Here is a 288,358-nt window from a genome sequence, read left to right as displayed (position 1 = left end):
CATCTCTTTAGTCCACAGTTCTTCAGATTGAGAAGAATGTACTCAAGTTGATCCTTAAGGACCTCATCAGAGTAGCCTCATTCACATTTGAACCTGATTTAAATGATGAGATCCTGGACTTCAAGCTGATGCTATAATGGGATAAGCCTTGGAAGTCTCAGGGGATGGGGATGAGTGTATTTTGTGTATGAGAGCGATTTGAAATTGTTGTGGCCAGAGGGTAGACTGTGGCAAGTTGTATTTTTCAAAGATAGTCACAACAGTATCTCTCATCCCACATGCTTTTCTTACAATGTTGTCCTGATATTCTTCCCATTGAGTGGTGGTGTCACATACCTTCCCCCTGAACCTAGGTGGACCTTTGTGTCTGCCTCTATCAATACAGTGAGACAGAAGTAACACTGTCATTTTAAAGGTTAAATCATAAAAGGTTCATGCACTTCTGCCTTGCTCTTCAGGGGCACACACTCTAGGAACCCAGCCACCAGGCTATGAGAAAGTCCAAACTATCCCACACGGAAAGGCCATGTGTAGGTTTTCTGTCCAACAGCCCAGTTCAGATCCTAGCCAACAGCCAGCATCAACCACAAACTATGTGACTCCTGACATCTCCAGATAATTCTAGATCCCAGCTGTTGAATCACCCCAATCTTCAAGTCTTTCCAGCTGAGTCCCCAGATGTTGTGGAGGAGAGACAAGCCATTCCTTCTATGACCTATCCAAATTTCTGACCAACAGAAACCATGAAAGATAACAAAATGATTCTCATTGTTTTAAGCCACTAAACAATGATTTGTTTTACAGCAGTATATAACTGGAACTTAAACCTTGACAGTATGGTTTAAAACCCCATGTGTGGACATTTGAGTTATTTCATTTTTTTTTGCAATTGTGAGCATTGCTGCTATGAACATTTTTTGTACATTCCCCCAGCACACATCTAAAAGAGTGTCTTTTGGGTATATACTTAGGAGTAGAATTGCTGTTCGAATTTACAAGATAATGCCAAACGGTTTTTTCAAAGAGGTTGTACTAAGTTACATTCCACTGACAAGGTATAAGAAATCCTGTTATCTCTCACCTCAGGGTTCTTACAATGGTTATCCCCTCTGCCAGAAATGCTCTTCCCCCAGGCACTGCATAATTCACTCCCTCTCGCCCTTCAAATCTTTCTCAAATGTCACTTTCTCAATGAGGTATACCCTGACTTACTCCATTTAAATTGAAATTAACCTCACCAGCCCCACCATCATGCTCAATTATCCTCACCTCTTTCTACATCGCCCTTTCTAGCATACTATATAACTAGCTAATTATTATATTTATTGCTTATTGTCCATCTCCTCCCAGAAGAATGTAAGCCACCACAACAACTGGCATTTTTGTCTTTTTGTTCACTGCTATGTCCTGAGCACCTAAAAGAGTAACTAGTGCAAAGCAGGGTTGGATGAATTTTTATTGAATAAATGAATGAATGTCTACATCTTTTCCAATGCCCTGTATTAACAGACTTTGTAATTTTTGCCAATCAAACAGATAAATATTAACTCACTGTTGTCTTAATTTATTTTTCCTTGATAACTAATGAGACTCAATACCTCTCCACATGTTTCTTAGCCATATAAATTTCCTTTTCTGTAAAACCCGTTCATGTCATTTATCCCTTTCCTATTGAGTTGTTCGTTCTCCTTTTATTGAATTGCAAGAATTCTGCATGTATAATCTTGATACTGATCCTTTGCCAAGTTACATGTATTGCAAATATCTTCTCCCAGTGTACAACTTGTCTTTAAGATGTTTAATAAGCATAAATTCTTTATTTTAATATAATCAACGTTATGGTAAATTCTTTTTATGTCTTGTTTAAGAATAAGCTATTCTCATGCCAGAACATCACTGCTGGGGGGAGGGGGAGAAGTCCTTTCTAAAACTTGCTTTTTAAATAAAAACTTACGTTACTGACCACAGAGAGTCCATGCAGGAAATTTAAGGTATTAAAAAGGACCTCCAGGGACTTCCCTGGTGGCGCAGTGGTTAAGAATCTGCCTGCCAATGCAGGGGACAGAGGTTCGAGCCCTGGTCCGGGAAGAACCCACATGCCGCGGAGCAACTGGGCCCGTGCACCACAACTGTTGAGCCTATGCCACAGTTGCTGAAGCCCGCGTGCCTAGAGCCCATGCTCCACAACAAAATAAGCCACCGCAATGAGAAGCTCACGCACCACAACAAAGAGTGGCCCCCACTCGTCGCAATTAGAGAAAAGCCTGCACGCAGCAACGAAGACCCAACGCAGCCAAAAATTAATTAATTAATTAATTAAATTTAAAAAAAGGACTTCCAGGCCCCTTCAGGGAAAAAAGCCCACCTACCCCCAGACCCAGGCCCCTCTCTTTCACTCAGCCTCTTCACCTTCTCCCCTCTGGCAACATAATGGGAGACAACACCATCAGTCACCCCTAAGAGCTGCCAGGTGGGCAAGAGGTTGTGGGGAAGTGGAAAAGAGCCCAAGGGAAGGGATTGCAGTTTAGAAATACCATCTGGCAGGAGTAGCCTTCTGCCGCCAGAGGACCAGGCAAGTCCCAACAGAGGACTCTAAGGGGCACTTAGAGATGTGAAATGTAGCAAAAGACGATGATAATGATGGGAGGTGGTGGTAATGAACTAAGGAGAGCTCCAGCTAAAGCAGAAACAGCTGCACTTTTTTAAAAAAGAGACAGCCTTTCAGATGGGCCCCACTGAGGCAGGGGACAGTAGGGGTAACTTCTGTGCCTCTAAGAGAACCTACGTTGGTTGATCTGCACATCAGCACAGGTTACTGGAAATGAGTGGACATCAAAGGGCAGACAGGAAGAAGGGAGAAGGCAAGGGGGCTGCTTGAGCCCAAGGCTCTCTGTCACTAGTGTTCACACCTTGACTTTGTCATTCACTGATGATAGGCTTCAAGAGGCCTCCTCAGCTTCACAACACAAAGATAAAACTTATTTTCCCTGAATGGAGGAGAAAAGGGGAAATTTCAAAATATAAACACCAGAAGGTGCCCCTGTCCACCTTCCTAAGATTAGCTGAGCTATCAGTGTATATAACCCTCAGGGATTCTCAGAGTCCCAAGCCCACGACCGAATGGGTCACTAAATCTTATTTCATCAGACTTTGCCTCCAGTGAATATGTGGCTTTGACACTTTCTGTCATCTCTGCTGAGAAGAGAAGCAACAACCAGTCGCCGCTGCCAGAGTTCGGGGCATGGGTAAATCTCCTGCCCCAAGCCATCCTCCTCTGCACCCTCCTTCGCCAACTCCCCAGGGAGACAGCCAGTGCTAAGCACTGGACTGAGAGCCAAAAGAGCCGAATACTGCTCAAATTGTTTCTCCTCATGCACATAACAAAGGAGTTGTTCCCCTTATTCTGAGATAAAGCACAATCTAGGAGATTGAAAGACCATTGGTAGAGGAGGGAGTCCAGGTCTGCCCTTTATCCTAAACCACATACTGCAGAAAAGTATCAAATGAACCTCTGTGTCTTGCAAAATGGCACAAGGCACCCGGAGGAAGCCCACTGGGTGGAAGCTCAGGTCACATCCCCCAGCCCGGCAGACATCACCAGACCTGTGACCGTGGGAATTCCCCCTCCAGGTTTCCCTGCGGCTCACAAGCCACTCTTTCAGGAAATGTAGTCCCCATGCAGGTAGGCAGCACCAGGACACGGGTGGTTTTAGCCCTGACCGGTAACTCTTCAGGAAAGGGAGCCCCTCACCCAAATTGTTCACAACGGGCCCAGCCTTCGGGCCGTAGCTCGAGACCCTGCACGCAAACAGGTTTAACCAGAGCATCTGAAGCGGTAGTGGGAGGAGGAGAACACCAGTCCTGCCTCCAAGGAGCTCTCAGTCTAAGGAAGAAATCATCGTGATGATGCTCCTAATCTGAAGAGTGGTGCAGTCCCTGCTGTCAGGTAAAGAGCCTCCTCCATAAAGTTCCTTAGCGCACGGGAGGTCCCCGACAAGGAAGACCAGAATAGAATTACTGCATTTACTGAATAAAAACATAAGCTATCTAGTGAAACTTCAATTTCAGATAAACAAGTAAACTTTTTTTTTTTTTTTTTGCAGTACACGGGCCTCTCACTGTTGTGGCTTCTCCGCTCCGGACGCGCAGGCTCAACGGCCATGGCTCACAGGCCCAGCTGCTCCGCGGCATGTGGGATCTTCCCGGACCGGGACACGAGCCCGTGTCCCCTGCATCAGCAGGCGGACTCTCAACCACTGCGCCACCAGGGAAGCACACAAGTAAACTTTTTTCAGTGTATTTCCTGTGCAATATGTGGGACATACTTAAACTTTAAAAAAAAGGATTCTTCTCTATCTGAAATTTAAATTTAACTAGGTATCTTGTATCTGGCAACTCTAGAACTGAACAAAATCACAAGGCCCAAACCTAAGTCCATATATGCGGCAATGTGTGAGCAGGTAGAAATTTAAAAGTCATAGCGTCAAAATGCTGAGAAGGCAGAAAATAAAGAGTGGTTCAGAGTCAGCAGGGGGCTGCCCGGCGGTGCCCAGGTTATCTGGAATACCTCAGATTCTGACCGTCCCCGCAGGCTGCTGCTGGCTGCGTCCCTGTCCCTGGGTCGTGGGCCGGGTGAGAGCCAGAAAAAGAAGTGCCGCGACTTCGCAGCCAGCTGCGTCCACTCGTCCGCTCGACCAGAGCTGACGCAAAGCACCCTGGGAGGCGGCGGGTCAGGGGCGGGTCCTCGGGGGAGGTGGTGCCAAGATCTAGGGAACGGAGATGGGTGCCCTAGGGACGGTGGGCGCTTTCAAAATGAAGAGTGATGCGAAGTCTTCTTTGTTGCCAGGAAAGAAACCTCTGTGAGACCCAGGGGTACTGGTACACGGGAACTTGAGAGCTGGAGAAACTGAAAAACAGGAAACGGCGTGAACCAGAGCTGAAGCCACAGACTCTGAAGGCCTGATCTCCCTGCGAAGTCAACTCAGACGTAAGGGAAGTCGGAGGTTTCATCTTCTAAGAGGGGACCAAGATGCAACCTTCAGAAAGGCAGTTTTTCAGAGACAGTTGTAGCAACCTCAGCTCCTACAGGCCTGAGGCTTGAGAATTGCCAAGGCTACCCAGTTAACAGACTGGAGGCTGAAGTCAGGGGAACTGCCTGGCACTCACCTTGCCGCAGCTCAGGCCTTCCTCTTCCTGGTTTTGGGCACCAGCCTCCAGGTCCTTGGTGTCCTACTGCGAGGAGAGCTTAGAACATCTGAACGTCCCAGAACATCCAGAGTCAGCGCAGCTCTCACCACCACTGAGAGTGACAGCTGGGGCTGCCTGCTTTGAGGAGCTTTGAGAAGAACCTAAGGCAGCCTTAGCAAACACCACTGCTATTATTAATGTTTACCAGGCACTGATTGTATACCAGGCAACGTTAAGAACTTTATCCACTGCCTTCCTTAATGCACAACCAACCTGGGAAGTGGTCACCGTTGGCTCTGTTTTACAGACGAGGAAGTGACAGCCACGGGCATCTACCAGTCTAGACAGTCAGCACTCAAGGGAGACCAGTGGGACAAAATCTCAGACTTTGGAAATGATCATCGAGGTTAAACACCTGATTCTTGGGAGAATGTTTATCAGGACAGAAGATGGTAAGGGCAGGCTCCAAGTCCTTGCAGAGCTGCTCTCTGACAGCAGGGGGCGCCAATGTCTCCGAAAAACTACCTGTCGCAGAAAATCTAGACAGGATTGGTACAGAGGAATACAGATGCCAAAGGGAAGAAGTGGAAAGGATCCTTTGGGCCCCATGAGCCCCAGAAAAGAAACTCAAAACAAAACTGGCCTGTGATGCAGGCAAATCAGTCCCAGATTTAGCTCCCGGCTTATTGAGCCCTCTTATCAGCTTCTCCAGAGCTCAGCCAACGTCCCATGGGGAAAACCAGCCTGGCCTTTGTGGTTTCTCGTCTGTCATACCAGCCCCTCGAGACGGCCACAACCTCTGTGGTTTCTCTTTCCCTCTGTGGAGTCGGCTCGCTCAGGTCAAGTCCACACCCATGCTCAGAATAGGCAAATGCCCCCAGGGGAGAAAATGAGTAGGGATCAGCTGGCCTAGGAAAGGCTCCTTCTTCTCTAGTTTAGTTCGCCTCCTGCTCATTGCTTCCACTGGTCTCCATTGTTTCAGTACATGACTCTGACAACTTACCCAGTTTTCTTCTTGTTACTGTGTTATTGCAGTGGTAGTGGTGGTGGCCTGTTGCAACTCTCTCTATCCTACCCAGGAGCGGAAGTCCAGGTTCCCTCTCTAAGCTTCTGCTTCCTCACTTGTGAAATGATGATGATAGTGTAAACATTAAGGGAAAGGAAGGATGTCTATCAGCCAACACAGCGCCCAGAGCATGGGGGTACTTAGCAACGTGGGGCCTGTTTTTGGCCACCTGAGGGATTTTCAGGGGAGGCCCTGTGGGTCCTGGTGAAGAGCACTGGCCTTGGAGTCAGTAGGCTCAGATTTGAACCCCAGTTCCCCAACTTGTAAGTTGTGTGACCTTGAATAAATTGCTTAACCTCTTTCAGCCTGAGTTTTCTCCCCAGTCAAATGATGAAAACTAATATCTGCCTCATAGCCTTGTGAGGATGAAATGAGATCCTATATATGAAGGCTTTTACTCCATGCCTGGCTATTGGTAGGTACTCAGTGGTAACTAGTAGCACATCTTATTTCACTTACTAGATGAAATAAGGGCAGAGAGATTAAGGCATTGTAGTATTTGGAGTGTACCAAATGGAGGTGATAATGTTTCTTACACTTTATATCCATTGAGCAATTTTCCCAAGTGCTTTGACATTCATCATCTCTTCACATCCTCACCACCACCAGGTAGTCAGCCCTTCCTATCTGTGGGTTCAACCAAACACAAATCAGAAACATTCAGGGGAAGAAATTCTAGAAAGTTCCAAAAGGCAAAATTTGAATTTGCCCCATGGGCAACTATTTACATTGTATTAGTATCATAAGTAGAGATGATATAAAATATAAGGGAGGATGTGGGAGGTTATATCCAAATACTATGCCATTTTACATAAGGGACTTGAGCATCTTGTATTCTGGTAGATATGGGAAGTGGGGAGGGGATGGAACCATTCTCCCGTGGACACAAAGAGATGACTGACTGTATGATATAGAAGAACAGGTATTATCCCCATTTTAATGATGAGGAAACTAAGGTTCAGTGTGATTAAATGAATTAGCTAATGTCCACCCAACTACTTGGGCAGAACCAGAAAAAGAATTAGTCTTTACACCCGTAGTTCCTGCCTTCACGGGTATAATAATCCTCCCATGAAATGAGCCTCCAAAGGAGAATACAATCCGGTGGTATAAGGTGGACATTAGTCAGGGGTGTGAGAGAATGTAGGAGAAAGGTGAGCTGTGGGAAATCTTGTTAGCAGAAACTATGTTTATGTGTTTGATTGAACCACTGCATCCACCATTGCCCAGTGCAGATCGGAGCCCTAGAGAGGACAGATGAAACTCAGAAACCCCGATGAGAGGAAGGCTGGAAGCACAGTTCACATCTCAGGTTGTCTGACAAGGTCAGATTCTACGTTTTCTTATGTATTCATTCCACAAAAATGTTTTGGACTCTTACCACATAGCAGGTGCTGTGTTAGACATCAGCATACAGTCAGGGACAAAAACATAGTTCCTATCATCATGGAGCTTGTCACCTGGTGAAAGAGACAAATAATGATCACATAAAACACAAGTAGATATATGTGTATACATGTACAAATTGAGATAAGTGTTATGATGGGGAAGTACCAGGTGTGTTGAGAGAGCACCTAAGCAGTAAACCTGGCCATGAGTTGGGAAGGGCATGGGAAAGCCAACTCCAAGAGCCGGGCAGGCAGAGAATAGCATGTGTGAATTCCCCACATGATAGTGCATGGAACACACAAGATAAGGGAAGACAGTGAACCAGGCGGCAGGGAGAGTGATGGAGAAGGTGGGCGGAGAGGCCATCAAGAGTGGGACAGGCTGGGTCTGTAGGCTGTGGTTGGGATCTGGGTCTTGGTCTAACAAAAGTGTGCAGCCACGACAGCGCTTTAAGCAGAGGGGGAGCTAGAAGAGCACTGAGAAAATGGAGCAGGGAGTGGCCTTTTCAGGGTTCTTTGAGCTTAAACAACAGTTACAGTCTGATTTACTTCAGAAAAAAACTAATTTATTGGAAGCAGATATTGTAACATCAAAGGAAAGGCTGAACAACCGAGCCTTGAAAAGGACAGAAACAAAGGAAGTGCCACAGATGCAGGCAGTGGGGACTAAGGGATGGTCACCACCATCAGAACGCATCTGCCCAACTCTCATGGGCTCAGCTTGGCCACAAGACAATACACCTAGACTGGCAGTCTCTCGAAAAAACAGCTTCCAAGGAGGGACGAGTGTTCCCCAAAGGAAAATCACCAGGAAGTGTGGTGACATACCCAAAGAAGTGGGAAAGGATTCTGGAAAAAAAAAATCAGAGACCTACTACAGATTCTGAAAGAAAGGCAGGAGGATCATTAAGGACAAACTGGATTCCTATGGTTTTGCCCAGGAAACAAACTCAGACAGCATCGTGTCAAGGGTGTGGACCGTATAGGAGGCTTGGGAGATGGGATGTAGAGAAAAGGAGCTACCAGATGGCAACTCATATCAGGTCACACATCACATAGCCCTCCCCCAGGCCTCATTCTCTGAGTTATCTGTAGCATTCAGAGAGATAAGGTAACCACTAAACAAATAAACTACCAAGCATAGTGAGAGGTGGCAGAGGAAACTGAGAAGAAATATATTCATTCTACCAATACTTACGTATAAGCATGTTCCTCTGCCTCTGACAGGCTCCTCTGCTTTGGAGGGTGAAGGAAGAGACAAGCATTACCTACTGATGAGACCCCGGGTGTGCAGGACAAAAGGAAAATATGTCATGGCACCTGCTGACACACCTGCAGGCAGGAAGCACCCAAGATGGGCAGAGCCACTTCCCCTGCTACTAGAGATCTGTCTGTTAGAATAACATTGTGGTTTCCTTCCTGGACAAGCAAGCTTTGCTCAAAATGTGTAAATTCAATGCATAATTTCTCACAGGAAGAACATTTCAAATGTGGGTTGCAGTATCTTAAGAAGACATTGCAAAAGGCCTAAAGATAAAAATCGCACAAGAGTTGGACACTGGAGCGGGACGGGAAGCCTTGGCTTGCTTTCATGCTCTTTTGCTTCGTTGGAATAGAGCTGGAGGTTCTTGTGCAGTTTTGAGGCATCGGCCTGACAGTTTCTGAAAGACTTGTTTTTCCCCTCTTTCACAGACTTCTTCCATTGCATTAGATGAACTTTTTGGTGCAAAAAGAGTGGCAATGATTCCAAGGAAAGGGAGCTCAGAGATGAGACTGTGATGTGTAATCTGTCAAATCTTCAAAACACCACTGCCAAAACCAAGAGATGCCTCTCTTGCAGAAAGGCGGTAGGAGAGACTGTGGCCACTTCCAACACGTGTGGCTTCCATGTGCTGCAAGTTGATGAATTTACAATAAGAACTTGAGCAGCACAGGCTCCTGAAAGAGGACACTTTTATTACTGATGCACTGTGGTCCTTTCCTTACTGATCTCCCTAGCTCAGATCTCTTTTTCCAATTTAATCCACTTCACACCAACTCTCAGATTGATCTTTCTATTGAATCACCACTCTGGTGCACCTACCCTCCTAAATCATTCTAAACTCCTTAGCCCAATTTTCCCAAATCTTTATTTCCTTGATGATTCTGTCATATCAATGTACCATCTATATTATTACTTCCTGAATATTGATTAAATCGCCTCATTTACTTTGCATCACTGTAAGCAATATTATAATTACTGTTTATATATTTTCAATGTACATGAATATAAACACCTAACTTTAAAATGTCCATCATGTACCACCAGAAATCATCTTGTGAACCCCCTGGTGGCACCACACTTTGGGAAACATGATGCAACGCCTGCCCGTGGCTCCCACCAGGCGCCCTTCACGTACCCTGCACTCCGGCTAAAATGGACGATTCACCTTTCCCTGCACACACTGCCCAGGCCCATGTTTGTCCCACCACCCGTCTCTGCCTTTCAAATCACATTAATCACTCAAAGCCCAGCCCTCCGATGCCCCCCACTCCTGAGGTCTTCCCCGACTCTCCCGGCCTGCAGGCATCTCGCCTCTCTGAACCCTCACTGCACTTGGAGCACTGGGTACTTCTCACTTAGGACTCAGTGTTGGTCTTGAAATAGGAGGTTGGGGTAGACGCCTTCTCCTCTTTCAGAACATCTGCAGGCTTTCTGAGGCCGTAGCTGGTCATTTTAAAGAGGGTCTGGCTCAGTTAACACTTATTGAATGAATGTATCCCCCCTCACTATTCAGTCCTCTCTTTGGTAAAACACAAATCTGATGTCATTCGCCTGCTTCTCACAAAATAAAGTTCCAATAACTTAGCAGACATAAATAGAAAATGTCCTTCACAATTTGGCCCCAAATGTCATTTTATCCACTCTGCTATCTCCCCGCTCTCCTCCCAGCCACACAGTCTGTCTCTAGCCACACCCAACTCCTTGCTATCTCTTTGTCTAGTCTCCCTACCAGCAGTGCATGAAACATACTTCCTCTCTACCAAACTCCAACTCAGTCCTCGAGTGTTAGCTAAAATGGCCTCTCTTCCTTGAAGCCTTTCCTAGCTCTACTCTGTGTTCCCAAATCATACTATACATTTTTTTAAACATCTTTATTGGAGTATAACTGCTTTACAATGGTGTGTTAGTTTCTGCTGTATAACAAAGTGAATCAGCTATACATATACATATATCCCCATATCTCCTCCCTCTTGCGTCTCCCTCCCACCCTCCCTATCCCACCCCTCTAGGTGGTCACAAAACACCGAGCTGATCTCCCTGTGCTATGCGGCTGCTTCCCACTAGCTATCTATTTTACATTTGGTAGTGTATATATGTCCATGCCACTCTCTCACTTCGTCCCAGCTTACCCTTCCCCCTCCCCTTTTATTGAAGCACTTGTCAATGATATTAGAATTTCTCCTTTAAAAGACTGTTGCTTCCTTTGGCCCATTAGCTCCCATAAGCAGGTATCTTATTCAATATCCCCAGTGCCTAGCACAGTGCCTGGCACATAGTAAGTACTCAACATTGGTGAATGACCAATGCAAGGGTAAGAATGTAAGCTCTCTAGCCAGACCTCTGGGATTTGAAACCAAACATTGTCACTGTTTATCTTGGGCATGTTACTTAACTCCTCTGTACCTCAGTTTCCTCATTTTTAAAATGGTAATAACTCATACAGTTGTCTTAAGGATTAACTGAGTTAATAACTGTAATGAGCTTAGAATAGAGCTCTGCACATTACATGCTCAATAAAGTCTGTTATTTACATTATTCCCATCAAAAACTCTGCGACTGGATGGGTCTCATGTAATTCTTGCATAGCTAGCTTGAACATGGACTGCCCCATGAATTTTCCATGTTTGTAAATGACAGTCAATTTTTGCTGCTAAATTCCTAAAAAGTCTTTAGAAGTTGGGTGAAGAAGAAGAAACATGGCCAAATGGGATTCATTATGGATAAAGTGATAATGTGAGTGCATGAGGATGGAAGTATTTCAATATACACACCTAAGACAATGGGCATTTATGAGTTGAAAGCACCTTGGTGAGAAATCTGGGCACCTGGGATCTGGCCCTGCCTTAACTACCAACAAACCACATGACCTCCCTGGACCTCAGTTTCCTCAGCTGTACAATGAGGAGATTAGAATGATTGATCTTTAGGGTCCCTTCCAACTCTTATGTTCTCCTTAAAAGGATCTTAAAAGGCTTTCTAGTTAGTTCCCTCATGTCTTCACCACTTAGCATCACTAAACTACCAGATACCATAAGAGTAAACCAAGCGTCATTTGCCTCAAGAGTTTCCCTGTCAACCCTCCTTTAATATTATTTTTAAACTGATTAAGCTTTCATTCCATGTTTAGTGGGAAAACTGTGGTTGCCTATTTATTCAGATATACAGTAAATCCCCTACATACCAACAAGCTCCATTCCGAGAGCACGTTTGTAAGTCCAATTTGTTCATAAGTAAAACAAAGTGAGCCTAGGTACCCAACTAACACAATCGGCTATATGGTACTGTACTGTAATAGGTTTATAATACTTTTCACACAAATAATACATTAAAAAAACACAAAAGATAAATAAAGCATTTTTAATCTTATGGTACAGTACCTTGAAAAGTATAGTAGTACAGTACAACAGCTGGCATACAGGGGCACGTTTGCATCTTTGAAAGTTCGCAACTTGAAGGTTCATATGTAAGGGACTTACTGTACCCACATATTTTCTGTTTTCTTTGCTCTTCATTTCTCCTAGCATCTCTGACTGTCCAGCTGGGACCATTTTCCTTCTGCCTGAAATACATTTTTTTTTTTTTTGGCTGCATTGGGTCTTCATTGCCACGCGACAGCTTTCTCTAGTTGCAGCAAGTGGGGGCTACTCTTCGTTACGGTGCATGGGCTTCTTATTGCAGTGGCTTCTCTTGTTGTGGAGCACAGGCTCTAGGTGCGCAGGCTTCAGTAGTTGTGGCATGTGGGCTCAGTAGTTGTGGCTTGCAGGCTCTAGAGCACAGGCTCAGTAGTTATGGCACATGGGCTTAGTTGCTCCACAGCATGTGGGATCTTCCCGGACCAGGGCTCGAACTCATGTCCCCTGCATTTAGGGCTGGTGGATTCTTCACCACTGTACCATCAGGGACACCCCTGAAATACATTTTGTAGTATTTTCTTTAATGCAGGTCTTTTGGTGGCAAAGACTATTTCTATTGGCCTGAAAATATTTTTGTTTCTTATAGTCTTAAAGGTTATTTTTGCTGGGTACAAATTCCTAGAATGGCAGTTATTTTTTTCAGGACACTGGAGGTATCGTTCCACACTCAGAAGGGTGCAAACAAGCAACTTTTTCCTTTCTCACCACGTACCCAGGAAATCTGCTCTGCAGCACTCACCTTCACCACACCTACATGAAATCTCAGGCAGTTCCCAAAGCTTTCCTGGTCCCTTCCAGTTAATAAGGATCCCAGTCCAGAATAATTCAAATCTCCAGCTCCTCATTCCATCTAAGACTTCCTCCAGCCCTAGCCTGGGCCTATCTGAGACTAAGAAGCCTGAAGGGAAGAGACTGTGGTAACTCCCATTTCTTTACCCCATCCTCCCCCCTCCCCAACTCTCCAGGGTCAAGTACCCAAAGCAAGCAAAAGAAAGAAGGTCTTACTTGACCCCTAGAGGCAGCACATGTCCACATTAGTTGTTTTCTCTCAAGGGCCACTTTGCAAGGTCTCTGAAGCCCCCTCCCCATCTTTAGCTCTCTTGATTTGGGTAAGGCCCCTTCCAGCCATGCAATCATGAATACCCTTAAGCCCCTGGCTTCTAACTGTCCCCACCTCTGCTGGGAACTCCTCTTGCACAAGGTCTCTTTTAGGACATCCCAAGTCCAGATGTCTCCAAAGGACCCATGTCTGGTCCACGGGAAACCCTTGTGTCATTAGGTCCTGTCATTCTCATTGTAGCCCTATCATGAGTCAAGGACCAGTTCTTCTGTTCCCCAAACTCCAGGGGACATACATCAAGCCCTCCAGGGGTTTGCTTGAAACCTCTTACAGCTGACTTGAAGTTGGGGAAGGAAAGCATCCCCTCCCTCACTGCTCTCCTTGGTGGAGTGCAACTGACCCTCTCTTTTCAATCTGTCAATGTACTCTTAGCCTTCTCTTAGCCAAGGTGATAAGGGATGCCCTTGGGTGGCAGAACCAGGTTTCATTCCATCTTTTTGCAAGTCCTACATAGATAGTGTGATGATTATTATTTTGAATGTGTCTGTGAGGCTGTGTCTATATTCAGATTAGCATTTGATTGGTAGACTGAGTAAAGCAGTTTGCCTCCCTAATGTGGGCAGGCCTCATATAATCAGTTGAAGACCCGAATAGAACAAAAAGTTTGAGTAAGAGGGAACTCCTCCTGCCTGACTTCCCTGAGCTGTGTGGTCTTTTCCTGCCTTCAGACGCCAACTAAAACAATCAGATCTTCTTGGATCTTGGGCCTACCAGCTTTTGGACTGGACCTACACCATTGGCCCTCTGGGGTCTCCAGCCTGAGCACTGCAGATCTTGGGACTTCTCAGCCTCCAAATGACATGCGCCAACTCCTTATAATATATATACACATACATCCTGTTGGTTCTCTTTCTCTAGAGAACCCTGCCTATGCAGATAATCTTTCACCTTGCTTTAGAATGTAAGGGTCCTTAAGTACCTATGACTTTGCCCTCAGTATTTTGGGACTTCTGTTGAAACTTAGAAACAAAAAGAAAAGTCACATTAAAATAATACCAGATGATTATTCTGTAAATTTTAATTAATGAATTTCCTAATTCAGATGATTCAAATGAGGATCATCTAGAAGATACAATAAACATTCAGACTTAGATCTTATACCTGAATTGGTTATGTTCCTCTCCTTCCTCCATCCCCCTATAAAAGTGAAAATTAAAATGAGTATGTTATTCCCTACTCCTAAGGTTGTCCTGTGGAAACAATCAATTATCCTTTGAGTTTGCCCCCTTCTCCTATTTCATAGTCCTCTCTTGCTTCATACATGCCTGCACAAGCACATATATACTCCTTCCTCTCACCAGCAAACACCAGAAGCTGAAAAATAATGAGAGGAAGCCATAGCTGCCTGAATGCTGCTGGGAAAACATTGTGAGAGGAGAGCTTAGTAACTCGTGACCATGGAGATAGTTTGTAATTAGCAAACCAAGGCCCTCACCTTCCTTCCTTCTCTAGGTATCCAGACATGTTTGGTTTAGAAACCCTGAGCCCACAGACTGTTTTCCAATAACAACTGCATAGCAACAGGATTAATATGCTGCAAACCCAGCAGTCAAAACACTGCTCATGCCCTGCTTATCAAAACCAAAATCACAACAGTGGGCACATTGGGCTTCTTTTTCCAGCTCTAAGGCAGACTTGATATCCTGAACTACCTTCTCCATTGAAACTAAGCACTGGAGAAAATATTTAAGCATCTTTTTAAAAACACATTGCTTAGCTAGCACAAAAGGAAGGGAAACTACAAAGGCCAAAATGAAGTGAAAGCAAGAACCCGAGGAAGTAAGAAGCTACCAAGACCAGCTTTGGCCCCGAGTTTCTGTTTCAACAGTTGCAAAGGCTTGGGGTTCATGAAGTAAAGCCTGAGATCCCACTAAGGTAAGCAGTCTATTAGGAGACCCCACCCAAACCTCGTGCCCCCTCCCAAGGGCTACACCTTCAAGGTACAAGTAGATAGGAAATAACCCCATCATGCAAAAGGATATGTATTTATTTTGATCATGGTGAGTAGGGGGAAATCTCCCCAGGGAACTTGTAAAGCCAGCCTGTAAATACACTTGTTATCTGAATTAATACTCTGTGGTAGTGCCTTAAGATGATTTGCAGAAGTCAAAGTATACCTTCTCTGGAGGAACAAAACCTCAACTGAGGACTCAAAGAATCTCTACAATTTTCCAAGGAAAATGAGCAGCTTACAGTAAGAAAAGAAAGAAATCACAAAATACACAAGGAGGCGAGACACGAAAATCCAAGCAGCATATTCCACAGCCAGCAAAATCCGATGACAGAGAGTTCAAATATTGGGATTAGGAGATACAGAAAACAAAATCTTGCTACAACTCCACGCTTACCTATTTTCTCCTGTCTCCAGATGTAAATCCCCACCAGCGCTCTGGCTCTCAGCCACTTTCTATTTCTTCCATGACTCTGCCCTTGCTTTACTTCTTGTTCAACCTTTCTTTCTCCATAGACACCTTCCTCAAGGACTAAGAACATGTCCAGATCTTTTCTATTAAAGAAGGAAGGAAAGAAAAAAGGAAAACTTGCTTCCCCTTCATCTTGCTCCATCCCTTTAGCTAAGCTTCCTGAAAAAGCAATCATCGTGAGCCCCCCGCTGTGCTTTCACTCCTAAACTGCAGTCTGGCTCCAGCACAGCCGCCTCCGCTATTCTGAAATAGCTCTTACACCAGTTGTCAAGGCCCTAAATGACCATAATACCAATTCCAGTGAACCATAATCCACCTATTATTGCTGAGGTATTTGTAGGGTGGCCATTCCCTCCTCAGAAGCTCTCTTCTCCCTCGGCCTCTGAGACATCACTTTCTTCTGAGTTTTCTCTTACCTCTCTGGTCATTTCTTCCCAGTCTACTTTGAGTGTTACATCTCTGCCCACTTCCTAAATTGCTGTTGTTCTTAAGTTTCTGTTCTCAACCCTTTTCACATTCTCCCTGGCCATATTATCCATTCTCGTGGCCTGAAACAGCCTTCTATCTCTGGGGCATGCACATAATGGCAATGTAAGAAATCTTTCCAGAGGGTACTCCCACGTGAATAGTTCTAAAAGAATCAATTTTCCAGATCCTCAATTTCCACGTGTATTCCTTCCTAGAATCAATCTTCCTGAGAATATGCCTGTGATCAAGGTGTCTTCCCTCACAAGCTACCTCTCACTCATCTGAAATCCGATTACAGTACATTTCTCCTGAGTTTATATAAAAATATTTTGGCAGCACCTTGAAAAATTCCTTAGGTACTGAGACCACTAACAATGACATTAATATAGTGAATGACTATAACATGGGTAGCAAATGCTCTTGTAAGTTAGAAGGGTTCCAACTATGCTTTAAATAAAATTGAAGAAACACTAAAGTTGTCAGCTGATTGATCATTAGAAATAGTTTTTGATGATAGATCAGTATGTGAATTGGGGCATACAATTCAGAAGGGGTTTAAAGAATTGACTGGCATTGCTGTAACAACTCCTTCCATCCTCATCTACTTATTTGTCTAAACAAAGTTTCTTAGCATTAATATCAAAGCAATAAAAAATATTAAGGGAATCTATGCTGAGCTCTGTGTTGTTCTAGCAATAAGGAATATTCATTCATGGATACATGAACTAGTAGAAAAACATCCCAACCCCACCAGTCTCACTAACAGATGCATTTCCAGTAATATTTTATGTTTAATGATTGCTTATTTATACTGTATTTATTTTAATTAATTGTATACTAAGAATAATTTTAATGATAACTCAGCCTAGAAGAAATTAATTAACACTCAGAGCCTTATGGTCTCAGAAGGAAACATTAATTTCTTTTAATAAACATATAATAATATTTGTTTGAACAAGTATAAAAGAACATTCAAGAAAAATCTTTCACACATAAAAATGCATTGCTTTAGGATTACACTTCATGGAAAAAGTGAAATAAAATACAAGTTTAAGGAGAAAAAAGAAAGACATAAAACTTTCACCATATTAAAGAGGAGCTTTTTCATGTACTTTTTAAAATAGATGATGCATATATACAAATGTTAAATCATTATGTTGTACACCCAAAATTAATATAATGTTGCATGTCAATTATACCTCAATTTAAAAAATTATTTTGAATTAAGTTTCTCATCAATGAGGAATGTTTAAAAATTGAAGATACCATCATCTACAAGTCTTGATCAAAAATTTCATGTTGTCATTTCAAATATCAAATCTGATAAAAGAAAAAAAATGGGGCCTCCCTGGTGGCGCAGTGGTTGAGAGTCCGCCTGCCGATGCAGGGGATACGGGTTCGTGCCCCGGTCTGGGAGGATCCCATATGCCGCGGAGCGGCTGGGCCCGTGAGCCATGGCCGCTGGGCCTGCGCGTCCGGAGCCTGTGCTCCGCAACGGGAGAGGCCACAACAGTGAGAGGCCCACATACCGCAAAAAAAAAAAAAAAAAAAAAAAAGAAAAAAAATGGATGATGGTTGGTAGCCGGTCACACTGGTATTTAGTTTCTATTGAATGCATTAAAATGAGGGATGTGACCATTTTCTTTTAAAATGTCAAAATTTGAAATACATCAGAAATGACATCTTTTGCATATACTCAAACTTATAATAAATAATTTTATATGTCAACAATGTGTGAGAGTAAATACTGTACAATTCCATTTATATAATATTGTGTAACAGGAAAAACTAATCTATATATAGTAAAAAAAAAAAATCAAAACAGTAGTTTTCTCTAGGAGAGGTGGGGTCATGGATTGACTAGGAAAAGGTACAAGGGAACTTTTCAGTGGTGATAGTAATGTCCTATACCTTAATAGGGTTTGGAGTTAGAAAGGCAAAAGTATTTGTCAAAAATCGTCAGAGGGTATGCTTAAAATGTGAACATTTCATTCAGATAAATTTTATCTAAAAAAAGAAACACTATAAGCAAATATTTGACCTCTAGTTACTGTTATTCATTCTGAAGAGTTTAGGGGTAAAATGTATTAATGTCTAAAATTTATCTGGAAATGCATAAAAAATAAGATAGGCTGACAAATGGACAGATGTAGAGGTAAGTAATGTAACTAAAGTAAAAAGTATTTTTTTTAAGTTCAAACGTTTTTATTAATTCAAACTATTTGCTGTAGTTCCAAAAAACTATGATTTTCGCAGTAAGGGCTACTTGAAGAAGGCTTTCTATATTCTTTGATGTAAGCAGACATTTGCTAAACGCAGATGATAGTTGGTGTGAATTTTAAAATTTTAAATGCAGCTTATTTCTTAAAGTAGAATAATATCTGCAATAATACAAACTGAAGATTGAATCTGATAAAGTATAATATTAAATCTGATTTGTTATGAGTAAAAATGCTGGTATATTACATTTTTGGGTGTACTATGCTACTAAAATGCCTTAAGGGTAATTTGAGGAAGCAGATGGAATTATATTGACTTTTAATAAACTGGAAATAAGTTACGCATGGGTGTGCTTGATTGACATATGCCCTACCGACAGTATGTCACAAAAATAGAAATATACAAAAATGTTATATACATCACTAGATATTGATTCTTGTAAATCATGATAAAATTTCTGATTGGAATTTTTTTATAACATCTTTATTGGAGTAAAATTGCTTTACAATGGTGTGTTAGTTTCTGCTTTATAACAAAGTGAATCAGCTATAGTAGAATCTAGGTGGCGAGTATATGGTGTTCACTGCTCAATTCTTTCAACTTTTTTGGATGCCTGAAAATATTCATAATAAATTATTGGGGGAAATGTGCAAGGGAGAAGATATTTTTTCATAATTCTTTTAGGGAACATGTGAGCAAAAGTTTGGAGACCACTGGTTTCTATTATCAACATTTGCTGATGAATCTTTAATTTAAACTTACAGTCCAAACCTCTCTCCAGAATCCCAATCATATTTCCATCTGTCTCTTGGACACATCATCTGGATTTCCCATCACATTTAAAACTCAACAGATCTAAACATGAATTTATTGTCTTCATATGTCAGTTAAAATGTCATCAGCTACAAGTAACAGAATATAAGTGTCAAACAAAATGAGGGTTATTTTTCCTACATAACAAGAAACCTGGAGATAGGTGCCTGCTGGTGTTGGTTCAGCAGTTCAATGATATCCTGGCTGGCAGGTCTGCAATACTCTTGGCCTTTCCTCATAGTCACAAAATGTTCTACAGCTCTAGGCATCATGCCTGAGTTCAAGACAGGAAAAAAGGGAAGGAAGCAATGCCAGTGACAATTGAACCTTTTTTTTTAAATAAATTTATTTATTTGTTTATTTATTTATTTATTATTTTTGGCTGCGTTGGGTCTTCATTGCTGCGCGCGGGCTTTCTCTAGTCGCGGTAAGCAGGGGCCACCCTTCGTTGCAGTGCACGCGCTTCTCATTGCGGTGGCTTCTCTTGTTGTGGAGCACGGGCTCTAGACTCACGGACTTTAGTGGCTGTGGCGCGTGGGCTCAGTAGTTGTAGCTCGCAGGTTCTAGAGCGCAGGCTCAGTAGTTGTGGCGCACAGGCTTAGTTGCTCTGCAGCATGTGGGATCTTCCTGGACCAAGGATCAAACCTGTGTCCCCTGCATTGGCAGGTGGATTCTTAACCACTGCACCACCAGGGAAGTCCCACAACTGAACCATTTACCAAGACAATTTCAGGTTTTCCAGAAACCTCCCAACAGACTTCCACATAAATCCCATTAATCAGAACTGTGTCCTACCACCACCCCTACCTGCAAAGGATACCAGGAAGCAAGTACTTAACCTTCCTATCCTCTAAATTGGACATAGGATTGGGTGACAGGTGAGCCCACCTACAGTATCTGTAACATTCTCCCCAAAACCTGCTCCATCGTCTATAAGCTCTATCTGTGTTAATGGTTCCATGATCTGCCTAGTTACTCACCCAAGTAAGAAACCCAGGAGTCATCCTCTCCTCTCTTTCCCCTCCTATCCCTATATCCAATCTGTCTTGATCTTTCATCAAGCTTTTGAATACCTCTCAAATCTGAGCCTCCTTCCTATACCCATTGCCACAGTCTTGGTTCAGGTTCTCATTTCTTACCTGAACTGCAATAGTAGTCTCTTAATTAGTCTCAAGCCTTAACTTCAAAGCATCCTCCATGCAGCCCCAATTTGACTAAAAATAGAAATCTAACCATCTTACGCCCTGCTTTAGCTCCTGTCTCTGGTTTTGCATAACGTCTACTGTAAAGGCTAACTTCCTTATTTCATTTAATGTAGTCTCCTACTTTCATATAATGATGTATTCTTGAACACGTGTTATCAGTTAGGATGCCCTAGTCCTGTCAAGGGTCAGTTCCCCTAAGACACAGCTTTGTTGGAGGGTGGGTGGCTGGGGAAGTCTACACTCAAAATCTATATCTGTTACATTAGGCAGGCAACCCTCTGTCTCTAAGGCATGTGTGCTAAAACTGTAGTGTGAAAGAATAATAGATTTATAATAGGGGTTCTGTTCCCAGAGGGTCGAGAATATATAGTCTCTAAATGTATTTTGTCTTAGAGACATAAAATTCAACAATATATTTAAAGTATCATATCACTGTTGTTCATTTAGTTCAGAGATTTCCTGAACGCCTACCATGTACTAGACACTATTCTTTAGTTCTTTTCTTTTTTGATAGATCAGAGAGGACAATAAGTGTTTGACTGAAACTAAAGATGTGCCTCTTTCTGCATTCCTAATGACTTCCATCTCTGCCCCTATTTCACTATTTGGGGCTTATGCTTATTACCAGAATCCACACGTTCATTCTTCTGTCTTCTCTTCATTTTCATAAGTTAAAATTCATGAGATAGTCAAACAAATGTCCAAAGACACAGATGGCAAAGACGGCAACATGGTGGAAACTGACTGGTAGAGTACAACACAGTGATGATAGCTAACCCTTATATTGTACTTATTTACTCTGTGCCAGACACCGTTCTAGGTACTTCACAAATATTAACTCATTAACCTGCACAACTCCACGAGGTATGTTCTAGTATCTCCATGTTGCAGATGAGGAAACTGAGGCCCCGGACAGCTTGGCACTTTTGTGAGCTGACTGAAAGCTGTGCCCTAGCACCATCCCCACTCACCTCCCTCTGCTCCACTTGGGCTGCTCCCCTTCTCACAGGCCCCCCAGGAGGCCCTGGCTTCTCCAGCCCTGTGTTTTGGCACGTGCGGCCCCGTCTGCTCTTCCCCTCTGCTCAGACTCATTCAGGACTCGGCTCAGGCCCACTTTCCTCAGCAAAGCCTTCCCTGCCCAGTGCCAAGAGGGCAGGCGGTGCTTCCCAGAACCTTGCCCCACGTCCTCACCTTGCTATAATTTGCTCATAGATCTGTCTCTACCACCAGAGCCAGTTGCAGCAGGCCTGGCTGTCTCCTCGTTGTCGAGTCCCTGGGGCTTGCTACTATTCCTGGCCTATAACGGGCACTTAAAGTTTTACTGAATTAATGCATAGGCTCCCCGGATTTTACACTTTCTTGTCGCCCCCGTACTGCCTGGCACCACATGTTGCAGACACTTAGTCAATCGGAGTGGGTGCCTGGTTTCCCCACCAGTCCCTTAACTTAATAAAACAAAGCGAAACAAAACCTTCCCCCCTTTGCTCCCATTTCCACATCACAATAATCCCCGAGGATTTGGATTCCTTTCCAAGCTCTCCCATCAGTCGAATACAGCAGGACCCGGGGTGTCTGACTTCCCTCCGCTGGCCAGGCCGAGCAGGATGGGTCGCAGCCTTCTGGGCGCAGGGAAGCCGCATCCCACGCCTTCTTCTCCCAGTTCTTGCCTATTAAGGTAAGAGTTGGAGCCGCGCGGAAGGGGCCGAGGGAGGGTCCCCTAGAAGCTGCTTCCGCGGCCTGTGCGCTCGCAAGGCGCTAGGGAATCACATCCTGGGACCGGGTGCCCCGGGCCGGGTGTCCCGCGACGGGTACTGCCAGCTTCTGGGCGGCTTTGGGTCCTACTTATCTCTTCTACCCGAGGCCATCTTCCTAGTTTCCATAGCCACCAGGGCCATGTCCTTATTCTCAACCATCACCGCAGGCCTCAAATGAGTCTCTGCACAGAGCGCTGATTAAATGGGTCTCGGGTCCCCAGTGGACGCTCCTTCCTCGCAGATGCTCCGATAACCACCGCGAGAGGGGTGCCTGTGGGGCGCGTCGCTCGGCCTGGGGAGGGAAGGAGGCGGCCTCTCGTTCCGGAGGTGAGCGGGGTACCTGCTCCTTCTGGCCGCTCGACAACCACCCAGCGGCTCTCCCACTCGTCGCCAGCTTCTTGGCTCGGGGTCCTCCCCGGCCCTCTCTCACCCTGTGCCGGCTCCAGCCCCGCCGCCCCGCCCCCCAGCCCCCCCGCAGGCCCCGCCCAAGGCCCCTCGCGCTCCGCCCCCTCCCCGCCGGCTCCCGGCGCTGCCGGAGCTCCGAGCCCGGGCCTGGGGACTCGGGATCCCGCCGCCGGGGCCGCAGCATGGGGCGCTTCGGCGGGGGCCTGCGGTGCATCAAGTACCTGCTGCTCGGCTTCAACCTGCTCTTCTGGGTGAGACCCGGAGCGGAGAGGGCCGGGCAGGGGAGGGGGCTGGGCGGGGACGCAGGGCAGGGGTCCCCGGGGAGCTGACCGCTGCGGCGTCCGAGCCGGGCTCCTGAAGGCAGGGTGTTCAAAAAGACGGAGGTAAGAAAAAGGCAGACAAAGCGGGCGGGGTGGGGAGGGGGGAGGGAGGGAAAGATGGAGGGGGAGAGAACCGACAGAGAGAGAGATTGAGCAATGAGAAATGGTGAAAAGGGGGGAGACCCCGCGCGGCTCTTCCTTTTGAGGAACCTCTCTGCCTCGGTTTTCATCTGGAGCCTGGTAACACCAGGTGCGGGGCCACCAGCTTCTCTGCGCACACACCCCCTTCTCGCTCTGTCTTTCCGCTGGAGCAGGGGCCCGCCAGGGCGCCGGGACTGCCAGAGGCGGTGCCCCATCCGGAGTGTTCAGAGACATCACCTGGCTGTGGCGGGCTTGTGTAGGAAATTGGGGGTAGCAGTGGAAGTGGTATTGGGTGGGTCAGCCTTTTTCTGGGCATTAGGAGAGAGTACCGCTGGATGGAAGGAGGCGGTGGTGCTCTTCTGTGAGGGAATGGGCGGAAGGGAGGGGCTTCCAAGGGGCAGCAGCACCTCCCCACAACCCCCAGCTCGAAGCCTTTGCTAAATCCTACTGCTCCCAGAAATGATCTCATTCAACTTTGCATTGAATGAACAACATTCCCAGGATTAGTGGTTCACTGGCTGATAGGGCCATGACCCTTGTCTCCTGTATTACTGGGACAAAATTAGGGCTAGACCATCCCTAGGTTCCTGGATATTCTGTCTCAGGCCCTGAAGGACTGGGAGACAAGGTCTGAAAATTGTCTTGTCTGCACATTCCCTCTTGGGCTTCCTCAAGGGAATGTCAGTCACTATAACTGCTCAGACAGACCCTGAAGGAAAATACAGATCTTGCTTTGGGTGAAGAAGTTCTTAGAGCTGGGAGGGAGCAGCAAGGGGGCTGGGTGCTTTAAAATAACTAGGATAGAGGAGGTTGCTGTTTGTCTTAACTGCTCTGGGGAGTTTGTTTTCCTGTGACTCCAACTAATTAATTATTGAAGGATGGTCTCTGCTTGTGTCTGCCAACCCATTAGCCCAGATGCCTGGGTGACTCCAGCAATTACAAGCTCTCAGAGGTCAAGTTGCCATCCTCAGCATCCTGCAGCAGGGGAAGGTGTGAAGGAGGTACCCCATAGACAGCCCTGAATTTTAAAAATACACATGGCTTTTGTACACTTGGGCATTTACATCCAGCATACTATCGGGAAGGGCATTTCTAAAGGCCCTTTCTGTTGTGCTTTTTAATAGTCTGGCTTCATTTCAAAAGCTGTTAATTATAAATGTCATGCTTTAGTGACACTCTTCACTCTCACTGCTTACAAATTCAAAAGAGGTTTTATCTAAGTCTGAGAAGGAATTCTTAGGCTGGGTACAGTGCTTATTTAGTGCCTGATGTTGTGCCAGCCTTTCCAGAGATAATAGGCAACATTTATTGAGCATTTTCAGTGTGTCAGGGACAGTGCTATGTACATGGCATTCATTATTAACTTAATTCTCACAACAATCCTGAGGTGCATACTATTATTATCCCCATTCTTACAAATAGGGAAAAACTGAGGCTCAAATAGGTCCACTTGCCCAAGGTCACACAACTGATGAGTGGCAGAGGTGGGATTCAAACTCAGCCTTCATGCTCCTAAGCACTGTGGTACATGTAGTTAACCAGTGGTTCTCAAAGTGTGAGTCCTGGGCCAGTAGCATCAGCACCTCCTGGGAACTTGTCAGAGATGCACATTCTCAGCCCCATCACAGGCCTGCTGAATCAGAAATTCTGGAAGAGGGACCCAGCAATCTATTTAAACAAGTCCAGGAAATGCTTATGCATGCTCAAGTTTGAGAACCACTCTGTTAAAGAATCAATGTACAAGAATTGTAAAAATAACTTATATATGTAAATATAAATAAATATACATAATTTATATTGACAAAAGTATATATATATATATATATATATATATAATTTATAAATTAAAAATACTGTTCCCTAAGCTGCTAATCTAGTTGAGGAAATGACCAATGAACAACAAACAAAAAACGACAGCATATAATCAAGTGACAAATTTCACACCTCTGACTCTAAACACAGGAAGGAAGGGAAGTAGGAGCAAAGCAACAGTTAGAGTGCCTGTCATGTATTAGCCACTGGGGTTAGGCATGACCTTTTATATATCCGATCTAATTAAGGAGTTCACAGCAAGAGTGAGGAGTTGGGACAGTTGTCCTGAAGAAGGGGACGTTTAAGCTGAAGCTTGAAGGACTGGTAGGATGGAGGTGGACAAGGGTGAGGGGGGTGACACACCACCCACCAGCAGAGGAACAGAGCAAGGGAGAGTGTGACCACCAGCTGACAAAAGGATCAGGCTCGAGTGCAGAGATCGCAAGCAGAGTGTGCTTGAGCGAGTTATCTTTACTTCTAGCCCTGTTTTCTCAGCTGAACAATTGAGGTAAAAGAGTTGTAGAGAGGATTCAAAGGAAATATGTAAAGTATCTGACTTCACCTTCCTGTGAGCCCAGTATGTAGTAAGTGTTCAAATTTTTTTAATTATTATTTTTATTATTAAGTGCCTGGTACATAGAAAGCATTTAATAAAAGTTAACGCTCTTACCCCAGAGTCCCTTAATATCGGGGAATACTGTATATCTTTGCCAAGTAACTTACAGCTTGTCTTTGCTTTAGGATAACTACACACTGGCTTCTCAGTTTGTACTTGTGGATTTTCCCCACTAGGACTTAGAATACTCTGAGAGCAGGAATCTTTTTCTGTCTTGTTCATGGATATATCTCCAGCGCCTAACAGTACCCAGCTTATAGAAGGCATTCCATAAATATCTGTAGAAAGAATTGATGAATCTGCAGGTTAGAGAACTTGATACAAATGGCCTTCCCGATTTGCAACTTTATCTGGAGGACTGAGCCTGTCTCTTCCTGCTCATTCCCTGTCGGTTTGTTCTTTGTACAGATTCGGCCCAGGAGGAGAATATGGGGCCCTCCTCACTCTCAGTTCCACGGGGAATGGGGACCAGGGACCAGCAGCAGTCACAGACAGCTCTCCCATGTCTATAACTGTACAACCAAAGGGAAAGGGCCGACCTGAAACGGGCTCCTAATGATTTAGAGGAAAGCGATTGTTTGGGATAAATTGTCTAGATATGTACCTTCACTGTAACTGAGGGAACCTGATTCCAGAAAATCCCCACCCTAGTTTTTGAAGTTGTTTTTCTCCTGGTTAGAGGGTTTGTGGGAAGTTTGGGGAAGGGGGAGAGGGCAGGGAACAGTTTTCCTGGAAGGACAGGCGTTCGCCATGACTTCAAGCGTTCTATTTACACACTCTTCGATGCTTGCGTGCCTGCCCTTCTGAGGTCTGAGTTCCCCCTGGGTGACAGCACTTCCTTTCCTGTCAGGAACTCACCAGAAGGCAGACGCAGAGGCGGGGTGGGGTATGTTTTGTGATCTGCAAATCGATTTGCAACCTCCTTCTGGCAGCTGGGTGAAGTTTCCCTAGGCTGTGCTCCTGGTTTTATAAACATTCAGCTAGAGCCTGCCAGAGCCAGCAGAGCACTGCCGGGCCCAGGGCTGCTGACTGTGCTCACCATTGAATCTTAACAAAACAAAAGTAAAGCCTGGCCCCAAGCCCCACTCAATTAATTTCTGTTATCATGGCTGATGTCTAACATGAAACCCCTCCCAATATCTGTCATGTCTAAATTCGGACATTGCAGTCAGATAGCATGGCATGGTCCCATGCCTTTCACTGCGATCACCTTTTTTTTTTCCCCTCCGTTGCATAGTAATATAAATAAAACACCACAATCTACCAAGCCACATATGCTGGTTTAAAGAAAAAAGAAAAAAACCTGGGCTCTGTTTATTCCTTGGTTTGTTGTTGTGTACTCAGCGTATTCCTATCATTGTGCTGTGTGAGCTGCTCAGGGTTGCCAACCAACAGGAAGCAGGACCGTTCGTTGTTGAAAGTCAGATGCCATATACGGCTTGTTTGAAGTTGCTCTCCTTTCCTTCTCACTGTATTAATGCAGCTCTGGAGTTTCACTTGGTGATGCCTAACAGGTGCTTTTAGGAAAGACCGTGTCTCGTGGGCTTACGAGATGTCTGACTTTTCTACTCCTCTTTCCCAAATTCATTTCAAACAGTAGCTTCAGAGCTACCACCTGTCAGAAAGACTTGTTTAAAAAAATACCTGGGCTTCCCTGGTGGCGCAGTGGTTGAGAGTCCGCCTGCCAATGCAGGGGACACGGGTTCGTGTCCTGGTCCAGGAAGATCCCAAATGCCGCGGAGCGGCTGGGCCCATGAGACATGGCCGCTGAGCCTGCGCGTCCGGAGCCTGTGCTCCACAACGGGAGAGGCCACAACAGTGAGAGGCCTGTGTACCGCAAAAAAAAAAAAAAAAAAAAAAAAACCTGAAGAAAGTATTCTATGGGGTCCACCCAAAAGCTAGACCACCCCAGAAGGCAGATAGGAATTTCCTTGGCCCTGTCATTGGATAGTCTCCATTTCTGATTTCTGTCAAGGTGGGGAGAGAGTGGCAGCCTCCCCTGTTTTGGACAAGAGGAGCCCATTGATGCTGGGAGGGGCAGGACTCTGTGATAGGAGCCAGCCTGCAGAAGCCGGAGCTATGGTTCCAGGAGTCTGGTAGACCTTGGCCAGGGCTAGGCACCGTGGCAATTCATATCCACGAATTCAAAGCCTGGAAGATGGATACTGGCATCTCACTTCCTGGGTTTATTCCTGGCCATAGTATTTACTAACCAGGGGTGCTTGGTTAGTAAGCTGTTTAACCTCTTTGAGCCTCCATTTTCTCATCTATATAATGGACATAATCAAGTACCAACATCAATATATGACCTTGGTGCAGATAAAAGAGTAAATATATGTAAAATATTAAGTATGGTACATGAGATAGTAAATATTCAGTAACATAGCTATTACTGGTAGTTATATTTAAACACTAGAAAACAAGTGGGAAAGTGGAATCTAGAATCCAAGAGATTCATAAAGGTAAGGAGAAGTAGGAAACAGGTGTCCTAAGTCCAACCAACCAAGCAAAGTGGCAGGAGTCTTGTAGCTTATCAAAGGCTTGAAGTCAAAAGGAGAGGTTCTTTCCTCTGCAATTAGTCGCTCAGCAAGTATGTGCTTACCACCAACTATGTGCCCGGCACCCTACCAAATGCTGGGCATTCAGAAATGGTTAAGACACAGTCCTTGATCTTGAGGCACTCAAAAGACCTTTATTTGGTGCTCCTTTGTGCCTTTGAGTATAGTTTACTGTCTCTTTAATGTCTTCGCTCCTCGGGGCAGGGAGTGTGCTGTGTTGGTATCCTTCTTCTTCCATCTCTCAGCACCTAGAATAGCTTCAGCGGTCACTGGCACAGCTCTGGCTAACAGACCCTAGCGCTGGAGCTGTTTGTTTGTTCCCCGCCCTGCTTCTGTGCTACCAAGGGGAGGCCAGGGGGTAGAAATAGGAAAACCTTTGGTGATCAGTGCCTCTCAAACTTTAACATGAATACAAATCACCTGGGAATCTTGTGCAAATATATATTCTGATTTGGTAGGTCTGCATCTCTAAGAAGCCCCCAGATGATGCTGATGCTGGTCCAGGGAACACACTTTGAGAAGCACTGGTTTAGATGTGGCCTTAAGAGGTCAAAGATCCACTGGTGGCTCTCATTTCTGAATGAGGCAGGGAGTGCCCTTCCTTTAGGCCTGCTCACCTGGCTTTCTTGTGGCAGTTCTCTTAATTCCATTTACCACTTTACCGTTATTCTTCTAAGAATTTTCTTTCACACTGAGACTTGTTGGTTTCTACAATTACCAGGAGGCCACCTGTCCATTTCCCATTATGCTTCACTGTGTTATTCCAGAATATGTAGTATCTTTGGGTCTCCAATCATGTGTGACCAAAGAGAACATAACTTCCATCCCCCACCTTAACACTGACGGTTAATATCACAACAGGGCTGTTCTCCTAAAGCAAGTGACACTATACTAACCATCATGTCATGCTTGCAAAGGAATTAAGGAGAAGGAATTGAGAAAGAAGCCCATAAGATGGGACAACCAGATGGGCTGAGAGCACATGATACAGATGAATAGGGGTTACCTTGGCTTGCTTTTTTCATCCTCTTTGGATTGAATTAGGGACAAAAATAACATTCATATGATGCTTTGGTTTAAAAATGCTCTTACATACATTATCCCATTTGATCATGAATCACAACAATCCCATGAAGTAGTGTAATCCCCATTTTACAGACGTGAAAGCCGAAAGGCAGGCACAGTATGTCTGGGGTCAAAGAGTTAGGGAGGAGCAAAGCCAAGATTCACACCCTGGTCTTCTGATTTTAAACCCTGTGTTCTTTTCACTGTACACATTTATGAGGGCACATGGAATATAAGGTATAATAAATGCTACTGGCTTAGAAAACGTGAAGTTTATGGCCGGGGAGATTATATCCAGTGTTGGATTGTCTTGATGCATTCCAGAAATGCAGGTGCAAAGAGGTGCATAACACTCTGGCATGTGGGAGAAAGAAGAGAAAGGCTGAGAACACCCCTGATCAGTTTAAGGCAGAGGAAAAGCAAGATGGGAACTGAGAAAGGGTATGTATCAAGAGACAGTATTTAAAATTAATTTCAGTAGCAGAAACTTGAAGAAGAATATTAAGCATTATATAAATGGAAGGTACGTGCTGGCTGCTTTCCCATGCACATTTTGTATATTAACTTCCTTAATCTTCACAATGACCTTCTGAAATAGAAGCTATTGTCACCCCTAGTTTATATATAAGGAAACAGAGGTACAGAGAGCTTAAGAGGCCTGTCCGAGGCCTCAGAGCTGGCCAGTGACAGAGCTGGGTTTCTGTGCGTGGCCCCAGAAACTGTCCTCTTAACCTCTCCAAGTCTACAGACTGACAAGAAGAGAAGATTGAAGCTGTGATGAGCATGTGAATTCCAGACCTGCACTCTCCAATATGGTGGCTGTGCTACTAACCACATGTGGCTTTTCACATTTAAATTAATCTATATTAAAAGGAATTTAATATTCAGCTTCTAAGTTGCACTAGCCACATCTCAAGTGCTCAGTGACCGTGGGTGGCTAGTGGCTGCAGTACTGGACAGCACAGACAGAGAACATTTATATTTACGTCACTGGAGAAAGTTCTTTTGGATAGCTCTAGCCTAAATATAGTTATTCTTTCTCTCATAAGTCATCTTTTCCTGTTTTTCTCTTATTGGGTCTTATAAAAACTAAAACTAAAGAGAGAGGGGGAACATAGTTTCTGGAACGTGGAACTGACATACCTAGTATGGAGGTTTAGAAACTCAAGGGAATCCCAGCTGTCATGGAAAGAGTGTAGTGCTAAAATAAAAATTAGTAAGGAAGGCAGCATAGGACTAAGTCGTTAGCATCATGGCCATGGTGCTTCCTATCTTGAGTAGGATTAAGTTTTCAGTTTGAATATAACATTAGTGAGTCTACTACCACCATAATAACAATAAGTGCTGGGCAGTCACACTTCTGAGTGGCTCTAAGTGTGTAAGGTGAACTCATTTAATCTCTTAGAGGGGCACTATTATTACCCCCACGTTGCAGCTGAGGAAGCTGAAGGTTAGTGAGGTTAAGGGATTTGCCCGAGATCACAGGACTAAGTGGCAGAGCCTGATTCAAACCCGGGATGCCTAGAACCCCTGTTTTTATCTGCTACAACTCCTCGACAACACAGCGTATACATGTGGATTGTTTTTGTTACTATCCTGTCCAAGAGCATCATTATTCAGTCTGAATACTCAGAAGAGGTAAAATTTTCTACAAGAGCAGCTGGGGAATGTTCCAAAGTGTGTGCCAAGCCCTGTCCTCCCCATTGTAATGGTGACTGGGAAGGAGTCAGCTTATAAACTAGGGCAAAGGAATTAATTGGGCAGGGACAACAGAGCCCCCCAGTGGGGCAGGGGTGGGGCCTGGAAGCTGCTGCCACTCATCCAGGAAGCCCACGTGGTCTCCCTGTGCTCCCTGTACCTGTCTAGTCCCCTGTAAGTGGCCCAGTGCTGCCTGCCTCCCTGACCCCAAATGATTTCTGGTCAAATTGCTGTTAAGAAAAATTCTCTCTAGAATACAAGACTTTCAGGATTCCATTCAAGCTAACTTTTTAATAAACAAAGTGTTTTGGCTTGTTCCAATCTAACCTGAGTTTTACCTGAAACTTTTTTTTCTCCCATTGTCTGTCTGTAACAACTAAAACTGGGTGAAGATCATTATTATTGATTGATACTCAAAAATCCTGTTTACCTGCTCAAGAGTAGTTCTCTCAAACTACCTTGAAAAATATTAGGCTGTAAAATAAATATTGTTTAATATTCCATCTTGGCTTATGTAAAAGCTCAATATAGCTGAGACGTCATAGAAGTCAGGGTAGCCCTCAAAGTAGTGTTTACTCAGAGGGCAAGCCTGGGATAAAAGCCATCTGGATGCTGCAAGGAGGAAGTTCCGAGATCATAGAAAAGACCATTATTGTCCTCCTGGAGCTCGTCCCGCAGGTCAGGTAAGACAGACACTGGCTTTAAATCACTTTGATAACTTGGTGGATTGGATTTTACTTTAGTTGTGTTTGATCTTCATTTGATAAAGCCATCTGCTCAGTGGAATCATTAGCCAGTAGTCTGTGGCATTTGTTTTACTGTATGAAGAAAACTATATAACCATCATCTTTCTCCTAATGCTTACTGATCTCTCCTCTCCTTTTCCCTGTATTTCTTTAGAAAAATGCATTGTATACAACCACTGAATAAATACATACACTTTCCATATCTATATTTATCTGCTTTATCATTCAGAGCAAGCTTTTCATCCTGGCTCAGTTTCCTTCCCCTGAGCTTAGTATCCCCCCAGCACTTTTGTACTATCCTCCCCCATCCCCCAGCAATGTCAATTGATCCACACAAGTTAACTATAACAACCTAAACAAACAGCAGAAGGTATAATTAGGACAAATATGTAACCCGATTATCTTTCTGGAGATGCATAGAACACTCCTGCTCTATTGTGGTTTGAATTGCAGAACCCATCCATTAGTGCAGAGAATTAAGCATTGATTTTTAAAATATATCCTTACCTGAAGGAAGTCTTTCAGGAATTTCTTAGCATAAGCTTGTTCTTATGAAACTGTTGTGAGGAAAATAATAGGGGAAATCAGAAACACTGGCAACTAACCAGTGCATTTCCAGACTGACAGCCATGCATTTCCAACCTAGCAGCCATCTCATCATATGCTGCCACAGTCCTGCCTCCCAATTCCACCTCACCTGGTCCCGATGTTGAGGCAAGGGCAGCAAGCTTCCTCAGAGGTGGTTTCACCTGGATGTCATATGGCATTTGGCTCTTGCATTTCTTCTGACAAAATCCTTGATTTTGAGAAAGTGCCATCTCAATCCTTGCCTTGTTTTCACTGCATAATTGGATGAAAATCTTGGGAGCTGGCTTACCTCTTTGAGAAAACTAGTATCATCTTCTAGAGCAAATGTGCTTCCGACTTTTGCCTGCTAAAAGGATGAAACTCCCATTACCCTTATGGTATCATAATGTCATTTGCAATCAGATCAAGAATTGTGAGTGTTCATTACATGATTCCATCTGGGATGAGAATTGCCACCAAGAGCAAGTATTAGCTTAAAAGCTTTTAATGAAATTTCTAGGATTGAAGTGTCATTTCCCTCTTTGTGTGACGCCATCCCAAAGAATAGAATTGCAAAAGAGTTGGGTATGTATGTACATGGTATTCACCCTGGAGGAGCAGGAATACAGAATTCATTTTGTTTGTTTTTTCATTCAAGTGCACTGTGTGTGTGTGTGTGTGTGTGTGTGTGTGTGTGTGTGTTGCCGTGACTACATTAAGTATTCATATGTCCTGCCTATAAAAGGCATGTATAGATTTATTCTTTGTGTCCATGCCTGATGCATGGCACACATCCCTGCAGGCTTGGAAAACACAGAACTGATACTACCTGCTCTAGTTTAGTTTTGTTTTTCTGTGGGAAAGTGTTTTGCTGAGTATATTCAATAGTGTATTCACACAGTGCCATCTGAGGTGTCTGCACAGTGTTTCCCAGGTGCAGATGAATTTGAAATCAGTACTTTGGGAAGTATTCCCTTGGAGGGCTGTGAAGGAGTTTGTTCACAATTGCTTCTATCAGCCTGTCTTAGGTCAAGTCGCCATAAAAAAAAAATACTATAGATTGGGTGGCTTAAACAACAGGAATTTATTTCTCACAGTTCTGGAGCCTGGAAAGTCAAGATCAAGGTATCAGCTAATTCAGTTCCTGGTGAAAGCTTCCTTCCTGGCTTGCAGACAGCTGCCTTCTCCCCGTGTCCTACATGGCAGAAGGCACTCTCTGGTGTCTCTTATGAGGGAATCCCATCTTGGGAGCCCCACCCTCATGACCTCATCTAATCCTAATCACCTCCCAAAGGCCCCACCTTGAAATGCCATCACGTTGAGGGTTAGGGCTTCAACACATGAACTGTGGCAGGGAACACAATTCAGTCAACAGCACAGCCTATATTGTACCTTTGTGAAGGCCCTCCATTCATTCATTTAACAGATGTCTGTTGGGAGATGGCTGTGCAAGGCAGAGGGGCAGGTGCTTGGGACACAGCAATATAAACCCTGTCCCTGCCCTCACATAGCTCAGGACTTAATTTTCCTTTTTTAATTACAGAAATATTTAAACAGAAGTGGTTATATGACACATGGAGGAAAACACATACCTAGGCTAGGGTAGGCTTCGCAGAGGAAGTGACATGAGAGCTGACAGCTGTGAGTGGGTGTGAGCCAGGTGGAGGGGAGCAGGGGAGAACTTTGTAAGCTAAGGAAATAGCAAGAGCAGGGTCCCCAGGTGAGAGAAGGAACTGAAACTGTGTGGCTAGAGCTTCTGAGGATAATTAACTGGGTCTCCTATCTAGGGAAAAGCACATGAGCTGCCTGAGAACATCCCTAAGTGATGCTTTTTACCCAGAAAGGGAGCTTTCTGGTGGGTTTAGTCATCAGATAGCAGAGTAGCATGTATTTGCTCTTTGTGATCAGGGTGGGCTACCTTCTGCTGGAGGCAAGGGGTGGAGGTGGGGGCGAGCTGAGAAGAATGAAGGACCCAGGCCTGGGGAGTGATCTTCGCATTTTTGTATCTCAGCACTACCCTCCCTCCAATTTGGTGCCTTCCTAAGAACCACGTTTGTGATTCATGAAAAAAAAATTATTTTAAGTAAAAGAATATGTCCTCAAGATAGAACATTTCATCAGCAATCCCAGGAAAGTGGAAATAAATACAGCACAATAAAATTGAAATCCAAAACAAGCTTGCTTCATGTTAAATGACTTGTTTCTGGCAGATAGGCATTACTTAAAGGAAACTTCTTGTTCATCCACTTTGCTTTAAAAGTTTTCCAGTTGGGTCTGTAGTCCTCTTTTCTGCTGCTTTAGTTTTAGAACACATACAATCTTCTCCATGGACATATGCTTACAATTTGCAACTTTGTCCTGCAGACTCTCTGGAATATGGTTAGCTACTGAAATGACTTGTCCATACAAATGCATAATGTCATTGTACCAGGTAACCCCCGATCTAATGTCATTGTCTATTCCTTTCATTTCTATCTTCTTTCTCTATTTTACTTCTCTCTTCTTCTTAAATAGTGTACACACTTTTGCCCTCAAAATCCTGTTGCATCACATTCTCTGAGTGCTTAATGCACAGTTCGTGCACAGAAGAGAAATGGTGATGCAAAGAATGATGACCTCTGGAGTCTCCTCAGGGGCTGGTTCTCTGACCTGCATTGTTAGAGTCCCTCTTGGGCCACAGAGGCGCGATCAGTTTCTCCACTAGCCCCTGAGATCCTTTGGAGAAGGAACTGGATCTTCCTTATCTACGAATCCTTGCCTCCTGGCTCACGACAGATGCTCAACAAATGTTTATTAAATGATTAGCATCAAAGCCCTACTCATGCTGTTGTATGAAAAAGTCCGTCCCTGGAAAAACAGTATTTCTAACGGTAATTGTTCCAAAGGCATGGGGATTGGTGCTAGTCACGGATGCAGAGTAGCCCTCAGCAAAGTTCTCTGGTTGGTAGAGTGGATGGATCCATCATGGGCCTCGCCGATCACTGTGTCCAGCCCCTAACATCCCCCCTCTGGCCTTCAACCACTCAGGTCGTTACCTTTGGCTTCTCATCGTGTCTGGCACCAGGCAGCACTCGTGTTGCTGGTGGTCCCCATCAGAATGAGGGCTCCCACCTCCCCTCTCCTCAAGGCCCTGCCATGGACTTTCCACAATGGTAGCAAGCTTAGTACAAGCTGTGAGCCACGTGCCCTAACTCCTGTTTCAAGCCCCAGACTCTGACCTTCCCCAGATTCCTCTCTCTCCCCGGCACAGTGTTCCACAAGAGGAAGCACAGCCCTTACCCACACTGTTCCCTCTGCCTGGCATTCACTCCTCCCTCCAGTCCCTCCCTGCTCCGACACTTCTAACTCATTCTTCAAGCTATAGGTCAAAATGGAACACCTTCTGCTGCACACTGGTCATCACGGTTTGCTCTCATCCCTGGGCAGTGAAGCAGATCCATGGAGCACACTTCCTGCGTCCTGTGGCATTTATTAGTTTACGGGATTATCTTTCATGTCAGACTTTTCATGTCTTTTTCATCGTTGCTTCCCTAATGCTTAACACGGTACCCAGTCAGGACCATAGTTACCTCCTCCGTGAAAGACAGGGAGGAAGGAAAGCAGATGAGGACGGGCAGGGGCACGAGAAGGAAAGCAACATGAAGGGGCAGCCTCTCCATCCTTATGTGTTCTCATGTTGGCTGCAGTGTTGAGGTGCAACCAGAGGTACAGTGTTGTATCTGAATGCAAAGGAGGGGCTGAGAATGGGGGCATGGGGTGGGGTTGGGGGGTTGGTCTAGTAGGGTTAAAATTTAGCACTAGAGGCTACTCAGTGAGACTTCTCCTCCCGGGTATGGGACGCACAGAGCAATGGGCCTTACTGACACCAGACTTGCTCACTTTGCCCCTGACTGGACTGGACTTGCTGTGAATTTTTTTCAAGCAATTTCAGGTGTGTGATAAAGCAACCAAAGTCCAGTGAACACAGAGTATTTCAAGAGTCTTGAAAGAACAGTGAGTTACAAAGGACCAAAGGGCTTCATTGTCTCTGTTGATGCCACTTTCCAAATCGGTGATGGCTGTCATGAGGCGCAGCCTCGGGCTTGACCTGGCCCGCGCCCACAGTTTTCCTGATCCGGCGGCGTGCTGGGAGGATTCCCTCCGCAGTGACGACATTCAGCCACACCACAGTTTCCTTGACCCAGGAGGAAAGCCTGGGTTTGGGGTTGGGGGGTGTGGACGAGCAGGCGCAGAGTTTTTCTCATTTTGCCCCTTGGCTTTAAATTGCAGCTTCTCTTTTAATTTTCCATTATGCATCAAACACATCGGTGCCAAAACTGGACAAATGTATTCCGTCTGGGAGGATGATCCCAGACAGCTATAAATTAGAGCTTGTGTACAGAGATGCCAAAAATGTGGCCTCGTGATAGGGTGTCCCTGGGACCAGTCACCTCCTCCACAGTCTGCTCTGTGGTTACAGGCCTTGGCCTGACGCCTCCGTCAACAGATTTTTGGTTTGTACTTGGAAACTCTTTCCACCGAGTTGCTGCAGAGGCAGCGTAGGCAGGGCTGCCTGTGAGGCTTTGCCGGGCACATCTGTCCCAGGCAGCCCCTAGCACTCTGAGGATGGGGCTTTCCCAAGGGCATCAGAAAACAGCAATGACCTCACAATGACCTCTTCCCTGCACCAGAAACAGCAATGACCTCAAAGCCGATTTCCTCCCAAACTAAAGCACAGCCCAAGAAAACTCTCCCCATTTTTTTCTGGACTGATCAGTTAAACTACCATATCACACTTTTAAACTTACAAGAGTAATACATGCTTCACGCACAAAACTTAGAAAGTATAGTGAAAAGAGAAAAGTCACCTGTAATTTTACCTTTCAAAGAAAAGTATTGTTAATGTTTTAACATGACTTCTGTGAATATTTCTGCATGCCTTGCCACCCTTTTAAAAAATGCAAAAACCTTTGAAAGCTAGTTGAACCCAGTTCCTTTAGCTGTTCCTCACATTATCCAATTAATGCTTTCCTCTAAGTACTGGAAACTTTTAGTTGTTCCACATTAGAGAGTCCAGCTGGTAGAACTCTGCCCCTCCAATTCCTCCTGCGGCAGTCATGCTGCTCTTCTGAAGAAGCCGGCCACGGAGGGAATGGGCCTTGGGGAGATGGAGGGTGAAGAAAGATAAAGTCCTCATATATATTCAGACAGCCCCGGCCCTTTACAAATAGCCCACAGACAGAAGGATCTTGTATAAACAGGGCTCTGGTCTGACCCTGACTTTGACATCATTTTTCCTTATTAAACTTCTACTTCTCTGACTTGTGTGCTTGTCTCCCTTTTGCCAGCATCTGTGTCTGCTCTTCCCTACTGGGGCAGGGGCAGCCTCTAAACTGTTGGTCTGGGGATGGGTTAGGGGAGCCCAACACTAACTGGACGGGTTGGCAGAATCAGGGGGCTCTTTCTACATCTCTGCTCACTTGGGGTGCCTTGAGTCCAGAAGGTGCCAGTGACCATCTGTTGATTGACACAATGAAATTTGAGATGGGTGTTTGTGGAGAGAGAGCAGACCCTGGCTGGAGCCTGCTGGCGGGCCTTTGTGACAGTCCTGCGAAGGAAAGGCTTCCAGCTCAGGTGCGGAGCCTCACAAAAGCCCTCAGAGTGGCGGGGAGGAAGCGGGCCATGACTACCAGCCGCCAGCCTGCCCAGCCGCCAGCCTGCCCAGCCGCTGCCTGCGCCGGCCACTCAGCCTCTCCCTGAGCCACACAGCCCAGACTTTTTCAGAAAATTACTTTTTCCTTTCTTTCCATGGAAACCCAAAATAGCAACCAAAAAAAAAAAAAAAGAAACAAAACAACCCCAGCCAGTTTCCCTCACTGCCTCCAAAACCATCCCCAGGCAGTGCGGCACAGTGGCAGTGGCAGCCTGGGGGTTAGGACGGCTTCTAGACGCCTCTAAAACGGCTTTCTAACTGGGCACTGCACACTCAGGAGGTGTGGGCAGGTTATGAGGTTGGCGTGTTTTCTTCCCATTTAAAAAAGTGGGTTTCCCCCAGTCTTGGAGTTCATCTTGCTCTTGGTGACCTCTCACTGTGGTGTTGGTGAGGAAATCCCAAGTGCCCAGCAGGGGACAATAGGGCAGGAACCAAATACCTTCCCGGGGGACTGTTGTGGGAATACCCTTTTTGAGACGCCTCCTGGGCTGTGCTGTGTATGCCCCATAACCGCGGGGCAGCCTGGCAGAATCGGAGAAACTCTGAGCTTGCAATCAGGACACCCCAGTTTTAATATCACATCAGGGACCTGGGGTGGGCTGGGGGCTTTGAGCACATCATTCCACTCCTATTATAAGAAGTGTGAAGAGGAGACGGGCTGGTTTCTTAGGGGCCCCCCTCCAACCCTCAGATTCTGTGGCCTCAGGCCTCCCAGGTCCTGCACACACTTTCCCCTCCCTTGTAAATGCAGGCTGTTTACCTTTCAGCTGGCAGGGTCGGCTGTCATTGCTTTTGGACTGTGGTTTCGGTTTGGAGGCACCATGAAGGATTTCTCATCGGAGGACAGTTCCCCAGAGTACTTCTACATGGGTGAGTGACTTCAGCTCTCCTCCGCCTTAGCTGGGGCTTCCCCGGCTTCGAGTGGACACTGCACCTGGACTTCTGGGACGGGGGATGGAGGGAGAGAAAGAAGGCAAACCTGAGCCCCAGATGCCCACCTGGCCCTGGGGTAGGGATGTGTGGTCCAAGCGGAGAGGAGAGGGCCCTACCACCCCTACCCTGCCCACCCCACACATGGTTCATCCCTCTGCTTCTAAAACCAAGGAAGACCAGGGGGGACTGAACTGTTGTGCTTCTTTCAGCCACTTCAAGAAAAGAAGCCCAACATGTAACCACAATTCATTTCCAAAGAATTGGAAAAGTCCCTTTGCCCCCCTGAGTGAAGTGCATACACCACAAAGTCAGTTATTCACTCATCCATCTGGGGAGACAGGGGACCCCTGCCCAGTCAGGGTCTGGTTTTGTGTATTTGTGATCTTGTATTTTAAATTGTCTAGGAGAGACACATAATTCAAAATGAAGAGAGACATCTCAAGATGTGGAGGGGTCCATCTCAGTCCCTCCATGACTAGGGACTGCAGAGGAGAGAGAGAAGGGGGAGAGGAGGGGGCTGGGGAGAGGAGGGAGGGAGGGGCGGAGGGAGGGCTGCCATGGAGAGAGGCCTCAGTGTGGGAGGGGTAGTAGCCGTCTCCCTCCAACTGTGGGAAAGGGATGAGGAGTGGGAGGCTGACGTAGCCTCCAATTCTGAGACCATGTGATAAGTAGGGGATGAGAAACTAGTGTGTAACCAAGTGCTGACTTAGTGGTATTTGCAGTTGGTGCATCAGGGGTCATTCTAAACTGGTGTGGCAAGAAGGATTTGAGTTAGGTTTGAAAGACCAACCATAATCAATAGAGAAAAGGAAGAATAGGGACTGCAGAGGCTTGGGGCACAAAGTGTGTCTATAGGATAGTGATTAGCAAGCCTAGGCTGGGCAGAGGACTCTTACCAGAACGTAAAGGATATGGGCATGGTAGGAATTAAGATTAGAAAAGTTGGGGAGGGACGGAGGACAAGTATAGAGGGCCTTGGATGCCAGGACTAGTTAATTTAACAATAGAAGGATAATTTAGAGTTTGGGGGAGGGTACGACCTACACTGCATTTTAAAGAGATTATTCTGGAATGAGAGGGGAGGACAGAAAAAGGCCGTGCTAGCTTATTGATGTAGTCAGGCCTGAAGAAATAAGGGCATAACCCATGGTGGCTGCAGTAGGAATTGTGAAGAAAAGGACAGAAAGACAAGAAAGTTTATTAAGCATTATTAAATATTATTATTAAACATCGTTAAACTCAGGGACAGAAGGAATCAAAACAAAAAAGATATCAATGATAGAGTCAAGCCTAGAAGTCACAACTCATGGTTTTCAGATGGAAACCTGAGGTAAGGGACCTGCTCCGTTAGAGAGAGGGGTGAGTATGTGGAAGGAAAGATGGAAGCCAGTCTGGGGGGCAGCCTCTGTCTGTGTTGCTCCAGAAACAAAGCACTGGTAGCAAGTTCACAGGTGTAGATTTGGGTCCAACATAAGAAAAGCTTTCTAATGACTTGATAAATCAAAGAAGCTGAGCAGACTTCTACAGGTGAAAGTGATCCCTCTGATACCTTGGTATTTAACCAAAAATCAGAATGGAGCCTTTATCAATACAGGAGATTCCTGCATTAAATAGGAGAACAAACTAGTTCTATACAGACATTCCTGATCCTATTTCCTAATCTAAACTAAAGCAACATGAACAGCCCAAGATGCAAGAAATGTCATATATTCATGGACATATCGGTCAGGACTCTTTTAATTGCAAATCACAGAAACTTGACTCAAACTGTCTTGAGCAAAACAGAAATTTCTTGACTCACATAACTGAAAAGTCAGGATTAGTTCTCATCTCAGGGACACAAGTGATGTGATTGGAATCCAGTCTGTAGCCACCTCTTAGCTCCTCTTTCCTGTGGCTCCAGTTTGGGGCAGGTTCCCCCTAGACGTGATAAAACGTCCACCCACAGCTCCAGGCACCATCTCCCGGGTAACCTCAGCAACAGTACACTCTTCTTTCATTCCAACTGATCCAACCGAAGTCCTGGGTCTCACTGTCACTGGCAATCTTGGGTCCAGTGCCCGTTCCCACACCAGTCATCATGGCCAGCTGCTTGGGACGGGCTTGTTGGCTGAAGCCTGGGCTTCACACCTGCCTTGGAGCTGAGGCGAGTCAGCCCTCAAAGACCACATGGACTGAGAGTGGAGGAGGTTCTTTGTCTAATAGAAAAGAAAAGGAAGTGAACTCTGGGTGGGCCTGAACTCAGCAGGGCCTGAATCCTTCCCGCTTGTTCTTGGTGGCCTGGGGCGTGGCGTGGGTCTGCCCACCCTTGGCTCTTCTTCCTCCCCTCTCTAAGTCACCCTTGAGTGGCTGGTGGTGAGAATGCTCACGGTCAGTGCTTGAAATCCAGAGAAGTGGATTATCATAGAGTCTTAGCACCAGACAGAATAAGGAAACTGAGGACCAGGGGTTGAAGCAGAGGAGGAGGGGTGCTGACAGTCAGCCGTGGTTTTCCAGCCCTTCAGGGTGGGGTTCAGCCCACACCCCAGGTCTGCCAAAGCCCAGGCCTGTGTTTGTTCTGTTTGTTTCCCTGTGCTGTCTCTGGAGAGTGCCAACAAGAAAAAGTCCTTGTGAAGTCAGGAACCTTTTCTCCACTTTAAATACTTCTTATAATATAAATAGAAAGAGCAATATACATGTTTACAGAAACTGATGTTTCTTTCCTCAATAAATAATTTTCCAAATAGGAAAGACACCAGTTCTCTAGCAATAAAATGAGAAGAAAAGTACACCAGGATACCATTTTATGGACTTGCATAGCAAACAGTGTGAGGTAACAGGACTTTAAAGAAGAAGCAGGCCCAGTTTTTGGAAAATCTCACTTCATGGCACGGGGTACTGTGCACTGCTCTGTGTATTTTCCTTTTCAGAATAGGCTCCAGAGCAATCAGCCCATTAAACTCTTATCACCCCATTGTTAAAGAGCCCTGGAGAGTAGGCTTGGCCCATTGAAGCACTCTTAAAGAAATACCACCTCTCCCTGAGAGGGACCTCAGGAAGGCACGAAGTCTAGCTCCCTGCTTCTGGGCAGATGACTGCCACCCCTAGGGGGATGCTTTCCTCTCTGGGACCCTTGGGTCTTTCTCCTTGGTGATGGAGAGAAGGTCCCTTCTTATAATAAAGATCTGGAGGTGACTTCACAGCCAGGGGCCAGCGTGGAGAGGATCCAGCTGTGAGGGGAGCTGGAAATGAGGCCAGGGAGCCAGGGGTCAGACTGACCGTGCCTGCTGCTTCTTCCCAAGGACCTCTGAGCTCAGGTCGAGACCTGGAGGCTGACCCAGGCTGTCATGTCCACTGGTTGCTATCGTGGAGACAGGAGAGCCTGGCAAGTGTGGAGCTGGCAGCAAGCAAGGCTGGGTGACTTGGTGTTTCCCAGACCCTTTCCACGTTAGTCTCCTTCAGTGAACTCTTGGGAGAAGGCCCCAGCGTCTTCCAAGTTCCACCAATGTGCCCTCTGCTTTCCTGTTACAACTTATCTCTGGGGCTGCCCCTTAGGGGTACTGGCAGCACAGGGGTCTTCTTTCCAGGAGGCAGAGTGAGGAGCGATCCCCTCGGCCCTCAGAAAGCTGGAGCACATGAAGTCATGTCTGTGAGCAGAGGACAGGGGACGTCATCGGGTTTCTCCATGAAAGGGAAGGGGCTGCCCACACAGACTGCAGCCGCTCACTCTCCGGGATCGCAGGCTGTCTGTGGCTGTCGCTCCCTGTGAATCCAGAGCCGCAGAGCCTGGCTTTGATGGTGGCTGGATGTTATGTGTAAGGAACGCATTCCAGTGTTGAGTGCTGAGGGGCTGGCTTGACTTTTTAAAAACTCTGACTCACTCTGGTAATATTTTTTTACTTCTCAATTTTTAGTTGTACCCGAGATTCATAATAGTTGCAGAACAGACACGTGCCATAGCTTACATTGTTGAGACAATTTCTCCAAAGCATTTTTACAAGAACTTAATAGATAATTATTGCCATATTATACATAACAAAACTGAGGAATAAGAGGACTTACCTAAAGGCACAGTTGGCAGGCCTGGATTTCTAGCTCCCGCCAATGTGCTTTGAAGGGAAAACCCAGAAATCATCAATGATAGATCCCTCGGGCACTTTTCTCAAGGAAGAAGGAAAAGAACCTTCCTGCCATTTGTAAATTGCAAAATTCACAGATTTCTAGCTAAGAAACTCACGCTTCTTCTGAGTTCCTTCTGAAAGTGCAGCATAGGAGTGAGGGTGTGCAGTTTGGAATAGAACCCCGGGTTCAGTTCCAGTTTCCCCCCTCACTAGCCATGCAATCTTCCATAAATTACTTCTCTGTGTCTCAGATTCCTAATCTGTGAAATATGAATACCATTTCTACATACCTCATAGGGTTGATGTATGAGATGATTTAACCTATGAACCTGCTAGAGCGCAGTACCTGTTGTGTCATGAGCCCTCAAAAAATGTCAGCTGTTATTACAGCAGTGAGGGCAGGCTGAGGAAGGAGTCAGCCTGCGGGAGGCACAATGATGTGGGAGAGTAAGAGAGGGGAAGATAAAAGAGTGGTTTAGATGCCAGGTAGTCAGGGCGAGACACCAACTGGTAGCACTGAGGCTTCCAGGTGGCAGGTTCCTGAGATAATGCCTGTCTAGGGCAAAGGACAGATGCTGCGTAGAGCAGCTGAGGCACTGGGAATGGTGGTGGTTACTGTGTTGAATGACTCCATGACTAATGTATGTTAAGCTCCTAGAACAGCACTCAATAACTAACAGCTGCTGTTATTTAGCGAGGACCCTAGTCCTTACCTTCCCCATAAACTAAGTGCCATCCAATATTCTAAATACGTATATAATTATGTGTGTCCAGGGCAAGCTGGGAGGGAGGGAAAGTTGCACAGAGGCAGAGAAAAATACTTTCAGATGATAAATGGTCGTTAGGCAGGTATGTAAAATCATCCGCAGCCAAAAAGCCACTGAAATTGATGAGCGTGTCACTATCCAGTCCTTAAAAGGGGAGCCATTTAAAAATGAGTTGATGCAGACAAGGCTTTTAGGATGCCACTGTCTCCTTTCTGTGTTAACTGAAATGACGCTTCTAGCTTCAAAAGAAGGATTGGAAACCAGAGACAAGTGATGGAATTGTCAGGAAATTGGTGGTAGCATGTCACCTGGAGATCACTGGCATTGCAAGGCCCAGCTACTAATGCTAAAAATGCAATATCAAAGTGTTTTCTCTTTTTCACATCAAGGAAAATAGGACTCAGAAAGCATAGGGGATTGGGAAATAGGTCATACACTTGTCACAAAGCTGCCGCGGGAGCGAGAGGGCTCTACAGAAACCGTCTTGGAATTAAAATGTGACTGCCAATTAATGTATTCATTCAACAACTATGTTTTGAGGGCCAGGTCAAAAAAAAACAAAACGATAAGGTATGCTTGGAAGCTACAAGTGGCCTTGTGGTGTGCAGAGTATTACAACCAGATTTGGAACTGAAATCAGCAGGCCCAAGAAATTTGCCACGTGTAGAATTTCTTCTGATTTTCCCATCAGCTCCAACCAGCAGTGTTCATTTGGCATTGAACCGAGTCCTGTGGCCACACATGCACATGAAGGTTTGCTGGGGAGAGGCCTCAGGAATCAGAGCCCCTGGGGCAGTTTCAGGGTGTTTGCTGTGAGCTCTGGAATTCTGATAGCCTAAGAATGGAATATGGTACAAATAAGTGAATTTTCTTCGGGAGCTCTTATTTCAGAAGGGCAAGGGGCTGAGTTAGCTTGTTCACAGTGGGGAGCAGGTCTGTCCTCCTCAGAGCCTGGTGCCTCTGTCCACTGTACCCCAGCCTCCGCAGGAGCACCCCTCTCTCCTAGATTCCACACTCCCAGAAGGCTTTCCCCACGGTGTGCAGCCATACCCTCATCTACCTAACTTGGGAGAGCCCAGCCCTCTGGTGGCTTCTTGGATGCTTGTTGGGATGTATCCCCAGCATGTATCTCTAAGCAGAGATGGGCAACAGTAGACAGCCAGTCCAGAACTTCAGACTTAGTTTGCTCTCTCTTTACCCTCTTATCCAACAAACACTAACCGAGAATTCTGTCTTGTTCCTAGCATATTCTAGGTAGGGTGAATAAGGTTTGTTTAAGGACCTAACATCTATAGAGAGAGACATAGATGAGAACCCACAGAGGTACAAAATGGAAAAGAGTAGGCTGGGTCACATCATAGTGAATTCCTATGCGGCTGGAGTGTAGGATGGATAATGTTCCCAGTGGGTCCAGTCTCTAGTGACTCCAAGCAGAATCTGTAGACTGTATCATGTAGCAGTGAAGAGGCAATGAACATTGTAAGTAGGAAATCAGTACAGTAAGGTGGCCCACCCAGGAGACATTCTGTGAGGGAGCTGCTCCAGTGGGGTGGGAATCGGGGCTCGAGGCTTGCGTGTCCAGCCTGGAGCCCTCTTGCCGCTCTTACCCCCATTAGTAAAATAGAAATGCGTATAATACTTGCCTTACTTAGTGGCACTGTTTTGAGGAGCCAAAGAGATGATGGAAATAAAAGAGCTTTGAAAAATAAAGAAAAGTTTTAAAACAATAAGGTATTTTGGCAGTGGGACCAACAATAGTATTATTTTAATACGGTATCATTTCTCTCATTACCACATCCATTCCCCATGAAATTATTTTTTTTAGAGAAAAGGAAAAGGGAGGAAGTGGCTGAGCCTGCCTATCAGGAAATAAATAAATACCCTTCTCAGGATCTCGGAAGAGCAGGGCTTCCCGGACCCTGAAAAGGGCCCTGAGAACAGCCTGGGTGGTGCAGGGAGCAGGGCAGCCCAGCCTGCCGCCTAGTCTGTCAGGGAACAGAAACGTCTGCCCACAAACCACTGTCAGCACCCAGAGGGGCCCCCGGAGGCACCCTGTAGGCCAACCTCAGGGTTTCCCCACAGAGGTGGGATGCCAGCTCCCCACCCTCTCATGGATGGGAGTGGTTCCCAGCTGACTCATATGAATAAAATGCAGAAAATAAAGTTGAGGTGATTGGCATTCTTCTAAGCAAGTCGAGTGCCAGGCCCCATATTGTGTTCTAACTTATCTCAGGATCAGAAAAGGAAGTAAGAAACTGGCTTGCTTTTATTTCTCTCAGAACAAGACATTTCTGCCCTTCTCTTTCTCTGTGGAACAGCTGTTCCTGTGGCTTGACTTCAGAACTAAGTGAAACGACCACCCGAGTTAAGGCCGCTGTTATTGTTGGAGAGGCAGGATGGGATAATGGTGATGAGCTAGCTTTAGAGGCAGATGGGTGTTTTTATCCCAGCTCTATGATCTGGGGCAAGTCACTTAACCTTTGGGGGCTCAGTTCCTCTGTCTAAAAAAATGGAGATAATAATGGTACCTGCTTCATGAAGATTAAATTAATAAATCTGTGCTAGGTGCTTAGAACAGTGCCTGGAGAAAATAAGCCCTTAAAATAAATGTAGCTAATATTATGTTAATAATAACATTATTTGGTGCATATCACCTTATCACCTCCCCTCACTGGCTATTTTCTTGTAACACTTACCACCTTGCGTGCATCCAGTGTATATGGTACTACCTTCTAGAGTTTATCATTCACACAAAACCATATTGTCTCATTGCTGTGCCCTCCGCCCCTCTCCTTGACTAAGAGCTCCCCTCTTCCATTCCACCCCCTCCCTGCTTCTCCATCTGAGCCTGGGCAGATCAACGGCCCCCCTCCCCTCCCAGACACTTTGTCCTCAGGGCCTCTCATGAGATGGGGATAGCCACTAATTCCAGAGTGCCACGAGGGCCACGGGCTCCTAGGACGGTAGGGGTTCACGTCCCAGCTCTGGCACTGGCTCCTCACCACCCCTGGACCCACTGTTGCCAATCTCTGTGCATGGTATTAATGCCCATTTTACAGGGGTGGCGGAGATCTGGCAGGTGAAGTGCGTGGCACGTAGGAGGCACTTGCAGATGACTAAGCGTAAGCTGTGGGACAAAGGCGATTTCCGATCCTCGCTGGTTGTGTGAGCCTGAGCGGCTTCCTTCACCTCTGTAAGCATGGGCTTTCTTTGTTCCCTGGGGATTACAGCAGCTCCTACCTCTCAGGATCCTTGTGCAGGATATATGAAGTCAGGTGTAAGAAGCTCTCAGCAAGAAGCCTTCCACAAGGGTTACCTTTATCGTATTAACAACTGAAGGCCCTGCCGGGCCGGATGCCTGGGGCAGTGGTGGTAGAGCCTGGGCTGGCAGCATTGGTGCTGGGGAGAGAGCCGATCCTGAGTAGTCAGCATCTTCTCTGGCCTCTTCCCCCCAGGGCTATATGTGCTGGTTGGAGCGGGGGCCCTGATGATGGCCGTGGGCTTCTTCGGGTGCTGTGGAGCCACGCGGGAGTCCCAGTGTGTTCTCGGATCTGTAAGTGGGGCGAGGTGGGGAGGGACTTGGCCTGAAGGGAGCTGGATGTTCTATTTGTCCCTACCTCTGTGGAAAATGTGAAAAAAAAAAAATAGGTCATTAGTGTGAAGATGTTTTGGGAGAAAAAGTGCCTAATAATATTTCACAGTGAGTGAGGCAGCTACAAGATTCCCATAGTCAGGGAAGTACTGTTATCTATAAGAAAAGTACTGCTGTTTGAGATCAGTAATTTAAACAAACATACCTCTTGTGGTTTATTTTAAGGCTATTAGTTTAGCAGCCTCTGGTTTTTAAAAAAAAAAAAAATGAAATAATTTCCGTTAACTGCTATACATCCAGTGCCAGTGTGACCTAAGAAAGAAGAGGAGAAGGAAGAAAGTTTTTGTGTTTCTCCATGAGGAGAAATGGCAGTTTTATTAGGCGGCCTCTACTTACTCATTGCAACCTTTGGTGTTTGAACTGTGGCTGCTTCTCCTGATCTCTCTTTTTTTAAAAAATAAATTTATTTATTGACTGATTGATTTTGGGGTGTGTTGGGTCTTCGTTTCTGTGCGAGGGCTTTCTCTAGTTGCGGCGAGCGGGGGCCACTGTTCATAGCGGTGCACGGACCTCTCACTGTCGTGGCCTCTCTTGTTGCGGAGCACAGGCTCCAGACGCACAGGCTCAGTAGTTGTGGTGCATGGGCCCAGTTGCTCCGCAGCATGTGGGATCTTCCCAGACCAGGGCTCGAACCCGTGTCCCCTGCACTGGCAGGCAGATTCTCAACCACTGCTCCACCAGGGAAGCCCTTCTCCTGACCTCTTGCCATGTAAGATTTCTAACACATTCCCTCAGTTCTCTATTCTTTCTCTTTCCCCTGTTGCTGAGCATCTCAGGTCTTGTTTATCACTGAACTTAGTTTAATCAGAGCAGACCCCAAGATTGGAACAGAAATCTGTCCAGAAGGACACCCTTCACCTCCACTTCCACCTCCTCAGGGAAGCCATCCAGACCACGCAGTCTCAAGTCACCCCCTCCCCAAACCCAGCCCCACCAGCCACTCTCTATCTTCTGGTCTTATTTTATATCTTTATAGAATCTCTTCTGTTCATCAAGTAGTCACTGAACATGGGTGCCGGGCACTGTTCTAGGTTGTGGGATTTCTATATCACTCTCTGAAATTAACTTACTCTTTTATTGCTTACTCATTTATCATATCCTCCTCTCTCTACTATAAGGTCCCTGAGAGCAGAGGCACTGAGATCTTATCTTATTCACCACTGTATACCCAGCATCAAGGACAGTACCTGGCACAGAGCAAATGCTCAATAAACAATTGCTGAATGAATTAATGAGTGAATGAATGTGTGAACAAACTATGAATGAACTAAGGGGCCAAATGCTTCCTGCTAGATCTCTTCAAACTAATAACCTTGCCTAGTGTTTTTAAAAGGAACTAGAGTCAAAGAGGTTAAGTAAACTGAAAAGGTACTGAATTAATGAAGTTAGTATTTTCTCTCCTCTACAGTTTTTTACCTGCCTATTGGTGATATTTGCTGCTGAAATAACCACTGGAGTATTTGCTTTTATAGGCAAGGATGTAGTAAGTAAATATTACTTATAATTGTTTTTTAACGATGGTTAAAGTGCTCTCTTTATGGCAAAGGTCATGAGAATATTGGTACCCACAGTGATATTCCAAAGCCAAATAACCCCCACAATAATCGTTTATGCACAACTTTTTAACCTAGGAGTGTGGTGTGGACTTTAGCATATGTGTGTATGTGTGTGCGTGCATATAGGTGCACACATATTTCTGGGGAGATAGTTCATAGCTTTCATTAGATATATAGAGGGGCCTATGTTTTTCTGTAACAAAAGGATCTCTAATTTAAGATGATCCCGTTTGGAATGTGGGAGGAGTTAGATTGCAGATATGAGAAAGAAGGATGGGGAAGAACACGCATTCTCATCCCTTGTTAGCCTGTCCTTTGTTCTTAGGGTTTGGCCTGGGCAGAGGCCAGGTCATCCTCAAAGACTATAGCCAGCCTCCTGTGTGCCGATAAAGCCAGTTTGTTAAGATTTTTGCTCAAACTGTAGGTGAGCAGAATAGGTTATCAGGAGAATCCACAGAGGAAGGGGCCTTTTTAGGTGTAAATATGCAGTGGGGAAGAGAGGAGTGAAATGGAAAAGGAGGAAGAATGGAATCTTAAGTTTACTGTATTTTACATAAATTCATGTGCCATCAATATTGTGTTTATGAACTTATTTTAGATTTTAAAAACAGTAAACATGTAGAATAAGTAAATGTCACCTCCTCTGGAATTTTTCTAAAGTAGCTGGTTATATTTGTAGGTTAGAGGGATTGGATCTTATGACTTCTTGAGAGCCTATGGATTTGGGGATAACATGCAATTATAGTAGAAAAAGCATCCTCTACATTTTCTATGATATTTGAATGCTGAAACAGTTTTCCTTGGTCGTGAACACCTTTTAAACCATGCCATGAAAAGACTTGAGTACTTGTGAACAATGGAGTCCCAAGAATGCATAGGTTTCTACCCTGGCTGTGCACCAGAATCACCTGGCTGGGGCCCAGGAATCTGGGGTTCAGCTGTTGCTGATGTCCATTCAAGGTTGAGAACCTCCACTCTAAGAAATCTTTCTAGTCTATGAAAATTATTCTTGGTTAATCTATCCTTCCATCTTCAGAAGCATATTAGAAACTCCAGAATCTATAATCTGTTCCATATAGGCAGAATTACCCTTAAATCCAGATAAACATATGGAAACGCCATATTTTTGAAAGGTAAGGAAGAGGGGCTTTTTCTTGATGAAAGGGGAACGTTTGAAACTTCTCACTCACGTCCTCTTGTTTTCCTGGTATTTTTTTCAGGCTATACGACATGTTCAGACCATGTATGAAGAAGCTTATAACGATTACCTTAGAGACAGGGAAAAGGGAAATGGGACTCTCATCACCTTCCACTCAACAGTAAGTGACTTTACTTCTTCCTTAAAATTGAATCTTCTAAAGATTATACATGAGCCAGGTTCTCTCTAATCACCTAGATCAAAAATAAAAATAAATTGAGTGAAGCCAGGCAACAGCACTATATGTCTGCCTTCGTGGGAGCCACGGTTTGCATTATGTGTAGAACCTAGAAGAGAAAGAGGCATAACACAGAGTCGACAGAAGGAAGTCAGGACATGCACCCAAAGAGACAAAAGAGCACACACAAATAAGAACATCGAGAAAGCCGCCCAAGTAAATATCAGGTTCTCTCAAGACTGGCCTTGTGGTGTAACAGAAACAACTGTGACCTTCAAGTCAGAAAAGCTTATCTCTAGCTGCAGCTGTGCCATGGAACAGCTTTGTGACCTGGAGCATGTTCCTTGCCTTCCTGATCCTCACTCAGCGCCCTCAGTTGTAAAATGAAGGGGCACATGAGACAGATGCTTCTTTTCTCCCAGGACATCCTGTGAGAACGTGCTGTCAGTACAGTGTTCTCAGCTACAGGCAGTTAATCAAAGAAGGCTCCCTGGGGGAGATGGGCCAGGCCAGTGTCGTCCTGATTTCTCAACCACTGTCATATGGAGAACTAGCTATGAACTCTATGAACTCCTGGCCAGGTGTTTTTTTTTTTTTTTGCGGTACGCGGGCCTTTCACTGCTGTGGCCTCTCCCGCTGCGGAGCACAGGCTCCAGACACTCAGGCTCAGCGGCCATGGCTCACGGGCCCAGCCGCTCCGCGGCATGTGGGATCCTCCCAGACCGGGGCACGAACCCGCGTCCCCTGCACCGGCAGGCGGACTCCCAACCACTGCACCACCAGGGAAGCCCCTGGCCAGGGGCTTGTCTGTCACAGGTCTGTCCTGGAAGGTGCCAACCATTTATCCTGTTCAGCTTCAGCTGCCCCAGGGACATCAGACAGCACACAGGTTCCTTTGTCTTTGAAGGGCAGCCCTAAGGCAGGACAGCTGTTGGCTGGCCAGTATTCAAGCCCCAGTCTTTTAGCCCCTGGGGTTTACTGTGGCCACTTCTCCTGTCCGTCCCAGGCTCTCCTCAGATAATGAGCCTTTCCTGAAGCTCATAAAACTTTAGCTATTCAGCAAGGCTGAAAGGAAGAATCTAAAGACCCAACTCCTGCCTAAAAATCAGCAATTTACACAGGCACTGTCAACTAGCTTCTTGCCTTGTTTGGATTGCCTTCAGTCACCTCCTGTCATAAAACTTGGACAAATTTGGTGAAGTCGTTTCTTGCTTTGCTAGCATGACTATGTGACTCTTCATACTGTCTCCAGAATGGCCACTAGGTTGTAGTGTCAGGCCTCAGAGCTGTTTTGCGGCCTCAGCACACCCAGTCCTTAGCAGTGATACCTGGACTTGTAGCTTCAGCTTCTCCCTCCTTGTCCTAAAAGCTCTTTTCTGACTCTCTAGTTTCAGTGCTGTGGAAAAGAAAGCTCTGAACAGGTCCAACCGACCTGCCCAAAGGAGCTCCTAGGACACAAGGTAAGCTTCTCTACCAGGTTCCTATCCTGCCTGTGGTGTTAAGATGGTTCTTGCCCTCGGGGTGGAGGGGTGATTCTGGGAGGCCCTCTGCCAGTGGCTTCTAGCCTCAGCTTTATTCTATGCAGAATAAGTGAAGCAATGATGAGTCCCAGTCTCCTGGTACCCTGGGGAATAATGGTGTGCTGACTTGCCAGTAATGATGCAAATGCAGTGGCATTAATTAAGCTCACCAGGACCAGAGGTATGCACCCTAAGGATGTTGCCCTGTACCCTTCCATGGGTGTCATCGCACTGATAAATGCTTCCTTTATTAAGTGCTGCGTGGCAGGCACTATGCCAGGTTCTGGAAACTCTAAGGTGAAAAACACACGGTCCCTGCCTCAGTGGCCTCACAGACTAGTCAAGGGAGCTGATGCTCAGCAGAGCACAGTATCTGTACAGAATACAGTGGAGTCAGGAAAGCTTGCAGAGGATGGATCCTTGAGCCAAGTTTTGACAAAGGAAGGTCATTCCAGGCCCAGAAAGCAGCAAGAACAGAAGCATGAAACTCCAGGACTGAAGGAGAATAGGGAGTCCAGAGGGAATGGTGAGGGACATTTTTGAAAAGGCAGGCAATGGCATGGTTTTATACCTGGAAGTTTGGAGAAGCCGTTGCTTTTAGCAGAGGATTAACATAATCCGTTTTGCATTGTAGAAAGAGCACTCAGGCTGCTGGGTGTGACTGGTAGAACAGAAGGCTGGAGACCAATGGAGGGAGGCTGCTTAGGTGGCACTTATGTTTTTCCTGGTGAGAGAGGATGAAGAGCTAGAGCAAGTCACATACCGTGGGGAGGGAGAGGAAGCGACAGATACAGAGACGTCCAGGGGTAGAATCAACAGGCACAGGTGACTGACTGGGTGTGAGTGGGGAGTGAAAGGGAGGAAGCTAAGACTTCAGATGCCTGCTTGGCTACAGAGAAGGAGAGGCTGAGTGTGTAGGAAGGAAAGGAGGTAAGTGACAGCACAGGCTTCCTGAGGAGATGAGAGAATAATATCCAGAGCCAGTAAAGGTGTTGACTTTCAACAGAGCAGGGCACTTCTTTGGCTTTAATGAGAAGGAAGTAAGAAGCAGTGTGCCTTTCTCATCTGCATGCTCACTGCCTACAGCAGTACCTGCCAACGGATGAATGGAGTGTGTAAGTTTATAGGTGCAGGTGAGGAAGGTTGGAAGAATTTCTATGGCTTGACTCCAATAAGTAAGGGAGCCACTATCTAGAGCAGTGGTTCTCAACTTTTACCAGAATGTATTGTAATTATTTTTGTGAGTCTGTGTCCTTCTCTAAACTATGAGCTCCCTGAGGGCAAAAGTAACCATGTCTTATTTTCTCCATATCCACCATGCCATTCTGGTGACTAAATGCAAGGCAGATGCTCAAGAAATATTTGTTGAATGAATGAATGATGAATGAATGAAGTATGACAGGAGATGTGAGGATAGCAGTAAGAGTTTCATATAGCTTAGGTGGATATCAGAGAGAGATGACCACTGACAAGTAAAAGGACCTGGGCAGCCTAAGGACAAAATTGGGTTGAGAGAATACCTCTGTATTTAAGAGGACCAAGTAGAAGTTGGAGAAACTAATTGCAATTACAAGTGATCTGTTCTGCCCCCTGTCCAATATTCCTCCATCCGTGAAGGTTCTTTGGATCTACACTGCACAAGTCTCTATGGGACACAGATGAAAGAATAGGGCCACCCAGCCCAGCCACCATAGAGGAGAACAGTCCTCCAGCCCCCAATACTTGGCTTTCCTTTGTTAAATTTGAACCTATACAGACTTTATAGCTTCTTACTAGGTGATGCCTATCTTGCATAGTACATTGGACTAAGTATGTAGAAAGTCTTTTAAACTATAAATGACAATCCAAAAGCAAGGGGCTATTATTTTGGGGATATTTTACTTTTTTTTTATTTGCTGAAAGTAAGAAGAGGCCCCAAATTTTTAATGCCTCAGGTCCCAGAATAGCTTCGTCCAGCCAGATTTCAGGGCTTTGAAGCAGCCATTGGCCTAAATAGGAAAATTCCACCAAAAGGAGAGTATTATCATTTTTCCCCCAACAACATTTTTGCTCTAAAGTTATCAGAGTGATATCTGGGAGGAATGGTTTAAATATGAACAGAAGCGGACATGGGTTAACTCTCACAGGATGCTCTGTAGAGAAGGAAAGGATTGGATCAGGGTGATGATTCACACATACCATCAGCTGTTATTCCTGACTTTTTCTTTTCCAAAACAGAATTGCATTGATGAAATTGAGAGCATAATCAGTGTTAAGCTCCAGCTCATCGGAATTGTCGGTATTGGAATCGCAGGTCTCACGGTAAGAAAGTTCCAGAACATACCTCTTTGACCCCTAAGAAGCCTTGAACTTTTGTATGTTATTTCTCTTCAAGTGTGATATGGCAGTATCTTAGGAGAGATTTTTCATAAAAGACAAAGATGTTTTTGACAGAATATCTAAGAACAAAGCTAATTAGATACATCAATACTTAGTTCTCTCAAATATGATACAAATTTCAATTTTAAGCTAATTATGACTTTGAGTTTATCATTGCAATAACTTCCCATTTTAAAGTCACCAAGCTTAAACTAGACGAGTGATTTTTAATTCTGGGTCTCTTCCTTTGTTAGATATTTAAGATAACATAGATTAAACTCTCTCACCTATGATTTGCAGAGGTAGCACAGTGTAGTGATTAACAGTGCAAACTCTGGCATCACACTACCTGGATTCAACTGCTAGCTCCACTACTTACAAACCCTGGGATCACTGGAAAGTTTCTTAATTTCTCTATGTCTCAGTTCCCTCATCTGAAAAATAGGGATTTTAATATACCAACCTCAGAAAATTGTTGTGACAATTAAGTGGGATAATACATATAAAGTATTATTAGGAATTAATTCATATAAAGGGTCTGGAACATAGCACTCAATAAATGCTAGCTCTACATAGAATCTGAGTGTTCCCAAACCCAGAATCCAGGCAAACTATATATGGAAGTGTGAAGCATAGTGCATACTTGCACCTGTAGGTAGCTCAGTACTTCTAAAGTACAAAAGAAGAGTGTGAAAGAGTTCATAGGGGCAGAAGGCTATGGTAAGTGTAGCAAGAGATGACACTGGAGAGGGTTATGAGAGTCCACATAATTGTGTTCTTTGTGTGACTTTTTGATAGGTTGGGCTTTATCCTTAAGGTAGAGGGGAGCCACCCAGGTTTGGAAGGACCTGGAGTGCAGTATGGAGATAAAGTTGGAGGGAAGTAAGATTGGAGTCAGGTAAGCCCATAAAGAGGTGATTCCCATTGTCCGGGGCTGAGTGATAATAGCTAATGCTAAGATAGTACTTACCCTCTAGCCCTCCTATGTAGATTAATTTATGGCCTAAGCTGAGGCAGGGGCAATGGAATTGTGAGGAAATCAATGAATTGGCAGTTCTCAGGGGACACAATCATCTTCCCTCCTTTCTGTATTTAGAGCACAGAGGGCTGGGGCAGTGGGTGAAAATACTATGCTGAGGACTTCCCAATCCAGGGGCTTCTCTCAGGGCCTCCCCACCCGCCCTGGGTCTAGCCTGATGGCCAGTCTGCGGCTTCCCAAGGACAATTCTGAGGCAGAATATTTGAAAATGTTCTGCATTAACAGAGTTATCAAATAGACCCTCACAACAATTCTACAATCTCAAGGAATGAGCATTCCAGAAGTGGTCACCCCTGACTCATGACAGTGGCAGGATGAGTTTCTTTCTGAGGGGATCCCTTTAGGTACAACGAGGTCTAAGCAGGAGTTGCATCCAACCTTACAACCACGGAAAAGGGGAAGGCCCTGTGTTGGCCATCTTGACTCAGAAGAAACGCCCAAAGTTTCTTCTTTAATTCTTTTCTTCATAAGGTAAGAGTTTCACAATATAATCAGTTAACAAAATGTCCATTAGGTGTCTCCCCTGCCACACACTGATACTGAGTTCTGTCAGCCAGAAGCTTGGAGCCCTGATCCCAGCTATACCCTTAAGTCTGCCCCTTCCCTTCCAATAATTGATAACACATGCCTTTTTAAATTCAGCATTTACAGATCCTAGTCTAATGTAGGATGGGATTGAGGAGAGAATCAGAGAGTTATGGTACTGATTTCTTTGAACAAACATTGATAGTAGTCTATAAACAACGCACCTACAGATAACATATCATAGGCTCTGCAAAATTAATAGGAGAAGTGATTGAGGACAAGAAGGATTTTTTGGCAGCCTTCTATTCAAACCATTTAAGTAGCTATTAATTTTGTTAAATATTTGGCTTTTCAAAGAAGCATCCAAGTGGTAGAAGATGTCAGTAATACCATAGTACAAACACCTCAACTTATGCTTTGGTAAAATTATTGAGTTAAATAATAAAGCATCATGTACACTTAAAAATGGACTGGGGGGCTTCCCTGGTGGCACAGTGGTTGAGAGTCCGCCTGCTGATGCAGGGGACACGGGTTCGTGCCCCGGTCCAGGAAGATCCACATGCTGCGGATCGGCTAGGCCCGTGAGCCATGGCTGCTGAGCCTGCGCTTCCGGAGCCTGTGCTCCACAACAGGAGAGGCCACAACAGTGAGAGGCCCGCGTAACACAAAAAATAAAATAAAATAAAATGGACTGGGAATGAAGATATGCTCCACTTTTTAATATGTGGTCGCTGTTGCAAAAATTCAAAGCTTTGCCAGCAATAGAAAACTATTTAGACCACAAGTGTATTTAAACAACAAGTGGTTACAAACACATTTTCCAAAATAAAAATATAAATGAGAGAGATTGGTTCAAGATGGTGGAGTAGAAGGACATGCACTCACCCCCTCTTGCAAGAGCACTGGAATCACAACAAACTGCTGAACAGTCATTGACAGGAGACACTGGAACTCACCAAAAAAGATACCCCACATCCAAAGACAAAGGAGAAGCTACAATGAGATGGTAGTAGGGGCGCAGTCACAGTAAAATCAAATCCCATAACTGCTGGGTGGGTGACTCACAAACTGGAGAACACTTATACCACAGAAGTCCACCCACTGGAGTGAAGGTTCTGAGCCCCACGTCAGGCTTCCCAACCTGGCAGCCCGGCAATGGGAGAAGGAATTCCTAGAGAATCAGACTTTGAAGACTAGCGGGATTTCATTGCAGGACTTCAACAGGACTGGGGTAAACAGAGACTCCACTCTTGGAGGGCACACACAAAGTAGTGTGCACATTGGGACCCAGGGGAAGGAGCAGTGACCCCATAGGAGACTGAACCAGACCTACCTGCTAGTGTTGGAGGGTCTCCTGCAGAGGCAGGGGGTGGCTGTGGCTCACCGTGAGGACAAGGACACTGGCAGCAGAAGTTCTGGGAAGTACTCATTGGCATGAGCCCTCCCAGAGTCCGCCATTAGCCCCACCAAAGAGCTGGGTAGGCTCCAGTATTGGGTCACCTCAGGCCAAACAACCAACAGGGAGGGAACCCAGCCCCACCCATCAGCAGACAAGCAGATTAAAGTTTTACTGAGCTCTGCCCACCAGAGCAATACCAAGCTCTACCTACCACCAGTCCCTCCCATCAGGAGACTTGCACAAGCCTCTTAGATAGCCTCATCCACCAGAGGGCAGACAGCAGAAGCAAGAAGAACTACAATCCTGCAGCCTGTGGAACAAAAACCACATTCACAGAAAGATACAGAAGACGAAAAGGCAGAGGGCTATGTACCAGATAAAGGAACAAGATAAAACCCCAGAAAAACAACTAAATGAAGTGGAGATAGGCAACCTTCCAGAAAAAGAATTCAGAATAATGATAGTGAAGATGATCCAGGACCTCAGAAGAAGAATGGAGGCAAAGACTGAGAAGATGCAAGAAATGTTTAACAAAGACCTAGAAGAATTAAAGAACAAACACCTAGAAGGATTAAAGAACAAGCAAACAGAGATGAACAATACAGTAACTGAAATGAAAACTGCACTTGAAGGAATCAATAGCAGAATAACTGAGGCAGAAGAACAGATAAATGACCTGGAAGACAGAATGGTGGAATTCACTGCTGCAGAACAGAATAAAGAAAAAAGAATGAAAAGAAATGAAGACAGCCTAAGAGACCTCTGGGACAACATTAAACGCAACAACATTCGCATTATAGGGGTCCCAGGAGGAGAAGAAAGAGAGAAAGGACCCGAGAAAATATTTGAAGAGATTATAGTCGAAAAATTCCATGGGAATTGGGAAAGGAAATAGCCACCCAAGTCCAGGAAGTGCAGAGAGTCCCAGGCAGGATAAACCCAAGGAGAAACATGCCGAGACACATAGTAATCAAATTGACAAAAATTAAAGACAAAGAAAAATTATTGAAAGTAACAAGGGAAAAATGACAAATAACATACAAGGGAACTCCCATAAGGTTAACAGCTGATTTCTTAGCAGAAACTCTACAAGCCAGAAGGGAGTGGCATGACATATTTAAAGTAATGAAGAGGAAGAACCTACAACCAAGATTACTCTACCCGGCAAGGATCTCATTCAGATTCGATGGAGAAATCAAAAGTTTTACAGACAAGCAAAAGCTAAGAGAATTCAGCACCACCAAACCAGCTCTACAACAAATGCTAAAGGAACTTCTCTAAGTGGCAAACACAAAAGAAGAAAAGCACCTACAAAAACAAACCCATAACAATTAAGAAAATGGTAATAGGAACATACATATAGATAATTGCCTTAAATGTGAATGGATTAAATGCTCCAATCAAAAGACACAGGCTCACTGAATGGATACAAAAACAAGACCCATATATATGCTGTCTACAAGAGACCCACTTCAGACCTAGGGATACATACAGACTGAAAGTGAGGGGATGGAAAAAGATATTCCATGCAAATGGAAACCAAAAGAACGCTAGAGTAGCAATACTCATATCAGATAAAATAGACTTTAAAATAAAGAATGTTACAAGAGACAAAGAAGGACACTACATAATGATCAAGGGATCAATCTGAGAAGAAGATATAGCAATTATAAATATATATGCACCCAACATAGGAGCACCTCAATACATAAGGCAACTGCTGACAGCTATAAAGGAGGAAATCAACAGTAACATGATAATAGTGGGGGACTTTAACACCTCACTTACACCAATGGACAGATCATCCAGACAGAAAATTAATAAGGAAACAGAAGCTTTAAGTGACACAATAGACCAGATAGATTTAATTGATATTTATAGGACATTCCATCCAAAAACATCAGCACATGTAACATTCTCCAGGATTGATCACATCTTGAGTCACAAATCAAGCCTTGGTAAATTTAAGAAAATTGAAATCATATCAAGCATATTTTCTGACCACAGCACTATGAGATTAGAAATCAATTACAGAGAAAAAAATGTAAAAAACACAAACACATGGAGGCTAAACTTTACATTACTAAATAACCAAGAGATGACTGAAGAAATCAAAGAGGAAATAAAAAAATACCTAGAGACAAATGACAAGGAAAACACGACCATCCAAAACCTATGGGATGCAGCAAAAGCAGTTCTAAGAGGGAAGTTTATAGCAATACAAGCCTACCTCAAGACACAAGAAAAGTCTCAAATAAACAATCTAACCTTACACCTAAAGGAACTAGAGAAAGAAGAACAAACAAAACCCAAAGTTACTAGAAGGAAAGAAATCATAAAGATCAGATCAGAAATAAATGAAAAAGAAATGAAGAAAAAAATAGCAAAGATCAATAAAACTAAAAGCTGGTTCTTTGAGAAGATAAACAAAATTGATAAACCATTAGCCAGACTCATCAAGAAAAAGAGGGAGAGGACTCAAATCAATAAAATTAGAAATGAAAGAGGAGAAGTTACAACAGACACCGCAGAAATACAAAGCATCCAAGAGACTACTACAAGGAATTCTATGCCAATAAAATGGACAACCTGGAAGAAATGGACAAATTCTTAGAAAGGTGTAACCTTCCACGACTGAACCAGGAAGAAATAGAAAATATGAACAGACCAATCACAAGTAATGAAATTGAAACTGTGATTTAAAATCTTCAAACAAACAAAAGTCCAGGACAAGATGGCTTCACAGGTGAATTCTATCAAATATTTTGAGAGGAGCTAATACCCATGCTTCTCAAATTCTTCCAAAAAATTGAAGAGGAAGGAACACTCCCAAACTGATTCTATGAGGCCACCATCACCTTGATACCAAAACCAGACAAAGATACTACAAAAAAAGAAAATTCCAGACCCATATCACTGATGAATATAGATGCAAAACTCCTCAATAAAATACTAGCAAACAGAATCCAACAACACATTAAAAGGATCATACACCATGATCAAGTGGGATTTATCCCAGGGATGCAAGGATTCTTCAATATACGCAAATCAATCAATGTGATACACCATCTATTAACAAATTGAAGAATAAAAACAATATGATCATCTCAATAGATGCAGAAAAAGCTTTTGACAAAATTCAACACCCATTTATGATAAAAACTCTCCAGAAAGTGGGCATAGAGGGAACCTACCTCAATATAATAAAGGCCATATACTACAAACCTATAGCTAACATCATTCTTAATGGTTAAAAACTGAAAGCATTTCCTCTAAGATCAGGAACAAGACAAGGATATCCACTCTGTCCATACTGGACAGCTACATGTAAAAGAATGAAATTAGAACACTCCCTAACACCATACACAAAAATAAACTCAAAATGGATTAGAGACCTAAATGTAAGACCGGATATTATCAAACTCTTAGAGGACAACATAGGAAGAGCACTGACATAAATCACAGCAAGGTCTTTTTTGATCCACCTCCGAGAATAATGGAAATAAAAACAAAAATAAACAAATGGGACCTAATGAAACTTAGAAGCTTTTGCACAGCAAAGGAAACTACAAACAAGATTAAAAGACAACCCTCAGAATGGGAAAAAATATTTGCAAACGAATCAATGGACAAAGGATTAATCTCCAAAATATATAAACAGCTCATGCAGCTCAATATTGAAAAAACAAACAACCCAATCCAAAAATGGGCAGAAGACCTAAATAGACATTTCTCCAAAGAAGACATACAGCTGGCCAAGAAGCACATGAAAAGCTACTCAACATCACTAATTATTAGAGAAATGCAAATCAAAACTACAATGAGGTATCACCTCACACCAGTTAGAATATGTGCATCATCAGAAAATCTACAAACAACAGATGCTGGAGAGGGTGCGGAGAAAAGGGAACCCTCTTGCACTGTTGGTGGGAATGTAAATTGATACAGCCACTATGGAGAACAGTATGGAGTTTCCTTAAAAAACTAAAAATAGAATTAGCATATGACCCAGTGATCCCACTACTGGGCATATACCCAGAGAAAACTTAATTCAAAAAGACACGTGCACCCCAATGTTCATTGCAGCACTATTTACAATAGCCAGAACATGGAAGCAACCTAAATGCCCATCAACAGACGAATGGATAAAGAAGATATGGTACGTATATACAATAGAATATTACTCAGCCATAAAAAGGAATGAAATTGGGTCATTTGTAGAGACATGGATAGATCTAGAGACTGTCATACAGAGTGAAGTAAGTCAGAAAGAGAAAAACAAATACCGTATACTAACGCATATATGTGGAACCTAGAAAAATGGTACAGATGAACCGGTTTGCAGGGCAGAAATTGAGACACAGATGTAGAGAACAAATGTATGCACACCAAGGGGGGAAAGTGGCGGGGTGGGGCAGGGGTGTGATGAATTGGGAGATTGGGTTTGACATGTATACACTGATGTGTATAAAATGGATGACTAATAAGAACCTTCTGTGTAAAAAAAAATAAAATTCAGAATTTCAAAAAAATTATATATATAAATTAGATTTGGGATTAACCTGAAATATAAAATTCTAAAACCAGTAGTGTATCAGTCTTTTATAATTATTAAGAACTGCCCTATAAGCTAGAAATAGAGTCCTTTTCTTAAAGCAGAGTCATGCTATTTTTTAACAATAATAAAATAGGAATGTATTTTAAGCAGCTATCGGAAGTCTTTAACCAGTAGCCATAATTAAGTAGTACATATAAAAGTGCCACTTATATTCAGTAATTATTGGTTATAATTATTTGTTAACTTGAGTTAATCATGCAAGCAGTTTGCTGGCTTTTTTTAAATCAATTTTCATCATTTGAAAGTCATTAATAAATGGTTCCTTCTGTTTCAGATCTTTGGCATGATATTCAGCATGGTCCTTTGCTGTGCGATACGAAATTCACGAGATGTCATATGAAGCTTCTTCTACATGAAAATTGTAATCTAGAGCATACAAATGTCACAGGAGCTGTCTCCTGGCTCATTTTTAATATTCAAAGGACATTCGAAGGATCTAAAATAATTTGCTGTTAATTGTACATTTGCACATGTATGTATGTTTGGCTCATTACTGGTTTACCCCTTGAGTGAATGCCTATGTATGTTGACTGAAGCATATTCATGTGTGATCTGCATGTTTCTGGTATATGCATAATGAAATCTGTTTGCTGGGAATTCCTGATTCTTGTTATGTGAGAGAAACACATATTTAACTCTCAGAAAAAGATCAAAAAGCTTTGATAAACTTTAAAAACTTTGTTATTTAGGAAAAAAATATGATAGTGGGTCAGTTTCTCAGACTCTAGCCATAGGAAGTTAGATACAGAGAATTCAGGGATTTCTAGTTTATGGAAGTAATAAGCTACAGGAATTGAGACATCATGGTGCAGTGTTAAAAGTAACTGTGTTTGGGTTAGGTGTAAGGGTTTCCTGGGATTTTTTTTAATATACATACTCTCCCCAGAATTTAGGGCTAAACACATCTGTAAAACTAAATATAGCTTTTGGAAAATCTAATTTGACTAAGTCAGACTTTCCTAGTATTTAAAAAACAAAACAAAACAAAAAAAATCTTGCTCTGGAAAGAGGTGTCACACAAACAATCACATGCCCTATAAAACTGAGAGTTTTTAGGACTAGAAAGAAAATCTTTTAACAACTTTTTAAGGAAATATTTTTGTTCTTATATAAAGACATTTAAATATTGCTTTATGACTTTCCTTTTCTGACTCTTCTCTGAACTACTGTAACCCCCACATACACAAAAGAGCTTTTATCTCCAACTTTTCTGTGTTTCTTCAGATGTAAGCATAGAAAGACTAAAGCAAGAGATCTGGCAGTTGCAAATTGTGGGAAATAGAATTTTTACTGGCACTGTATCTTTGAAATACCTCATAACTTGAGTTTACATATTTTCCTAATTTTTTGGTATTTTTCTTATTTATTCACCTAGAGAATTCTTCTTTATAGATTAAGAACTACAGTTTTCGGCACTTAAAATATACTATATCATGAGCATCCTTAGCCAAACCAAAATAAAGAAAAACATCCTCTCCTAGTTTTGTGCACACAACAGAGACAAGCTAAGGAAACAAAAATACACACACAACAGAAATATGTTCCTTCTGTGCAGTCTCCTATAAAAATAAAATGTTTGTGTTCCTTATGGTCTTGATGCTTCATTGTAATCCCAAATTTACAATCTAAATTGACATATACGTCCATTTTTAAATAGCAACTTGGTACATTTAGCAAATCATGGATTTTTTAAAATTACATTTTAAAAGGCCACACAAAAATGAAAGTATGGGGGACTTTTGGAAACCCCCAAGTAAGTTTATACTCATGTGAGAACACAAGTCTTTGGGTCTGCACTAAAGGAGAGTGTGCACTCCGAGAAAGTTTTACAAAACATTTTGCTGAGAACACGTAACCATTTGAAGTAATCTCACTCCCATAGGGAACCACATTTCTCCTGCCATACTTGCTACTGCTACTAACTGTGGAGGAAGATTTCTAGAAAAAAAGCCAGACTGGAAGCAAGCCAAAAATTTAATTGTGCATGGCTACTTTGCTGTGTCTGTAGCTAACAGAAAGATTATTTTAAGAAACTCACTTCATGAAATAGATCTTTTTACCCTGGTAGTTGAGAAGTAGAACTTTTTAAGTAAAGAACAAAAAGCCACCATCTCTCTTGGTGGCTTATTTCACCTGTCTGCCTGAAGACAGGAAACAGGCTTAAGGGCATACTTAGGTTTCCTCCAGCTCAGAATCTTCTGGGATTCAACAAAAGTGAGTTTCATTCTATATCTGAATTAACCTTAAAGAAGTCTAGCTAAAAGTGGAAGAGTAGAGATTTGTTCCATATGTAATTAAAGTGTGACTTTTGGGAGTAATTTTTCTAAAATATGTGCCATGAGTAAAATTAGAGAATTTCATCTCTGAGTGAGGGTAGAATTATATACATATATATCTTGAATCTACATATGCATCTTGAATATATATACATATATAACTTGAACATATGTATATGTGTGTGTGTATATATATGTATATACACACACACACATACATATATACATATATGTGTACAAATATATACACACACGTATAAAGTTTTGATTATATCTGTTTACCTGAACTAATTTGAGATCAGGCCCAAAGATTTTCTTAAATGTATGGTGCCAAGGCACAGAATTAAAACTTCTTGATGAAATATTTTAAGTTATTTCAAATTAAATTTTCTATGTACCAGAATTTCTTGTTTGATTTATCTTAAAATCCTGTTATATCTTTATACACACTCATTCAACTTATCTAAATGCCTAACTATCAATCAACCCAAATAATATGGTGAAAAAGGAGAGTAGTAACCTTTCTATAGTGTTACTAATAGGAGCTGGGCTTAAAAACAACACTCTAACAAAGTTATTGCATATAGTTATATTTCAATTAATATTATTTCACCTGAATTACACCTCTTTTCCCCAGAGTAGCTCCTTTGTCATCCATAGTACAACCTGTAAAATTACACACTGATACAGAGGCCAGTGTAACCGCCCTTGCAGTCACCAATGACAGGTGCTCTCCTTTCCCCTGTGAGCAGTGCCAGTAGGTTTGGCGTGGTGAGAATGAGGCTCCTAGAAAGATGGCAGTGAAGGAGATAGCATATTTTCCCTTCTAAAGTAAGTTTATCAGAGATTAAAAAGAAGAGACCCCCACCGTGTCATGGGTAAAATGTGGTTTCCATGGCCCCAAGGGCAACCCCTTGATTTCAGCAGCCCCATTTTCCCCACCCCTAGGAGGGAGCACTAATGAATGCTTGAAGCTAGTCACTTAACTACATCATCTTAGTTTGGCCTCATCAAAATCAAATTTGTGTTAAGGTATATTTTAAGACAGACAAATGGTTTCTATTTTCTTTCAACATGACTTTTTTCTTCTATAAAATGTACTTGTAAGGTACTGTATGTAGGTGTCTTTTGAAAGGTAAAAAGACTACAATGCAAAATGTTATTAATCATTTTGTTGGTTTTCTCATTTTAACAACAACCACTAAATACATTTCAGGAATCCACTATTCAGATGGCTATCTCCTGGGGACATGGAATACATGAAGAATAGAAGTAATATGTCCTGAATGTTGCAAAGCAAAATCTATGCTGATTTCACAAAGTTTTTAGCTAATATGCCAGAAACACTTCCAAAATTTTCATGTTGTTTTTGTTTTTGTCCTGTATAATTTATGATGGTTTTACTTATATTAAATAGAAGAAATTTAAATTAAATTAAAAGAAATAACCAACAAAGTGCCTAGCATGCCTGGCACTAATGAATATTATTACCTATTGTTACAATTATTATGTTTATGAGTTTTTGTTAATTATAAATCAAACGTGTAATTGTGTATAACTAAAGATACTTCTGCATGATACCAAATACCTATTTGAACACCTTCATTTGCTGAATTAATGAATAGTTTTTTATATATTTCCCAATTCTATTTTAATTTAAAGACTACGTATCAAGAGCCATAGCTACAGTTCCTATATTTTTCTCTGGGCCTGCTCTGCCTTGTAAGATGCAACCCATTCTAATATTAGAATTGTTTTCTTACTTTGTTTTGGAACTACTATTTTGTACACTTGAAAAAACTCTTTATAAGAATGCTGATATGCTAAGATGAACAAGACAAGTCTCTGTCCCCAAGGAGGTTAGAGTGGAAAAAAGGCAAGTATAATTACCATGAGGTAAGTGCTATGATAATCATTAACCTGGAGTGGATCCATTCAGCCTTGGGAAGGATGGTCAGAGGAAAGAGGTTTCCTGAATTTTGAAGTCACCAAACTGAGTCCTGAAGAACCCATACAAATGAGTCAAGTAAAAAGAAATAGAGGTAGAAAAGAAAAGGGGATTACTGAGGAACAGTATGAAGAAGGCCCTGAAACAGAGAAAGCATGGAAACATTCAAAGAGGGAAGGTCAAGAACTGAGTTGATAAAGGGCCCTGTTAAACTGTGCTAAGAAGTCTTAGGTTTGTACAGAGGTCCTTGGGAAATTTTTAAACAAAATCAAATTAATTTGATTAATTGACTTAATCAAATTAATTTTTACAAAATCAAATTTCAGCCTTTTAAAGATTACTCAGCTTTAGTATAAACAATGATTGGAGGGCAAAGGCCAGGGTCATGAGGATTTCTAACTAATGAAATGCAAATTCTACCAAGAAGTAGTAGACAGATGCAAGAGAAATTGAGGGAAAGAGGAACCTAGAGTCATGCCTAGGTTTCTTGGCAGCTGGAAGATAGTGGTGTACAGGAGGAAAAGCAGATTGTACTGATGATGCAAGTTGGAGATGACTACAGGACATCCAAGAGGATATATAAACAGGCACTGGATACACGACTCTGAAGCTCAGGAAAGAAGTCTAGACTAGAATTGTAGTTGAGGAATCTGCAACATAAAAGTAGTAATGCCCAGATTTGAACAATATGAGCCACCTCTCATATTTAAGATCTCAGTGATAAAGTTTAAAAATTATAATCTCCTACTCTAGTAAGATAAAAGCCCCAAACAATTCTTTACTCCCCATGCATTTCTTAATCTCAGACTGGAGTGTCTCTTAGCTACCTGCATTCCTTCGATAGCTGCCATCTAAACTGTCTTTTAATGCAATGAGTGTAATTCCTTAGGACAACCAAGGTTGAATGAATACAAATTGAAGTTTCTCATATGCTCTACATTTAACAGTGTCCACAAGGTCAACAGGACACATAAGATTATCACAACACTAGCCCTTCCTTCACAAAGTTTATAACCTTCACCCCTACAGCACCAAGAAAATTACATTCCCAGAAGGAAGTATAGTCCAGAACTATATTACTGTTGCCTGCTAAACACCATAGCATAGATTTTGAGTCATCTTAGAGAAAAGGTGTATGAAGGCATGACAGGAGAAAATGTTGACTTCAGCCTCATTAAGACTGGTTATAAATGCCATGAATGTATTACGTTGAGAGTCCAGATATGTGACCTCCACTGGGCCCTCTAGGGAAGCAGAAAGGTCAGGGAAGATCAGGACTAAAACTTGTCCTGAATATTGGACTATTAGCAAGTCTTTGTTGACCTTACTGAAAACAGTTTCAAGGGGAGATAGGAGTGGAAGTCAAATTGTAATGGGTTAGGAAGAGAATGAGAAGTAAGGAAGTAAATATTTAGTGTAAGGGTCTTGCTCTGGTCTGATTGTTTCTCCCTAAAATTCATATGTTGAAATCCTAATGCCCACTGAGATAGTATTAGGAGGTGCGGCCTTTGGGAAGTGCCTAGGTCATGAGGGTAGAACCCTCATGAATGGGATTAGTGTTCTTATAAAAAGAAACCCTACAGAGACCCCTTGCCCCTTCCACCAAGTGAGGACACAGTAAGAAGGAGCCAGCTATGAAGCGGGAAGAGCTCTCACCAGAACATGACCATTCTGGCACCATGACCTTGAACTTCCCAGCCGGAAGAGCTGTGAGAAATAGATTTTTGTCATTTATAAGCTACCCAATCTGTGGTATTTTGCTATAGCAGCCCAAACAGACTAAGACAGGGCTATTTCACAAAGAACCTGGAATAAGAATTCAAGGAGAGAGGGGTAAATAAATATAAGGTTGCACAGGGTTGAAAGAGAGCTGTTTGCTTTTGCTTTTTTTTTTTTTGGATGAGAAGCCATTCAAGGATGCTTTATACTGAAGCGAAGGAGTCCATAAAGCGGAAGCAAGAGAAGATAGAAGACGAAACAGCAAGGTCCTGGAGGAAACGGAGGGTGGGATGAGGAGCATCTTTTGAAACTAGTGGAAAAGATGCTGAATCAATCAGTAATTTTCAGTTGAAACAGTGTCAGAAACCCAACTCTAGCTTAAGCAGAACAGGAAAGTTATGACTTCTTTAAGGGTTGAAGCTGGCTTCAGATTAGACCTACTGATATCAGAAGGTCTCCCTTTCCTCACTCTCTTGTTCTTCTCTGGGTTGGCTTTATTCTCAGGCTGGCTGTTTCTAGGAGATGCCAAGGATGGCTAGCAGTGGTTCTAGGTTCACATTCTAGCAGCTTAGAAACCCCAACAGGCCAAGCACTCCTCTTTGTCCAACAGTTACAGTTAAAGCCCTGAGACTGACTCCTACTGGAAGAGATTAGGTCATATGTCCAAACCTTAATCCGTCAAGCTTGGTTGAGCTTAAGTAGCAAGCCTACCTCCATCAGCTCCACTCAAACCATTTGACTTGGAAAAGGATGGGGGGAGAGCCCCCAAAGGAAAATCAAGGTGCAGCTACCAAAAGAAGGGACATGGATGTTAGGCAAAAATTGTAGGTGAAAGGAGGGTAATAGAAGTAGAGAAAGTGAGACAGAGTTGTGTTAAAAGATAAGTAAGAATTGGCCAAAAGAAATGAGAGGGTAAGGAAGAACCCAACACTGAACATTAGAACTAGAGTGGAAGATACCATGATATAAGAATTTTTATGGCACTTTTGCTTTTTTTTTCTTTTTTTTGGATGAGAAGCCCTTCAAGGATGCTTTATACTGAAGCGAAGGCGTCCATAAAGCGGAAGCAAGAGAGTTGCTACTTAAACAACTCAGACTTGCTGCTCAATAAAGGGGGGAGAGGTAATTTCTTATATAAAAAAAAAACATTTTAAAAATTGAGGTATAATTGACATACATTATATTACTTTCAGGTGTAGAAAATAATGATTCAATACTTGTAAATATTTCAAAATAATCACCACAATAAGTCCAGGTAACATCTGTCATCACACATAGTTACAGAATTTTTTTCTTCTGATGAGAACTTTTAAGATTTACTCTCTTAGCAACTTTCAACTATGCAACACGATATTATTAACTACAGTCGCCATGTTGTACCTCGCCATGACTTATTTATTTTATAACTGGAAGTATTTTCCTTTTGACTCCCTTCATCCATTTCACCTACCTCCCCACCCTCCACCTCTGGCAAGCACCTACCTGTTATCTTTTTCTATGGGCTTTTTGGGGGTTTTTTTTCCACATATAAGTGAAATCAAATGGCAATGATTGGCAGTCTTTCTCCATCTGACTTTTTCACTTATAATACACTCGGCGTCCATCCATGTTGCCGAAAATGGCAAGATTTCCTTTTTGTCTGCTGAGCAGTAGTCCATTATATATATCTACTACATCATTAACCATTCATCCCATCAATGGACACCTAGGTTGTTTCCAAATCTTGGCTATTGTAAATAGTGCCGCAATGAACGTAGGGGTGCATATATCTTTTCCAGTTAATATTTTCATTTTCTTCAGATAAATATCCAGATGTGGAATTGCTGGATCATATGGTAACTCTATTTTCCTTTTTTTTTAAGGAAACTCCATACAGTTTTCCATAATGGCTCCACCAATTTATAACCCCACCAACAGTGTACAAGGGTTCCTTTTTCTCCTTGTTATTTGTTGTCTTTTTGATAATAGCCATCCTAACAGGTGTGAGATGTTATCTCATTGTGGTTTTTATTTGCATTTCCCTGAAGATTAGTGATATTGTACATCTTTTCATGTACCTGTTGGCTGTCTGCATGTATTCTTTGGAAAAAATGTCTATTCAGGTCCTCTGCCCATTTTTTAAATCAGGCTGTTCATTTTTTTTTTTTTCGATGTCAAGTTACATGAGTCTTTGTATATTTGGGATATTAACCCCTTATGGGATATATTGTTTTCAAATACCTTCTCCCATTTAGTAGGTTGCCTTTTTATTTTGTTGATAGTTTCCTTTGCTGTGCAGAAGCTTTTAAGTTTGACGTTTATTTAGTTTTGCTTTTGTTTCCATTGTCTGAGGAAACAGATTGAAAAAAATTATTCCTAATACCAATGTCAAAGAGCATACTGCCTACATTTTCTTCTAGGAGTCTTATGGTTTCAGGTCTTACGTTTAAGTCTTTAATCCATTTTGAGTTGATTTTTGTATATGGTATGAGAAAGCAGTCCAGTTTCATTCTTTTGCATGTAGACGTCCAGTTTTCTCAACACCATTTATTGAAGAGACTGTCCTTTCCCCATTGTATAGTCTTGGCTCTTTTGTTGTATATTAATGCATATATGCATGGTTTTATTCTGAGCTCTCTATTCTGTTCAGTTGATTTAGTGCCTTTTTTTTAATGCCAATACCACACTGTTTTGATTACTATAGCTTTGTAATATAGTTTGAAATCAGGACTGATGATGCTCCAGCTTTGTTCTTCTTTCTCAGGATTGTTTTGGCTATTTGAGGTCTTTTGTGGTTCTATACAAATTTTAGAATTATTTGTTCTAGTTCTGTAAAAAAAATGGTATTGGAATTTTGATAAAGATTGCATTGAATCTGTAGATCACTTTGGGTAGTATGGACATTTATTTTAACAATATTAATTCTTCCAATCCATGAGCACAGACTGTCTTCCCACTTGTTTGTGTCTTCTTCATGTTCTTTCATTAGTGTCTTATAGTTTTCAGTGTACAGGTCTTTTACCTCCTATTTATTTATTTATTTATTTATTTTTTTTTTTTTTTTTTTTTTTTTTTTTTTTTTTCTGTACGCGGGCCTCTCACTGTTGTGGCCTCTCCGTTGCAGAGCACAGGCTCCGGATGCACAGGCTCAGTGGCCATGGCTCACGGGCCCAGCTGCTCTGCGGGATGTGGGATCTTCCCAGACCGGGGCACGAACCTGTGTCCCCTGCATCAGCAGGCAGACTCTCAACCACTGCGCCACCAGGGAAGCCCTACCTCCTATTTATTTTTGATGTAATTGTAAATAGGATAGTTTTGTTAATGTCTCTGTTAGTTTATTACTAGTATATATAAATGCAACCGATTTCTGTACATGATTTTGTATCCTGCAATTTTACTAAATTCATTTATTAGTTCTCACAGTTTTTTGATGGAGTCTTTAGGGTTTTCTATATATCGTATCATGCAGTAGTGACCATTTTACATTTTCATTTCCAATTTGGATGCCTTTTATCTTTTTCTTGTCTACTTGTTCTGGCTAAGACTTCCAATATATTGGTAAGAGTGGATATTCTTGTCTTGTTCCTCTTCTTAGAGAAAACGTTTTCATCGGTATGATGTTAGCTGTGGGCTTGCATATATGACCATTATTATGTTGAGGTACATTCCCTCTAAAAGAGAAATTTTATTACTTGAAGTTCCTATTATCAGGAAGCATCACACTGTTACCTGCCAATATATCATCTTGGTACATTCACTTACTTCTAAAGAGTTTGGCCATTAGAAAAGCAGAGATTGCTGCTGCACAAATCCCAAATCCATTTAGTTATGAAAGAACTTTTTATATTTCAAAGTCAAATGAGAAACAAGAGGGACTCTTTTTTTTTTTTTTTTTTTTTTTTTTGAGGTACGCAGGCCTCTCACTGCTGTGGCCTCTCCCGTTGCAGAGCACAGGCTCCGGATGCGCAGGCTCAGCGGCCATGGCCCACAGGCCCAGCCGCTCTGCGGCATGCGGGACCCTCCCGGACCGGGGCATGAACCCGTGTCCCCTGCATCGGCAGGCGGACTCTCAACCACTGAGCCACCAGGGAAGCCCAAGAGGGACTCTTTTTAAAGAACTGAATCTCAAACTTCCTCTGCCAAAAACTGACTTATTAAACTTCAGGTTGAATTAAAGACCAGTTCAGAAGATGTTCCAAAATTTCCATCTTTCTCTTCTCACACAAGCAATAATTCTTCACTTCCCCATCACTAAGTTCTCTATTCATTCTCCCACTTCTAAACCCAAAGAATACTAATACATTCCAAAATAGCATTTCCATATACCCAAGTTTCTGGATCTAGCTGAGGTAAATTTTTGATCATGCCAATTCCTAAGCTCTTTTCTAAGGATACTTTGCCTTGGACAACTCCATTTTCAAAAGTAGTTTAATATAATTTATATATGCACTAATCCAAATGGACTGCCTTCACTGGAAGGAAACAAGTTGTCTCTAATTCACCTACTCTAGGGCTCCATGGTGATACAGGCCACCACACCCATGTCCAGGCCTAGTCTCCTCCCTGAATGTTGAGGAAGCCCACTTAATGAATGTCTTCTGAGCTGGACTGTTTATAAGGGGCCTCACTGAACCCCATAGCCTTTCCACAGCTCAAGTACTTGGAAAACATTTTTAAGATTCTGTGAAAGTCATGTGTGATTAGTGCCAGTTAGGTTTGATTAATCAAAAATCTATATTTGATATACAGTTTTCAGAGGGAATGTTTTAATCCTACAGCTTTAAGTGTCCATATTGTCAAGTGATATGAGAACCCCAAACCCCAGATTAATATTTGGAGATCATGATAACATTGACTTCAGATGTTAAGGTAAGAATAATGCGGATTCATGACTTTGCATATAAATGTACAACTATTCTGTCCCCATTGGAAGAGCATGGGTTTGGTACTAACCCATCTACACCACCTTAACTTCCCCCCGTGGACACGGTCAGCCTGCAGGCATTCACAACTTGCCCAGATGAATGCAACCAATGACTAGGATATAACAAAGACAACCAGCTCTGCTGACAATTGATTTTCACCCAATGGCAGCAATTTGCATGGAGAGAAATGGAAAAATATAGGATAAGTCATCTTTTTTGAGGTCAAGTCTGCAGGGCACTAGGTCTGTCTCACTTCACGCAGCTATTGAAACCAAACTCCCATGAAAGAGTACCTAAGGAAGGAAGAGAAAAATAAACCACTCTCTAAGCACATTTACTGGAAAACAGTGTTTAACTATTGAAGGTTTAGGTTAGAATTTAGGATGATTCCTCTCTGTTAGATCCCTTAGCACTCTACCACTATTCCTAAAATCTTTCATAATCATACTAGTTTTACATGACATTGAAAGCCAAAACAGCGTAAGTTGCTGGAAAGTGTCTCAAATTACCTTAAAGACTACAAAGGATTTAGACTTCTACATGTAAAATGATCGTGGCCTCTTTTCTAGGCTTTTGGAGTATAACTTTCATAAGTCAGTAGGCCCACCAGAGTAATTAAATTAAATAGATTAAAATATACTGTTTACTGAGTTTTGGTGAAGTTTTATCTTGTGTATTTGAATGACAGGATAAAGTAGTATATTGTAGATTTCATATATTCCTTACCCTCCCTCTCTACTCCAGCCCCGTTTCAGCCTTTGGAAGTAGGTGTCTCCAGTACGCTGATGCCATATGTTCCTTCAGCCGCTGATCACATTACTCTGTAGCTTTCCCATATTCATTTTCTATGTCAAGACAAACCTCGTGGCCCTCTGTTAAGAGAGCCTGATTAAGGCTATCTTTCATTAGTATTTCATGTTCCTGTTCTCCATTTTACCTGCACTCTGCCCTTTCATGTGGAAACCATCGTTCATATGAGCTGGAAATGCTCTTTCACTCACCTTTTCTTCTAAAGCCCTTAAGCTCGCTAATGCATGAATGGGTATGGGTATGGATGAAATAGTACTCAAATGTACACATGGTGTTGTGAAATATATCGATATTTTATTAGTTTTATTCCAGGTAAACACATTTAACCAAATTGCAAATTACATCGCAATTGAAGTTAGATAGAAAATCCCACCACATAGGACTTCTGAGGTTTGGTACAGTAGTTTGTTTTGATGGCCTCATGTATACAATCATTATAGTCAGTATTACACTTGCCACACTTACAGCTTATAGCTACAGGGTAGGAGAAATAAGGAGTAACATGGCGTGGGCATCCTGGTATTTCTACAGTCTTGTACATGAAGTCTCTATATGTACAAACATCCTGGGACAGAGCATATTTGGGAAGAAACAGCTTGCCATTGAAGTCCTGGGGAAAGAATTAAAAAAGGAGCATACTGTGATAGGACTTTAGAAAATATATAGTTAATGGAAACAGGTAAAAATCAATTCACTTATATTCCTTTGTCACAAACAGGACTGGAGGAGGATACTTTAGTTCCATTCCCCGGTACTAACTCAACATATCCACACTAAATCCCATAGAGACAAAAGTGACACCCCCTCTTTTACCTTATATCATGAGAACAAGATAAGTTTTAAATAAATTTTGGAAGTAAAACTGTTATAAAATTATCTGTATCCACTGTGATGAGTAGATACTGTAACCTGTGTACTCTAACTCTACAGAGCCAATAACCATTAGATTTTGGAAATGAGGTTGTGTTTTATCTTATTTTCTCTCTGGATAGAAATGGACTGAGTCTAGGTTTATCTAATTTTCAGCTAAAAGAAGTGAAATGAACTACATACCCGTGTCATACAATATCCAGCACAGATGGTAGTGTTGATGGTTAAGCAGTAAGCACACTCTTTCCTTTCGACATGCATCATATACTCAGTTGGAATACAAAAAGCCATTGCTTGCCCACATGCAAGGCCAAAAAGCATGGACATCAGGAAGATAGCAGTCATGCTAAATCAAAGATAAAATTAAAGAATCTATTACATGTATCCTTTAGGACATTCAGAAGGGACATTCAGAAAGAGCTATAATGTGTGTGTATGTGTGTGTGTGTGTATAAACATATGTGTTTATTGAATGCCTACTTTGTCCTAGGCCCTATATTAGGTGTTTTTACATAGTTAATACTCTCAGTAACCTTTCTTTATATACTTAGATGTGGCTATGATCCACATACCCCATAGTGACAGAGCTCACATAGTGAAAGTCCTGCTTGCAAGTGCCACTTAGCTCCACTGGGCAGTAAAATGGCAAGTCTGAAACACTATAACAGAAAAGTGGCAGGGACACATGTGTCAACTAAGTACAAAATAATTCATTCAATGGAAACAATAAAAATACCTGCCTTTATCATTATAAGAAGTGAGTTAACAGGCTTCAGTAAGGGCTTTCCCAGAAATGTGCTTTTCTAAAAACTTTCGTTCAATAGTTTAAAAGGCCAACAAATTGGTCATAATAAGAAAAGGCAAAGAAATCAAGGAAGTGCATAATCAAACTTCAGTACCAGCTCAATGCAAACAGTCTTGCATATGATTCTACCCAATGCCTGTCAAGAAAGACAAGGCTAAAGGTCAACTAAAACTACCACTGGTGTTAAGGGGTTAACCCAGAAATCTAAAAACCCCTCTTCTCAACCCTTAGGTATCCTTTAAGTTTGAAAGAATTAGAGTTGGAAAAATAAAATTATTATACTCAGAAGTTGTATGGAATTCATTATCTTAAAAAGATTGTGGAGGCAAAAAATACAGATTGACACAATGGGAATAATACAATCAAGGACGACAGGTCCACTGTAAGTTAGCCAGGAAAGTAGAATAAGTTTTGGGTGCATGGAAGACAGCAGAGGATCCACTGTGCCTCAGGCAGAATATGTACCTTTATAGAGCCTGTCTGATGAAGATTGTGTTCACTAACAACTGGACTTTGTAATGAGTTGGATAATGTTACGACTTATAATTATTTAAGTTTTGCTACTGAGAGAGGGTAATCAAGTTTCAGACTTTTGGATGTAAGTTGATCACTTCAAAGATTGTACAGTTAGCTAGGCATATCTGGATTTTTTTCCTTCTCAAGTATCATTGTCAGAAAAGAAAATACATATATTAATGGAGTAGTTTTACCTTTGAACACAAACTTGTTTTATTATTCTATTAAATAAATTATAATTCATTAAATGTTGTTATTCAATCATGAAAAATGTATCAAGATTTTTCTCAATTTTTTTCTCAAATCTATCAATTATACCCCAAGAGCATCTTTAAGCTACATACACTGAAACTTCCATTAACTGAAATCTCATAGACTCTGCCTCAGTTAACAAGAATTTTTGTCTTTAATCAGCTCGTAAGAAAAAAATGAAGCCACATTCAACAAGCTACCAGGTATTTATTTTAAATGTCAACTTCCAGAGGTTAGTGGCCATTCCAACCAGTCTCCTATTTGGAGAATGAGAATTGCCAATAAATCAGACAAACATATATTGAGCATTTAAAGTAGGCACTGACAGACACACAATGGATAAGCTATGGTCTTTGACCTCAAGGGCTGACAGTCTAGCAAAGGAGACAACTATGAACACTAATAATAAAAATACATATTGTTTAACTGATAACACCAAGTGTTGGTGATGATTTTGAGCAACTAGAACTTTCATATGTTGCCGGTGGGATGGTACATACAAATATTTTGAAACTCAGTTTGATTGTTTCTTATAAAATTAAACATACACTTAACTGATGACCAAGCAATTCTACTCCTAGATAGTCACTCAAGATAAATAAGAACAAATGTTAACAAAAAGTAGGTAGTGTTTTAAGTGCTCTGAATGACTTGAAATTATGACTCTGACACCCACAATAATCAAAGATTTTTTTTTCCTATATAGATAAGGAAGTGAGCTAACCCATTAAGAAGTGTTTTCTGGTGAATACTTTCAAATAAAATTTGCATATTTAAGCATTCCTTGGAGGTTTTTTGGTATTTCAATCACGGAGCAAAGTTATAAGAAGTCCTTGCTCATGGAGTCTGGTTTTCTCAGTGCTTCACAAATGTGAGCTCCCTCTATGGTATAGAGCTGGTTCCATTATTTTAGAGCCACAGGCTTAGAGGATCCTCTGCAGGATCTTAAAAATATCGACTGAGGGACTTCCCTGGTAGACCAGGGGTTAAGACTTCACCTTCCAATGCAGTGGGTGCGGGTTTGATCCCTGGTCGGGGAGCTAAGATCCCACATGCCTTGCGGCCAAAAGACATAAAACAGAAGAAATATTGTAACAAATTCAAAAAAGACTTTAAAAATTGTCCACATCAAAAAAAATAGACTGAGTAAATGATATAAAATATTCACCTGTCATGGTCATATGGTTCTTGCCCATCTAGCCAGCCAGCTACTGAATTTTTGCCATAGGAAATAATTAACTTCACATATTTTAACTTTTAGCTCCATGATCTATATAAAATAGATATGTGCTGACCTAGTGGTGAGAATATTGGTCCTGGAGTAAAGGAACAGAATTCTATTTCAAGATCTCCCATGGATCTATGAGAAATCGACTAAAATATTGAATTTATCTGGGCCTAATTTCCCCATCTGCAAAACAGAAAAAGACAAGTACACCTGATCCTTTTTAAAACTATAGAATAAAAAACAGTTTTGGAAATTTTACCCATTGTTGTCATATTCATTATGGACACTTTACATTGTTCTGAAGTTCCTCTTATAAATGTAAAACTCCAAATTAACAAAAAGAAAAATTAAAAGTGCTGAATCATCAGCAGCAGTAGCTATATAACTTAGTAAAGAAAGTAAGAATTATCCTTTCTCCTTTATTGCAAATCGTAAAACTTCACCCAAAGAATCTTTCTGGGGCTCAATTTCTTCAGCTGTAAAAGAAAAGGCTTAGAACCACAAGATGATCAGGAAGGACTTTTCAGCACAAATAGACTATGATTCTATGTGATAAATTAGTGTCCGGTCCCTGGTCTAAGAGATAGTGACCTAGAATTATGCTTCCAGATTTTATTGCAATTGTGTGTAACTGAGAAATTAAGAAATTTGTACCTTCATTTTTCCATATATTCCTTCCTAAAATCATAATAAGTATAAAACAATACATGTAAAGCACTTGGAATGCTACAGAAGACTATGTAACTATATAATATTGAGTATATAAATCAGTGTTAGTTAATACCTACCTAGATGATCTGCCACAGTTTCTCCTTTATTGTCACCTGGATTCTCATCCTCTGTAACTTAATTGCCTCTTTTAAAATCATTCATAAATGATTTATTGAGCACCTAAACACAGAGGTGTGATCTTAGGCCCTAAATAATGAGAGCTGCCCTTTTCAGTGCCATGACCACTATGTCTACACTTTCAACATTTGTACTTATTCCAAGATATCTTCTTTCCTTTGCCCCTTACCCAGCCTTTTCTCTCATCTTTTTGTTCTCACTACCTTCATTCTTAAGCACATTTCTCTCTACTCTGCTAATTGCCTTCACCAATCTTTTCTCCCCAAATCCCTTACTGTGCTATGAAATGAATCAATTGCCCACCCTGTGAACTCCAGGAAGTTCACTAAAGCAATATATTTTTCTAGAAAGCAAAATGTACTATAAGTCAGGTGTGTGCTTTGGAAACTATCCAAGGGGGGTTAGCTATAACTAAAATAATAAAGAGTAAATTATCTCTGCAGGTACCCAAAACTGAATTTATTCCCAACTTTTCTCAGAAGTACATTATCATCAAAGATAACCATTAGTAATTGACAGGATTTAATACACAGATTATTTAACTGATTAAAACATTTAAATCAAATGTAAATAGTAAGGGAAGGCCATGAATATCAATCAGCCTTCATTAGGGAATTGACCAATTTTTCCTCTTCTTTGAAGCCAGTAGAATATTTTCTTATCCTTACATATGTAGTTCATTCATCTTCACCTACCACTGAACAATTTTGGAGCAATAACTAGAATTTTTAGAGCCTATCAAAGCAAATTGTCACTCAGCATTTGCCATTTTTAAATAAATGCTAAAATGATGAAAATGAAAATAATTCAGAATAACAACATTTCATTTCACAATGCCTTCTCAGTGTAGACACCTACCTTACTTTGCACTGGGGAGCTGATGCTGTAATGACCCAGACTAAAAGTTCTTGGTTCATTTTATACCCTTCAGAATAATTCCTCTCTGATCTTCTTGTTTATATAATCACGTTTGAATTACTGCTTCCTTATCTAAAAACCATCTATTGAAAATTCATACTGAACCACAAATAAAATGTGTTTAGACAAACAATTTCACAACATCTTCCTCTGGAAACTCTGACATTATTGCAGCATGAATTTCCTTTTCTCCTATTTCAAAATAAAATTACCCTTGTAAATATATCCTTTATTAATATTTATTAATAAAGGAGAAAAACAGAGAAGGATAAAAAACAAATTCAAAACAAAAAACCCTTAAACATCATCTAAGTAAGTCTTGGGAATGAAAATTTTGGGGGGGCTTGAGTGTCCCAAATTTTACCTAAATGTTCATTTAGAGATATATATAATTATTGCTCATCTGTAAAGCAAAGGTAACTTCTTTATGGTAATCCAGGACAACTGGCGTACATCTTGCTGATTAAACTCTCCCCAAAATTAGTTCAAAATATCTTATTTGTTTTTTCTTTGGATTTAAAAAATAATAAGTAAAATTTACATGTGGGAAACAATAGTCATTTAAGTAAATGGCCAAATGTTTTGAGATGTCAAAATGATTGAGCGCAAATCCTGACTCTGCCATTTACTAGTTATATGACCTTAGCATGCTTGAGCTCTCTTTACTTCAGTTTCTTTACCTATTTAAAGATAATCAGTTTCTTAAGAACTGCTTTTGCTGCATCCCATAGGGTTTGGGTTGTTGTGGTTTCGTTGTCTTTTGTTTCTCGGTATTTTTTTATTTCTTCTTTGATTTCTTCAATGATCTCTTGGTTATTTAATAGCATATTGTTTAGCCTCCATGTGTTTGTGTTTTTTACGTTTTTTTCCCTGTGACTGATTTCTAATCTCATAGTGTTGTGGTCAGAAAACATGCTTGATACAATTTCAATTTTCTTAAATTTTCCAAGGCTTGATTTGTGACCCAAGATGTGATCTATCCTGGAGAACATTCCATGTGCACTTGAGAAGAAAATGCATTCTGCTGCTTTCAGATGGAATGTCCTATATCAGTTAAGTCTATCTGGTCTAATGTGTCATTTAAGGCTTGTGTTTCCTTATTAATTTTCTGTCTGGATGATCTATCCATTGGTATAAGTAGAGGGTTAAAGTCTCCCACTATTACTGTGTTACTGTCAATTTCCCCTTTTATGGCTGTTAGCATTTGCCTTAGGTATTGAGGTGCTCCTATGTTGGGTGTATAAATATTTACTATTGCCATCATCAAAAGATCTGCAAACAATAAATCCTGGAGAGGGTGTGGAGAAAAGGGAACCCTCTTGCACTGTTGGTGGGAATGTTAATTGATACAACCATTATGGAGAACATTATGAAGGTTCCTTAAAAAACTAAAAATAGAACTACCATATGACCCAGCAATCTCACTACTGGACATATGCCGAGAGAAAACCATAATTCAGAAAGACACATGCACCCCAATGTTCATTGCAGCACTATTTACAATAGCCAGGACATGGAAGCAACCTAAATATCCATCAACAGAGGAATGGATAAAGAAGATGTGGTACACATATACAATGGAATATTACTCAGCAAGAAAAAGGAACAAAATTGGGTCATTTGTAGAGACATGGATGGACCTAGAGAGTGTCATACAGAGTGAAATAAGCCAAAAAGAGAAAAACAAATATCATATATTAATGCATATATGTGGAATGTAAAACAATGGTATTGATGATCTTATTTGCAAAGCAGAAATAGAGACACAGATGTAGAGAACAAATATATGGATACCAAGGGAGAAGGGGGGGTGGGATGAAGTGGGAGATGGGGATTGACATATATACGTTATTGATACCATGTATAAAATAGATAACTAATAAGAACTCACTGTATGGCACAGGGAACTCTACTTGATGCTCTGTGGTGACCTAAATGGGAAGGAAATCCAAAAAAAGTGGAGATATGTATACGTATAGCTGATTTACTTTGCTGTACAGTAGAAACTAACACAACATTGTAAAGCAACTATACTCCAATAAAAAAAAACTAGCTCACAAATTTTTTAAATTAAAAAAATTTTAAAAAGTGATAATATTAGTGTTTATGTAAAGCACTCAACACAGTGTCTGGCATATAATAAGTGCTCAATAAATGGGAGGTAATCTATAATAACTCAACTTTTTTAATTTAAAAAATATTTAGTTACAGAACCTAGTACATAGTAGGCAATTATTACATTTCTTGAATGCATAAATGGCTGAGGGAGTGCATGAATAAACAATTACTGAATTTTTGGTACCAACATACACTTTTCTCCATTCCATAGCTGTAACTCAATTTTACCCCTTTTAACCCAGTTGTGTCACTGTAATAAAGGCAATATGCCAAAAGTTCAATGAGAATATCCCATTGCCCTCAGCAAAAAGTCCAAACTCCTTAGTATTATTTACCATGTCCCTCACAATCTATTTTATCTGTCTAGTTTTATCTTTCACCATCTCCCACCTTCCCCCTATCTTCCCTACCTTTTCTCCACTTCCTATGTTTTTCAGCCACACTGAATGAGTTCCTCAGATTAGTCACATCCTTTCTTGCCTCCAAGTCTTTTCATATGTCATTCCTTCTACCTGGAACATTTGCCTGATCCTTCATTTCATGGCTCATCTTATCCAACTCCTGCTCATTCTTTTTTTTTTTTAATGGGTTGTTCCTTTTTTTTTTTAAGATTTCTTTATTACTTATTTATTTATTTAATTTATTTTTGGCTGCATCGGGTCTTGGTTGCGGCATGCAGAATCTTCGTTGAGGCATGCGGGATTTTTTGCTACAGCGCGTGGGTTCTTTGTTGCAGCGTGCAGGCTTCTCTCTAGTTGTAGTGTGCAGGCTCCAGGGCATATGAGCTCTGTAGTTGTGGCGCGCGGGTTCCAGAAAGCATGGGCTTTGTAGTTTGTGGCACAGCAGGCTCTCTAGTTGAGATGCTCAAGCTCAATAGTTGTGGCGCACGGGCTTAGTTGCCCCGTGGCATGTGGGATCTTAACTCCCTGACCAGGGATCAAAGCCACATCCCCTGCATTGTAAGGCAGATTCTTTACCACTGGACAACCAGGGAAGTCCCTCCTGCTCATTCTTAATGGAGAAAGAACCCCTTTGCAAAACCCCTTTGCAAAGCCTTCTCAAACCCCAAGGTCTTTCTCATGGTTAGTGGTTTTAAGAGAATTAGAGAAAATATATAGAACATCTGGCACATGGTAGATGCTCAATAAATCATAGATATTATAGATTATTGACAATTCCATTAGTCTTCACTTATCCTAGTCTATATTATTAATAAAAGTTATTGAAAAAAAATGAGGCCTGGTATAGCTGAGTCTCCTTGGAGGGGAGATGGGAAGGTCAAGAAAGAATCTAGGATATATACCAGAAAAAGTCATTTTGGAACCCTCAAATCTTGGGAATATGAGCTACTGTGTAGTAAGGGAAGAACTATGAAAACAGGGAAAGGGCCTTCCCTGGTGGTCCAGTGGTTAAAACTCCATGCTCCCAATGCAGGGGGCCCGGGTATGATCCCTGGTCAGGGAACTAGATACTACATGCCACAACTAAAGATCCACATGCCAGAACAAAGATCCCGCATGCAGCAACGAAGATCTTGTGTGCTGCAACTAAGACCTAGCATAGACAAATAAATAAATATTTTTTTTAAAGGAAAGAAAACAGGGAAAGTGGAAATGAGGGTGCCAAACTTAACCTGCTTCATGTGATGCTATGTTAAGACAAGAGTATGGTAACTCTGGGAATGTTAGATGTTTGTTTCTAATGGAAATATTGTCTCTCTTGTATGAAGTAGATTCAGGAATTCAGTTTCTACCAGATTTATACACACGTCTCTGGGAAATATACATACACATAATAGGTAACTGATAAACACTTGGCCTATTACTAGAAGAACTATGATAAATATCATACATTTGGGTAACAGTTTTCTTTTCAAAAAAACTCTCATGTATGTGATCTCATGCTGTTAAAAGAATCCAGGCAGACTGAACTTTCACTTCTGGCCTAGATTTACTCTCCCACCTAAAATAACTATAAATAGGACAAAATATATGAAACAAGGTACTACACACACACATTGAATATTAGACAGCAAAGGAAAGTGACCCCAGAGAAATGGGATGCAAACAAGCAAACTATAGCTTACTTCCTGGAGAAAGTTTCTGGCCTACTGGTGTAGGGAGGGGTACCAAGGAAGAGGCCAGACATGTCCCCAAAATGAGAAGATGGACCTGGGAGTTCTTGGAGCTCAAGGCACCTAGAGTTCACAAAGAAGAGTACTGGAGAGGAGAGAACTGTGCAGAGAGAAAATTCTAGAGATGTGTAGAGGATCTCTTTGAGTATTCAGCTAAAAACTGATAAACTCATGCCTGATGAGGCTGAGAAAATAAATTTCTGAAAGGTTTAAAAGGACAGTCCTGGGACTCACACAGATATAGGAATAGCACATGTTTCAACCAGCAACAGTGAAAACTCTCCTGATTCATGGGAAATTGAGTAATATACTTACAAAGATTTTGCCTCATTTGTGGGGAAAAATTAGCCCCAGACTAAATGCTATTCTGACCCTGCCTAGCAAAACTTAAAAGCAAGATCCCAAAGGATCAACTGTTTACCAATAACAGAACTGAGTCAAATAAGAAAGCTGAATAATATTTATAGAAATACAAAAATATCTGTGGAGAACAAAGTAGTAGTTACCAGTTGGGAGAGGGAAGGGGGGGAGGGGCAAGATAGGAGAAGGAGATTAAGAGGTACAAACTACTACAATAAAATAAATAAGTTACAAGGATATATTGTACAGCACAGGGAATACAGTCAATATTTAAGAACTTTAAATGGAGTATAATCTATTAAAATATTGAATCACTATGTTGTATACCTGAAACTAATGTAATATTGTAAATCAACTATACTTCAATTCAAAAAAAGAATACAACAAAATCTGGTATCCAAAAAGGTATAATCTACAATATGTGGCATTCAATGAACAAATTACTAGACATGCGAAGAAGCAAGACAATAAAACTCATGATGAAGAAAAAATTAATCAATTGAAACTGACCCAGAAATGATATATATAATAGAATTAGTAGACAAAAGAGATCAAAACATGACATCACCAAATGAACACAATAATTTTTCAGTAACTGATGCCAAAGAAATGGAAATTTGTGAGTTACCTGAGAAAGAATTCAAAATGATTATTTTAAAGAAGCTCAGCAAGATTCAAGGGAACATAGACAGACAACTCAATGAACTCAGGAAAACAATATATGAAAAAATGAGAACTTTAACAATGAGATAGAAATCATAAAAAATAAAGAACCAAACGGAAATCCTGGGGTTGAAGACTATGTAATCATATTGAACTCTCGGATATGAGTTAAAAGACAGGCCTGTTGAAAATAACCATAGCTACAATATTTTGTTAATGAATACATGATATAAAAAGATGTAAATTGGGGCACCAACAACATAAAGTTGGGGGGCAAGTAAATGTGTAGAACATTTATGCAAATTAAGTTGTTATCAGCTTAAAAATAGACATAAATATGAGATGTTTATATAAGCCTCACAGTAATCGCAAAGGAAAACCTATAATTGATACACAAATGAGAAATAGAAAAGAATCAAAGCATACAACTACAAAAAGTCAGCAATTCACAAAGATGGCAAGAGAGGAAGAAAGAAAAAAAGAACTACAAAACAGTCAGAAAACAATTAACAAAATGATAATAGTAAATTCTTAAATATCAATAATTACTCTAAATGTAAATGGTTTAAATTCTCCAAAAGACACATAGAGTGGCTGAATGGATTAAAAAAAAGTCTCAATAATATGCCTATAAGAGACTGACTTAAGCTTTAAGGATACTCATAGGCCAAAACTGAAGGATGGAAAAAGATATCCCATGCAAATGGAAACCAAAAGAGAGCAGGGACAGCTATACTTATACCATACAAAATAGACTTTAAATCAAAAGCTGTAACAAGAGGCAAAGAAGGCCATTAAATAATGACAAAGGGGTCAATTCATCAAGAGGCTATAACAATTATAAATATATATGTATTCAATATTGGAGCACTTAAATATATTAAACAATGATTAACAGATGTGAAGGCAGAAAAAAACAGCAATGCAATAACAATAGGGGAATTAAATACCCCACTTTCAATAATGGATAGATCACCCAGACAGAAAATCAACACAAAAATAATAGACTTGAAATATGCTTTAGGCCACACAGACCTAACAGACATATATGCAACATTCTATCCAAAGGCAGCAGAATGTACATTCTTCTTAGGCACACATGGAACATTCTCTAGGATAGATCATATGTTAGGTCACAAAACACGTCTTAACAAATTTAAGAAGACTGAAATTATATCTAGCAACTTTTCTGACAGCAATAGTATGAAACTACAAATCAATAATAGGAAAACTGGAAAATTTACAAATATGTGGAAATTAAAACAATATACTCCTGAACTACCAATGAGTCAAAGAAGAAATGAGAAAACGTCTTGAAAGAAATGAAAATAGAAACACAATCTACTAAAACGTATGGGGTGTAGTAAAAACAGTTCTAAGAGGAAAGTTTAGAGTTACAAATGACTACATTAAGAAAAAAGATAGGTATCATAGACAACCTACAATTATGCCTTAAGGAACTAGAAAAAGAATAAACTAAGTCCAAAGTTAGCAGAAGGAAGAAAATAATAAAGATTAGAGCAGAAATAAATGAAATTGAGACTAGACAGAGTATAGAAACCAATAAACTGGGTTGGGTATTTTTGAAAACATAAACAAAATGACAAATTTTAATTAGACTCACCAAGAAAAAAAGAGAGATGACTCAAATAAAACTATAAAGGAAAAAAGGGACATTACAACTGACAACAGAAATACAAAGTACCATAAGATATTATAAATAATTAATTATATACCAACAAATTAGATAACCTAGACAAAATGGATAAATTCCTAGAAACTTACAAGCTACCGAGATTGAATCATGTAGTAATAGAAAATCTGAACAGATCAATAATGAGTAAGGAGATTGAATCAGTAATCAAAAATCTCCCAAAATTAAAAGCCCAGGACCAGATGGCTTCACTGGTGATTCCATTTTAAAAACAATGAATACCAATCCTTTTCAAACTCTTCTCAAATAATTGAAGAGGAAAGAAAACTTCCAAATTCATTTTATGAGGCCAGCATTACACTGCTATTAAGCCATAAAAGGACACTAAAGACAAGAAAACTAGCTATTGTAAATAATGCTACATGGAAGCAACCTAAATGTCCATCAATGGAGGAATGGATAAGGAAGATGTGGTACATATATACAATGGAATATTAGCCATAAAAAGGAACAAAATTGGGTCAGTTGTAGAGCCATGGATGGACGTAGAGAATGTCATACAGAGTGAAATAAGTCAAAAAGAGAAAAACAAATATCATATATTAATGCATATATGTGGAATCTAGAAAAATGGTATAGATGATCTTATTTGCAAAGCAGAAATAGAGACACAGATGTAGAAAACAAACGTATGGATACCAAGGGGGAAAGGGGGAGATGGGAGGAATTGGGAGATTGGGATTGACACATATACACTATTAATACTATGTATAAAATAGACAACTAATGAGAACATACCGTATAGCATAGGGAACTCTACTTAATGCACTTAATGACCTACTTAATGCACTTAATGACCTAAATGGGAAGGAAATTCAAAAAAGAGGGATTTTTATATATACATATATAAAAGAATATGTATATACATATGTATGTATATACATATACATATATGTATATGTATAGCTGATTCATTTTGCTGTACAGTAGAAACTAACACAACATTGTAAAGCAACTATACTCCAATAAAAATTAATTACAAACAAATAATTTACTCTGTTACAATGCCAAGAAGCAATCAGGAGAATACCACCACCAATAGGATAAAGCTAATCAAAGTTCTAATGGTCTAATATTCCCCATTAGTAGCTAAATAGTGCAACTTATTCTGAAATTCACATGGAGTTAAGATGGACCTATTAATTTGGAGGAATAATTAAATATGAACAGTTAGGAAAATGTAAATACAGTAGTACTATTTCTTCTTTACCCATCTCAAGTCTCTTTTTAATTTAGAAATATTAAAATGCATTATGCATATTGTGGTTTGTTCTCAAATGACCACATTTAGTATGTTAAGTTTTAGAGCATAGTAGTTTATTTAACACTAATTACAAATTCACTTATTGAATTAAATTTAAATGTTATAGCTTTTGTTATAGAGTTCCAAAGCTGAGAAAATATAAACAATTCAACATCTTTGAAAGAAAAAAAAAAGAACGAAATAATGCCATTTGCAGCAACATGGATGGACCTAGAGATTGTCATACTGAGTGAAGTTGTCAGACAGAAAGACAAATATCATATGTTATCGCTTATATGTGGAATCTAAAAAAATGGTACAAATGAACCTATTTACAAAACAGAAATAGAGTCACAGATGTAGAAAACAAACTTATGGTTATCAATGGGGGAAAGGGGGGAGACAGATAAATTGGGAGATTGGGATTGACATGTACACACTACTGTATATAAAATAGATAACTGATAAGAACCTACTGTATAGCACAGGGAACTCTACTCAATACTCTGTAATGACCTATATGGGAATAGAATCTAAAAAAGAATGGATATATGTATATGTACAACTGAATCACTTTGCTGTACAACTGAAACTAACACAACACTGTAAATCAACTATATTTCAATTAAAAATTTAAACAACAAAAACAATGGGATACTACTATGCCTCCATTAGAATGGCTTAATTAAAAAGACTGAACATACCAAGTGCTACTGAAGATGTGGAAAACTAGAACTCTTATACATTGTTGATGGGAATGTAAAATGGTGACCTCTTTTTTTGTGTGTGTGTGTGTGATATGTGGGCCTCTCACTGCTGTGGCCTCTCCCGTTGCGGAGCACAGGCTCCAGACACGCAGGCTCAGCGGCCATGGCTCACAGGCCCAGCCGCTCCACGGCATGTGGGATCCTCCCGGACCAGGGCACGAACCCATGTCCCCTGCATCGGCAGGCAGACTCTCAACCACTGCGCCACCAGGGAAGCCCAGTGACCACTTTTGAAAATATTTTGAAGTCTCTTAAAAAGTTTAATATAAACATACCATGTGACCTACCCATTCCATTGCTAGCTCTTTTCTCAAGCAAAATAAAAGTGCATGTCAACACAAAAACTTGGATACAGATGTTTTAGCAGCTTTACTGGTAGTAGCCAAACCCTGGAAACAACCCAAATGTCCATCAACAAGTGAATGAGTAAACAAACTGTGGTATAACCATATAATAGAATACTACTCAGCAATAACAATGAATGAACTATTGATATTAGACATGGATGAAACTCAAAATAATTATTCTGGGTAAAGAAGCCAAGCAAAAAAGAGTGCATGCTTTATGACTCCATTTGTATAAAATGCTATGAAATTCAAACTAACCTATGGTACATGAAGTACATCAGTGGTTTCCTAGGGACAAGGGGAGAGACAGAGGATGAGGTTATGAAGAGTATGAGCAAAATTTTGGTGGATATGGATATGTTCATTATTTTGATATCATGATGGTTTTAAAACTTATTAAATTGAATACTTTAAATATGTGCCATTAATTGTTAATTATATCTCAATAAAGATTTTTTTTAAAAACTAAAAAAAAGACAAGAAAACTATAGGCCAAACTCTTAAATGAACATAGATGCAAAAATTTTAAACAAATGTTAGCAAACCAAATTCAACAACAGATTAAAAGGATCATGTACCATGATCAAGCACAATTTATCCCTGGGATACAAGGATAGTTCAACATGAGCAAATAAACCAATGCAATACACCACATTAACAAAATGAATAATAAAAAGCATATGATCATCTCAATAGAAAGAGAAAATATATTCAACAAAATTCGATGTCATTTCATGATAAAAAACCTCAACAAGTAAGGTATAGAAGGAAGGTACCTCAACATAATAAAGGCCATATATGATAAGTCCACAGCAAACACCATACTCAGTGGTGAAAAGTTAAAAATCTTCTCCTCCAAGATGAAAACAAGACATGCAGGCTCACTACTGCCACTTCCCTTAATTCAACATAGTAAGGGAAGTCCTACTCACAGCAATTAGGGAAAAAAAGAAATAAAGGCATCCAAATTGCAAAAGAAGAAGTAACGTGATCTCTGCAGATTACATAATCTTACACACAAAACCCTTAAAGACACCACCCCCCCAAAAATTGTTAGACCTAATAAATGAATTCAGTAAAGTTGCAGGATACAACATCAACATGCAAAAGTGAGTCACATTTCTATACATTAACAATGAACTAACAGAAAGAGAAATTAACAGACCAAACCCATTTAAAATAGCATCAAAAACAATAAAATACTTAGGAAAAATTTAACTAATGAGGTGAAAGACCTGTACACTGCAAACTGTAAAAACACTGATGAAATAAATTGAGGAAGTCACAAATAAATGGAAAGACATGCTGTGTTGATGGACTGGAAGAATTAATATTGTTAAAATGTCTGTAATACCCAAAGCAATCTACAGATTCAATGCAAACTCTATCATAATTCCAATGGCATTTTTCACAAAAATAGAAATAATCCTAAAACTGTATGGAACAACAAAGGACCCTGTATAGCTAAAGCAATCTTGAGAAAGAAGAACAAAGCCAAAGGCATCATGTTCCCTGATTTCAAGCTACACTGCAAAGCTGTAGTCATAAAAACAGTATGGTATTGGCACAAAAACAGATACACAGATCAATGGAACAGATCAGAGAACCCCAAAATAAACCCATGCACTTACGGTCAATTAATCTACAAAAAGAGAGGCAAGAATATACAATGGAGAAAAGGCAGTCTCTTCAGTAAATGGTGTTGGGAAAAGTGGACAGTTACATGTGAAGAAATGAAACAGGACCCCTATTTTTTTTTTTTTTTTTTTGCAATATGTGGGTCTCTCACTGTTGTGGCCTCTCCCGTTGCGGAGCACAGGCTCCAGATGCGCAGGCTCAGCGGCCATGGCTCACGGGCCCAGCTGCTCCGCGGCATGTGGTATCTTCCTGGACCAGAGCATGAACCCGTGTCCCCTGCATCGACAGGCGGACTCCCAATCACTGCGCCACCAGGGAAGCCCTGGACCCCTATCTTATACCACTCACAATAATTAACTCAGAATGGATTAAAGCTTAAACATAAGACCTGAAACCATAAAGTTCCTAGAAGAAAACATACGAGAAAATCTCCTTGATTTGTGTCTTGGCAATGGTCTTTTGGATATAACTCCAAAAGCACAGGCGACAGAAGCTAAAAGAAATTAGTGGGACTACATCAAACTAAAAACGCCCCCTGATTTGAAACTATACTGCAAAGCTACAGTCATAAAAAAACAGTATGGTACTGGCACAGAAACAGACATATAGATCAATGGAACAGAATAGAAAGCCCAGAAACAAACCTACACACATGGTCAATTAATCTACAACAAAGGAGACAAGAATATACAATGGAGAAAAGACATTCTCTTCAATAAGTGATGCTGGGACAACTGGAAAGGTACAGGTAGAAGAATGAGATGAAAACATTTCCTCACATCATACAAAAAAAATAAACTCAAAATGGATTAAAGAGCTAAATGTAAGACCTGAAATCATACAACTCCTGGAAGAAAACATAGGTAGAACACTCTTTGACATCATGGCAATATTTGTTTTTGAACCTGCCTCCAAAAGCAAAAGAAATAAAAGCAAAAATAAACAAATGGAACTTAATTAAACTTAAAAGCTTTTGTGCAGCATAGGAAACCATCAGCAAAACAAAAAGACAACTCACTGAATGGGAGAAAATATTTGCAAATGATATGACCAATAAGGGATGATACCCAAAATTTATTTAAAAAGTCATACAACTCAATATCAACCCAATTTAAAAATGGGTAGAATATCTGAATAGATATTTTTCCAAAGAAGACATTCAGATAGCTAACAGGACATGGGAAAATGCTTAACATAATTACTCATCAGAGAAATGCAAATCAAACCCACAATGAGATATCACAATATACCTATCAAAATGGCTATCATCAAAGTCTACAAATAAAAAATGTTGGCAGGGTTGTAGAGAAAAGGGAACCCGTGTAGAGAAAAGGGAACACTGTTGGTGGGGTTGTAAATTGGTACAGCCACTATGGAAAACAGTATGGAGCTTCCTTATAAAACTATCATATGATCCAGCAATTCCACTGATGGGTATATATCCAAAGAAAATGAAAACACTATTTCAAAAAAATACATGCACCTCAATGTTCATAGCAGCATTATTTACAATAGCCAAGATATGGAAACAGCCTAAGTGCCCATCAAGAGATGAATGTCAAAAGATGCAGTATATATACAATGGAATATTACTCAGTCATAAAAAAGAATGAAATTCTGCCATTTGCAACAATGTCGATGAACTTAGAGAGTATTATCCTTAGTGAAATAAGTCAGACAGAGAAAGACAAAAGCTCTGTTAGCATTTATATGTAGAATCTAAAATATAATATAAACAAATGTATACAACAAAAACAGAAGTAAACTCACAGATATAGAGAACAAGCTAGTGGTTACCAGTACAGAGAGGGAAGAGCAGAGGGGTGATATAATGGTATGGGATTAAGAGACACAAACTACTATGTATAAAATAAATAAGAAACAAGGATATGTTGTACAGCACAGGGAAATATAGTCATTATTTTGTAATAACTTTAAATGGAGAATAATCTATAAAAATATTGAATCAACATGTTGTACACCTGAATGTAATACAATATTGTAAATCATGTATACTTCAATTAAAAAATAATAATAATAAATAATAAAATTTAAAAGTCAAACTCATACAAGCAGAGAGTAGAATGGTGGTTTCCAGGGACTAAGAGTTGGGGAAAATTGGGAGATGTTGGTCAAAGAGTACAAGATTTTTGTTATAAGGTGAATAAGTCCTGGGGAATCTAATGTACAGTATAGTTAATAATAATTAATCCAGTTAATTATACTGTATTATAGACTTGAAATTTGCTAAAAGAGTAAATTTTAGTGTTCTTACCACACACACACACACAAATGAGAACTATATAAGGTGGTGGATGTGCTAATTAACTTGATTGTGGTAATCATTTCACAATTTATACATATATTAAATCATTGTACCGCTTCAAAAATCATGTTGTACAGCTTAAATATATATATAACTTTTATCAATTGTACTTCAAGCTGAGGGAAAATAGTAAAAAATAAAATAAAACAACTCTTTTAGCTCAATAGCAAAAAACCAAATAATCCAATTTAAAAATGGACATATGATCTGAATAGACATTTTTCCAAAGATGACTTAGAGATGACCAGTAAGTACACGAAAAGGTGCTAAACATCAGGAATCACTAGGAAAATGCAAATCAAAACCACAATAAGATATCACCACATACTTGTAAGAAAAGTTATTATCCAAAAGTCAAGAGATGAAAAATATTGGCAAGGATGAAGAGAATGGAACCCTTATACACTGTGGTGGGAATGTAAATTGGTACAAGCATTATGGAAAACAGTATGGCAGTTCCTAAGAAAAATAAAATTAGAACTACCATATAAGCCAGTAATACTACTCCTGGTTATGTAGCCAAAGGAAATGAAATCAGAATCTCAAAGAGGCATCTGCACTCCCATGTTCATGGCAGCATTATTCATATAACCAAGATATGGATACAAACTAAGTGCTTATCAACAGATGAATCGATAAAGAAGATGTCTTACATGCACACACACACACACACACACACACTCATACACACACTGGAATATTATTATTCAGGCATAAAATAGAAGAAAATCCTTCCTTCTGCAGCAATATGGATGAACCTAAAGGATATACTAAGTGAAATAAGCCAAAGACAAATACTGTATGGTATCACTTATATATGGAAGCCAAATAGAAAAAAAAAGGCTGATTTCATAGAAACAGAGAATAAAATGTTTATTTCCAGGAGCTGGGGTTAGGGGAAAATAAGGATATGTAGGCCAAAGGATATAAACTTTCAATTACAAGAAGAATAAATTCCAAGGATCTAATGTGTGTCATGGTGACTATAGTTAATAACAGGGTATTGTAAACTTGAAAGTTTCTGTGAGTAGATACTAAGCATTCTCATGACAGACAAAAAATGAGTTAACTGTATTAGATGATGGATATATTAATTATCTTGATCTTGGTAATTATTCCACAATGTATATGTATATCAAATCATCACATTGTATATTTTAACATATACAATTATATTTGTCAATTACTCCTTAATAAATAAAGTTGGAAAAAGGTATTATAACTAAATTTTATATATTCAAGTAGTTAGAGGAAAAACTAAACATGTATATACATGGAGATATAAAATGTCCAAATTGAACTTCTAAAGATAAAAACAACATTGTTTCTGATGAGAATACACTGAAGTAGGTTGACAGCAGATAAAACATTACAGTGAAAAAGATTAGTAAAGTTAAATACATAGGAATACAAATTATTCTAAATAAATTACAGAGGTAAAAGGAACGAAAAAAAATGAACACTAAATGATTGAGTTGTGGAACAACTTTGAGATTCCAAATTTATGTGTAACTGTACCCCTGAAGGCAAGGGTCACAGAAAAAAATACACTATACTAGAAGACTAAACAATAAAAACTATATGATCACCTCAATAAAGGCACATGCACAAAAAAATTTGGCAAAATCCAAAATCTATTCCTGACAAAATTATCAGCAAACTGGGGATAGAAGGAAACTTACTTAACTTAATAAAAGGCATCAACAAAAAAAGTATGACTAACATCATACTTAATATCGAAAGATAGAATGTTTCACACTGAAGGCAGTGAAAAAGGCAAGAATGTCTGTTCTCACATCTTCTATTTAACACTGCACTGGGGTTAAGGTAAGAAACACAAAAAGGCATTGAGACTGGAAAGGAAGGAGTAACATTTTTAGTCACAAAAATCATGATTATTTATTTATAAAACGTTATTGAATCTACAAAAACTAATAAAACTTAATAAACTAATAGAGTTCAGCAAGATTAATATACAAAAATCAGTTGCATTTCTATACATAAACATCAAAATTTTAAAACAATTGTTATCATATTTGCATACTTTAAAAACCGCTGCTTGAGGGTCTGGCTTCCAACTAGCCTGAATCTAGGTGCTGTGTGAGATCTTCCTGTTTGGGACATGACAGGTCTTTGCACCCCCCACCCCCCAACTACTAGGAGCAACTAAGAATAAATTAAGCTGCTTGGACACTCAAAAAGGTTTGAGAGACAACCAAAAGCTAGGGCAGGGTTGAACAATAAGATTCATCTCCTACATGAAGCCACTCATTACAGACTAGGAAAGGTGGCCATTTTATCCAATGCAACCACACATGGAACATTATCCAGGATAAATATGTTAGGTCACAAAACAAGTCTTAATAAATTTAAGAAGACTGAAATCATATAAAGCACCTTTTCCAACCAAAATGGTATGAAGCTAGAAATCAATTACAAGAAGAAAACTGTAAAATTCACAAATATGTGGGGATTAAAAACATGCTACTGAATAACCAATTGGTCAAAGAAGAAATCAAGAGAGAAATAAAAGATTACCTTGAGACAGATGGACCTGGAAATACAACATACCAAATTACATGATGCAGCAAAAGCAGTTCCAAGAGGGAGGTTCATAGCAATAAATGCCTACTTTAAGAAACAAGAAAGATATCAAATAAGCAACATAACTTTATACCGCAAGGAACTAGAAAAAGAAAAACAAACTAACCTCAAAGTTAGTAGAAGGAAGTACATAACAAAAATCAGAGCAGAAATAAAAGAAATAGAGACTAAAAATGCAATAGAAAAGTCTGATGAAAAAAAGAGCTCAATTTTTGAAAAGATAAACAAAATTGTCAAACCCTTAGCTAGACTAACCAAGAAAAAAGAAAACTTAAATAAATAAAATCAGAAAAGAGGAGATACTACAATTGATATCACAGAAATACAAAAGAACATAAGAGATTACCATGAACAATTATAGGCCAAAAAATTAAACATCCTAGAAAAAATGGGAAATTCCCATAGGAACATACAACTAACAACACTGAATTATAAAGAAATAGAAAATCTGAAGAGACCAATCACTAGTAAGGAGATGGAATCAGTAATCAAAAACACCCCAACAAACAAAAGTGCAGGACATACAGTGAAGAAAGGACAGTCTCTTCAATAAACAGTGTTCGGAAAACTAGACAGTCACATGCAAAAGAATGAAACTAGACCATTATCTTACACTGTACACAAAAATTAATTCAAAATGGATTAAAGACTTGGATGTAAGACCTGAAACCATAAAAGTCCTAGAAGAAAACACAGGCAGTATACTCTTTGACATTGGTCTTAGCTATATCTTTCTGGATATGTCTCCTCAGGCAAGAAAAACAAAAGCAAAAATAAACAAACAGGACTACGTCAAACTAAAAACCTTCTTCACAGAAAAGGAAACCATCAACAAAACTAAAAGACAACCTACCAAATGGGAGAAGATATTTGTAAATCATATTTCTGATAAGGGGTTAATATCCAAAAAATATAAAGAACTCATATAACTCAACATCAAAAAAAACACCTCAATTAAAATATAAGCAGAGAACCTGAATAGACATTTTTCCATACAGATGGCCAACAGACACATGAAAAGATGCTCAGCATCGCTAATTAATAGGTAAATGCAAATCAAAACCACTATGAGATATCACCTCACACCCATCAGAATGGTTATTATCAAAAAGAGAAAAAAATAACAAGTGTTGGAGAGTAAGTGGAGAAAAGAGAACTGTCATACACTTGGTAGAAAAGTAAATTGGTGCAGTCACTATGTAAAACAACATGGTGATTCCTCAAAAAATTAAGAATAAAACTATATGATCCATCTATTTTATTTCTAGGTATGTGTCTGAAGAGTATGAAAATACTAATTCAAAAAGATATATGCACCCCTATGTTCATGGCAGCATTATTCACAAAAGGTAGGATATGGAAATAACCTAAGTGCCCATCAATGGATGAATAAATAAAGAAGATGTGGTATATATATACAATGGAATACTACTCAGTCATAAAAAAATGAAATCTTGTCATTTGCAACAACATGGATGTACCTTGAGGGTATTATGCTAAGTGAAATAAGTCAGGTGGAGAAAGACAAATAACATATGATTTCGATCATATGTGGAATACTTTTAAAAATCAAAACAAACAAAACAAAACAAACAAAAACAAACACATAGATTCAGAGCCCAGATTGGTGGCTACCAGAGGAGAAAGAGGATTGGAGGCAGGGCAAAATGGGTAAAGGGGGTCAGCTGAATGGTGATGGATAGAAACTAGAATCTTGGTGGTGAGCACGTTGTTGTGTATTCAGAAGCCGAATTATAATGTTGTACACATGAAACACACAATGTTATAAACCAATGTTACCTCAATAAAAATAATTATTCTATGTGAAAAAGCCAGACCAAAAAAAGTACATGCCATATGATTCTGTTTATATAAAATTCTAGAAAATACAAGTTAATCATTAGAGCAAAAGCCAATTAGTGACTACCTGGGGATGGGGAAATGCAAGGAAGAGCGGGAGAGGAGGATTACAAAGAGGCAGAGGAAATTTTTACGGGTGATGAATATGTTCATTATTTTGATTGTGATGATTTCATAGGATATACATATGTCAAAACCTATCAAATTATACTCTTTAAACATATGCACCGTTATGGTTTGAATTGAGTACCCTCAAAATTCATACGTTGAAGTCCCAACCCCAAGTAACTCAGAATGTAATCTTATTTGGGAGATAGGGCATTGCAGATGAAATTAGTTAAGATGGAGTAGGTTAGGCCCCTAAAACAATATGATTGGTATCCTTATAAAAAGGGGAAATTTGGATACAGACATATGAGCAGGGAGAATGCCATGTGATGATTGGAGTTCCTTGCCACAAGGAACTACCAGAAACTAGGAGACAGGCCTAGAACAGATCTTTTCCCAGCACTCTCAGAGTAGCATGACCCTACCCTACCAATATCTTATCTTGGACTTCTCACCTCTATAACTGTGAGACAATACATTTCTGATGTTTAAGCCATTCAGTGTGGTACTTTTTTACAACAACCCTAGGAAACTAATACATGCAGTTAATTATATGTCAATCATACCCCCAACAAAGCTGTTTTTAAAAATCCAGTAGATAGAAACGATCTGTGCCTTATCTGGATTCAGGTTGTACCACTCTTTCACTCTTCCTTTTACTATGTTCTTTTGAACATTCTAAACTTTTCTTGCAGCAGGGCTTTGCATTTGCTGTTTGTTCATTATAAAGAGCTCTTTCACCCTATCTCCAAATGGCTTCCTCATTATCTCAGCTTAAAAATTATTTCCTCAGAAAAGTCTTCCTTGACAACCAAATATAGTGTCTCACACTGCCCCCATCACTTTTTATCCCACTATCTCGTACATTCTTCATAGCATTTTTAACTTTCTGATATTGTATTATTTGTTTACACACTTTTCTCTGTTTCTCCCTTTCCAAAGAGAATGTAAACACCATAAATGGAGGGGCTCATCTGTCATCACTATATCCTCAGACTTCAAACCAGCCTACTGTATATACTATATGTTCAATAAATATTTATTGAACACATAAATAATTGAACATATAGAGCTAATCTCAGAGTGTATAATTCAATACATGAGAGGTTATTAACTGCTTCAATGTTCTATAGATAGTTACAGTAAAAGCCAGGCTAAAATCCAAGTTTCCTAATATCCTTTTCATCACATTAAAATTTTAACTCACTTTCAAATGTAAAAAAAGCCATCCACAATCTTCAATTAACTAAACAGAGGAATGACATTGGAATATGGATCAGATTTACTAATACTTTCCCCTCCTCAAAGAGCGGGTACTTTTCTAGCTTGCAAGATGCTCTAGTTCCATAAAATTCTAAAATCCTATGCAACAGATATTTTTTTAAACATCAGTTTATTCATCTGAACTCTGAGTTATCTATAAGAATCAAATTGCAATAGTCTACAATTTGAAACAAAATCTATTTGTTTATTAAACTCCTTTTAATCCTCTTTTCTTAAACAATACAGATAACTGAGAGCAAGAAGAGCTGGACCTAATGGGCGTATTGATAATTTTATTATCTTGAAGCTCCAAAGTAAAGAGACAATTTTGATTTAATATGTATAAAAAATATGTCAATTTGCTGCTTTCTTTTGGTAACCAGTTAAAGCCCCTAATATGACAGATTTATGTGAATTTATGCAAGCTTGTCCCATCCATTTCAAAACATTTTTAAAATTAAGGTCATATATAAATGTTAATAGGAATTGCTAACATTTTCTGTAATAAAATTTGTAGTGTTATAAAGTCAGATCAATACCAAGTTTTTTTTCCTATATATCAAAACTTATTTTTCTAACCCTTAGTATAATACCTTTCACTCTATTTTTGTTACTTTATATAACCTCTTGGTAATTAGATATTATTTCTCTGGCTAAATAATATAAGCAGTATTAACTGTACTCACAATAACACATGTAAACACTTCTCAGGAACTAATCAACAATATGTTATTAATGCACCAAAAAGTATTTTAACTTTTCTCATCTTTGTTTAGTACACCTTTTACTTTAAAAGAAGTTCACAGTATTGTTATATGTGAAAATCAATAAAAGATAGTTAGCAAATTAATCTGTGGTAGCTAAGGAATAATAAACTAATAATATAGTTAACTTCCTTCACTACAGATGTGTAAAAAACAATTGAAGTGAAAGAAGCTAGACACAAAAAATCACGTATTGTATGATTCCACTTATTTGAAATACACAGGTGAATTCATAGTGACAGAAAGCAGACTGGTGGTTACCAGGGGCTGGGGGAGTAGAAAATGGGGAATAACAGCTTAGAGGGTAAAGGGTATCCTTTTGGGGTGATGAAATTATTTTGAACTAGATAAAGGTAGTGCTTGCACAACACTGTGAATGTATTAAATGCCACAGAACTGTTCATATTGAAATGCTTATTTTTATTATGTGAATTTCACATAATAACTTTAAAAAAGACAACTGACAGCTTAATGCAAAAATATTAACAATACATTGTGGTGTTTGTAATACATGTAGAAGTATATTGTATGTCAAGAACAGAATAAAGGACAGGAATGGGGAATGGAAATGTATATCTGTAAGGTTTTTATACCATATGTAAAGTGCTATAATATTATTAGAAGGTAAACTATGATAAATTAAAGATGTATATTGAAAATCCTAGAGCAACCACCAAAAAATAAAATATAGCTAAAAAGACAATAGTTCAAAAGAATGAGAAGACACAGACTGGGAGAAAATATTTACAAAAGATATATCAGATAAACCATTGTTATCTGAAATAATCAAACAATATTAAAACTCAATGATAAGAAAACTAACAAACTGATTTAAAAATGGACAAAAGACTTGAGCAGACATCTCACCAGAGAAGACATACAGATGGCAAATCAGCATATGAAAAGATGTTCCACATTATATGTCACCAGGGAATTGCAAATTAAAAAAAAAGATACCACTACACACCTATTAGAATGGCCAAAATCCAGAACACTGACAATACCAAATGCTGGCAAGAATGTGGAGCAACAGGAACTCTCATTAGTTGCTGGTGTGAATACAAAATGATACGGCCACTTTAGAAGATAGATTGGTAGTTTATTACAAAATTACATGACTCTTATCATAAGATCCAGCAATCATGCTCACTGGTATTAACCCAAAGGAGTTAAAAGCTTGTGTCCATACAGAAATTTCCACATGGATGTTTACAGAAGCTTAATCCATGATTGCCAAAACTTGGAAGCAACCAAGATGGCCTTCAAGAGGTGAAAGGATAAACAAATTGTGGTACATTCAGACAATGGAAAATTATTCAGCACTAAAAAGAAATGATCTATCAAGCCATGAAAAGTTATGGAAGAGCCTTAAATGCATATTACTAAGTAAAAGAAGGCAATCTGAAAAGGCTACATACTGTATGATTCCAACTAAATGACATTCTGGAAAAGACAAAACTATGGAGACATTAAAAAGATCAGTGGTTACCAGGGGTCAGGGGAGGGAGGGATGAATGGGCAAAACACAGAGGATTTGTAGGGTAGTGATAATATTCTGTATGATATGATAATGTTGGGTACATGTCATTATACATTTGTCAAAACCCATAAAATGTAGAACGCCAAGAGTAAACCCTAATGTAAACTATGAACTTTGGATGGCAATAATGAATTGATAAAACTTCATCAATTGTAACAAATGTACCACTCTGATACAGGATGTTAACTGAGGGGGAGATTAAGCATGCGTGGGACCACGTGCATTTGGGAAATCTCTGTATTTTCTATTCAGTTTTGCTGTGAACCTAAAACTACTCTAAAAAATAAAGTCTGTTACTTTTTAAAAAGCCAATGATGAAAATAAAATGGAATCATGACAACACTAAAATAATCCAAAAGAAAATACAGGCTTACCTCATTTTACTGTGCTTCACTTAGTTGCACTTCACAGTGTACTTTTTACAAATTGAAGGTTTGTGGTAATCCTGTGTCAAGCAAATCTATCAGTACCATTTTTCCAACAGCATTATTTTTAAATTAAGGTGTATACATTATTTTTTTAGACATAATGCTATTGCAAACTTAATAGGCTATAGCAGAATGTAAACATAACTTTTATATGCATTGGGAAACCAAAAAATTTGTGTGACTCACTTTATTTTGATATCTTTTTTACTGCAGTGCTCTGCAGCTGAACCTTGAATATCTCCAAAGTATGCCTGTAGAAACAGAGAAAACAAGGAACAAAGAACAGATGGAATAGAAAATAAATGGTAAGATGGTAAAATTAAACCCAAGTACATCAATAATTATATTAAACATAAATGGTTTAACTAAATCAAAAGATACATGCACCCCAATGTTCATAGCAGCACTATTTACAAGAGTCAAGACATAGAAGCAATCCAAGTGCCCATCAACAGATGATTGTGTGTGGGGGTATATATATACAATGAATATTATTCAGCTATAATAAAGAAATATTGCCATTTGCAGCAACATGGATGGACCTAGAGAATATTATATTAGTGAAGTCAGAGAAAGACAAAAATGATACCACTTATATGTGGAATCTAAAAAATAATATAAATGAATCTATATACAAAACAGAAACAGTCTCACAGACAAAGAAAACAAACTTATGGTTACCAAAGGGGAGAGGGAAGGGAGGGAGGGACAAATTACGTGTATGGGATTAACAGATACAAACTACTATACGTAAAATAGATAAGCAATAAGGATTTACTGTATAGCACAGGGGATTATATCCAATAGCTTGCAATTACCTATAATGGAATATAACCTACAAAAAAACGGAATCACTATGCTGTACACCTGTAACAGCATATTATTGTAAGTCAATAATATTCAATTAAAATACTGTAAATCGACTATACTTCAATTAAAATATATATGTAAATGGGTTAATCATTCAAATTATAAAGCAAAGATGATCAGATTTGATTAAAAAAATCAAGACTGACTGTATTCTGTCTACATGTAACCCAGTTTACATATAGAAATACAGACAAAGACAAAAGAGTGGAAAAAGATAAAATATGAAAACATTAATTAGAAGAAAGCTGTAGTAGCTATATGAATATCAACGTAAACTTCAGAGCAATGAATATTCTATGAATAAAAAGGAACACTTTACAATGATGAAGGGATGAAGTCGTCAAGAACAAAAAAGCAATCCTAAAAGTGTATGCACATAAAAACAAACTTAAAAGTTTATGAAACACTGACAGACATAAAAGGAGAAATAAATAATCTACAATTATAGTTGAAAATTTCAACACCTTTCTCTCAGTAATTGAAATACTAAATATTTCAAGAAGCTCAAGAAGAAATAGTAACTCTAAATAGCCATATATTTATCAAATAAATTTATTTCATAATTAAATATATTACTTCAAAGAAAACTTCATTCCCAGATTATTTCACTGGTAAATTCTCTCAAACATTTAAGAAAGATATAATGCCAATTTAACACAAAGGCTTTCCAAAAGTTGAGAGAACACTCCTCAGTTAATGTTATAAGGCCAGCATAACCTTGATGGCAAACCAGCCAAAAACATTACAGACTAAGAAAACTAGAGACCAACATCTCTCAAAAAATGTCAAGATGCAAAAATTCTTCACAAGAATTTTAGCAAATCAAGTCCAATAATATATGAAAAGGATAATATGTCATGACCAAATGGTGTTTATCCCAGGAATGCAAAGTGGGTTTAACACTGGAAAATCAATGAATGTAATTCACCATGTCAACAGACTAAAAATGAAATACCATATATTCATCTCAAAATATGCAGAAAAAGCTTCAGAAAAATCAGCATTCATTCATGATAAAAATTTCCAGCAAATTAGTAATAAAATGAACTTCTTCAACCTGTAAAAAGATATCTAACATCATACTTAAGGTGAAATAATTGGGGAAAAGGCAAGGATGTCCACTCTCACTATTTGTATACAATGTTGTATTAGAAATACTAGCCTGTGTAACAAGGCAATAAAAAGAGAAAAAAAACATAGAGATTGAAGAAGTAAAAATGTCTTTATCTACAGATGACATGATCATCTATACAGAAAATTGTAAGGAACCTACAAAAATGTTGCTGGAACTAGTAAATGCTACTGGATCTAGTAGGCAGGTTTATCAAGGTTGCAGGAATCAAGTTCATTAGACAAAAATTTCCACCTCCTTAGGCATCATTATCTTCCTTCTGCCACAAGGTTTCTGGAGGGTCAGACTATGCTACACTCATGCCCTCTTTCTGGGTCCTGGGCACCACAGATGGTTACAGCTAGGTGGCCATCCTTGGGTTCATCTACTTGCTGGTCTGTCAGCTAGCCTGCTTTGACTCCCATGTACCAAATACCATTCCCTGAGTCCTACAAAGAAAATGCAGACCTTAGCGAGGCAGAGAACACTCAATCAGTAGAGCTGGCACCAAAATACCAATGCTCCATGCCATCCTGGTCTTTCATAGACTGTGACCATCAATTACTGACCAGAGTTGCCTTGGGTGGCCCTCACGTGTCCATTTGTAGGAACTGCAGCCTCCAAGTTAACTTCTGTTTTCAAAGGACCTGGGATAAGCAGGTGCGTAATAATAATGGCTATTGCAGGCATCAGCCTGGCAATATGGGTTCTCTTGACATTTCAGCTACTCCCAGAACAGGAAGGAGGCTTCTGAGGATGGAGAGAGTCCATGGGGCCAGTTTAGAGCTAGGGAACATCTAGAGTACAAGTCCTCCTTTTTCCTTGTCCCTGTTGAATTCACCTTCATGTAGTGAGTCAAATTCATTAAAACCCACTGAATGCCCACCTATCATGGGCATTCATAACATTGATTTTATTAATAAAAATGAGAGATAATTATTAGCACTTGCTTTGTGCTAGATACCCTTCAAAATGTCTGTTAACTCATTTTTTTCTATTTATAATTATCACCATTTTACACACCAGAAAGCTGAGCCACAGAGGTTATTCAGAACCTGAATGGCAGAGCAAGGACTCCAAACTTAGTCAGCCAAACAAACGCCATACTTTTAATAAACACGTCATATCACCTGTGGTAGGTAGGCCTGAAGAATTAGTTTTGACTTAATTAAACATGATAATCCAATAAACTATATTTGCGATTTAGCTAATAAACAGAATGTACAAAAATCTCAGATACTATTAAAAGAGCTAGAAAACTTTTATTTTTTCACATAATTATTGGACTGTAATTGCTTTAAAATGTCATGTTAGTTTCTGCTGTACAACAAAGTGAATCAACTATATGTATACATATATTCCCATATCCCCTCCCTCGTGAGCCTTCCTCCCACACTTCCTATCCCACCCCTCTAGGTCACCACAAAGCAACAAGTTGATCTCCCTGTGCTATGCAGCTGCTTCCCACTAGTCATCCACTTTACATTTGGTAGTGTATATATGTCAATGTTACTCTCTCACTTTATCCCAGCTTCCCCTTCCCCCACTGTGTCCCCAAGTCCGTTTTCTACGTCTGCATCTTTATTCCTGCCCTGCCACTAGGTTCATCAGTGCCTTTCTTTAGATTCCATATATATGCGTTAGCATACAGTATTTGTTTTTCTCTTTCTGACTTACTTCACTCTGTATGACAGACTCTAGGTCCATCCACCTCACTAAAAATAACTCAATTTCATTCCTTTTTATGGCTGAGTAATATTCCATTGTATATATGTGCCACATCTTCTTTATCCATTCATCTGTTGATGGACATTTAGGTTGCTTCCATGTCCTGGCTATTGTAAATAGTGCTGCAGTGCACATTGGGATGCATGTATCTTTTGGAATTATGGTTTTCTCCAGGTATATGCCCAGGAGTGGGATTGCTGGGTCATATGGTAGTTCTATTTTTAGTCTTTTAAGGAACCTCCATACTGTTCTCCATAGTGGCTGTATCAATTTACATTCCCACCAGCAGTACAGGAGGGTTCCCCTTTCTCCACACCCTCTCTAGCATTTATTGTTTCTAGATTTTTTGATGATGGCCACTCTGACTGTTGTGAGGTGATACCTCATGGTAGATTTGATTTGCATTTCTCTAGTGATTAGTGATGTTGAGCATCTTTTCATGTGTTTGTTGGCAATCTGTATGTCTTCTTTGGAGAAATGTCTATTTAGGTCTGCCCTTTTTGGGATTGGGTTGTCTTTTTTTTTTTTTTTTTGATATTGAGCTGCAAGAGCTGCTTGTATATTTTGGAGATTAATCCTTTGTCAGTTGCTTCATTTGCAACTATTTTCTCCCATTCTGAGGGTTGTCTTTTTGTTTTGTTTATGGTTTCCTTTGCTGTGCAGACGCTTTTAAGTTTCATTAGGTCCCATTTGTTTATTCTTGTTTTTATTTCCATTACTCTAGGAGGTGAGTAAAAAAGGATCTTACTATGATTTATGTCAAAGTGTGTCCTGCCTATGTTTTCCTCTAAGAGTTTTATAGTGTCTGGCCTTACATTTAGGTCTTTAATCCCTTTTGAGTTTAATTTTGTGTATGATGTTAGGAAGTGTTATAATTTCATTCTTTTACATGTAGCTGTCCAGTTTCCCCAGCACCACTTAATTGAGGAGGCTGTCTTTTCTCCATTGTATATTTTTGCCTCTTTTGTCAAAGATAAGGTGACCATATGTGCATGGGTTTACCTCTGGGCTTTCTATCCTGTTCCATTGATTTATATTTCTGTTTTTGTTCCAGTACCATACTGTCTTGATTACTATATCTTTGTAGTATAGTCTGAAGTCAGGGAGCCTGATTCCTCCAGCTCCATTTCTCTTTCTCAAGATTGCTTTGGCTATTCAAGGTCTTTTGTGTTTCCATACAAATTATAAAATTTCTTGTTCTAGTTCTGTGAAAGATGCCACTGGTAATTTGATAAGGATTGCATTGAATCTATAAATTGCTTTGGGTAATATAGTCATTTTCACAATGTTGATTCTTCCAATCCAAGAACATGGTATATCTCTCCATCTGTTTGTATCATCCTTAATTTCTTTCACCAGTGTCTTATAATTTTCTGCATACAGGTCTTTTGTCTCCTTAGGTAGTTTTATGCCTATGTATTTTATTCTTTTTGTTGCGATGGTAAATGGGAGTGTTTCCTTAATTTCTCTCTCTGATTTTTCATTGTTAGTGTATAGGAATGCAAGAGATTTCTGTGCATTAATTTTGTATCCTGCTGCTTTATCGAATTCATTGCTTTTCTGGTGGCATCTTTAGGATTTTCTATGTATAGTATCATGTCATCTGCCAAACAGTGGCAGTTTTACTTCTTCTTTTCCAATTTGGATTCCTTTTATTTCTTTTTCTTCTCTGACTGCAGTGGCTAAAACTTCCAAAAGTATGTTGAATAATAGTGGTGAGAGTGGGCACCCTTGTCTTGTTCCTGATCTTAGAGGAAATGCTTTCAATTAGTCACCATTGAGAATGATGTTGGCTGCAGGTCTGTCATATATGGCTTTTATTATGTTGAGGTAGGTTCCCTCTATACCCACTTTCTGGAGAGTTTTTATTATAAATGGGTGTTGAAATTTGCCAAAAGCTTTTTCTGCATCTATTGAGATTATCATATGGTTTTTATCCTTCAATTTGTTAATATGTGAGCTAGAAAACTTTTAATGTAATAGCTGTTAACTTAGTGTACGTTGAGAGAGGATTTGGCACTATGAACAATATTGTTGACAAAAAGGAATTTTCTACCTATTGAGACTAGGTCATCCAATGACTATTAATTTACTGGGAAAATCATTTTAAAAAATTGATGCATTTTCCTTTGACAAATCATAGTTCAGACACGGGTTTCTTTTAACTACAGACAACCTCATCAAGCAAATAACACAGCAATTATTTTTAAATTAAAAATAATTTGGAAATTATTAAAATAATTAGAGGATCTGCACTACAGGCTTATCACTTTGGGTTTTTTAAGGTTTTGTTTGTTTGTTTTTTGGCCGCACTGTGCAGCATGTGGGATCTTATTAGTTCCCCGACCATGGATTGAACCTGTGCCCCCTGCAGTGGAAGCATGGAGTCTTAAACCACTGGACCACCAGGGAAGTCTGGCAATGTCTATTAAAATTTTAAATATACATCTCCATAGGCCCATGAATTCCAAGTTAATAATTTATTCTATAGAAATAAAAGCACTAACATTAGCATTGTTCATAGTGCATAAAACTGGAAACAAAGAGAAATCCCATTACATCAGTTAAGATAGAGCAGCTTATGCCAACAATAAGAAACAACCCCAAACTCACAGGGGCTTAACACCACAAAGTCTTATTACTTATTCACACTACATGACTATGATGTGCTTAATCAGAGAACTTTATTCCATGTAATTTTCACTCACAGACCTAGGATGACAGAGGTTTCATCATTTGTAACATCACAAATTGCTGCAGCAGGAGGAAGAGTGTAACAGAGGGTGTCATGTTATTAACCAAATACTCTGGCATGGAAGAAATTAACGTACATCACTTCTACCTAAAATCGATTGGCCAGAACTTATCATATAGCCTTACTGAAGTGAGAGGGGAAGTATAATTTTCTCATGTGCCTGGAAGGAGAGAAGAACTGGATACAGCTGATCATAAAAGTCTCTACCTTACTCTAGTAGATAAATAGCTGAATTATGGTACATTCATAAAATCTTACACAGCAATTTAAAAGAATGAATTGGAAGTATACCATGTTTTAGAGAGATCTCCATGAGATAATGAACGAGTAAAGCAAGAATCCAAAAAGTATATATTATCTAATTTTTGTAAACTAACCATGATCAGAGAACCCTGTATGTATGCACGCATATGTAAAAATATAACTAAATACATTATATCTATATCTATCTGTCATGAAGAAAAATAGGGTTCTTGCCAAGGGTTACTACCTAGGAGTGGGGGATTTGGTGGAGGGGGACCCTGATATACGTAGACAGGGGAAGAGAGAGGGTGAAAAAGAAAGCAAAAGGAAAAAAGCAGGGCACTAAGAATTTGTATCATTATATTTATGCATTGATGTAAGTTATGTATATGAATATAGAAACTAAGTCATTTTTAATCTTTTCCTTATAATTTTGATTGCTTTTATAGGCCTCAAAACACTGATCTGTTGAAATTAAATGAACTTTTCACTTGCCCCCAGCTCTAAACTCTATGATTTCATAACTTAAATAAGTCTTATCTGTCTCTATTTGTCATTTCCTATTTCTAACCCACAGTTGACCTGCTACTGATTAAAGTTCTTGATGTACTACTACAGCCTGTGGACTATTAATTATACTGAGTTATACTGAATTCAGGTTGCCTGAATTATGAATAATTTATTTCTAACCTTTATATCAACCGAAGCAACTTGCTCTTTGACGTCATTAATTTACATTTACATGAAGTAGGAGACATTTTATTACTGCTAAAGTGATAAAGTTATGGATATTTTTCTTAGGACAGGTATTAGGTCTAATCTAAAAGTCTATAACTTAAACTATCAGTCTAAGAAATTTTCCCATCTCTCACCTGGACTATTTTAATATCTTCAATAACCTCACCTGTTCTGATTTACATCTAATGATCTTTCTAAAACAAAAGTCTTTTTCAAGTGAGAGGATGGATGATAAAGTTGGGAAACCATATACTTTATATCCTTTTGTAAAGTTTTAATTTTAAAATACCATATTTTAAGTAATAAAGTCTTATTTTCCTTGCTTAACTCTATTCCATTTTCCATACCAAAAAAGTACAAGCTTTGCAACATAATATACAACATTCTATATGAAGAGACCATGGTCTGGTTCTACTAATTACTCTTCATTTCAACCTTTATTTTGCTATTTCTTCTGCTTTGATTTCCTCTTATCCTTCTTATACACCTGTAGAATTCCTATTTATGTTCAAAATCCATCTTTTCCAGAAGGCCTTCTCTGAAGTCAAGACATGAAATTATCATTTATGTCTCTGTATATTTCATACTTGTATACTGTTGAATTACTTATAAGTGACTCATTTGTTTACACATTTATATTTGCTACTAGACTGCAAGTCACTGAGAGTGTCATTTATCATACTGATACCCCCAAATCCAACTATTTATTCTATACTTTCAGGTATTGCCACTCAGAATGATATGATACAGAATATTCCTTTCTTGAATCACTTTGTTCTCTTGGCTTCCATACTTTACACTTCACTTGTCTCCCTTATGAGTCTTTACAACAACCTCTCTATTGCTTGACAATGTTTCAGTATCCCAAGGCTCAGTACTAGCTCCTTTCCTTTCTGTAACTACACACTCACTACTTGTAAAGAGAGTGCATTCAATCCTGTGCTTTAAATGGCATGTTTATGCCAATGATTAATAAATACTGAGCCTTCTGGAAAACTCCAGATTCATTTGTCCAATGACCTTCTCAACATCTCCACTTAGATATCTAAGCTATCTCAAATATTACATAACCCCAAACAGAACTTGAAAACCCAACCTTACACATTTTCTTTCTTTCACCTCATCCTTACCTCCAGCCAATCTGTCAGTACTGTCAGCACATCTTTTTGGTTCCACTATCAAAGTATATCCAAAATATAACCCCTGAGCCCCACACCTTGCTCAGTCTAGTGTGGCTAACATATGCTCTTTTTACAGCCCAAATTTGGCTGAGGCTTCCTCAGCCCATGCTTCTGCTGAAGCTTATGGCCTGTAGACACACTGAAGTACTCATTTTTGCTTCAGACAAAGCTTACAAATCATTCAGTTAAGATCCAGAACCTGCAACCTATTTCTAAAAAACAGTAATTCATGTAAAAGCAAAGCTACCATAGGCTATAATGACTCACCAAGTGAAAATTCCTATGGGGCTATGGTCCAGAGCAGGACCACCAAAGCCACATCAGAGTTTCAATATTAGTATGTTATTTAGCTCCCCCAAATTCCACTCTATTTTTTTAAAGCTTTTTTTAAAAATTAATTTATTTTATTTATTTTTGGCTTTGTTGGTTCTTTGTTGCTGTGTGCAGGCTTTCTCTATTTGTGGCGAGCGGGGGCTACTCTTTGCGGTGCACAGGCTTCTCGTTGCGGTGTCTTCTCTTGTTGCAGAGCATGGGCTCTAGGTGCGCAGGCTTCAGGAGTTATGGCTCACGGGCTCTAGAGTGCAGGCTCAGGAGTTGTGGCGCATGGGCTTAGTTGCTCCGCGGCATGTGGGATCTTCCTGGACCAGGGCTCGAACCCATGTCCCCTGCATTGGCAGGTGGATTCTTAACCACTGCACCACCAGGGAAGCCCCAAATTCTACTCTATTTTTTTCTCAAAGTATCCAGCCTATTTATCAAATTACTGGGATTTGATAACGCTCTACTGAATTTATCCCCTCATTAGAGGACCTTTCATCTGCAGGGCAAAGCCTGCTCTGTAAAACATACAGCATGGAGCAGATCACATGCCTCCTGAAAGAAGCTTCATGATGAAAAGAGTAGAGGAGGCTGGGTCCCCTATGCCCAATTTTCCTAAACTCATGGATCATACTGTCACTCCTTCAAAGAGTGACTAAAGGGCAGGAAGTATTTCCTAACAACCTAAAAATGGGTTATGACAAAAAGCTTCTTCTTATAATAATATCTAAACTGCACTCAGTTTAAATTAATATGCTTTAAAAAGCTATTAATCATTATGTAATTAGCCTATAAAATTTTCATAATATTAAATTATAAATTTTCCAATTGTTCATTAATGCTAGTTAAAATTATTTTTATGAGATTTTTTGTTTTGTTTTGTTTTGTTTTTTGATGAGGTTACCACAAGTGAGTGCACTGATCCCTAAATTTAGAATGATAAATTATTTTTCTTACTCTGGTGTTTTTCAGGAGTTGCCTAAAAGTGAAAACAATAGCATTAGTCTTAAGTTTTATTCTGGATTTGGTTGTCAAAACTGACTCTCTAAATCTCAAAACAGAAGACACAAATATAGGCTACTATAACAATATGCTTTTAGGAAATTTTATGCTTTTCTAATTTCCAATATTTGATCTTATTTTTATTTTTTTAAATTAATTTTTATTGGAGTATAGTTGCTTTACAATGTATTAGTTTCTGATCTTATTTTTAAATCATGTATTAAACATTTTGATTCTGAAGTTTTACTTACTATAAGAATCATCAGTATGGTATATGTAAGTTTTTCTTAAATATATATTAAATTTTTATTTAATCAATTCAACAAATACTGAGTACCTACAATGGGCCAGGCATTGTTCTAAGTACTCAGGATGCATCAATAAACAAAGCAGACAAAAATCCCTGTCTTTGTGAAGTTTACATTCTAGTGAGTGAAGACAATGAATAATAAACATACTAAGTGAAGTATATAGTGTGTTAAAAGATTATATGTGCCATGGGGAGAAAAAAGAGCAGTGTAAGGGGAATCAGAAGCACTGGAGAAAGGGGGAAGTTTCCAAGAAAGAAGCATGCCCAGCATGCTCAACAACAGCAAGAAGCAATCTTTCAAAACTTAAGAGCCTAACTCATCTTTTTAAATTAAAAGGAAGAACAATATTTGAACATTTAAAGAGTGCAAATTAATTGTGACAGACTGGCTAGTTGTTCACCTGACCCCCTTCCCTGATCTCCTGAGACATAACTAGAAATGGATCACAGTCTGTCTTGAAATTAGGTGTGGCCATATGATTTGGTTCCAGAAAGTAGAATGTGGGTGGAAGTGATGTACATCTATTTCAGACCTGGGTCATTAAAAACTTCCCACATGGATCCTCCATGGTATTTCCCCTTTTGCAACAACCTTGGAAGCAAGTTGTTGAAGATGGCAGAGCTAGAAGTTGGAAGGAGCCAGGGTTCCTAAATCACCACCTGGAGAAATACTGCTTACTAAATAGTAGCATTTAAGTGAGAAGTTGATGATTAGCCAGAGAAGCTAGTGTTAACTAATATACAAGTCTTGTTTTATTTTAAAATGTTGAAAATATATAGTAGTTTCAAATGTGAAATATCATGTCATCAAGACTAATAATCCTCCAAAGAAAATACTTGCTCAGGAGACAAATTATAAAGTTCCAATTAAAGTTTCTAGATCAAAAGCTAGAAATCCTAAGACTATATCCAGTTTTCAGAGTACAGTTATAGGCACACAAATTGAAGGAGGAACATAATTTCCATAATGTTATATAGCATTTCCATTTTTTCTTGGGTAGCCTTTCCTACAAACACATTTCCCCACCATAAGGAAATTAAAATTCTACTATACCAAAATTGTTATAGACAACTCTAAGACTATTTTTATCTATTTGCCAGTTGTTTTTATAAAGTTCATTCACTCTCTTACTTTATTAGATGAGTCTTTCATACCTACTCTTCTATTCACAACTTGCAACACGTTCCCCTCCACCTTCATTCTCAGTGGATGATCTTAACTCTCACTTAAGAAAATTGAAGCTATGAAACCAAAAGTTCTACAAACTCCCATCCACCATCATCTTGTGATATATATGTTTCCTTTCCCTTGTTACTATGGTAGAATTGTCTATTCTCCTAGCTAAGGCCCAGCACTTTAATCTTCCATCAGATTCCATTCCTCTTGCCTATTTATTATAGGACATTCTACTTAAAAAAAAATCTTCTTTCTCTTCGGCATAATCATTTCCCATCATCCTGAATCTTTCCTTAATTATTTAAACTTGCTATTAATTCTTACATCTTTTAAAAAAGAATCTTCTCTTGACCCACTTCCATTTCAAGTAGCTATCTCATTTATCTTCTTCCCTTTTAAGGTATAACTTCTTAGTTTTCTTACTCTTAATGAAGATAGCTGTCTCCACTTTTTTCCTTCCATTCTTTCCTTAACCACCCCCTCCAATCGAACTCCACCTCACTGAAACTGCCATTGTTAAGATCACCAAAGACCTCCCCATTAATAACACATTAATCAATTTTATCTCTGAGCAGTATTTAACACAATTTATCACTCCCTTCTTCTTTGAAATACCTTCTTGCTAGACTTCATTATTACCCTTGCTAAACCTTTTATGGTTCCTTCTCATCTCTGATCTCTTCTCTTTTCTAGCTACAGTCACTCTCATAATTGTACATGTTCTCATCCACTCTGATAGCTTTAAATATGCTGTTGACTCCCAAATTTATATCACTATCCTGGATCTGTCTCTAAGCCTACTTACCATCTCTGTTTGGATGTCTAATATACATTTTAGACCTAATATGTCCAAAATTACATTGCTCAGGCCAAAAATGTTGACATTACCCTTGGCCTTTTCTTTTTTTTTTTTATCACATCCCACATCTAATCTTAAAAACAGATCCAGAAGTTGACCTTTTTACTCCTCTACTGCTTTCAGCTTTGTTCAAGCCACTACCATCTCTCATATGTATTATTAAAATAACCTGTTTTCCTCTGTTTTAACCTTTTGTCCTCTTTTCAAAATCTGTCCTCAATATAGCAGTCAGAAAGATCCTTATTTTAAAACATGAGTCAGATCACAGTTTTCTTTGCTCAGAAATATCTGCTAATTTCACATCTCATTCAGAGTAAAAGCCAAAGTTCTTACAATAGCCTATAAGCATTACATAATCTGCCTACCCAAACTCCCTATCCTGTTAAATACCAGGGCTTTTCTCCTTATACTCTTCTTTTGCTCCTTACCCTCTACCCACACTGGCCTCCTTGCTGTTTCCCAGATACACTAAGCACACCTCCACCTCTGGGCCTTTATACTTTTTGTTCCTTTTATCAGGAATGTTCTCCTCAAGATAGCCATAGGCTTACTAGTTATTCATCAGATCTTCAAATGTCATTGGGCTGAGGGCCACTCTACATAAAATTTCAACCCTCTTCAATACTCCCTAATACTCTTACCTGTTTTATTTCTCCTTAGCAATTATCATTAACTAATATACTATGTGTTTTGCTTATATAGTTTATTTTTTGTCTATTTTCCCCATTAAAATGTAAGCTCTATAAGAAGAGAGGGCTTATTTTTGTTTCATTCATTCTTATATCCCCAGTATCTAGAACTGTGCTTAATTCTTAGCAGATATTCAATAAATATTTGCCAAATGAATGTTGAATAAATGAAGTATTTTAGGTAGTCATACTGGTGGAGCCTTTTTTCCCACAACTTAAAGCCATTTGTCAATTTTATAAATAGATAAATCAAAGCTGCTTCAGAACTGTGAAACTTAGATGCCCTCAAGATTTTAAAAATAAATAATATTAGCAAAATTATAATAATTAGCTGTTCAGATGACCTCACAGAATCAATGAGAAGTATTTGCATCTAAAATATTTTAATAGTAAAGAATAAATAGTAAATCTCAGTAATGTGTTCCTAGTGTTCAACGGACAACTTTACAGGTGTGAAAACTTAGACAAAACAGCTTTCATGAATACAAGAAAAGGTAAAACCAAAATATAATCATCTAATTATCTGAATAGAATTACAAGTTTTTAAGTAACATGTGGTTATCTTCCATTTAGGCCAAAATATTAAAATATAAAGAAACAAATTATTTATGAAAATATCAAAAAAAGTCTCAATTTCAGAAAATGTTTGGCTCTGTAGAAAATAAGAATAAAAAAATTAACTATAAATTTGCTGTTATTTAGGCTCCTTAATCACACTGATTTTCTGAAATTAAACAAATAGCTTTTCTGCTTCCTTTAGTTTTTGTTTCCTATCCATTTTAGCAATTACAGCCCAACGGTCCTCCTGCATTTTCCTCATAGCTCCAAGCTTCCGTGTACATCCAGGGGTTGTTAGAGATGAAGGAGTCTGAATAGAAAATAAATAAAATCATAATATGTTTAATTTAAAAAAAGAAAAAAAAAAGAATTAAATCCAGCTTTTGAAATTTGCTTTCTGAAATAAAATTTTAAAACTACCTTTTTTGGTGTTCTGACACAAAATTGAGAAATTGGTGGATTATTCTTCATGTGTAGTTTTGTCAATGTCTCTTCCTCTGAAATCATGCTCTTAAAGAGAAATATAAAAATATAATTTGGAGGCTGCCACCATTAATATTATATTATTAAATTTTTGTCTACATCCCACATATGAGAAGGAGATGGAGGAGTACAAGGAGGGAGAATAAAAGAGGAGAGAGGAGAAAGGAAAAGAAGAGGAAAAAAATAAAAAAGACTGAAGAAAGAAGAAAATGACAATCTGTCAAACAAGGACCTAGATTTTGATTCTATTAACTATATACCTAAAAGGTTATGTGGAATACAAGATGTGTATGAATAGTGTTTTTCTACTGATTTCTATTTCAGTTTCAGAGTCTTCATACTATCACTTTCCCCACCCCTTCTCCCCAACCTACTTATTTAAATACACTTAGGCCTTATAATAAGCATTCATAATCCTATAAAAATTATAAATGTTGTCAATTATCAATTTATGAATATTTTCCCAAATAATAATAGCTAACATTTATTCAGTATTTTCTTTATGTCAGGCACTACTTTAAGCACTTTGCATATTTTAATTAGTTTTAATCCTCACAATATTTTTATGACACACAAATACTATTATTATCCCCACTTTAAAGGTGAAGAACTGAGACACACAAATATTAAGTAACTTGCCCAAGACTATACAGCTAGTAAGAGGTGGAGCCAGGATTCAAATCCAGGTTGGCTCCAGAATCCATTTCCTTAATGAATATGCTAAATAAATTTAGTCAGGTAAGCAATCAGTTCACATTATCTTTTCCTGCTCATTAAAGTCACACTTGACACAAATTTCAGAAGCTTCATGGATGAAAGTATTCAGCCATTTTCATGAATTCTAAGATTTCAGCAGAATTCACTTAGTCACAAAGAACTGACTTTTCAGATACACTCAAATCAGTATGCACCAACTGACCAACTTAGAAAAGAGAAATTATTTTAAAAATCATATTGTAAACTATCATTAAAATTTTGCTTACTGCATGGTAACTGAATGTTCATTAATGGCTGCCTATATAAAAAGAATAAATTAACCTAATTTAAAACAACAAAAACTTGTCTGTCCTTATAACTCTGTAGCATTCATCTTTTATGTGCTTATTGGGCACTTGTATATCTCCTTTGGAGAAATGTCTGGTCAAGTCCTTTGCCCATTTTTCAACTGGCTTGTTTTGTGTCATTGAGTTACAGGAGTTCCTTATGTATTCTGGATATTAATCTCTTGTCAGATATATGATTTGCAAATATTTTCTCCCAATCTTTAACCTTTTCACTTTCTTAATAGAGTCCTTTGATGCATTTAAGTTCTTAATTTTGATGAGGTCCAATTTACCTATTTTTTTTCTCTTTTGTGCCTGTGCTTTGGTGTCATCATATCCATGAAGTCCTTGCCATTCAATGTCATGAAGATTTTCCCAATGTTCTTCTAAGAGTTTCATAGTTTTATTCCTTACGATTAGGTCTTTGATTCATTCTGAGTCAATTTTTGTATATGATGTAAGGTAAGAGTCCAACTTCATTCTCTTGCATGTGGACACCCAGTTTTCCTAGTACCATTTGCTGAAAAAACCATCCTTTCCCCATTGAATGATCTTGGCACTCTTGTCAAAACTTAATTGATTATATATGTGAAGATTTATTTCTGGGCTCTGTTTTTTATTACATTGGTGTATATATTTGTCTTTATGCTGGTACTATACTATTTCAATTACTAGCTTTGTAATAAGTTTCAAAGTCAGGAACTGTGAGTCCTCCAATGTTGTCTTTCTTTTTCAAGATTGCTTTAGCTATCTGGGGCCCCTTGCAAATCTGTATAAATGTATCGAATTTTCCATTTCTGCCAAAAAAGCTGTTGGAAATTTGATAGGGAACATGTTAAATATGTACACTGCTTTTGGTAGTATTGACATCTTAACAATGTTAAGTCTTTCTATCCATGAACACAGAATTTTTTTTCTTTATTTTTAAGTCTTTCAGCAATGTTTTGTAATTTTCAGTGTATGAGTATTTTACTTTCTTGGCTAGATTTGTTCTTAAGTATTTAATTCTTTTTAATGGTATAGTAAATAAAATTGTTTTCTTAATTTCCTTTTTGGATTATTCATTGTTGGTGTATAGAAACATAACTGCTTTTCATATGTTGATCTTATACCCTTCAACATTGCTGAATTTATCTATTAGGTCCAGAAGATTTCTTGTTTAGGCTTTGTGATTTTCCATGTATAGATATGATCATGTCACCTGCAAATCAGAGGCAGTTTTACCTCTTTTTTCATTTGCATGCCTTTTATTTTTGTTTTTTATATTTGTCTAATAGTTAAAAGCCATGGCTAGAACTTCCAGTACAATGCTGACTAACACTGGTGAAAGTAGGCATCCTTGCCTTATTCTTAATCTTAGGGGGAAAGCTTTCAGTCTTTCACCATTGAGTATGATGTTAGCTTTGGTCTTCATTCATACCCTTTATCATGTTGAGGAATTTTCCCTCTGTCCTAGCTTTATGAGTTTTTATCATGTCAATTGAGACGATCATTTGGAATTTTTTTCCTTTGTTCTATTAATGTGGTGTATTATATTGATTTTCTTATATTGAACTACTCTGGCATTTCTTGGATAAGTCTCTTTGGTCATGGTAAATGATCCTCTTACTATGCTGTTGGATTTGATTTGCTAATATTTTGTTGAGGATTTTTGCATCTACATTCAGAAAGAATAATGGTCTACAATTTTCCTTTCTTGTGATGTCTTCATCTGGCTTTGGTAATGCTGGCCTTATTGAATGAGTTACAAAGTGTTCTCCCTTCAATTTTTTGGAAGACTTTGAGAGGGACTGGTGTTAAGTCTTTAAATATTTGGTAGAATCCATCGATAAAGCTATCTGGTTGAGGACTTTTCTTTGCTGGGAGTTTTGGATTACTAACTCAGCTCTGATGAGGTTTTCTGTTTCTTTTTGAGCAGATTTAGGTAATTTGTGTATTTCAAGTAGTTTTTCTATTTGTATATTTCTTCTAGGTTATCTAATTTGTTGGCATATAATTATTCACAGTATTCTCTACCTCTAAAATGTTGGTAATAACATCTCCAATTATATTTCTGACTTTAGGTATTTGCTTTTCTTTGTCAGTCTAGCTAAAGGTTTGTCAATTTAACTGATCTTTTCAAAGAAACAAATTTTGGATTCATTGATTTCCTGTTGTTTCCTTTTCTCTAATTTATCTATCTCCACTCTAACCTTATTATTTCCTTCCTCTGTCAGCTTTGGGTTTAGTTTGATCTTCTTTTTCTAGTTCCTTAAGGTATAAAGTTAGTTTATTGATTTCTTTCTTTTTCAATGTAGGAATTTACAGCTATTACATTTCCCTTAGAGCACTGTTTTTTCTGTCTTACATAAGTTTTGGTGTATTGTGTTTTTCATTTTCATACATCTCTAAGTCAAATTTCCCTTGTGATTTCTTCTCTGATCCATTGGTTGGTTAGAAGTGTGTTAATTTCCACAAGTTTGTGAATTTTCTAATTTTCCTTCTCTTATTGATTTCTAACTTCATCTCTTTGTATTAGCTTTACTTCATATATTTTAAGGGTTTGTTATTAGATGTGTAAATGATTAAAACTCTCATAACTTCCCACTGAATTGAATCTTTTATTAATATATAATGTCCTTATTTGTTTCTTGTACTTTTTGATTTAAAGTCTATTTTGTCAGATATTAGTATAGCCATCCCACCTCCTTTTTGGTTACTATTTGCACATCTTTTTCCATCCTTTCACATTTAACCAATTTACTTATTTTTATTTATTTTTTTTAAAGCTGACATGAGTCTTTTTTTTTTTGTTTACTGGAGTATGTAATCTGTTTACATTTAAGTAACTACTGATAAGGGGAGACTAACTTTTGCCTTTGATATTCATTTTCTATATGCTTTATAGGTGTTTTGTTTGTTTGTTTTTGGTCACTCATTTCCTCCATTACTCTCTTCTTTTGTGTTTAGGTGACTTTTTTGGTAGTAAAATGCTTTGATTCCCTTCCCATTTCCTTTTGTGTGTATTCTATAGATAATTTTTGTGGTTACCATGGGGATTACATTTAATGACCAAACATTATAGTAACCTAATTTGAATTTATACCAACTTCTCTTCAATAGCCTACACAAACTGCTCTTATACAGCTCCATTCTCCTTCTGTTACTGATGTCAAAAATTACATCTTTATATATTGTGTGCCCAACAACATAAATTAAGCATTTGTCTTTTAAATTATGTAGAGAATAAAAAGTGAAGTTAGAAACCAAAATTACAATCATTTCAGCTTTTATAATTTCCAATGTATTTAACTTTATCAGAGATCTTTTATTTCTTCATCTAGCATACTTTCATTTCGACCTGAACAACTCCGTTCATCATTTCTTGAAGAGAATGTCTAGTGACAACTCCCTCAGCTTTTGTTTATCTGGGAATGTCTTAATTTCACTACATTTCTGAAGGACAGTTTTGCCAGATAGCAAATGCTTAGCTGACAATGTTTGTCTTTCAGCAGTTTGAATATGTAAATCTACTGACTTCTGGTTCCAAGGTTTCCAATGAAAAATCAGCTGATAATCTTATTGAGGGTAACATATATGATGAGTTGATTCTCTCTTGTTGCTTTCAAGATTCTCTCTGTCTTTTGAATGAACTTATGTTTACCAGGTGGGGAAGGATGGAGGGAAGAGATAGTTAGGGAGTCTCCTATTGACATGTACATACTGCTATATTTAAAAAGGATAACAAACAAGGACCTACTGTATAGCACAGGGGAACAAATATATTGTGTATTAAAAAAAAAGATTCTGTCTTTCAACAGTTTGATTATAATGTGTTTTGATGTGAGTCTATTTGAATCTATCCACTTAGAATTCATTGAGCTTGGATTTGTAGATTCATTTACTTCATCAAAATCTGAAAAGTTTTCAGCCATTTCTTCAAACATTCTTTCTTCCCCTTTCTCTCTTCTCTTTCTGGGACTCCCACAATTCATATATTGATTTTTTGACAGTGTCCCATAAGTTTCTGAGGCTCTGTTCACTTTTCTTCATTCCTTTTTTTCTGTGCTTATACTCAATAGTTTATTGTCCTATCTTCAAGTTTACCAATTCTTTCTTCTGCTTACTTATATCTGCTTTTGAATCCCTCTAATACACTTTTCATTTCAATTACTGTACTGTCAATTCCAAGATTTCTTCTTGGTTCCTTTTATAATTTCTATCTCTTTATTGCTATTCTTATTTTATTCATACATTTTTCTGTTTTTGTCTATGTCTTCCTTTAGTTCTTTGAACATCTTTAAGATGGTTGTTTTTAAAGTCTTTGTCTAGTAAGTCCAATAACTGAGCTTCCTCATGGACATTTTCTGCTGATTTGTTTTGTTCCTTTGATAGGCTATACTTTCCTTTTCTTCATATGCCTTGTGATTTTATTGTTATTGCTGTTGAAAACTAGCCACTTTAATCTTATAATTTGATACATCTGCAAATCAGATTCTTCCCCTTCCCCAGGGTTTACTGTTTATTTATTTAGATTTATTTTGCTTTTTGTTTTACTATTAAAAGTGTCTCTGTGCATTGGATAAGCCTGTGGTGAAAACTTGAGATCTTCCTGGTTTTTTTTCTGAGCCTGTGTCTTTCCCTGGGCATGGCTTTCTAAATGCCCTGTAAATGGGATTGATTTTGAATGTTCTAATACTTGAACATCTGGCTCTCCAAAGAGGGAAAAAAAGAGAGAGATAAAAGTGCAGTTTGTTCTTCTGGAAGACAAATCTTCTGGAAGACACTTCAGCCAGTGAGGTTTGAAACAATGGCAGCCAGAATCTGTACCTGTACCTGTGATCAGAATCAGCAGTCAGAACACTGAACCTTGATCTTCGGAGGACAAGGTCTTATTGTTCACCCTGGTTCCAGCAAGACATGAGCATGGCCCTACCACATGGTTATGGGTTGGGTGATAGGTAGCCATTACCACTTTTAAGGCTGAAATTGACCAAAATTAACCACAACTTACTAGCCAAGTTTCCCTCTGAAAGTTACAAGCATTCAAATAGTCTTTAGAGTTCCAAAAAAAATTACTTCAGACAGTTTCTGCCATTACCATTGTTGTCTAGGTGGAGAAATGGGTTCCTGGCACTTCCTACTCCACTATCTTCTCTAAGGTCATTCTAGACAATACATTTTAAAATCTTACTTTTTATAATAATTTGAATGTTCATCAAAATTTAAATGCAACAGCTAAGAAAATTACAAAAATAACTAACTTCAAGTGATAATTATAACAAATAAAGCCCACTATGAAATGTCTTTAGACTAGTTTGAACTGTAATAAATAAAATTAAAATAAATAAAATACTGTAGTATGTTTATTATGTTACAAAGTCGTGATGCTCCTTTTAAAAATGAAATGAAATCATGAGTCATTCCGAATCTCACATAAGCTAAGAAACTAGCCTAAATTCACACTACTAGAAAAACAGTATGAATTCTAGCCCTGGAATATCTAATTCCATAGCTCATGCTCTTTCTAATAATTCTCATTACATTCTTTTAATATCTGGACTTCAGTTTGAACTGGCGGTTATTATGTACAATGACATACATAGGCTATGGAGCTAGACTGTTGGTGTTCAAATTTTGGCTCCATGCCTTACTAGTTATGTGACCTTAGGCAACGTAACAGTGTGACTCAGTTTCCTCATCTGTAAAATGAGAATAACAACCCTGTCTCTACTTCTAAAGCATGAGATTGTTTCAAGAAATAACTGAAGTAATCTGTGTAAAGTCTTTACAATAGTGCCTGGTTCACATTTTAATCATTAAAATGCTAATCATTATCTACAAAACAAAGAGATACTAGAGTAGGGATTTTCTATAAGTTAACTTCAATAATTACAATTTTAAGACTTCAGCTACTCATTATTCCAGAACAAATGAAAGTAGAGGATCCCAAAGCAGTATAAAAGCTTGAAGGATCTCATAGCTATGAGTTGGAATAATGAAACAAATGACTTTAACTGGAATTTTGTAATTAAGAATCTTTGGTAAATTGCTCCATTTCATGTAATAAGGTTTATCTCGTTTTAAATTAAATGAGTATAAGTTTAATTATTCTCAATAAATCATTATTATGCTTTAAGAAAATACTGATATGTGTTAATATACTCATAGTAGGGAGTAATTGGTGATACAAACTGCTAGGGGAACTATACTCCTTAAACATGTCACCTTTAACACATTAACCCATTAAGAATCATAGAAATGTTATAGTTTTCAACCAATATCTTGATACAGATTTCAACCAATAAGTGGTATAAAATAAAAGAACATGTATAAAATGCAAAATCAAGAGGGGTCTTGAATAACAAATTTGGCTGCAGCAAGATTAAAGATATTCACCTAGCCTTTCTTTAAAAAAAAAAAAAGGAAAAGAAATAACACTCTTCTGGAAAACAAGAGGGTTAGTCCTCTCATATGACAACTATGTTATATTAAGTATTTCAAAATGTCATGTTTTCTGAAGTTTAGGGAGATTTTTTTAACCCTAATTTCTTTAAAATGCTGCATAAGTAGAGGGTTCTGTGTTATAGTAGAGTTCTACTTTTTTTCAGTATTGCAATAATAGATACTATGCATATATATTATACATATACATCAAGAAATAATGTAGAAATATAATAATGTAAACAAATAATAAATGCTGATTATTTGTAATAATTTTACCAAAAGATCAGTAGTTTCTGAACTATCCGAATTAATATCAAACTCAAAGACCATTTTTCTCTTTTTACTACTTTCTTCAGTGGGTACATTCTTGTTTTCTCTTTGCTGAATTTTTAGTTTTGTTGGTGTCCTCACAGTATATGCCTATTCAAAAAGAAAAACAATACGTTATCCCATCAAATAAAACATATATTACTAGTAAAGGCAAGTTGAGGTTTTAGCAATCAATAATAACTCTCCGGGCCTCCCTGGTGGCGCAGTGGTTGGGAGTCCGCCTGCCGATGCGGGGGATACGGGTTCGTGCCCCGGTCTGGGAGGATCCCATGTGCCGCGGGGCGGCTGGGCCCGTGAGCCATGGCCGCTGGGCCTGCGCGTCCGGAGCCTGTGCTCCGCGGCGGGGGAGGCCACGGCAGTGAGAGGCCCGCATACCGCAAAAAGAAAAAAAAAAAAAAGAAAAAAAAAATAATAACTCTCCATTATTATTGGCATGTATATGAAGTAGAAATTTTGGATAAGAATTTAATTCAGAAGTTTTTGAAAAAGAGAGGAAGAAAGAGAGGGATGGGCAGAGATACAGAAAGAGAAAGTAAAGAGGCACTCCAGCTTCAGCAGTCAACAATCTTGAGACTTTAATTTTTCTAACAATGATTAAGGCCCAAGGCCTGAAAGCTTTTCTCACTCCATAAAAATACTTACTGATTTATTTGACAAAAAGTTTGCTTATGTTTTGTTGACAAAGTAATTCCATTAGTCAATGTTTAGTATTCCATATTACCCTGTAATATGTAATATGTAAGTTTTATAATTTTTAAAAAGTATCTTTAAAAAGTAAGGGCACTGATATTAGCAAAAATGGCAGAATAAGGAGCTCCAAAAATATGCTCTTCCACAAAGCAACAAAAATGCTGGTAAAGGTGGTCAGAATCAGCTTGTTTAGAACTATGGAAATTAACAAAAAGCTTGCAACAACCTGGAGAGTTTTTTATTATTGTTGTTAATGGCTGAACTTCTGTAAGAAGAGCAAAATTAGCAGTATCTTAACTTTTCTTCATCTCATCCCCTGCTGTCTAGCTCTACGGTACCCTTAAAAAGTAACAGCCAACATTCCTGGTCCAGGCTGGCAGCCACTGGACACATCAAAACAGAACTGGGAGCTCTTTCAAAGTTTTATTCCCGAAGAGTTGTCATTATTTGACCTGCCTAGTGGTTCTCTGGATGATTTCATTTACAGGACTGTCGGTATTGGACCCAACTCAGAGCTCACTCAGTTAGAAAAAAAAAAAAGCTTTCTCCTTGATGTGTGTAGGGTAGGGAATAATATTTGTCAAAAACAATTAAAGACAAGTGTTTTAACTTTGCAGCTCCCTGAGGCAATGATTAACAGTTGGGTGAATGACAGACTAACCAAAAACCTTAAAAGGACAGCTAGGAAATAAGATGTCCATAGGGGCTTTGAAAAACCCTGATATATTCCTGGAAATACAGAAAGCCATGCTCACACAGGGCTGTAAGCACAGGAGAGACATGAGAAGGCCCTAAGCTCTTACCTGTGGCTCATCTTGAGGGTCTGCAAAAGCAGAAACTGAAGGCGAAGGCAGAGCTTTCTACTGCCTGGCTGAGTGTTGAAAGCATGCCTTAACACTAACTTATAGTCCTTTGGCAAAGATTGTGAGATTTATTGATCCGGGTATTTAAGGAAATCACTATTAAAACATTAGCTGAACATTAAGCTAACTAGTAGAGACTTTAGTGGCACTCAAAGAATACAAACTTTACAGAATTAATTTAGAAAAATCACTAAACAAACAATAAAAACTATGACAAGCAGAAACAACAAACCTTGAGGAGAAAGGGAGAATCTGATTTCCAGATTTGTCACTTACATTATTTTTAATGTTCAGATTTCAAGAGAAAATTATAAGCTGTGCAAATAAGAAATAATGGCCCATACATGTGTGAGGAAGCAATCAACAGAAACTATCCCTAAGGAAACCTAGTTATTGGACTTCCTAGACAAAGACTTTAAACCCACTATTTTAAACATGTTCAAAGTGAACATATTATAGTAATCTTATAGTCATATTATAGTCATATTATAGTAAAATAAAAACCATGTCCAAAGAACTAAAGGAAAGTATAAAGACAACGTCAAACCAAATGGAACATCAATAGATGGATAGAAATTATTTTTAAAAGAAGCAAATAGAAATTCTGGAGTTGAAAAGTACAATAACTGAAATGAAAAATCACTAAAGAGGCTCAACCTCAGATTTGAGCAGGTAGAGGAAAGAATCCATGAACCTGAAGATAGTTCAACTGATATTATCCAATCTGAGTAACAGAAAGAAGAAAAAAGAAAAATGAAAAGAGCCTCAGAGACCTGTGGGACACCATCACCCATACCAACATACACATAATGGGAATGAGAGCAGAGGGAATTCCCTGGTGGTCCAATAGTTAGGACTCTGTACTTCCAGTGCAAGTGGGCTGGGTTCAATCCCTGGTTGTGGAACTAAGATCCTGCAAGCCACATGGCACAGCCCCCAAAAAATAAATATAAAAATAAAAAAAGAATGAGAGCAGAGAGAGAAAGGGCAGAAATAATATTTGAAAAAATAATGACTGAAAACCTCCTAAATTTGATGTAACCATTAATCTGTACATCCAAGACGCTCAACAAGCTCCAAGGAAGATAAAATCAAAGAGATCCACACCTAGACACATCATAACCAAAATGTCAAAAAACAAAGAGAAACTTGAAAGTAGCAAGAGACAAGGGACTCACCATATCCAAGGTATCTTCAATAATATTAACAGCTGATTTCTCATCAGAAACAAGGGAGTCCATAAAAGATTGACATATCCAAATGCTAAAAGGAACCATTACCAAATAATTCTATATCCAGCAAAACTGTCCTTCAAAAATGAAGGAGAAATTAAGATATTCCTAGATAAACAAAAATTGAGAGAATTTGTCACAAGCAGACCTTCCCCACAAGAAATACTAAAGGCAGTCCTTCAGGCTGAAATGAAAGAACACAAGACTCAAATTCATATGAAGAAATAAAGAGCACCAGAAAAGGACACTGCATAGGTAATCATAAAAGGTAGTATAAATATATTTTTGTTTATAACTCTGTTTTTCCTATCTGATTTTAGACACAGATATATAAAGCAATAATACTGTATCAATGGGCTTAAAATGCATAAATATGTGACAATGATAGCACAAAAGAGAAAGAGGGAACAGATACATTGGGGCAAAGTTTTTATATACCATTGAAATTACACTGACATTAATTCAAACTAAGTTTAAGTTAAGGTGTTAATTGTACTTTTCCAATCACTAAGAAAATTATTCCAACAGTATAGTAAAAACCAAAAGGATTAAAGTGGTATACTAGGTAATACTTATTTAACACAAAATAAGACAGTAATGGAAAGATACAGGAATAAAAAGACATAAGACATATAGAAAACAAAGAACAAAATGGTGGACCTAAGTTCTACATTATTAGTAATTACATTAAATGTAAGTCGATTAAACATTCCAATCAAAATGCAGAGATTGTCAGAATGAATGATGGAAAAAAGCATGATCCAACTATATTATGTCCACAAAAGACACAATTTAGATTCCATAACATGAATAGGTTGGCAGTAAAAGGGTGATAAAAGATATACCATGCAAATAGTAAACAAAAGAGCTAATATCAGATAAAATATACTTAGGGCTTCCCTGGTGGCGCAGTGGTTGAGAGTCCGCCTGCCGATGCAGGGGACACGGGTTCGTGCCCCGGTCCGGGAGGATCCCACATGCCGCGGAGCGGCTGGGCCCGTGAGCCATGGCCGCTGAGCCTGGGCGTCCGGAGCCTGTGCTCCGCAACGGGAGAGGCCACAACAGTGAGAGGCCCGCATACAGCAAGGAAAACAAAAAAAAAAACAAACAAACAAAAAAATATATATATACTTAAAAAAAAGATTACTAGTGACAAAAAGGAACATTTTATAAAGGTAAAAGAGTCAATCCATCAAGAAAAGATAATTGGTATTAAGTATACATGCAGCTAACAATATAGTCCCCAACACATGAACCAAAAACTGGGAAAATTAGATAATTCAACAGTAATAGTAGGAGACTTCCATACCCCCACTTTCAATAATGAAAAGAACAACCAGACATAAGATCAGTAAGGAAATATAATACTTGAACAACACTATAAACCAGCTAGATGGATACTTAGCAAAATCACAAATTTGGAAATACAATGCATTCCTAAATAACCAATGGGTCAAAAAATAAATCACAAGGGAAATTAGAAAGTACTTTGAGAGAATGAAAAGGAAAATACAACAGACTTATGGGATACAGTGAAATCAGTGCTTAGAGAGAAGTTCATAGCTGTAAATGTCTACATTAAAAATTATAAGGGCTTCCCTGGTGGCACAGTGGTTGAGAGTCCGCCTGCCGATGCAGGGGACACGGGTTCGTGCCCCGGTCCAGGAAGATCCCACATGCCACGGAGCGGCTGGGCCCGTGAGCCATGGCCACTAGGCCTGCGCGTCAGGAGCCTGTGCTCCGCAACGGGAGAGGCCGCAACAGTGAGAGGCCCGCGTACAGCACACACACACAAAAAATTATGATGAAGACATGACAATTAAATACAGTATAGTACCCTGAGTTGGATCCTGGAAGAGAAAGAGGACATTAACGGAAAAACTGTGAAATCCAAATCAAGTCTGAAGTCTAGTTAATAGTAATGTACCAATGAATGATTCTTAGTTTTGACAAATGTACATGGTAATGTAAGATGTTAACAATGGTGAAAACCGGGTGAGGAATATAAAGGGATTCTCTGTATTACCTTTGTAACTTTTCTATAGATCTAAAATTAATTGCAAAATAAAACTTCATTTGAAATAAAAAGTAAGGTCACCACACCACCAGAATAGCTAAAATCAAAAAGATGAAAAATACCATGTGGTGACAAGGATGCGCAGCAATCAGAACTCTCATTCACTGGTAGCCAGAATGTACAATAATTTGGTACAATAAATTGGTAAAATAATTTTTTAAAAATATGATTGGCAGTGTGATACAATAAGATATATATATATATTTGGTCTTTGTCCTTGGTTCCTGACACAACTTCTAAAACCCTTGTAATTTCCTGAGCGACAGGGTTGACGGGAGGCATCTTTTGGTATAATATTTGGTCTTTGTCCCCACTGATGTTGATAGGAGAGTTTTTTGTTATTCATAATGAGCTCCTTTCAACTTACCTGAGTTTATGCTAATGAAATAACTGGTGGTAGGGGGTGCTTCAGGATGATAGCTTCAGGATGGTGGCTGGTTGCCAGGAAGACCAAGGCATGATTAGAAGTTTGGAACCTTTCACCCCACCCCCTGAACTCCTAGGAGGGGAGATGGGTTAAAGACTGAGTTAATCACCAATGGCCAGTGATTTAACAAATCATGCCATGTAATGAAACCTCCATAAAACCCCTAAACAGTGAGGTTCAGAGAGCTTCCAGATTGGTAGACACATGGAGGTGTTGGGAGGGTGGCACTCCCGGAGAGGCATGGAAGCTTCTGTGCCCCTTTCCCCATACCTTGTGCCCTATGCATTTTTTCTATTTGGCTGTTCCCAAATTGTATCCTTTATAAAAACTGGTAATAGCAAGTAAAGTAATTTCCTGAGTTCTGTGAGTCATTCTAGCAAATTATTAAACCTGAGAAGGGGGTTGTGGGAACCCCCATTTTATAGCCAGTTGGTCAGTAGTACAAGTGGCAAACCAGGACGGTGTCTAAAATGGAAGCCTTGTGGGACTGAGCCCTTAACCTGTGGGGTCTACATTAACTACATTAACTACAGTGTCAGAATTGAATCAAATTTCAGGACACCTAGTTGGTGTCTGGAGAACTGGAGAATTGGCTGATGTGGGAAAACACACACACACACACATTTTGTATCAGAGTAAAAACAGCTCAGGCTGTATCTGTTAACATGGAATGTATTATGCATAACCCTGTAACCCAGCGATTTCACTTCTATGGACATACCCAACCAAGATGCGTACATGTCAAGCAATACATTTTTATAGCAATGCTATTCATAAAAGCCCACTCTGGAAGCTAACCAAATGTCCATTAACATTACAAGAGATAAATAAGCTGTGGTACAGTCACACCATGAAATACCAAATAAAAATAAAGCAACTTCAAGCAACAATGTGGATGAATCTCATAAACATAATGTTAAATGGAAAATGTCAAAACAAAAAGAATATGATTCTAATTATAGAAAATGCAAAAACAGGTACATCTAATACTAGAATTTGGGACAGCAGTTGGCCTTGGAGGAAGGGCTAGTGACTGGAAGGGGAAACAATCAACTCTTCTGAAGTGATAGTAATAGTCTCTTTTAATCTGAGTGCTAGTAATAAGGTTAAGTTTGGTGTGTAAAGATTCATCAAGTTGTATAATTATGATCTGTGTATTTTTCTTGCATATATTTCAATAAAAAGTTTTTTTAAGTAAGGTCATTCTTCAACAGAGATCATTTCATATTTTGAATAACAGAATACTAAATAAAACAAAATAATTTTATATAAAAGGCTTGCTAAAAAAAACTATTCTTTTTTAAAAAATACAATAAAAATAAAATAAAAACAACATATCTTTTTTTAAAAGCCTTGCTAAGCTATGTACTTTACTAATTTTCATAAATTTCACGAGGTGCATAATATTGTATATATAACAGGATATGAGTGGAACTCTTTCTTTTGCTCTGGAATTGTCAACTAAAGCACAAAGCTGGGGGAAAGTGCCAGTAACACATATTCTAAAGAAAGCTACCTATAATTAAGGCCAGCTCCTTCTCTAAGCCTTATTAAAAGTTGGTAGAACAGGCCTAACAATCACCAAATACCTCTCTTATTCCAAGTTATTTTAAGGAAACTGGGAGGTTAAAGCACAAAATTTCCACTTAGGGGGTAAAGACAGGTTGAAATACTCTTCCCCGCGACTCCCAAGACAAGTGAGGATATAACTTTAAAAAGCAGCCTTATAAGAAGGGGAGACTGGCATCTCATTCCCTAAGTGGATATAAACCTAGGCAGAAAATTTGTTTATCTGTCTTTGTGTCTGCCTGAGCAAAGGAAAAAGAAATTAGAGAAAGATAGATGGCAGAGAGCGGGAAAGGGGGAGTCAGAAGTAGAGCATTATGCACAACCATTTAGCATTGAAAGGTTGAATGAATTCCCCATGGATTAAATGGACATGTCGAAGCTAGCTAGAAATGAGCCACCTTGTTAGTGGCACCTGCTCCACAGGGCTGACTGCTAAGTAAAAGACTCCAGCAGCAAGATGATGAGGAGTAAACAGCAAAGGGAGGTAACTGAGGTCATACTGGAAAATGCAAGTCAAAACCAGATTTTGTACATCAGGGACCTATGTACTGGTGAATGCCAGAAAGTGATAAAATTTGCCCAAGATGTCATTAAGTTGTGAACATTGATAGATTAAAAAAATGAAACCATTTCGTGCTGGTATAACAAATAATTGAAACTTTAAAGAAAATGGTTTCATGTCTATGTGTGTGATACCAGATATATGGTATGTGATAACAGAGACTTATTTTTTATTAAAAAAAATTACTACTTTCTTAGAAAGTTTAGCAACAAACCTTTGGTAATGGTGTAGATAAAGTATTTTTGGCAGATGTCCACAGACAGTCTCTAATATCTTTTGATTTGCCGTAATCAGCTGATGGGAATTTTCCAGATATATTTTGTGAAGGAGCTGCTTTAGAATCAAGTTTCCAACAGCTAGTTTCAGGTGTGTCCAATAAAGATGTCTGTGTTTTCTATATTGAACAACAGAAGTGAATAAAGTCATCATTAAATGTCATTTTAATTAAAGTACAGCAACTAGAAGAAATATCACTGAAATAAACTAGAATTTACTCCCAAATTTAGTATTGATTAGATAACTTTGAATAAATTTCACTTATCTTCTTTGTCACTTTATTTTCCCATTTAAGATGAAAATGGTATCTGCCCCTCTTTGCCTTCACAGAGCTGCTATGAAAACAAGTAAGACATCTCAACTCCCTATTTGACCAAAAGTTGAGAATTCTCCAGAGAAAAATCTCTATTCCTGGCGGCAAAATAATCTTAATCTGAGGTTCATTCCAATAGCTAACAGCCAAAGGGCATTCTCTTTTATGCTTTCATATTTCCTCTATCATCTATAAAAATATCAGCTTTTCCTATCCACCAGCTTCATTCCCCTCCAAAAAAAAAATAGAGAAGAAAAATTATGAAAGTAAAGAACTAGAGAAATTTTCAGGAAAATTTTCAGGGCAAGGTAAAGGTAGCTGATTAGAAGGCACAAACTACTATGTATAAAATAAATAAGCTACAAGGATATATTGTACAGCACAGAGAATATACCCTATATTTTATAATAACTATAAATGGAGTATAACCTTTAAAAATTGTGAATCTCTATGTTGTATACCTGAAACTTATATAATACTGTAAGGAAACTATACCTCAATTAAAAAATAAAATATAAATTTTTTAAAAGGAGCTAAATAAGGTAATTTGAAGGTTTCTTGCCCAGTTTTAGTGATCTCACTTCATTATCCTTTTTCCAATAGGTATGAATTTTGGCAGCATTTTTTCCACAGAGTTGCATTTCTATATCCTTTTCCATAAATATTTCTATATCATAGCTGATAACACAGTTTTAATGAAAGCAAATTTTCTTCTGCTCTCTGGACTCATCAGGAGTCATCTTCAAAATCTCCAAAATGTAACTGCTTTCATGGACAAATTTTTCTTACCCAAAAGGACGGAGAATAGCAACTACACCACCCTGTGGTCATATCTTGGAATCTAACATTTCCCTGGTAGCCTAAAATAAAATGCACCAGCATTCTAGACTACTGAAATAACCCTCTTTGTAATACATCATGAAAATGTATATACTTTCCTACAAGTTACATTCTTTTCTGAATATTACATTTCCAATGATGCATATATACAGAACACTCATGATTTTCTCTGTTGTTCTTTTTAAACAAACATTTATTCGGCATTTCCTATGTGCCAAGCACTATTTTAAATGCTTCACAAAGCATTAAATGAGATAATATTCTCATTTAATCTTCATAACAACTTTAGGAAAAAGGTACTATTATTATCCCTAGGTGATAAAACTGAAGCATGAAGAAGTAACGTTCCCAACCTCAGAAATGTTTGATAAACCTAATGATTATTATATATAAGGCTTGTGATACTTCAATATTGTTGGAATAAAGCATAGCACACAAAAGCCTATTAAATCTTTTCATTTCTTTTATCATTTTCTCATTATTTGCTATATATATATCTAGACACCGAGACAAAATATAGGGAATTAACTAATCTACTTGATAACATATATAAATAATAGACATATATTACTGGAATTATACATGAATCAAAACAACTCCATAAGAATGTGATATATACTTTCATAATATGAACACATTCTATATTTAGAAATAAATATTGGAGTTTAACCAATTTATTATCTTCATCAGACACTTCGCTTAGACTATATCTAACCCTCCTGGCTAATTTTAATATAACAATAATTTCTCCATATATAATGTTTTCAAATGTCTATCACAGTGTCCGGACATATGAAGCATCTAATATTCACTCACAGGTGCAGTATTTCTTTCTTTCTTCTCTTTGAACCCAAATGTAACAAAATTATAGCACTGTCTATACCAAAAAAACTGAACATTGCTGTTTGGTATAGACAAACAACATACTCTTATGTTAAACAAACATATACAAACAATATACAAACAAACAAGACAAACAATATACTGTTACATTCAGTTTATAGTTAAAGCAACTTCTGTGGGGACTTAGGAGACTACATCACTGTGTATAAGGAATATTTAATCATTTTAACTAAAATTTGCAATAAAACTCTTCTGTAATAATTCTATATTACCAACTGGATTAGAAGCTGAATATAACCTCCTTTTCTCATACCTGATGCTTCCTTCTATGTACAGGGTACATTCTTAACTTCTCTCTGCTTCCTTAGGGAAACAGCAATGACTTAATGGGATTGTTGAATATGGAAGGAGTAACGGGGGACATAGTTCAGCCCCTTCCTTACTCCTCCTCTTGGGTACCAAAAGAAGTACACATTCTACTCTATGCCATACATTTTACAAGAGCAAGCTATTCAAGTAGGTACACTTGTCCCAGTCTAGCTCTACCTGTGATAGAGTAGATAAACTTGTTTAATTTAGGATTTCAGGATTAAGAAATCCTGTTGCCTTCAAATATAAGCCACACTGTCCAATATTATTTGTCAATAATAAAGATATTATGTTGATTTTCACTGCCTTTCTCAGTTGGCTTAGACTTAAGAGAGCAAGATGTCATTTATTTAGCCCTCTCAAACCTCAAAATTAAACACAATCTAAACATGAGCTTTAGAATTTTTAATTGAAATATTTTCCCCCAATGTTGGAAATTTCTCAAGAAACACAGAAGTACCTAATTTAATGCTATAATAAAAACTATAAAATAATAAAATCTCTAAATTTCCAAATGACAAATGCTTTGAAATTTTTTAGCTAATGCTTTTGAATTAATAAATAGAAACAATTTTGAAAATGAAATTGTGTGATATATATATATTTAATTTTTATTGGGGTATAGTTGACTTACAATGTTGTATTAGTTTCAGGGGTACAGCAAAGTGAATCTGTTATACATATACATATATCCAGTCTTTTTTAGATTCTTTTCCCATATAGGCCATTACAGAGTATTGAATAGAGTTCCTTGTGCTATACCATAGGTCCTTATTAGTTATGTATTTTTATATAGTAGTGGGTATACGTCAATCCCAATCTTCCAATTTATCCCTCTCCTATCCTTACCCCCTGGTAACCATAAGTTTATTTTCTACATCTGTAACTCTATTCCTGTTTTTTAGATAAGTTCATTTGTAGATTCCACATATAAGAAATATCATATGATATTTGTCTTTCTCTGTCTGACTTAACTTCACTTAGCATGATAATCTCTAGGTCCATCCAAGTTCCAGCAAATGGCATTATTTTGTTCTCTTTAATGGCTAATATTCCATTGTATATATGTACCACATCTTCTGTGTGATATATTTTTGATGTTATTTTCCCATTTATGAACAAAAAAATTTACTAAGTAGATGTTAGAAAGTGAAATGGTTATAAAGAAATCTATGAGAGTTATATAAAACTCTTACCTTGTCTTTTTTTTCTTTGAGAGTAACTGTGCTTTCTTTTGCCTCTCTTTTGAGGTTTGCCTGTTAAAAATGAATATCAAGTACATACAATGAAGTAATTACTATTATAAAAAATTAATGTTCCTATTATCAAATCTTTCCTAAGAAGTATTAACAAAGAATACTGCCTTCTAAATCTTATAAAATAATGAAAAGAAAAACAAATTAGTTCCTTTCTACAAAGGTATGTTATTTGATTTTGATTATCTTTTTAAAAATTTCTGATCTGTCTCCAGCAGTTATCTGTGGACTCGTAAGTCCTTTAAAACGCTGAATCTCAGCTTTCTCATTTGTAAAATGAAGTGGATGGATCATCTTATAAAGTAAGGGTATATACAAGTAACTAACTGTAAAGAGCTGCAAAGAGATCCAAAATATTGTGAGCCTTTAGAGGCAGAATTCCCTTTTTCTCTGTGTATGGAGAAAAGCAATTCAGTTGGACACTGAATAATCAATTTTCAACTTGAAATAAACAGGTATGAAAGAGAAAAAGAAAGTACAAAAAAAGTACAAAATACTTACAAAATAATACATCATTTCTCTAGTACTCCAGGAAATAATACATTTTGCTGGAGATTAGGGCATGTGTATTCAGTGGGAAAAAAAGAAAAATTAACCCTGGCCTAGAGAAAAGAATATGTGCAATGCCTTTAATATGACAATCATCTGGAAAACAGAATGGTTACAGCTCTAAGGAGCCTTAAAGGCCTCAGAGAAGAAAAAGTTTCAATAAGCACAACTTTAGGCAAACTTGCCTTGCCTGCCCATGATGCCTATGCCAATACCTGCACTCACTGAATGTCTGTGTACACCATGGTATCTCTCCTAAAGTGCTGCTCCTAACCAGAGAACACACTTCACCATGAAAGAAGCTGGCAATAAGCTGATGTAACAGTAGTCACTGCTCTTATTATGCATCCTATCAACTACCAATAGTTGATCTTCAGTTATCACAACTGGGGTCTACTCTATGGGGATGAAATGCTGTCTTCTAGGATAAAGTATACCCTCTATACTAGCTAAATTACACTGATTCTCAGAATATATATCTTGGCTTCTAGAGGATGGAAGGGAGAAAGCACCTCCCAAAACTGCACCTTCTCTACAACTCTGACTTTTGCTTCTCCAGAGACCTTTGTACAGTCTGTTCTAATACAACATGGGTTTCCAAGGTGTGAATTAGCTCATATACAAAGGTGTATCTTTGGTAGTGTCTAATTAATCATGAGTTCCCTAAGACCAAAGTGATAGGCAGTCCACTAAGGTACCTATTTAATCTGAGTAACTAAAAAATGCCTGTAATATGGTCTGGCAAAGAGAGGACTGACTTGAGGCACAGGAGTAAAATATGATAGCCCTGTGCCCAAATTTCAGACCTGAATAAATTTACAAAACTAGAACCCTCTAAATTAAACAAAAGCCTGGTACTATTGTGGAAGGATTTTGCAATAATATCACAAATCCATACTGAATCCTTCCTACTACCATGTGCACTGAGAGAAATACTAAGACTTATGGGTAATTGGACATTATTGACTATTAGCTAACACCAATTCTTGTAACCCATAACGTTATTATTTTTTCACTAGTTTGAACGCAGGTGTACTGGGGTCAAGTGATAAATAGCACTTAATCCAAGTCCACCTCATGGTGAGCCCATGGAACCATAAACCTATCCTGTGGTCACTTCTTTAGATCCTGAGTATACAGCTGAATAGATAAACTCAATAAGTGGCAAAATCCCCATATTCGTTCTGACTACAGAGTGAGAGATTTTTATATTTGGAAGGACCAATTGGAAGACTTTAGAACTCTCCTTCCATATCAAGAATGTAAACAAATATACAAAATACCACATCTCACTAGGCAGAGATTAAGGCACCATCAAGAGATGAAAGATATAGGAAAGGTGATTTAGTACAGTCTCACAAAGCCAACCTATTTTAAGTGGAAGCTAAGACTGTCATTCAGTAACAATTTCTTCATACCAACTGGTATGTAAAATAGGTCAAAATCGGGATTGGCATATTGACTAGGATCAAAATTGGAAACTAAGAAAAAGTTTCATACAAAACATGAGCTCGACTTAAATAATGGAATTGTGATTACAGAACAGAATATGTGTTTTTATTAATCCTGATAATGTAAAATAATAAAACATAAAAATTGTATACACAAAAGAATAGGCAGTAGGAGAAAGTATTAGATATACCGTTTAAAAATATAAAGGTAACGAGTAAAATAATTTAAAAAACTATATACACCTCCCAAATCAACCAAAAATACACACACATAAAATTTAGAGAAAAAGACAATAAAATAAATATTAATATGTAATATAAAATAAAATGACAAAAGCATGATTAAAATATATATCATATTGATAAGGGTTAATATCCAGAATATGTAAGGAACTCACACAACTCAACCAAAAAAAAAACCAAATAATTTTTAAATGGGCAAAGGACATGAATAGACGATTCTCCAAAGAGGATATACAAATGGCCAACAAGCGTATGAAAAGATGCCCAACATCACTAATTATAAGAGAAATGCAAATCAAAACTACAATGAGCTATCACTCACACTCCTTAGGAGGATGACCACTATCAAAATAATAGAAAATAAGTGTTTGTTGGCAAGGATGCAGAGAAATCGGAACCCTTGCACACTATTGGCGGAAATGTAAAATGGTACAGTTGCTACAGAAGACTGTATGGTGGTTCCTCAAAAATTAATAATAGAATTACCATATGAGCCAGGAATCCCACTTTTGGGTATATATCCAAAAGAATTCAGACCAGGATCTCCAAGAGACATTTGCACACCCATGTTCATTAATTACAACATTAATCACAATAGACAAGAGGTGGAAGCAACCCAAATGTCCATCACAGATGAATGGATATTCATCCATGTGGTATATACATGCAATGGAATATTAGACAGCTTTAAAAAAAAGGAAACTTTGCCACATGCTACAAATGGATGAACCTTGAAGACATTATGCTAATTGAAATAATCCAGTTACAGAAAGACAAATACTGAATGGTTCTACTCATATGAAGTATCAAAGGTAGTTAAAATCATAGAAGCAGAAAAAAGATGGTTGGAAGGGGAATTAGTGTTTAATGGATTTAGACTTCCAGTTTTGCAAGATTAAAAAGTTCTAGAGATCTATTGTACGACAATATGTATATGCTTAAAACAGTTAAACTGTATACACTTAAAAAGTGTTAAGACAGATGGTAAATTTAATGATACATATTTTACCATGATTAAAAAAAGTAAAACTACAACCATTCTATCTTATGAACATCAATATGAAGGTACTAAGTAAAAATATTAGCAAACAGAATCCAGCATCACATTAAAAATACTTCATGACCAAATGGAGTTCATTCCAGAAATGCAAGAATAATTTAAAAATACAAATCATACCAATAAATACTATTGGGAAAAATAAGCTACTAAAGAAAAAGAGACACTCAGATTAGAGACACCATCAGGGTTAATAAGAAATGGACAAAAACATATAAGACAAACAAGTCCAAAAAGAAAGTTAGGATCACAACATAAATACCAGGCAAAGCTGGCTTCAAAGCAAAAAGGACAAAGATGAAAGATACAGTTTCCAAGGGGAAATTAATTAGTATAAAATTTTACATAATGAATAGTATTCATCAAAACATATAAAGCAAAATTGGCTGAGAACTCACAAAGAAGAGAAATATAACAGTAATAAACCCTTAACTCCTTCTTTCAGCTCATGATTGATCAAACAGAAAAAATATATAACAAAGTTAAAGTAGATGTCAAAAAAAAACTGATACAGTAGATCAAACTGTTTGGTAAAGGTGGAAGAGTGAAGGCAGATTATAAAATCTTCCTCTCCCTACACTAACAAAAAAGTATAAAGGGAGGGAGGAAAGGTAAGTAGTCAAGAACTGGCAAAAATGAATTCAACAATAAAAACATACCATACCAGGCCATAATCTCTGATTCTAGTGAAGGTTCAGCTTGAAAGATATAGAGTACAGCTGTGCTGATTTGACTCAATGTGTCTCCTAACCTAATCACTACTTACATGGTATTGGTGAAAGTGAACACATATAATAATGAGAAGAACTGTCACTAATATACCTGAATTTGTAAGAAGAAATCTGAGGGGATAAGCAGGCAGTCCAAGGAAAAGAAGCCTAGGAAATGCATGAAAAATGACTAAACCTTATCATTTTGGTCTCTCTAGTCTGGACAAAAAAGCATAACAACCATACCCGTACAGAACTAATTATCCTTGCCAATAAATAGAACATATTAGAAATAAAGTCAAAAGACAAAATGTAAAAAAGAAGAAAAGATTCCCCTGAAGGAGCAGAAAACAGAGAAAATATGAGATTCGTTGAAAAACCATGTGAATATTGTCCTTATCCCTGGGTCCACCTCTCATCACCTTGTAAGTGGGGTATACCAAATCATGATATTCTTATCTTTTCCCTCATAAAATTTGGTGAGTGAGGAAATACAGCTTGGAAGAGAGATTGGAAAAATGGCAAAAATGAATAACCATAGCTTATCCTGTTGGATAGACAATGGGCTCCAGGGCTTCAGCCTGAGTTGGTTAAAAGATGTGAAGCCTGGGCTTCCCTGGTGGCGCAGTGGTTGAGAGTCCACCTGCTGATTCAGGGGACACAGGTTAGTGCCCTGGTACAGGAAGATCCCACATGCCGTGGAGCGGTTGGGCCCGTGAGCCATGGCCGCTGAGCCTGCACATCCAGAGCCTGTGCTCTGCAACGGAAAAGGCCACAACAGTGAGAGGTCCACATACCTCAAAAAAAAAAAAAAAAAAAAGATGTGAAGCCTAAGGAAAAAAATCATCACAAAAAAACTACAGACCAATTTTTGTTATGAATCTAGGTGCAAAAATTCCTCAACAAAATACTAGCAAACCAAATCTAGCAGAATACGAAGAAGATTATATGTCATGACAAAGTAGGATTTCTCCCAAGAATTGAAATTGAATTTCATCAAAATTAAAGACTTTGTGCTACAAATGATACCATCAAGAAACTGAAAAGACAATTCAAAGAATGGGAGAAAATGTTTAAAAATCTTATATCAGATAAGGGACTTGTATCTAGAATATATAAAGAACTCTTAAAACTCAATACTAAAAAAATAACTAACCTAATTTTAAAATAGGCAAAGTATCTGAATAGATATTTCTCCAAAAAAGAAATACAAATGGCCAAGAGCACGTGAAAAGATGATCAACATCATTAGGCATTAAAGAAATACAAATCAGGGGTTTCCCTGGTGGCGCAGTGGTTGGGAGTCTGCCTGCTAATGCAGGGGACACGGGTTTGAGCTCTGGTCTGGGAGGATCCCACATGCCGCGGAGCAACTAGACCCATGAGCCATGACTGCTGAGCCTGCGCGTCTGGAGCCTGTGCTCCGCGACGAGAGGCCGCGATAGTGAGAGGCCCCCGCACCGCGATGAAGAGTGGCCCCCGCTTGCCACAACTAGAGAAAGCCCTCGCACAGAAACGAAGATGCAACACGGCCAAAATAAATAAATAAATAAATAAAAACTCCTACCCCTAACATCTAAAAAAAAGAAAAAAGAAATACAAATCAAAACAAAAATGATTTACCATGCCACACCCACCGGGATGATTATATCAAAAAAAGACAACAACAAGTACTGGTGAGGTTGTGGAAAAATTGAGACCTTCATGCACTGCTAGTGGGAATCCAAAATGGTACAGTTGGTTTAGAGAACAGTTGGGCAGTATCTTAAAATATGAAACATAGAGACACCATATTACCTAGCAATTCTACTCCTACATATATAATCAAGAGAAATGAAAACATATATCCTCACAAAACTTGTACACAAATATTCTTAACAGCATTATTCATAATAGTCAAAATGGAAACAACCTAAATTTCCATCAATTGATAAATGGATAAATAAAACAGTATACCCATATAACAAAATATTATTCAGCAATAAAAAGGAATGAAGTACTGATATATGCTAGGACATGGTTGGACCTTGAAGACATTATGCTCAGTGAAACAAGACCATATATTACATGATTTCATTTAAGTGAAATATCCAGAAGAGGCAAATCTTATAGAAACAGAAAGTAGATCATTGATTGACTAGAGCTAGTGAATTTGTTGATGGGAGCCAAGGGGGAGGTATAATTGCTGCTGGGGGGTTGATACATATATTCTAAAACTATGTAGCAGTGATGGTTGCACAACTGTCAGTAACTGTCAATATATTTAAAAACAACTGAATTGTACACTTTAAATGGATGATTATATAGTACATAAATTATATGTCAGTGAAACTGTTTTAAAAAACTTTCAGAGCTGAGCAGGGAAACAGACAAAGTTGGGGACTTTAACACCCCTCTTTCAGCTACTGATAGAATTACTAAGCAGAAAATCAGCCAAAATATATAAAACCTGAACAACACAACTAACTAATTAGGTTTAATTGACATTTATAGTACACTCCACCAACAATAGCATAACAATAGCTTGAAACATTTGTTTCAAGCACTTATAGATCATTCACCAAGACAGACCATATTCTGGGCCATAAAGTGAACCTCAACAAATTTAAAAGAATAAAACTGCTATGGACTAAATGTTTGTATCCCCCCAAAATTTATATATCAAGGCCTTAACACCCAGTGTGGAATGTGGTTTGAAGGTAGGGCCTTTGAGAAGTAATGGGGTTTGGATGAGGTCAGAGCGGTGAAGCCCTCATGATGGGACTGGTACCCTTATAAAGAGTTGAAGAGACCAGCGTTCTCTTTCAGCCATGTGAGGACATAGCTAGAAAGTAACTGTCTTCAAGCCAGGAAATGGGCCCTGACCAGAACTTTACCACGCTGGCACTCTGATCTCAGACTTACAGCATCCAGAACTGTGAGAAATAATATTTGTTGTTTAAGCCATTCAATCTATGGTATTTTTGTTATAGTATTCCGTAGACAAATACAGAAATCATAAAAATTGTATTCTCTGACCATAATGGAATCAAACTAGAAATCAGTAACAGAGAGACAACAGGAAAATCTTTGAACACATGAAAATTTGAAAACAAACTTTTAATTAATCAATGGGTCAAAGAAGAAGTCTCAAAGAAAAATAAAATTATAAGAACTGAATGGGGAGAGCGGGAAGATGGCGGAAGAGTAAGACGCGGAGATCACCTTCCTCCCCACAGATACATCAGAAATACATCTACACGTGGAACAACTCCTAGAGAACACCTACTGAACGCTGGCAGAACTCCTCAGACCTCCCAAAAGGCAAGAAACTCCCCATGTACCTGGGTAGGGCAAAAGAAAAAAGAATAAACAGAGACAAAAGAATAGGGACGGGACGGGACCTGCACCAGTGGGAGGGAGCTGTGAAGAAGGAAAGGTTTCCACACACTAGGAAGCCCCTTCGTGGGTGGAGACTGCGGGTGGTGGAGGGGGGAAGCTTCGGAGCCATGGAGGAGAGCGGAGCAACAGCGGTGCGGAGGGCAAAGCAGAGAGATTCCCGCACAGAGGATCGGTGCCGACCTGCACTCACCAGCCCAAGAGGCTTGTCTGCTCATCCGCCAGCGGGGCGGAGGCTGGGAGCTGAGGCTCGGGCTTCGGTCGGATCGCAGAGAGAGGACTGGCAGCGTGAACACAGCCTGAAGGGGTTAGTGCACCACGGCTAGCTGGGAGGGAGTCCGGGGAAAACTCTGGACCTGCCGAAGAGGCAAGAGACTTCTTCTTCCCTCTGTTTCCTGGTGCGCGAAGAGAGGGGATTAACAGCGCTGCTTAAAGGAGCTCCAGAGATGGGCGCGAGAGCACGAGACCCCAGAGACAGTCATGAGACACTAAGGCCGCTGCTGCAGCCACCAAGAAGCCTGTGTGCGAGCACAGGTCACTATCCACACCTCCCCTCCTGGGAGCCTGTGCAGCCCACCACTGTCAGGGTCCCGTGATCCAGGGACAACTTCCCCAGGAGAACGCATGGTGCTCCTCAGGCGGCTGAAACGTCCTGCCAGCCTCTGCCGCTGCAGGCTCGCCGCACACTCCGTGCCGCTCCCTTCCCCTGGCCTGAGTGAGCCAAAGCCTCCGAATCAGCTGCTCCTTTAACCACGTCCTGTCTGAGTGAAGATTTATTATTTTTTCCCCTTTTCCTCTTTTTGTGAGTGTGTATGTGTATGCTTCTGTGTGAGATTATGTATAGCTTTGCTTTCACCATTTGTCCTAGACCATCCGTTTTTGTTTTTTTTTTTACTTAAAAAATTTTTTTTCTTAATAATTATTTTTTATTTTAATAACTTTATTTTCTTTTATCTTCTTTCTTTCTCTTTCTTTCTTTCTCTTTCTTTCTCCTTTCCTTCCTTCCTTCCTTCCTTTCTTTCTTTCTTTTTCTTTTTCTTCTTTTTCTCCCTTTTATTCTGAGCCGTGTGGATGAAAGGCTCTTGGTGCTGCAGCCAGGAGTCAGTGCTCTGCCTCTGAGGTGGGAGAGCCAACTTCAGGACACTGGTCCACAAGAGACCTCCCAGCTCCACGTAACATCAAATGGTGAAAATCTCCCAGAGATCTCCATCTCAACACCAACACCCAGCTTCACTCAACGACCACCAAGCTACAGTGCTAGACACCCTATGCCAAACAACTAGCAAGACAGGAACACAACCCCACCCATTAGCAGAGAGGCTGCCTAAAATAATAATAAGGCCACAGACACCCCAAAACACACCACCAGACGTGGACCTGCCCACCAGAAAGACAAGATCCAGCCTCATCCACCAGAACACAGGCACTAGTCCCCTCCACCAGGAAGCCTACACACCCACTGAACCAACTTTAGCCACTGGGGACAGACACCAAAAACAACGGGAACTACGAACCTGCAGGCTGCAAAAAGGAGACCCCAAACACAGTAACATGAGCAAAATGAGAAGACAGAAAAACACACAGCAGGAGAAGGAGCAAGATAAAAACCCACCAGACCTAACAAATGAAGAGGAAATAGGCAGTCTACCTGAAAAAGAATTCAGAAAAATGATACTAAAGACGATCAAAAATCTTGGAAATAGAATAGACAAAATGCAAGAAACAGTTAACAAGGACCTAGAAAAACTAAAGATGAAACAAGCAACAATGAACAACACAACAAATGAACTTAAAAATACCCTAGAAGGGATCAATAGCAGAATAACTGAGGCAGAAGAACGGATAAGTGACCTGGAAGATAAAATAGTGGAAATAACTACTACAGGGCAGAATAAAGAAAAAAGAATGAAAAGAAGAGTCTCGGAGACCTCTGGGACAACATTAAATGCACCAACATTCGAATTATAGGGGTTCCAGAAGAGGAAGAGAAAAAGAAAGGGACTGAGAAAATATTTGAAGAGATTATAGTTGAAAACTTCCCTAATATGGGAAAGGAAATAGTTAATCAAGTCCAGGAAGCACAGAGAGTCCCATACAGGATAAATCCAAGGAGAAACACGCCAAGACACGTATTAATCAAACTATCAAAAATTAAATACAAAGAAAACATATTAAAAGCACCAAGGGAAAAACAACAAATAACACACAAGGGAATCTCCATCAGGTTAACAGCTGATCTCTCAGCAGAAACTCTGCAAGCCAGAAAGGAGTGGCACGAGACATTTAAAGTGATGAAGGAGAAAAACCTACAACCAAGATTACTCTACCTAGCAAGCATCTCATTCAGATTTGATGGAGAAATTAAAACCTTTACAGACAAGCAAAAGCTGAGAGAGTTCAGCACCACCAAACCAGCTCTACAACAAATGCTAAAGGAACTTCTCTAGGCAAGAAACACAAGAGAAGGAAAACACCTACAATAACAAACCCAAAACAATTAAGAAAATGGGAATTGGAAGATACATATCGATAATTACGTTAAATGTAAATGGATTAAATGCTCCCACCAAAAGACACAGACTGGCTGAATGGATACAAAAATAAGACCCATATATATGCTGTCTACAAGACACCCACTTCAGACCTAGGGACACATACAGACTGAAAGTGAGGGGATGGAAAAAGGTATTCAATTCAAATGGAAACCAAAAGAAAGCTGAAGTAGCAATTCTCATATCAGACAAAATAGACTTTAAAATAAAGACTATTACAAGAGACAAAGAAGGACACTAAATAATAATCAAGGGATCGATCCAAGAAGAAGATATAACAACTGTAAATATTTATTCACCCAACATAGGAACACCTCAATACATAAGGCAAATACTAACAGCCATAAAAGGGGAAATCGACAGTAACATTCATAGTAGGGGACTTTAACACCCCACTTTCACCAATGGACAGATCATCCAAAATGAAAATAAATATGGAAACACAAGCTTTAAATGATACATTAAACAAGATGGACTTAATTGATATTTATAGGACATTCCATCCAAAAACAACAGAATACACATTTTTCTCAAGTGCTCACAGAACATTCTCCAGGATAGATCATATCTTGGGTCACAAATCAAGCCTTGGAAAATTCAAGAAAATTAAAATTGTATCAAGTATCTCTTCCGACCACAAAGCTATGAGACTAGATATCAATTACAGGAAAAGATCCATAAAAAATACAAACACATGGAGGCTAAACAACACTACTTAATAACGAAGTGATCACTGAAGAAATCAAAGAGGAAATCAAAAAATACCTAGAAACAAATGACAATGGAGACACGACAACCCAAAAGCTTCGGGATACAGCAAAAGCAGTTCTAAGAGGGAAGTTTATAGCAATACAATCTTACGTTAAGAAACAGGAATCATCTCAAATAAACAACCTAACCTTGCACCTAAAGCAATTAGAGAAAGAAGAACAAGAAAACCTCAAAGTTAGCAGAAGGAAAGAAATCATAAAGATCAGATCAAAAATAAATGAAAAAGAAATGAAGGAAACGATAGCAAAGATCAATAAAACTAAAAGCTGGTTCTTTGAGAAGATAAACAAAATTGATAAACCATTAGGCAGACTCATCAAGAAAAAAGGGAGAAGACTCAAATCAACAGAATTAGAAATGAAAAAGGAGAAGTAACAACTGACACTGCAGAAATACAAAAGACCATGAGAGATTGCTACAAGAAACTCTATGCCAATAAAATGGACAACTAGGAAGAAATGGACAAATTCTTAGAAATGCACAACCTGCCAAGACTGAATCAGGAAGAAATAGAAAATATGAACAGACCAATCACAAGCACTGAAATTGAAACTGTGATTAAAAATCTTCCAACAAACAAAAGCCCAGGACCAGATGGCTTCACAGGCGAATTCTACCAAACATTTAGACAAGAGCTAACACCTATCCTTTTCAAACTCTTCCAAAATATAGCAGAGGGAGGAACACTCCCAAACTCATTCTACGAGGACACCACCACCCTGATGCCAAAACCAGACAAGGAAGTCACAAAGAAAGAAAACTACAGGCCAATATCACTGATGAACATAGATGCAAAAATCCTCAACAAAATACAAGCAAACAGAATCCAACAGCACATTAAAAGGATCATACACCATGATCAAGTGGGGTTTATTCCAGGAATGCAAGGATTCTTCAATATATGCAAATCAATCAACGTGATACACCATATTAACAAACTGAAGGAGAAAAACCATATGATCGACTCAATAGATGCAGAGAAAGCTTTTGACAAAATTCAACACCCATTTATGATAAAAACCCTGGAGAAAGTAGGCATAGAAGGAACTTTCCTCAACACAATAAAGGCCATATATGACAAACCCACAGCCAACATCATCGTCAATGGTGAAAAACTGAAACCATTCCCACTAAGATCAGGAACAAGACAAGGTTGCCCACTCTCACCACTCTTATTCAACATAGTTTTGGAAGTTTTAGCCACAGCAATCAGAGAAGAAAAAGAAATAAAAGGAATGAAAATCGGAAAAGAAGAAGTAAAGCTGTCACTCTTTGCAGATGACATGATACTATACATAGAGAATCCTAAAGATGCTACCAGAAAACTACTAGAGCTAATCAATGAATTTGGTAAAGTAGCAGGATACAAAATTACTGCACAGAAATCTCTGGCATTCCTATACACTAATGATGAAAAATCTGAAAGTGAAATCAAGAAAACACTCCCATTTACCACTGCAACAAAAAGAATAAAATATCTAGGAATAAACCTACCTAAGGAGACAAAAGACCTGTATGCAGAAAATTATAAGACACTGATGAAAGAAATTAAGGGTGATACAAATAGATGGGGAGATATACCATGTTCTTGGATTGGAAGAATCAACATTGTGAAAATGACTCTACTACCCAAAGCAATCTACAGATTCAATGCAATCCCTATCAAACTACCACTGGCATTTTTCACAGAACTAGAACAAAAAAATTCACAATTTGTATGGAAACACAAAAGACCCCGAATAGCCAAAGCAATCTTGAGAATGAGAAACGGAGCTGGAAGAATCAGGCTCCCTGACTTCAGACTATACAAAAAAGCTACAGTAATCAAGACAGTATGGTACTGGCACAAAAACAGAAATATAGATCAATGGAACAGGATAGAAAGCCCAGAGATAAACCCATGCACATATGGTCACCTTATTTTTGATAAAGGAGGCAAGAATATACAATGGAGAAAAGACAGCCTCTTCAATAAGTGGTGCTGGGAAAACTGGACAGCTACACATAAAACAATGAAATTAGAACACTCCCTAACACCATACACAAAAATAACCTCAAAATGGATTGAAGACCTAAATGTAAGGCCAGAAACTATCAAACTCTTAGAGGAAAACATAGGCAGAACACTCTATGACATAAATCACAGCAAGATCCTTTTGACCCACCTCCTAGAGAAATGGAAATAAAAAAAAATAAACAAATGGGACCTGATGAAACTTCAATGCTTTTGCACAGCAAAGGAAACCATAAACAAGACCAAAAGACAACCCTCAGAATGGGAGAAAATATTTTCAAATGAAGCAACTGACAAAGGATTAATCTCCAAAATTTATAGGCAGCTCATGCAGTTCAATAACAAAAAAACAAACAGCCCAATCCAAAAATGGGCAGAAGACCTAAATAGACATTTCTCCAAAGAAGATATACAGATTGCCAACAAACACATGAAAGAATGCTCAACATCATTAATCATTAGAGAAATGCAAATCAAAACTATAATAAGATATCATCTCACACCAGTCAGAATGGCCATCATCAAAAAATCTACAAACAGTAAATGCTGGAGAGGGTGTGGACAAAAGGGAACACTCTTGCACTGCTGGTGGGAATGTGAATTGGTACAGCCACTATGGAGAACAGTATGGAGGTTCCTTAAAAAACTACAAACAGAACTACCATATGACCCAGCAATCCCACTACTGGGCATATACCCTGAGAAAACCATAATTCAAAAAGAGTCATGTACCAAAATGTTCATTGCAGCTCTATTTACAATAGCCAGGAGATGAAAACAACCTAAATGTCCGTTATCAGATGAATGGATAAAGAAGATGTGGCACATATATACAATGGAATATTACTCAGCCATAAAAAGAAATGAAATTGAGTTATTTGTAGTGAGGTGGATGGACCTAGAGTGTGTCATACAGAGTGAAGTAAGTCAGAAAGAGAAAGACAAATACCGTATGCTAACACATATATATGGAATCTAAGAAAAAAAAAAGGTCATGAAGAACCTAGGGGTAAGACGGGAATAAAGACTCAGACCTACTAGAGAAGGGACTTGAGGATATAGGGAGGGGGAAGTGTTAGCTGTGACAAAGTGAGAGAGTGGCATGGACATATATACACTACCAAACGTAAAACAGATAGCTAGTGGGAAGCAGCCGCATAGCACAGGGAGATCAGCTTGGTGCTTTGTGACCACCTAGAGGGGTAGGATAGGGAGGGTGGGAGGGAGGGAGACACAAGAGGGAAGAGATATGGGAACGTATGTATATGTATAAGTGATTCACTTTGTTATAAATCAGAAACTAACACACACTTGTAAAGCAATTATACTCCAATAAAGATGTAAAAAAAAAATAAAAAAAGAACTGAATGAACACAACAACACAACATATCAAGACATACGGGACACAGCCAAAGCAGTACTGAGAGAGAAATTTATAGTACTAGATGCTTACATTAGGAAAAAGGAGAGAGTGATTTCAGCAAAATGGAAGAATAGGCATTTTTACCATCCTCCCCATCAAGAAGACAGATTTTGGCAATCATCCATAGATCAGAATACCTCTGTGGAAGTTCTGGAGTGCAAAAGAGAACTTCCAGCACAGCATTAGAGCAAAAAAAAAAAAAAAAAAAAAATCCCAGATTGAACACACTGAAGAAGATAAGAAGAATGGTTTCATTTTACCCACATCACCCCCTCTCCCAAGACAGTACAGCACAGTTCCCAGAGAGAACCTGTTAAGTCAGCAATTTTTCCCATGGGGAAAAGTGAGACCATGAAAGTAAGCACATAGCTTCCCCAACTATGCAAAACACTGCCAAATATTTGCAAACCATATATGTGATAAATGGTTAATGTCAAAAACATATAAAGGACTCATACAATTCAATAGCAAAAAGCCAAACCAATTTAAAAATTGGCAAAGGATCTGAGTAGACATTTTTCCAAAGAAGATATATAAATGGCCAGCAAGTAAATGAAAAGGTATTCAACATCACTAATCATCAGGGAACTGCAAATCAAAAGTACTATGAGATGGGCTTCCCTGGTGGCACAGTGGTTGAGAGTCCGCCTGTCAGTGCAGGGGACACGGGTTCGTGCCCCGGTCCGGGAGGATCCCACATGCCGTGGAGCAGCTGGGCCCGTGAGCCATGGCCGCTGGGCCTGCGTGTCCGGAGCCTGTGCTCCGCAACGGGAGAGGCCACAACAGTGAGAGGCCCGTGTACCGCAAAAAAAAAAAAGAAAGAAAAAGTACTATGAGATATATTACATCATGTTTGTTGGAATGGCTATTATCAAATAAAACAAGAGATAAATGCTGGCATCGATGCAGAGAAAAAAAGAACCCTTGTGCACTACAGATGGGAATGTAAATTGGTTCAGTCCCTACAGAAAACAGTATAAATATTCTTCAAAAAAATTAAAAATGGAACTATCATACAAGTCAGCAATTCTACTTCTGAGACTACATCCAAAGGAAATGAAATTATTATGTTGAAGAGATATCTGCACTCCCATGTAGCATTATTCACAACATCCAATACATGGAAACAACCTGAGTGTCCATAGACAAAGAATGGATAGAGAAAGTGCAGTATGTATATACAATGGAGTATTATTCAGGCGTAAAAAGAAGGAAATCCTTTCATTTGTAACAACATGGTTAGACCTTGAGAGCATTATGCTAACTGAAATAGAGAAAGACAAATACTATATGATATCACTTATATGTGGAATCTTAACAAACAAACAAAACACAACTAAATTCACAGAGAAGGGGATTAGATTTATGGTTACAAGATGCAGGGTTTGGAGAGATGGGGAACTGGATGAAAGTGGTCAAAAGGCACAAACATCCAGTTATAAGACAAGTACTAGGGATGTAATGTATAACATGATGACTATCATTAACACTACTGTATGGTACATTTGAAAGTTGTTAAGAGAGTAAATCCTAAGAGTTCTCATCACAAAGAAAAAACCTTTTTTTTCTTTGTCTTTCTTTTTCTTAATCTATATGACATGATGGATGTTAACTAAACTTATTGTGGTTATCATTTTACAACGTATGTAAGTCAAATCATGCTGTATACCTTAAACTTATACAGTGCTGTCAATTATATCTCAATAAAATTGGGAAAAGAACCTGGAAGAAAGAACATTAGGAGTGGTTTAATACAAGGAAGTATTATTCCTCTTTTACTAAAACAGTAGGATAAAGGTAAATATGCATGCTACAATTGCAGGTGAAGTGAAAGCCACTTAGTCATTTCTTTGACAAACATTTGTCGAAAACAGAAAAATTTCAAAGCACTATGCTCAAATAAAGGAAAGACAAAGATAAATAGACATAACCCCAGCCCTTGAGGAACTTGAAATATAATGGGGCACAGTGACATAACTATTTTAATATAAGAGCAAAATACTATGAGAATACTTATATACAGTCAGCTCACGTTTGCAAGATAAAAGATATGTGAAGTTTTCCATAGGTGGAGAAAAGAAGAAAGAAATTAAATGCAGGAAACAAAGTGAACAAATGCATAGAGGTTTGAAATTGCATGTTACCTAGGCATGTTGCAGAGTGATTAGGGAGCAGGATTTGGAATCATGCAAAATAAACCTAGATTTGAATTCTAAGCCATTCTATTTTTTTTATTATGTGATCCTGAATAAATAAGCTAACCTCTGTAAAAATGGAGATAATAATAAGTATTGTTTATAGAACTGATAAAGATTAAATTATATATAAGTAGTATACTCAGCACAGTGAGCTGTCATACAGAAAGAAAAAAAAAGTATTTGTCATTTTAAAGTGCGAGTCAATTCACTTTGTCAATTCCAAAACACTATACAAATATAAGGCATTATTTTTTTTCTGAAACATGATCAATAGCTAAAAAACACATCCAAATACATAAGTACTTCATAATATATGAAATAATATTTCTCAAATATTTATACCTGAAAGCTCTCCTACTCTTAAAGTATACTTATATTTATATGTCTTCAATATTTAAACAAGGGAATATGCTAGATGCTTCTGAAAAAAAGCTAATGGGGAAAATTATATTTTTAATTTACTCAAATTTATCCTATTATTTTCTTTTTTTTCTGGTAAATCTTTATTATGAATATACTGAATAATTTTCCATTGGGAGTAGCAAAAATCTTTATTGGCTGCTATAAGTAGTTTTAAAGTACAGGGATACCACGGAGACATTGCGAGTTTGGTTCCAGACCACCATGCTAAAGTGAGTCACATGAATTTTTTTAGTTTCCCAGTACGTACAAAAGTTATATTTATACTATACTATAGTCTATTAAATGTGCAATAGGATTATTAGAGGGAAACTTGTCTTATTTCTCTTTGGATTTTGGGTGACTAATATAAATGTACACGAGTTATGTCGTAAAATTAATCCAGGCTTTGTAACATATCAAAATAGCCCCACTTATGCTATAACTACTTTATAAACTATATCAAAAGAACTTCCCTTGAAACTTCCTAGACAAAAGTGCTACACTAGTCAGTGTTCTTGGTTGCCAATTCTGGTTACCATAAGCATAAAAGGAATGTATTAGAAGGGTACAGGTTGCTCACAAAGCTGATGGGAAAGCCAGAGGTACAGGCTTGGAAAACTGACAGGAATCAACCAATGTAAGACAGAGCACAGCTAAATATTTCACTTGATGGGTCTGGTTATGATGTTGCTTCCTCATTGGCACTGAAAACTGTCATTGATAGCACCACCATCCCCACCCCCAGCTCCAGACCAGCTACCACTGGTCACACCTATTATTTTCTAATATGACATGTTTATAAAAACTTAAGTTACACCTAAAACTTAAAATTATTTACTTTATCTATAATGCCATAAAACCTACTTTTTCTTCTCTTTCTATTTCAAGTTGTTTCTTAGCAGAACAAAGTTCATTCTTGAGATTGGATAGTTCAGTCTCCTAAAGAAAAAGGAACATGAAGCTTATAAGTGCATCCATGTATTTCTTAAGACAATAAAAAAGCAAACTAGTGTTTCAAAAAAAAATTTAGTTTTATAGAGAAATAAATTCACTCATGAAATATATACTGTTTAAAACCCTACTGATATGAAGGTTCCTAGTTGAATATAACTAAAGATTTCATTTAGACAAATTTTGTATAGTTTGCTCTAAAGAAATGTTTAACACTATGTATATCTCTCCTTCTCATTCTCTCCCAATCTATCTCACTCCTCCTTTCCCAACCTCAATCAGAGCTCAAAACTTATTCGTAACTGGAGTTTATAACTTTTCATTTGAAAAACAGAGTTCGTTTTACCATTTCAAAAATAAGATTAGAAAACCACCTACCTATAAGATCTGTAACATCCCTTTCAGATTTATGATTATTGGATTGTATAGTACAAAATTATGGTTTTATTTATTATTCTTTACTACCAGCCATGCTGACATGAAAATTGGCTTCTACTGCTATTTGTTCTCACCAAAGATGCTTTCACTGATGACTGTTCTTGTTCTTTGCTCTTATAAAGTCCTAATTCTGAGTCTCTTTCTTCAACAATTTTATCATATTGGTGCTATATTAAAAAGAGAAACCATTTTAGGTATATTAGAAGCCCAAAAGATTACATTTTAATATGACTGGTATCCTTATGCATTTAATATTTATAAAAAATGATGTTTATGAATTCAGTAATACATATTTGAGCTATTTTTTAATTTTCTCAACTACATTTTTTAATTCTAACAATGAAAACAATGAAACATAGATAACTGTCTTGGAAATAACCCAAGAGCAAGAAATAATTTTTAAAATTAGAGACACTGAATTTCATAATTTATAAAAAGGCTAGAAACACAGGACCTCTTCGAAAAACGGCTGATTCCAGATCTTGTGCAGGGAATACAAAATTAGTCTTGAACATTTTGTTATGACAGAAAGCAAGAAAGCTGTCACAGATTATTAGGGTCAAATCAAAGGGACCTGCCAACCAATTCGAAGAGGCTCCCACTGGCCAAAGTTGGGACAATTTAAGTGTCAAAAAGGATCAAAACTGTACTGGATTAAGACATACCAAATATGCTTAAATCTATGAGTTCGCAATATTACTTAAAAGATTTTTTTAAATCCTCATTGGTTACTTCATAATAATATCCTAGCAACAACTTATAAAGATTAATTGATAGGTATAGCCCACTTCCTCTCCAAATCTTGAAGAGTATAGGGCTTAATTCCCTAAGGGAATGATTACTTTCAAACAACAATAAAAAATAGAGCACACTCACAAACACAACAAACACTGTCTTTCATCTATTTATTATTGGTTAGCCTAGTATGTGTTAGACACAGGTAGAGAATAAAAATATCATATTTATAGTTATATTATATTTATTTAAATACATATCCTGGGTATGTATTTAAATAAATACAAGGTGGAAAAGTCTATAAGAGACTACTATGAAAATTGAGGAAAAGAGTGATTACGTTTATCCATCAAGACAATAAGGAGAGACTTCCTCAAGGAAGTGACACCCAGGCTCAGCTTCATGTGGTTAAGACTTGAACTTAGAGAAATGAGAGATCAAGAGTATTCTAGCTATAATTAGTTATTGTTGCATAGACAATAATTTTCTCTGACAAATCAGAATGCTATATTTTACCATTTTTATGCATAAATATGGCTCCAATTAATAATTTTCATTACACAACAGGAAAAAAATTACCTTATGTTTTTCCATAAGTGCTACCATTTCAGCTATTTTATGTTGACATCGTATATCAATTTCTTTCTGTAATTTTACTGCGTCATCAGCTATTACTTTTGCTTTCTCAACCTATCAAATAATTTAAAGCTTTTTAAAATTAATGCACAAGATACAAATTTAACTTAAATGTTAAATTTAAGTTAAAATGCAGAAATCAAACACCAGGAAATTAGGAAAGCCAAGTAGAAAATACATTATTGTTTTGGTTTATTTTAGTTAGGGTCTTCTACTAAGTGAGATGACAGTATAACACTGTAAAGATCATTTAATCTTTTCAAAATGATTATATACTACCCAATACTCAAATACTTAGAATAACAATGATATTTTTAGCTTCTATTAAAAAAACTAATTAATTATCCCTAGTATAAATTTATTAAATCTTCTAAAGAATCATAATATTAAAAGTAAGAATTATTACTTTTCTCTTAAAATGCAAACATACAAATATAGGGTTTTAGTATAACAACTTCTCAAACATATTTAGTTTTTCCTACCTCTCCCAAAAGATTTTCTTCTAATAGCTTTTTGTCCTCAATTTCTTTCTGATAACTGTCAGTCATTTCTTTAAATTTTTGTTTGGCACCTTCTAGTTCTAACTCTAATTTATTGACCTTTGAATAAAGAAAACAGCATGAACATTAATAAATTCTGTGGATTACTTGAAAATATTCTGTATTCATTTTGTGGTTTTGTGACTCTTAAAAGATGATTTATTCATAGATATTATAGTTGGATCATTTTACTTACAGTTTTCATATGGTGAGATGTGCTTTATTTTTCACAATATCTATCTTTTTCCCTAAAATACATATTTAGTCTTGACAAGTAATATTTTAAAAGTAGCCATATTTTTATTTTTAATGAATTTTTCAACAATATTTATTTAGTCTCAGTTTGCTGTTTTATTACAATAAGTAACTATTCCATTTGGACAGAACACACATGCAATTCAAAGAAAAAGCATTTTAAAAAAAAGCTTTACTGAGGTATAACATATGCAAAAAAACTACACACATTTAATGTATACAGTGTGATGATATTAGACAAATGCATACACCCATGAAATCATCGCCAAAATCAAGGTAACAGACATATCCATCACCTTCAAAAGTTTCCTTCTGTCCCGTTTTTTCTTGTCATAAGAACACTTACATGAGACTACTCTCTTAACAAATATTTTTTTTAATTTTGTGCATATTTATTCCTTCTAATAGATAGTGTTCAGGTTCTTTTTAACTGATGCCTATTTCTTCCTATCCTCCTAACCCTGATACATTTTTTAAATGTTTTTTATTGTGGTAAAAGTCACATGATATAAAACATACTATTTTAACCATATTTAACTGTATGGTTCAATGGCACTAAGTACATTCATATTGTTGTGCAACTCTCACCATCATCCATCTCCCGAATATTTCACCTTCCTACACTGAAACTCTGACCCCTTTAAACATTAACTCCCCATTCTCCCTCCCCACCCCCTCTACCCACCAGCTCCTGGCATCTACCAATGTACTTTCTGACTCTATGAATTTGACTATTCTAGGTACCTCGTATAAGTGGAATCAAACAGTACTTGTCTGCACGTAATGTATACTGGAATGTATTTTTAAGGCCAACTTAATATATGCCCTGCAAACAGATTGTACCTTCTTTTTTCCCCCCGTGCTATACAGTAGGTACTCACCAGCCAACTACTTCATACATAGTAGTGTACATACATCAGTCCCAATCTCCCAATCCATCCCACTCCTCTCTTAGTGTCCATACATTTGTTCTCTACAACTGTGTCTCTATTTCTGGTTTGCAAATAGGTTCATCTGCACCATTTTTCTAAATTCCACATACATGCGTTAATATACAACATTTGTTTTTCTCTTTCTAACTTACTTCACCCTGTATGACAGTTTCTAGGTCCATCCATGTCTCTACGAATGGCACAACTTCATTCCTTTTTATGGCTGAGTAATATTCCATTGTACCACATCTTCTTTATCCATTCCTCTATTGATGGACACTTAGGTTGCTTCCACAACATGGCTATTGTAAATAGTGCTGCAATGTACACTGGGGTGCATGCATCTTTTGGAATTATGGTTTTCTCTGGTATATGCCCAGTACTGGGATTTCTGGGTCATATGGTAGTTGTAATTTTAGTTTTTTAAGGAACCTCCATACTGTTCTCCATAGTGGCTGTATCAATTTACATTCCAACCAACGGTGTAAAAGGGTTCCCTTTTCTCCACACCCTCTTCAGCATCTATTGTTTGTAGATTTTTTGATGATGGACATTCTGACTAGTGTGAGGTGATACCTCATGGTGGTTTTGATTTGCATTTCTCTCTAATAATTAGTGATGTTGAGCAGCTTTTCATGTGCCTCTTGGCCATCTGTATGTTTTTTTTGGAGAAAAGCCTATTTAGGTCTTCTGCCCACTCTTGATTGGGTTGTATGTCTGGATATTGAGCTGCATGAGCTATTTGTATATTTTGGAGATTAATCCCTTGTCAGTTGCTTCATTTGCAAATATTTTCTCCCACTCTGAGGGTTGTCTTTTGGTCTTGTTTATGGTTTCCTTTGCTGTGCAAAAGCTTTTAAGTTTAACTAGGTCCCATTTGTTTATTTTTGTTTTAATTTTCATTATTCTAGAAGGTGCATCCAAAAAGATCTTGCTGTGATTTATGTCAAAGAGTGTTCTGCCTATGTTTTCCTCTAAGAGTTTGATAGTGTCTGGCCTTACATTTAGGTCTTTAATCCCTTTTGAGTTTAATTTTGTGTATGGTGTTAGGGAGTGTTCTAATTTCATTGTTTTACATGTAGCTGTCCAGTTTTCCCAGCACCACTTATTGAAGAGACTGTCTTTTCTCCATTGTATATTCTTGCCTCCTTTTTCATAGATTAGTTGACCACAGGTGTGTGGGTTTATCTCTGGGCTTTCTATCCTGTTCCATTTATCTATATTACTGTGTTTGTGCCAGCACCATACTGTCTTGGTTACTGTAGTTTTGTAGTATAGTCTGAAGTCAGGCAGTCTGATTCCTCCAGCTCCAGTTTTCTTTCTCAAGATTGCTTTGGCTATTCGGGGTCCTTTGTTTCCATACAAATTACAAAAAATTTTGTTCTATTTCTGTGAAAAATGCCATTGGTAATTTGATAGGGATTGCACTGAATCTGTAGACTGCTTTAAGTAAACAATACAGAATTGTTGACTACAGGCACTATGTAGTACAGCAGATCCCTAGAACTACTTTATCTTGCATAACTGAAACCTAAGCAAATTGAAGAACTCCCTATTTCCCCCTCCCACTGAGTCCCTGGTATTTACTTTTCTAATTTCTGCTTTTATGTGTTTGACTATTTTAGGTATCGTGCAGTATTTGTTCTTCAGTGACTGGCTTTTGTTGCTGAATTGTAAGTATTCTTTACATATTCTGGATATTAGATCATTACCAAATAATGATTTGCAAATATTTTTTCCAATTCTTTGGCTTGTCTTTTCACTCCCTTGATAGTGTCCTTTCATCCTTTGATAGTGTCCCCTTGAACATTATTAATAGAGTGAAAAGATTCATTGCAATCTCTACCTAAATTCCAACTGCGTTTTGTCGGAACAAATTGATCCTAAAGTTTACAAGGAATTCCCAGGGACTCTGGATAGCCAAAACAATCTTGAAAAAGAACAATGTTGGAGGACACATAATCCCCAATTTTAAAACTCACTACAAAGATACAATAATCAAAACAGCGTGGTACTGACATAAGGTAAACATATGGATCAATGGAATAGAATAGGAAGTCCAGAAATAAAGCCATACAACTATGGTCAACTTAGAATGACAAGACAATTCAATGGAGAAAGAATAGCATCTAACAATAAGAATGAAAAATAATTCAATGGAGAAAGAACAGTTTCTAACAAATGTTGTTAAGACAAATAATAAGCACATGGAAAAGAATGAAGTTGGACTCTTACCTCATATCACATTACAAAAATAACTCAAAACAGATTAAAGATCTAAATGTAATAGCTAAAACCAAAAACTCTTAGAAGAAAATAGGAGTTAAAATTCATGACAATAGATTTGGCAATGTGTCCTTAGATATGATGCTAAAAACACAAGCAACTAAAGAAAAACAGTTAAAATGGATTCCATTAAAAAGCATACTCAGTATTAGTGACGCCTACCAGTGCAGGGGACGTGGGTTCGATCCCTGGTCAGAGAACTAAGATCTCACATGCCTCAGGGTGACTAAGCCTGTGCACTGCAACTATTGAGCACACAGGCCACAACTGGAGAGCCCACATAGTGCAACTACAGAGCCCACGTGCTCTAGAGCCTGCGCACTTCAACAATAGATCCCGTGTGCTGCAGCTGAGACCTGATACAGCAAAAATAAAATAAATAAATAATAAAATAAATATTAAAAAAAGAGGACCTTTAATTAGCACCCACTCTCCAGAATCACTTATGGCATTAGGACTGAATTAGAATTGAGGAGGGGGTAGAGGACAGTGACAGGAATTGGGGAAGGGAGGCATGAGTAATTTAATAATGAAACAGACTGTATTCTGTACCCATGAAAGAACCACTAACTTTATTTTTCTTAATATTTATTTATTTATTTATTTGGCTGCGCCGGGTCTTAGTTGCAGCATGTGGGATCTTCATTGTTGCATGCGAGATCTTTTAGTTGAGGCGTGAGGAACCTTTAGTTGTGGCACATGGGTCCTTTAGTTGCAGCATGCAGGATCTTTAGTTGTAGCATGCAAACTCTTAGTTGTGGCATGTGGGATCTAGTTTCCTGACTAGGAATCAAACCCGGCCCCCCTACATTGGGAGCACAGAGTTTTAGCCACTGGACCATCAGGGAAGTCCCACAACCACCAACTTTAAAACACTGAATATTATCAATGTTGATAAAGTCTTCTGAATGCCTCTGTTCATTAGTTTCCCCTTCTGCCCCCTCAAGTGTAACAAAGATTCTTAATTTAATATTCATGAGTCCCTTCCCCTTTTTTATAGCTTTACTGCATAATGATATATCAGTATTTCAGAGTTTTTTGTTTCAGACTCTATATAAATGTTTTCTTAGTATGTATATTTTTCTGTCTTACATTTTCACTCAGCAGTAGGTTTTACATATTTATGTGTGTATAGTTCCTTCATTTTCTCTGCAGAGTAATGTTCCATTGTATGAATATACCATGGTTTATTTATGTACTCAACTGTTCACAGACAATGAATTGTATTCAACTTGGAGATAATACGTACGATAATGGTGTGACTGTTCTCAAAAACACTGTCTCCTGGTACAAATGTATAAATTTCTCTATATCCAGACCTGAAATTGCAGGTTGCATGTTCAACTTTACAAGATAACAACACTGTTTTCCAAAGTACATGTACCAATTTAAACTCCCAGCAAGTGTGTGAATGTGTATATCAGTTTGGAGAGAACCAGCATTTTCACATAAATAGTATATTGTTAAAATTACATTTTCTAATAGCTTGTTGCAGATGTTTAAGACTAGTATTTTTTTCTGTGTAATGATTATATAGCTATCAACCTTACTAAATGACTCAATACTTTATTAACTCATCTGGAGATTCTTATAGATTTTCTACAAATGCAACTCCAATCTAAAACCATCTGACTCTGAAGTTTGTTTGTTGAAAGATTTTAAACTGCTGATCCAGTCTCCTTAATCAGACTATTCAGGTTAATTATTTGTTTTGAGATTGTTTTGGTTAATCTACTTCACTTTATATTTTTTATATCTTTCAAATATATTGGCATAATAATGTTCATAATAAAGGTATTAACTTCAGACCTTCATTAAAAAACACGTTATAATTTCTAGATTAATAGAATTGTGGTTAGAGGACATATTCTGTATGATTTCAAGCCTTTGAATTCTGTGGCCCTATACATGATCATTTTTGTTAACTATCTGAATGTTCTTGAAAAATATGTTTCCTTCACTTTTTGATCTAAAAATGTCCTTATTTCTCCAACATAAAAGAGAGATATGTTGTGGATGTAATTCAAGGTTGATCTTTTCTCTGTACTTGAGAATATTGTCTCACTGATTTCTAACTTCCACTGTTGCTTGCTGAGATGTCCACGGTAAATCTCTTGTCATTCTTTCATTGGTGATCTCTCATTTCTCTCTAGCTACTTTTAAGACCTATGTGTGTCTAACATTCTATAGTTTTACTATACTAAGTCTAGTTCTGGATTTATTCTAATTTTTCCTTCTAGGTATCCATCAGTCTTCCTATATCTATGAATTAGTGTATTTCATCAATTCTAAACATTCTTAGTATTTGTTGCCTCTCCCCAATTCACTCTATTCTTTCCTTCCTCCTGGGCAATACAAAACCCTTATAAAAACAAATTCATTAAAATATGTGACAATAATAAGAGTATGATAGCATATAAGTTAGACATGAGAGAGAAAGGAGATTATGTATTCTGAAGCTAAAATGTACCAGTAAAAAGGACAAAAATTATGAACTCCAGCTGTATGTTGTTCATAAGAGACTCATCTAAAACAAAGATATAGAAAGCACAGTAGTAAATATGTTGTTAAAAATACCATGCTTAACACAACATTGTAAATCAACTATACTCCAATAAAAACTTTAAATAAATAAATAACCCCCTGCAAACACTAAACACTAAGAAGAAAACTGGTGTAGTTATAACAATAAAAAAGAAGAATTATTCTCTAAGGCAACAAAATACTATTACATAGATAAAGTGAGTGTCTAAAGTGGAAAAAAGTTCTATTATGTATAGAGTATAAAGAATCTATATAGAATATAGATTAAGTATACATATAAAGTTCCACATTGTATAAAAAATTACATATATTATAGTATGTACCTAATAACATGGTATTAAAAGAAAAATTGACAGAACTGCAAGGAAGAATAGAAATCCACAGTCATCAAGTGAGATTTTTTAACGCATCAATCGCATTCAAGTAATAAAACACAAAGAAAATAGAAGTAAAGATATAGAATCAATAAATATGCAGAAGTTTAAAGAATATGAAATCTTGACCAAATGGAACACTTCACCCAACAACTGTAGAATACACATTATTTTCACGTATATGGGTGTGTTTATAAAAAGTAACCCTATATTGGGCCATCAAGCAAATGTCAATAAATTCCAAAGTACTGAAGTCATACCAGAGTGTGTTCTCTAATGACAATGTGCTTATGATAGAAATCAATTCCAAAAGCATAACATGCCATTAAGCTCAGAAACTGAGAAATATAGGAAGGTATTGAATGAAACAGTACTAATTTAATATATATTTAAACCTATGAGACACAACTACAACAAACTTAGAAGGAAATACATTGCCTTAAAATGTGTTCACTGGAAAGAATGAAAATTAATTATCAAAGAATTAATATCAAATTGGAAAAAGAACATAATGAAAAAACAATAAAAGGAGGAGAAAATAATAAAGAACATAAATTAATGAAACAAAAACAAGCACCCTACAGAGAAGATCAAAAATCCAAAGTTGTGTTTTTTTAAAACTTCCAAAATTGATAAATGCCTGGTAAGACTGATCAAGAATAACAAAAGGCATAAATAACCAACATCAGGATTGAAAAGAGGACAATACTATAGATGCTACAATTTTCAAAATGTAGAAAATGTAGTTTAACAGGGCAAAATCCCCCCAAAATACTATTTACTAAAATTGAAAGAAATAGTAGGATACAAAATGAACATACAGATATCTGTTGCATGTCTAAACACTAACAATGAACAGGCAGAAAGAAAAATTTTTTTAAATCCCATTTAAAATTGCAAAAAAAAGAATAAAATAACTAAGAATAATCTAAATAAAGAGGTAAAGACCTGTGCTCAGAAAACTATAAGACACAGATGAAAGAAACTGAAGGCGCCACAAAAAAATACGGGAAAATATACTAAGCTCAGGGATTGGAAGAATTAATACGGTTAAAATGACCATACTACCCAAGGCAATCTACAGATTCAGTGCAATCCCTATAAAAATACCAATGGCATTTTTCACCAAACTACAACAAATAATTTTAAAATTTGTATGGAAACATGAAAGATCCCAGATAGCTAAAATAATCTTGAGAAAGAACAGCAAAGCAGGAGGTATCACACTCCCTGACTTCAACACCGTACTACAAAGCCGCAGTAATCAAAGGAGCTGGCACAAAAACAGACACATAGATCAATGGAACAGAATAGAGAGTCCAGAAATAAACCTATGCTTATATGGTCAATTAATCTACAACAAAAGAAGAACACACAATGAGGAAAAGACAGCCTCTTCATAAATTGTGTCGAGAAAACTGGACAGCTACATGCAAAAGAATCAAAGTGGACTACTTTCTCACACCATATACAAAAATAAACAAAATAGATTAAAGACTTAAATGCAAGATGAGAAACCATAAACCTCCTAGGAGAAAACATAGGCTGTATGCTCTTTGACATTGATCTTATCAATATTTTTTTTTGGATATGTCTTCTCAGGCAAGGGTAACAAAAGCAAAAATTAAACAAATGGGAATCAAAATAAAAACTTTTGCATAGAGAAGGAAACTATGAACAAAATGAAAAAGCACTCTACTGAATGGGAAAAAATATTTCTAACACTATATCTGATAAGAGATTAACATCCAAAATATATAAAGAACTCATACAACTCAACATCAAAAAAAACAAGCAACTCAATTAAAAAAAGGGCAGAAGACCTGAATAGACATTTTTCCAAAACAGACATGCAGAAGGCCAACAGGCAGATGAAAAGATGCTTAACATTACTAATCATCAGGGAAATGCAAATCAGAACCACAATGAGGTGGGGAGGAGTCGAGATTGCAGAGTAGGAGGACATGGAGTTCACCTCTCCCAACAAATACATCCACAAATGGAACAATTCTCACAGAGCACCTGCTAAACACTAGCAGAGGACCTTGGATACCTAAAAGGACAAGAAAGATTCCTGCATAACTCAGTAGGATGAAAGAAAGAGAAAAAAGAGGAAGTGGGATGGGACCAGTGCCCCTGGTGGGGAGCTGAAGAAGAGGAGAGGTTCCTGCACCCAGGGAAGCCCCCTCAGCAGTGGGGAGATAAGCTGAGACAGAAGGGGAACTTCAGGGGCTCGAAGGAGAGTACAGCAACCAGTCTGTGGCAGGCAGGACAGAGTGAGACATATATAGATGGTCCATGCCACAGCCCTGCACGCCCCAGCCTGAGACATGTGTCTGCCACTGCAGGTGGGGGCTGGGTGCTGGAACATGGGGTTTGGAGAGCAGACCCAGGGAGAGGTCTGCTGTTGGCTGCGAGGAGACAGCCTGAAGGGACGGGAGTGAGGAGCTCCGCAACTGGGAACACTCGTGGAAAAAGCCTGGGGCACCAAAGGAGCAAAGCATCATTGTTGAGTGGCACATGAAGGGCGGGGCTGTCATTGCAGCCTCTTTCCCCACGTGCCGGCCCTTGCCTCAGTGGGCATTAGGAGGAGCTCCCTCCTGAGCAGACTTGCATGCCCTGGTCACCACCTCAGCTCCCCCCAACCTGTCTGGGTGGGCTCACATACCCAAATCGCTGCCCCAGGCCCCTCTCACCAGGGCAGGCTCATGTACTCTGGGGCAACCTCGGGAGCAGACACCGGTGGGTGACCCACATGCAGATGTAGAGCTGAAACCAAAGCTGAGCCCCAGGGGTTGTGTGACTAAGGAAGAAGAGCTGACATCTCTCCTTGAGGCTGTGCAAACCACAGATTTACACCCCTGCTGCCAGCTTTGTAAATTCAGCACCTGTGGAACATTTGAACGGACAATGAGTGCTCCCAAAGATGAGACAGGTCTAGATTTAGCAAGTGGAGGGTTTGTGGGCACATACACTCAGGAGTTAGGCTAGGCCAGAGTCTGAGCAGCCTCCATAGCTCCAACAGTGGGTCCAGGTACATGATTACTGCAGTCCTTGGACCTGACTTCAGTAGGTCTGTGGTGGTGGCCTGGTGAAAACAACGCCTAAGAGACACCAGGGCCAATCAATTGCTGGCATACCCACAGTTAAGGTGGGCCATGAGCACTGCCAACAAAAATGTACTTTGTGAGCCCACACAATGGGTAAAACGTGACACAACAGAGCACACTCATAGGTGAAGAGTTTCAGAGGAGTAATATTTAGTGGCGTCTCTCCCAGTGGGAATGCTCCAATCCTGCCTACCTAGCACTGCAGATCAGAAATACAGCTCCAAAACAGATCTGGGGGCCTCTACTCCAAGAACCGGGGAGCAAACCCTGCCCCTGACAGGGCTGTGACAATCACAGAGCAAAGAGGAGGCCTCACTCAATATCCAGTGCAGGCTCTGGTCACCACAACTTCCTATCAAGGGGATAACGGCCAGCATACACTAGGAAACAGGTGACAGACATCTGTACTAAAAACAGCCCTCAAACCAAAAAATATTAAACACACAGAGACTACAGAAGGACGTTCCCACATAAAAACAGCCCTCCAACACAGTGTGAGGTTCTGGCATCGGGAGAAAGAACCACCAGAGCATTTGGCTTTGAAGGCCAGTGGGGCTTGAGTGCGGGAGCCCAACAGAGTTGAGGGATACAGAGACTCCATTCTTAGAGAACGCACACAGGGTCTCATATGCACGGGGACCCAGCACAAAGCAGTATCTCCAAAGGAACCTGGGCTACACCTACCTAGGGGTCTTGGGAGGTCTCCTAGGGAGGCACGGGTCGGCTGTAGCTCACTGTGGAAGCAAGGACGCTGGTTGCGGAGGCCTTAGGGAATACTGATCCGCATAAGCACTCCTGGAGGTTCCAATTTCAGCACCAAGACCCAGCCCCACAAACGGCATTCAGGCTCCAGCGCTGGAACATCTCAGGCCAAACAACCAGCAGGACAGGAATACAACCCCACCCATCAGTAGACAGGCTGCCTAAAGGAGTACTGAGCTCACAGCCACCTCAAAACATAACTCTTGACACAGTCCTGCCCACCAGACAGACAAGACCCAGCTCCACCCACCAGAAGGCAGGCACCAGTCCCTCCCACCAGGAAGCCTCCACAAGGCCCCAGACCAAACTCTCCCACCAAGGGGCAGACACCAGAAGCAAGAGGAACTATGATCCCGCAGCCTGCGGAAAGGAGACCACAAACACAGAAAGTTAGACAAAATGAGATGACAGAGAAATATGTTTCAGATGAAGGAAAAAGATAAAAACCCACAAGAACAACTAAATGAAGAGGACATAGGCAACCTACCCAAAAAAGAATTCAGAGTAACAATACTAAAGATGATCCAAAATCTCAGAAAAAGAATGGAGGCACAGACCAAGAAGATACAAGAAATGTTTAATGCTTCCCTAGTGGCGCAGTGGTTGAGAGTCTGCCTGCCGATGCAGGGGACACGGATGCATGCCCCGGTCCGGGAAGATCCCACATGCCGCAGAGCGGCTAGGCCCATGAGCCATGGCCGCTGAGCCTGTGCGTCCGGAGCCTGTGCTCTGCAACGGGAGAGGCCACAACAGTGAGAGGCCCGCGTACCGCCAAAAAAAAAAAAAAAAAGAAATGTTTAACAAAGAGCTACAAGATTTAAAGAACAGAGATGAACAATACAACAAATGAAATGAAAAATACACTAGAAGGAATCAATAGCAGAATAACTGAGGCAGAAGAATGAACAAGTGAGCTTGAATACAGAATGGTGGAAATCACTGCCACAGAACAGAATAAAGAAAAAAGAGTTAAAAGAAATGAGGACAGTCTCAGAGACCTCTGGGACAACATTAAATGTACCAAATTTGCATTATACAGGTCCCAGAAGGAGAAGAGAAGAGAAAGGGCCTGAGAAAATATTTGAAGAAATTATAGTCAAAAATTTCCCTAATATGAGAAAGGAAACACTCACTCAAGGCCAGGAAGCACAGAGAGTCCCATATAGGATAAACCCAAGGAGGAACATGCCAAAACACATATTAATCAGACTGAAAAAAATTAAATACCAAGAAAAAATTATTAAAAGCAACAAGGAAAAAGTGACAAATAATATACAAGGGAAAACCCATAAGGCTATCAGTTGATTTTTCAGCAGCAACTCTGTAGGCCAGAAGGGAGTGGCAGAATATATTTAAAGTGATGAAAGGGAAAGACCTACAACCAAGAATACTTTACCCAGCAAGGCTCTCATTCAGATTCCAGAGAGAAATCAAAAGCTTTAAAGATAAGCAAAAGCTAAGAGAATTCAGCACTACCAAACCAGCCTTACAAAAAATGCTAAAAGAACTTCTCTAGGTGGGGGGAAATAAAGAGGCCACAACTAGAAACAAGAAAATCACAAATGGGAAAACTCACTGGTAAAGGCAAACATACAGTAAAAGTAAAAATTCATCTACATACAAATATATCAAAACCAGCAACCATGAGGAGAGTACAAAAGCAGGAAATGGGAAATGCATTTGAAATTAAGATACCAGCAACTTAAACCAACCTTGTACATATAAAGATTGCTATATCAAAACCTCATGGGAACTGCAAACAAAAAACAATAGAATCACACACAAAGAAGAAAAAGCAACCCAAACACAACACTAAAAGATAGTCATCAAATCACAAGAGAAGAGAACAAAAGAGGAAGGGAAGAAAAATCACCTACAAAAACAAATCCAAAACAATTAAGAAAATGGCAATAAGAACATACATACCGACAATTACCTTAACTGTAAATAGATTAAATGCTCCAACCAAAAGAGGCAGACTGGCTGAAAGAATAAAAAAAAAGACCCATATATATGCTAGAAGAGACCCACTTCAGATCTACGGACACATACAGACTGAAAGCAAGGAGATGGAAAAAGGTATTCCATAAAAATGGAAATCAAAAGAAATCTGGAGTAGCAGCACTCATATCAGACAAAATAGACTCTAAAATAATGACTATTACAAGAGAAAAAGAAGGACACTACATAATAACCAAGGGATAAATCCAACAAGATACAACAATTGTAAATATTTATGCACCCAAGATAGGAGCACCTCAATACATAAGGCAAATGCTAACAGCCATTAAAGGGGAAATCGACAGTAACACAATGATAGTAGGGGACTTTAACACCCCACTTTCACCAATGGACAGATCATCCAAAATGAAAATGAATAAGGTAACACAAGCTTTAAATGATACATTAAACAAGATGGATTTAATTGATATTTATACGACATTCCACCTAAAAACAACAGAATACACATTTTTCTCAAGTGCTCATGGAACAATTCTGCAGTATAGATCATATCTTGGGTCACAAATCAAGCCCTGGAAATTTTAAGAAAATTGAAATCATATCAAGTATCTTTTCCAACCACAAGGCTATGAGACTAGATATCAATTACAGGAAAAAAATCTGTAAAAACTACAAACATATGGAGGATAAACAATACAGTACTAAATAACCAAGAGATCACTGAAGAAATCAAAGAGGAAATAAAAAAATACCTAGAAACAAATGACAATGAAAACACTACGACCCAAAACCTATGGGATGCAGCAAAAGCAGTTCTAAGAGGGAAGTTTATAGCAATACAATCCTACCTCAAGAAACAAGAAACATCTCAAATAAAACCTAACCTTACACCTAAAGCAATTAGAGAAAGAAGAAAAAAAACCCCCAAAGTTAGCAGAAGGAAAGAAATCATAAAGATCAGATCAGAAATAAATGAAAAAGAAATGAAGCAAATAGATAAGATCAATAAAACTAAAAGCTGGTTCTTTGAGAAGATAAACAAAATTGAGAAACCATTAGCCAGACTCACCAAGAAAAAAAGGGAGAAGAGTCAAATCAACAGAATTAGAAATGAAAAAGGAGAAGTAACAATTGACACTGAAAAAATACAAAGGATCACGAGAGATTACTACATGCAACTATAGGGCAATAAAATGGACAACCTGTAAGAAACGGACAAATTCTTAGAAAAGCACAACCTTCTGAGACTGAACCAGGAAGAAGTAAAAAATATAAACAGATCAATCACAAGCACTGAAATGGAGATTGTGATTAAAAATCTTCCAAAAAACAGAAGCCCAGGACCAGATGGTTTCACAGGCGAATTCTATCAAACATTTATAGAAGAGCTAAAACCTACCCTTCTCAAACTCTTCCAAAATACAGCAGAGGGAGGAACACTCCCAAACTCATTCTACAAGGCCACCATAACCCTGATACCAAAACCAGACAAAGATGTCACAAAGAAAGAAAACTACAGGCCAAATTCACTGATGAACATAGATGTCAAAATCCTCAACAAAATACTAGTAAACAGAATCCAACAATACTTAAAATGACCATACACCATGATCAACTAGAGTTTATCCCAAGAATGCAAAGATTCCTCAATATATGCAAATCAATGTGATACACATTAACAAACTGAAGGATAAAAACCATATGATAATCTCAATAGATGCAGAAAAAGCTTTTGACAAAATTCAGCACCAATTTATGATAAAAGCTCTCCAGAAAGTAGGCATAGAGGAACCCTACATCAACATAATAAAGGTCATATATGACAAACCCACAGCCAACATGGTCCTCAATGGTGAAAACCTGAAACCGTTTCCTCTAATATCAGGAAGAAGACAAGGTTGCCCACTCTTGCCACTATTATTCAACATAGTTTTGGAAGTTTCAGCCACAGCAATCAGAGAAGAAAAAGAAATAAAAGGAATACAAATTGGAAAAGAAGAAGTGAAACTGTCACTGTTTGCAGATGACATGATACTATACATAGAGAATCCTAAAGATGCTACCTGAATACTACTAGAGGTAATCAATGAATTTGGTAGAGTAGCAGGATACAAAATTACTGCACAGAAATCTCCTGCATTCCTTTACACTAGTGATGAAAAGTCTGAAAGAGAAATCAATGAAACACTGCCATTTACCATTGCAACAAAAAGAATAAAATACCTAGGCATAAACCTACCTAAGGAGGCAAAAGACCTGTATGTAGAAAACTATAAGACACAGATGAAAGAAATTCAAGATGATACCAACAGATGGAGAGATATACTATGTTCCCAGATTGGAAGAATCAACATTGTGAAAATGACTATACTACCCAAAGCAATTTACACATTCAATGCAATCCCTATCAAACTACCAATGGCATTTTTCACAGAACTAGAACAAAAAATTGCACAATTTGTATGGAAACACAAAAGACCCCAAATAGCCAAACAATCTTGAGAAAGAAAAATGGTGCTGGAGGAATTAGGCTCCCGGATTTCAGACTATACTACAAAGCTAAGTAACGAAGACAATACGGTACTGGCACAAAAACAGAAATACAGATCAATGGAACAGGAGAGAAAGCCCAGAGATAAACCCATGTACATATGGTCAACTTATATTTGATAAAGGAGGCAAGAGTATACAATGGAGAAAAGACAGCCTCTTCAATAAGTGGCGCTGGGAAAACTGGACAGCTACATGTAAAAGAATGAAATTAGAACCCTTCCTAACACCATACACAAAATTAAACTCAAAATGGATTGAAGACCTAAATGTAAGGGCAGACAATATAAAACTCTTAGAGGAAAACATAGGCAGAATACTCTATGACATAAATCACAGCAAGATCCATTTTGACCCACCTCCTAGAGAAATGGAAATATGAACAAATGGGACCTAATGAAACTTAAAAGCATTTGCACAGCAAAGGAAACCATAAATATAGACGAAAAGACAACCCTCAGAATGGGAGAAAAGATTTGCAAATGAAGCAACTGACAAAGGATTAATCTCAAAAATATAAAAGCACCTCATGCAGCTCAATATAAAAAAAGCAAACAACCCAATCCAAAAATGGGCAGAAGACCTAAATAGACATTTCACCAAAGGAGATATACAGATGGCCAAAAAACACATGAAAAGATGGTCAACATCACTAATCATTAGAGAAATGTAAATCAAAACTACAATGAGGGGCCTCCCTGGTGGCGCAGTGGTTGAGAGTCCGCCTGCCGATGCAGGGGATACGGGTTCGTGCCCCGGTCTGGGAGGATCCCATATGCCGCAGAGTGGCTGGGCCCGTGAGCCATGGCCGCTGAGCCTGCGCATCCGGAGCCTGTGCTCCTCAACGGGAGAGGCCACAACAGTGAGAGGCCCGCGTACGGAAAAAAAAAAAAAAAAAAAAAAAAAAAACTACAATGAGGTATCACCTCACACCAGTCAGAATGGCCATCTTCAAAAAATCTACAAACAATAAGTGCTGGAGAGGGTGTGAAGAAAAAGGAACCCTCTTGCACTGTTGGTAGGAATGTAAATTGATACAGCCACTATGGAGAACAGTATGGAGGTTCCTTAAAAAACTAAAAATACAACTACCATGTGACCCAGCAATCCCACTGCTGGGCATATACCCTGAGAAAACCATAATTCAAAAAGAGTCATGTACCACAATGTTCACTGCAGCAATATTTACAATAGCCAGGACATGGAAGCAACCGAAGTGTCCATCAACAGATGAATGGATAAAGAAGATGTGGCACATAGATACAGTGGAATATTACTCAGCCATAACAAGAAATGAAATTGAGTTATTTGTAGTGAGGTGGATGGACCCAGAGTCTGTCATACAGAGTGAAGTAAATCAGAAAGAGAAAAACAAATACCGTATGCTAACACATAGATATGGAATCTAAAAAACAAAATGGTTCTGATGAACTAGGGGCAGGACAGGAATAAGGACACAGACGTAGAGAATGGACTTGACAACACGGGGAGGGGAATGGGTAAGCTGGGACAAAGTGAGAGAGTAGCACTGACACATGTACACTACCAAATGTAGAACAGATAGCTAGTGGGAAGCAGCTGCATGGCAGAGGAAGATTAGTTCGGTGCTTTGCAACCACCTAGAGGGGTGGGATAACAGGGAGACACATGAGTGAGAGGTTATGGGGATATACGTATGCATATAGCTGACTCACTTTGTTATACAGCAGAAACTAAGACAACACTGTAAAGCAATTATACTTCAATAAAGATGTTAAAAAATAAAAAAATAAAGACTGTTACAAGGGATAAGGAAGAACACTACATAACGATCAAGGGAAAAATCCCAGAAGATATAACAATTATAAAAATATATGCACCCAACATAGGAGCACCTCAATATATAAGGCAAATGCTAACAACCATAAAAGGGGAAATTGACAGTAACACAATAAAAGTGGGGGACTTTAACACCCCACTTATACCAATGGACAGATCATCCAGACAGAAAATCAATAAGGAACCACAGGCCTTAAATGACACATTAGACCATTCAGACTTAACTGATATTTATAAAACATTCTAGCCAAAAGCATCAGAATACACTTTCTTCTCAAATGCACACAAAATGTTCTCTAGGATAGATCACATCTTGGACCACAAATCAAGCCTTGGTGAATTTAAGACAATGGAAATCATATCAAGCATCTTCTCCAATCACAACGCTCTGAAATCAGAAATAAATTACAGGAGGGGCTTCCCTGGTGGTGCAGTGGTTAAGAATCCACCTGCCAGTGCAGGGGACATGGGTTTGAGCCCTGGTCTGGGAAGATCCCACATGCCGCGGAGCAACTAAGCCCGTGCACCACAACTACTGAAGCCTGCACTCTAGAGCCCACGTACCACAACTACTGAGCCCACACACTTAGAGCCTGTGCTCCACAACAAAGAGAAGCCACCACAATGAGAAGCCCACGCACCGCAACAGAGTAGCCCCCGCTCACCAAACCTAAAAGAAAGCCTGTGAGCAGCAATGAGAAGCCAAAGCAGCCAAAAATAAAATAAGTAAATAAATAAATAAGTAAATTTATTAAATATAAAAATAAAAGAAAGAAATTACAGGAAAAAACTGTAAAAAACACAAACACGAGGAGGCTGAACAATATGTTACTAAACAACCAATGGATCACTGAAGAAATCAAAGAGGAAATCAAAAAATACCTAGAGAAAAATGACAATGAAACATGACAATCTAAAATCTACAGGACACAGGAAAGGCAGTCCTAAGAGGAAAGTTTACAGCAATACAATATTACCTTAGGAAACAAGAAAAATATCAAATAAACAACTTAACCTTACACTTAAAGCAACTAGAGAAAGAAAAACAAACAAAGCCCAAAGTTAGTAGAAGGAAAAAAATCATAAAGATCAGAACAGAAATAAATGAAATAGAGACAAAGAAAACAAGATCAATGAAACTAAAAGCTGGTTCCTTGAAAAGATAAATAAAATTGATAAACCTTTAGCCAGATTCATCAAGAAAAAAAGGGAAAGGGCTCAAATCAATAAAATTAGGACATTACTACAAGCAACTACACACCAATAAGATGGACAACCTAGAAGAAATGGACAAATTCTTAGAAGGTTACAATCTCCCAAGACTGAACCAGGAAGAAATAGAAAACATGAACAGACCAATCACAAGTATTGAAATTGAAACTGTGATTTTAAAATTTCCAACAAACAGAAGTCCAGAACCAGATGGCTTCACAGGCAAATTGTATCAAACATTTAGAGAAGAGTTAATACCTATCCTTCTGAAACTCTTCAAAAAAATTGCAGAGAAAGAAACACTCCTAAGCTCATTTTATGAGGCCGCCATCACCCTGATACGAAAACCAGACAAAGACACCACAAGAAAAGAAAATTACACACGGATGAACAGAGACACAAAAATCCTCAACAAAATACTAGCAAACTGAATCCAACAAACAATACGTTAAAAGTATCATACACCATGATCAAGTGGGATTTATCCCAGGGATGCAGGATTTTTCAATATATGCAAATCAGTGGGACACACCACATTAACAAACAAGAATAAAAACCATATGATCATCTCAGTAGATGCAGGAAAAGCTTTTGACAAAATTCAACACCCATTTATGATAAAAGCTCTCCAGAAAGTTGGCATAGAGGGAACCTACCTCAACATAATAAAGGCCATATATGACAAACCCACAGAAACCCTTATTCTCAATGGTGAAAAACTGAAAGCAGTGTATATATGTCCATGCCACTCTCTCACTTTGTCACAGCTTACCCTTCCCCCTCCCCATATCCTCAAGTCCATTCTCTAGTAGGTCATAGCTGATGGGAAGTAGCCGCATAGCACAGGGAGATCAGCTCGGTGCTTTGTGACCACCTAGAGGGGTGGGATAGGGAGGGTGGGAGGGAGGGAGACACAAGAGGGAAGAGATATGGGAACGTATGTATATGTATAGCTGATTCACTTTGTTATAAAGCAGAAACTAACACACCATTGTAAAGCAATTATAGTCCAATAAAGATGTAAAAAAAAAAAAACTGAAAGCATTTCCTCTAAGATCAGGAACAAGACAAGGATGTCCACTCTTGCCACTTTTATCCAACGTAGTTTTGGAAATCCTAGCCATGGAAAACAGAGAAGAAAAAGAAATAAAGGGAATCCATATTGCAAAGGAAAAAGTAAAACTGTCACTGTTTGCAGATGCCATGATACCATACACAGAAAATCCTAAAGATGCTTCCAGAAAACTACTATAGCTCATCAATGAATTTGGCAAAGTTGCAGGATACTAAATTAATACACAGAAATGTTGCATTCCTATACAAATAAATTAATACACAGAAATGTTGCATTCCTATACACTAACAACAAAAGATCAGAAAAAGAAATTGAGGAAACAATCCCATTTACCATCGCATCAAAAAGAATACAATACCTAGGAATAAACCTACCTAAGGAGGCAAAAGACCTGTACTCTGAAAGCTATAAGATGCTGATGAAAGAAATCAAAGATAACACAAACAGATGGAGAAATATACCACGTGCTTGGATTGGAAGAATCAATGTTGTCAAAATGACTATACTACCCAAGTCAATCTACAGACTCAATGCAACCCCAGCAAATTACCAATGGCCTTTTTTACAGAAATAGAACCAAAAAAAATTTTTTTTGTATGGAAACATAAAAGATCCCAAATAGTCAAAGCAATCTTGAGAAAGAAAAATGGAGCTGAAGGAATCAGACGCCCTGACTTCAGACAATACAAAGCTACAATAATTAAAACAGTATAATAGTGGCACAAAAACAAAAATATAGCTCAATGCAACAGGATAGAAAGTCCAGAGATAAACTCACGCACCTATGGTGAACTGATCTATGACAAAGGAGGCAAGAATATACAATGGAGAAAAGACAGCCTCTTCAATAACCAGTGCTGGGAAAACTGGACAGCTTTATGAGAAAGAATGAAATTAGAACACTCCCTAACACCATACACAAAAATATACTAAAAATGGATTAAAGACCTAAATGTAAGGCCGGATACTATAAAACTCTTAGAGGAAAACATAGGCAGAACACTCTCTGACATAATTGTAGCAATATCTTTTTGGATCCACCTCCTAGAGTAACTAAAATAAAAATAAACAAATGGGACCTAACTAAACTTAAAAGCTTTGCACAGCAAAGGAAGCCATAAACAAAATGGGAAGACAACCCACAGAACAGGAAAAATATTTGCAAGCAAAATGACTGACAAGGGATTAATCTCCAAAATATACAAACAGCTCACACAGCCCAATATTAAAAAAACAAACAATCCAATCAAAAACTGGGCAGAAGATCTAAATAGACATTTCTCCAAAGAAGATATAAAGATGGCCAAAAGCACATGAAAAGATGGTCAACATCACTTATTACTAGAGAAATGCAAATAAAAACTACCATGAGGTATCACCTCACACCTGTCAGAATGGCCATCCTCAAAAAAATCTACAAACAATAAACAGATGCTGAAGAGGTTGTGGAGAAAAGGGAACCCTCCTACACTGTTGGTTGGAATGTAAATTGGTAAAATGTAAATTGGTACAACCATTATATATATATATATATATATATATATATATATATATATATATATATATACACAATACAGTATGCTATATATACATATATTACTGATTCACTTTGCTGTACATGTGAAACTAACACATTGTTAATCAACTATACTCAAATAAAAATTTTTTAAACCACAATGAGATATTACCTCACACCTGTCAGAATGACTATCCTCAAAGACAACAAATAACAAGCATTGATGAGGATGTGGAGAAAAGGGAACCCTCATGCACTGTCAGTAGAAATATAAATTCGTACAGCCACTATGGAAAACAGTATGGAAATTCCTCAGAAAATTAAAAAAGAACACTACCCTATGATGCAGCAATTCCATTTCTGGGTGTTTCTCTGAGGAAAACAAAAACACTAATTCGAAATATATATGTACCCCTATGTTCCTTGTAGCATTATTTACAATAGTCAAGATATAGAAGCAACCTAAGTGTCCATCAACAGATGAATCAATAAAATTTCAACCATTCTTGTAGGTAGGTGTGAGACCTATGTAGTCATACAATGCTCTCTGATTAGTTTCCAGCCTATTTTGAATTTTTTAAGAATACTTGAACTAGGTGCCCCATCTTTTCATTTTGCACTGAGCCCTACATATTATGTGGCTAGTCCTGCTTAGGGGTGTAGTGATATCCCATTGTGATTTTATTTTTATTTCTGTAACTAATAGTGTTAAATATTTCTTCATGAGCTAATCAGTCATTAGTATATTTCCTTTGTGAAGTGTCTATTCAAGTCTTTTGCCCACTTTTTAATTTTTATTATGGTAAAATAGCCATAACATAAAATTTACCATTGTAACCTTTCTAAATCATACAGTTCATTTACATGGTTATGCAACCAATCCCCAGAACTCTTTATCTCATAAAACTGAAACTCTATACTTATTATATAATTCCCCACTACCCCCCTCCCACAGTCCCTGACAACCACCACTCTCTAGCCCATAAATTTGACAACTCTAGATACCTCACATAAGTAGAATAATATTTGTCTTTTTGTGACTGGCTTCTTTCACTTAGCTTATGTCCCCAAGGTTTATTCATGCTGTAGCATATATCAGAATTTCCTTCTTTCTTAAGGCTGGGTAAAATTTCATTGTATGTATATACCACATATTGTTTGTCTACTCATTAGTCAATGAATGTTGAGATGCTTCTACCTTTCAGCTATTGTGAATAATGCTGCTAAAAACACGAGTGTATACATATTTCTTTCAGACCCTACTTTCAATTCTTTAGGTATATACACAGAGTGGAATTACCAGATCATATGTTAATTCAATTTTTAATTTTTGAGTAGCCACCAGACTGCTTTCCATAGCAATGGCACCATTTGACATCCCACCAACAGCGTACAAGGATTCCAATTTCTCTACAATTTCACAAACATTTGTTATGTTCTTTTTTTTCTTTAATAGTACCCATCCTAATGGATGTGAGGTGGCATCTCACTGTGGTTTTGATTTGCATTTTCCTAATGAATAGTGATGTTGAAGATCTTTTCATGTATCTATATACCATTTATACATCTTCTGTGGAGAAATATTTATTCAAGTCCTTTGCCCATTTCCAATCCAGGTTGTTTGTAGTTGTCTTTTGCCAATTTTGAATTGGAATATTTGTCTTTTAGTGTTGAGTTTTAAGAGTTCTTTATATATTCTGGATATATGTTATTTGTCAAACAAATATTTTTGTCAGTATTTTCGCCTTCTTTGTACTTTGCCTATTTTCTTTTTTTTTCTTTTTCTTTTTTTTTTTGCGGTACACAGGCCTATCACTGTTGTAGCCTCTCCCATCGCAGAGCACAGGCTCTGGACGCGCAGGCTCAGAGGCCATGGCTCACGGGCCTAGCCACTCCGCGGCATGTGGGATCTTCCCGGACCGGGGCACGAACCCGTGTTCCCTGCATCGGCAGGCGGACTCTCAACCACCGTGCCACCAGGGAAACCCGACTATTTTCTTAATGATACTTTTTGATATGCAGATCTTTCAGATTTTGATGAAGTCTAATTTATAATATTTTTATGAATATTGCTAGTTCACTTACTAGTAAACTAGTGACTTTGTAGAAACCTTAGAATTTTCAGTGTAGAAACCTTAGAATTTTCAGTGTAGACCATCACATCGCTTAAGAAGAAACAGTTTTACATATTGTTTTACAATCTATATAACTTTATTCCTTTTTCTTGCCTTAATGTACTAGCTAGAACCTCCAGTACAACGTTGAATGGGGTAGTAAGAGCAGACACTGTTCTTGATACTAAAGAGAAAGTATTCAGTCTTTCATCATTAAGTATGATGCTAGCTCTAGGTATTTTATAGGTATTCTGTATTAGACTGATAAAGTCTCCTTTTATACCTAGTTTTGTTGAAAATTTTTTATCAAGAATGAGTGCTGAATTTTGTCAAATGTTTCTCTGCAATCATTGAGCTGATTATATTTTTTTAGTTAGCCACTTGATACAGTAAATTACACTGATAGTTTCAAATTTTAAACCTAACTTAAATTTCAAAAACCCCCACTTATTCAATGTAATATGGTTTTAATATATTGCTAGATTATATTTACTGGTATTTTGTTAAGCGTTTTATGTCTCTATAAAGGATACTGGTCTGTAATTTTTTTTCTTGTAATATCTTTATCACGATTTTGTATCAAACAACTAGTTGGGAATTGTTTCCCCTCTTCTATTTCTTGAAAGAATTTGTAGAACACTGGCATTATTTCTTCCTGAAGTGTGTGTTAGAATTCACCTGAGAACTTCCAGATCAGGATTTTCTCTAGGAGATTTTTTTTTGAATTCTATTTAATTTTTTTATACAGCAGTTTCTTATTAGTTATCTATTTTATACATATTGGTGTATATATGTCAATCCCAATCTCTCAATTCATCCCACCACACCATCACCCCCCACTTCCCCCCTTGGTGTCCATATGTTTGTTCTCTACATCTGTCTCTATTTCTGCCCTGCAAACCGGTTCATCTGTACCATTTTTCTGGATTCCACAAATATGCGTTAATATATGATATTTGTTTTTCTCTTTCTGACTTGTTTCACTCTGTATGACAGTCTTTAGGTGCAACCACATCTCTACGAATGACCCAATTTCGTTCCTTTTTATGGATAAGTAATATTCCATTGCATATATGTACCACATCTTCTTTATCCATTCGTCTGTCAGTGGGCACTTAGGTTGCTTCCATGACCTTGTTATTGTAAATAGTGCTGCAATGAACACTGGGGTGCATGTGTCTTTCTGAATTATAGTTTTCTCTGGGTATATGCCCAGTAGTGGGATTGCTGGGTCACATGGTAGTTCTATTTGTAGTTTTTCTAGGAACTTCCATACTGTTCTCCATAGTGGTTGTATCAATTTACATTCCAACAAACAATGTAAGAGGGTTCCCTTTTCTCCACACCCTCTCCAGCATTTCTTTGTAGATTTTTTTGATGATGGCCATTCTGACCAGTGTGAGGTGATATCTCATGGTAGGTATGATTTGCATTTCTCTAATAATTAGTGATGTTGGGCATCTTTTCATGTGCTTTTAGCCATCTGTATGTCTTCTTTGGAGAAATGTCTATTTAGATCTCCTGCCCATTTTTTGATTGGGCTGTTTGTTTTTTTTTGATATTGAGCTGCATGAACTGTTTATATATTTTGGAGATTAATCCTTTGTCTGTTGATTTGTTTGCAAATATTTTCTCCCATTCTGAGGGCTGTCTTTTTGTCTTGTTTATAGTTTCCTTTGCTGTGCAAAAGCTTTTAAGTTTCATTAGGTCCCATTGATTATTTTTGTTTTTATTTCCATTACTCTAGGAGGTGGGTTAGAAAAGATCTTGCTGTGATATATGTCATAGAGTGTTCTGCCTATGTTTTCCTCTAAGTGTTTTATAGTGTCCAGTCTTACATATAGGTCTTTAATCCATTTTGAGTTTATTTTTGTATATGGTGTTAGGGAGTGTTCTAATTTCATTCTTTTACATGTAGCTGTCCAGTTTTCCCAGCACCACTTATTGAAGAGACTGTCTTTTCCCCATTGTATATCCTTGCCTCCTTTGTCATAGATTAGTTGCCCATAGGTGCGTGGGTTTATCTCTGGGCTTTCTATCCTGTTCCATTGATCTATATTTCTGTTTTTGTTCCAGTGCTACATTGTCTTGATTACTGTAGCTTTGTAGTATAGTCTGAAGTCAGGGCGTCTGATTCCTCCAGCTCCATTTTTCTTTCTCAAGATTGCTTTGGTTATTCACGGTCTTTTGTGTCTTTATACAAATTTTAAGATTTTTTTCTTCTAGTTCTGTGAAAAATGCCATTGGTAGTTTGATAGGGATTGCACTGAATCTGTAGATTGCTTTGGGTAGCATAGTCATTTTCACAATATTGATCCTTCCAATCCAAGAACATGGTATATCTCTTCTCTAGGAGATTTTTGATGACAAATTCAATTTCCCTGATATATGCCTCTTCAGATGTACTGTTTCATCTTGTGTCAGTTTTTAGGAAGTTAGGTTTTCCAAGAAATTTGCCCATATATACAATGGAATATTACTCAGCCATAAAAAGGAACAAAATTGGGTCATTTGCAAAGACATGGATGGACCTAAAGACTGTCATACAGAGTGAAGTAAGTCAGAAAGAGAAAAACAAATATCGTATATTAACGCATATATGTGGAATCTAGAAAAAATGGTACAGATGAGCTGGTTTGCAAAGCTGAAACAGAGACACAGATGTAGAGAACAAACGTATGGACAGCAAGGGGGAAAAGCGGGGGTGGGGGTGGGGGTGGCGGTGGGAAGAATTGGGAGATACATATGTATGCTAATATGTATAAAATCGATAACTAGTAAGAATCTGCTGTATAAAAAAAGTTAAATTTAATTAAATTTAAAAAAAAAAGAAATTTGCCCATTTCATCTAAGTTTCAAATTTATTGATATAATGTTGTCCATGACATTCCTTTGTTATCCTTTTAATATTTACAGTATCTATATGGTAATGTCCTATTTTATTCCTGCCTTCAGTGAATTTTACTTTCTCTCCTTTTGTAATCAACCCTGCTAGGGGCTTATCAATTTTATTAATATTTTCAAAGAATCAACTTTTGATTTCATTAATTTTTGTCTTTGTCTCTCTTATTTCTTTGATCTCTCTTTTTATTTTTATTATTTCCTTTGGTCTACTTTCTACGGGTTTCATTTGCTCACCTCTTTTCAGTATCTGGATGAAAACCTAGGTCATTTCTCCTTTTCTAAAATAAACATTATTTATAAATTTCCCTACAAGAACTGCTTCAGTTGCATCCCACAAATTTTGGCATATTGTATTTCTATGATCATTCCATTTAAAATAATTTCTAAATTTCCTTGTGATTTCTTCTTTGGTCCATGAGTTATTTACTAGTATAATGCTTAATTTCCAAATATTTAGGCTTTTCCAGATATCCTATGGTTACTTATTTGTAATTTAATTCTGTTGTAGTGAAAGAATATACTCTATAAGACTTTAATATTTTTAAATGTATGGCCCAGCATATGGTCTATCTTGGTAAACAACCTATGTGCACTTCAAAAGAATTTACAGTTGTAGCTATAATGTTCTACAAATGTCAAGTAAGTCAAGGTAGTTAATAGTGTTGTTCAAATTTTGTATATTCTTACCAATTTTCTTCTAGTTGCATCAATTGCTGAAAGAGGGCTATTACAACCCCCAAATATAATAATGAAATTATCTATTTCTCATTTTAGTTTTTTAAGTTTTTACTTCACATATATTGAAGCTCTGCTATTAAGAACAAATACTTTCATGACTGTTATATCTTCCTGATGAACTGATACCTTTATCATTATCAAATGCCCCTTAGGATCTCTGATAATACTCCTTGTATTTCAATCTATTTTATGTGTTATAAAAATTGTCATTCCAGCTTTTCTATGCTTACTGTTTGTATAGTATATGACATATCTTTTTCCATATTTTTACTTCAACTTCCTTTTATCTTTATATTTAATAAAGTGTGTCTCTTGCAGGGAGCATATAGTGTGGCCTTGACTTTTTTATCCAGACTAACAAGTCCAAGGCTCCACCCCAAACCTACTCAAGCTCAATTTTCAATGTATGGGTAAGGAATATGGAGACATATATATACACACATGTACATATATTCTAAGATGCTTAGATGATTTTAACATAGATAAACCAAAGATGTGCACTCTACTACAACTAAAAGGATTGATCCCCACAATCTCAAAAGATAATGATTGAAAATAATTGCTACAAATAAAGGGCTTAAAATTCCTAAATTCTCATCTATGTGTTAGTATTTTTAAAACAAAAATAAGGATTCCAAATACCTTTATCTCATAAACATTCAGTTGCTTGCTTTCTGCCATACTCTTTTTTTTTAAGGCCTTATTCTGTTAAAAGTTAAAAATAAAGAATTATGTTTAATATCAAAGTGATTCAAACTTGCACTGTTACTGACTTAGACTAAAATTACTAACGTAAAGGAAAGCATTATTCTCTAAAACTGTAGTGAAAACATAGATTTTTTTTAATAGTTTTATTTTGAGAATCAGTACATACCTCCTGCTGGAGTTCTTCAATAATCTTGCTTTTATTTTCAACTTGTTTCCTTAAATTGTTACACTAAAAAATCAAGAGAAATTTAAAATATTTTGTTCAATATTCCAGTCAAAATAAATAATTTCAAACTAACCAAAATATTAGCATAGAGATCACTTCAAAAATCACGTCATTAAATAATTCCATTAATGTCAAAAATTATGTGAAGAAATACAAATTTTAATAGATTATCTCAGTACAAATTTGAAAATCTTAAAATGTCTTAATCTACTTAAAGAACACATGAATTCAATTACTTTAAGGGAAAAGTACCTTTTACTCAATCCCATACAGAGGGCTGAATTATATAATTAATTGGATTTTGGAAAGCCAGCCAGAGGATTAACTATAATTTGTCTTCTTTCTTATTCATTATTCCCCATTTATCATTTATGAGATCTCTTTTACTTATTATATTTGGGGAAGGGGAATAATATAATACTCTATCTCCTCTATAATACTCTATCTCCTCCTAAATACATTCTAATTCCTCTTACAGAAATACCATCTAAATCATTTTTTTAATATCTCACTTTGAGGGACTATTTCACCTGGCTACACGTGTAGAAGTGGATGAAGAGGTACTAGCCCAAGAAATATATGGAGTGCCATAAAAGCAGCACAGATTTCTAAAGGGTCCTAAAACATCACAGATATATAAGCTGTTCTAATTTCCATCAAAGTAGAAAGAAAATCCAACGGGAAAAAATTTTAATATCCACGATTAGCACAAAATGCTGTGTTAAATATTTTTCTTGAAACACTCATATGTAGTCATAGTCAGCAACTATTCTGAAACAGAATAAGGTATGATACTTAGGTTTACAAGTGATTTATTTTATCTAAATTTTAACGTGCACCATCCACCTCAACGGTCTATTTCAGAAAACTCAAAAGAAAACTAAAGAAGAAAAGCCATAGAAAAGTGAGAAACATTTTACTCATTATCATGCCAATTGGCAGGTATAAACATATTAGGTGAAACTATTTGTGTATACAATTTTTATTTATTAAAAAAATCAAAGACTTCCATTTTTGACAGAAAAATCACCTAGATACTCTGAACAAATTTCCTGATAAAAATAATTTCAAAGTAAATGTCTAAAAAATAAGGAATCTGCATACTTGAAATTACAACTTTAAAGTGTAGTAATAGTAGGTTTGGGGCTAGCATGAAAGGCAGCATTTGGCCTACGGGTATCTGCTGAACCTACCTAGAGTAAAAGAGATAGGAGATAAAACTCAGAGCTCACTAAAGGTAGAGAATCCAATAAGAGAACCCTGCATAGAGTCACAAACTCAAAGGACTACCTAGTCAGTGAAAGTGTAAACAAAAATAAATCTGCCACACTGAAGGGTACAGTAAGGAAACTTGTCTGTCTTGACCCTGGCACTAAGTAAATGGTATGGAAACTGTCCTGAAAATTTGTAGCCACGAAGTGGCCTTATACTGGGGAGGAGAGCGGGGCGGTCATTTAGAGCTGGATTCATGCTATCTCTATAATCTCAAAAAACTTCAAATGGAGAATTTACTTTAAAATGGGCTCCTCATTAGTAGTGTCCCCAAGAAAATCTTTCTGGGAGGATACCAATTTCAACACAAGCCTCAAAGAATTACCACAGGTGAAAAACCAAGGAATCAAAAAACATAAATAAGGCTCAAAGAATAAAAAGTCAGCAGAAAGAACAAAGAGCAAAATCAGACCTGAAAAAGATTCAGATATTGATATTATCAGACAAAGAATATCATATTAAAATATATTAAATATTTTTTAAAATTAAAGACTTGAAACTATGAAAAAGAAATGAGAGACCATAAAAGACAATTGAGCAGATTTTTTAAAGAACTAATTAAAACTTCAGTAATAAAAAATGTAATTAAAATTTAAAACTCAATAGACAGGAAAATAGTTTACTTCTTGGCCTTACCACATGAATGCTGAACAAATTTTTAAAATATCAGTTTGAAGTATCACCAGATTATTAACTTTGACCCAAAAAGCACATGTTTTATGTATTTCTCCATTCTTTAGACCATCAAAACTTATTCCCTTGACCCTGAGAAAACCATAATTCAAAAAGAGTCATGTACCAAAATGCTCATTGCAGCTCTATTTACAATAGCCAGGAGATGGAAACAACCTAAGTGTCCATCATCGGATGAATGGATAAAGAAGATGTGGCACATATATACAATGGAATATTACTCAGCCATAAAAAGAAACAAAATTGAGCTATTTGTAATGAGGTGGATGGACCTAGAGTCTGTCATACAGAGTGAAGTAAGTCAGAAAGAGAAAGACAAATACCATATGCTAACACATATATATGGAATTTAAGGGAAAAAAATGTCATGAAGAACCTAGGGGTAAGACAGGAATAAAGACACAGACCTACTAGAGAATGAACTTGAGGATATGGGGAGGGGGAAGGGTAAGCTGTGACAAAGCGAGAGTGGCATGGACATTAAATAAATAAATAAATAAATAAATAAATAAATAAATAAACTTATTCCCTTGAGAGTTAATATTGATGATCATATTTTTCTGCTACTCAGTTTTTCCTAAAAAAACTATCTTTATAACTGACATTACTACATATCATAAAAACCATCTTTATAACTGTAATTATGACAGTTCAAAAAATATGTATATTTTACTAAAAGGATAATGACATCAGATCTATCAACTCTGTCATTTTGACTGGCCCATCTCACTGTCCCTTATTTCTGAATAAACTAATGAAAATTAAAGTAACTTAAGTTTTCAATCCTTTTAAATTTAAATAATATCCAAATTTAGGACTAATTAATATATTTGGTGGAATACCCAGAAATTCTTGAGAAGATTTTAAACTATTACAGTTATTTTTAAGTCAAATAATTCATGTACAAAAAATCAAAGAATTTTATTCACCAAAATTCTAGGTAGAAGAAAATAGTGTAATTATTAGAGGTCGGAGCTTCAGAAAGTGAACTATGCTTTCCAAAGGACTACTCACTGACTCACTATACAGAAAGTCAAGTTTAAGACAAGTGTGTGGTGAAGGGCAGAGAAGGGAAAAGTGAATTGGTATTACCAGCCAGGCAGTAAAAACATTTCACATAAAGAAAGCAGAAATTTTTCTGCAGCTCCCTTGATTATAAGAATTGGAGAGATATCTAAGAGTGATTTTTAAAAGCATCTTGCCACTCTAAAGATATCCACAACAAATGCAGCTGCTAAGAGGATGAAATTTGGGGAAAGGGAAGAGATAGCTAAAGAGCAGTTTAATGAAGCTTTGCTCTTTGAAGCATTATGCAAAAACTCCTAATCCCAGAGCCTCTTCAAAGAAACCTGTAGTAAAAATCCTATACTACTCCTCGGGGAGGGGGAAGGGTAAGCTGGGACAAAGTGAGAGAGTGGCATGGACTTATATATACTACCAAATGTAAAATAGATAGCTAGTAGGAAGCGGCCACATAGCACAGGGCAATCAGCTCGGTGCTTTGTGACCACCTACAGGGGTGGGATAGGGAGGGTGGGAGGGAGACACAAGAGGGAGGAGATATGGGGATATATGTATATGTATAGCTGATTCACTTTGTTATAAAGCAGAAACTAACACACCATTGTAAAGCAATTATACTCCAATAAAGATGTTAAAAAAAAAAATCCTATACTATTCCTGAAAGCCTTCAAAGTGGAATTGAGATTTCTTTGTACAGGACAATGTAAAGGTTGGCCCTAAAGAATCTAGCCATACATATTTTGTTACAAAGTCTCTATTCCTAAATATTTTTCACATTTGATAATACCTTGTTTTCTAATATCTTCATTTGTTTATCTTTTTTTACAACTTCACATCCAATGCTTCGAGCCTAAAAAACATTATTTGACATCAGATTTTTAAAAAATGTTAACAGAATTTCTATTTTCTGAGTATCTTTTAGATATGGAATTATAAAGCTTAGTCTTATATTTCTACAAAAACATTTATCAGCTCTCCCAGTTTAGTTCAGTAACCTTTTTTTAAAAAGAAATTCTTTTTGTGTCTATATGTCAATGTTCATTATTCTTAGCGTAGTAGTGCTTTACAATATTTTATTAGCTTTCCCAGTTTATACTGAGTTTTTTTAAACTATATATAAATGTTTATAATCTGTTAAATATGTCTTTCACAAACATTTGTTAAACTGAACTTTGTAACAATCCAATGATATAGAAAAGTAGGTATCATTATCCCCACTTTAGATATGAGAAAACAAAGGCTCAGATAAACTACGTATGAAATAATAAATGTCTGAACTAACGTAGTGGATTGGAATAAAAGAAGAGTGTAATGAATTTCAATGTCAGGCAAAATATCCAAGAAATATTTGCAATTTGAATTCATCTCTCCACTCTCATCTCCTCACCTCTCATCTTTCCCTCCTCTCTCCACTCTCACCACTATCTTAAACTCCACCTTTCAGCCCAAAGAAACTTTGTCTAGTTGCTTAAATATGATGGACTCTCTCATACTTCATATACAATGTGTGTATGTGTATGTGTGTATGTGTGTGTGTGTGTGTTTGTAACTTGGAATACTCTTCTCCCTGATATACTTGTGCCCACACCTCTGCCTTCCACTAATTCCTATTAATCAGAGGTTTCAAAATGAATGTTGCTTCTTCCAGGAAGCTTGTCCTGACTCAAGTTTAGATAGATGCCCTTTCCATGGGCTCCAACAGCAATTACGTAGAAGACCTATGTTTTGATCTGGCCAGCATCCTTTCTTGGAAAGACTCTTTCAGTGTAAATTTCACAGTAATCCTGTTTAGTTCATAAAGCTTGATGGGGACTGATATGTCTCCAAGGATGGCAATGCAGCTCAGGCTTAGACAGATTACCCTAATTGCAATGAATGGCTCAGGTATAAGTGAGCTAAACTAGGCCAGAGTCTTCTCTAAGATTTTTTTCAGAGCTTTCAAGACTATTTTTTATAGCCTTCCAACTTATTCCAGTGCCTTTCACTGCTCCCTATTCCATTCTTAAAAATTAAAAATGTTACTTGTCTAGTGAAAAAACTTAATTGGATCACTATTGTCCACCAAAACAAATTAAAACCAAACTTAGCACCCAGAACAGTGCCTGGCACATCGTAGGTAGTCAATAATATTTGTGGAATGAATGAAAAAACACAGTCAAGGCTTTCACAATCTAGGTTGATCAACACAATCTATTTTGGCACCCTTTTCTCCCTCTATGTATGTTATATACTATAATCACGTCACATACTTTATACTACTCCACTTCCGTGAATAATCTTTCCTAAAAGCCTTATTCCTATCTCAACTCTTTGAAATCATTTCCACCAATCCACAACACAAATTTATTAATCAATTTATCAGTATACTTCATATTACTAAAGCATGAGCCTTTTATTTAGCCTAAAATATAAATCAACATTTATAAATGCTCACTATTTAAAGAAATTTAGAATCATGCCACAATTTCCTCTAGATATAAACCACATAAGCAAAATAACCCAACGTGGCCCCTATTTTTTTTTTTTTTTTTTTTTTTTTTTTTTTGCTGTACGCGGGCCTCTCACTGCTGTGGCCTCTCCCGTTGCGGAGCACAGGCTCCGGACACACAGGCTCCGCGGCCATGGCTCGCGGGCCCAGCCGCTCCGCGGCATGTGGGATCTTCCGGGATCGGGGCACGAACCCGTGTCCCCTGCATCGGCAGGCGGACTCTCAACCACTGCGCCACCAGGGAAGCCCGTGGCCCCTATTTTTAAGGTCAATAGCCTACAACAGCCCTTGGCCCACTCATTATTTATACAATAGTATACATTTTTTGACACGTGGTATTGCTTTTATGATTTAAAATTTGTGATAGAACCTTTTATTAAATACAACATACCTTTTCTTCACTCTTGTCCAATTTACATTTAACTTCATCTCCTTTCTGTTTTAGTTCTTCTTTCACAGATTCCAGTTTATTCCTTAAAGAAATGGAAGAGTGACATTGTAATAAAATCTATATTTTCATTTTACTCCCTTTCTGGAATTCCTAAAATGGTCGACTATTTAATTTTTTGTTGGTTTATATTTCCATTTTGTTTGATAATTTTTCATGCATTAACGTCAATAAGCACAATTCTACTCCTACATTTAAATTAATTTATACATTTATTTTGAAATTACTTAGATCTTTATAGCCATTTTTCCATAAAAAAAGAAACTCCTAGATAGGAAAACTTATTTCTTATTTAAGTCAAGAGTTCACTTTACTGTTTTCTTAGTCATAAATTAGTCATCATTCTAAGACATAGTCATAATGTTGTACAGATAAATTAGGGACATACATACCAGTGATTTTAAAGAAGAACTACATGACTGAGATATTTGCATATACCTGTATCCTTATATACGTACAGAGTATCTCTGGAAACTTACACAAGAAACCATGGTAACTCTGGGGAGGGAAACTGGATATCAGGAAGACAAAAGGCAAGCAAAACAGTTTTCTTTCCCCATGTCCCTTTGTCCTTTTGATTTTTACACCACATGCATGTATTATCCTTTCAAACTTTTTTCAATTTAAAATCTGTCTGTTGCATATGAAAACAATGGTGTTTTGTCTCAGAAGGATATTTAAAGCTATTAATAATTGTAGACTCTCTTGTTACTACAACTGATATGTTACTGGGTCTAATATAAATGCATGGAATAGTATTCAATCACGTGGAATAACTTGGCCTTGTAAGAACTGAATCTAGGATGTTTACTCTTCAACTGAGTTTAAAATTTTTAATTGGCATATTCTTACTTTTCCTAAATATATTTTTATTTACAGTTCTATAAGTCCATAGAGTAGACAGATGTACAAAAAGATATTATCCAAACAACTTGAATTCTCTTAAATTAAAAGCAGCTTTTCCCTAAAAAATATCTTCACTTTTTTATCCCCAAAATGTACAGCGGCTTAATCACAGATTTAATCTATAGATAACAGTTACTTCTGAAGAAGAAAAGTAAGCATAAAGGACAAAAGTAATCTTTAGAAGCATAGTAAAAGATGACTTTCCAAATATGGAAAACGGTTAAGTGCCAGGCACTGTGCTCAGCACTTTATTCACATTTCCTCATGTAATGCCCAGACAGTCCTATGAGGGAGATATATTAGGTCTAAGGAAATATCAAATAATTTACAATAGCTAAGTTTTAATGACCACATTCTTTAATCAAACAAATCAAAACTTAATACATCAGAATGTGAGTACAAACAAGAGCCCCCAAATATTTGGAAATCGTCTAAATTACTAATGGATTAAAAGGAAACTTAAAATACAAAAACAGATTATTTAGAAAATAATAAACATGAAAACACAGCATATCAAAAACCAGGTCACAGATCTACAGTAGTGTTAGAAAGTAAATTGATACCTTGAAACGTTTTTCATTATTTGAAAAAGAAAAAGATAAACCAAATATCAATATATTGATTTTTAAATATATCAGTTTTTAAAGTAACTAAAGAAAATATTAATATTTGACTGCAGGCAGGAAAAAGATTTGTAAGTATAAAAGCAATGGGAAAAAGGAAAGAGATTTAATACAAAATTTTTTTAAAAAAACTTCTGTATAACAAAATAATTACCCAAAGTGAAAGGAAAACAACAGGTTAGGGGAAATATGTGCTTTAAATAAAATAAGATAAAGGATTAATATGTTTTTTAAAGCTTAAATAAATGAGTAAGAAAATAATCGAGATATCAAAATATTAGTGGGCAAGAGGTATAAGCAATTTACAAAGAAGAAACTCTAGCAAACACACATGAAAAATTCCAAAGCTTACCCCAAACATGAAAATTATAAATCATAAGAACTATGAGTTGTTTCTACCTGTTATATTATCAAATAAATTAATGATAATATCCAAAAGTAATTAAAACATTTGGAACCAGCGTTTTCATAAAATATTGGTTGTATTTCATGGCTTACAACTGATAAAACCTATTAGAAACCATTGGTCTATAAAAAGTAATTGAAATAATTATTCCTATGACTCAATAAATTCACACTGGAAATTTATCCTATAACAAAAAAATCTCTATGTCCCAAAATGTTTACTACAGTATTCTTTATGATAGTGAAAAACTGGAAAATGTAAATATCCAAATTAAAATATTGTTATATCCACTTGACTGACTGGCATACAAGCATTAAAATAGATGATTGTGAAAACAACTAGAAACATAGATAATGCTTAAAGTAATATTAAATTTTTTAAATATCTCTTCTAAATTTTTTGGCATATGACTAGTATACTTTCTTAAATAAATATTAAATATTAGAAAGTTTATGATACTTTAAAATTAATTTCTACATCTAATATCACTATTTCAAACTAAGTATAAAATAGACATTATTATAATTTTATTTTTAAGCAGGATTCCAAAGCAATGATTTAAGTCTAATTTTTTATTTTATACTATATTCAACATAAGATTAATCTAAATTAACTACAACAAGTTAATAGAAAAGAAATACTATTTTGGGCCAGTCAAAAAAGGCCAATGCATTAGTCTTGCCTCAGTTGTATTTCTGTCTCTTCCAGATTTTCTATTTGTTTCAACATCCTTTCTTCTTGCTTTTTGCTGTTCTAAAGAAATAATCAGTGTGGTTTGTATTAATTATTTTGTTTCAACAAAAATAAAATTGAAATTAATATTCAAGACCTTTATCTGTCTTAAAATTCATTTAGTTATATATAAAGCAAGAGAATGGGTTATTTAACTTATACAGTTCCACACTAGTTTTCCAGCCTTACTCTATTCCCCTAATAATCTCTATATAGTAGCTAAAAAAACAAGTCTTACTTGCTGTTTCCTAGTGATACTTTGATACTTGTGTCCTTTGTTCATATTGTTATGGCTTCAAGGAATGCTTTTCCACTCATTGCTACTGACTGAACTGATAATTATTCATTTTTTAAGGCAAAAATCAATGCTGTATTCTCTCTGAAGCCTTCTCTTTCTCTTTCCCCAAGGCAGAAGTGATCCTGTGAACTGTGATAACACTTTGTCCCCCAAACAATACATATGATATACTATTTTAAGCTATTTGAGCATTTATTTTTTTATTCAGTCATAAACTAAAGAGGAATGATATTTTATTCATCATTGTATGCATATTATTACTAACCTCAATATGCATATTTTTCTTCTAAAACAAAGTATTTAGAAGAAAAAGAGAATCAGATAATCTAAAATAATCAGACTTTTAAAGCTGGAAGAAACTTTAGAGGTAATCTATTCTAACCCCTTAACTTTACAGTAAGAAAACTAAGTTACTGGGACTTTCTTTTCAACTCACATTAATATCTTCTTGCTGTTTCTTGAGTTCTAGGGCCATATCCCTTGTTTCTTGTGCTAGTTCTTTGTTTTCCAGTGAAAGCCTTTTGCAGCTTGCAGTTAGTTCAGTATTCTTAAGCCTGTTTTTTAAAAAGCATGTCATACCAAAATATTTACATATAAAATTATATGATGTGGAATTTTATCCAAAATAATCTTAGGGGAAAGAAAGGAAGTGCTGGGGCTACAAATGAAATAAGATTGGCCATTAGTTAAAAATTTTTGAAGCTGGGTGATAGGTATATGCTGGTTCATTACAATATTCCCCCTTAACGTTGTATATATTTGAAAATTTTCTATAGTAAGTTTTTCAAGATGTTACATATTTCCTTGCATATTCTCCATACTGTTTATCTTTCCACAAATTTTGAAAAGTATTTATTTTTTTCATATAATATTTTCTTTCTAGTAGACTGTCTCTTAGAAACTGTTTCAAATTTCTGATGATTTAATAGTACATGAGACATTAACTATTTTTAATTAAAATATTTTCATTAAAATAAATAAAACTTTGTGCACATGCACAACACTTAAACTGCTCTTACAAGGTCTCAAATATTCTACATTGGAAGAGAGATTACTGCTGTTACTGGTTGCAGCCAGGATCAATTTTAAATGAGGGAAGGGGAGTGTGTGGCTGGCTCTATGGAATGATTTCAGAAGCACCTATTATCTCCTACTTACTGATACTGGAAACTCATCAAAGAGTTTTAATTAAAAAATGAAAAGTTGAAAAAGCAAATATACCAAGGATAACACAAATTTATATTAATCAGTTCATTCATTAAAAGGAATTTTGGTTAATAGATGAATTTTACCCAGAGCCACTACAAAAGTACTGTTGAAAATGTACCAGAAAGCTGAGAATGGGAGTTGAAAGAGAAGTGACAAGATGCTGAGTAAATTACTTATTTCTCATTTTTATCTAGAGCTGAGAAGCAACAAGAAAGCAAAAATCATGCTCACCACTAGATTGCCTACTTCAGTTTAGTTCTCCCTGAGTAACAACACAACAATCATTTCCTCCCACTTTCTCTAGAAATTAAATTTACTAAGTAGGTGAAACAACTAAATATTATGTTTGGACAATGTGAGAAATGAATTTATATTTTGTCATTTCATCAATACAAACCTATGTAGTAATTTAGTAAAACAATCAAAATAACTAGTTACAACTACAAATGATTATTTTTATGAGGAACTAAATAATCTCCAAGAAAAGAACATATCGCTCTTCTAATGCAGTTCTCAAGTTTGTGATATATACTCTTCTTAGGTCAATAATACGTACCTCCTTTAACAATGAAATTGACACATTATTTTGATCTTTAATCAGAAATAAAACACAACTTTAAGCCTATTCAAAAAAGTATTACACATAATTTACTAATTTAGTATTACCTACTTCGGAAAGTAGTTAATACTTTACAGTATTACAGAAAGCTTAGGAATTGAATACATAAGCTACTTTATAGATAGAAAACATACTTCTCATTTTCAAGCTCAGTTTTCAGCTCTTTAACCTGTTTTGAATAATGCTGTTCACTTGTTGCAATGGCAGTTAACTGTATTTCCAAATCATGTACATTTTCCTGGAAAATAAACATGTATTATCAGAGCAAATGTTTTTACCATTTTCTCACTTAAAAAGTAGGTCACTCTATGTAAGCAAGTTATATCTTTGGCAAAAATATGTCAAATTTTAAAAATTTAAATTGATTTAATTCCATAGTCATTATAATTTTAAAACAATGAGCAATGACAAATGCAATACTATAAGTAAATTCCATCTTGATATTCTGAAGCTCAACCAGTAAAATTATATTTGCATATTATAAAATACTATTTTCAATTTTATACTACCAAGTAATTAATTTCAATTAAAATGTCACATTTTTAAGAAGAAATGCATTAGTTAATGAAATCAGGCAGTACTTGAAAAACTAAGCTGTTCTTACTATATTAGAAAGACAATTACAATGTAATACTGTAATAGACTGAAAACATACTTTTTAAAAATAAAAGACATTCTAAAATTATAACATGAGCACTATAAAAATTACTGTAAGCTAAGAACTTAATAAAGGCTAAAATTTAAATGTATCAATTAAGAAATACTCAAGACATCAAGAAATGTAATTGTATAAGCCATGGCATTATGTATACTATTGGTATCTAAAATGTTGACCTTTCTCTTCCTCATTATAATAGGCAGGTTCTCTAAATGTGCTTTAAATCAATTGTTAGCATACTAAATATAGCAGGAACACATCTTCCAGTGGAATTTTGTGAAGCAATCTTGTACAAATCTAACAGCCACACCATAATCTACAATGTAAATCTGTATCCTACTAACAAAACACTTGAAAGAAAAAAATGTATCCTTTTTAAACAAACCTCTCTGGTTTTGAGAAGTCCAGTTAGTTCTCGTTTTGCTCCTTTTAATTCTTCAGCAATCTTCTCAAATTGTTTCTTCTCATCTAAAAGCTTTTGGTTTTCTGCCTATTTAAGGACATTTACAAATCGTGACAATCAAAGCACACACACATTCAAAATAATCAAGCTGCTCAAATAGAGTTGTGAAGAGAATTATGAATTTCTCTTTGGTTAAGATTTTTTTAAAAGAGAAGACAAGTCACTAGGTAAATTCCCAAACTATGATAACAGAGGATTTAATGGGCAGAACCCTGGAATTTTTTATTTAAAAAAAAAAGTCATACAGGTCACTGAATTCAAACCTCACCTTATGCACAAATCACTTTAATTTATTAGCACTTATTACTTAACTCACTATTACTTAACTATTAACTATTACTTAACTATTACTTAACTCACTATTCTATCAACCCAGTTTGTACTTACATTTTACTAAAATGCTCTTCCTGTAACTTTCATGCAATGGTCATTGTTCTGTTCTGTGTTCCTTAAGCACAAAGAAGTCTAATTCCTCTTTTCACATGATAGCTGAGAAATATTTGAAGAGCTATCATCACTCCTGAACTTTTCTCTTAGCTATTCTAAAATTTCTAATTATTTTTATTATATTTCCTATGGAATGGTTTTATATTGCCTCATTCCTTCAGGATGGGCTCACTTTGTCAACATACCATTCTAAATGAGGTGTCAAGAATTTAATTCAATGTTCTAGATAACCATGGGTCAGCAAACTACAGCTCACAGATCAAACCCAGCCACTGACAAAGAAAACAAGACCAAAAGACAATATTATATATTATCTATGCCTGTCTTGCCCTGTAACAGCAAAGTTGAATAGCTGCATCAGAGACCATATGGCCCACAAAGCCTAAAAACTTACTGTTGGCCTTTCACATAAAAATTTTGTCAACCTCTGCTCTAGACAAGTCCTATACAACAAAAACTTTCTGCAACAATAGGAACATTTTCCATCCTGTCCAATATGGTAGCTATTAGTCCTTCAAATGTGGGCTACTGGAGCTGAGAAACTGACTTTTTAATTTGATTTATTTTAATTAATTTAAATATAACACATTTGGCCAGTGGCTACCATAATGGTTAGCATAGCTCTAGCTACTGAGCAAAACAAACTATAATCTAACCATTAACTCTTTAGTTATGAGTGCTTAATTTCTATTATTTCCTCCTGTTATCCAACAGAGCATAAGTTTATGAATTCAATTTTTATTTTGTTTACTCAAGCATGAGATTATAATAATTTTATTAAAGCCTTGCCAATAAGAGGTCCAAGATTAAAAACTATAAAATCCACTAACTGCAGTTATAGAGTTTGAATTTTATCTATAAGCAGTGTAGAGCTATTGAAAGTTTTGATACAGCAATATAACATGATCATATTTGTGATTTAAAAAAGATAACTATAGAAATAGTACATAGGAAGACCCAATTATAATCAGGATACCTATATAGATATGTAGAAATATCTACAAATATAAAGACTCAAAGATATGCCACGTAAACAATAAACATAAGAAAACTAATGGCTATAATAATATCAGTTAAGACAGACTTCAAAATGAGAGAGTATTATCAGAGATAAAGACAGGCATTCAATCATGAGCAAAGAGTCAATTCAGCTGGAAGATATAATAGTTATATATAAATGTAAAACCTTTAACCGTAATTCTAAATACACAAGGCAAACATTGACAGAATTAGAGACAAACAGACAATTACAAAATCAAAGTAAGAGATTTTAATACCCATCTTTCAGTAAACAATAGAACTGGACAAAAATCAATCAAAACCAAAAGATTTTTCACAATACCATCGACCAACTGTACCTAATTGACATTTATAGAACGTTCCACCTAACAATAGCAGAGAAAATATTCTTTTCAAGTGCACATGGAGCATTCACTCAGATATACCATACCATGATTTCTAAAACAAACCATAACAAATTTAAGTAATAAAGTATATTCTTTGACCATAATGGAATTAAGCTAGAAATGAATAACAGAAATATAACAGTAAAATCTCCAAATACACAGAAATTAAATAACAGACTTATAAATAACCCCAGGGTCAAAGAATAAATCTCAAGAGCATTAGAAAATAAATGAAAATGAAAATAAAACATATCAAAATTTGTGGGCTACAGCTAAAGAAGTGATTAGAGGAAATTTATAACATTAAATGTTTACATTAGAAAAGTCTCAAAACAGCAATCTAAATTTCCACCTTAAAAACATAGAAAAAGAGCAAATACACACAAAGCAAACCGAAGGAAGGAAATAAAGAGAAGAAATCACTGAGACTGAAAATCAAAAACCAACAGAGAAAATCAATGAAATAGAAAGCTGGTTATTTGAAAAGATTGATAAAGTAATAAAACTCTATCAGGACTGACAAAGAAAACAAGACGAAAAGACAACCCTCACAATGGGAGAAAATATTTGCAAATGAAGCAACTGACAAAGGATTAATCTCCAAAATTTACAAGCAGCTCATGCAGCTAAATAACAAAAAAACAATAAACCCAATCCAAAAATGGGCAGAAGACCTAAATAGACATTTCTCCAAAGAAGATATACAGATTGCCAACAAACACATGAAAGAATGCTCAACATCATTAATCATTAGAGAAAAGCAAATCAAAACTACAATGAGATATCATCTCACATCAGTCAGAATGGCCATCATCAAAAAATCTAGAAACAATAAATGCTGGAGAGGGTGTGGACAAAAGGGAACACTCTTGCACTGTTGGTGGGAATGCAAGTTGATACAGCCACTATGGAGAACAGTATGGAGGTTCCTTAAAAAACTAAAAATAGAATTACCATACGACTCAGCAATCCCACTACTGGGCATATACCCTGAGAAAACCATAATTCAAAAAGAGTCATGTACCAAAATGTTCATTGAAGCTCTATTTACAATAGCCAGGACATGGAAGCAACCAAAGTGTCCATCAACAGATGAATGGATAAAGAAGATGTGGCACATATATACAATGGAATATTACTCAGCCATAAAAAGAAATGAAATTGAGTTATTTGTAGTGAGGTGGATGGACCTAGAGTCTGTCATAGAGTGAAGTAAGTCAGAAAGAGGAAGACAAATACCGTATGCTAACACATATATATGGAATCTAAGGAAAAAAATAGGTCATGAAGAACCTGGGGTAAGATGGGAATAACGACACAGACCTACTAAAGAATGGAAATGAGGATATGGGGAGGGGGAAGGGTAAGCTGTGACAAAGTGAGAGAGTGGCATGGACATATATACACTACCAAACGTAAAATAGATAGCTAGTGGGAAGCAGCTGCATAGCACAGGGAGATCAGCTCGGTGCTTTGTGACCACCTAGAGGGGTAGGATAGGGAGGGTGGGAGGGAGGGAGATGCAAGAGGGAAGAGATATGGGAACATATGTATATGTATAACTGATTCACTTTGTTATAAAGCATAAACTAACATACCATTGTAAAGCAATCATACTCCAATAAAGATGTTAAAAAAATTTTAAAAGACTGACAAAGAAAAAAGAGAAAAGACATAAATCACCAATATCAGCAATGAAAATAAGGGTAACACTACAGACTCCAAAGACATTAAAAAGATAATTGCAGGGAGTGCTACAAACAACTCTATGCACAGACAGTCAACAAAGTTAATGAAATAGGTTAATTCCTTAAAAACCACAAACTACCAAAATCACCCAAGATAAAGCAAGTAACTTGAATAATTCTATAGCAAAAATAAATAAAATTCATAGTCAAAAATCTTGCCAAAAAGCAATCTCTAGGTCCACATGACGTCTCTGGAGAATTGTACCAAACATTTAAAAAAGAAATAATACTAATTCTATATAATCTCTTCCAGAAAATGGAAATGAAAGAAATGATTCCCAACTCATTTTATAAGGCCAGCATTAGCCTGGCTCCAAAACCAATGAAAGACAATCCAAGAAAACTATAGGCCAATAACTCTCATGAAAACGAAAACAAAAATCCTCAACAAAATATTAACAAAACAAATACAACAATACAGAAAAAGAATAATACAAGCATATCTCAGAGATATTGCGGGTTCATTCCAGAATACTGCAATAAAGCAAATAACATAATAAAGCAAAGCACAGGAACTTTGTGTGCACATAAAAGTTATGTTTACACTATTCTTAGTTTATTAAGTGTTCAACAGCATTATGTCTAAAAACAACAATGTACATACTTTAATTTAAAAATACTTCAGAACTTCCCTGGTGGAGCAGTGGTTAAGAATCCACCTGCCAAAGCAGGCGACACGGGTTCAAGCCCTGGTCCAGGAAGATCCCACATGCCATGGAGCAAATAAGCCCATATGCCAAAACTACTGAGCCTGTGCTCTAGAGCTCACGAGCCCCAACTACTGAGCCCACGTGCCACAACTACAGAAACCCACACACCTAGAGCCCATGCTCTGCAACAAGAGAAGTCACCTCAATGAGAAGCCCATACACCACAACAAAGAGTAGCCCCCACTTGCTGCAACTAGAGAAAGCCCGTGCACAGCAATGAAGACACAATGCAGCCAAAAATAAATAAATAAATAAAGATTTTAAAAAATACTTCATTGCTAAATAAACCCACACACCTACGGTCAATTAACCTTCAACTAAGGAGGCAAGAATATACAATGGGAAAAGTCTCTTCGGCAAGTGGTATTGGGAAAGTTGGACAGCTGCATGTAAATCAGTGAAGTTAGTATGCTAACATATATATATGGAATTTAAGGGAAAAAAAGGTCATGAAGAACCTAGGGGTAAGACAGGAATAAAGACACAGACCTACTAGAGAATGGACTTGAGGATATGAGGAGGGGGAAGGGTAAGCTGTGACAAAGTGAGAGAGTGGCATGGACACACATACACTACCAAACGCAAAATAGATAGCTAGTGGGAAGCAGCTGCATAGCACAGGGAGATAGCTTGGTGCTTTGTGACCACCTAGAGGGGTGGGATAGGGAGGGTGGGAGGGAGGGAGATGCAAGAGGGAAGAGATATGGGAACATAGGTATATGTATAACTGATTCACTTTGTTATAAAGCAGAAACTAACACACCATTGTAAAGCAATTATACTCCAATAAAGATGTAAAAAAAAAACAGAAAAACGAATACACCCTCTCACCATACTCAAAAATAAACTCAAAATGGCTTAAAGACTTAAACATAAGACATGACACCACAAAACTCCTATAAGAGATCATAGGCAAAACATTCTCTGACAAAAATCATACCAATTTTTTCTTAGGTCAGTCTCCCAAGGCAATAGAAATGAAAACAAAAATAAATAAGTGGGACCTAATCAAACTTACAAGCTTTTTCACAGCAAAGGAAACCATAAACAAAACAAAAAGACAACGTACAGAATTGGAAAAAAATTGCCAACAATGTGACCAACAAGGGCTTAATTTCCAAAATATACAAACAGCTCATACAACAACAATAAAGAAGCAAATAACCCAATCGAAAAATGGGCAGAAGACCTAAAGAGACATTTCTCCAAAGAAGATATACAGATAGCCAATAGACACATGAAAAGATGCTCAACATCGCTAATTATTAGAGAAATGTAAATCAAAGCTATAATGAGGTACCACTTCACGCCAGTCAGAATGGCATCATTAAAAAGTCTACAAGGGCTTCCCTGGTGGCGCAGTGGTTGAGAATCTGCCTGCTAATGCAAGGGACACGGGTTCGCGCCCTGGTCTGGGAGGATCCCACATGCCGTGGAGCAACTGGGCCCGTGAGCCACAGCTGCTGAGCCTGCGCATATGGAGCCTGTGCTCCGCAACGGGAGAGGCAGCGATGGTGAGAGGCCCGTGCACCGTGATGAAGAGTGGCCCCCGCTTGCCACAACTAGAGAAAGCCCTTGCACAGAAACGAAGACCCAACACAGCAAGAATAAATAAATTAATTAATAAAACTCCTACCCCCAACATAAAAAAAGAGGATATATGAGAAAAAAAAGATGATATGGTTTCATTCCTTTAAAAAAAAAAGTCTACAGATAACAAATGCTGGAGAGAGTGTGGAGAAAAGGGAACCCTCCTACACTGTTGGTGGGAATGTAAGTTGGTGCAGCCACTGTGGAAAACAGTATGGAGGTTTTCTCAGAAAACTAAAAATAGAATTACCATAGGATCCAGCAATCCCACTCCTGGGTATATACCCAGACAAAATTATAATTCAAAAAGATATATGTACCTCTATGTTCATAGCGGCACTATTCACAATAGCCAAGACATGGAAACAACCTAAATGTCCATCGATAGATAGATGGATAAAGAAGATGTGGTACATATATACAATGGAATAGTACTCAGGCATAAAACAGAACAAAATAATGCCATTTGAAGCAACATGGATGAACCTAGAGATTACCATATGAAGTGAAGTAAGTCGGAAAGAGAAAGACAAATACCATATGATATCACTTATATGTGGAATCTAAAGTATGACACCAATGAACCTACCTAAGAAACAAAAACAGAGTCATGGATATAGAGAATAGACTGTTGGTTGCCAGGGGTAGGTGGGTGGGAGATGGAAAAAAAAATACTTCATTGTTAAAAAAATGTTAACCATCATTACATTATTTGTAATCTTTTTGCACTAGTAACAAAGATCACTGATCACAGATCACTGTAACAAATATAATAATAATGAAAAAGTTTGAAATACCATGAGAATTACCAAAAAGTGACACCAAGACACAGAGTGAGCAAATGCTGTTGGAAAAATAGCGCCAATATACTTGTTTGAGGCAGCATTGCCACAAATATTCAATTTACAGAAAATGCAATTATCTGCGGTGAAGTGCAATAAAACAACGTATGCCTATACACCACACCAAGTGAGGTTTTTCCCAGGAATACAAGGCTGGTTCAATGTTTGGAAATTAATCAATGTAAAACACCATATTAATAGTCTAAAGAAGAAAAACCACATGATCATATCAAATGACACATAAAAATAATTTGACAAAATTCAACACAGATTCATAGTAAAAATTCTCAACAAACTAGGAATACATGGGAAAGTCTACAAAAAACCTATAATTAACATCATAGTTAATAGTTAAACACTAAATGTTTTTCCCTTAAGATCAGGACACCAAAGATGTACACAATCATCACTCTTATTCAATATCACACTGGAAGTATGGAAGAATTAAAAAATACACAAAATAATTCATCTTTAATAAATAAATAAATATTTTGTGGAAAAGGTTGGGGATGTGGCCAAGATGGCACAGTAGGAAGACCCTGTACTCACCTCCCCCTATCAGCATACCAAAATTAAACTATTTACACAGAAACTGTTGATGAGAAAGACCAGAAGGCTAGAGAAAAGACCTTCTACAACTAAAGAAATAAAAAAGGAACCACAATGATATGGGTAGGAGGGGCAGATATGTGGTATAGTCAAGACCCATACCCCCAGGGTGGGCAACCCACAAACAGGAGAATAATTGAAATTGCAGAGATTCTTCCCAAAGAGCACGGGGTCCAAGCCCCACACTGGGCTCCCAGGCTAGGGGCCCTGCACCAGAAGATGAGTCCCCAAAACATTTGCCTTTGAAGGCCTGTGGGATTTACTTTCAGGAGAGCCAAAGGGCTATGGGAAATACAGATTCCACTCTTAAAGAGTGCACACAAACTCTCACATGCTCTGGGACCCAGGGAAAGAAACAGTAATTTGAAAGGAGCCTGCGTCAGACCCACCTGCTGACACCAGGGAGCCTCCTAGAGAGGCATGAGGCAAGTGGAGCCCACCCTGGGAACACAGACGCTGGCAGCAGCCAATTTTGGGAGCTCGTTCTACTACAAGGACACTTGTGCTGGCAAGCAACATTCTGGAATCCTCCCCCTCTAGCTTATTAGTGCCAGGATCCAGTCCACCTCAACAGCCTGAAGACTCTAATACTGGGAACCTCAAGCCAAGCAACTAGCCAGATACAGCCCCACCAACCAACAGGCCAACTTCTTTAAGAGCCCCAAAGCCCACAGCCACCCCAAGACATGGCCCTATCCACGAGAAGGCAGAGGACTCGGCCCCACACATCAGTGCACCAGCACCAGCCCCGGAACCACCAGGGCCCTGCAATCAGAGATCTCAGGAACCAGCTCTACCCACCAGTGAGCCAGCACAAACACAAGGACCCAGCCTCACCCACCAGTTGGTGAGCACAAACCCCAGGATCCCTTGGGCTCCCACTCTGCCCACCAGTGGGCGAACAACAGGCACAGGACCACTGCAGCCACACAGCCTGCCTTGTCAAAAACCAGCCCATGTACCAGCAGGCTGGCACCAACCCCAGGACCCCCTGGGCCCTGAACCTGCCCATCTGCAGGTCAATACCAGTTCTGAGATGCCTTGGAGGCCCTCAGCCAGCCATCCAAGAATCCAGCCCCACCAACCTTCAGGCTGACACCAGCTCTGGGATACCCCGGACCCCAGAGCCAGTAGTGTCAGGAACCAGCCATGCCCACCAGCAGGCCGATACTAGATGCAAGACCCCAGCAATACAACTACTCATCCCAGAACCCAGCTCTGCCCACCAGTAGGTCACCCCAACCCTAGGATCTCCTGAGGCTCCACAGCCAGCCACCTTGTGACCCAGCCCCACCCATCAGTGGGCAGCAGCCTCCACACAAGGCAGCGCCTGGCAACCAACTGCACCGGGGCCACCCACACCTGTAAGACCACCCAAAGTAGGCAGCCCACCACAACACAAGGAAAAACATGGCCCACATAGGGGGCACCCCTAAAGCATATAGTTCTGATAACCAGAGGAGAATATGTGGCTGGGACACATAGGATGTCTCCTATAAAAGGCCACATCTCAAAGGTCAGGAAATATAACCAACCTTCTAAATACATAGAAATAAAAGCAGCAAATTAGGCAAAATGAGGCAACAGAGGAATATGTTCTAAATGTAGGAGCAACAAAGTGAAGTGGAGATAAGAATCTACCCAAAAGAGTTCAGGGTAATGATTGAAAACTGCTCGAAGAATGTGAGAGAAAATTGGATGAACAGGGGGAGAAGTTAGAAGTTTTTAACAAAAAGTTAGAAATTATAAAGAAGACCCAAACAGAGATGAAGAATACAATTACTGAAATTTTAAAAATACACTACAAGAAATCAACAGTAGATTAGACAATACAGAGGAATGGATCAGTGAGCTGGAAGACAGAGTAGTGGAAATTACTGAAGATGAACAGAAAAAAGAATAAGAAGAAATGAGGACAGTTTAAGAGACTTCCATGACAACATCAAGAGTATTAACATCTGCATTATAGAGGTCCCAGAAGGAGAACAGAGAGAGAAAAGGCCAGAGGACATATTTGAAGACATAATAGCAGAAAACTTCCCTAACCTGGGAAAGTAAACAGACATCAAGGTTCAGAAAGAACAGAGTCCCAAACAGGGCCACACCAAGACACACTGTAACTTAAATAGCAAAAATTAAAGATAAAGAGATAATATTAAAAGCAGCAATGGAAAAGAAGTTATGCATATGAGAACTCCCAAAAGGCTATCAGCTGACTTTTCTGCAGAAACTCCACAGCCCAGAAGGGAGTGGCATGATATATTTAAACTGGTGAAAGGGAAAAACTTAACAACCAAGAATACTCTACCTGGCAAGTCTTTCACTCAGATTTGATAAAGAGATCAAAAGTTTTACAGAAAAGAAAAGCTAAAAGAGTTCAGCACCACCAAACCAGCCCATGTACAAAGCTAGAAGAAAGGTTAAAAGACAAAAGTAATAAACTCAACTTTATCTGCCATAAGTAGTTAAGGGATACACAAAACAAAAAGATGAAAAGTATGATGTCAAAAACAGTAATCATAGGGAGAGGGGAGAGAAAATGTAGGGTTGTTAAAATGCATTTGAACTTAAGACTTTAAAAACTTAATCAGATAGATAGATAGATAGATAGACTGCTATATATAAACCTCATAGTAACCACAAGCCAAAATTCTATTATAGATACATATACACAAAATAGAAAAGACCCCAAACATAACACTAAAGATAGCCATCAAATCATAAGGGAAGAGAGCAAAAAAGAACTACAAAAACAACTCAAGGAGGGGACCAAGATGGTGGAGTAGGAGGATATGGAACTTACCTCTCCTCACAAATACATTAAAAGTACATCTACACATGGAATAATTCTCATGGAAAACTGGAAACTGACAGAGGAACTCCTATACAACCAAGGATGCAAGAAAGATTCCCATGTAATCAGGTAGGACAGGAAGAAAAGCATCAAGTTGGGACCTGTGCCCCTGGGAGGGGACTAAGAAGAAAAGGAAAATTGCATGGGGGGACACTCGCTGTGGGGAGTAAGTGGGTTGAGCCACAGACTGGGCATCCCAGTCTTGAGGTATTACATAGAGGAGACAAGTCCCTTTGGCTATTTGGAGAACTGCTGGGACAGAAAGAAAGGCTGGAGGTGTCTAGACTCTACTTGTGAGGAGTGAGTGGGTGCTGGCTTGCCACCAGGCAGGGCAGGGAGAGGTCTTCCCTAGAGGCTAGCACCTTGAACACTCCCCAGTCCAAGCTGAATGAACACCTTGGCCCCACTCACTCCATGCAACATCTTGGCACTGGATCTAGGAAAGCCAGGTCCTGGGGAAAGACTCAACCTAGGAATGCAGAGGCGGCCCAGAAGCCTGGGGTGTGGTCCGGGTAGGGTGGCGGCAGCCATTGTTGGTGCTTACTCATACAGCGCCACAGAAGTAGCCCAGGCTTCTGATAGCAGCACAGCCACTTCAATTCCTGCAACCATAATGTCACGATCTCCAGTGTCAATCAAGTTAATGCTCCGGCCCTGCCCACTCCATGCCATAACCTTGCACTAGATCTGGGACAAGGACAACAGGGGAAAAGACGTGACCTTGGGCTGAGTGAGTGGAGCCACAGACACATATGCAGGTAGCGGAATGGACCTCTGTTAGCTCACGAGCCCCACTTTCTATACAGCATTCCCCTCCTTTGGGGCAAAGGCTCCAGCACGAGAAGGAAAAAATACACACTTAAGGGAACATAGCCAGCTCTATCCCAAACCTCAGGGCATCCACTCCTGCAACTTAGGAACTGAAAGGGTGGGGATTGCCACTGAGCAGAGAAGAAGTCACACCTCACACCCTGTGCAGGCTTTAGCTCCTCTAACACCAGTCACATCCCCTATCAAGGTGATAGTGGCCGGCACACCCAGGGGAAAGATGTGATTGGTCTCCACACCAAATCCAGCCCTCACACTAAAAACACTGGGCACATGCAGTCTACACAGGGATGCTCCCACATAAAAACACCCCTTCAAGACCACAATAGATAACTGTTTCACCTAAATTCATAGAGACAGAAAAAGTTAAGTAAAATGAAAAGGCAGAGGAACAACCCGTAATTGAAAGAGCAAGAGAAATTGCCTGAAAAATAATGAAACAGGGATAATCAGTACAACACACAAGTTCAAAACGTTGGTAATGAAAACACTAAATTAAGAAAGAGAATAGATCTAAACATTTTAACAAGGAACTAGAAATTATACAGAAGATCTAATCAAAAATAGACAATTCAATTTCTGATAAAAAGCACTCTAGAGGTAATGACTCACAGACTAAATGACACAAAAGAATTCATAAGTGATATGGAAGATAGAAAAATGTAAATCACCCAATCAGAATGGCAGACAAAGACAAATGAAAATTAATGGTGAAAGCAACATACAAGGTCTATGGGATAATATAAAACATGTCAACTTCCACATTATAGGGGTCCTAGAAGGGAGAAGAGAGAGAGAAAAAGGTCGAAAATGTACTTGATGAAATTACAGCTGAAAACTTCCATAACCTAAAGAAGGAAACAGATATTCAGGTACAGGAAGCACAGACAGTCCCAAACAAGATAAACCCAAACAGACACACACAAAGATATATCATAATTAAAACAGCAAAAGGTAAAGAGAGAATTCTAAAGGCAGCAAGAGAAAAAGAGAGTCACGTATAAAGGAACCCACATAAGGCTATCAGCTGATTTTTCTACACTAACATTGCAGACCAAAAGGGACTGGCATGATATATTCAAAGTCATGAAAAGGAAAAACCTGCAAACTAGGATACTCTACCCAGCAAGACTATCATTTACAATAGAAGAGATAAAGGATTTCACAGACAAGCAAAACTAGAAGAATTCAGCAATACTAAACCTATCCTAAAAGAAATGTTGAAGGGACTTCTCTAAATGAAAAGGAGTAAGAAGCTACAGGAAAGAGAAAATCCCAACAGGAAAGGCAGATAAATAACAAGGATTAAAGATCACTTAAATGAGCTAGTACACATATTAAAAAACAAACAAAAATTGTAAAAGCAACTATAACTACAATAAACAATAAAGGGATAAGCATGAAAATGTAAAATAGGACATCAAAATCACAAAATTTGGGGGAGGGGAGTAAAAAATGTAGATCTTTTAGAATGTGCTTGAACTTAAATAACTATCAGTTTAAAGCAAGTAGATATGATTACGGTCAACATAGATGAACCCCATGGTAACCACAAATCGAAAATCTACAATAGATATACAAAAACCAAAAAAAAAAAAAAGAGAGAAACTTAAGAATATTACAAAAGAAAATCATCAAACCACAGTGGGAAAAACAAAAAGAAGAAATAAAAAAGAAGAACTACAAAAACAACTGGAAAACAAGGAAAAAAATAACAATAAGTACATGCATATAAATAATTATACTCAATTTTAATAGACTAAATGCTCCCATCAAAATATATGGTGGGTGATTGGACTAAAAAAAACAAGAGCCTTAAATATTCTAACTACAAGAGATTCACTTCAGAGTGAAATACATAGACTGAAAGTAAGCAGATGGAAAAAGATTTCATGCAAACAGAAACAAGAAAGTGGGGGTAGCAATACTCATATCAGACCAAATATGTTTTAAAACAAAGGCTATAACAAAAGATAAAGAAGAGCATCATACAATGATAAAGGTATCAATACAAGAAGAGGATTTTACACTCATTAACATATACGCACCCAATACAGGAGCACTAAACATTTAAATACTAACATACATAAAGGGAGTAACTGAAAATAGTGCAATGATAATAGACTTTAACACTCGACTGACATCAATGGACAGATCATCCAGACAGAAAATCAATAAGGCAACAGAGGTCCTATATGACACAATAGACCAGTTGGACTTAATTGCTATGTACAGGATGCTACACCCCCAAAAAAGCAGAATACACATTCTTTTCAAGTTGACATAGAACATTCTCCAGGATAGATCACATACTACATCACAAAACAAGCCTCAACAAATTTAGGAGGACAGAAATGTTATCAAGCATCTTTTCCAACAATTGTATGAAACTAGAAATCAACTACAGAAAGAAAAATAGGAAAAGAACAACCACGTGGCAACTAAACAACATGCTACTAAAAAAATATATGGGTCACCAATGAAATCAAAGGGGAAATCAAAATACCTTAAGGAAAATGAAAACACAACTTTCCAAAATCTATAGGATGCAGCAAAAGCAGTTCTAAGAGAGAGGTTTATAGTGATACAGGCCTTCCTCAAGAAACAAAGAAAATCACAAACAACCTAGCCTATCACCTAAAAGAATTAGAAAAAGAAAAACAAAGACAAAAGTCAGAAGAAGGAAGGAAACAATAAAGATCAGAGAGAAAATAAATAAGAGACCAAAAAAAAAGAAAATATCAATAGAAACAAGAGCTGATTTTTTGATAAAATTGATAAACCTTCAGCCAGACTCACCAAGAAGAAGAAAAAAAGGTCTCAAAGAAACAAAATAAGAAATGAAAGAGGAAAAATAACAGCCAATACCACAGAGATACAAAAAGTCATGAGAATATTATCAGCAATTATATGCCAATAAACTGAAGAACCTGGAAGAAATGGACACATTCCTAGAAACATACAGCCTGCCAGGACTGAGTCAAGAAGAAACAGACAGTTGAAACAGACTGCTCACTACAAGCGAAACTGAATCTGTAATAAAACTCCCAGCAAACAAAAGTCCAGGACAGGATAAATTCACAGGATAATTCAACTAAACATATAGAGAAGAGCTAAGACCTATCCTTCTCAAACTATTCTCCCAAATTGAAGAGGAAACACTCCCAAATTCGTTCCACAAGGCCACCATTACCCTGATACCAAAAGACACTACAAAAAAAGAAAATATATTTTATGAATATATATGTAAAAATCCTCAACAAAATATTAGCAAACCAAATTCAACAATACATAAAAAGATCATGCACCATGATCAAGTTGGATTTATTCCAGAGCCACAAGGCTGGTTCAACATATGAAAGTCAATCAATGTGATACACCACGTTAACAGAAGGAAAGACAAAAAACCCCATGATCATTCCAACAGATGCAGAAAAAAATGTTTGACAAAACTCAACATCCATTCGCAATAAAAGCTCTCATCAAAGTTGGTATAGAGTAAACATATCTCAACATAATAAAGGTCATTTATGAAAAACCCACAGCCAAAGTAATATTCAACAGTGAAAAGCTGAAAGACTTCCCACCAAATTCAGGAACTAGACAAGAATGCTCACTCTCACCACATCTATTTAACATAGTATTGAAAGTCCTACTCACAGCAATCAGACAAGAGGAAAAACAAGTATCAGAATTGGAAGGCAAGGGGTAAAACTGTTACTGTTTGCAGATTACATGATACTCTATACAAAGTACCCTAAAGTCTCTACCCAAAAACTATTAGAACTAAGAGATGAATTCAACAAGATTGTAGAATACAAGATTAAGATGTACTAAAGATGCTACCAAAAAACTACTTGAGCTCATCAATGAATTTGGTGAAGCTGCAGGACACAAAATTAATACACAGAAATCTGTTGCATTTCTATACACTAATAATGAAATATCAAAAAGAGAAAGTAAAAAAAACCCCATTTAAAATTTCATCAGTAAAATAAAATACCTAGGAATAACCTTAAACAAGGAGGTGAAAACTCTGCAAACTATAAAACACTGATGAAGGAAATAGGAGATGATTCAAAGAAATGGAAAGATACCCTGTGCTCTTGGATTGGAAGAATTAATATTATTAATATGGCCATATCACCCAAAGCAATCTACAAATTTAATGCAATCCCTATCAAAATACCCATGACATTTTTCACAGAACTAGGACAAATAATCCTAAAATGCATATAGAACCACAAAAGACCATGAGTTGCCAAAGCAATCCTGAAAAATAAAACAACAAAGCTGGAGGTATAATCCTCAGAGACTTCAGACTATACTACAAAGCTACAGTAATCAAGACAGTATGGTACTGGTACAAAACCAGACACAAAGATGAATGGAACAAAATAGAACCCAGAAATAAATCCGCACACCTACTGTCAATTAATCTAGGACAAAAGAGGCAAGAATGTACAATGGAGAAAAGACAGTCTCTTTGGTGCTGGGAAAATTGGACAGCTACATGTAAAAGAATGAAATCAGAACATTCTCTAACACCATATATAAAAATAAAACAAAATGGATTAAAAACCTAAATGTAAGACTGGAGACCATAAAACTCCTAGAAAAAAACATAGGCAGAACACTCTTTAACATAAATCATAGCAATATTTTCTTGGATCAGTCTCCTAAGGCAAAAGAAATAAAAGCAAAAATAAATAAATGGGACCCTATTAAACTTAAAAGCTTTTGCACAGTAAAGGAAACCATCGACAAAACAAAAAGACAACCTACAAAATAGGAGAAAATATTTGCAAATGATATGACTGACAAGGAGTTTTAATATTCAAAATATACAAACAGCTCCTATAACTCAATATCAAAAACAACTAATCCAATCAGAAAATGGACAGAAGACTTGTATAGACATTTTCCCAAAGATACACAAATGGCTAACAGGCACATGAAAAGATGCTCAACATCACTAATTATTAGAGAAATACAAATCAAAATCACAATTAAATATCACCTCACACCTCTGAGAATGGCTATCATCAAAAGTCTACATATAACAAACACTGGAGAGGATGTGGAGAAAAGGGAACCCTGGTACACTGTTGGTGGGAATGTAAACTGGTGCAGCCACTATGGAAAACAGTATAGAGATTCCTTTAAAAAACTAAAAACAGAATTACCATATGATGAAGCAATTCCACTCCTGGGCACATATCCAAAAACCCTAAAACATGAATTCAAAAAGATATATGCACCCCACTGTTCACAGGAGCACTATTTACAACAGCCAAAATACAGAAACAAAGAAGCTACCCAAGTACCCATCAACAGATGACTGGATTAAGATGTACACACACACACACGCACACACACGCACACACACACACACACACAAAATGGAATATTACTCAGCCATAAAAAAGAATGAAATACTGCCATTTGCAGCAACATGGACAGACCTAGAGAATATTATGCTTAGTAAAATAAGTCAGAGAGAGAAATACAAATACTATATTGTATCACATGTGGAATCTAAAAAATAATACAAATGAATGCATATGCAAAACAGAAACAGAATCACAGATGTAGAAAACAAACTTGTAGTTACCAAAGGGGAGAGGGAAGTGGGGAGGGGCAAATTAGGGGTATGCAGTTAACAAATACAAACTACTATAAATAAAATAGATATGCAACAAGAATATACTGTATAGCACACAGAATTACACCCAATATCTTTTGATAACCTATAATGGAATATAATCTGCAAAAAACCAAATCACTATGCTATACATCTTAAAATAACACAATATTGTAAATCAACTATAGTTCAAGAAAAAAAGAGGAAGAAAGAAAGCTCTGACAGGTCTTACAAAAAAATAAACTGTCTAACTTTGAAAAATACAACAAAACCAATTTTAAAACGGCAATAAGAACATACCTATCAATAATTACTTTAAAAGAAATGGACTGAGGCTTCCCTGGTGGTGCAGTGGTTGAGAGTCCGCCTGCTGATGCAGGGGACATGGGTTCGTGCCCCGGTCCAGGAGGATCCCGCGTGCTGCAGAGCGGCTGGGCCCGTGAGCCGTGGCTGCTGAGCGTGCATGTCCGGAGCCTGTGCTCCACAACAGGAGAGGCCACAACAGTGAGAGGCCCACGTACCGCAAAAAAAAAAAAAAAAGAAAAAGAAATGGACTAATGGACCAAATTCTCCCAACGAAAGACACAGAGTGCCTGAATGGACAAAAAAACAAGATCCATATATATGCTGCTTACAAGAGACTCACTTCAGATCTAAAGACACAGACTAAAAGTGAGGGCACAGAAAAAGGTATTCCATGCAAATGTAAATCAAAAGAAAGCCAGGGTAACAATACTTATATCAGACAAAGTAAAACAAAGACTGTTACAAGAGACAAAGAAGTACATTACAGAATGATTAAGGGATTAATCAAAAGGATGATATAATAATTATAATTATATATGCACCCAACATATAAAAGTACCTAAATACATAGTGCAAGCATTAGAAGACATAAAAGGAGTAATAATTGACAGTAACACAATAATAGCAGGGAACTTTAACATCCCACTTACACCAATAGACAGATTATCCAGACAGAAAATCAATAAAACACTGGCCTTAAACGACACATTAGGCCAAAAGGACTCAATACATCTATACAGAATATTCCATCCAAAAGCAGCAGAATAGACATTCTTTTCAAGTATACATGGAACCTTTTCCAGGATAGACCACATGCTAGGCCACAAAAAAAAAATCAGTAAATTTAAGAAAATTCAATTCATATCAAGCATCTTTTCTGACCACAACACTATGAGACTAGAAATCAACACAAAGAAAAAAACTACAAGGGAAAAAAACTCCCAAACATGCGAAGGCTAAACAATATGCTACTAAACAACAAATGGATCACTGAAGAAATCAAAGAATAAATCAGAAAATATGTGGTAACAAATGAAAATGAAAACACAACAATCCAAAATCTAAGCAATGCAGCAAAAGCAGTTCTAAGAGGGAGGTTTATAGTGATACAAGTCTACCTCTCAGGAAACAAGAAAAATTTCAAATAAATAGCTTAAACTTACACCCAAAGGAAGTAGAAAAACAACACACAAAACCCAAAGTTAGTAGAAGGAAGAAAATCATAAAAATCAGAACTAAATTTTTAAAAAGAGAGACTAGGAAAACAATAGGAAAGATCAAAAAAGCTAAGAGCTGGTTATTTGAAAAAATAGACAAAATTGATAAACTTTAATGAGACTAATCAAGAGAAAAACAGGGCCCAAATCAATAAAATCAGAAATAAAAAAGGATAAATAGAACCAATACCACAGAAATACAAAGGATCATGAGAGATTACTATGAACAATTTTACACCAATAAAATGGACAGCCTAGAAGAAAAGGACAAATTCCTAGAATTGCACAATTTTCCAAGACTGAACCAGGAAGACATAGAAAGAATAAACAGACCAATTACCACTAATGTAATTGAATCAGTAATTTTAAAAATTTCCAACAAACAAAAGTCCAGGACCAGATAGCTTCATAGGTGAATTCTACCAAACATTTAAAGGGGAATTAACACCTATCCTTCTCAAACTATTCCAAAAAACTGCAGAGGTAGGAACTCTTCCAAACTAATCCTGCCAGGCCAGTATTATCCTATTAGCAAAACCAGTCAAAGATATCACAAAAACAAAAGATTACAGGCCAATATCATTGATGAACATAGATACAAAAATCCTCAACAAAATATTAGAAAACCAAATTTAACAATACATTAGAAAGATCATACACTATGATCAAGTGGGGTTTATCCCAGGGATGCAAGGATGGTTCAATATCTGCAAATTAATGTGATACACCACATTAATCAGTTGAAGAATAAAAATTATATGATCATCTCAATAGACGTGGAAAAAGTTTTTGACAAAATTCAATACCCATTTATGTTAAAAACTCTCCAGAAAGTGAGTATAGAGGGAGCATACCTCAACATAATAAAGGTCATAAATGACAAGCCCACAGCTAACATCATACTCAACAGTCAAAAGTACTTCCTTTAAAATCCGGAACAAGGATGCCCACACTTGCCACTTCTACCTAACAAAGAACTGGAAATCCTAGCCACATCTATCATACAAGAAAAATAAATAAAAGGAATCCAAATCGGAAAGGAAGAAGTAAAACTGTCACTGTTTGCATATGACATGATACTGTAAACAGAAAATCCTAAAGACGCCACCAAAAAACTACTAGAACTCATCCATGAATTCGGTAAAGTTACAGGATACAAAATTAATACACAGAAATCTTCTGCAGTTCTATATACTAACAACAAACTATCAGAATGAGAAATTAAGAAAGCAATCCCATTTACAATCACATCAAGGAGAATAAAATACCTATGAATAACTCTAAGTAAGGAAGTAAAAATCTCTACCTGGAAAACTATAAGACACTGATGAAAGAAATTGAAAACAAACCAAAAAAAGATGAAAAGATATACCATATTCATGGACTCAAAGAATTAATGTCATTAAAACAACCACACTACCCAAGGCAATCTACAAATTCAATGCATTCCCTATCAAAATAACAATGGCATTTTTCACCATACTACAATAATTCTAAAATTTGTATGGAAACACAAAAGACCTCAGATTGCCAAAACGATCTTGAGAAAGAACAAAGCAGGAGGTATCATGCTCCCTGATTTCAAACTCTACCACAAAGCTACAGTCATCAAAACAGTATGGTACTGGCACCAAAACAGACACATAGATCAATGGAACAGAACAGAGAGCGCAGAACTAAGCCCATGCTTATATAATCAATTAACCTACAAAAAAAGAGCAAGAAATACAATGGAGAAAAGATAGCCTCTTTAATAAATGGTATTGGAAACACTGGACAGCTACATGCAAAAGAATCAAACTGGACTACTCTCTCACACCATGCACAAAAATAAATTCAAAATGGATTGAAGACTTAAATGCAAGACCTGAAACCATAAAATTCCTAGGAGAAAACATAGGCGGTACACTATTTGACATCAGTGTTAGCAATATCTTTTTTGGATATGTTTCCTAAGGCAAGGGAAACAAAAGCAAAACAAACAAATTGGACTATATCAAACTAAAAAACTTTTGCATAGAAAAGGAAACTATCAAAAAAATGGAAAGGCCACCTACTGAATGGGAGAAAATATTTGCAAATGATACATCCAAAAGGGGTTAATATCCACAATATACAAAGAAACAAAGAACTCATACAACTCAATATCAAAAAAAATAAATAAACAACCTCATTATAAAATAGGACAGGGAAAAGGATCTGAAGAGAGATTTTTCCAAAGACATAAAGATGTCCAACCGGCACATGAAAAGATACTCATCACCACTAATCAGAGAAAGGCAAATCAAAACCACAATGAGATACCACCTCCCATCTGTCAGAATGGCTATTATCAAAAGATAAGAGATAACAAGTGTTGGTGAGGATGTGGAACAAAGGGAACCCTCATGCATTGTTGGTGGGATTAGCATTATTTACAATAGCTAAGATATGGAAGCAACGTAAATGCCCATCAATCGATGAACAGATAAAGAATATGTGAGAAAGATAGATAGATAACAGCCATAAAAAAATGAAATCTTGTCATCTGCAACAACATAGGTGGACCCAGAGGGTATTATGTTGAAATAAGTCATACAGAGAAAGGCAAATACTGTATGATTTCACTTATATGTGAAATCTAAAAAACAAAACAAATGAACAGACACAACAAAACAGAAACAGAGTTATAGATACAGTGAAAAAACAGGTGGTTGCCAGAGGGGAGAGAGGTGAGGGTAGGAAAGAAATAGGCAAAGGAGACTAAGAGGTACAAACTTCCAGTTGCAAAATAAATGAGTCACAGATATGAAATGTACAATGTGGGGAATATAGTCAATACCTATGTAATATCTTTGTATGGTGACATACTGTAACTAGACTTATCACAGTGAACATTTAGAAATGCACACACACACTGGTGTGCAACAGGAACTAACATACTGTTTTAGGTCAATTATACTTCAAAACAAACAAACAAAGTCATAAAACAGAGATGAGATTTATGGTTATGGGGGTGGAGGAGATAAGGGAGGACGAGGAGTTGGATGAAGGCTGCCAAAAGCACAAACTTCCAGTTATAAGATAAACAGTACTAGGGAGGTAACATACAATGTGATATAATTCACACTGCTGTATGTTATTTATGAAAGTTGTTAAGACAGTAAATCTTAAGAGTTCTCATCACAAGGAAAAATTTTTTTCTATTTCTTTAATTTTGTATCTATATGAGATGATGGATATAGACTTATTGTAATGTATGTAAGCCAAATCATTATGCTGTAGACCTTAAACTTATACAGTGCTGTATGACAATTATATCTCAAGAAAACTGGAAGAAAAAATAAAATACAATTAGATTCAAAAAATAAATACATTTTAAAAATTACACGCAAAAGAATAATAAAGCTGGAGGAATCACACTACCCAAACCTAAGACTCACTATATAAAGCTACAGTAAGCAAAACACTGGTGAATGGATAGACCACAAAAATCAATGAAACAGAAATAGTCCAGAAGTAGACCCACACAAATATGGTCAATTGATTTTTTTTATAAATGTGCAAAAGTAACTCAATAGAAAAAGGAGAGTCTTGGGAATTCCCTGGTGGTCCAGTGGTTAGGACTCCGCACTTTCACTGCCAAGAGCTCAGGTTCAATCCCTGGTCGAGGAACTTAGATCCCGCAAGCCGCTTTGTGCAGCCAAAAAAATAAATACATACATACACACATACATACATAAAGAAAAAGAGAGTCTTTTCAACAAATGGTATTACCAATACCCTACATCAATCCAAAGAATTTAAATCTTAAATACCTCTCAAAGTAGTATCTCACTACTACCATCATCTCCCAGCCAAAGTTCTCTTCTCTGGCTCCTGTGATTGTCTGTCTATTCTGAACTGTTCTATCTTAATATATTGTGTTCTCCGTACTGAAAACCAAATGAGCTCTTCAAATTGCAAATCTGACCAAGTCACTCCTGCTGAAATTCTTTAGAGCTTCTCATTCCTCTTAGGATAAGCATAAAATTCTGTTGATATGATTTTAAAGGGCCATGAATTAACAGGCTCCTACTACCTCTCTAGCCTCATTTTGCACCACACTCTTTCTTTCATTCCAGGTTGTATTCACCATATTCCTTCCTATCAAATGACCTTTGCACATATTTTCTCTACCTGATAAGCACTTCCTTTTCTTCTCTGGATTTCAGTTCAATCTTTATTTTTTCAAAAAACGTCTCCTAAACTCTCTAAATAGTTCAAATCCCTTTATTACACTGTAAACTAATCCTTTATTGCCCTTGACACCATTGTATTATTACCTTTGAATGATTGCTTGTATTTAAGTGTGATTATTTCATGACTAGCTCCACGAAAACAGGATATGCATCCATTTGCTCCCCAGTGCATCCCCAGAGTATACCATAAAAGGAACTCAATAAATGTTTGTTAAATGAATAAATGTATCTTATTCACCCCTCAAAACCACCCTATGAGATATGTACAATTATTTCCCCCATTTCATAAATGGAAAAACCAAGGCATCAAGAATTTAGGTAGGGCCTCCCTGGTGGCGCAATGGTTGAGAGTCCGCCTGCCGATGCAGGGGATACGGGTTCGTGCCCCGGTCCAGGAGGATCCCACATGCCACGGAGCAGCTGGGCCCGTGAGCCATGGCCGCTGAGCCTGCGCATCCGGAGCCTGTGCTCCGCAACGGGAGAGGCCACAGCAGTGAGAGGCCCGCGTACCGCAAAAAAAAAAAAAAAGAATTTAGGTAAATTGCTCTAGGTCATACAGCTAAAAAGTAAAAAGCTGGATACCATCAAAGCATTATGATTCTAAGGATCAAGATATTAATTATGCTCTACCAGCTATTCAAATAAAACAAAACCTAAACCAATCCTTGTCCATGTAGGAGTGTAAAAATAATACTTTAGTATTAATTCATTCAACAAATATTTATAAAGTGCTTACAAAAGTGTCAGTTACTGTGCTAAGTACTGAGGTTACAGGGCAAACAGGACAAAGGTTCTTAGCCCTTATTGGAGCATTCCACTATTTATTTATTGACCACCTACTATGTGCCATCTACTGTGCTAAGTAAAGGAGACACTAAAGGGAGAATAAAGCCTTAAATAATTATACCAAAAATAAATTAAATTTCATTTGTGATAAGTGCCATAAAGGAAAAATTCAGGGTGCTATAGGAACAAGCTATACAGAGACCTAAACTAGCTAGGAATGTCAAGAGAGATTTCTAAAGAATTGATATTTAAGCTGAGACCTGAAGTATAAGTTTACATTATCAAATTTGAAAGAAATGTAAATATTATTATTTGCAAGAATTTGTGCAAAAGCAATTCACTGAAGAAAGGATAAGCATTTGGAAATAGTGCTTCCCAAGAGATGGAAGAATTAGGAGTTGCAAAATCAGGTAGAGATGTGATTGGTTAAACCCAAAATCAAAGATCTGTAATCATAAACACTATTGTCTTCTATAAGCAAAGGTTGGCAAACTACAGCCTCTGAGACAAAATCAGCCCACAACCTTCTTTTGTAGGCCCTTGAACTAAGAACGGTTCTTACATTTTTATAAGACAGTTAAAAATAAAAGAAAAAAAAAATGGAAGGGGAGGAGAAAATTAACATTCTGTATATAGCCACAAAGCTTAAAATATTTACTATCTAGTCCTTTACAAAAGAAGTTTATCAACCCATGCTCTACACACTATAATCAAGTAAAACATAATGAAGCCTTATCCTAACAAATTCATTAAATATGATTCTATTTGAATACCAAACGTAGGTACTGAATAGATATCATACATATCTTTCTCAAAATTGCAGCTTTGTGGCTCAAAGTTATCAAACGCACACCAAATTTACAATCAGCTACAGAATAGGCATATTTGATCTCACTTAAATGTACTGTCAACACATGTTTAAGTAATATAAACACCTACACCGACAGTTATCAAAATATACTACAAAAATTGATAGAGATAAGAAATGTGGGTTCACTAAAACCAAATGTAGTTTTTTTATATTTTAGTTGAAAAACTACCATAAGACATCTATAGGATGAGAGTCTAAGTCACTGGATTTAATACTATTTTGAAAAATAATTGCTACATATTAATAAGAGAAACCATACACTTACCAAGATTTTTTTCAATTCTTCAAGTTCTACTTCTTTGTTATTTTTAAGCTTAGTCACCTCTTCTAAAAAAATCAAAAGAATATAAATGCGTTAAAAGCTGGATTTAAAAAAATGGGAGAGACAAGAAATAAGAATTCCATTTGAAAGGGAAAAACCAAAAGAGATGGGTTAATGCAACTAGAGTGCTGTAAAGCATAGAGGAAGTCCAAATGGAACTATGCTAAATAATAATGGATAAATATTAATAGTACTGTTTCTATAAAATTAATTCCACAACCAAATGAGCCCAAAGTTCATTAAACAAAATAAGCAATGGATCTATATAAAATGAAGTCACACAGCTTAGGTAAAAATAGTTAATTTTTTAAAACTCAAGGATTGGTTAAAGCTAGTGGACTGATTGGGACTTCCCTGGTAGTCCAGTGGGTAAGACTCCATGCTTCCAATGCAGGGGGCCGGGGTTCGATCCCCGGTCAAGGAACTAGAACCCACATGCATGCCGCAACTAATAAGTCCACACGCCGCAACTAAAAGTTCCCACGTGCCACAACCAAGACCCGCACAACCAAAATAAATAAGTAAATTTTTTTAAATAAAAAAAATAAAGACAGTAGACTGAGCATGTGTCCACTCTCTCTCACCCCCAATCCCATAAATTAAAAAAAAATTATATATATATACACACCCTTAACTAAATCTCACTTATTTAGGTCTCAGTTTAAAGCCATCCTTGATCACCAAATCTAGATTAGGTCCTATCATTTTCTTATATTTTGTCATTTTCATTCATTTCATTCCTTCATAGCACTTATCCCAATTTGTAATTAAATATTTATTTGTAATTATTCATTTTATGTGTCTCCAAGTAGAATGCAAAATCTCATGAGAACAAAGACCATGTCTGTTATGTTCCTAATTAATATCCAAAGCTAAATGAGAAACATCTAAGTCTAATTTCTATAGTTATTTTGTATCTAATAACCAAAGAAGAAGCAATAGAAAAAACTAGAGGGAGAATCTATTATACAACCAGAGTGAAAATAAATGTGGGCACAGAGATTGAAAACTGACCACAGGAGTAAAACCTGTTTAGAGCTATATTAGACTGAACTGAAGATGGGAGACACACGAAGAAGCAAAGAAAACTGTACCAAGTACAGAAACACAAAAAATTAGTTGACAAAGATTCTGAATTTACAGTTGTCTTTAACTTACTTGGTATGCACTACCTCATTCTTTAAATGAACAATGAAGAGACACAGAGTTTGAACTTAGGCAATTAGATGGCTCTTAAATCTGCAACACAGAATAGTCAGATTTGTATTTTTAAAGGAACACTATAGCATAAATGCAGAGAATGAACAAAAGGTAGACAAGAGTGGAAACAAAAAAGATTGATTCTAAAGATACTGCAATTAGTTCTGGTCAGAGATGTCTGGTTCCAAGCTAATGTCAAGATATAAGGGGTAGAGCAGGCTGTATCTGAGGAGTGCACAGAATAACAGTGGTCTTAGGATAGGTCAATGATTGTAACTCCTGAGGGGACAATGGAGGCATACACTAACCAAGAGGTAATCCTACGAAAATATCATTAAGGAAGAATGCAAAGTGTAGCCAGGAAACAATGCAGTAAGAATGAGGGCTATTGCAGTAAGAAAGAAGGTTATGAAAAAAGGCCAAAGCAAATAGAAGCCTAGTAAACACAAAAAGAGATGAACAGAGATGAGGACAAACGAGGGTAATATGAAGCATGGTTTGATGATAATGTCCCAGATACAATTTGTGTTCCATTATGTTACTCACATGCATCCCTCTCCTAGGCTAAGATAATGTGCTTGAAACTCTAAAAACCAGGAAAGAGGAAATGAGGACTTGAACTGTTCAGGTCTGTGGAGATGAAGAAAAGGGAGAAGATTCAGAAGATATTTAAGAGTTAAAAACTCTTAAATTAGTTAGATTTTAAGAGCTAGATATTAAGAGTTAGAAACAACAGCATTAGATAACCAATTAGAAGTGAAAGGTAAGGGAGAAAGAAGATGCTTTGGTTTTGAGAACTATACTATCAACCAAAGAAGGAAATAAACTAATATTGAGTACTTACATCACTGTTAATGATACTCTCTTAAACATAATACTTTGCACACTCCATCATTCTCTACAACTATCCAAATCCTCTCTATACCTTAAACTCTACTTTGTTTTTTAAATCTACCTCTTCTATAAAGCCTTTTCCAACTCTGCAGTCCACATTGATACCTTTGGCTTTCTCTTGTTAACAGCATTAACACATTTCCATCAATAAGAAATCTGTGAGCATTCACTCCAAATATATAAATATTTATACAATACAAATACTTTTTATAAATTTATATAAAATACATATATTATTCATTATAAAACATATATAAAGCATTAAAAATAAATAGAAATAAAAGTTCTAATACTTCCTTCCCTAATCCTAAACAGAAGTCTCTCTCACTCCTTTAATTTTTGAAACATGGTTCCAATGATTTTATGAATTCAAACTTTCTCCTACAATAATTAGAGATTTCTCAAAAACATGGTATTTCACTTCTTGTATATGTTTCCACCTAAGATAGTGCTAAGAAACACACATAGAACTATTTCACAGTTCTGGAATTCCTTATCCAAACTTCTCATAATATATTGCTCTACTAAGAGAAAAATGACATTATGCATTCGATCTTTCAATATGACAATAACAGCCACTTATATTCAGTATCAGATTTAATTATTCCTTAGTCTACAACATTCAATTGACCAATTCTAAAGAACATAGGTATATGCAGTGATTAAAGACAGTATGTTATGTTCTAAAGGAAGATTTTTAAAATGGGTGAATTATGCATTCACAATCATTCTAATGTAAAATAATACTAAAAATATTATTTACCATTGGATAGTACAATTTTGGATGTTCAAAACTGTTAGTCTAGTCTGTAGTGGAAAAGTAAGCATTGCAAAAGGAAAAGCATAAATCGGGTTTCAAAGTTCAACCAAACATCCTAACAGGCACTAGTGCTTACAATTATTTTAATTATATAAGTATTCAAAGATAATAATAAAGATTATAGAACATTATAGAGATTTCCAGAAAATGCCTGCCAATCCATGAATTATCTTAATTTATAAAATAATTCTTTTCACCAAAATTGGAAAAAAATGTTTATATATGTTTATAATTCTCCACAATTATAAATAAGAAGGTTTATAAATATGAAGCATAGACTTATTAAAATTAGCTAACTAAATGGTAATAAATTCACAAAATAACTACAAACTTTTCTCTCTTTTAGCCATGAAAGTTGAGTATTAACAACACCACATGATAAAATAAGGTCACATTTTCCTGTAAATAGTTCATAATCCAACATGGCTAATGAATGAAATTTCAAAATTCAATCAAAATATAAGACATTTCCCACTAAGAATTATTATTAAGGCCACTGAATCCTAAATTAAGAAAAAAAAGACTACAGGAGGAAGACATTCCACCCGTGGGCAGCAGCTTCAGGCCATGCTCCAGAGTTCCAGCCTACCCTACACATTTCAGACTTGCCTAGCCAGCCACTACAACCTTGAGAATGCATCAAGCACACATTTATAACGCTCTATGGAAGGAATCTTCTCTTCCCATATGCAGAGCCTAAAAACCCATGGCAACTGGCTAGAAGGAGAGCAAGGGGTAAAAGGCAGTTTCAGGCACAAGCCTCTTAGATATCCTCATCCACCAGTGGGCAGAGAGCAGAAGCAAGAAGAACTACAATCCTGCAGTCTGTGGAATGAAAACCACACTCACAGAAAGATAGGCAAAATGAAAAGGCAGAGGGCTATGTACCAGATAAAGGAACGAGATAAAACCCCAGAAAAAAAACTAAATGAAGTGGAGATAGGCAACCTTTCAGAAAAAGAATTCAGAATAATGATAGTGAAGATGATCCAGGACCTCAGAAAAAGAATGAAGGCAAAGATCGAGAAGATGCAAGAAATGTTTAACAAAGACCTAGAAGAATTAAAGAACAAACAGAGATGAACAGTACACTAACTGAAATGAAAACTACACTAGAAGGAATCAATAGAAGAATAACTGAGGCAGAAAAACAGATAAGTGACCTGGAAGACAGAATGGTGGAATTCACTGCTGCATAACAGAATAAAGAAAAAAGAATGAAAAGAAATGAAGACAGCCTAAGAGACCTCTGGGACAACATTAAATGCAACAACATTCACATTATAGGGGTGCCAGAAAGAGAAGAGAGAGAGAAAGGACCAAAGAAAATATTTAAAGAGATTATAGTCGAAAACTTCCCTAACATGGGAAAGGAAATAGCCACACAAGTCCAGGAAGCGCAGAGTCCCATACAGGATAAACCCATGGGGAAACACGCTGAGACACACAGTAATCAAACTGGCAAAAATTAAAGACAAAGAAAAATGATTGAAAGCAGCAAGGGAAAAATGACAAATAACATACAAGGGAACTCCCATAAGGTTAACAGCTGATTTCTCAGCAGAAACTCTATAAGCCACAAGGGAGTGGCATGATATACTTAAAGAGATGAAAGGGAAGAACCTACAAGCAAGATCACTCTACCTGGCAAGGATCTCATTCAGATTCAATGGAGAAATCAAAAGCTTTACAGACAAGCAAAAGCTAAGGGAATTCAGCACTACCAAACCAGCTCTACAACAAATGCTAAAGGAACTTCGCTAAGAGGGAAACACAAGAGAAGAAAAGGCCCTACAAAAAAACCCCAAAACAATTAAGAAAATGGTCATAGGAACATACATATTGATAATTACCTTAAACGTGAATGGATTAAATGCTCCAACCAAAAGACACAGGCTCGCTGAATGGACACAAAAACAAGACCCATATATATGCTGTCTACAAGAGACCCACTTTAGGCCTAGGGACACATACAGACTGAAAGTGAGGGGATGGAAAAAGATATTCCATGCAAATGGAAATCAGAAGAAAGCTGGCGTAGCAATACTCATATCAGATAAAATAGACTTTAAAATAAAGAATGTTACAAGAGACAAGGAAGGACACTACATAATGATCAAGGGATCAATCCAAGAAGAAGATATAACAATTATAAATATATATGCACCCAACATAGGAGCACCTCAATACAAAAGGCAACTGCTAACAACTATAAAAGAGGAAATTGACAGCAACACAATAATAGTGGGGGGCTTTAACACCTCACTTACACCAATGGACAGATCATCCAAACAGATAATTAATAAGGAAACACTAGCTTTAAATGACACAATAGACCAGATATATTTAATTGATATTTATAGGACATTCCATCCAAAAACAGCAGATTACACTTTCTTCTCAAGTGCACATGGAATATTCTCCAGGACAGATCACATCTTGGGTCACAAATCAAGCCACAGTAAATTTAAGAAAATTGAAATCATATCAAGCTTCTTTTCTGCCCACAACTCTATGAGATTAGAAATGAATTACAAGGAAAAAAATGTAAAAAACACAAATGCATAGAGGCTAAACAATACATTACTAAATAGCCAAGAGATGACTGAAGAAATCAAAGAGGAAATAAAAAAAATACCTACAGACAAATGACAATGAAAACACGATGATCCAAAACCTATGGAATGCAGCAAAAGCAGTTCTAAGAGGGAAGTTTATAGCTATACAAGCCTACCTAAAGAAACAAGAAAAATCTCAAATACACAATCTAACCTTACACCTAAAGGAACTAAAGAAAGAAGAACAAACAAAACCCAAAGTTAGTAGAAGGAAAGAAATCATAAAGATCACAGCAGAAATAAATGAAATAGAAACAAAGAAAACAATAGCAAAGATCAATAAAACTAAAAGCTGGTTCTTTCAGGAGATAAACAAAAGAGATAAACCATTAGCCAGACTCATCAAGAAAAAGAGGGAGAGGACTCAAATCAATAAAATTAGAAATGAAAAAGGAGAAGTAACAACAGACACCGCAGAAATACAAAGCATCCTAAGAGACTATTACAAGTTACTCTAGCCACTAAATGGACAACCTGGAAGAAATGGACAAATTCTTAGAAAGGTGTAACCTTCCAAGACTGAACCAGGAAGAAATAGAAAATAATATGAACAGACCAATCACAAGTAATGAAAATGAAACTGTGATTAAACATCTTCCAACAAACAAAAGTCCAGGACCAGATAGCTTCACAGCTGAATTCTATAAAACATTTAGAGAAGAGCTAACACCCATCCTTCTCAAACTTTTCCAAGAAATTGCAGAGGAAGGAACACTCTGAAACTCATTCTATGAGGCCACCATCACCCTGATACCAAAACCAGACAAAGATACTACAGAAAAATAAATTACAGACCAATATCATTGATGAACATAGATGTAAAAATCCTCAACAAAATACTAGCAATCAGAATCCAACAACACATTAAAAGGATCATACACCATGATCAAGTGGGATTTATCCCAGGGATGCAAGGATTCTTCAATATATGCAAATCAATCAATGTGATACACCATATTAACAAATTGAAGAAGAAAAACCATATGATCATCTCAATAGACGCTCAAAAAGCTTTTGACAAAATTCAACACCCATTTATGATAAAAACTCTCCAAAAAGTGGGCATAGAGGGAAACTACCTCAACATAATAAAGGTCATATATGACAAACCCACAGCAAACATCATTCTCAATGGTGAAAAACTGAAAGCATTTCCTCTAAGATCAGGAACAAGACAAGGATGTCCACTCTCAACACTATTATTCAACATAGTTTTGGAAGTCCTAGCCATGGCAATCAGAAAAGAAAAAGAAATAAAAGGAATATGAATTGGAAATGAAGAAGTGAAACTGTCACTGTTTGCAGATCACATGATACTATACATAGAGAATCCTGAAGATGCCACCAGAAAACTACTAGAGCTAATCAATGAATTTGGGAAAGCTGCAGGATATAAAATTAATGCACAGAAATCTCTTGCATTCCTATATACTAATGATGAAAAATCTGAAAGAGAAATTAAGGAAACACTGCCATTTACCATTGCAACAAAAAGAAAATACCTAGGAATAAACCTACCTAGGGAGACAAAAGACCTGTATGCAGAAAACTATAAGACATTGATTAAAGAAATTAAAGATGATACCAACAGATGGAGAGATATGCCATGTTCTTGGATTGGAAGAATCAGTATTGTGAAAATGACTATACTACCCAAAGCAATCTACAGATTCAATGCAATCCCTATCAAATTACCAATGGCAGTTTTTACAGAATTAGAACAAAAAATCTTAAAATTTGTATGGAGACACAAAAGACTCCGAATAGCCAAAGCAGTCTTGAGGGAGAAATACAGAGCTGGAGGAATCAGCCTCCCTGACTTCAAAGCTACAGTAATCAAGACAATATTCTACTGGCACAAAAACAGAAATACAGATCAATGGAACAAGATAGAAAGCCCAGAGATAAACCTATGCAGCTATGGTCAACTAATCTATGACAAAGGAGGCAAGGATATACAATAGAGAAAAAACAGTTTCTTCAATAAGTGGTGCTGGGAAAACTAGACAGCTACATGTAAAAGAATGAAATTAGAACACTCCATAACACCATACACAAAAATAAACTCAAAATGGATTAGAGACCTAAATGTAAGACCAGACACTATAAAACTCTTAGAGGAAAACATAGGAAGAACACTCGTTGACATAAATCACAGCAAGATCTTTTTTGATCCACCTCCTAGAGTAATGGAAATAAAAACAAAAATAAACAAATGGGACCTAATGAAACTTAAAAGCTTTTGCACAGCAAAGGAAACCATGAACAAGATGAAAAGACAACCCTCAGAGTGGGAGAAAATATTTGCAAACAAATCAGCAAAGGATTAATCTCCAAAATATATAAACAGCTCATGCAGCTCAATATTAAAGAAAACAAACAACCCAATCCAAAAATAGGAAGAAGACCTAAATAGACATTTCTCCAAAGAAGACATACAGATGGCCAAGAAGCACATGAAAAGCTGCTCAACATCACTAATTATTAGAGAAATGCAAATCAAAACTACAGTGAGGTATCATCTGACACCAATTAGAATGGGCATCATCAAAAAACCTACAAACAGCAAATGCTAGAGAGGGTGTGGAGAAAAGGGAACCCTCTTGCACTGTTGGTGGGAATGTAAATTGATGCAGCCACTATGGGAAACAGTATGGAGGTTCCTTAAAAAACTAAAAATAGAATTACCATCTGACCCAGCAATCCCACTACTGGGCATATATATACCCAGAGAAAACCATAATTCAAAAAGACACATGCACCCCAATGTTCACTGCAGCACTATTTACAATAGCCAGGTCATGGAAGCAACCTAAATGCCCATCGACAGATGAATGGATAAAGAAGATGTGGTACATATATACAATGGAATATTACTCAGCCATAAAAAGGAACGAAGTTGGGTCATTTGTTGAGGTGTGGATGGATCTAGAGACTGTCATACAGAGTGAAGTCAGAAAGAGAAAAAGAAATATCGTATATTAACGCATATATGTGGAACCTAGAAAAATGGTACAGATGAACCGGTTTGCAGGGCAGAAATTGAGACACAGATGTGGAGAACAAATGTATGCACACCAAGGGGGGAAAGCAGCAGGGGGTGGGGGTGGGATGAACTGGCCGATTGGGATTGACATGAATACACTGATGTGGATAAAATTGATGACTAATAAGAACCTGCTGTATAAAAAAAATTATATATATATATAATTTTTTCTTACTATATATATATATATATATATATAGTAAGAAAAAAAAGACTACAAAAACATCTCTTAGGCTCCTTACACTTTTAGGTATCTATGAGCTGCATAATGAAACTGAAAAGTCTTTCTTAAGATTTAAATTTTCTATCTTTGAAAAATCAAATTAATAGTTATCAAATAATCACTATTGGTAAATGATGGAGGAGAAACTATATTTTATTCTGAAATAACGTTGATGGTTTTATAATTGGCTAATATTATCATGTACATATGTTATTCTCTAAAACTTACCCAGATCACTTGATTTCTTCTGAAGCTCCATGGTAAGTACTTTCAATTGATCTTCACTTCTTTCCAATCTTGTAAAATATATTAGTTCATAATGTAAAATATTCTTTTAGTCAGAATTCATCTAGTAACTAAAACTGGTGCAATTTAGCAACAGTATATCTTATCATAGATTCACTCATTCAATTATTACACATTTCTTGACAACCTACTTTGTGTCAGATAGTGTAACATTTCAAAACAAGATATTACTATTATACATACATAGTTGTATATTAATTACATCTACATAAAACCTCAAACTTATTGTCATGATTTATCTCTTAGCTATTGATGATAATCAAATTAATGCATCCTAGAACTCTGAAAGAGATTGAGTACATAACTACTATTATACTGAATTCTGCCTTAGGAACAATATAAATATGAGAATTACCCAATTCACTTAACTCCACTGACTTTCCATTTCCTCATCTATAAAACTGAGGTAATTGGAACAGATGACATCCAAAGTCACTTAAAATTTGAAAATCACCTGGATAGGTCAATCAAGAATATACAAGGTTAGCTGAGCTACAATATCTAGTTTTCCTTCCTTCACTATACACAAGCAGTAGAGAAGAAACTCTACTAGGCCCAGGTCATGACTTCAGAGAGAAGCTTATTCCTCTCTTTCATCTTCCAGACTTAATTAACCCTTATACTAACGAGACAAAAATAATTACCTAGGCCTCATAACACAACTTCATATAAACATTTCCTTCATACAAAGTAGTGGAAAACAGAGGAAGATTTTAACTCAAGTTTTAGAAAAACTATTTAGATGAAATGCAGATGAATATTTTATATATACCTAACCATATTCATTAATGCATTGATTTATTAAAAATGTTTGAGTACCTACTCTGTACCAGGCTAGTTGCTAAATTTATAAAGCACAAAGAAGGTTACAGACCCCAGTAAAACAAACCAACAACCTAGGAAGTTATTTCTATATAATAACCCACAGTTTAATTAAATATGTGATATCACTGCATCAGCCCTTATGAGCTTGTCTATATTGCTTAACTCTATGAAAAGCATGCATGGGAACTGTCCTAGAGAACACCTGCTATCTTTTCCTGGGATACCTGCCTACCCAATACAAACTCTTAAAATGTGTTCCCACTTTATATATAAAAAAGAGACTTGGTTATAGTTTTTATAGGAATTATAAGTCAGTTGTCAATGAATAGAAAATGGCACTGAATATTAGAAGTAAACTGCTTTTATTCAGCTAAATAAGAAGTATTTTTACCTTTGCTGTTCTGTTGTCAATAATTCTTTCAAGTTGCAGGTAGTAGTTTTAAGTTCAGTAACCACAAATGAATGGGCAGCTTTAGCTTCATTAAATTCTTCCATTTGCGCTTCTTTTTCTCCAGTGAGCTGATATATTTTTTTTGTTGCTATTTGTAAATCTTCCTCTAAAGCCTTTTGAGTACTCTAAATGAAATAAAGTACAAAAAAAAAAAACCCCTATGAACCAGGGGCCTTAAGAAAAAAGGCTGAATTCATCTGCTTTCTGTAATTCACTGCCTCTCCCTCCCTCTCTCCTTATCCTTTCACCCCTCCTCTACTCCACCCTGGCCAATCTGGAGTGCCGCACCCACTACTCTTATTTCAGTTCATCATTCCTCCAAAGCCCACCTATACTCCCAACCTCTCCATGGAGTCTTCCTAACCAATCCAGCCCATAATGTTCTTTCAATTCTTAGAAATATTGTAGAATTTTTGCCTGAATCATGTTGGTACCTAGCATAGTCTTGTATTTGTTATACTTTTGATGTGTTTTTATCAAATGTCTCTAAACTATAAGCATTTGTAGACAGAGATTGTATCTTCTCTGTTTGAAGCTTCACCTCTTTGTACACAGTATTAGCATTCAATAAATATTTGTTGACTGACTGAGGGTGTGAGAATTATCACACACTAATCAGTTTTTAAACCATACCACACTTCTTTGCAAAGACATTTTAATATCTTCTAGTTCTGATGTCAAATGATCCTGCTTCTCATTTGATTCTTTTAAGTTTTCATTCTGTAATTCTAAAAGAGAAAGTTGTAGATAGGTAATAATAAAAAAAATACATACCAAGAAAACAAATTATTTGCAACAATTACTTTTTCCTCTATTACATACTCCAAAATGAGAGAGAATTATGCATATACAGATGCACTGATATCATCACCTTTTACCGACCTTTCAAGATTGTTATTGTCCAAGGACTCAAAGGTGAATATATAGGGACATTTTGTGCTACATTTTTTAGTAGTAGCTAAGCATTGGAAACAACTTAAATATCCAAAAGGAGACAGATTAAATTATGGTGATACAATGGTATATCATGTAGCCAGCCACTGTAAATGATGACATAGGTGTTTATTTATTACTAATTTGGATATTCATAAAAATCATAGAATAAAAAGGGCAAGTTAAAAACACTATTTATATAAATAGCACATGTGAAAGGAAAGAATACACATAAAAATCTCAAAAGTAATTTGTCTCCTGATGGTGAAATTATTCATGATTTTCATTATTCCCTATCTTGATTTTTATATTTTTCTAAATAATTGCATTTACTTATTTAAATATTATAAAAAAAAGCTACTGACTCCACTTGATAGCTAAATATTTACTAAATCCTAAGTGCCAGGTGTTAGTTTATATGCTTTATACATATGCATTCACTTTTCAACCTCATAAAAAACACTAAGGGAAAAAAGTTCATGCCCTTCTCTGGGTTCAAATTATTCTATTTCCTTTTACTAGCTACCTACACTTGGGCATGATACTTAACCAATCTCTCTCTACTTTTCCCACATGTAAAATGATAGTTATTCATATCTTGAAGAGTTCCTGTTAGGATTACACACGATAATGCAACTTAAAACATTTAACCCCAGTGTTTTCTAGCATATAGTCAACAAATGTTAAATACTATTATGATGATGGTAATGATGGTATAGTGTATACAGAAACTGGACCTTAAAATTCAAGGTATTTACAGTACAACTGGGCAGGCAGACAAATAATCAAAGATAAGCGCTGATGGGTAGTCACTAGAAATTCTGGGAATATATCAATACATAGAGGGGACACCAAAGCTTAATAGGACCAGTAATGGTTAGAGGTAAGGGGAGACAGACATAGAGAGGGAAAGTTCCAGAAAATGACAGCTGAGTTGAAACGTTTGAAAGCCAGTAACAATTAACAAGAGTAATGGGAGTTGGGGGAAAATCACAAGAGATGTGAAAGAGCATACACAAAGGCAAAAATGGAAGAGACAGTATGACACATTCTGAAGTCTAAAGGAAATATATTTCAATAGCATGAAATTTAAGTACGAGTGAGAAACCATAGCAGATATGATTGGAAAAAATAATAAGCACAAAATCATAACAGGATTCATATAACTTGCTCAGAGGTGTATGCTTCCTAAGTCATGAAAAACAATGAAGGATGTTAAACAACAGAATAATGTTCCAGGTTTATATTTTTCTTAAATTCCAATCTCAAAATCTGTGTAGAAATGAAAGAGCTAGTGCTCCAACTCTCAGAAAAAAAATAGGAAAAGTAGATCTGGAGAGAGGGCAATGATAACTAAAGACTGTCTATTATAATACTATTTATAATGGTCTGTCAATAAGTGTCTCCTCTGAGAAATCATAATCACAAACTAGTACTTAGGCATGTGTGGGAACAGAATATATGCTGCTTGAATATCCTAAAAAGCTCCAAGCCAAAACTTAATTTGAAGTCCCCCTAAGCTTCCCCCAGGATTCCAGAAGCTGCAAATGTAAATTTCCTCTATAAAAATATACTTCCAGTTCAGGCCTTCAAGAATTTCCACAGCCGAAATTACATGACCTCACAATCAAAAATCACAAGAGTAAACAAAGCACTACGAGCAAAGTCAGCAGAATGAACAAAAGACAGACTTTGACCTGACTGCAAGATTTCAGATGTTAGAATTACTGACTGAAGAATTTAAAAAATAAGTATTATATCATTTTTCAAAACTAAAAGAAGGAATTTCCCTATCAGTCCAGTGGTTAAGACTCCATGCTTCCAATGCAGGGGGCACAGGTTTGATCCCTGGTCAGGGAACTAAGATCCCACATGCCGTGCGGTGCAGACAAAAAAATAAAATAAAATACTAAAAGAAATAAGGAAGATGTCCATAAACTAAAACTATCTAGAAATGACATATAAAATTGAAACTGAAAATTTCATTGGGGTAATAGTGAGGTATGTCATTCAAACAAACATTCCTCTAAAAAGGAATAAAAATTCAAGATCAAATATTAAGAACATTAAAATCATTAAACTCCCAACAAAATAATAAGAAATTACCAGGCACAAAGTGAAGGGAAAATAGAAACTTAGAGAAGATAAGCACAAAACCTGCTTTTGCCCCAGGGAAATTTGCAGGTCCTGGCAAAGCTGGACTTTTGATTTGAAATTATGATGAAATGAGAAAAAGAAATATGAAAATCCAAAGACTATATAAGGTAAGAAGCCCAAGGATTAAACCTTTGTACAATAAGCTAGAACAATCATTATATGTGGAGGGAGCAAAAGTAAACAAACCCTCAAGGAAATCTGCAGCACAGGTTCACATCACCTGAGTGGTCCAGTTAATCCCAAGCCATGAAACGGACTTAAGGTGTGTAGAGCCACCATTCACATGGTAAAAGTAAATAGGAATCCTCCAAAGAGGAAGTTAAATTACTTACATATTAGGCAGGCCTTACAATACTTATAAATTTTTTCAAGAAAAATAATAAACATGTAGTCAAAGACAACAAGGCACCCAATAAAACAAGGCTAAATAAATAAAACAAAATCTGGACTAAAATATATCAGAAAAAAAGACAGTATGAGGCCCACAAACATTTAAGATAAAGAATTATCAGAAAGAAACTATAAAATAGCTATTCTTAGTATACTGAAAGAATAAAAACCTTGAAAATAATAAGAAACAAAATTACATAAAGTAGAATAGCAGATTTGAAAAATAAGTAAGAATAACATCTTAAACATCTTAATAACTGAAAATAAAATTGGAAGAGTTCATAGTGGGTGAGAAACAAATGAAGAGAGAATTAGTGAATGACGAGATAGGTGAAAAGTGATCGTCCAGAATAAGGCACAGAAAGGCAAAACTGTGAAAAGATGGAAAAGAAATTAAGAGTCACAGAAGATAGAGAAAATTAACATGATTTTTATTCAAAGTTCCAGAATGAGAGGAAACAGAGAATAGAGCAAATATAATGTTTGAAGGAAAGCAATAATAAAGGACATTAATTTACACATTCAAGAAGCTGTAAAATAAGATTAAGCATATATCTTAACATACCATACTGAAAATGCTAAAATATCAAAGGCAAAGAAAATCTAAAAAGCCACAACAGTGGGAGAAGATAACTTATCTTCAAAGGTTCAACAGTTAGGTTGAAAAATGACACAAAGGAAGCCAAAAGAAAGCAAGATGCTACCTTCAGTGTTCTAAAATATATAGTTTTAACATATAGTGTGCCAACTAGAAATACATATCAAACAAAAAAATCCTTTCCAGATGAGAATGGATAAACAAACGTTCAGACAAAATCATCACAAGAATATTCTCACTAAAGCATATTCTAAGTATTACTCTTTAAGGTAGAAAGAATATGATCCAAACAAAAGATCTGAGAATTAAGAGGAGGGATCAAAATCAAGATGGCAAGGTAGGAGGACACGAAACTCACCTCCCCACCAGGAACATATCAAAAATACATTTATACGTGGAACAATTCTCACTGAAAACTAACTGAAGAATGTCAGAAAAACTCTTGTACATCCAAGGCTGTAAGAAAGATCCACGTGGAATCCAGTAGAAAGGAAAGAGAAGCAATCAGATCAGGACCTGTGCCCCTGTGAAGGAACACAGAAGAGGAGGGGAACCCTCCTTGGGGAGTGAGCAGTTCAAACCACGTATTGGGCACCTCAGCTCTCAGGTCCAAAAGCAGCAAGACAAGTCCCCTAAGCTGGTTAGAAAACCAGTGAGACTAACAAGGGGGCTGTAAGAAACCTAAACTCAACTTGTGAAGAAGTGCAACACTTGCTTACTCCTGAAACAAGGCAGAGAAAGCAAACTGAAACTGCACTGTACTCTGTCCCATTTCCCACAACTTCCATGGTGTGCTACCCAGCCTGAGCCAAGTGCCTGCTCAGGCCTTGCTTGCTTTGCAGCACAACTCCACACTAGGGAAAGGGCTGCTGTGGCTGACGGGAGTGCTCAATTGTGAGGGACTATGCCAGCCCAAACACAAAACAGCATCTGAATAGGGACAGTCATCCATTATCAGCGCTTAAAGCAGCAGTACATCAGAAGTGGTCCCAGGCTCTGACTACAGCTGACACCACCACAGCCTGCACCCAGACCCACACAGAACACCCACACCAGCCCTGCCTACTCTGCAGTCCAACTCCAAACTAGGGTGAGGGTTGCAAAGGCATTTTAGACCCATCTGAATGGGGCAGGGACAGCTATTAATGGTGCTTACAGATGCAGCACATCATAAGCAGTCCAGACTCTGACTGTGACCAGGGATGCCACAGACCATACCCAGACCCACGCTGAGCACCTGCACTGGCCCCTCTTGCTCCAGCACTGCTCTGCATGGGGTAAGGGTGCCAGTGCTGGGAGGGAAGAGCACACACTTAGAAGGAACAAAGACAGATCAGACCGAACCCTTAGGCTTTCTGCTTGAACAACTTGAGACCTGACCCTGCCCCCAATAGGGTGGTGTTGGCCACTGAGAAAAGAAACCCCAGCTCACACCTGGCTCTGGCTCTAGTCCCTCCATCTCCAGCCCAACCTCTTACCAAGGTGATAGCTGCCAGCACATGCTGGGAAAAAACATGACTCATGCTCACATCAGATCCCACTCTCCCACCACAGCCAATGGGCACACTCAGACTCTCCCATACAAGAATACCCCTTCAGGACTTCAGTGGGTAACTTTTTCACCTAATTTCCTCAAAACAGAGAAACTTAAGCAAAATGAGAAGACAGATGAATTTGTTTCAATCAACAGAACAAGAGAAAGACCCTAAAAACAACTGATGAAACTAATAAATAATTTACCAAATAAAGAGTTTAAAGCATTAGTAATAAGAATGCTAACTGAATCAGGGAAAAGAACAGATGAACACAGTGAGAATTTTAACAAGAAACAAGAAAATATAAAAAAGAAACAGTAAGAACTGAATAATACAATAATTAAATGAAAAACACACTACAGGGAATTAACAAGTGACTAAGTGATATAGAAGAATGCATAAATGATCTGAAAGACAGAAAAATGTAAATCACCCAATCAGCAAAAAGACAACAAATTTTTTAAATGAGAACAGTTTAAGGGACCTCTGAGACAACATCAAGTGAACCAACATTCACATATAGGGGTCCAGGAAGGAGAAGAGAGACAAAAGAGTCAAAAATGTATTTGATGAAATTATAGCTAAAAACTTCCCAAACCTAAAGAAGGAAATACAGAGGGTCCCAAATAAGATGAACCTAAATAGACACACAGCAAGACATATCATAATTAAAATGGCAAAATTTAAAAATAAAGAGAGAATTCTAGAGGCAGCAAGAGAAAAACAAAGAGTCACATACAAGGGAACCCCCATAAGGCTACCAACTAATTTTTCTGCAGAAATTTGCAGGCCAGAAGAAAGTGGCATGATATATTTAAAGTGCTAAAAGGGATAAGTCTATAACCTAAGATACTCTACCCAGCAAGATTATCACTTAGAATTAAAGGAGAGATAAAGAACTTCTAAGACAAGCAAAAACTAAAATAATTAATCAATACTAAACTTACCCTAAAAGAAATGTTAAAGGGTCTTCATCAAGTAGAAGAGAAAAGGCTACAACAAGAAGTACTGACAGGAAGGGAAAAAAATCCCAAGAGTAAAGGCAAATATACAGTAAAGGCTAAGATTCAACCACTCAAATATGCTAGTATGATGATTAAAAAACAAAAAATTGTAAAATCAACTATAACTACAATAAACAGTATAGGGATAAATATGAAGATGTAAAATAAGATATCAAAAATAAAATATGGGTGAGGGGAGTAATAAAAAGTAGACATTTTAGAATATGTTTGGACTTAAATGACTACCAGTTTAAAAGAATTAGCTATAGTTATAGGTCAACACATATGAACCCCATAGTAACAACAAATCAAAAACCTACAATAGGTGAGGGGAAGAAATTGGGAGATTGGGATTGACATATTCACACTACTACATATAAAAGATAACTAATAAGGGCTTCCCTGGTGGCACAGTGGTTGAGAGTCCGCCTGCTGATGCAGGGGACACGGGTTCATGCCCCGGTCCAGGAAGATCCCACATGCCGCGGAGTGGCTAGGCCCGTGAGCCATGGCCGCTGAGCCTGCACGTCCGGAGCCTGTGCTCTGCAACAGGAGAGGCCACAACAGTGAGAGGCCCGCATACCGTAAAAAAAAAAAAAAAAAAACCAAAGGGTCAATGAAGAAATCAAAGAGGAAATCAGAAAATACCTCAAGACAAATGAAAATGGAAACAAAACTTTCCAAAATCTATAGGATATGGCAAAAGAAGTTCTAAGAGAGAAGTTTACAGTGACATAGGTCTACCTCAAGAAATAAGAAAAATCTCAAATAAACAACCTAACCTACCATTTAAAGGAATTAGAAGAAAAAAAAAAAAGAACTCACAAAGCCCAATTAAGCAGAAGGAAGGAAATAATAAAGATCAGAGAGGAAATAAATAAATCAAAAAAACAATGAGGGCTTCCCTGGTGGCGCAGTGGTTGAGAGTCCGCCTGCCGATGCAGGGGACATGGGTTCGTGCCCCGGTCTGGGAGGATCCCACATGCCGCGGAGCGGCTGGGCCCGTGAGCCATGGCCGCTGAGCCTGTGTGTCTGGAACCTGTGCGTCCAGAGCCTGTGCTCCGCAACGGGAGAGGCCACAGCAGTGAGAGGCCCGCAAAAAAAAAAAAAAAAAAAAACAATGAAAAAGATCAATTAAACCAAAGGCTGAATTTTTTTTTAAGATTTTTAAAAAATCAAAGTTGTAAAGGGAAAAAATTAGAAATAACAAAAAGTAATGAAACTAACAGTTCCTCTTCCAGGAAGATAAAGGAGATATTCTTTTCCCTATTCCTCCCAAGTACAACCAAAAACCCTCAAAGTTACATATAAAACAAATACAGGCCTCTCACCTGAGATGGCCCACATTCTGTCTGTGGAGTGTGTCTCTCCCTTTGTAGCTCTTACTTTCTGAGATGACCCCATGTCCTGGGGTCACTCTTGCCTTTGAAACAGACAGCATTCTGTCTATGGAATGTGTATCTCTCTAAATAAATCAACTTCTTACCTGTCAAACACTTTGTCTCTCACTGAATTCCTTCTGTAGCAAGACATCAAGAACCTGAGCTTCATTAAGTCCTGAGACCAGCTAGACGAACTCCTGCTCATCGTCAACACCTATGGGGACACCTTCTCTACCATTCACTTGCATCAACTTTGGGGGCACTATCACGTGGTTGGGAGACTACCTTGGAAGGGATAACATCTAAAATCAAGGCAAGAAGCACAATTAAAAGCAAGGCACCCTCAAGTTAGAGTTATTTCCTTGGATGGTTGCATTTAAAGACTTGGTTCTCAGGACCTGGAGGATACAGCTCTTGCTGGCAGAAGGGCCTAAGGAAGGATATGGGATCCTGGATGCAGGTGGTTGGTCCATGTGAATCCCACATGAGAGAACCCTGAGGTCTCCCCTGTCATCAGCTAGAGACCCTGCAGCCACTTTCCCAGCTGCACAGCATTCATTCATATATGTGGAACAGAACTGATGGATCCCATCCCTTCTCCATGAACATTAGTGATGTTTCCAATCTCCTTCTATTTCAGCCAGTGCTGTTGTGAATACCCTTGAAAAGATACCTTTGAAAAACTGTGCAGGAATTTTACTGGGATCAACTCTAAGGATCAGCACTGCTAGGAAAGGGATGCATCTGTGCAACTTTGATGGGTCCTGCACACTGTTATCCAAGAGAGGAGAGTCCATCCACTCTTCCTTCTAGGGAATCTGCTGGGACCTCTGCTTGCTCACGTTGTCACCTGGGCTGCTGGTCACCAGACTAGAAATCTGCCAGTGTGATGGTGACCAATGCTGTCTCCACAATGTTTACATTTGCTTGTTTCCTCACTTGAGAGGTCAAGCATCTCTGATATAGACTGGCCATAGGCATGGCCTCTTGTTGGAATTGCATGTGTTTGCTCTGTTTCTTGTTAGAACCCTGATTTTCAAGAGGTTTTTGGACCACAGGAATGTTAAATCTTTCTCTGGCCTTGGATTATGAGGAATGCTTTTCCAGTTTGTGGTTTATCTTTCCAGCTGTCTTTCTTGGTTTGTTTGTTTGTTTGTTTTTGCCACAGGAAGAGCTAGGCATTTCCCTTCTGTCTTCTGGCTCTGGTGTCACACTTAGAACAGCAGTGTGTACCCTGAAATTATGCACATATTTACTAAAAGGGCCTCATTTTGTACATTTAATTTTTAATCCATCTGAATTTTTCTTTCAAAGAACAAAAATGATATTTCAAATAAAAACAAAAATACAAATTCATCAGTCCTGTCTTAAAAACAAAAAAAAGCAAATATAGGAAGGCTTTGAAAGATGGAGATAAGAAGCCAGACCAACTAGAGACCTTTGGATCTGAGAAACAACATAGTGGGTAAGACCTGGGAGTAGGGAGTTGTTTGGATTTGGTAGGGGGGTGGGGGTGGGGATGGAGTTTTGTTTTGTCTTGTGATTGTCTGTTTGCCTCACATATCCCAGTACTCAGAGCTGACAAAGCCAGAAACTGGAAACACCAATGGGCACAGACAAAAAAAGCTCCCCAAAACATCTGCTCCCTCCAGCCAAAGGAAAAGGAAAGGGACAGCCTAACAAGACTCTACCCCAGCCAAACACCACAGAAAAGCCTGTGTCCTCCACCCTAACCATGCCAACAAAGGCCAAGTGGTGATCCTAGGTTTCCAATCTAATGAGGCCGTGATGAGGCACTTTAACACCCCCATTAAAGTGGTGTCAGAGAAGGTCAAATAGGGAGCCATGTCTTCCATTCCCCACCAACCAGTAGTGATCCCACCAACTCCAGCAGTGGCAGCAGAGATGACATAGGGAGCCTGGATATCCACCTCCATGCCAGTAATAATAAGGCACTCATCCCACTCCACACTGGGGTAGTGTCACAGGAGGCCTAATAAAGAGCAACAACTTTCACTAAACCCACAGTAATAAGGCCATCCATGCATGATATCACTGAAGGCTACATAGGTAGTCAGAACTCCCAACTCAACAAGCACTAATGAGGACTGCCCCCCCAACCCAGTGCATTCAGGCGTCAACCAAGGTCAAGTGGGAAACCTGAACTTCAACCTCTACCAAGCAGTAACAAGATAACATCCCCCTCTTCCCTGCCAGATGAATGTAAAAGGAAGCCAGCTAAAATAGAAAAAGTAACACAATGATCCAAAACCTATGTGGTGCAGCAAAAGCAGTTCTAAGAGGGAAGTTTATAGAAATACAACCTTACCTCAGGAAACAAGAAAAATCTCAAACAACCTAAACTTACACCTAAAGCAACTAGAGAAAGAAGAATAAACAAAACCCAAAATTAGTACAAGGAAAGAAATCATAAAGATCAGAGCAAAAATAAATGAAATAGAGACAAAAGAAACAATAGAGAAGATCATTGAAACTAAAATCTGGTTCTTTGAAAAGATAAACAACATTGATAAACCTTTAGCCAGACTAATCAAGAAAAAAAGGGAAAGGGCTCAAATCAATAAAATTAGAAATGAAAAAGAAGTTATAACTGACACAACAGAAATACAAAGGATCATAAGACACTACAACAAGCAACTATACACCAATAAAATGGACAACCTAGAAGGAATGGACAAATTCTTAGAAAGTACAATTTCCCAAAACTGAACCAGGAAAAAACAGAAACTGTGAACAGACCAATGACAAGTACTGAAATTAAAACTGTGATTTAAAAACTCCCAACAAAAAAAAAATCCAGGACCAGACGGCCTCACAGGCAAATTCTACCAAACATTTAGAGAAGAGTTAACGCTTATTCTTCTGAAACTCTTCCAAAAAATCGCAGAGGAAGGAACACTCCCAAACTCATCCTGTGAGGCCACCATCACCCTGATACCAAAACCAGGCAAAGATACCACACAAAAAAGAAAATTACAGGTCAATATTACTGATGAACATAGATGCAAAAATCCTCAACAAAATACTAGCAAACTGAATCCAACATTAAAAGGATCACAAACTATGATCAAGTGGGACTTATCCCAGGGATGCTAGGATTCTTCAATATACACAAATCAATCAACGTGATACACCATATTAAAAAATTGAAGAAGAAGAAACACATGACCATCTCAATAGATGCAGAAAAAGCTTTTGACAAAATTCAGCACCCATTTATGATAAAAACTCTCCAGGAAGTGGGCACAGAGAAAACATACATCAACATAATAAAGACCATATATGACAAACCTAGAGCAAACATTATTCTCAATGGTGAAAAACTGAAAGCATTTCCTCCAAGATTAGGAACAAGAGAAGGATGTCCACTCTTGCCACTTTTATTCAACATAGTTTTGGAATTCCTAGCCATAGCAATCAGAGAAGAAAAAGAAAAAAGAGGAATCCAAACTGGAAAAGAAGAAGTAAAGCTGTCACTGTTTGCAGATGACATGATACTATACATGGAAAATCCTAAAGATGCTACTAGAAAACGACTAGAGCTCATCAATGAATTTGGTAAAGTTGCAGGATACAAAATTAATATGCAGAAATCTGTTGCATTCCTATACATTAACAACGAAAAATCAGAAAGAGAAATTAAGGAAACAATCCCATTTACCATCACATCAAAAAGAATAAAATATCTAGGAATAAACCTACCTAAGGAGGCAAAAGACCTGTACAGTAAGTCCCCTACATATGAACCTTCAAGTTGTGAACTTTCAAAGATGTGAATGTGCATTCCAACAACTTCAGGCGTGAGTAAACTTGCAGCTTTCCCTCCATCTCCTATTGCTGACGATCCTTCAGCTCTACCATCTCCCACCTCCTCTTCCTCCACCAGTCAGTGGAGGAGGCTCATCTTGCCTGTTCACTCAATGCCAGCCCCTGTATGCCCGCTGTTCTACAGTACTACTGTACTTTTCAAGGTACTGTACTGTAAGATTAAAAATATTTTGTTTTCGGTGTTTGTTTTTTATGTATTATTTGTGTGAAAAGTATTGTAAACCTATTACAGTACAGCACAATATTATTGTGCTAGTTGGGTACCGAGGCTAACTTTGTTGGACTTATGAATAAGTCGGACTTATGAATACGCTCTTGGAAAGGAACTCAGTCATATGTAGGGGACTTACTATACTCTGAAAACTATAAGACGCTGATGAAAGAAATCAAAGATGACACAAACAGATGGAGAGATGTACCATGTTCTTGGATTGGAAGAATCAATATTGTCAAAAGGACTATACTACCCAAGGCAATCTACAGATTCAATGTAATCCTTATCAAATTACCAATGGCATTTTTCACAGAACTAGAACAAAAAAATCTTAAAATTTGTTTGAGAACACAAAAGACCCCTAGTAGTCAGAGCAATCTTGAGAAAGAAAAATGGAGCTGGAGGAATCTGGCTACCTGACTTCAGACTATACTACAAAGCTATAATAATCAAAATAGTATAATACTGGCACAAAAACAGAAACATAGATCAATGGAACAGGATAGAAAGCCCAGAAAAGCCCAGAAATAAACACACGCACCTATGATCAATTAATCTATGATAAAGTAGGCAAGACTCTACAATGGAGAAAAAACATTCTCTTCACTAAATGGTGCTGAGAAAACTGAATAGCAACATGTAAAAAATGAAATTACAACATTCTTTAACACCATACACAAAAATAAACTCAAAATGGAATAAAGACCTAAATGTAAGGCCGCATACTACAAAACTCTTAGAGGAAAATATAGGTAGAACACTCTCTGACATAAATCGCAGCAATACCTTTTTAGATCCACCTCCTAAAGAAATGAAAATAAAAACAAAATTAAACAAGTGGGACCTAAATAAACTTAAAAGCTTTTGCACAGCAAAGGAAACCATAAGCAAAACAAAAAGACAATGCACAGATTGGGAGAAAATATTTGCAAATGAAGCAACTGACAAGGGATTAATCTCCAAAAATATACAAACAGCTCATGCAGCTCAATAACAAAAAAACAAACAACCCAATCAAAATATGGGTGGAAGGTCTAAATAGACATTTCTCCAAAGAAGACATAAAGATAGCCAAAAAGCACATGAAAAGATGCTCAACATTGCTAATTATTACAGAAATGCAAATTAAAACTTTAATGAGGTATCACCTCACACTGGTCAGAATGGCCATCATCAAAAAATCTACAAACAATAAATGCTGGGGAGGGTGTGAAGAAAAGGGAACCCTCCTACACTGTTGGTGGGAGTGTAAATTGGTACAAGCCACTGTGGAGAACAGTATAGAGGTTCCTTACTAAACTAAAAATAGAGCTACCATATGACCTAGCGATCCCACTCCTGGGCATATATCCAGAGAAAACTATAATTCAAAAAGATACATGCACCCCGGTGTTCACTGCACGCTATGTACAATAGCCAGGACATGGAAACAACCTAAGTGTCCATTGACAGAGGAATGGATAAAGAAGATCTGGTACATATATACAACAGAATATTACTCAGCCAGAAAAAAGAACAAATAATGCCATTTGCAGCAACATGGATGGACCTACAGATTGTTATACTGAGTGAAGTAAGTCAGACAGAGAAGGACAAATATCGTATGATATCACTTATATGTGGAATCTAAAAAACGGGTACAAATAAACTTATTTACAAAACAGAAATAGAATCACAGATGTAGAAAACAATCTTATAGTTACCAGGGAGCGGGGGGGAAGGAGGCGACGGTAAAATTAGGAAAGTGGGACTGACATATACACACTACTATATATAAAATAGACAACTAATAAGGGTCTACTGTATAGCACAAGGAACTCTACTCAATATTCTGTAATGGCCTATATGGGAAAAGAATCTAAAAAAGAGTGGAGATATATATATATATTTATAACTGGTTCACTTTGCTGTACATCAGAATGTAACACAAAATTGTAAATCAACTATACTCCAATAAAATTTTTTTTAAAAATCAAGGTAAAAAAAGACATTAATGAAAGAAATTGAAGAAGACACAAATAGCTCAGGGAGCTCTACTCAATACTCTGTAATAACCTAAATGGAAAAAGAATTTGAAAGGGTATACATACATGTATATGTATAACTAAATCACTTTGCTATACACATGAAACTAACACAACATTGTTAATCAACTAGACTCCAATATAAAATAAAAAATTGTTTTTAATTTAAAAAAAATTTTTTTAAAGAAATGAAGAATGCCTTTGATGGATTTATTAGTAGACTGGACATGGCTGAAGAAAGAATCTCTGAGCTTGAGGATATATCAGTAGAAACCTGCAAAACTAAAAAGCCAAGAGAAACAGGATTAAAAAAAAAAACAGAATAGACTATCAAAGAACTGTAGACAACTACAAAAGGTGTAACATACACATAACGGAAATACCAGAAAGAGAAGAAAGGATCAAAAGAAATATCTGAAACAATAATTTCCCCCAAATCAATGTCATACAACAACCACAGATCCAGGAAACTCAGAGAACAGCAAGCAGGATAAATGTAAAAAACAACTATACCTAGGCAATCATACTCAAGCTACAGAAAATCAAAGATTAAGAAAAAATCCTGAAGGAAGCTAGAGTAAAAAAGTTTCCCTATGGAGAAACAAAGATAAGAACTACATCTAACTTTTCCACAGCAACCACATGAGCAAGAAAAGAGTGGAGTGAAATATTTAAAGTGTTGAGAGAAAAAAGCCACAACCTAGAATTCTGTACCTGCAAAATTATCCTTCAAAAGTGAAGGCGAGGGAGCTTCCCTGATGGCGCAGTGGTTGAGAGTCCGCCTGCAGATGCAAGGGACATGGGTTCGTGCCCCAGTCCGGGAAGATCCTACATGCTGTGGAGCAGCTAGGCCCGTGAGCCACGGCTGCTGAGCCTGTGCCTCCGGAGCCTGTACTCCGCAACGGGAGAGGCCACAACAATGAGAGGCCTGCGTACCACAAAAAAAAAGAAAAAAGAAAAAAAAAGTGAAGGCAAAATAAAGCCTTTCTCAAATAAACAATAATTGAGGGAATTTATTGCCACAGATCTCTCTTTCAAGAAGTTTTAAAGGAAGTTCTTATACAGAAGGAAAATAATATAGGTTGGAAAATCGGTTCTACATTAAAAAAGGAAGAGCATAGAAAAAGGAATAGTGGGGGCCTCCCTGGTGGCGCAGTGGTTGAGAGTCCGCCTGCCGATGCAGGGGATACGGGTTCGTGCCCCGGTCTGGGAGGATCCCATATGCCGCGGAGCGGCTGGGCCCGTGAGCCACGGCTGCTGGGCCTGCGCATCCGGAGCCTGTGCTCCGCAACGGGAGAGGCCACAACAGTGAGAGGCCCACATACCGCAAAAAGAAAAGAAAAAAAAAAAAAAAAAAGAAAAAGGAATAGTGAAGGCAAAATAAAACTTTTATTTTTCTCAATTGATTCAACAGATAGTTTTGTTTAAAATAAGAAGAGCAACAATGTATTCAGTTATATATATGTCGTTGTGTGTATGCTTACATATAAGAAAAACGAATGACAGAAATGATACAAGGTACAGGAGGAGAAATTAGGATCATTTTGGTACAGTGATAACTGAAAGTGGACTTAGATTGGCTGCAAATGTATATCACAAAATCTAGAGCAAGCACTAAAAAAAGGTGAAAAAAAAAAGCAGTGTAACTGATAGGCTAAGTAAGGAGAAAAACAGAATTGCATAAAATGCTCAATTAAAACTACAAAAGGCAGGGTGTTTCCCTGGTGGCGCAGTGGTTGAGAGTCCGCCTGCCGATGCAGGGGACATGGGTTCGTGCCTCGGTCCAGGAAGATCCCACATGCTGCGGAGCGGCTGGGCCCGTGAGCCATGGCTGCTGGGCCTGCGCATCTGGAGCCTGTGCTCCGCAACGGGAGAGGCCACAACAGTGAGAGGCCTGCGTACCGCAAAAAAAAAAAAAAAAAAAGAAAAAAGTAGCAAATTTAATCCAATAATGTATAAAAAGAATTATACACAACCAATAGGTATTTATCCCAAGTATGTAAGGATAGTTCAACACTTGTAAATCAATTAATGTAATCTATCACATCAACAGATAAAGAAGAAAAATCACATGGTCATATTAATAGATGCATAAAAAACATTTGACAAAATTTTAATGCCCATTCATGTTAAAAACTCTCAGTAAACTAGGAATAGAGGGGATCTTCCTAAACTTGACAAAGAATATCTACCAAAAAATTACAGCTAATAGGGAGAAACCAGAAGCTTTCCCACTAAGATCAGGAACAAGGTAAGGAAGCCCTTCTCACCATTTCTTTTCAACCCTGTACTAAATGTCCTAGGTAATGCAATAAGATAAGAAAAAGAAATAAAAGGTATACAGATTGCGAAAGAAGAAATAAAGCTACCTTTGTTCACAGATGACATAACTGTCCATGTAGAAATTCCAAAAGAATCAACCCAAAAAACTGGAACTAATAAGAAATTACAGCAAGGTTGCAGGATACAAGGTCAATATACAAAAGTCAACTGCTTTCTTATATACCAGCAATGAACAAGTGGAAATTTAAAATACAGTATCATTCATATCAGCACCTAAAAACTGAAATACTTAGGTATAAATCTAACAAAATATGTACAATATCTATATGAGGAAAACTACAAAACTCTGATTAAAGAAATCAAACAACTAAATAAATGAAGAGTTATTCCACGTTAATGAATAGGAAGACTCAATATTGTCAAGATGTCAGTTCTTCCCAACTTGATCTACAAATTCAATACAATCCCAATCAAAATCCCAGCAATTTATTTTGTGAATATTAAAAAACTGATTTTAGGGGGGGCAAGAGAAATTAGGAATTTGGGATTAACATATACACACTACTATATATAAAATAGGTAAACAAAAGGACCTACTGTATAGTACAGGGAACTATATGCAATATCTTGTAATAACCTATGATAGAAAAGAATCTGGAAAAGAATATATATATATGTATGTATAACTGAATCACTTTGCTGTACAGTTGAAACTAACACAGCATTGTAAATTAACTATACTTCAATTAAAAAGAACTGATTTTAAAGTTTATATGGAGAGGCAAAAAAATAACTGAATAGCCAATGCAATATTGAAGGAGAAGAACAAAACTGGAAGATTGACACTACCTGACCTCAAGACTTATTATAAAGCTACAGTAATCAAGACTATGTGGTATTGGAAAAAGAACAAACAGATCAATAGAACAGAATAGAGAACCCAGAAATGGACCCACATAAATATAGTCAAGTGATCTCTGACAAAGGAGCAAAGGCAATCAACAGAAAAAATAATAGCCTTTTCAACAAATGGTGCTGGAACAATATACACATACAAAAAAATTAATCTAGACACAGATCTTACATTCATCACAAAAAATTACCTCAAAATGGATCACAGATGTAAATGTAAAATGTAAAACTATAAAACTCCTAGAAAATAGCACAGCAGCAAATCTAGACGACCTTAGGTTTGGCTATGACCTTTTAGATACCACTCCGAAGCCACAATCCATGAGAGAAAGAACTGTAACCCAGACTTTATTAAAATTAAAAATCTCTGCCCTGTAAAAGATGCTGTCAAGAGAATGAAAATAAAATTCACAGAATGGGAGAAAATATTTGCAAAGACATATCTGATAAAGGACTATTATTAAAAATATACAAAGACCTTTTAAAACTCACAGTAAGCAAAGAACAACGCAATATAAAAATGGGACAAAGACCTTAAGGGACATCTCACCAAAAAAGACACAGATGGCAAGTAAGCATATGAAATGATGCTCCACATCATATGCCATCAGGGAATATAAATTAAGACAACAATAGATACCATTATACACCTCTTAGAATGGCCAAAATTCAGAACACTGACAAAATCAAATGCTGGTGAAGAGGTGGAGCACAGGAGCTCTCATTCATTGCTGGTGGGAATGGAAAATGACACAGCCACTTTGGAAGACAGTTTGGCAGTTTCTTACAAAATTAAACATATTCTTACCATACAATCCAGAAAATGTGTTCATTGGTATTTACCCAAAGGAGTTCACAACTATGTCCACACAAAAACCTACCCACAGATGTTTATAGCAGCTTTATTCATAGTTGCCAAAACTTGGAAGTAACCAAGATGTCTTTCAGTAGGTAAAAGGAGAAATAAACTATGGTATACATTGAGGTAATGGTATATTAACCAGTGCTAAAAGGAAATGAGCTAGTAAGGTGTGAAAAGACATGGAGGAAAGTTAAATACATATTACTAAGTGAAAGAAGCCAATATAAAAAAGGCTACATATTGTACAATTCCAACTATATGACATTACAAAAAGGACAAAACTACGAAGACAATAAGATCAGTGCTTGCCAGGGGTTAGCAGGGAGGGAGGGATGAACAGGCCAAACACAGAGGACTTTTAGGGCAGTGAAAATAGTCTGTATTATACTGTAATGGTGGATATATGTCATTATACATTTAACCAAACCTATAAAATGTACAATGCCAGTAGTGAACCCTAATGTAAACTGTGGACTTTGGGTGCTAATGACATCTCAATGTATCAATAGATTCTTCAGTTACAACAAATGTACCATTCTGGTGGGGGATGTTGATAATGGGGGAGATTATGCATATGTTGGAACAGGGGGATATATGGGAATTCTCTGTACCCTCCTCTCAATTTTGTTGTGAGCCTAAAAATGCTCTTTTAAAAGTTTTCAAAAAATTAACAGAGCCTCAGGGACCTGTGTGAGTATAACAAAAGATCTAAGATTCATGTAATCAAAGTACCTGAAGAAGAGAAAAAGGATGAGGCTGAAAAAGTACTCAAAGAAATAATGGCTAAAATTTTCCCAGTTTGGCAAAACACATAAACCTACAGTTGCAAGAAGCTCAGCAAACCTCAAAAAGAATAAACCAAAAGAATGCATTCCAAGACATTATATTTACACTTCTAAAAACTAAAGACAAAGAAAAAATCTTGAAAGAAGCCAGAGAAAAAAGATATCTTAAAGGTATCTTACATACAGGGTAAAACAATCAGAATAACAATGGAATTCTTATCAGAAATCATGGAAGCCAGAGGGATGTGGCACAATATTTTTCAAGTTATAAAAGAAAAGAACTGTCAACCAGAATTCTAACCAGCAAAAATATCTTTCAGAAAAAAAGACATTCAGGAAATCAAGACATTCTCAGATGAAGGAAAACTAAGAGAGTTCGCTGCAAGCCAACTCACCGTAAAAGAATGTCTAAAGAAGTCCTCTAAACAGAAAGGAAACAATGAAAAGAGGAGACTTGGAACATCAAGAAGGAAGGAAGAACATGGTAAAAAAAAATATGGGTAAATACAATGAGCTTTCCTTCTCTTGAGTTTTCTAAATTGCATTTGATGGTTGAAGCAAAATATTATATCAACATCATTAATCATTAGAGAAATGCAAATCAAAACTATAATGAGATATCATCTCACACCGGTCAGAATGGCCATCATAAAAAGTCTACAAACAATAAATGCTGGAGAGGGTGTGGAGAAAAGGGAACCCTCCTGCATTGTTGGTGGGAAGGTAAATTGATACAGCTACTATGGAGAACAGTATGGACGTTCCTTAAAATACTAAAAATAGAACCACCATACGACCCAGCAATCCCAGTACTCGGCATATACCCTGAGAAAACCATAATTCAAAAAGAGTCATGTACCAAAATGTTCATTGCAGCTCTATTTACAATAGCCAGGACATGGAAGCAACCGAGGTGTCCATCAACAGATGAATGGATAAAGAAGATGTGGCACATATATACAATGGAATATTACTCAGCCATAAAAAGGAATGAAACTGAGTTATTTGTAGTGAGGTGGATGGACCTAGAGATTGTGATACAGAGTGAAGTAAGTCAGAAAAAAAAAACAAATACCGTATGCTAACACATATATATGGAATCTAAAAAAAAAAAAATGGTCATGAAGAACCTAGGGGCAGGATGGGAATAAAGATGCAGGCCTACCACAGAATGGACTTGAGGATACGGGGAGGGGGAAGGGTAAGCTGGGACAAAGTGAGAGAGTGACATGGACATAGATACACTACCAAACGTAAAATAGATAGCTAGTGGGAAGCAGCTGCATAGCACAGGGAGATCAGCTCCGTGCTTTGTGACCACCTAGAGGGGTGGGATAAGGAGGATGGGAGGGAGGGAGATGCAAGAGGGAAGAGATATGGGGACATATGTATATGTATAACTGATTTACTTTGTTATAAAGCAGAAACTAACACACCATTGTAAAGCAATTATACTCCAATAAAGATTTAAAATATATATATAACACTGCCTCATGTGGTTCTATATGTATGTAAAGGAAATATTTAAGGCAATTATATCATAAATAGGGAGAGTAAAAGCATAAAAGGGAGGAAAGCTCCCTACTTCACTGGAACTGGTAAAATGACAACACCAGTAGACTGCATTAATATATAGGTATATAAAATACGTAAGATACCTAGAGCAGTCATTAAAAAAATCTATAGAGAAATACACATAAAAACATATACATAAGTCAAAATGGGATTCTAAAAAATTTTCAAGTAACACACAAGAAGGCAGAAAATAGAAAACAGAAACAAAAATCAAAGAAAAGAAAAAGGCAGACTTAAGCCTTAACATATCAATAATTACATTAAATTTAATTTCTTTTTTAATTTTTTTAATACCTTTATTGGAGTATAACTGCTTTACAATGTTATGTTAGTTTCTGCTGTACAACAAAGTGAATCAGCTATATGTATACATATATCCCCATATTACAATAAGTTTAAATGGTTTAAATACATCAATTAAAAGAGATTGACAGAATTTTTTCTCTAACTACAAGCTGGCTATAAGAAACTCACTTCACATTTAATAATATAGGCAGTTTGAAAGTTAACAATAAAGGCAGTTAAAAAATGAAAAGATTAATACCATACATATATAGAAAGCCTCTACAACTCAGTAAAAAGACAATTTATTATAAATAGCAGGAGAAATATAATTCCCAAAAAAGAAATGAAATATCTGTAATAACAGGTAAGGATGCACAATTTCATTACAAATCATATATTTGCAAATTAAAACCTACTATAATATATATTTCACCCATCACATTTGTACAAACTAATTACTACATTCAGTTTTAGCAAGTGTGCAGTAAAACAGGCACTTTAATGTATAATTTGTTTGAAAACACTGGAATTGATTATTTATTAAAAGTACATGTGTAGGGACTTCTCTGGTGGCGCAGTGGTTAAGAATCCGCCTGCCAATGCAGGGGACACGGGTTCGAGCCTGCTCTGGGAAGATCCCACATGCCGCAGAGCAACTAAGCCCATGCGCCACAACTACTGAGCCTGCACTCTAGAGCCCGCGAGCCACAACTGCTGAGTCCATGTGGCACAACTACTGAAGCCCGTGTGCCTAGAGGCCATGCTCCACAACAAGAGAAGCCACTGCAATGAGAAGCCCGCGCACCACAATGAAGAGTAGCCCCCACTCGCTGCAACTAGAGAAAAGCCCGCACGCATCAGCGAAGACCCAATGCAGACATAAATAAATAAATAAATAAATAAATAGTACATGTATAAGCCAATTAGGAAATTATAGCATAAGATGTAACATTTACCAAATGATATAGACCTTGATTTTATACTGGAAAGATATTAAAAATATGCATAGTTTTAAAAGAGGATGAAAAGAAAACCTACAGACTGGGAGACAATATTTGCAAACCACAGTTCTAACAAAGGACTATTATCTAGAATATATAAAGAAAACTCAACAATAAAAAAGCAAATAATCCAATTAGAATATGGGTAAAAGACACATAGAGAGATTTTACTGAAGATATTAACTGGCAAATAAGCACCTAAGAGATGTTCAAGATCATCAGCCATCAGGGTAATGTAAATTAAAGCCACATGATATCTCTACACAGTTATTAGAATAGTTAAAATAAAATTGACAATACCAGATTCCCACAGGATGGCACACACATAGCTGGTAAAACTATAAAATGTTATAACCACTCTGGAAAAGTTTGTCAGTATCTTTTGAAACTAAATACACAATTACCATACAATTGAGCAGTTGCACTCCTGGGTATTCATCCCAGAGCTATGAAGTCAGAAATAAAACATGTTGAGCTATTTTAATATAAGGAAAAAAATTTTACGACAAATAGCATTACCAAGATAAATAGATTCACTTCATAATGATAAAAAAAATACAATTCACCAAGGACATATAACATTTTTAAATCTGTATGCACCTAAAACATAGTATCTAAATAGAGAAAACACTAACCAACTGAAATAAAAGAATAAATTTAAAAATCAGCAAATAAAAGATTTTTTTTTTTTTTTTTTTTTTGCTGTACACGGGCCTCTCACTGCTGTGGCCTCTCCCGTTGCGGAGCACAGGCTCCGGACACACAGGCTCCGCGGCCATGGCTCGCGGGCCCAGCCGCTCCGCGGCATGTGGGATCCTCCGGGATCGGGGCACGAACCCGTGTCCCCTGCATCGGCAGGCGGACTCCCAACCACTGCGCCACCAGGGAAGCCCAAATAAAAGATTTTAACATGTTACTTTTAATAATTCATAGAGAATCAGACAAAAAAATCAACAAAAATTCAAAGTATTTGAACAAGTGATTAACCAACTTGATCTAGTACACATTTTTGGATATTCCAGCCAATAACTATAGAAAATGCAATGCAATTAGGCTATAAATCTATTTTTTATAACAATTAGAAAATCACCATCTGGTTGAAAAATAAGCACATTTCCAAATAACCTAATGATCAAAGAAGAAATCCCAAAGGAAATAATAAAATACTTTTAACACAACAATAATTAAAAGAACATATATTAAAAGTGTGAGATACAGCTAATGCAGTATTTAGAGAAAATATTGCAGACTTAAATGCATATATTAAAATAAGCATAAATAAGCTAAAAATTTATCTGAAGAAGTTAGAAAAATAAACACAAAGTAGGTAGAAGGAAGGAAATAATGATGATAAGATTACAAATATAATGAAATAGAAATCAAACATACACTAGAGAAGATTACAAAGCCAAAATATTAAAAAGACTAAAGGGAAACTAAAAACAAATTTATGCAAAAAAATTTAGAAAATTTATAAAAAAAGCAAAAACCCCTAGGAAAAAACTAATGGAACAAAACTGATTCCAGAAGATATAGAAAATCTGTATATTTCCAAACCATTAGAGGAATGAAACCAGAAATTTAAAAATCACTCCCCCTAAAATTAATAAATCTAGGACAGATTACTCGACCAGTGAATTCTACCAAACATTCAGGGAAGAAATAACCCAAACCATACTTAACCTCTTTCAGAATATACAAAATAAGCAAACACTTCTATACTCATTTTTAGGCTAGGATATACTCAATATTAACATCTGGTAAAGAAAGTATGAGAAAAAAAATTACAAACCAATCTAATTTACGAATGTGGATGCCAAAAAAGTCCTAAAAATAACCTTAATCAAACAATATGTAAAATTGAATAAAATAACATAAAAATAATAATAAAAGTAGATTCATAACCAGGGATAAAAAGTTAATATTAGAAAATTAGGTTTAACATTAGAAAATAATCACTAATAAATTAAAGAAAAAAACATATGACAATATCAATATATGCCAAAAAAAAGCACATTTGCTAAGTCAATATCCATTATAAAACTCTTTGACAGTAATTCTCTTCCAGAAAGCAGGGATGCAATAATAAATAATTGCATTCCCCATAATTAGCTTTGTGCCTGACACAGGATAGAAAGGAGGTTAATAAAAGTTGAACAGATGAAAGAATGAGTAATGGTTTGAAAGTGGTAATATACATCCAAAAGAAAGTTTCCAACTGCCTTCCAACTGCATTATACATGGAATGTAGGACAATGTGCAGCTTCCATTCAAAAGGATAGCAGAGGAAGCAGAGACCTCAAATTTGTTAAAGCCAGAAGGTAAAGAAAACTTTCATTAATAGGTTTTGAGGGAAAAAAATTTTTATATGCTACGTAAGAAGAGCAAGGGTTTCAAAGACAAAGTTTGGAAAGTAGAAGAACAATAGGAGGTTAAGACAGGGAGAAAAGCCAACGTTGATAAGAGAATGAAAAAAAGTAATGGGTTTTAATCAAGGATGAATGATATGTGGCCTCATGAAAAAACCCAAACCCCCTCCAAACAGAACCCTATTTAAAAGTATAGTACTCTTAATACACAGAAAGAAAATAATCAAAATTTTCTCCCCTTAAATTTATTTCTTAAATCTCTGATCACTGACACTCTTTAGCAGGCAACAAGTATTGGCAAGCGACAAAAATTAGGTAATAGCAAGAAAATATTAAAAATAAAAATTAGCTGATCATAATTCATTTAAATGGATAGTTCCAGGCAGAGTGAAGTTGTCTGTAACAGAACAACTCTCATGCTGAAAATAACTAGAAAACACGAAACAAACCGAAACAGAAAGGACAAAAGAGGCTAAGATTCCTAAGAAAGAACTCCTGATAACTGAACTGACAAAGTGCAGTTGACATCTGTTGATTCTGGGTATGAGCAAGAGGTCTAAATGCTGGCTTGGTCCCAGCAGAGGGCCACTGCCAGGGGATAAAAAAAAGAGCATAGTTTTATTGGGTCTCAAAGAGCTGAAGAAACAAAACTGAACACTCAAAAAACCTCATAAACTTGACTATTTCCCTTCATTCAGCTCAGCCTCTAATTGCATTATAGTAATCAGCCCACCACACTCCCAATTTCTCCCTAGCAAACAGAAGACAATATCATCCGGAGCCTCTAACTTTTCTTATAACAATGTATGGAATTCAATCAAAAAATTACTGGGCACACCAAAAGATAAGGACAAATCACTAAAAAGTAAGACTGTAAAGGAATAGAAAGTAGAATGGGCTGAGGGGAGGAGGGAAGGGGAGTTACTGGTTAATGGGTACAGAGTTTCAGTTTTGCAACATGAAAAGAGTTGCAAGGGTTCTGGAGATAAATACTAGTGATGACTGCATAACAATGTGAATGTATCTACACCACCGAGCTGTACACTTAAAAATGATTAAGATGGTAAGTTTTATGTTATATGTATTTTATCACATTTTTAAAAAAGAAACAGACCAACAGGTGAGCCAGATATTGAAATAAAAAGAGAATAGCTATAAAATATCAATGATTAATATATTCAAAAAGGATGAAATGTCATTTTTAAAAGAGGAGAATTAACCAGAGAATTGGAATCTTAAGAAAAATAACTGAATGGAAATTTAGAAGGAAAAAATATGATTAAAGTTAAGAATTCAGTAAATGAGTTTAAAACCAAATTAGACACAGCAGAAGGCAGGGTTAGGTAACAGGTCAATAGAAGATCTCTAAGTTGAAACAAAGAGAAAAACAAATGGAAGATACATACATATGGGAAACAATGAAAAGTAACTTAAATGAATATATTTCAGTGGTTATGAGTCTGCAGAATCACATTGTATGTTATTTATTACCAATAAGTTGTTTCCAGTTTATATAAGATTAAATATTCATTCATTCATCCTAACACCTATTAAACTCCTATTATATATACATAGCAATATTCTGGGCACTAGAGTTACAAAGATATTTAGTGAGACACAGTGCCTGCCCTCAAGGCACTCATGGTCACAGGAGACACACAAGTAATGCTTAAGCCACTCTTAACAATAAGGAGTTCACTAGAATTTAGCCAGTAGATTTGGAGAGGAGGTAGGAGGTTCATTTTGGACAGAGTAAGTAGCCAAAAGCATGATGGTGACATAGGAAGAACATAAAAGGTAAGGAAGTTAAACAATTTCAGTATATCTGGAGTATAGGATATAGTAGTGACAGTAAGGTGAAATGAGCAGGCATAGGTTAGCATGAACTAGATAATTATTTGCCACATTTTTAAGAGAAAGGTGAAAAATGTCACAAGATCTCTATGATGTTCTGAAAGGGACATAGTATTTCACAAAGTGTATACCTTTCAAGTGCCTTACTAGTTGAACAAGTTTGAAAAATACTCAATAATAAGATAGTCTAAACATTACATGACACTAAAGATCCTTCATAATCTGATCCAAACATTTTTTCCAGTGTCATTTACCTGAGTTCTTTAAGATACAGACACACCAATCAGTATTTCAAATATACAGACACACCAATCAGTGTTTCAAATATACCCTAATTTTCACACTTCCATGACTTGCACAAGCCATTTCTTCTGCCTACACTCCCTCCTCCAATTCATTGTCTAGTGAACTTTTAATCATCTAAGGTTTAGTTTAACTAACAATTTTTTCTAAATGCCTTGCTCCAAGAATAATTAATAATCCCCTCCATAGTGCTCCCAGAGTATTCATTTATTTATAAGATGTTTGAGTGCCTAATATATGCCAGGCACTTGGAATGCATCAATGAACAAAAAAAGACAAAGATCCTTGTTTTCATGGAGCACCTTATTGAAACTCTGAAGAAGGTGACAGTATGAAAAGGGAAAAAAGGAGCACATATACTTTGAAAAATCTTCTTAAGTGACTATTATTCCCTCCTCCAACTGTTCCAATCTAGGTGGAGAATTACAGCATTAGAAAGCATTACAAAAAACTTGTAATGAAAGCTAAATTTAAAACATAACAAGAGGAATACATAAGACATTCTTATATTTTCTTATATAAATTCTTACTTGTCTTTTCCTCTAATTGATTAACTTTATCTCTGGACTCCTCTAGCAGAAATGTTAACTCTTTCATTTTATTTTCTTTCTCAGTACTTTGGATCAATAGCAGTGATACCTAAAATGAAATATTTAAATAATACATTATAAATATGAAAAATTAAATATGACACCTTAGCATTTATCATTACCTGTGATTATTTTATGTACTTGCTTATATGCTTTTTAGCTGTCTGTGCCTGGCATTTAGTATGTGCCTGCATGATAAACATTTATTGGATGAAGGAATGAACAAACTAATGCAATATACCCAATATTACCATATGCATTTTAAGTTATCACTTAGAAGATTATATATTGAAATCTACTCATTCACTTATTCCATAAATATTATTGAGCACCTAATCTGTTCCAGAAACCATAATACACACTGAATATACAGAGATGATGGAACTCACCTTCAAGAAACTCACAGCCTAGACCAGGAAACAAACAACTATACTTGAATATTATTAGTAATAGGACAAAAATGTTATAGGAATCAAGAAAGGAACACCTAAATCAGTCCTGGGGGAGGTAATCAAAAATTAATCCTTCTCAGAGAACTGAACTGAGTCTTGATAGACAAGTACAAATTAATCAGGCTGCAGGGGAAATAAATGAACATTCTAGACTTGTATGAGAACACAAAGGATCAAGAGATCATGCTTCTATTCAGAGAACTGAAAATATTCAGATGGCTAGAATACAGAGTGCATGTAAAGAAAAGGTGAAAGATAAACTCATAAAGAAAGACTGAAGACTTGCAGATTCAACATGGCAGAAAGACCTCTATATGGCCTATTTTCATCTTCAAATCACCCAAAAAATAACCAGGAAAACAACAAAGATGGACTTCATCTTCCATGAAACCACAAGACTTCTATAATCCAAACCACAACATGTAAAAAAGGAAAGCAGTTAGAAGGAACAGAAAATGATTTAGCATAGAAAAGCAAGGTCAAAACTAAGAGTCTAGGGGCTTCTCTGGTGGTGCAGTGGTTAAGAATCTGCCTGCCAATGCAGGGGACAAAGGTTCGAGCCCTGGTCCAGGAAGATCCCACATGCTGTGGAGCAACTAAGCCCAGGCGCCACAGCTACAGAGCCTGCGCTCTAGAGCCTATGAGCCACAACTACTGAGCCCATGTGCCACAACTACTGAAGCCCGTGCACCTAGAGCCCGTGCTCCAAAACAAGAGAAGCCACCGCAATGAGAAGCCTGAGCACTGCAGCAAAGAGTTGCCCCCACTCACCGCAACTAGAGAAAGCCCGTGCACAGCAACGAAGAACCAACGCAGCCAAATAAATAAATAAAAATAAATTTTTTTAAAAAAATTAAAAAAAAAAAACTAAGAGTCTACACAGGGAAGATTACAAATGAGAAGCAAGATAATTCAATCCCAAAGAAACAGAATGTTTCAAGAATTAGAAGCAACAGACACTGTGGAAGGTAGGTATGAAACAGGAGACTAAGTATAAGGAGACTGGAAGTGTGCAAAGAGTAGTAAGACCTCCCTAGGCCCTCTTAACCCTCCTTCCCTGGACTCTACTCCCTGAAAGCCAATGTAGTCAGAGAACCAACCTACTCCATCTTTATAAGAGACACTGGTATGATCAAATTGAAAAAAAGAATCTCTAAACCTGGGTATTCCAGGCACAGGAAGGGGTGGAGACAAAGGATATTAGTGAGAAGTCAGCATATGGAATGATGAGACTCAGCTTGTCCTTCCTACCCTGCCAACCCAGCCCCAAAATGCCATCAGCAAAGTTTACATTCCCAGGCAGGAATTTGGAGAACTCCAGAAAAAAAAAGCCTTACAAATAATGACATGTAGGAGCCCCCCAACAAAAACACTAGCTGGCCACAGCATAATTTTACAGGGAACCCCCCAAATCTGTAAGCTCTGCTCATGTACCCAGGATTCCAACAAGCTTCTTCGCACTTTATTCTATTTCTGTGTTCTGTAATAACAAGCACAATTTTAAATTTTAAGAAGACCTCCTTCTTTCAGAAATCTGGTTTTAAAAATAGTTAAAATACAGAAAAAGTTGTTAACTCTTTCAAAAGATTGAAGTATAACACATAAATCAGAATTCTATCATTTAACCAGAACTTAAAGAAAACTGAGAATCTTCTCTGTACTTTCAATTAACATTTGCCATTACTGTTCAAGTAGATATCCTTATTATCTATAATTACAAGGTATCTGTGGCAAGTCAGATAAAAACTCAGGAAAAATAGGGGGAAGTAGAGAGACGAGGATTCCTTTCTATATTTCATTTTCCATTCTGGATTCAGAAGGCTTGAAACTGTTAAAGTTGGCATAATAATCATCTGAAATCAACATTCTTGTGACTGCAAAAGAACACAGACTCACCATTTTCAAGTCTCGCACTATGTGTCATTAATAGAAAGAAGCAAAAGAATGTTTTAGTTCCCCTTCATTGGTGTCATAAATAGTGTATTTCAAAATAAACTGCAGAATGTGGGTTGAGGGGTCAATCATCATCATCTTTGTATTTTATGAGGTTTTTGCCTGAACAAAACTTCTCACAAAATAATATATTTTTACAGCAATGTCCTAAAACCCACTAATATAAATATTGTAGAAGATTCACTGATTTTTAAAAAGGGCTGGCATTTAGTATGTATAAATTTGAGTCAATGGAAATTAAGGCAAATGGGAAATATATTTAAATATGTATAATATTAAAATTATCTCAGAAATGTATCAAGCAGGCAGCAAGTACAAATTTCTCTTGAAATTTTAAGTATCTCATGAATTAGCGAGTATAAAGAATAAAGAAAGTTGATTTTTAAAAAACACCTGCTTTTCCTTGTTATTTACTTCCTTCTTGTATTGTTCATCAAGATGTTGGATTTTTTCATAATCTTCCTTTACTTTAAAAATAAAACAAATACACTTTAATATCTTCACATAATTGTATAATAAACAAAATTTTAACTTTCTGATACTTTATTTCACTTCCTTATTTATCTAGATATTAAACCCCAAAGGTTTCTAACAAGTTAAAACTGCTATTTCCTTGCTGCTAACTTTCTGTTTAGTAAAATAAAGAATTTAAATAATATCAAAGTTACAATAACTTTTTAAAATTCCATCTTTCTTATAATAGCAGATATATAAAAGTTTTTTCTTTATAACACACTAGTCTGAAATAACAGATTTAAATGTGTATGTGTATTATTATTTTAACATGCAACTTGACCAAGAAATGTAAAAATAAGACCAAATCACACTTCAAATCACCAACTCACACCATTATACAAACCATAATTTGATTTCAGGGAAAATGTAGCTTTTGAAGCCAAAAGGGTATTTTTAACATATACCAATTCCCTGCCACATTCCACAAGATTTTGAGGGGCTTAAAAAACCATATACAATACAGAAATTTTCAATAGTTTAGGCATCAAGCTGAAGGTATGAAAACATTAGCAGAATAATAAACAGCGAAAGAGTAACATAAAAAATAAGGATTCCTACACTTAAAATGGATTTCCAGTCTGGAATTCTCAGCTTGCACACGAAGTTCCTCAAAAGCTATTATCATTTTCTGAAATACATTTAACTTTTAAGAATCATACTTAGACTTTTTAAATAGCTTTCCTCAAACAATGAAAATAATAAATTTGTATCATGTGATCATTATACTTAAAACTATATAACTTTGAATAATGAAAATTCTATAACTTTTAAGAATTAAATAATTTACTAAAATATTAAGAGTGCCTATTAAGGTAGCTTCCCAGGTATCTGAAGGCACTGAAGACAGGTTATATATCACCAAACAGCAGCAAAACAATTGTTGGTACTCTAGTCATTTATTTAATAGCCCATATCAAAATCTGTAATTTTCTATTGATTTTTGCTTATGTATTTCTGTCTTCACTAAAGTGTAACCTCTGTGAGGTCTCTCCCCATAAGAGTTCAAATTATACTTCCATTACCTGGCAGCATGAGTTCATTCACATTCAACAAATCCTGATTTGTAAAATTGGATGAATTCATTTATTCATTTAATAAATAGTTACTGAGTGTCAATTATGTGCCAGGCACTGTTTTAAGCACTTAGGATATAAGACAAAGTCCTTACCCTATTGGAACTAACTTATATTCCAGTGTAAAAAAGAATATATACACACACATACACACACACACGTGTATACCAAATAAATATCATGTAGTTTTAAGTGCTCTTCAGAAAAGTTAGACAAGGTGAGGAGATAGAGGATAATTGAATAGAAAGACATTTTAGGTAAAGTAGTAAAGCGGATAATAAAAAAGCAGAATGAAGCTTATGAGTTTGCATAAGATCTTGGATACAGAAGTTCTAGATAGAAGGAACAAATTCAAAGAAGCAAGATCAGAAAGAGCTTAGCAAGTTTGAGAAACAAAAAAGAAAGGAACAACTATAGAAGAGAAGCAAAGTGGAAAATGATAGGGGATGGGGTGAAAAAGGTAAATAGGCAACAGACACAGATTGATAATACTGGTATGTTTTTCAAATTAATGGTTAAGTGTCACAATGTGCTAGTCTCTGACACAGAGTTAATATCTAATAAATTAAGTTAAATGGTGTCACTAACATGTAAATTCAAAAAATACTAAAAAACAGAACATTAATACTCATGGTATATATAGAACCCTGGGAATTTTATTGGATATAATCATATATCAAAAGATAAATAATAATCCCTGTAGCAAGAACAATTGTTCATATCTTTGTAGCTATCACTCTAATTTGCTTAGAAATGCCTCTGTTTAAAATATTCAAATTTTCAATACCACTTACCTCAATGTTACTATTTAGGTCCACATAAACTTGCCTAGTTTCTTCCCGCTCATATTCATCTATCATAAATATAAAATATTTCAAAAGTAAATTTTAAAACAATTACAATTCCAATAAGATAATACTCATATGTCTCCGGTAAACATTAAAATATTTAAAAATCTGTGTTAGTAAAGGGCACTGGTATATCTTTTGAGTCTTTTAAAGTAGTATCAAAAGCAGCTTCATAGTAAGGTATGGTCATACTTCATGACATCAACCTCAAAAGCTAGGCACTGTTCAATTATCTCTAATTTCCTTTTATAGAATTACTACTATTCATTAATTTATTCAAACTTTGTAAAATATATTTACAGTTTTAGCCTTTACAATAAGTAGGGATTTAACTACTAGTCTATGAAGTATTTTTCCTTTGTATATTTAAGATTCATGAAGCACATATGAAAGGCAAAGCTCACTCTTGTTTCTGCTCTATCTCTGAAGAGGCAGGAAAGAAGATAAATCTCAAGACCAGAGGAAGAAGTTAAGAATAGGTGTAGCCCCAAGGACAAATCTCCTGTAAGTCCTGTATAATATTTTTTAGGGTTTTCTTTTTCGGTTTTTTTTTTTAACCTGAGCAATGTTTCCCTCTAACTATACTCAAGCCTTGAGTAAAGTCAGTAAAACTTAGAGTTGATAGGTGGTGCTGTAGAGAATTAAGGCACGAGGCAGGAAAAGAAATGCAGCTGTCCCATCATCATTCCCCCAGGTAAGGCCAAGCATCACAGAAACCACATTAGACTAAAAGGAGGGTATCAGTCCTATATTCTCAGTAATAAGCTGCAAAACAAGAGAACGGCAGCTACGATAGACTCAAACGTTAATGAAGAGCCAAATGAACTCACTTTAGAAGAATACAAGTATCCTAAACGCCTCAAAAGTACTGGAGAGAGCTCTAGACTTAGCACATGGAACAGGAGCCAAACCACTTTTATTTGAATATTAAAGGGCTGGAAAATTTAAAGAAATAGAGACAGAACACATCAGCATTTCAACAGAAAGATGGTTCATCCTTCTCACTCCATCTATTCACTGTCTCATATTCACTAACAAACACATTTAGCAACAAACCTTTTATTCCACAGAAATTATTTGCGCCAAAGAACTGCATTTTATTGCCAACACCTCCAATCTTCCCATTACCACTACCACCAGTACTTCCAAAATATCCTCCAGTCATTCTTCCAATAGGCAAGTACTGAAAAGCAAATAAATAAAACTACAAAAAAGAAAATAAATTGGTATAGATGTACTTTACAGCTGTCAGGAGCAAGTTGCTACAGGTGGCATAGGGACTTTGGTAGCAGAGTGTTCTAATGTACTGACATAATACTGTAACAATATAAGCCTACCTTTTTGGTTTTTCTGGTATCTATCTATCTATCTATCTATCTAAACTCCCTGGTTTTCCTGGTATCTATCTATCTATCTATCTATCTAAACTCCCCACCCCCACCTCCTCCCTTCCCTCTCTCTCCCCTCTCCCTCCTCTCTCTCTCTCTCTCATACACATACACACACACACACACACTTACTTTGCCCTAATTTGGCCAACTAGATCTTGCTGCATTCATCATCTTAAATAAGAAATGATTCAACCAAAAGCAAAGAAAATGTCTTTGAGTTTCAAAAGCCCAGTGTTGGGATTAGGGGAAAGATTCAAGATATAAACAAGTAATAGATTTTCAAAATATATAAGTCAGAACAAAGCTTCCATCCTCTAGACCTAAGAAATATTTACCAGTTTGTAAGGAAGAAGCCTTTAAAAGGGGAAGGTGAGAGAGCTTATTAGATTCTGGCAGGTACTTAAGAAAGGGTTCACAAATACTGTATGCTAACGCATATACATGGAATCTAAGAAAAAAAATGTCATGAAGAACCTAGGAGTATGACAGGAATAAAGACACAGACCTACTAGAGAATGGACTTGAGGATATGGGGATGGGAAAGGGTAAACTGTGACAAAGTGAGAGAGTGGCATGGACATATATACACTACAAACCGTAAAATAGATAGCTAGTGGGAAGCAGCCACATAGCACAGGGAGATCAACTCGGTGCTTTGTGACCACCTAGAGGGGCGGGATAGGGAGGTTGGGAGGGAGGGAGACGCAAGAGGGAAGAGATATGGGAACATATTTATATGTATAACTGATTCACTTTGTTATAAAGCAGAAACTAACACACCATGGTAAAACAATTATACTCCAATAAAGATGTAAATAAATAAATAAATAAATAAAAAAGAAAGGGTTCTGTAGCCCTCTACCCTCACCAAGCTAAGCCTCAGGGTTGGGGAACACAGAAATCCCAGAGAATTAGGGTAAACTAAGAGTAGAGTGGGGCTGTGCTTTTTTTTTCCTTCAGTATAACTCTAGGAAGATGACAAAACCTGAGAAGAAATGCCTGTGAAATATATATAGACAGGTACGGCCTTAAACAGCTTCACAATTTCCCTTGTTCCAACACGTTGTGCAACTGAGCATGGTGTGATAAAGCACAGAGAACCAGCATACCTGAATAGGCCCTGAGGACTGGTATGAGGAGCAGCTCACCAACTATCTATGTGGACCAATAACTGAAATACCAATCGAAATGATGAAAAGTCTCAGAGGATAGATGACTGAGAAACAAACGTCCCTCTCTACCACATGGTACTATATGGGCACCCCCAAATTTACATACAATCCCAGGGAAAGAAGAAAAATTCCCAAATTTACTGAGATAATTTCTTCCACGCTAGCAGAATGAAGGCTTTAAGATATAAAGATATAAAAAAGACATAAAAATATAAAAAAATAAATATAAAGATATAAAAAATCTTTAAAATTAATATTTTTTTAACATTTTAAGACATAAAAATCTTGTGCATACTTGAGTTTGTTGACTAAAATCACTCAGAATCATATATTCTACAAAATTCATCAGAGTATGAGAAAACCACACAGAAGGGACAGAAAAGAGATTCAGCTACCATAAGTAGAACCATGCAAGGTGAAAACATTAGAAATTGCTCAGTGACCTGCCGTACAACTATAAATATAAAAAGATGATTCAACCACTATACTAGGACCAAGCTCAGTTTATCACCTAGTTTGTTTATTTAGTCTAGATAGTTCTTGCTTTTTTCAATGATGTATATGGTTAGAAAACCTACACGAGGCCTATGAAAAAATACTGTCAAACAAAGAAAAGGGAACATGAAAGATGTTAAAAGGAACAGCCTATCTCTGAAAATGAACTCTAGAGAATTCAGATGAAAATTTCAGAAAACTATTTGGTATTCTCAACAGAACCAAGAAAATATGGTCTCAGTGAAAGAGGAAGTTACAGTCATAAAGAAAGAACAGGCCATATTAGAAATTTAAGAAATGGGGTGAATTAAATAGAAAAAATAAATAAGGTGGAAAGGGGCAATGGCTTAGATAATGAGAGACTCAAAGGAACTAGAGATTAGAGACAGGACAGGAAAGAACTGATACTTCAGAAGTCAAATTGTTTCCTAATACAGGAAACAAATATAAGTTGAAGGGGTGGGGGAACAAATATTAAAACAATTAGAGAAATGAAGAACAGAGGGCCAACAAACAAATAATAAGTATGCCCAAACAGAAATAAGAATAAGTGACCAAAGATATCATAAGGCTTTCCTGGTCTAAAGAAATAGACTGGTGCCTATAGATCCAAATGGTTGCACTGACAAAACTGTAAATTATAAGGATCAAGAAAATGCCAGAGTCCTGGCAAGGGGAAAAATATATGCATAAATACATATACTATATATTTAGGTAGAAATCTAGGTATAGATAAATGGAACTGTGATTATCCCCATTTCACAGATAACAAAAGTGTGACACAGAAAAATTATGTTATTTGCTAGGATCCCAAAATAATAAGTGGTGGTACATGATTAAAACACAGGTCTGCCTAATGAAATCCAGTAGGGATAAATGCAAAGAATGCTATTTGGATCCAAAAATGTAAATGCACTTGCAAAGAATGAAGTAAAAAAAAAAAGTGAAAGATTTTAATTACTAGTGAAGTCACTAAAGCCTATAATACAATGTGACTATCAAATAAGCTGACTTTAGAGTTCATTAATGACACCTACAATTAGACAAGCAATAGTCCTTTACACAGGTCAAGTTACACATTAGATTACCTAATACAGATCTGGACTCCTAAATATAACAACAATATTCAAACAGATCAACCAAAATAACAAAACTACAAAGAATCTTAAAACATCTAGGCTGAAGAAGACAAGATTCAGAAAGGACAAGTAACCACCTTCAAAAGTCTAAAGAGATAAAAAAGTGCTTAGACTTTTTCTGTATGCCTTAAGGAGAAGAATTACAATAAGAAGAGAGAAACTACAAAGAGATTTCAGTATAAGAGATATCAACAAGGAATTCCCTGGAGGTCCACACTTTCACTGCATGAGGCCTAGGTTCCATCCCTGGTGGGGAACTAAGATCCCACAAGCTGCGTGGTGTGGCCAAAAAAACAAAAAGAGAGAGAGAGAGAGATTTCAACATAAAAATAAGAGCTGTGCTTAAATGACAGCCTCGGGGTTAGTGGGTTTCCAACACTGAATATGTTCAAACACAGGAAAGAGACTACCACTTGGTAGTCACAAAGGAAATTATTAATTTCCTATAAAAGAATTAAAGCAATGGATATGTAAATAGACCAAAAAGCTTTAAAGTCCTTTTCAACACTAAGTAATTTAGATTAAGGAATAAGGCTACAAAAAAAAAAAATGTATGCAGTACTTCGAATGGCAGCCTAAAGAATTCCAGTGTACTTAATGTGAGCAATAGACAGCCATTTAAAGGGGTTTTTTTGTTTGTTTGTTTGTTTGTTTGTTTTTTGAGGTATGCGGGCCTCTCACTGTTGTGGCCTCTCCCATTGCAGAGCACAGGCTACGGTTGCGCAGGCTCAGCGGCCATGGCTCACGGGCCCAGCCTCTCCGCAGCATGTGGGATCCTCCCGGACCGGGACACGAACCCATGTCCCCTGCATCAGCAGACTCTCAACCACTGCGCCACCAGGGAAGCCCCCAGGGTTTCTCTTTTTTAGGGTACATCTAAGAACAAATTTATTCTTTATTCATTCATGAATTTATTTATTGCCTGCTATCTTCACAGACACTGTGCAAAGTGTTGAATATACTGAGTCAAATAAGACATGATCCCTTGCCTGCAAGCTTACAGTGAGATGTAGTAGGTACTCAATATTTGTTGAAGGAATTCATAAATACATGGTAAAGGTATACTAAGGGTACTAAGTAAAAGAAGAGGAGCATCTAAGTCAGAGTGAAAAAATAGGGAATATTTCCCAAGGGTGGTAATAATTACTCTGAGTTTTGAAGGACAAATATGAATTAACAAGATGAAGAAGGAAGGAGGATCAGCCAATAAACATATGCAAAAACTCAGAAGTATAATCTGTTTAGGGGTTAACAAGTAGTTCTCCATGAGCTTGTGTATGTGGGACATGTGAAAACATTTGGCAAGGTGAAGGGAAGTGAAAAACACCATGCTATCCTGAAAACTATGGAAAGCCACTGAAAAATTAGACAGTGACATTATTTGATCTATATTTTGAAAAAGCATCCAGGACTCTGTTTTATGGTAATGACTAAATAATTCAGACCAACCTTCCTCCTAAAGACAAAAATCTGGAGGAATTTTTTGAATTATTGAAAGAATCAAAGATCTAAAAAGATAATGATGAATCATCAGGCCAAGAATAGGTTGAGGATTATAACTCAGAAAACCTAAACCAACTTCCAGTGTCAGTCAAGATGGAATAAGCCCACGATAGCCCTTCTCTCCCATTGATTACAACTAAAAACTCTGGATGAAATCCATAAAGCAACTACTCGAGGAATCTGAAAAGTAAGCAAAAGCAGGTAGATTGGGAAGAAAAGTAAAATCTTGAAGAAATGACTCATGTGAAGGCGAGTTTCCTGTTTGTTTAGTTTTTTTCCTACCTCCTCTCCTAGCATTACTAAAATGTAAGGGCCCAGCAGAACTGCAAAAGCAAAAGGAAATCCTAATTTATTTTCTTTTTTTTTTTTTTTCTCTTCCAGCACTGCCCCAAGGGTGGCTCCAGTAGTGGAGCTACAGCAGCCATGGCAGCAAGGACATATAAAACCCCAGGAGAAACTCCATGTCTCTCACCAAAGGACAGGAGGACAGGACCCCTGTAAGGCTGAGGGTGAAGGGGCGATGCTAGAGAGAACTGGAGAAGGGGATTCCCTAATTACTTGTATGACTTGGCACAAGTCCCATAGGGAAAAGGGAGGATGTGCATGTACAAGATAGACCCAAGGCAAATATAGCAAAGGCTCTGAAATCACTATCCAAGTCCCAGAACTAATCTAACCTTGAGTGGAGCGTACATGAAACAGATGCAGAGTAACATGGCAAAAGCTTTGAAAACTGAACTGATAATGGAACCCCGGCACACAAAAGGTAAGATAGAACCTGTGATCTAAACTTGAGTTGCCTATCTGCTAAAATACAAACAAACAAACAAACATTCTCCAGGAGACTTTTAACAAGACCCAGAATCTCACAACATGTCCAGGATATAATCTAAAATTTCTCAGCATTCAAAGAACTAGGAAAATGTCACATCATTCTAAGTCTCAAGCAAACAATCAAAAATAATGAAGTACATAATGAGATAAACAACAAGAACTAGAATCTACAAAACAACAAACCACAGAAACAGATCCCAAGGGATCCCAGATATTGGCATTGCTGGACAAAAAATTTAATAAAACTAAGCTTACTATGCTCATGAAGACAAAAAAAAATGAGCTTAAAAATTTCTGCAAGGAATTTGAAACTCTAAAAAGTAACACTACAGATATTTTTTAAAGAACAGAATCAGAGAATACAAGAGCAGAAATTAAGGCCTAACAGATGAATTTTAAAACAGTTTAGAAATAGCTAAATAGAGAATTAGTGAACTGGAAGAAAGCAGAAGAAATTATCCTGAAGGGAGCACAATGAGAAAAGAAGACGAAAGATACAAAAAAGGTAAGAAATATGGAAGGAACAGCACAGTGACCTCACTGTTATGACTTGAAAAGATTCAACAGGCTCTCATCTAAGGGATTTTGCATTTGCTGTTTCCTCTGCCTGAAATATTCATTCCCAAAATAGCTACATGATACATTCCCTCATTTATTCAGGTCTCTAATCAAATACCACTTAATCAGAAAAAAACTTCCCCAAATACCCTATCCCAAAATATTCTCTTTTTAAGCAGTTGTCATCACCCAACATGTATTTTATTTATTCATTTATGGTATATGTCCCTTTACAAGAGTGCATACTCCATAATAGCAGAAGTTTTGTCTGTTTAGTACTGTTTTCCCTCAGCATCTAGAACATTTCATGGCACATAGTAGGCACTTTTTAAAATGCTGAATGAATAAATAAAAGACAGAGAAAATTACAATAGCAAAAATAAAGGTTTACGGCAAGAATACAGATGGAGTTTACAGTAAATATAAGGCAAGTATTAAGATTTTTTAGGGCAAGAATATACAATGGGAAAAGACAGTCTGTTCAATAAGTGGTGTTTGGAAAACTGGACAGCAACATGTAAATGAATGAAATTAGAACATTCCCTCATACACAAAAATAAACTCAAAATGGATTAAAGAACTAAATGTAAGGCCACAGACTACAAAACTCTTAGAGGAAAACATAGGCAGAACACTGACATAAATCACAGCAAGATCTTTTTTGATCCACCTCCTAGAGTAATGAAAATAAAAACAAAAATAAACAAATGGGACCTAATTAAACTTAAAAGCTTTTGCACAGCAAAGGAAACCATAAACAAAACAAAAAGACAACCCTCAGAATGGGAGAAAATATTTGCGAATGAAGCAACCGACAAGAAATTAATCTCCAAAATATACAAACAGCTCATGCAACTCAATATCAAAAAAGCAAACAACCCAGTCAAAAAATGGGTGGAAGACCTAAAAAGACTTTTCTCCAAAGAAGACATACACATGGCTAGAAAGCACATGAAAAGCTCAACATCCCTAATTAAGAGAAATGCAAATCAAAACTACCATGAGGGGCTTCCCTGGTGGCGCAGTGGTTGAGAGTCCGCCTGCCGATGCAGGGGACACGGGTTCGTGCCCCGATCCCGGAAGATCCCACATGCCGCGGAGCGGCTGGGCCCGCGAGCCATGGCCGCGGAGCCTGTGTGTCCGGAGCCTGTGCTCCGCAACGGGAGAGGCCACAGCAGTGAGAGGCCCGCGTACAGCAAAAAAAAAAAAAAAAAAAAAAAAAACTACCATGAGGTACATTCATTCAACAAGTGATATGCTCAGGGCCAGGGATCCAGCAGTGAATAAACAGACAACAATTTTAATCTCATAGAGCTTACATTCCATTGTGGGAGGAGGTAAGATAATAAACATCTCAAAAAAGTAAAATCTAGAGTTTGTCAGATAGTGATTGACTGCCCAGGAGTGAAACAATTCAGGGAAGAAGGACTTGAAGTGTCAGTAGGGGTTGGGGTCATCAATGTACAATAGAGTGGCTAGGCTAGAACCTAGGGGAAGATGGTATTTGAATAAAGACCTGAAGGAAGTGAGGGAGCAGCACAAGATGATGTTGAGGAGGGGTGGGAGCATCCCAGACAGAGGGACCAGCAGGGACAAAGAACTTGAAGTGGGAGTAGTTCTGGAGAGTCTGAGGTGGCCAGAGTGGAGTCAATGAGGGGGAGAGAAGCAAGAGATGAGGATGGAAGAGTAGGCAGTGGCAGACATGAAAGGCCTTGCAGACCATTGTCAGGACTTTGACTTTTCCATTGAGTGTGATGGGAAACTGCTGGAGAATTAGGAGCACAGCAACAGTACAATCAGACTTAGGCTTAACAGTATTATCTAGACCTCCAATGCCCCAAAGGTGAGCAACAGACCTTTGGAAATGTGGCTGATGAGATGGAGGGACTGATTTTTCATTTTATTTCATTTTAATTAAATTTAAAACTCATTTCTTGATTCAGTGATTGGAAAACTTATAAGTGTGTTTGGAACAACTTGGGTATGTGAATCTATTTTTTTCAACTGTACGTTTATGAGTTCTAAATATAGATCAGGTATTTCCAATAAAAATTTTACCATCTGAGGGCTTCCCTGGTGGCACACTGATTGAGAATCTGCCTGCCAATGCAGGGGACATGGGTTCAAGCCCTGGTCTGGGAAGATCCCACATGCCGCAGAGCAACTAGGCCCGTGAGCCACAACTACTGAGCCTGCGCATCTGGAGCCCGTGCTCCACAACAAGAGAGGCCGCGATAGTGAGAGGCCCATGCACTGCGATGAAGAGTGGCCCCCGCTTGCTGCAACTAGAGAAAGCCCTCGCACAGAAACGAAGACCCAACACAGTCAAAAATAAATAAATAAATTATAGTATCTTAAAAAAAAACAATTTTACCATCTGAAAGATAAAAAAAAAAAAAAACTACCATGAGGTATCACCTCACACTGGTCAGAATGGCCATGAACAAAAAATCTACAAACAGTAAATGCTGGAGAGGGTGTGCAGAAAAAGGAACCCTCCTACATTGTTGGTGGGAATGTAAACTGGTACAGCCACTATGGAGAACAGTATAGAGGTTCTTTACAAAACTAAAAATAGAGCTACCATATGTTCCACCACTCCTGGGCATATATCCGGAGAAAACCATAATTCAAAAAGATACATGCACCCCAATGTTCACTGCAGCACTATTTACAATAGCCAGGACATGGAAGCAACCTAAATGTCTATCCACAGAGGAATGGATATAGAAAATGTGGTACATATATACAACAGAATATTACTCAGACAGAAAAAAGAATGAACTAATGCCATTTGCAGCAACATGGATGGACCTAGAGATTATCATACTGAGTGAAGTAAGTCAAACAGAGAAAGACAAATATCATATGATATTGCTTATATGTGGAATCTTAAAAAAGGTACAAATGAACTTATCTACAAAACAGAAATAGAGTTACAGATGTAGAAAACAAACTTATGGTTACCAGGAGGTAAGGTGGGAGTAAGGGATAAAATGGGATATTGGGACTGACATATACAGACTACTATATATAAAATAGATAACTAATAAGGACCTACTACATAGCACAGGGAACTCTACTCAATACCCTGTAATGGCCTATATGGGAAAAGAATCTAAAAAAGAGTGGATATATGTATATGTATGTGTAACTGATTCACTTTGCTGTACACCTGAAACTAACACAACATTGTAAATCAAGTATACTCCAATAAAAATTTTAAAAATAATAATAATCATAATAATAATAGAATAAATAAAAGATGTTTTAGGAAAAAAAGAATCTACATGTCACATAAAGATACACTCTTTAGGGGAATTCTGTGGTGGTCCAGTGGTTAGGACTCTGTGCTTTCACTGCCAAGGGCACGGGTTCAATCCCTGGCCGGAGAACTAAGATCCTGCAAGCCATGTGGCATTGCCATAAATAAATAAATAAATAAACAAACAAACAAATAAATAAATAAATAAACTGAAATATGAAAAAAAAAAGATATACTCTTTAGTTCACTTAAGAGATCACCTAAAAATGTTTAAAAGTTTCTTCAGACCTCTCCCACCATCTGATATCTGACTTAGCTTAAAACTAAATGGAAGAAAGAACTAGCAGCCTTGTCTCTCTAGCCCAGGTTACTTTCTACAATGCAGTCCATATACTATCTCTCTACCCCATCCATATACTTTTCACCACTTTTTATATTTAGACAGATAAGTTAATCTTGCAAGTTGAATAAACAGGGTATCGTGGAAGAGCTGATAGTGGTACAGTACATTCTGGAAGGTATATATAGTTGCAAAAGCAAAGTACTTTAGGCAGAGACCAAGAATAAAATAACTAGCAATACTGCATACTAGAAATAATAATAACGGCTAACATCTATTGAGCACTTTGTACTGTTTAAGCATTTTGTATTTATTAACTACTTTAATTCTCAAAACAACACTAAGAGGTACTTTATTAACTAATAAACAGAGGGTCAGAGATTACATAAATTATTCAAATTATTCAAGGTCAAGCAGATAACAACTGAAAGTTTGAATTTGAGCACAGGGCTATCTATCTCTTCAGTCCAAGCTCTTAAGCTGTGTGGTATCAATTAAAATTTGAAAAATAGAGTCTATCCCAAAAAAGCAGGTAGACAGTATTTCCCAACAGATTCTTGGCAGAAACAAACAAACAACAAAGTAGACCTAGTGGCAGATTAATGACAATGACAAAAACAATTATTTTTGAAAATCAGATTATGTTTTTCATCAAAATGAAAAAAATTCCTACTTTACAATTAACATCAAAATATGCATAAAATAAAAACATGCACTTTCACATATGTACCACAACCTTAATAGAATGTTTTAAAACAATGTTTCTTTAGAAGAAATTTGAGAATTCTATTTATAAATAAATACTACACTGCTATTCTTAAGCACTGTGCTTTCAGCATAGCCCTCCATCAGTATTTTCTATTATGAACATGGCTATATATCATTCTTGATTCAATTTCCTGGTTGTTCCAAACAGAAGAGAAGGTTAGTCTCAAGATCACACTTTAACTGAAATGAGAATTAACCATAAATGGCAAGTAAATATATATCTTTTAAAATATATTATCTTTCAAAAAGCTTGAAGAACATTTCAAAGCTCAAAGAACTGAGAATCTAGGTACTACTTATATAAAGAAATGGTATGAGACACATATAACTTGTTCAAATAAAAAATGGCTCCTGGGACTTCCCTGGTGGTCCAGTGGTTAAGAATCCAACTTCCAATGCAGGGGACATGGGTTCGATCCCTGGTCGGGAAACTAGGATACCACATGCCACAGGGCAACTAAGGCCGTGCCACAACTACTGAGCCTGCATGCTCTAGAGCCCACGCACCACAACTAGAGAGCCCACATGCCGCAACTACTGAGGCTGCACACTCTGGAGCCCACATGCCGCAACTAGACAGCCCATGCACCACAACTACCTAGCCTGCGTGCTCTGGAGCCCGTGCACCACAAGTAGAGAGAAGCCCACATGCTGCAACAAAAAGACCCCACATGCAACAACCAAAAGACCTTGCATGCTGCAATGAAGACCCCACGTACCACAACTAAGACCCGATGCAGCCAAATAAATAAATAAATAAAAATTTAAAAATTAAAAAAAAAGTTTTTAATTGGTTCCAAAAACTGAAAATATTATTTGTTCCCCTCTCCACCCCCCCACCATTAAAGTAATAACAACAAATTGATAAAATCATATAAAATTAGAAAGATATTTACATTTCTTTGTCTTTTCAGCAGATCTGGCACAAGTTTCTTTGAGTAGATTACATAAATGCCTTGTAGCATTATTCCTGAAACAGAGGAAAGAGTTTGCATAAGTGTAATCTATCTCAAAATCAAAATATATAAAAGTTATGAAACATTACTGTTACAATTTTAAAGAAATTCTTAAAACATCATAATATTTAATATATACCACATATCGCTCATAAGTGACTATATGAAGGAAAAATTGGTTGACTGTACTATTAGCAAAGATGATTTAATAACTGCCTCCTTTTAAAGTGAAAAGCTCCTTAAAAAGTTTCTGCCCAAGTAGCTTTCAATAACCTTTTAGTAAACAGTTCCAGATTCACCTAAGAAATAAAATGAGAAGAGAGGATTGGGATTTTCATTACTAATTACCCCAGAAATATTCTAGCTATCTTACCTTCAAAACATAAAATAAGTAATTTTCTGAAGAGTCATTAATTATGTGAATAAGACCTCTGATCATCTCACAGATGCAGAAAAAGCTTTTGACAAAATTCAAAATCCGTCTATGATAAAAATTTTCAACAGAGTGGGTACAGAGGGAACCTACATCAACATAATAAAAGCCATATATAACAAGCCCACAGCTAACATCATACTCAACCCTGAAAAGCTGAAAGTTTGTCCTCTAAGATCAGGAACAAGACAAGGATGCCCATTCTTGCCACTGATATTCAACATAGTATTGGAAGTCCTAGCCACAGCAATAGACAAGAAAATAAAAGGCACTTGAATCAGAAAGAGCAAAGTAAAACTGTCACGATTTGCAGATGACAAGTTATTATATATAGAAAACCCTAAAGCCTCCATCGAAAAACTGTTAGAACTAATAAACAAATTCAATAAAGTTACAGGATACAAAATCAACATACAAAAATCAGTTGTATTTCTGTACACTAATAACGAACTATCAGAAGAGAAATTAAGAATATAATTCCATTTACAATTGCATCAAAAAGAATAACACGCTTAGGAATAAATTTAACCAAGGAGGTAAAAGACCTGCACACTGAAAACTATAACACACTGATGAAGGAAATTGAAGAAGACACAAATAAATGGAAAAATCTTCTGTGTCCATGAATTAGAAGAATTATCATCGTTAAAATGTCCACACTACCTAAATGGAGTCTGGTACCAATTCCAAATTTGGAAGGGGGTTCCTCACACCAACAAGCAATTCTGGGCACCACAGCTGAGTGTCCTACAATTCAATTCTGACACCATCTACCTGGAGATAGCATCAGACTTCATAAGTTAAGGGTTCAGTCCTATAAGACTGCTACCCTCCCCTTATCCCACCAACTTCAGATGCTAGTTGCAAGCCCAGGTTGTTACCTGTGGTTCTGTCCAACTGGCTATAATCAGAGGTTCCCATGACCTCCTCCTTGGGTTCTATTAATTTGCTAGAATGACTCAGAGAACTCAGAGAAACAATTTACTTACTAGAGTACTGGTTTATCATAAAAGGATATAACTCAGGAACAGCCAAGTGGGAAAGATGCACAGGGCAAGGTATGAGGAAAGGGTGAGAATCTTTCATGCTCTCTCCGAGCTCATCATTCTCCCCAAATCTCCACATGTTCACCAACCAGGAACCTCTCGAACCCTGACCTCTCAGGTTTTTACAGAGGCTTCATTAGATAGTCATGACTGATTAAATCTTTAGCCATTGGCAACTGATTCAACCTCCAGGTCCTCGCCCCGTCCCCAGAGGTTGGAAGTTCCAATCCTCTAACCACTTGGTTGGCTCTCCAGGCAACCAGCCCCTATCCTTAGGTGGGGTCCAAAAGTCACCTCATTAGCATAACAAGACACCTTTTCACTCTCAACATTTAGGAAATTCCAAGGGTTTGAGGAGTTGTGAGTCAGGAAAGATGGATGAAAACTAAATATATATGTGAAATATATTCTGGTCATCTGAATGACCAAATATATATTTTTTTCTTATAAATCACAACACCACACTAGTGAAAGCAATCTACAAATTCAATGCAATCCCACTCAAATTTCCAATGGCATTTTTCACAGAAACAGAACAAACAATACCAAAATTTGTATGGCATCACCAAAAACCCCAATTAGCCAAAGTAATCTTGAGAAAGGAGACCAAAGCTGGAGGCATCACACTTCCTGATTTGAAACTACATTATAAAGCTATAGTAACCAAAATGGTATGGTACTGGCATAAAAACAGACACATAAATCAATGGAACAGAATAGACAGTCCAGAAATAAACCCACAGATATACAGTCAATTAATTCATGATGAAGAAACCAAAAACATATAGAATGGGGAAAGGACAGTCTCTTCAATACATGGTGTTGGGGAAACTAGACAGCCACATACAAAAGAACAAAACTGGACCACTACCTTACACCATACACAAAAATAAAGTCAAAAGGGATCAAAGACTTGAACCTAAGATCTGAAATCATAAAACTCCTAGAAGAAAACATAGGCAGTAAGCTCTTTGACATAGGTGATGATTTTCTGGATTTAACATCAAAAGCAAAGGTAACAAAAGGAAAAATAAACAAGCGGGCTACATCAAATTAAAAAGCTTCTGCACAGCAAAGGAAACCATAAACAAAATTAAAAGGCAAAATACTAAATGAGAGAAAATATTTGCAAATCATATATCTGATAAGGGGTTAATATCCAAAGTATAAGAAGTCATGCAACTCAATAGCAAAAAACAATCTGATTTTAATGTGGGCAGAGGATCTGGACAGAGATTTTTCCAGAGAAGACATACAGATGGTCAACAGGTACATGAAAAGGTGCCCAACATCACTAACCCCCAGGGAAATGCAAATCAAAATCACAATGAGATACTACCTCACACCTATTAGAATGACTATTATTAAAAAGATGAGATAACAAGTGTTGGTGAGGATGTGGAGAAAAGGGAACACTTGTGCACTACTGGTGGGAATATAAATTGGTTCAGCCACTATGAAAAACAGTTCGGAGTTTCCTCAAAAAATTAAAAATAAAACCATATGATCTAGCAATTCTACTTCTTGGGATTTATCCAAAGGAAACAAGAATACTAACTTGAAAAGGTATATGCATCCCCATGTTCAATGCAGCATTATTTACAACAGTCAAGACATGGAAACAACCTAACTATCAATGGATAAATAAAGTGTAGAATATATATACACCCATAAAAGTGAAGGAAATCCTGTCATTTACAACATTATGAATGGAACTTGAGAGCATTATGCTATATGATATAACTCAGACAAAGAAAGACAAATACCATATGGTCTCATTTATATGTGAAATCTTAAAAAAAATTGAAAACAAACTTATAGATACAGACAACAGATTGATGGTTGCCAGAGACAGAGGTGGGAGGTGGGCAAAATGAGTGAAGGAAGTTAAAAGGTACAAACTTCCAGTCATAAAATAAATCCTGGGGATGTAATATACCGCACGATGAATATAGTTAGTAATATTGTACATTTGAAAGTTGCTAAGAGAGTAGATCTTGAGGGTTCTTGTCAAAGCAAAAAATCTGTAATTATATGTGGTAATGGATATTAACTAGACTTATTGTGGTGATCATTTTGCAATATATACATATATCAATCATTACATTGTACACTTAAAAATAATATAATGTTATATGTCAATTATATCTCAACCAAAAAAACTTTTTAAGGTCAATATAATGTAGTCATACCTTCCAAATCTCATTAAATGGTATTGAAAGTTAAAAAAAAAAGACCTCTGGGTGTCCTGAAGTTGCTAACATATAAACCAGTTTAAATTTTCCAATGTATAATTTTTCTGCAGAAATGAATTGTTACAGATTAACATTTTATAATAATTTTTAAGTCTAAATATTAGTTTAATGAAGAGCAAAAGCTGTAATATTACATAAACTACATCCTTTAACATTTTCAATAATCTAATAAATGAAAAGGTTAAGAAGTCACTGAAATCAAAGGTGGTTTTGTTTTGTTTTCAAAGCCTGTGACTATTCTCTACCACAAATCAGTAGTTCTCAAAGTATGATCCCTTTCGGCGGAGATCACCTTCCTCCCCACAGATACACCAGAAATACAGCTACACGTGGAACAACTCCTACAGAACACCTACGGAACGCTGGCAGAAGACCTCAGACCTCCCAAAAGGCAAGAAACTCCCCACGTACCTGGGTAGGGCAAAGCGGAGAGATTCCCGCACAGAGGATCGGTGCCGACCGGCACTCACCAGCCCGAGAGGTTTGTCTGCTTGCCCGCCGGGGCGGGCAGCACTGGAAGCTGAGGCTCGGGCTTCGGTCAGAGCGCAGAGAGAGGACTGGGGCCGGTGGCGAGAACTCAGCCTGAAGGGGGCTAATGCGCCACAGCTAGCGGGAGGGAGTCCGGGAAAACTCTGGAGCTGCCGAAGAGGCAAGAGACTTTTTCTTCCCTCTTGGTTGCCTGGTGCGCGAGGAGAGGGGATTAAGAGTGCTGCTTAAAGGAGCTCCACAGATGGGCGCGAGCCGCGGCTGAAAGTGCGGAGCCCAGAAACAAGCGTGGGACGCTGGGGCTGCTGCTGCCGCCGCCAAGAGGCCTGTGTGTGAGCGCGGGTCACTGTCCACGCCCCCTTTCCAGGGAGCCTGTGCAGCCCGTCACTGCCGGGGTCCCGGGATCCAGGGACGGCTTCCCTGGGAGAACGCACGGCGCACCTCGGGCTGGTGCAACATCACGCCGGCCTCTGCCGCTTCAGGCTCACCCCGCACTCCGTGCCCCTCCCTCCCCCCGGCCTGAGTGAGCCAGAGTCCCCGAAGCGGCTGCTCCTTTAACCCTGTCCTGTCTGAGCGAAAAACAGACGCCCTCCGGCGACCTACACGCAGAGGCGGGGCCAAATCCAAAGCTGAGACCCAGGAGCTGTGAGAACAAAGAAGAGAAAGGGAAATCTCTCCCAGCAGCCTCAGAAGCAGTGGATTAAAGCTCCACAATCAACTTGATGTACCCTGCATGTGTGGAATACATGAATAGACAACAAATCATCCCAAATTGAGGAGCCAGGAATCAGTGCTGTGCTTCTGAGGTGGGAGAGCCAACTTCAGGACACTGGTCCACAAGAGACCTCCCAGCTCCACATAATATCAAACAGCGAAAATCTTCCAGAGATCTCCATCTCAACACCAGCACCCAGCTTCACTCAACGACCAGCAAGCTACAGTGCTGGACACCCTATGCCAAACAACTAGCAAGACAGGAACACAACGCCACCCATTAGCAGAGAGGCTGCCTAAAATCATAAAAAGTCCGCAGACACCCCAAAACACACCACCAGACATGGACCTGCCCACCAGAAAGACAAGATCCAGCCTCATCCACCAGAACACAGGCACTAGTCCCCTCCACCAGGAAGCCTACACAACCCACTAAACCAACCTTAGCCACTGGGGACAGACACCAAAAACAACGGGAACTACGAACCTGCAGCCTGCAAAAAGGAGACCCCAAACACAGTAACATAAGCAAAATGAGAAGACAGAAAAACACACAGCAGGTGAAGGAGCAAGATAAAAACCCACCAGACCTAACGAATGAAGAGGTAATAGGCAGTCTACCTGAAAAAGAATTCAGAATAATGATAGTAAAGATGATCCAAGATTCTATTTCCAAGATCCAAAACCTTGGAAATAGAATAGACAAAATGCAAGAAACAGTTAACAAGGACCTAGAAGAACTAAAGATGAATCAAGCATCGATTAAAAACACAATAAATGAAATGAAAAACACTCTAGATGGGATCAATAGCAGAATAACTGAGGCAGAAGAACGGATAAGTGAGGTGGAAGATAAAATAGTGGAAATAACTGCTGCAGAGCAAAATAAAGAAAAAAGAATGAAAAGAACAGAGGACAGTCTCAGAGACCTCTGGGACAACATTAAACGCACCAACATTCGAATTATAGGGGTTCCAGAAGAAGAAGAGAAAAAGAAAGGGACTGAGAAAATATTTGAAGAGATTATAGTTGAAAACTTCCCTAATATGGGAAGGGAAATAGTTAATCAAGTCCAGGAGGCACAAAGAGTCCCATACAGAATAAATCCAAGGAGAAATACGCCAAGACACATATTAATCAAACTGTCAAAAATTAAACACAAAGAAATCATATTAAAAGCAGCAAGGCAAAAACAACAAATAACACACAAGGGAATCCCCATCAGGATAACAGCTGATCTCTCAGCAGAAACTCTACAAGCCTGAAGGGAGTGGCAGGACATAATTAAAGTGATGAAGGAGAAAAACCTGCAACCAAGATTACTCTACCCAGCAAGGATCTCATTCAGATTTGATGGAGAAATTAAAACGTTTACAGACAAGAAAAAGCTGAGAGTTCAGCACCACCAAACCAGCTTTACAACAAATGCTAAAGGAACTTCTCTAGGCAAGAAACACAACAGAAGGAAAAGACCTACAATAACGAACCCAAAACAATTAAGAAAATGGTAATAGGAACATACATATCGATAATTACCTTAAATGTAAATGGATTAAATGCTCCCACCAAGGGCCTCCCTGGTGGCGCAGTGGTTGAGAGTCCGCCTGCCGATGCAGGGGATACGGGTTCGTGCCCCGGTCTGGGAGGATCCCATATGCCGCGGAGCGGCTGGGCCCGTGAGCCATGGCCGCTGGGCCTGCGCATCCGGAGCCTGTGCTCCGCAACGGGAGAGGCCACAACAGTGAGAGGCCCGCATACCGCAAAAAAAAAAAAAAAAAAAAAAAAAGAAATGCTCCCACCAAAAGACACAGAGTGGCTGAATGGATACAAAAACAAGACCCATATATATGCTGTCTACAAGAGACCCACTTCAGACCTAGAGACACATACAGACTGAAAGTAAGGGGATGGAAAAAGATATTCCATGCAAATGGAAACCAAAAGAAAGCTGGAGTAGCAATTCTCACATCAGACAAAATAGACTTTAAAATAAAGACTACTAGAAGAGACAAAGAAGGACACTACATAATGATCAAGGGATCGATCCAAGAAGACGATATAACAATTGTAAATATTTATGTACCCAACATAGGAGCACCTCAATTCATAAGGCAAATACTAACAGCCATAAAAGGAGAAATCGACAGTAACACAATCATAGTAGGGGACTTTAACACCCCACTTTCACCAATGGACAGATCAACCAAAATGAAAATAAATAAGGAAACACAAGCTTTAAATGATACATTAAACAAGATGGACTTAATTGATAGTTATAGGACATTCCATCCAAAAAGAACAGAATACACATTTTTCTCAAGTGCTCATGGAACATTCTCCAGGATAGATATCTTGGGTCACAAATCAAGCCTTGGTAAATTTAAGAAAATTGAAATTGTATCATGTATCTTTTCTGACCACAATGCTATGAGACTAGATATCAATTACAGGAAAAGAGCTGTAAAAAATACAAACACATGGAGGCTAAACAATACACTACTTAATAACGAAGTGATCACTGAAGAAATCAAAGAGAAAATTAAAAAATACCTAGAAACAAATGACAATGGAGACACGACAACCCAAAACCTATGGGATGCAGCAAAAGCAGTTCTAAGAGAGAGGTTTATAGCAATACAATCCTACCTTAAGAAACAGGAATCATCTCAAATAAACAACCTAACCTTGCACCTAAAGCAATTAGAGAAAGAAGAACAAAAACATCCCAAAGTTAGCAGAAGGAAAGAAATCATAAAAATCAGATCAGAAATAAATGAAAAAGAAATGAAGGAAACGATAGCAAAGATCAATAAAACTAAAAGCTGGTTCTTTGAGAAGATAAACAAAATTGATAAACCATTAGGCAGACTCATCAAGAAAAAAAGGGAGAAGACTCAAATCAGTAGAATTAGAAATGAAAAAGGAGAAGTAACAACTGACACTGCAGAAATACAAAAGATCATGAGAGATTACTACAAGCAACTCTATGCCAATAAAATGGACAACCCGGAAGAAATGGACAAATTCTTAGAAATGCACAACTGCCAAGACTGAATCAGGAAGAAATAGAAAATATGAACAGACCAATCATAAGCACTGAAATTGAAACTGTGATAAAAAATCTTCCAACAAACAAAAGCCCAGGACCAGATGGCTTCACAGGCGAATTCTATCAAGCATTTAGAGAAGAGCTAACACCTATCCTTCTCAAACTCTTCCAAAATATAGCAGAGGGAGGAACACTCCCAAACTCATTCTACGAGGCCACCATCACCTTGACACCAAAACCAGGCAAGGATGTCACAAAGAAAGAAAACTACAGGCCAATATCACTGATGAACATAGATGCAAAAATCCTCAACAAAATACTAGCAAACAGAATCCAACAGCACATTAAAAGGATCATACACCATGATCAAGTGGGGTTTATTCCAGGAATGCAAGCATTCTTCAATATACGCAAATCAATCAACGTGATACACCATATTAACAAATTGAAGGAGAAAAACCATATGATAATCTCAATAGATACAGAGAAAGCTTTTGACAAAATTCAACACCCATTTATGATGGAAACCCTGCAGAAAGTAGGCATAGAAGGAACTTTCCTCAACATAATAAAGGCCACATATGACAAACCCACAGCCAGCATCGTCCTCAATGGTGAAAAACTGAACCCATTTCCACTAAGATCAGGAACAAGACAAGGTTGCCCACTCTCACCACTCTTATTCAACCTAGTTTTGGAAGTTCTAGCCACAGCAATCAGAGAAGAAAAGGAAATAAAAGGAATCCAAATCGGAAAAGAAGAAGTAAAGCTGTCACTGTTTGCAGATGACATGATACTATACATAGAGAATCCTAAAGATGCTACCAGAAAACTACTAGAGCTAATCAATGAATTTGGTAAAGTAGCAGGATACAAAATTAATGCACAGAAATCTCTGGCATTCCTATATACTAATGATGAAAAATCTGAAAGTGAAATCAAGGAAACACTCCCATTTACCATTGCAACAAAAAGAATAAAATATCTAGGAATAAACCTACCTAAGGAGACAAAAGACCTGTATGCAGAAAATTATAAGACCCTGATGAAAGAAATTAAAGATGATACAAATAGATGGAGAGATGTACCATGTTCTTGGATTGGAAGAATCAACATTGTGAAAATGACTCTACTACCCAAAGCAATCTACAGATTCAATGCAATCTCTATCAAACTACCACTGGCATTTTTCACAGAACTAGAACAAAAAAATTCACAATTTGTATGGAAACACAAAAGACCCCGAATAGCCAAAGCAATCTTGAGAATGAAAAATGGAGCTGGAGGAATCAGGCTCCCTGACTTCAGACTATACTACAAAGCTACAGTAATCAAGACAGTATGGTACTGGCACAAAAACAGAAAGGTAGACCAATGGAACAGGATAGAAAGCCCAGAGATAAACCCATGCACATATGGTCACCTTATCTTTGATAAAGGAGGCAGGAATGTACAGTGGAGAAAGGACAGTCTCTTCAATAAGTGGTGCTGGGAAAACTGGACAGGGACACGTAAAAGTATGAGATTAGATCACTCCCTAACACCATACACAAAAATAAGCTCAAAATGGATTAAAGACCTAAATGTAAGGCCAGACACTATCAAACTCTTAGAGGAAAACATAGGCAGAACACTCTATGACATAAATCACAGCAAGATCCTTTTTGACCCACCTCCTAGAGAAATGGAAATAAAGACAAAAATAAACACATGGGACCTAATGAAACTTCAAAGCTTTTGCACAGCAAAGGAAACCATAAACAAGACCAAAAGACAACCCTCAGAATGGGAGAAAATATTTGCAAATGAAGCAACTGACAAAGGATTAATCTCCAAAATTTATAAGCAGCTCATGCAGCTCAATAACAAAAAAACAAACAACCCAATCCAAAAATGGGTAGAAGACCTAAATAGACATTTCTCCACAGAAGATATACAGATGGCCAACAAACACATGAAAGGATGCTCAACATCTTTACTCATTAGAGAAATTCAAATCAAAACTACAATGAGATATCATCTCACACCAGTCAGAATGGCCATCATCAAAAAATCTAGAAACAATAAATGCTGGAGAGGGTGTGGAAAAAAGGGAACACTCTTGCACTGCTGGTGAGAATGTGAATTGGTACAGTCACTATGGAGAACGGTATGGAGGTTCCTTAAAAAACTACAAATAGAACTACCATATGACCCAGCAATCCCACTACTGGGCATATACCCTGAGAAAACCATAATTCAAAAAGAGTCATGTACCAAAATGTTCATAGCAGCCCTATTTACAATAGCCCGGAGATGGAAACAACCTAAGTGTCCATCATCAGATGAATGGGTAGAGAATGTGTGGCACATATATACAATGGAATATTACTCAGCCATAAAAAGAAACGAAATTGAGCTATTTGTAATGAGGTGGATGGACCTAGAGTCTGTCATACAGAGTGAAATAAGTCAGAAAGAGAAAGACAAATACTGTATGCTGACACATATATATGGAATTTAAGAAAAAAAATATCATGAAGAACATAGGGGTAAGACAGGAATAAAGACACAGACCTACTAGAGAATGGACTTGAGGATATGGGGAGGGGGAAGGGTAAGCTGTGACAAAGCGAAAGAGCAGCATGGACATATATACACTACCAAACGTAAGGTAGATAGCTAGTGGGAAGCAGCCGCATAGCACAGGGAGATCAGCTTGGTGCTTTGTGACCGCCTGGAGGGGTGGGATAGGGAGGGTGGGAGTGAGACGCAAAAGGGAGGGGATATGGGAACATATGTATATGTATAACTGATTAAATTTGTTATAAAGCAGAAAAAAAAAAGTATGATCCTTGCACCAGCAGCATCCACATCACTTGTTAGAAGTACAAATTCTTAAGTCTACTCCACTGAATCAGAAACTCTGGCAGGGGAGGAGAGGCCAACAACATGTGTTTTAACAAGCTCTGCAGGTAATTCTGAAGCTTGCTAAAGTTTAAGAACCACTGTTCTAGACAGAGGAACTTTTTATTGTTACTGGTTTTGTAAAATCAAAACAAGTAACTGCAAACCTAATTCTTGGACTTCCCTGGTGGCACAGTGGTTAAGAATCTGCCTGCCAATGCAGGTAACACGGGTTGGAGCCCTGGTCCGGGAAGATCCCACATGCTGTGGAGCAACTAAGCCTGTGTGCCACAAATACTGAGCCTGCGCTCTAGAACCCACAAGCCACAACTACTGAAGCCCATGCGCCTAGAGCCCATGCTCTGCAACAAGAGAAGCCACCGCAATGAGATGCCCGCGCACCGCAACGAAGAGTAGCCCCCGCTCACCGCAACTAGAGAAAGCCCACGCGCAACAACGAAGACCCAACACAGCCAAAACTAAATAAATAAAATTAATTAATTAATAAAAAAGAAGGATGATACTAAAGTTTTAAGCCAAAGTTAATGGAAGAATGATTGGGTCACTGGCAAAAACAGGAATTTGACAGTGAGAATTAGCTTGGAACTAAGTTGAGCCCTCTTGTGCAAGGGTTTCACCTAAAACAATAGTCAAACAAAAAGGTATACAATATACATAGGCAGTTGTAGATATAGGATTATCAGGTACCTTTATCAACACTAAGTAATGGCTTCCCCTGCCTGTCATTTTAAAAAGTGAGAAGTTATTAGTCAGTGACCACAGTTTGTCAAATGCAAGAATGTAAAATAGGTATGTCTTCCTTTTCTCCACAGCACCCAGATAGAATTCTATATATCAATTAATATTATACAACAGAAAGAGCTCATTCAGTTTTTGGAAATTATTTTAATAATTAGTTTGGAATAAAAAATAAATTTGTAAAGAACAAATTCATTAAATTATTACTTACTCTTTTATTAAATCTTTATTTTCTTGAATTCCTTCTTCTAATTTCAAACTTACTTTTTCATTTTCAAACTAATTTACAAGAGAGAAGAACAGTTCATCACATTTTACTTAGCAAAATAAACATGAGTATATTCATTAAGCAGCATTTCTTTGCTAACATGCTATGATGGTCTGTAAGAATTATTTTCTTTGAACACAAAAAAGAATTTTTTTGTCACACTTATGGATATCCTATCTGGGTCTCACTTTCATCAGTCTAAAATTAGGTTTGCTGAATTATCTCCAAAATGTATCCAACAATATTTTAATGTGATATTATCTTCCCTAAACATTTTGAAATGATATTTTTCTCTTTCTCCTAACCCAATGTTGCATTTTCTCAAAATTTTTCTTTCACTATGCCATAAAATTGAAGCGAAACAGTTTCAAATTTAAAGTTTTATCTATAATGTCATTTTCTAATATAATAAAAAAGACATATCAAACAAAACATCATCAGTAACAGGAACCAATAAAAATTAAAATTCCATAATTAGAATCATTACATCAATCTTTATCTAAAGTAAATTACTATTTCCCTAGTCATTTGCATTAAGTTTCGTGCAGCCTGTCTTCTGCTCATCCTAAAGTTGAAATGCAACTAATATTAACGAAACTTCAAAAAACACCATTCTTAAAATCCACATGGCAGAAACAAGATAAACCCAACTTACTCTGAAATAATACTCTAGTTTTAATAGTATTATAAGATTTACTATACTATATTTTCAATTACAAATTTCATTATACCTGTAGTTCTTGAATGGCTTTCCGCTGTGCTTCAATTGTTTTTCTATTTTCTTGCAACTTGTTTTCTTTCTGCTTCAGTTCAGATTCTACACTCACTTTCCACTTCTTGATCTTTTCAGCCTCCTTATACAGTTTTGAATATAGTCTGCTCATTGGCTCTGAATTCTATTATAAAATAGGTTTTAAAGACTGTTAATAGTTCAAAATTTTAGTATAACCAAACTACAGCTGCCTATTGAAAATATCCTTGAGTATCTTAATAGTTGAGACCAAATCTCTCCTCAATTTATGCCCTAATACCATGCTGAAAGCTATATTAACTTTTTTCTGACTACTAAGGCAATATTAGCTACTTCACTAAGGTTACTGGTCACCTGACTAAGTTATTCCTTGATGAATAAAATCAAATAACTCCAAAATGTGCCTAAGCCAGAAGTTAGAAATCTTTAAGTCAATGAGAGAATCTGGCTGCTTAAAAGCTAAAATGAATCACTCTACATGAAATGTGTCAATTTTAGCAATGGTCTTGAAATATTTTGGTTATACAAACAGCTTAAGGATTAACCAAAGGATATGAAGTTTAAGGTACAATGACAAGAAAAATAATAATGAACACAAGATGTTTCATTTAGCCTGAGGTTTTATTTGGATTTTATTTGGATTTCCTGCATCATCCCTTTCCACATTATAAGGTAAACGTCAGAGGTTTTGGTTGTTTTTTTTTTTTTAATCATGCTACTTTCTCCTTGCTGATAGCTCTGTTATCAAAATATATGAATAAATTCCGTATTTCTAAATTTGTGATACCATAATCCCAGCAATAAACAGATAGCACTTTAGCAGGCCATGGAATTTCTCTTTGTTTTAAAGACATCCATGTGCCATAAGAAAGAATGATTTTTATAACTAAAATCAAAAGTACAGTATAACCTACAAATTCCTTAGACAGTAAACCAGCCAAACAATCATACCTATTAATTCAAGAATTGTTTGTAAAATACTGGCTTAATTCTCAACCTTTTCACACATTGCATTCATCTCCCCTTTTCTATTCTTGATTTTTATGGTTTAAAGTTAAATTGCCCCTTAAGAAGTCATGCTTTTATAACTCAGGAAAATACAGAGGCTTAGTGTTTCAGCAAATTCAAAAGAAAAGCAAAGTGGCGAAAAGGTTTTAAAGAATATAACTTAAAACCTTAACTAAATATTAATCCTTTTGAAGCTTCAAAAGAAAGATAAATACAAGTAATAATAAATGATACTCCAATTACAAGAAATTTAATATGGATGGGAAATCTTCTGACCTCAAAATCAGAGTCTTTTAGTCCCTCCTGGTAATGACAACTGTCAGAATTATCAACCTAAAAAATGAATAAATTTTTCCTATGAGAAAATACTTCTGATGATAGTTTCCAAATAGCAGCAATTAAATACTGAAGACTAGTAATCCAACAACTAAAGATTTTTTTTTCTTTTTCAAGCAAGCAATTCAATATCTAAACAGGTTATATTTATATACACTATACTTAACTGACCTGTTCAAGCATGGGCAAAAAGTCAACTTTTTGTAAAGCAGGATCTGCAAGATAAAAGACAACTGGAATTAAATATGCCAACATCCTGTTTTATATATTAAGTATTATATCTAGCTTTAATGTCAAGGCTATCAATATAATACTCTTATTTGATATCGAGCAATGTGTATTTTAAAAATGCTTCTATGTAAGGTGATACATTGCTTTTCTAGTCTCCTACCTGAATCAATGTTTTTCCCATTTTTGGAGAGATTAGTCATTGCAAATGGAAAACCAAAATCATCTTCAACACATTTGTTGAAACCCTAGAAACACAAAGAAGTTCTTAAACACACTGTCCCATACCACTCTAGTAACTAGCAGTGTAATATGTAATTACATATACAGTATACATCTGCTTTAAAAAATGACTATAATTGTAAATCCTTTAATGTATACATAGTGTTAAAAATATCAAATGATTTTGCCCTGTAAACAAAGCAAAAATTTTTAATTTTCACTTATAAGAGAAAGCTAAACTAAAATTACATGATACATGCTTTGTAAGTACTCAGGAGTAATTTTAGTGATTTTAATTAGTAGCTTAGAATATTGGCTTTCTTCAGTTTCATTATGATCTTTCCCCTGGTAAAATTGAGAATTTTCTTCACTGAATAGCATTTTAATGTTACACTCTTTGGCTATAGAGACATAAGAATTTTTCTACAACATAGAAAATTAAAATATTCATTGCTTCATCATATTTCCAACATAAAGTTCCACATAAGAAATTTATTTTTTTTAATGTAATTTTTTTTTTTTTTGGCCGCACTGTGCATAATGCAGGTTCTTAGTTCCCTGACCAGGGACTGAACGCATGCCCCCTGCAGTGAAAGTTCAGAGTCTTAACCACTGGACCGACAGGGAAGTCCCCACATAAATAAATTACTAAAAAAAGCTCTATTCTTCCTTTCCTATAAGAACCTACTACACGTACGAATTTCCCGTTTATCCTGTCAACCCAGAAGCTCAGAGTCAAATTTTAACCTCAAACACTGATTTTTACCAGTATGTCAACATATTTGTCCAAATTTTCTTAATTTTCCTTGATCCTAATATTCTTCTAATTTATATTTTACTATTTCATTGTATATGTTCATAAGTTGCCTTAAATCATTTAAAGAAAAAGAATTAAAGTAAGCAGGTCCCATTATGTATGCAGAATTCCAAAGCACCAATGATTATTTCTTTAAATGAACGATGCCTAAACACATTAAGTGTGCTCATTATTCATTCAAAGCAATGCTGTTCAAAATTCTTGGGTAAACCAGACCATATTTACTGAAAAAAATTATAAGATATCACCAGTAAGAAAGTTCACTTCGCCTCATTTACCGAATGAGTAAATGCAAATTTACCTTGAAGAAATTAGAATCTCTCCCCAAAGTCTGAGGTTTCACTGCAGATACTTGACTGCTACTTAATCTCGGTGGTACAAACAATTTAAAGGGCTTCTGCTTTTCCATTTTCTCTTCCAGTCGTAATTTTCTATTGCTCAAGATGGGGGAGAAAGTGTTTTACATTGTTTCATTAATGCACTACTTATTCTATAATAAATGGGTATATAAAGGAATGCGTGAAACATTTGCTACCATGGAAGCCTACGGCGTCCCTTACTGCCGTGGTGTTCAAAGCAGAAACATCCCCTATTTGTCCCCACCATCCCCCCACGACCAATGGCCACGCTGGCGACGTCGATGGATAATCGAGAAACTCGAACTAGGCATCATCGCCGGGCAGCCTGAGAAGAAGCCCGTTACCTCCACCAGCCCTGTTAGGAAAGACTGACAGGGAAGAGAAGCATAGCAGTCTAAGAGAACGAGCTTTTTTCTCTTTTTTTGCGGTACGCGGGCCTCTCACTGTTGTGGCCTCTCCCGTTGCGGAGCACAGGCTCCGGACGCGCAGGCTCAGCGGCCATGGCTGACGGGCCCAGCCGCTCTGCGGCATGTGGGATCTTCCCGGACCGGGGCACGAAACCGTGTCCCCTGCATCAGCAAGCGGACTCTCAACCACTGCGCCACCAGGGAAGCCCCACCAGCCCTGTTAAATTGCATCACCTCGCCGGTAAGAACTAGTTGAGGTGCTTAGGCGACTACGCAGAAGGCGCCGGGGGCTGCCTGCGTGAGGGAGGGCCAGTAACAAAACGTCGCCCAGCTCTGGGCTCGATCCTCAGGGAGGGAACTCGGCACACCTGCCCTTACCTTTAAAGAACTAGCGGGAAACCGCGGGCTCGGTGCTCATGCGAACCGCCACCTGCTGTTTATTAGGGCAGCAGAAAGAACCAACACGAACTTCTGCCTCCGAACCTCGGAAAAGGCGGGAAATCGCTCCGGCCGAGCGG

The 288,358-nt window shown here is 37.5% G+C and overlaps 3 protein-coding genes across 6 annotated transcripts; 1 reads left to right on the top strand and 2 right to left on the bottom strand.

The window, feature by feature from the left end:
- The first annotated feature begins 22,841 nt into the window (after positions 1–22,841).
- On the top strand, positions 22,842–65,645 carry TSPAN2 (tetraspanin 2). Of its 2 annotated transcripts, XR_014293260.1 has the most exons (9): positions 22,842–22,977; positions 38,709–38,811; positions 47,197–47,294; positions 48,802–48,876; positions 50,170–50,268; positions 51,714–51,785; positions 54,063–54,146; positions 62,059–62,256; positions 65,277–65,645. XR_014293260.1 is itself a non-coding variant. In XM_082611997.1 (8 exons), exons 1-8 carry the CDS (start codon positions 22,909–22,911, stop codon positions 62,122–62,124), a joined length of 666 nt encoding a protein of 221 aa, XP_082468123.1. In that variant the 5' UTR covers positions 22,842–22,908; the 3' UTR covers positions 62,125–65,645. The 2 variants fall into 2 exon arrangements, 1 of the variants encoding a protein (XP_082468123.1); XM_082611997.1 differs by having other exon boundaries at positions 62,059–65,645.
- Positions 65,646–73,796: 8,151 nt separating this feature from the next.
- On the bottom strand, positions 73,797–78,878 carry TSHB (thyroid stimulating hormone subunit beta; the record flags this gene model as incomplete). The annotated part of the gene is made up of 3 exons (XM_082615230.1): positions 73,797–74,051; positions 74,495–74,657; positions 78,820–78,878. 3 exons carry the CDS (start codon positions 78,876–78,878, stop codon positions 73,797–73,799), a joined length of 477 nt encoding a protein of 158 aa, XP_082471356.1.
- Positions 78,879–114,467: 35,589 nt separating this feature from the next.
- SYCP1 (synaptonemal complex protein 1) lies at positions 114,468–287,483 on the bottom strand (the record flags this gene model as incomplete). 3 transcript variants are annotated; one of them, XM_082615943.1, is made up of 32 exons in its annotated part: positions 114,468–114,605; positions 114,716–114,805; positions 122,524–122,667; positions 130,212–130,391; positions 133,835–133,894; positions 151,507–151,581; positions 152,106–152,198; positions 153,346–153,456; positions 153,885–154,001; positions 180,736–180,798; positions 180,968–181,030; positions 184,803–184,865; positions 186,895–186,976; positions 189,569–189,639; positions 190,353–190,470; positions 191,879–191,982; positions 192,788–192,892; positions 217,209–217,270; positions 226,295–226,362; positions 227,589–227,773; positions 228,282–228,376; positions 254,494–254,602; positions 257,352–257,425; positions 258,033–258,102; positions 259,342–259,400; positions 271,757–271,830; positions 283,656–283,723; positions 284,444–284,608; positions 285,748–285,804; positions 285,979–286,022; positions 286,199–286,283; positions 287,376–287,483. In XM_082615943.1, the coding sequence occupies 32 exons, from the start codon at positions 287,481–287,483 to the stop codon at positions 114,468–114,470; spliced, it is 3,000 nt and encodes a 999-aa protein (XP_082472069.1). The 3 variants fall into 3 exon arrangements, with proteins under 3 accessions (XP_082472069.1, XP_082472070.1, XP_082472071.1); XM_082615944.1 differs by lacking the exon at positions 184,803–184,865; XM_082615945.1 differs by lacking the exons at positions 151,507–151,581; positions 184,803–184,865.
- Positions 287,484–288,358: the final 875 nt, after the last annotated feature.

Source organism: Mesoplodon mirus (genome assembly GCF_964341445.2).
Source record: "Mesoplodon mirus genome assembly, chromosome: 3".
Classification (NCBI taxonomy): Eukaryota; Metazoa; Chordata; class Mammalia; order Artiodactyla; family Ziphiidae; genus Mesoplodon; species Mesoplodon mirus.
Note: the sequence above shows the minus strand (reverse complement) of the source record. Positions and strands in the feature narration are given on the sequence as shown.

Excerpts from the sequence above, each read along its gene's own strand:
- TSPAN2 (XM_082611997.1), top strand. The coding sequence starts at position 22,909 with ATGGGGCGCTTCGGCGGGGGCCTGCGGTGCATCAAGTACCTGCTGCTC. Across the intron at positions 22,978-38,708 it reads GCTTCAACCTGCTCTTCTGG|CTGGCAGGGTCGGCTGTCAT; the intron begins GTGAGACCCGGA and ends TTTACCTTTCAG. Across the intron at positions 38,812-47,196 it reads CCCAGAGTACTTCTACATGG|GGCTATATGTGCTGGTTGGA; the intron begins GTGAGTGACTTC and ends TCTTCCCCCCAG.